The 284,924-nt window shown below is 50.6% G+C and overlaps 2 protein-coding genes and 2 long non-coding RNA genes across 11 annotated transcripts; all 4 read left to right on the top strand.

Moving 5' to 3' along the window:
• The first annotated feature begins 33,557 nt into the window (after positions 1-33,557).
• Positions 33,558-36,959, top strand: LOC140690499 (uncharacterized). Its single transcript, XR_012065811.1, has 2 exons — positions 33,558-34,133; positions 34,672-36,959. It is a non-coding gene; the product is annotated as an uncharacterized lncRNA (long non-coding RNA).
• A 34,411-nt stretch (positions 36,960-71,370) lies between these two features.
• On the top strand, positions 71,371-88,223 carry SALL3 (spalt like transcription factor 3). The gene is made up of 3 exons (XM_072952355.1): positions 71,371-71,452; positions 83,200-86,678; positions 87,792-88,223. Exons 1-3 carry the CDS (start codon positions 71,371-71,373, stop codon positions 88,221-88,223), a joined length of 3,993 nt encoding a protein of 1,330 aa, XP_072808456.1.
• A 19,845-nt stretch (positions 88,224-108,068) lies between these two features.
• LOC140690488 (uncharacterized) lies at positions 108,069-115,973 on the top strand. The gene is made up of 3 exons (XR_012065797.1): positions 108,069-108,209; positions 111,310-111,567; positions 111,863-115,973. It is a non-coding gene; the product is annotated as an uncharacterized lncRNA (long non-coding RNA).
• Positions 115,974-120,103: 4,130 nt separating this feature from the next.
• On the top strand, positions 120,104-274,505 carry ATP9B (ATPase phospholipid transporting 9B (putative)). Of its 8 annotated transcripts, none has more exons than XM_072952379.1 (29): positions 120,104-120,232; positions 132,339-132,512; positions 141,448-141,598; positions 144,270-144,383; positions 150,940-151,048; positions 161,028-161,086; positions 167,632-167,683; positions 176,202-176,296; positions 183,408-183,488; positions 190,428-190,503; positions 191,909-191,985; positions 215,051-215,211; positions 226,796-226,938; positions 234,380-234,492; positions 236,842-237,090; positions 250,824-250,985; positions 251,692-251,784; positions 253,565-253,648; positions 253,840-254,010; positions 256,561-256,659; positions 258,409-258,498; positions 260,953-261,097; positions 261,211-261,275; positions 261,815-261,970; positions 262,057-262,121; positions 266,504-266,612; positions 270,550-270,607; positions 271,331-271,534; positions 274,109-274,505. In XM_072952379.1, exons 2-29 carry the CDS (start codon positions 132,376-132,378, stop codon positions 274,243-274,245), a joined length of 3,255 nt encoding a protein of 1,084 aa, XP_072808480.1. In that variant the 5' UTR covers positions 120,104-120,232; positions 132,339-132,375; the 3' UTR covers positions 274,246-274,505. The 8 variants fall into 8 exon arrangements, with proteins under 8 accessions (XP_072808480.1, XP_072808476.1, XP_072808479.1 ...); XM_072952375.1 differs by having other exon boundaries at positions 120,220-120,477; XM_072952381.1 differs by lacking the exons at positions 120,104-120,232; positions 132,339-132,512 and adding an exon at positions 141,915-142,090 and having other exon boundaries at positions 141,471-141,598.
• Positions 274,506-284,924: the final 10,419 nt, after the last annotated feature.

The raw sequence follows: 284,924 nt of genomic DNA, 5'->3' as shown, positions 1-284,924 counted from the left end.
TCTCTGGAAAGGCAGGGCCTTGGGGCGGCCCAGCCACTGGGGCCACTCAGGGCTCCCTGTCCACTGGACCCCAGGCCCCCAGGGGACCAGTGCCTACCCCTCCCCAGCTGCTCTCCTGGGAGGACAGTGTGCAAGCCCACAGAGCCCATCCCGACCAGAGTGTCCAGCCCGGGCGGCTGGGGGAGGGTGCACTCCAGTAACCCACCTGCCGGCCACACAGCCAGGACCGTGACAGCCTCAGGCCCTGCGTCCCGAGCACCTGCGGCGAGACGTCGTCTCCTGTGTCTCACTCGGCTGTGCTCTCGGCCCCGCGCACTGGGTGTTCCATTCCTAGCAGCCTTCATGCAACCAGGCCGGCCCCGCACTGGGGGCCAGGGAGGAGCAGGGCTGACGACCCGGACCCCGTGGAGCGCCCGTGTGAGCAGACACGGGAGCAAACCCGCTCCCGGTGGTCTGAAGCACCGCCCTGTCCCCACGCCCTCCACAAATGCCCCGTGTGGGTTCCGACCCTTGGTTTGCCACCCCCTCCTGGGTGCCCAGCAAACTCAGTCTGGTCCCTCCAGCCCTGCCCTCGCGTCACTGTTTCTGTTTCTGCACGACACAGAGCTCGGTGAGTGCATGAGACCAGGTCAGCGGACTGTGAAGTCTTCTTCGAAATCCAGCACGTGCTGGTCACCCAGTACCTGACGGAGCACAGTTTTACCAGGAATAAAGCTGCACAGAAAAGTGGGTCACCCCGTGAGTGAACTGCACAGCTGCCCTGCAGAAGAAACCGAGTGCCAGGCCCGGGACCCTGAGCCCCCGGCTCGGCGATGCTGTGGGGCCTCCCCCAGCCCCCCAGTCACCAGGCAGAGCCGGAGCCGTGGAGACCTGCTTCAGCGTGTGCTGTAGGAGGAAGCGAGAGAAGTCCAGGCGTCCTGTCTCACTTCCTCTCAAACCACAGCACAGATAATCTTCAACATGTGGGATGTTTAGCAACTTCACTAACTTCGCTTCTTTTTTCCGCAGCTGACTGAGGAAGAGGAGACACCAGGAACCCCTACACGTCAGGGGAGGACCCCGGTCGGCAGGCACCTCAGGCTCCAGCCGCGCGGAGAGACCAGGACGGGCGCCTAAAGCCGGAGCCCCGCACCCGGCCCCCTCCTGGATCAGCACGCGGCTCTGCTGCCGAGAACGGCCGGGCTGGGGTCCACGGCCTGTCCGCCGAGGCCCCACCCACCCTCACCCCCGGGCGGCGCTCGCACGCCCCAGAATCACGGTCTTCCAGAGCGCGCCTCCCGTCTTCCTGGCAGATCCCCCGGCTGACACTCCCCATCGCTGCAACTGATGTAGATTTAACGCTTTTGTTGACCTTGGATTTCTTTCTCCCTGTTTCATTTCTTCCTTCTATCCCGACTTTGGGCTGCTTCTGTCTGCTCTCCTTTGTGCCTCCTGGTATCTGTCCCACTGCCTCTCATCTGTTCTTAAGTAGCGCTTTGCATTTCATCTACTTCTACCTCCTAACGAGTAGAGCGCGCGTCCCAGGCTGGCTTATGTGCCGTCACCTGGTTCGCTCAGTCTGTATCCATCAGTCCTCTCGTCAGCATCCGAGTCATCACCACGTCCGCCAACTCCGTTTCTGAAACACCTGCTGACACCACCCCTCGCCTGCCCGGGCCCTGGCGGGCACACTTTCCAGCCACTCACAGTCCAACTGCATCCCTCAGGGGCCCCAGTGGCACAGTCAGGCTGTGCGGACAGGCGGGTAAATGCAGGGTCTCAACTCTGTCGGAGAAAGCACTGGGCTGCACCCGGAGCCGGGCGGGCAGCGGCACAGGAGGGGGCGAGCCATGACCCTGTCCTCCCACGTCTGTCCTGGGAGAGGGGACCCAGGCCCTGAACCCCACAGGGAGAAGTGAGAGGAAGTTAGGGAGACATGGGTGTGCATTTGGTTAAATCTGAGAAAGAGCTTCCTCATCACTTGGCGTGTCCTGGGGCGGAGAAGCCTTCCTCGTGGGAAACGGCCCTCCCGTCAGAGTCGCTCAGGACACTCAGACCAGGTGTTCTTAGTGGACTGGCTCCACAGGGACCACGACACAGGACCAAGGATGCTGTGACAAAGTGGGTACTGTGGGGGGGCCTGAGGCGCCTGAGCGAAGGGGACAGGACAGGACCCACTGTTTTTGGCCACAGGTGCAGGAGGGGACACCGACGTTGAGGGTGACCTGAGTGTCCTCCGGGAGGCAGCTCTGCCAGGGCAACTCCTGGGCAGCTGTGGAGCGTGGATGTGAGGGTCACAGCTCAGGCTGTGAGGATTGAGACCCCCTGGGCGGTCACACATGGGGAAGTCCCAGGGGCTGTCACTCTGGCCACGTCCCTGCACCCACACGGGGACCAGAGGCAGAAAGGCCAGCCCCCTGGAGCCGCCACCTCACCCTCCCAGTGATGTCACGATCCAGGAGGGGCCCGGCCATCACGCCCCCACCTCCCACCTCACACGGGGGCTGAGGGCTCTGGTGGGGGCTCAGCTGTCTGTCCCCCAGCCGGGGTCCCGCACCTTCCAAGCTGGCAAAGCGCGTCTTCCGCCGGCCTGATCAAGGCCTTTGTCCTGCCCTTTATTCTTGCGCCTGGCGTGTTCTGGTGTCGCTGTCCCGACCGTTCCTGCGTCTCCCCTGGTGACAAGAAGTCACTGTGGCTGCGGCTGGAGACGCCGCAAAGAAAAGCAAAGAGGCTTAGCAGACCTCAGCCTGCGGATTAAGTGCCTCTTCAAAGATGCCAGCCCAGATGTGGCCGCTGCCGCCACTCCCCCAGCAACAGCTGGGAGCCACCTCGCGCTCCAGCCGTCTGTTCCCCAGTTACGAAACGAATAAAAGCTGCCTTCTTAGTGGCGGGGGTTTGTGTTGGAGGCATAATTTTCTGTTTACATTACAGAAGGGCAAGCTCGCGTGTTTTCATTACTGCCGCAGAGACATAAAGCGACTTGCTCTGCCATCAGGAAGTCCTCCTGTTCACAGGCGGCGACCGTGTTTGGGAGCCGGGCACCAGCGGTGCTCTGCCCACCCAGAACGTCACTCAGCCTCACTGAGGCTGGAAAACAGCCGCAAGCCTCCAGGGTCACCTTGCCGCTCGGGGCACCCGGGTTTGCGGAGCCCAGAAGGCGAAGCAGGGGTGTCGCTCTCCTGTCAGCTGCTGGTGGCCTCCAGCAGCCAGAAAGCAAAGCAGCGCAGCGCACGCTGCTGGGGCTCTGGGGTGAGGAGTCGGATCTGAAAAGGAGTCAGAACTGTTCGCTCAGGTTCAGCAGATTAGTAGCAGCCGAAACGCACTGCTGCTGACAACCGCCCAGGGGGGAGAACGTCCCTGAAGAAATCTGAGTGACAAAGCCGCCCCGCGCAGGCACCGCTCGCACGCTGAGCTGCCGTAGCCAGGGCGGGCTGAGAAGGCTGCGCTCACTGGCTTGGGCTTAAAGCAAAGTCAAATTTTTCTCTGTAACCCAGGTGTGATCCTTGGAAACCGAGCTGTTGGCAGCAGGCCTGAGGGAAAGCTCAGAAAACGTCTATTCAGCACTCGGGAAGCTCCCCTCCGGGCTGCGTGGAACCGGCCGCGTTTTTCTGCCCACACCCTCTTCTCTTCCGCAGCTTCGCTCTGGCTTGTCGGCAACGCTTGAACAGCGCTTCCACGGAAGCCTGCGCAGGGGACGCGGCCACAGCGCCGGATGGCAAGAGAAACTCAAGCTGCGGCATCTGCAAGCGCTTTGTTGTCGCAGAGTGTGGCCTTTCAGATGGTTTGCTCAGCGCTTGGCCGCCCCACAGGCACCCACCGTGGGCAGGAGGATGTGTCCGTGGGTCACGTTCCGGGGAACCGGGTTTTGGATAAGTTCGAGCACCTGCGTCGTCAGGTAAAGAGAGAGGAGACGGCGGTCAGACCTGCCGCGAGCCAGCACGTGCAGACAAGGCGTCCGACGCCCTCTCCTTAAACTGAGATGCGACTGGCACGTGGCACTCTCCTAATTGCAGGTTCACGCATGTGATGGCTCGATACTTGCATGTATCACGAAGCGAGCGCCCAGTAAGTCATCACCAAACACACGTACACGTTTTTTTTTCTTGTAATGAGAACTTTTAAGATTTACTCTCAGCGACCTTCAAAAACACAGCACAGTGTTAGCTGTAATAACTGTGATTTAACTTCTTAAATGTACATTACGAGGTATGACCCTTTTCTCCTTGTAACAGCTCTCAGCACCCTCAGTCTCCCTCAGAACCAAAGGTCGTATTTCCTGGGCTGTCACCTCTGAACACAAGACCTAGCCCGCACTCCTCAAAGGCGTCGCTGGTGAAGGAGGACGGAGGCGTGGGACCCCGCCGTTGACACGGGGCCGCGCACGGGAGGTCCCTCTGAGAGTCCCAGGGCCTGTCTCCAGGACATAAAGAGATTTCACGTGGCTTTCTCAAATCCTCCAGCTCACTCCGACACCCACTCTGTGCAAATGTGAGCCTTCTGTGTGAATGTGAGTCTGGCCTCTGCTCTCTTCCCAGCACAGGAAGTGAGGCCTGTCCCCCGGCCCTTCCGTCCCTGCCAGCCCAGTCCCTCCAACACCAGGCTCAGAGCACATGTCCGGGACCGGGCGCTGAAGGGACCAAGCAGCAGACCTGCGGCCTCGTGGTGCCCACAGCCCGTGGAGGGAGTCCCAACCAGACGGACGTTTACACACAGACGGCCATGCAGGCCATGGCCTGGGCGTCGGCCCTCCATGTTCCCACTGCCCACCTCTAAGGTGGTGAGTGTGGGCCCCGGCCCTCTGTGCTGTGCAGAGGGTTACGTGGGGCCCCTGGAGCAGCCGGCGTGGGGCCTGGGGTCCCTGCACACACGCCTGGCCACCCCCGACTCAGGAGCAACCACGCTCCCCCCCCGAGGCCTCCCTGGGGTCGGCCCTGGACACACGAAAACAAATCACCGTGGGCCCGAGGGGATAGTCTGCGTCCCTCCCAAAGGCCAACCTTCGGCTGAAATGAAGCCCCTCCCGTCCCCCCGAGGTCTCTCGTTTCCCCCCGGAGGACTTTTAGGGTCTCTGGAGAAACTCCCAGGCCTGCTGCAGCACCGCAGCCCCGCACAAACCCAGTGCCCTCCCCTCCTCCAAACGGCCCGAGGGCTTCCACGCCAACCACGTGGAGAGCGCGACTGGCAAGTCTGTGACAACGTCCCAGCTCTGAACAAACGTGCTGGACGAGTAGAAGCTTACCCAGAGAGGAGAGTCTGTTTTCACCTGGGAATGGCGGACATCGGGAAGCATTCAGAAAGCTGAATTTGCTGTCAGTTCACTCAGGCGTTTAATGAGCACCGACTGTGTACCATCACTGTGCTGGGTACTGGGGACGAGGAGATGGAAGAAATAAGACAGCGCCCCCGCAGGCCGAAACAAACACACACACACATGCACACACAGGCGCACACACGTGCACGCACATGCACACACATGCCCAGGCACACGCATGCATGAGAATTTCAGTGGCTTGTGAATGCCACGAGGAGGGAGCGTGGATGCCGAGCCAGGGCCAGGCATCCACGCCAGGAGCCCAGGCCCCCCTACAAAGCGTTACCCTGCTTCTTTGAGTCAAATTTAAGTAAAGAAAATGCAGATTGCTTCAAAGAGGATTTGAGTTTTTCAGGCAGACCACTGCAGAGACCAGCCTTCCCATCTGATGGAAACGCTCTCTGGGAGCCCAGGGGTGGCCCTGCTGGGCCTCTCCGAAGGCTGGGGCTGCGGCCTGAGGCTCAGGCGCATGAGGTCGTGCCAGACACATGGAGCAGGGTGCCGGGATGGCACGGAGACCCTGGGTGACGGATGACAGTGCGCCCTTGGCCTCTGCAGAGGTGTGATACCAGAGCCGTGCTGGCGGGGGGCACATTTAATACCTAATGCTCTCTTGGGCCCACATCTGAAAGATTTCAAGAGCTAATTAGGGAAAATAAAAACAGAATGGACAGTTAAGAAAAGCAAATGGGAGGCACAGACAAATTATTTATTCGCATAAGCTGTCTCTTTGAGAGTCTCCTCTTCACCAGGCCCAAACCTGACTATTAATTAAGTTCCTCCACTGGAAAGAAGAAAAGAATCACCTCTAACTTTTTTTGAAGAATCTCTTTATGACCTTTAGTCCTCGCTCCTGCTTTGGGCCACAGGGGTGTAAACGTGTAATTAACAGCTTCTTTATTACCTCCTCGGCAGCAGTTGCCGTGTATGGCCTTCAGGCGGTGAGAATGCAGCCCATCTCCCCTTCCTCCCGCTCCCCTCACCACACGGAGCTGGGCCCCCGGTGCTTCCTCCGATCACGCCCAGACTTCACCTTCCACGAACCCTCGGGTTAAGCAGGCAGTCCCCGCACGGCGACCTCTCCGTGAGGCGATCGTGTGGTAACTCCCTCCCTGCAGAGCCGTCTGGCAAGAAAAGAGGGGAAAGAAAACGGAAAAACATAAGGCCGGGCTGAGATTAGATTATCAATTACCACGAAACTGTCTGCAACTTCAAAGGGCCTGCGAGCTGGGGAAAGCGCAGTTTATCGCGACCTGTGGCTCTCTCCACATCACCCAGATGTGGCGCGGCCCGGGGCCAGGCGCTGGGTCCGGGGGGAGCTCGGCGGAAAAGCGGGAGGGCGGCATTTCCTCTGGAATGTGCTTCGCAGTTCCAGGCCAGATAACGACAAGGCGCAGGACGCTGGGTGGGTTGGCAGCCGGCACCTCTGACCCGCCTGCTCGCGCCCACTCGGGGTAGACGTCTCCTCAGGGACACTGCAGACGCTCTTGTCCCCTCCCGGAAACTCCAGCCTTCACACTGGCCAACGACAGCCAAGAGCTGGTCCAAGGAGGACCCCCCCACGACCGCAGTCTGCAAAGCTGCAGGACCTGGGGCCCGGCCACTCCCGGGGACCCAGGCCTGTGGACATACGGGAACACAGGCCTGGGGGCAGGACTCCGGTGACTGACATCACTTCCTGATTAGGATTCAGGGCACTTTTTTAGGGGTTTGCTTATTTTGGGATTTTTCCAGTGGGAGCACTGAGACTTTAGTTTGACCCACGGCCTCTCAGAGCTAACCAGAACAATGGAAAATGAACGTGATGTTTATCAATACAGAGAAAAGTCCTCTGGCTAAAAAGATACCAAATAAAAAGCAGTTAAATCCGCATGCGGTCACAGGGCTGGTTAATGAGCAACCCCGGCTGGGTGAGAGACACTCCTTTGGCAGCCCCCGCCAGCCCACCCTGGCCACTGTGGACCGCGCCTCCACGCCTCCAAACCCACCTGCTCCTGGGCCAGCCCCCGTGCGCAGCGGAGCCCCCCAGGGCTGTGCGCGGCCGGTCTGCTCTGAGTGTCCTGGAAACCGGGCCCCACGAGCAGCCAGTCCTGCTCAGCGGCGTCCTTCTTCCCAGCTTCCTCCCAGCGCAGAACAGCCAGCTTTCCCTTGTCCTCCCCTCATTTTAACTCTCGCTGCCTTGGGTTCCCAAATTACTGTCTGTAAGAGCACAGCCCCTCCTCAGACATTGGCCTGCGTGTTTTTATTTCATCCCTTATTTCCAACTTTTAAACTCACTGTATGTATCAGTGCAGCTTGACTAAATGGCATACAGAGGCTTCCCTTCTCACTTCCTTTGTGAGCGTGGAGCAGGATCTCTTCTTATGATAAAAGTAACATACAATTATTGGCAAAAACTGAGAAAGGATAAAGCAACATTCTTTTTAAGATCGCCCGTAATCCCAACAGCCAGAGGCAATAAATGTAAAATTTTGGAATGTTTCAATCTTCTTTCTGTATATTTTTACATTTTGACGTCATATGGTTCTTATTTTAATTCTGCTTTTTCCGTGAAATTTCTTAATGTTAAACAGTTTTCCACGACCTTGAAAATTTTGCAGATGACTTTGAGGCTAGACAATAGTCTGTCTTATAGAAAGTAGTGGTTAGAGCCTCTAAGCACTGCCTGCAACAGTTACAAGGAGGTGGCCGCTCCCCCGAACCTTTCTGTGACCCAGTAGTCCTTGCAAGGACCCGGCGGTCCTGATGTTACAGATGAGAGCGCAGACGTCTTGTCCCGGGTCTCACGGTGGGTGATGGTCAAGCTCCCCGCAGGAGTTTGCAGTTCCCAAGCTCGCCCGTAGCCTCCAGCATCACCCCAGGGTCTACCCGACGCTTTCGCTCTCATTGAACATGGAAACTGTCTCCAGTTCCTCACCACCCAGAGCTCGCTGTAATGTATCCAACTTCTTCCCTCTGCCCACAGTGTATCCAGAGCTACAGAGACGCAGCCAAGCCCATGAGTTTTATTTCCTGTCTGATTCCCATTGTAACAGCTAATGGCAGTGCAGGGAGTGGGACCCAGGTGGGAGAGAGGGAGAAACAGAAGCGAATGACAAAAATGATCTATAAAACAAAGAATTCAAAAAAAAAAGAGTCCTTGAATTAAGTGAGGCTGTGACCTGGGCATCAAGGAGAGACAGTCTGGGGACACTGTGCTGCACAGCAGAAACTGACACCTTGTAACTGACTGCACTTCAATAAAGAGAGAGACCAGTCCCGCCTTCCGCAAGCTCTAAACTAACTGCTATGCTGTCACCGGACAACGGGCCCATGTGTGGACAGAATCACGTGTGACTTTGTCGTGGGAGAAAGGGACACAGCCCCGACCTCCGGCTGCCGTCGGCCCGGGGGCTTCAGGATCTGCACCGTCTGGAGGGCAGTGTTGGCGAAGATCCCTTCAGGTGATGCCATCTCCCTTTGAAGCATCCACAGCTCAGGTTTTCAGAAGGGCCAGGCAGCCCAGAGGAAGACACAGCGCAGACGTTCGTCCAGGAGACCAACCTTCGCCCATGTGTCACGAGGCCACCATCACCGGAAATTCCCTCCAGGTGGGCGTCCCACCATCAAAGCCTCAACGTAAGGCTAATTGACATCCCCGTTAGCATCCGGGGAAGAAGTATGCGAACAGACAGGTCTCCCTTCACACTTTAAAAGCAACGGCGCGGCGGTGCACAGACGGTGCCTGTGTCTCGGAACAGCCGTGCGAGCCTCCTTCCCTGGCCCAGCAACCACCTGACACCTTCATGACCCAAACCACCAAAAATTCCTAAAAACTAAAGCACAGTTCTCTCTCTCTGGCAACGACTTTTTTTTTCTTTTTCTTATTCTTTTTTTTTTTTTTGCTACCTATTAATGAGTCAAATTGCTAGTCCAGACATGCTGGAGAAGGAACCGGGGCCAAGTCGAGAGTCGCCTGGCTTTTCTGTGAGCTCCTTTGAGATAAAACAAAGTGATGCGTAATCTTGAATTATGTCATGATGCATAATGCTGCAATTTCCTGGAAAATGGGGGCTAATCAGTTATTCATTTAGGAATTAACTAGAGCGTCAGTTGTCAGATTAAACTCCTTTAAAATTCCCAGCGCCCTGTTCCCGGCGCTAGCACTCTAAGTATACTGAGCCCTTTGTGTCCATTTAAGCAGGAAAGAGGAGAAGGCTTTCTCATGTGCCAAACGGAAAAAGAAAACAAAAGTATCCTTTGCTGCTGTTGCGAGGCCAGCGCTTGGTGATTTGCCTCCATGGCTCAGACACTCACAGCCGCAGGGACATGCTTGGCCACATGTGTGTCCGGCGGGCAGAACCGCCAGCCACCCCACACTTCCTAGCGGGGCAGGTGCCAGAGGCAGATCACGCCCTGTGTGGCCCCCCATTCCCCGGTGCCTGGCCCTGCATCCAGAGACCCCTGCGTCCACCTCGACCAGCCCCTCTGTCTGCGCACCCCCTTCCTGTGAGCTACAACCGCGCTCTCGTGGCGAGCTCCCTTGCCTCAAATACAGCAAATCTCAGCCCCGTATTGTCCTAAAATACACAATCTAGAAACCGTAAAAAGCCACATTACTTTGGCAAAGATGTTCCACAATTTTCTGCCACTCCGTATCACCCAATGTCTTTGTCCGCTGGGGTATTTCACGCAACTTCACATGCATCTCGTCATTTGGGCGCCGTGTTTTTATTTTTCTGTCTCTGTCTCGTTTGGCCGTGTGTGTCGAGTGTCTTCTCCAGGCCTTGCAGGTGTCAAGTGCGGGAGAGAGGAATGCGGGGACTTGCAAGCTGGGAGCCACCCAAGTGGGACCAGGGGGCGAGGCCGGCCTAGGGTTCAATTTCATGACGTAGTGTGAGCTCAAGGATTGCGGATAAAAATTTCAACTTAAAAGAAGTGTTTAAAGCAACTGGAAACAGCTCAGAACTATCTGTACGTTTATTTCTCCCGCTGCACAGTTTTCAAACTTCGTAGGATCCAGCATGTGTTGTGTCGACGCTTTTACAGAAAGAATTTCTTCCAAGGTTGTGAGCCTTTGGAGGGAAGCCCAGCGCACTTCTGCTGTTTGTGTAGATTGTGCCACAAAAGTTCCTTTTTCATTCAAATCTCTCTTGGATAACTGAAGTTCTGAAGCCACCGGCAAAGAACTGGCCACAGATGTGACGTGTCACAAGGAGTCACCATTAGAAAGAGGAGTTTTCTCTAACACTTTTTAGTATAAATAATAATTGACACTTGCTGAGAGCAACTGGATTAAAACAGTCTTTGCGAACGACACCCACAGGTAAAGACGTGGGAGTGAAACCTTTGTAAGTCGTTCTGGAAGGTTCTAGCCCACAGAACAAGATACGTGCAAAGCTGACCCATCTGAGTCCACGGCGAATGTTCGGTGTGTTTGCCACGGCACCAGCGATAACCAAACACCGGTAGCCCTCTGTCAATCAGTGTCACCGTCACCACAGGGCCAGCTCGGTGGGGAGGAGCCGTGGGCCTGACAAAGGGACAAACGTTCTGTTTGGGGATGTTATTCCCCTGCCTGAAGCTAATAACTAACATCGTCTTGATGTGCCAAGCGTTCGTGATAACGAAAGTTAAATAAGAAACCACTGCGTTGGGAGCTGGAGTGTCATAGACAGAAACCAACGTTCCCAAAGTTAAAAGACATTAACTGCTTAGTGTCTGTTATCCGAGCACGTCTCATGTCTACAAAAATACCACCTTATATGTCACATGTAAGATACGGTGTGAAGCAACGAGGCTAAGGGGTTTAAACAAATGCGCTGATTTGAATATGCAAATAAGCCGTCATCCGGGAGGCTGGGTGGGTTTCCCATTTCCCTCATCCTGACCCAGGCACCTCCAGGAGGCCTCTGCGGAGCCGTCCTCAGAGCCGCCAGAAACCAGGCCCCTTGCTCATCACTGCACATGATTTGGCCGAGTCGGTCAGGCAGCCCCAGGGCCCTGCTCATCACAGCTGGTCCCAGGGGCTCGGGGCTCAGTCGCCTCCCGCCCAAGAGGAGGCGGCTCCACAGCACAGACCTGACCGACCCTCTGAGCGCTGGGAGTTCCTTTTGACCAAACGCACAAACAGGCTCCGAAGTGACTCTTCTGAAGGAGGCTCTGTTGGGGCAGAGGTTCCATGTTTGCTAAGGAAAGCAGTTCTCTTCAGCCGTGCCCGCCACGCCTTCAGAAAGCCCCTGTACTAGAGAAAAATGCTACCAATTCCGCGTCATGATTTTGGTCACTCCCACCATGAGGACAACATCGCACTGGGCTTGTGACTAATGATGCAAACAACAGCTGCGTCCCACAACCACCTCACTCGGCCCCACAGCGACCCTGTGAGGCGAGGTCCTGAGGGTCCCCGTTTCCCCAGGAGAAAACTGAGCACAGAGGTCCTGGGGATCCACGGTCCATGTGCACAGGAAGGGGAGCCGGCAGGGCAGACAGAAGAGACTGAGCCATGACAGCCGTGCTGGCCCCACGGACTCGCTCCCTCCTCCCGGCCGTGCCCTGGCAGGAGACCGTGGTGCTGGCACAGGGGCCGTGGGTGAGGGTGGGCTCTCTCGCATGTCTGCAGCACTGTGAGTGGCCACTTGTCCCCAAGGAACCAGACACTCGTGGGCGAAGGGACTGAATCCACTGTCTGCAGCCACGCTCAGCTCAGCCAAGTGGAGCCAGCCAGCTCAGTGGGCCCAGGGCCGCAGATTCAAGACTAGATGCCCTGGAACGCCGTGCTTGTCTGCAAGGCAGCACCATGGCCATGGCAGCGGATGCCCAGGTCACAGCTGCCCCGGGGCAGGGCCGCCTGGCACTGTCCGGGCTGACAACAGACTTTACAGCCTGAGAGCCTGGTTCCAATTTGATGTCCACTCACCAGCTGTGTGGCTTTTAGGCAGGGAATACCCCTGAGCCCCGAGCAGAACGAGGTTAATCCAGATTGCCGGCCTCACAGTGGCGCTGGGTCAGGAGTGAAGCGTGTGCAGCGAGCCCCAGGGAGCCTGGCCCTCAGAGGGCACTCAGAGGATGGCCCTCCCCAACAGCCTTCCCACAGCACTCCCCCAGCCGGCGTCCAGCTCACGCTCTGCTGAGCCCTGGCTCCGTTACGGCCAGGAGAGTGCCACTGTTACTCATTCGACAAACACCTGCAACACAAAGTTGTGTCAGACACAAGAGCAGCCCCTGAATCAGCGCTCTCCTCGTGGAAATTCAGACGCTCAGCCTCCGGAGAGCCCGACTTGACTTCTCACGATGGAACACTTCACTTCCATTTTCATGCAACCCAGTCCAATCCCTGTATAACAAAGCCCATGCTGGAATGCTCTATATAACAAAACAATAACCTACTCCCAGCAGAGGGCGCAGTGATTTCAGACAGCGTTTGGTGGAGCAAAATTTCACAGGTACCCAGGGACACTGAGCCCTGGGAGCTTGGGCGAGGAGGGCAGGGATTGCACAGTGGCTTGTTTTTTTGAAAGATCTTAATCTATTAAGGCTTGGAAATCAAGAAAGCAGAGACACCGAAGGCAGAGGCACCGGCTCGGCTGACCACATCCATCACGGCTGGCACAGGCAGCCCATGAGGTGGCCGCCACTCCCGGGGCCGTGCATCCGGGCGGGAGCTCCGCGCTGCATCCTCTCAGCTGAGCGGACCTGGGACCTCAGGGCGGCTCTGCCACTGTTAACCCCTCCCCGGGCTCCAGAGACACGGCCAAGGACGTGTTGGGTCGGCCCTAATTTGTTACGACCACGAACGCTTCCCACTTCCACCGGGTAGAAGGGAGAGCTCCAAACTCTCTCAGGAGACCTGGGCTCCAGACCTTCTTCCAGGAGCGACTCCAAGACCTCAGCTCGTCCGCCTGCCGTTAGAGTTCCCGAATCTGCAAAATGAAAACCACTTGGTGAGGTGTGAAGCCCCAGGCGGACCCGGCCCCCCACGGTCACGGCAGCTTCGCCCCCGGCCGCGCAGACCCTGCTGGTGTCCAGCCGGCCCCCCGCCCCCGGACACTCCTATGGCCTGGCTCTCGGTTAGAGGTCAGTTCTCACCAACTGCAGCTGAAGACACACCTAGCGCCTTCCCCCCCAGGGTTTACACACTTTACGGGAGGCTTTTGTTTTCACCTTTATGTCTAAAAAGCCTTGAGGTGTCGAATAAATGAACACCTGAAGAAATCATTTCAGCGAGGAGCGGAGCATAACGTGACATTTCCCGTTCACAGGAGCGGGTTCAAGGAGCCGGTCTCCATCAGGACCAAATACTTCAGGGGACGGGAAGAAGGCCAGGGTAACGCACTCTCCCCGCAGTGAGTTTGCGCTTTATCGAAAAGCAGCGGGGGCCGGGGAGGAAGCCGAGATGACGCAGGCCGCGGGGGGCAGCGGGAGATAAACCCGTGAAAGGAGAAGCAGAGGCCTCAGGGAGCCCCGAGGGGGTGAGTCACACCCGGGGGAGGCAGGAAGCTGGACAGCGGTCCCCGTCCAGCGTGAGGCCTGAGAGCGGGGAGGCTTCCCGAGTGGGGGTGGAGGGAGGGCCCGGGGGGGTGCAGAGACCCCGGCCCGGGTGGTGAGGCCCCTCCCACCCACCACTCAGACGGCAGCGTGAAAGCACGCCTCGGGCCTCGGGACTGCTGTCAGGAGTTCTCTGAGCCCAGCAAGTTGATGGAGGCAGAGGTGGGAAGCCTCCGAAATTAAAGATGGCTGGGGGAGGGGGTACAGCTCAGAGGTAGGGCACATGCTCAGCACACACAAGGTCCTGGGATCAATCCCCAGTACCTCCACCAAAACAAAAAAAAGATGAATGCAAAGTGCAACAGCAAGGTTTCATAAGACAGCCTCCTCGTCAAAAGGCCCCTCTAACTATTGACTTAGAAACTGACGCGCTTCCCTGTGCCGGTTTTCCCAAAGAATTCCGAGGGAAGGCCCCGTTCTGGTCAGCTTTCTCAGGCACTTCACGCACAAGGGCAGAGGCTCACAGGGACTCACTTCCTGCAGCGAAACCCTCAGGTCTGTATTTCATGTGCACGCAACACACCCTCCTCCGCGGCGCACGGAGCGCGGGAAGTCCTTCCCTCCGCACCTGCGGACGTCAGTGACACCCATTTGCAGATTTCAGGGAATTGCACCAACTCTCAGCAGCCCTTAAAGGTGCTCAGTTCATCCCCAGCTCCCCGTTAGGGTGATTCCCGGAGGGACGCCACTGTTTGCAGCAGGAGTGGCGAAGTTTCATCCGGACAGGTGTCAGAAGACACGCGTCCATGCCAAGGCACAAAGGCAGGCGCGAGGACCCACGGCGAGGGCACGCGGTCATGAAGAAGCCCGTACGGCTAGGGGGGAAATGGTGGCAAGTATTTTCGCTGCAATTTGCATTGTGGTTTATATGATTCACCGGTTCTCATTCAAGTCACCAAAAATACAACCGAGAATGTTACACTAATTGGAACATTAATAATGCATTTCTGGCTAAACGATGTCCTTGAGATTTCAGAGAAGTTTCAGAAATGCCTGGCGAAAGGGGTCCCTGTAACCAGACAGGCGAGCCCCTCATCACATACTCATTTGAATGGATTTCTCCTTCTGAGGGTCCGTGGGCCCTCGGTAAATGGGAGAATAAAGCAAATGCATCCATGTGAACTGGTTTCATCAGCACCTCTTGCCCCTCCAAGTGCGGGAGTGACGCTCCATGATCCTCCCTCAGGAGCCATTTCAATCACTTCTGGTCCATGTGCCTAGCATCCCTGAGGGATTGCAGCACTATCAAAGCGAAACACTTACATGACCCAGAGCAGTCCACCAATGAGAAGGACTCTTCAGAGTTTCCTTCTTCTCAGAGGCCATAATACCTAGAAGTTTATCCCAAAAAATAGGGACACATCACGAGCATCGTCTCGTCTCTGAGAGCAGGCAGTCCTCAGCGCTCCGAGCCCCGTCCCGGCCGCTTCTGTGCTTGGCCTTCTGGTGTGTTATTTTCAGCCTCAAGCTTTCGTGAGTTCTCTGAGGACAGAGACCTCATCTGAAGGTTCCCTGGAGGGCCTGACATGACCAGAGCATGAAGGGTCCCGTCGGGACAGCTGCTTCAGTGGGTGGAAGCCGAGCCCAGTGTCCGGTTCCTACCTGAGAACGCAGGCTGGTGGGAAATTCCAGTTCTCGTCCCTCAAAGTCCAACCCCTTCTTCCTCCTCAGGGACGCCCTGATTTTCAGATGGGCCTAGACTTTGCAAACATTCCTCCTGACATACTATTTTGAGTCAAACCAGTTTGACTTGTACGTTTTTCTTTCAACGTTCAGGACTATGTCACCAACTCATGTAAGATGAAGGGAGGCCGTGTACCTGCCAGAAGCGGCTACAGGCCGCAGAGCATCTTTATGGAGCAAAACACTGAAGATCCAGTGACAGACTACAGAAGCGTCTGGGGGCATCACCGTGAAGCCACGAGAGGACACGTAGAAAGCTGCTCACGGACATGGGTGGCGAGGGCCCAACACCAGGCCGAACGGTGTCCCCGAAGCAGATGCCCAGCAAATTGAACAGAAGGTGCCGTCAAAATTACATGCCAGAAATTTCCCTTGAAATAAAGATGTAGATTTGGGGGATCAGTAGAGCTCAGTCCAGGAACACGAGACACGTGACATTCACCACCGAGGAGAGAGCCGTCGCCTTTGCCGCCCCCATGGCCTCCTAAAGCCGGGGCTACGTTTCCCGGGTCGCCTTCCCTGACCCTTACTGACTCCGAGGGGGTGAGTGTGCGGTGAGCAGAGCTGAGGGACAGGAGGAGGAGAGGCCGCCGTCTGAGAGGCCTGCACATAGGCTGGCCGCCGCAGATGTCCCGGTGATGGCTCGCCTCCTGCTCACCGCAACCAGCCCTGCTGGTTTCTTCACCTCTCTGCAAACTCAGCTGCCTCACTGCCTGCGGCGCACAAGGGTCCAAATCCACAGGCCAGCAGGTGGGTCCTAAGAGACACTTTGACTCAGGTCTGCCAGGCCCCATGCTGTCGCGATCTGCCGGCTCACCTGGTTCCCATGGTGACAGCATCCCCAGCTCAGCTCAGACCTCCTCCTCTGCCCCTGTGCCCACACCCGGGCGGGTGTGAGCCCACGGGCACCGGGTGTCAAAGCTGGAGGCTTGGAGGTGATGAGAAAGCGCTCGGGTCTGGGTTCATCCTCATGCTTTCCAGACGATACATCCAGGTTCCCGTCTCCTTTGTGTCCCCATGTCCCATCCATCTGTCCTTCCTAACTGCCTGTCTGGCCAACCTCAGGCTCTGACGCCAGGTGCAGAAGGAACAGCCCTTCTTGGCACCGTGTCATCAGCTCCACAAGTGCTGCAATTAGTCTTATTAGCACAAAACAGGTCACCCAACCTCGAGATTCTGTAATATCTTCTTGATCCACGTCAATGCTTACCAAAAAATCCAGAACAAAGATCCAAAACGCGGAAACAACCCAAATGCCACCAGCTCCTGAGTGGGTGGCGGTTCACCTACACGATGGGGTGATTATTCTTCAGCAAAAAAGTAAAAAGGGACAAAGCGCTGATAAACATCGCCAAGCGGATGAACTCTGAGAACCTGGCGCTGCGTCGAGGGGTCAGCCGCAAGAAGCCCACATGGCCTGCGGTTCCACTTCTGTGAACTGCCCAGGACCGGCCAGTCGACAGAGAGCTGGGGGCTGCCAGGGGCCAGGGGCCGGGGTGAGGAGCAGTGACAGGTAAGATGTGGGTCTCTTTGGGGTGACGAGAGTGCACGTTCTCAGCCTGTGGTGACAGGAATCTGTGGATGTGCTAAAACCACGGAACCGCACACGCTCAGGGCCGACGGAGGATGCGGGTCACACCTCATAAAGCTGTTGCTGAGGTAACGACAAACCCCGACTCTCCCACAGCCTCGCAGGGCGACCGTTATCAGCTGACCTGCAGCCACGCGGCCTGTCTGGAATGCGCGGCAAGCGAGCTTCCTCATGCATTAAACATAGGCCTGGAAACGCCGCTGACGGGCGCCTGGAAGGAGCGCAGGTGTTACCATCACCCAGGTGAGAGCTGTACAAGGTAACAACCGGACGGTTCACTGAAGCAGCAAATGGGTCGTCTGGGAGCACGGGCAGTCCCCGCAGGGCGCCGGGTCCTGAGAGCCCGGGAGGCAGGGACCCCGCACAGGCCGCGCCAAACACAGACGCGCTGTGGCCCAGTGTGCACACCGGCCCCCGGCGTCGCCCCGGCGCATGGAGGACTTGGGAGCCAGGAGGCAGCGGGTCCCGCTCTGTCTGACAGGCAGCTGGTCCATACAAAGAAGGATAAAATGAGCAACGGGAACTCTCTGACTTCATCAAATCTGGGCGCATGGTGCACCACCATCTTCTACGAAGGCCGATTTGGCCTCCCCTGGGCGCCACCCCCGGGCGGAAGCGGAGAGCCGGGCAGAGGCTCGGGCCACTTGGCCACCGGGGTGCACGCCGGCTGCTAGGCGCTGCCCGCAGCCCCGCGCCCTCCGAGCCCTCAGTGGACCTGCAGCCCCAGGGGGAGAGGACAGAGAAAGGGCAGCGGCTTCTGCCTGGTAGACGCGTCTGAATCCCGCTCGGGGGCGTGGGCATGGTGTGGACGCTGAGAAAGGTCCATGAGCTTCTTTGCTGTGACCAGGGACAAGAGTCAGGTGACTGAGGAGAGGCAGAGGGGTGCGCTGAGGACGCAGGCACGGGGCGCGGGGCACGCCCGATGGCCGTGTGCCCCAGGGGAGAACGCAAGGGCCCGCGAGGAGGAGTGGAGGCGAGGCCGCGGGGCGCCTGCCCCGTTCCGCCTGACGGCCTGCCGTCCCTGAGCAGCTGCAGCGAGGCTCTGGTCTGACCTGCGGGCGGGCCCTCCGCCCGCCCACTTGCTCTGAACCAGAGTCCATGCGCCGCGGGAGAGAGTCGACGCTGGAGGAAATGAGAGAAAAGACGGAGCCCCCGGCACTGCTCTCCTCCGACAGTCAGGCTGTGCCCCGGGACACGGCCTCCCCGGTAAGATGGTTGCCCCGAAGGCGTCGGTCCAGAGCCGTGGGCACACTGGTGTGAAGGGGCTAAGTCAGCAGGCGTTGGGGATTTTAGCAGAGGCGGCACTGACATGAGACCCACCGGCACTGTCACCGACCTCTGATCCCACGTTCGACAGGGTCTCTAACCTCCCAACCAGGGAGCAGGCCCACAGCAGTCCCTGCCGATGACCAGCGAGCTGCCTGACCGCCTGGCTGACCGATGTTTGCGACTGACTGACCATCAGGCTCACTAGTCAGACTAGCGAGCCACCCAGGCTGACTGCCCGTCGGGGCCGGCTGACCGCCGGGACGAGCGCCTGTGCGGGGCCGGCTGCCGGTGTCGGGGCTTCTCGGCCACCCTCCGGATCGGGCACCCTTTCCCCGATGCTCACACCCGAGGCCGCGGGCCCGCGGGCCCGACGTCGCAGAGGTGGTCCAGGCGCATTAGTTAGCAAAGGGGCGTGTCTCTGGTTCTGAAAACCTCATTCTAAAGAAGCCGGTTTACTTCAGGACTTCACACATTTCCGCACAGCCTTCCCCTCCACTCGTCTTTACTCCAGCGTGTCAGAAAGCATGGAACTCAAGGCACCCCACACAGCTGGCCTGCATCGCGCGGGGCCTCTTCCGCGAGCTGCAGAACGAACCCTTTCCTCTGCTCCGCATTTGGCTGATAGACGTTGCTGTGAGCACTGGGGAGTGTGGTTAAAAATGATCCTCTTTCATTGCAGAGTCTTTAATTTCATGTTTGAGCTCCGCATAAAAATAGCTTGTAATTGCTTTTTGACAGTAATAAGCCTAAGATTGTGACTCAAAATTCTGAGATATTATGTCCCTTTGTAATTGTATTCAATGAAAATATAGCTCAGTATGGAACTTGCAAAAAACCCAGCTTGTGCAGCTCTTACAGTCCTCTGACACCCTTAAAGTTGCAGCGGAAGTTGGCGCACAGGGGGTCCGTGCAGGGTCCAGGCTTGCTTTCTAAGGAAGGTCGCTCCCCCCAAGAGCAGAGCCATCACTGCAGAAGCTCAGCAGGGAGGGAGGTGGTTTGGAACCTCCACCATGTCTGCGCGCCGGGGAGCCAGCAGCGGCCGGAGCTCTCACTCCGACTTCAGCCCAAGGAGAAGCCGATCGGAGGCTACGTGCTGCGAAAAAGTGTGTGACGTGAATGAGATGAGGTCAGAGGTTAAAAGCGAAAAGTATGGGATGCTTTCCAAGCACAAACTGAGAGCACTGCTGCTCTGAGCCCACAGACAGGCCCCCAGAGTACGTGGGAGGTCCTGAAAATCGAGCAATGTGCTCTTGAGGGCAGCAGGGATCAGAATATTCCAGAAACTGGAGCAAGGACTCTGTTAATGAAGTTCCGTGAACATCAGCTCTGCACAGACTTTTCCTTTAATCTTTGATTGTCACGTTTCCTCCGTAAAACATGGGGACCCAAATGTCTCCCCTTTACCTTCCACTGGGACCCCGGGAGGCCCCAGAACTGGACCCTGCTGCTCTCAGTTGCGTTAGATCCACAACCCTCCCACCTTCTAGCAGCAAGAAATAACAGAAGTCTTCAGAAGCAGGCTGTCATCTGGAAGCGAGGGGAGAGGGGTGTCTGCAGCTGAAGTCCGGGGATAAAGCACAACTAAACAGTGTTTTCATGGCCAGGGCCTCAGCTGGGACGGGCTGGTCCTCCTCCGACGTCTCATCTCGAAGCCTCGGGATCTGTGGTGCATGTTTCAGACTAGGCCCGACGAGCAGGACTCCAGACCGCCGGTCACTGTCACTGGAAACTGAACAGGACAACCAAGGCGCTTCTTTCTAGGCTTCAGGTCAGCCCGAGGCCCTCCCGTGCTCTCCCCGCGGTGATGCAGGTGCACCACCTCCCCGACGGCCCCTGGGACGCCGCTCGGGGGAGCTGCTCTCCCCACACCACTCCGCCCCCTACTAGTGTCCAGCCACGTGGAATATTCTAGAACACGCTGTTCCTGTCACTCCACCTGCTCAGAACCTTTCCATGGCTCCCGCGGTCCTCAGGGCTCCGTCCCAGCGGACGGCACAGTCTCACGTCCGCTCCTCACTCACGTGACACGTGAAGCAGCAGGTCACGGTGCTCCCCCCTCCCGTGCCCGCTGTCCCCTCGCCCTGGGGCTGAAGTGTGGGCGGGCCGGGCAGAGAGCGGGCTCTGACTCAGACTGTCAGGGTCCAAAGGCCCCACCTTGCTAGTGAGTGACCGCGGACAAGGTACACCGCCCGTGTGCCCATCCTGGGCACATCAGGCACCAGCTGGTAAGGGTGACCGTTGCTGACGTGTAGAATGTGGTCCGACTGGCCGGCAAAGCCACCTGGGCAGCCCCGACCCACCTGAGGGGGAAGCAGGTGAAGCCGGCTGTCGCCCTGGTGCAGGAGGGGCCCCACGGTGGGCATCTGCCTCCCTGGCCTACAGACCCCGGGGGCCTGGTGTACCCACGAAACTTCACTGCTCCAAACATAAACGCCCCACTGTCCCAGGATCTGTTGCCGTCAAAGGCCCAAGACCCCAGCCTTCCCCTCAGCCCTGCCTGCGCTCAGCCTGGCTGCACGTGGTCTCTGTGGAGGCAGCCTCGATGCGGCATCGCGACTGCGAGGGCTCCTGGACGGGCAGGCAGTGGAGTGGCTTGGGCGGGGCCTGGTGTGGGCTTGTGTGTGTGTGTGTGTGTGTGTGTGTGTGTGTGTATGTGTGGGTTTGGATGTGTCGGGGGGTGGATGTGTGCGGATGTGTGTGTGTGTGTGGATGTGGGGGTGCCTTTTCTTTGGGGGACCAGGGCAGGAGCCCTGGAACTGCCTCTCACAACATGACAGCCCCCTGAGGGGCACTGACCAGGCACGAGGTCCAGGGGCCACATCGGCACCAGATGGACGTTTGAGGCAGGTGGTGACCAGAGCTGCGACCCCTGCCCTGGGTTTTCGCCCAGCCGGTGTATGAGTCACTGTCACGCAGAATGAGCAAGGCGATGAGGGAACACCTGAGGTTTTCAGCAGCAGATTCAAACCCCAGCCAGAAACAGCAAGCTCACCCACGGGCCCGGTGCTGGAAGGAGACACACAGACTGACCCTCCAGAGCCTCGGGGCCGCAGCGTCACTGTCACTAGCTCAGGGAACACCACTGTGTCCTGCAAAGGGAGTCAGAGTCACAGGGGCCTCAGTGTCCAGACCCAGTGACAGGACAGCAGCATGCAGCGGCCTGTCCACCGAGAAGCCGTTTCACAGCACGCTCCCCACCTACCAACGGAGATAACACCAAGATGATCTGTTTTTAATTTATTTATATTTATGTGGGGGAAGTAATTTATTTACCTCATTTATTTATTTTTAGAGGGAGTGCTGGGGACTGAGCCCAGGACCTCGGCAGGCCTAGCAAGTGCTCTACCCCGAGCTGTCCCCTCCCCTCAAAGGAGACTGCACAGCCTGAACCTGGGAAGGACAGAGGGACACGAGAAGTGTCCTACGGGCAAGGAAGACCCAGCGAACACGGACCAACCCCTTCAGTCCCCGCACCCTGGGCTGCGGGCGGACTCCCCGCTGTCACCGCGGGCTGGGCGTCCCGGAAACAGAGCAAGTGTGGGGACGAACAGCACAGGATGTGGAAGCTCCGACAGCGCCTTCAGTGAGAGGCAAACCAAATGTTGGCAGTTTAGCCAGAAATCGGGGAAGCGTGGTGTGAAACAGTACAAACGAACAGAAACTATTTAAAACGTAAAAACTGTGCTGAAGAAAACAGGACGAACACGACTGAGGTGTGCGGGATCTGGGGGGCCGCCATGGGAGCGGGGACATCACGGTGGCTTCAGTCTGTCCCAGTGACATCTGGGGATAGTCGTTCACTTTGGGAACAAATCAGAGAAGGAAAACCAAAGTTTAGCAGGTGTGACATATTGATGTCAATTTGGTTAGAAAAAAAAACTTGGGAGAGAAATGTAAATGGCTCAGTGAGGAGCAACCAGAAAAGCTGTGCTACCATAACATGAGTGAGTCTCTGGGGCAGGACCCCCCACCCGACAGGAGGTCGGGTGCAGCCGCCAGGCCGGCAGACGGCGGGGATGAATCTGAGCCCCCACGTCGGCACCGGACGCCAGAACCTTCTTGAGAAAGGCTGTTCGTCTGCTTAATTGTCTTCTCGGGGAAGAAGAAAGAAGTCCGTCATTTCCACCAGCTTTGACGTGGACCAAATGAGCCCTAAGACCAGACTCCGGAAGAATCTGGCACGTGAGCCTGGGGGCCGGACCCGTCACCTTCGGTTCTTTTCCGTCGCCGGTGGCTCCGCTGCTGTTTCATGGCGCTGACGTCTCTCCCTCCTGCAGCTCAGGACGCCCCGCGCTTGCTTAGGACCAAGGACTGCAAGTTGTGCTTAAGGACACAAAATAGAGGGTCCGGGAGGGCATCCTGTTTGAAGGAGAGATTGCTTTCCGTCTGTTCACTTTTTGGTGACTGAGGTCTCCTTTCAAGGTGTTCCTATCGGGGATGGTAATAAAATATTTGATGCGTGTGTCTGTGGTTGGTCTACAATTAGACATCCAGGTGACGTGGAACTCAAAACAATATAAATTCTAGTCTTTTTTTAATTTAACATTTTCCTTAATTTCTGCCACCATATTGATCTTTTCCACAGTCTGTTGGGCTTTTATGATATTAAACTGAGTTTAAAAGACGGTTTCTATACTAAAACGTACGAGAAACACATTTGGGTGACGTGCACCAACATTCCGCAGCCTCAGCATCGCGCAGCTGCGTATTATAAACCTGAAGTTCTGTCGATGTTTAGGATACAATGTAACTCACGGATGAAAACAGATCTAGCATGTACATAATAAATCTGCTTTTAACGTTTTTTTTAATCATTGTTACTGTTTTCCAGGAATTTGAAGCTCCTACGGTTCCGTGCAAGTAACTCGTCATGAACTTTGGTGGGAAGCTACCACCCCCGGGGATGGAGAGGCGTTTGAGACCGTGATGCCTGGGCCCGGGCATCCGCCCTTGGGACAACGGCCCGGAGGGCAGGATGGGCGCTGGGTCGGCTCCTTCCCATCACAGCCAAGTCGGCTGCTGCCACTGCTGTCACTCCTCCTGTTCCTCCCCACCCCCCGCAGAGCTTCACTGCAAAGAGGTGCCTGATGAATTTACAGAGTGATTAACTACTGATCTCCTTAGCTACTCCCACAAGCGCAGAAAGCACCACTCTTTTTTAAAATATATGGGGCATCCAGATGGGAGGCAACCCGCATCCAGCACGGGCTGCCAGCCGCCCTCACTCCCCTAGACCCACGATGGGGGAGCAGGGGTGGTGGGACTCAGCGTGGACCTCATTAGGTGCCAGAATGATGATACCTGGTGACACAAAGCGCCTGGGCCCCAGTGTGGATGGAGGCCCAGAGCAGGACAGGGCAGGAGCTGAGACCCCAGAGTGGCCCAGAGAGAACCTGCACGGGGCCCCTCCTGCCCTGACATCGGCCCGGACGGACAGTGACAGGGGTGCAGGGCTGCAGCAGGCGGGCTAAGAGAGGGCAGGGGCACCCTCCCCAGGCACCCCTCTGGCCACACGCACTGGGCAGCCGTATCAAAGAGTGACCATGCCCGGGTCAGACCTGCGGGCTGAGGTTCCAGGAAGCCCTGGGGTCTCCCCAGCTGGGCTCCCATCACCCCAAGTCTCCGGGAAGAGGTCTGCCTTGTTTTGATCCCCGGGACCACCTGAGGCGTGTGCACCCCCGAGAACAACTTCACTGCTGTATAGCGTGGGGAACTACACTCAGTTTCTTGTAATGAACCAGAATGGGACAGACACTGAGAATACATATACATGTATGTGTGTGTACACCTGAGTCACTTTGCTGGCCACTTGAAACTAGCATTGTAAATCAACTACACTTCAGGAAGAAAAGAATATTTTAAAATACTTTTAAAAATTAAGAATAAACTTTAAAAAATAAAATAAATAAAATTTACAAAAGGAGCCATTTTGGGAAAACGCTCACTGCTGGGCTCTCCAGCCAATGTCTCATCATCTGTCTGCAGGATGTGCTTCAAGTGGAGACAAAATTCTACCTGAATATCACCTTTGAAATTAAAGTTTCCAGAGCCTTACGTTGAAATTTATGTCAAATTAATTTCTGGAACTCAATGAAGCTTAAAATGAATTCATAATGAGGTGCACTTAAGACGTACACATGGGGGTTTGGTGGGGCTGATCAAAGAGGTCCCCTTCCTGCCATTAACTCTAATTTCCTGATTATGACACATCTTACCTCAGCACAACACATAATCTAAGAAATGATATGCTTCTGCAATTACCGTACATGCAGAACATGAGCAGACGGAAGGTGAATATTGCTACATTATTATTATCATTATTAGTTAATTGCACATCAACAATGTGCACACTTACATGGGACAGAATGAAGAGAGAGGTCCAGTGTTGGAGATTTATATTTTCATCCAGACATACTTATAATTCCAGTATAACACGTGCAAAACCTGAGAAAATGATTTTCTCAAAAGCGCCAGGCTTCCTGCACTGTGTGCCGACGGTTCCTGACGATGCCGTCACACTTCCGGGTGTCAACAGAGTGATACTTAAGAAATTCTTCTTTCCAGTTCTCCCGTGAGACATACAAGTGGCCAAGAGGCACATGAAAACATGCTCAATATACTAATTATCAGAGAAACACAAGCCAGAACTACAGTGAGGTATCACCTCACACTGGTCAGAATGGCCATCATTCAAAAGTCCACAAATGATAAACGCTGGAGAGGTTGTGGAGGAAAGGGAACCCTCCTACACTGCTGGTGGGAATGCAGTTTGGTGCAGCCACTGTGGAAAACAGTATGGAGATTCCTTAAAAATTAAAAATATACTTCCCATATGATCCAGCAATCCCACTCCTGGGCATATATCTGGAGGGAGCTCTAATTCGAAAAGATACATGCACCCCAGTGTTCATAGCAGCACTGTTTACAATAGCCAAGACGCGGAAACAACCTAAATGCCCATTGACAGATGACTGGATAAAGAAGCTGTGGTGTATTTATACAATGGAACACTACTCAGCCATAAAAAAGAATAAAATAATGCCATTTGCAGCAACATGGATGGATCTGTAGATCATCATTCTAAGTGAAGTAAGTCAGACAGAGAAAGAAAAATACCATATGATACCACTTATACGTGAAATCAAAAAAAAAAGACAAACATACTTATTTACAAAACAGAAACAGACTCACAGACAGAAAACAAACTTATGGTTATCAAGCAGGGTGGAGGGTGGGAAGGGATAAATTGGGAGTTCAGGATTCGCAGATACTAACTACTATATATAAGATAGATAAACCACGAGTTTATACTGTGCAGCACCGGGAACTATACTTAATACCTTGTAGTGACCTCTAATGAAAAAGAATCTGAAAGCAAATATATATACATATATATGTGTGACTGAACCATTATGCTGCACACCACAAATTGACACAATGTTGTAAACTGACTATACTTCAATTTTTTTTAAGAAAATCAGATAAATAAATAAATAAGATTTGGCTTTCGTGCAGAGTAAAGTATTTTCCATTCTTCCTATGCAAATATTAAAAACTTTAAAAGTGTACTTTAAATAAATTCAGCTCCTTCAGCAAATAAAATGCTGAGTGCTATGAGGGTATTGAAAAGTGTGCGCAATTTCCTAACCCACTTTTCATGTGTAGATACCTTGATTTCGTGATTATTAGGTTTGAGCTGAGAAGCTAAAAATAGGCTATATTATTTAACTTCGATCAAATACAGACTCCTAACGATGTAAGCCAAGATCCACGTTCCTGTGCGTCCACCTTCCTGAACGACGCACGTTCAGCCGGAAACAGACAAAACGCCAGCGTCTGCGGGCGCAGTGCAGCTCCGCAGGCCGCTTCATTCCGTCACCATTTGGAGAAAGCGCCCGGCGAAGAGACTCTAGCTACCCCCGGACAGAAGCGGCAGGAATGACTGCATCTGAGCTGCCCCATGAAACACACGTCCCCGGCCTGCGCTGCCAGCTGCGCCTCGGGGCGACACGCCCCCCAGAAGCAGGCTGTGGGAAGCAGATGGCCGCTGCTGTAGAGACGTGTGGGCGAAAAGCCCACATTCAACGGGAAACACGACGTCCTCCCTGCCAGGAATGACCGATGTGTTCCTCCAGCATCCGGACTGCGCTTGCACCGAACGATCCTGCGACAGCGCGAAGTTGCTCACCTGCTTCTGTTTACATGTGTGGATCCAGTGTCACTCTGATAAATAACAGAGAAAACTCAGTCACGGTCTCATCACACAGAAGTTTCACAAGACAGATGTGAGTCTTGGACATGACCACACAGCACCGGCGCTGACCGCTGGGACGCTCACAGCCGAGCTGCCCACCATCCCCCCCGGAGGAAGGGTCCCTGCCCCTCCATCCCAGCCGCTTCTGCTGCACTGCCCCTCATGCTGCTGCTCTGTCCTTGTTTTTAATGTTTTGCTGTTTTAGACAAAAGATCAAATTCTTTTTTGGAAGAAGTCACAATATAAATACATACACAATTAGCTAAACAAAGCTTTAAATGCTCTTTCCTCTCTACCAAGTATATAAAACTGCTGAATTTTTTGATTAACTAGATGAACCAGATCTTCATTCCCATCCTTTAAAATACGTAAAATCGAAATTATTAAATGTTGAATCAGATGTCTATAAAACATAATATCAGCTCGCTTCATTAAGTGTTCAATCAGGCATTCATAAAATTTCACTGCTTCTGAGAACAATTCGGACTTTGGTTAGACAGTCTCACATCCAAGGATGCCTGAGCCGGCACCAGCATTGCCAAGAAACCCGGTCAATTCTCATTCAAACCAGGTACCACATTTTGAAAAATGATTGACCCTTACATAGTTACAAATTAAAATGTCATGATTTCTAGGCACCAGAACACGAGCCTGGGGCGGGGGGAATAAAAAGCCATGGCTCGCTGAGATATCACACCCACGAAGTCAGCGACGTGGGGCGTAAAGTATTTACATGCCTACCAGTTGCGGTGAAATAACTGTCTGGACAGCTCCTCCTGACTGTCCCCGGCCGCCCCAGGCCCTCCCGGGCCTGCCCCCAGGCCCCCTGGACTGCCCCAGCCTGCCGGATGTGGAGCCAAGCCTGGGAATTGGTGGCAAAGAAAAGCCTCATTTTTAACAATTATTTTCTGCAGCAACAAGACAGATATTTGCCCAAAACATTCTTAAAACAGAAGCCAGGAAAAATATGCTTCCAAAACCAGCCTGCAATTATAACAGATAACAACAAAAATCGGCCAGGGAAATGTTCTCTGATACTTCCAAATCTTGAGCATTTGGGTTTTTTGTTTTTTTTTTCTTCTTCCATCCAGTGGCAGAACTGCTGGAAGTACTCTCCACCTGAAGCGGCGCTAGTTGCTTCTCCCCACCCGACGAGAAGAGAACAGAAGCAAAGGGCTGTGAGGGCCGCATCTCCGAGTTCAGCTGAGGGTTTCAGACCCTAAGCGCCCCACCTGCCGCCCCGAGCCTCTGCCCCGTGGGACCACGGCAGGGCAGCTCTGTGCACACCGCAGCAGGTGGCCGGCCAGCAGCTCACATCAGGAACCACTCCAGACGGCACACTCCTTCCCTGGTAAAGCACGCGGCTCCGCAGGGAGGCTGCTGTGGTGCTGTGGTCTCAGCGCTGGTGCCCCGACACTCACTGCTGAACTCCTAACCCCCAAGGCAACGCCAAGACGAGGCAGGGTGTTCGGGAGGCGATCAGGTCGTGAGGCCGGAGCCTCATGGTGGGATTAGTGCTCTCACAAAAGAGATCCAGAGGGACCCTCCCCACAACCCCACGGGAGGGTAGGACAAGGTGTCCGATTCCGGAAGAGGTCTTGGCTGCCCATGCGGGCACTCTGATCTCAGGCTCCAGCCCCCAGAGCTGTGAGCTGTTACAGCTGGCAAGTGCTGGCAAGTGCCCAGTCCCTGCTGCTCCGTTACTGCAGCCTGAACGGACTGAGACGTGGGGTTACGAAGCTCTTTCACTGAAGATACCAAAATCAGGGTTTCAGGAGCCTTGTGTTAAAATTTGAAAACTCACTGGAGAGCTGGTCCTTCAGATCCACTGCTAACATCTCAGCAGAATTTCCACACAATGTTCCAACAGGGAGCCCAGGAGGACAACCTGTCCCCGAAGAAACAAACTGGCACGTTTTGATGATGGAAAACGAGGAAAGGCACCTGGCCCTGGATCTGCCCTGGGAGACAGTCCAGGAGAGAAATCAGCAGCCCACACATGGCGGGGCCACATTTTCCTTTTCTCTCCTGCTGCCAGGAGGCTCCAGGCTCGGCAGTCACAGCTCTTAAGTGCCTAAATAAATGGCTTATGCCCCTTTTCCTGGGCCAGGAGCTCTGAGCTGGGGCCCAGGGATCCAGAGCATGTGCAGGGTGTGAAGCTGTACGGTGCAGCCCTCCCGCCAGGAGCCTGGGCCACCCCACGGCACCTACCTGTCCCAGCACTGCTCCCATATGGTGGGTGGGCACAGAGGGCTCTGGACCCTGGAGCCCAGGGCAAGACCCTCACACAGGCCGTCTCTGCTCCCCACCCTCCCTCCTCCTTTACCTGTCACAGGAGTCCACCCTCCCCCCAGTAAAGTTTCTAGTGTCCTCTTCCCAGGTGACCTGGATGATTCAGGTGGGGACCTGTCTTCATATTCACCAACCTCCACAGAGGTTCCAAACGACCCTGGATTTGGGGAGCAGACAGGGAGCGACCCAGTGCCCGAGTCCGCATCCACGGCAGAAACCACAATTCCGCTCCCATTTCCGGACACTCAGCACAAAACTTGCTGCAGATGGCGCGAAGTACTGACGTCCAGGACGCAGACGTCATGGCGGCAGCTGGGCTGGCCGCAGGTCATGCCATCGAACCGCGGATTAAAAGCACGGACAGTGCCTTTGTGTGCTCAAGTGCGTACTGCGTCTTGTTCCCAGTGTTTTGATAACTGCATTTCAGTATAATTTGTTTTCTTCGAACTGGTATGTATTTCATTTTGCGCATTTGGGGGCTTTTTTTGTTTTACTGAAGTGTGGTTATTTACAATGCTAGTTTCAGGTGTACTGCAAAGCGATTTATTTTGTGTGTTTTAAAGCCTGCCTCTGACGGGGCTCGTAGCCTCACCAAAGGCACAAGAGGGTTTAGAACTTTGCCCCAAAGCTGCCACGTTCACGTCTCAGCTCCCCGAGGATAGTGACAGGCGAAAGGGCCCCTGGACTAAAGGGCAAAGCTCTTGACGGCTGCGCAGGAGCGAGGCGGGGTGTGCGTTATTCCCCTAGAGCCAAGCCCCCCGTGCAAAGGCAGAACAGAGCTCTCAGCGGGGCCAGTCCTCCAGGCTGGAGCTGGGGCAGCAGGCCCTCCCAGCTGCTCCACTGACACACCTGCCGTCCTGCTGGCACCCGGAGTCCTCCACCAGGTGCAGCTCACCACTTCCAGGACCCCTCATGAGCCAGCCTGTCCCCTCTCCGAGCCTCCCCGAGGCGACCAAACACTGTAGGGGGGACACGTGCTCCTGGAAAGCCTGCCGTGCCCCTCAAGGGCGTCACTGCTCGTCCCCCAGCACCTGCTCTCCTTCCTCAAGGCCCCAGGTCCTGCCCGTGGAGCGCCCCCGCCCCACGTTTTCTCCTCTCCTGAGTGCCGTGGGCAGCCCCAGCTTCATCTGTTGCATTTGCCCAGCGGTTCTCCTAGCGTCCTGGGCTCCTGCCAGAGCCACCCGCGCTGGCACACGCCCCCGATGGAGGTGGCAGTTTCAAAGCCGTTCCAAGCAAAATCCCTGCGTTTTCCAGGTTCCTGCAGATGTGCCCAGCGCGTCGCTGAGCCTGCCTCCTCCCCCTCATCACACCATTGTCTTCCTTGCACGAGGTTCCTGCATATCTGCGGTGCCAGAGCACCCGCGGCACCTCGGGGACGCCCCTCTGCACTCAGGCCAGCAGCTCCAGGTAGCCACCTGCACCCGCGGCGTTGCCCGGGGACCCCCCACAGCACTCTGGGTGTTGTTCCCGGAGCGTGGACACCCCACAGCACTGAGCCGACCACCGTGCACCTGGATCGCATGACTCAACAATCAGGAGACACACCACTGTATGTAAAACAGATAAACAACAAGGTTCCACTGCACCGCCCAGGGAACCACATTCAACAGCTTGTAATCACTTACAATGAAAAAGAGTAGGTATGTATAACCGAGTCACCTTGCTGTACCCCGGAAACCAACGTTGTAAACCAACTCTACATCAATTAGAAAGAAAAAAAGAAAAGAAAATCAGGTCTGTCCTCCTTTGTGGGAATTTCCAAACCAACCTGCAAACGCTGGCGGTACCTGCAGAGCAGCCGGAGAAACCTGCCCCTCCCCCCCCCGCTAGGTGCAAAACCGGCGAGCCCCCGCCTCTCCGGCCCGCTGAGAATGGGCTGCTCTGGTTGTTTTGTGTGAAAATGAGACGCCAGGCGTGAGGGGGAGGCTGGCTGTTGCCCGAGGCCCACCCACCACTGCGTTTGACCCTGTGTTTCTGTATGTGTTGGAGCCAAAAGGCGTCGGCTGAGAACGGAAGGCTCCAGCCTGGAAGCAAAGAGCGCAGGAAGGATGGACGCCCTGAACCTCCACGGAGGCGCTCTCCGGACCTCTCCTCCTTCGTCTCTGCAGCGGCCTGAGCGGGTCTTCCGGACTCAGGGTCCCTGGACTCCCCACTGCGGCCCCGCAGGGCGCCCGCCTGCCATCCTCCGTCTTCCACGCCCGGCACTGGCATCCACACAGCAGGGATCACGCATCCTGGGGCTGCGGCCTCCTGGGTCCGCCCTGGGCGAGCGAGCTCCCGCTCTGGGGGTGGTCAAGAAGAATTCAAACCCGGACCCCAGTCCTCACTCGCTGGTGGGCCCCGTGTCTGAGTCCCTGTTTCCTGGTTTCATCCCCCGCCCTGCGGTGCGCTGCAAGGAGGCTGGGGGGCACCTGGCTGCAGGGTCTGGGGCACCCTGGCTCTGCAGCAGGCAGCTCAGTCCGGCGTCAGCCACCGAGCTCCAGCCCCGGAGCCCTTTCATCCCGAACTGACGCGTGTTTCTGCTCTTCTCTGTCTTCCTGAATCCAAGAGATTGAATGCAGGCTCCTCACTCTCACGCAAGTCAGCAGTGGGGCGCATGCAGGCATAACCAGGGAGTCACACAAACCCACGCAGAGGACTTAGCGTTCATGTGCGCTGACTCCAGTGTCAAGGGACCCCCAAGGAGGGGCGTGGGCAGCCCGGGCCGGGGGCCGTCCTACGGGACTGAGCCCTTAACCTGCAGACCTGACCCTGCCTCCAGGCAGACAGTGCCAGCACTGGGGTAAAATATGAAATATACAGTGGGTGCTTCGTCTGATCCCTGACAAGTAACTGACATGTTCTCTAATAAAACAACGTTTGAGTCTTGCCTTGTAGGTGATGGGAGGGAAACTGAACTGTAACTGAACTACTTACATTTCTTTTTTCTCCCAAGACGGAGCAATTACATCTCAACTCCACTCAGACCAACCACCTAACCGAATCCCACTGAGCCTCCAAGTACCATGAACTTGGACACCTCTCATGCCCCCAGAATGGGGAGAAATTAAATGAGAGTAAGAGGCCGTTTCTGCCCCTCCAGCCAGACCCCCAAGTCCTCCCCCAGTCAGGTTTCCCATCAATGGGAAGAGTTATAAATGCATTCACCTGGTCAGATACCTGTTAAGTAATTTCTAAACTGAGAAATACTTCATTCTATCAGAACCAGTCCTCAGTATGGAGAGGAGAGCGCTTCCAGTCTCTAGTCTCTAAAACCACTTCCGTGAAGCCATTCAGCCCGAGCTATGGCTGCTCGAGAAAACCCTGACACTGTGTCCAGGGGTGATTGTGACACCATTACGAGCATTAATTTTCAATATAATATGTTATTAAGTCACTGTTCCACATTCACCTTACAGAAGTAAGAGGTCTACCAGAGCCAAACCAAATTTAGGCAAAGGAATTCTCAAGTAATTAAGTTTAATTGTGAGAGTTGAAAAGTATCACAGATTCTGCCCGGTTAATAAACGATCCTGGTTAATGAATGGTTCTGGTTAAACTGTAGCTCATTCACCAATAGCCTTCTTCCCTGCAAACATCTCAAAAAACCAGCTAAGTGGAGTCACAGAACACACGTCTGAACCTGAATCAAAAACGCTGTTCACAAGCTTGTGGGGAAGCAACCGGGGAGCACTGGTGGGGGGTGGGGGGCAGGGGTTTTGAAGATTTTTTTTTTTGCACAACAAAATTTAAATTTAACCACCTAGAATGTAGTTTGGTGCAGCCACTATGGAAAACAGTATGAAGATTCCCTACAAAACTAAAAATAGAGTCACCATATGATCCAGCAATCCCACTCCTGAGCATATATCTGGAGGAAACTCTAGTTTGAAAAGATACAAGCACTCCAATGTTCACAGCAGCACTATTTACAACAGCCAAGAGATGGAAACAATCTAGGTGTCCATTGACAGATGGACAGATGACTGGACAAAGATGTGTAGGGTATACACACACACACACACATATATAAAACATATATATGTAATATACATTTATTAAAATGGAATATTACTCAGTCATAAAAAAGAATGAAATAATTCCATTTGCAGCAACTTGGGTAGACCTGGAGACTATCATACTAAGTAAGTCAGAAGGAGAAAGACAAATACCATGTGACATCACTTACATGTGGAATTTTGTTCAAAATGACACCAACGAACTTATTTACAAAACAGAAGCAGACCCACAGACATAGAAGACAAACATGGTTACCAGAAGGGAAAGGGACGGGGATGGATAAATCAGGAGACTGGGATTTGCAGACACACGCTACTAAACATAAAATAGATGAACAACAAGGTCCTGCTGTGAACATGAAAAGGAATGTATGTACTGAATCACTGTGCTGTACACCAGAAATCAACGCAACATGGTACATCAACTGTGCCTGAAAAAAACGTTGCCCCTACCGTTGGCGGGTGTGGACCGCTCTCCCGCGTCAAACACTGCGCACGCGCACGTGAGCGCAGGCTTCGCGGGCCCCACCTCCGCGCTCCGCTTCCCGGGGGGCCCCGCAGAGCTGGGATGGTGCGCTCCCCGCGCATCCGCCCCGGCCCCCACCTCCTCTCCCCACCTCCTCCCGGCTCTGCCCGCTGCGGGTCCCGGTCCCGCTGCGTCCCCGCGCGGTTTCATCCCTGTCGCCCCCACGGCAGGGGCTGCTCTACCCCCGGACCGCGCCCGGCTTGCCGGCGTGGACGGACGGAGTACACACGCGCTCGGAGACCCCACCTTCAAATAGTAAAGCCCACACAAGTCAAAGGCTCGCCTCAGAGCCCCCTGTCCCCACCCCACACCCCCAGCCCCTCGCCCCCAGTCGCCACTCCAAGCCCGATGTCTCCACCAGGGTCTCTGGATTCTGCCTCCAGGAAACCGAGCTCCGTCCCCGTGTTCTGGGCGCCCTGAACGCCTGGCCTGCGGACCTCGCGGGTGCTTGTCGTCCCGCGGGCTCACCCTGGCCCCCTGCCCGGCGCCTGCGCTCCCCGGGAGGCCCTGGCTGCCGTCCCTTCCCTCGTCCTGACCCTGCGTTTAGGCCTCGCCGCTCTCCTCTGGCTTCCCTGTGACTCACTCACCCCCGCGGCTGCAGCCACTGCGCATCGTGGGCCGTTTTCAGCTCTTCGCCGCGGCCCTGGACACCTCCACCCTGACACCCTGCGGGCAGTGAATCTCCACACGTCCCCAACAGACAGGTAACCCCGTTGCTGCGCACCTCCTTGGAAAGCATATCGGAGCTAAAGCCGTGGAGCCACTCCCGGCACCGCCCTGTGCCTGCCCCCGCCCCCGCCCCCGCCCCCCCAAGTCACTGCCCATGACGGCGTGTCAGCTCTCTGTCCGCTCCTGTCCTCTCTGCCCCCCTAAACCATCCTCTCGGCACCCGTAGAGCAGCCTCCCAGCTAGATCCTGTGCACCGTTCTGGCCCCAGTCCAGTCTCTTCGCAGCCACAGAAGATCAAACACCGGTCCGATCCTGTCTCTCCTTCTTGGATCCCTTGTGGCCTTCGGGGCAAACTCCAGAGCCTCAGCCCACACAGATCGCCTCCCCCGGACACGCCCAGCCTTGAACCCAGATCCCCATCAAAGGAACCCTGCCACCTTTGGGCCGTTGCCCCAGGTTCCTTAGCCCTTTCTGGTCCACCATCCCCACTTTGCACACCTTCACTGGTCCGGTGAGCCTCGGGGCATCGCACACCTTCCAGGATGCACTTCCCCCTCCTCCCTCCTGCCCCAGGTGAGGGTCCTACCCTGGAGCTGGGAATGCCACGTTGTCCCTGTCGCTGCACTTGGGATGTGGAAATGCTGCCCTGGGTAGCTTACCTGCCTCCTTCGCTGGACTTTGGACTTCACACCGTGGATTCTTGTGTTTCTAGCCCACCGCCTCATGCCCGGCACACAGTAGATGCTTGGTGAGCACCTCCTGAGTGACTGGACGGGCTGTCGGGGTAGAAGGGTGTACAGGAGGTCACTCCAGCCACACATCCTTGCGTGGCCCCTGCCCTGTGGGCTTTCCACTTAGCACAGTCATCTCCAACCAGGAGACGCCTTTGCACCAGACACGACTGGCAAGCTGGTGCTTCGCTGGCGGCTTTGTTTCCATTAAAGGAGGCAGTTGGTTAGAGACAATCCCCCATAAACGGGGCTCTTGAAGCACAAAATCTTCCCAAGGGAGATTAGCCGGGCACCTTGACGCCAGAGCGGAAGGTACACCTGCAGCGTTGGGTGGGCTGCCCGGCGGGCTGACGTAGCCGGCCTCCACGTCCTCAGCTGTGTTCTCACCCGGTCCCAAAGTCGGCCTGCCTGGCAACAAGCCTGCAACATGAGCTCCGTCCCCGCTTTCCTTTCGTAGTGAAGGCTCATCACTCACTCACCCAGACCAACCGTGGCATGTGCCCCGGGGGTGCAGCCTCTCTCGCCAGCAAGGGAACAACTGCAATATTGTTGTCAACCTTGAAAACGTGATTCTGATGAGGACATGACAGTCCTCACTGAGTGGTTTCCAAATCTCTACCTTCCACAGAGTCCAAGGGGGACCCAGCTGAGCCCCGAGGTGACAGGTGATCAAACACATTGTTGATGATTGATCCCCACGTGACTGTTGGAGCTCAAAACGCTGTCATTGCTGCAGCAAAGTTTCTTCCAACTGGGTCGACAACGATGGCACAGCCCTGGAGGAATGAACAGCCCACCGCGGGGAGGAGGAGCCGCGGGCAGACAGTCCAAGGACTCAGGGCCAGAGGTGGGACCATCACGGCTGATGGCGGACCTCCGAGCGCCCAGCGCGCCTCAAGTCTTTTACACAGATTAACTCTCCCTGCCTTCCCCGCAGTCCTGCAGAGCGGGAAGGGCTCTTGGTTAACTGCGCTTCACTGATGAGAACTGAGGCACAAGAAGTGGTGGAGCTGTCCAAGGAGGGGGATCCAGCCTGGGGCGGGACTGAGCACACAGGTAGCCAGTGCTCCAAGCGCGATCCGGGATGTTTGCCGCGGCGACCAGCCAGCTGCCGGCTTCGGCAGCGTCATTCCAGGAATGGAAAAAGCACTTCCCCTGAAAGTAGCTCCAGCATGAATCCCGCTGACGAGCTCAGGTTGATCTGTGTGTTGCCGTGGTTTTGAGTGAGCCAAGCGCCCATGAACCAAGCCAGACAAACAAGTCCATTGTGGTCATTCATTCAGGGACACCCAGCAAATGCCCAGAGCCGGGGCCACGGCGAGGGCCAGCGGCCCCAGTCACAGGCGTCTTCACGCTGAGAACCCGCAGTGCAGGCAGCATGGTTTTTGCACCTTAACTACAGGCTAAGACCAAGCTTGTGCCACAGGGTTCCGGAGGCTCGTCTTGCCGCCTCACAGCTCTGCCGCTGTGTGGTTCTGACGAGGGCTAGCCAGGGCTCCCGCTGTCCACTAGGACGCTTCTTAATAAACGTGCAGGATTGAGACTGATGCAGAGCAGCACCCTTATACCCAGAGAAAGGCGCCCATTTGTCCTACCAAACAGCAGAAAGGGAGAGGCTTAGGCCACTCACCTCGTAAAACATTCTTGAGGAAACCCAGCATCTGATACCTCGCTCCTGCTTCCCGCATGGCGCTAACCCCAGCGCAGCTGCGACGACTGTTAGGGGACCTACCAGAAGACAGAGGCACGTGGCCGCAAGCGTCAGACCTCGGGCACGGCAGGAAGAAGCCTCTGCCACCAGCACGGCGGTGACCGCAGACCGCTCTCAGGTGCTTGCTCTGCTCCCGTGCAGAGTAACAGCCCTTCCAGGGCCCACAGGGAGTGCTCCCTGGGGCTGCAATGCTGAGGGCGCCTGAGGAAGGGGCTCCCCGGTCTGATGAGCTGGGGGCACGCGCACCAGCCCTTCTCTCCAGGGTCACCTGGGCATTCACGGAACCGAGGAGACCAGGGATAATGAACTCCGTTTCGCCTTATTCAGTCCAACATTTCCTAAACCTGTGGGGTCGCAGAAATGTTTTCCTTTAATATCTATTAGCATCACACGTGTTGGTAAACGCAGGTCAAATGATGTTTGAGATTCCTTGAGTTCTTCCTTTTTAACAGCATTGCTGAGATACAACTTGTACGTCCTAGAAGTCACCCATGCACAGCACACCATTCGGTGGGTTGCAGAGTATTCCTCACCCTGACCGCATTGAAAGCCCCGACTATGCCCCTCCCACCGGCAGGGTCTTGGGGGTTCCAGTGTCTCCACATCCTCACTGGCATTCACTGTTGCCAGTCTTTGAGAGCACCATCCCAGTAGGTGAGAAGCTGTGGTTCTGACTTGCCTTTCCCTAGTGACTAATGATCTTTTCATTTGCTTGTTGTCCATCTGCAAATCTTTAGGGAAACGTTTATTCGGATCCTTTGCCCGTGTTTAAACTGGGTTACCTGATTTTTGTTATTGAGTGGCAAGAGCTCTTTACATATGCTGGATACAAGTCCCCTAGCAGATGTGTGGCTTGCAAATGTCTTCTTCGTTCCAGGGGTCGTCTCTTCACTTTCTTGATGGTAAAGCTTGCAACACAAAATGTTCAGTTTTGGTGAAGTCCAGTGTATCTATTTTGTCTTTGTGCTTTCCATGTCCTACCTAAGAAACCTTTTTTTTTTAAGCTATGGATATTGCTAAAGTAACTGTCCACGTAATCCCATCCCAAGAAAGCAGGCGCTTCCTGCTCAGACTGCTGAAAACAGTCCCCTTTGATCACAGTGCACAAGAAAGCTGCTGGAAGAAGCTTCGGCTCCTGGAGGACATGACTTGGACCTGGCGCCTCTGAGCGGGAGGCGTGTGCGGTTTTCCCAGACCGTGGACTCAAGGGGAGTGGGTCTCCTGAAAACACTGGTTTGAATAATTTTCACGTTCCACAAGCAGAGACAGACGGAGGTGGTTACACACGGGTGTCCCTCCCGTTCAGCCCCATCTCTGCAAAACGTTTACATGTCACGAAACACTTCCCTCTTTTTTCCTTCCTTAGTCTGTGAATTCTGGACTAACAGCCCCGCACTCACCACAGTCTCGGAGAAGGAGCCTGCATGAGTAAGAGGGAGAAGTAAAGAATCATCAGCAGCGAGCACCGGCGGGCTGGGGAGCTACTGGCCCTGAACGTCCCCCGCCGCCCCTCGGTGACGTCTCTCACTTCCCCTGGAGGCGCTGGCAGCTGCTGGATGCCTGTCTATGGCGGTTTGGCGGAGACAATAATAATACATTATAAATCAATGAAAATGAAGTTTTTCCTGTGATAATCTGATATAGATTTGCTAACATTTGTATGAAATTCAATTCTGTTTGATTGCATCAGCATATGTTTCATTTCTTCCAGCTCTATTGATTTGGAAGGTTCTTATCCATATGTCTAAATTATTCCTCCCCCATCTTTGTGTCCCTGTTCAGAAATAACCTGGGTAAACTGAAGCCATTTCTCCCGTTTTCAGCTGTTTTTCCTTCTTGTTCACGCTAGGTAAGTGCTCAGGTCTGTGTCTGGAGTGGAAAGAGACGCCTTTTTAAGGCCGTCCCCCACCGTCAGCGGCAGCTAATGCCAGGCTGTAACCATAACGTGCCTGTTTCCGCGTCAACATTTACTGTGGCCATTATTGTTATTATTTGCATTGTTATTGTTTTCTGACAGCATCTGTCTGCTACGATGGGTCAGATCTTCAAGGAGCACTTCGAATGATCCTGGAATCTACAGCTACATATTAATCTTCTTGGGGGAAAAAACGTATGATTGTGCATCTTGCTGAGGCTAATTAATCAACAAAAGTGCTGATTTTTCATCCCAGAATCAAGAAGAAAAGGGAACCGAAGGGGAAGACTCGTCCCTGTACTGCGTTCGGCTCCTCCAACCCGACGCCCTCTCGTACGGGCAGGGGTCGCTCTCCTGCCGCGGGGAAGCTCGGCTTCCTGCCAGGGTGGGGACCAGGACCCCGGCCCCCTCCTCCCGCAGGCTTCCCTCCCGGCTCGCAGACCCAGAGTCTTTCGCTAGAACCGCCTGGTGCGGTCGGAGCGTGAGGGAAAGGGGAAAGCAGTATTGTCACTGAATGAGGCCGTTCCACCTGGAAATGAAACTGATCTCTAAATACGCGCACCAAGAAGCGAGCCCACCTCGGAGAGCCTCTGAGCTCCAGTGTCTCTACGGTTACGTGGTGATTACCTGCCCAGAGAGTGGCGCTCTTCACCTGAAGCGCCCCTGCCACCTTCCACGTAGAGGACTGCGTGTTGTAAATAAAGCAATGTATTTTAACCGAAACAATAGCTTTTTTAAATGGTGGGAACAAACCACAGTGTTATAAATAGCACACCGAGCCCACTGGAACTCCAAGGGTAGAAGGAACGGCCTCTACGGTTGCAGTTCATGCCAGCAGTTCCTGCACGTGCCTTAAATTTGTGTTTGCACGTGAAGCGGAATCGCCGTCATGCATCTTGTCGCCGTAAGAACACAATTTTTCATCTTCGCTGAGACAAATTCCAGCTGGAAAGGCGGCGGGCAGCACACAGCCATTCTGACAGCGAGCAACAAGGAAAGTTAGTTTGCTTGCTTCTGGTTTTTCTTCCATGGCCCTGAATTTTTAAAAAAGTGCTTTTAGGGAAAAAGCCAAACAAACACAATTGCTAGAAGTCAACACGTGTTCTCCGGGCCTCTGCGGGGCAGAAACGGGTCTCAGAGCCCCTCTTCCCCGATGAAAGCTGGACAAATGGGGAGAGAACAATGGAGCTGGAGGAGGAGGGGCCCCGGGAGGCCGGCGGGTCCGCCCGCAGCCCCCACGTGATTCAGCCGGAACCGGCCGGGACAGATGGCCGCCTCGCCAAGCCCGCCCGGCTCCAGGGGCAGAGTCCACGGCACCCTCGTAATGCGTTTGGTGCTAAAGAAGTCATTCTCACCTGGGCTGCTGGGACCCCCGAAACGAAGCAGAGAGCATCCAGAAACACCTGAACAGATGGCTTCAGCAGAGTTCGCTCTCTAAAGGCGCCGTCGACCTACTTTGCTCCGGTCAAATTACACGTATACGTACAAAGAGCTGTGAGTTACCACTGGGAGGTCCTTGGTCAATAACGGACTCCTTTAAGTGATTTTAACAGAGGATATAGAGTTCCAAAAGTCAAGTTTTTTAAGCTGAAAGCATCGTTACATTATCAGATTTAAAGTTTCAGCTGTTTATTTATACGAAAGTGGTGATTAACCACTATCTTTGTCTGGGAGTCAAATGTCGACCCTGAAGATTTTAACACTAGTCATAATTTACAGTTTAATTTATGCCATGCCTTCAAACTTTACCAAAACCCCTTTTTAGGGCATTTTCCACTAAGACTTTACAAATCACATTCAAACTTCTCTCCCCTCGATTCATTCATGCAGCAAATATTTCCCAGACACCTGCTTGGGGACAGTCACGTGGCAGCACCTCGCGTGACTCATGGGAGGAACGGAGCTCGTGTGGGCACCTTCCGTGTTGTCACCATTCCTCGTTCCATATGTGCAAGGCCGAGTGCGAAAAGCTGAGGACACGCACACAGTCAGGAGCCGGGACTTGTAGAGACGGAAAATGAACAACCCCAGATAGTGGGCTCCAGCTTCTCTGTGTGTGCGCACGTGTGTGTGCATATCTGTGTGTTCATGGGTGTGCATACGTGCATGTGTGTGTGCACCCACACTATCCAAACCCCATTCCGCACTGCGTCCTACACGTTTACACCCTAAAATTGAAGCCAGCGCCGAGTGGCTTCTGTCCATGGGCCACGTCCTCCGGGGTGAGGCTCCACAGGAAGACAGGCTGCCAGCTTCCACAAGGAAGCCCTGATGCCACGCAGGCACCTCCCGTACTGTGGCTGGGCTGTGAGTCACCCTCAGACAGATTAAGGATATTTAAAGGTGAGAGGTCTGGGTGGGGCACGTGTGGGTTGTTAAAAATGCCACCTCTGACCTGTTTTCAAAGCTCCTCTTGTTACCCCAGGGCCACTACACTTAAATAATTTGAGACCTTGTCACTCTCTCCTAAGACACCCAAACCCCGGTGGAACTCTCATTCCTGCATTATGTTTTCGTACCTTAAAATGCCTCCGAAAATCCTGAGGCTGTTGCCGCTACACCCTGCTGTCCCCTACGGTCACCCTGAGCGGGGCTGAGGCACGTCCAGCGGTCTCTGTGACATGTGGGGGCCTTGCCTTGACTCTGGTCTGAGCTATGTGCCCATGCTCTAGTCTCCCCGGCCTCCATTGCTCCGTCTGAAAAGCCAGAGTTCTGCTTGCCCCTCCACGACCTGAGGCTATTTTTCTGGGTTCATCTAAATGCACCTCGAATTAAGCATCCCTTGGTCCTCGCTAACCCACATCTTTGCTCCCAGACCAAAGGGAAATCGAGTGAGTACCCCTGTTGCTCATAACTGGAAACCGCTGGTCCCACCTTCCAAGCAGACCCAGGCTGAGCGCATCTCTGCATCAGGCCGGGCAAACACGTGGGGCCGTGAAGCACAGAGCGACCAGCGACCGGGGTCCCAGGGCCCTTTTCTCCTCCGTTTTCCCGACTTCCACTGCAACACAGGAGAAACCATATCATTAAAATCACCTCCATGGGCCTTGCCGAGGAGCCAGGCGGTGGGAAGGGGTTCCTGGGGCCGGGAGTGGGGGGCCTATGCCTGCTTCGAGGGTGCAGTGAGGAGGAGTCAGTCTCTCGTGCTCTGAAACGGGCTCCACGGTGGTGGCCGAGGCTTGCTCCGGGGCTGGGGCAGCTGGAGGAAGATGCACCCACCGCACACCCGCTCTCGCTCTGAAATGAGCGACGGGGTGAAACATGCCCTTGGTGGTTGTGCGGTGACTGTTTGTTGCTGTTCGGGTGGGGGGGTCTTTTGTTAGTTTCAGGAGGAAAATAAGACAAAGGCCGTGCAGCCCGGCCGCTTGCTGGACGCTGTCCAGCGGCTGGAGCGACCTTAAGGCGCATGCAGATGGGTTCCTGCACCGAGGACACTTTTCCCTCCGTCTCTGCTGTTTCTCTGCTTCTCACACGCACGTTCCTACCTTCTTCGCTGCCTCCTTCCGCCTCGCAGTCTCCCAGCGCCCTTCCATTGTTATTCACCTGCTGGCTGCTCCCAGCAGCCCTGACACACTGGACATCATCTGAAACCACGGACGACAGGATGCAATAAAGCCGAGAGAGCAGCAATCGGAGGAAAGTTCTTCATTCCCTCTCGCCCCTAACTCTCTGTCTTCTTATCCTACACAGAAAATAAAAAAATCAATACCGCCTCACAGGGCTTGATAAAAGTGCTGGCCGGCTACAGCAGGCACGCTGGATACAGTAAATTAAAGTGATCAAAATTTTCCAGTCGACTCTGCCCACACCCTACGTAAACTAACAGCCCTGTCGGCCGGGTGTCTGTCACTGGAAGCGTTATTTTATCTGTGCCTCTGATTATCTGGGGAATGAACACATACCTGCCTGGGCTGGGAGGCTCAGTGTCGGGTGTGGATGCGTGTGCCAGGGGAGAGGTTACACAGGAGCCGAGGCCGGGCCAGGCGCCCATCTTTGGAGTCGTGCATGTTGCACACAGGATGCAGGCTGTGCGTACACGGGAAATAGGCAGACACAGCATGTGTAAGCTCGTAAGTGTGGGGAGAAGGGTGTCACCCGGTGTGGGGTGTGGACGCTGATCGAGGTGCAGGGTGGAAGGGCCAGCCGGCCCCTCATCAGCTATGCAGCCTTGGATGAGTGACCTGACTGAGGAAGCCCGAGGTCCTGCCGGCAAAACAGCAACAGCAATGGCAGCAGTGATAGTAACGTCAAAGGGACAGGGCTGCAGAACTCAGGTGGCTGCAGTAAACAAACAACAACGTACATAAAAGACCTCAGATACACAAGTGCTCACACAGGTTGGTTTTCTTCCCCTTTGTGTGCAGGCAAACGCACACATGCTCACGTTTACACATGCATATACACACACAAGCAACCACGGACACACATACACATGCACACACACGCAACATTTACACACGGACACACACAAGCAACCGTGGACACACATATGCACACACGTGCATATACACACGCAGGCACGAGGCGTAGGAAACTGCAGTATCCTCCGCTCTCCCTCGCACTAGAAGGCAATTTCCCCCCAGGGAGACATTCAGTTACAGATCCCTAGCACATCAAATTATGAAAAACGGCCCTTCAGTAGCAGCTCTGCACACGATTTCCAACGCAGAAATAAGCACTTTGTTCAGCTCCGAAGCACGATTCGGGGGAACTCGACTCAGATCGGCGGGGTCGCGTCCAGGAGCGACAGCTGAGCGTGCCCGCATCGCGGCCCTTAGCCCAGTCCTCCCTTCAGCCGGCGACCCCTGTTAAGTAACTGACACTCGCCCGACGTTGGAAATGAACTAATAGTTTCATCGACTGTCGGAGAAATGAAGAAGGACCCAGGGAGCAAGTCAGCACGGCCGGGCCAGCCGCGGAGAAAGCGGGGGCGCGGCCGGCAGCGGGGGCGCAGGGACCCGCTAACGCGGCAAATCCCGCCTGGGAGCGCGCGCGCACGTTCCGCCGGATGCGGCCCGGCTGCCTGGGGGACAGAGGGGCTGGGCTCCTGCGCCGCCAGCGCCCCCCTTGGCGGGACGCTCTTTCCACTGGGGACTGAGCTCCACGAAGCGCGCAGATGTGCCGGGCGGATCCGGCATCCGGGGAGGTGACCATCGGCCCAAGTGCTGGCGCCACGTCCCGGAGAAGGCAAGGCGGGATGGGGAGGGGAGGGCAGGGCGGGCTGCAGAGGCCAGGAGCCTGCGCACACCAGGCCCCAGCCCTCCGCCCGGTCAGCACGCGCCTCGCCCAGCCGTTGCCTCACGTGGAAAAGCGGGGCGATGACTTCATATTTCGGGGCCTGCGGGAAGACGAAGGTGGGCGCCCGCAGAGCACCTGCGTGCGGCTGGGTCCAGGGAAAGGCAGCAGCCCCGAGCACACCATCTGGACTGACTCCTGGTCATCTGACCGCCCTCAGGTCGGATGGTGGTGATGAGGGCCGGGGACCAACCGGACGGTCACACTGTCGGCTGAACATGGCTGCGTCCAGGCTCAAGAGGCCCAGCTGCTCGCCTCGGCTTGGTCTCAGCTCTGCCTCTGTGGGCAACAGCTGACTTTCAGAAAGTGCACATTTCTTGTGGACATGTTCCGACCCGCATACAAACCGAGCGCTGTGATGAGGCCAGAGCGGCACCAGCCCGCCTTCCAGGAGGGCGGCGTCGGGCCTCTGGGTCCTGGGCTCTCCTCCACCCACCACCCACCACCCACCCCCTGCTGGGTTTTTAAGCTTCTAATTTATTTCTTTTACTTTGTTTTTTTCACTGAAGTGTAGTCGGCTTACAGTTTGGTGCAAATTCTGGTGTACGGCAGTGATTCAGCCATGTATATGTATTCCCCACCCTGCTGTTTCAAAGCAGATCCCAGAAACACCCCTCTTTCTCAAGGTAGCCTTATCTCCCTTGCTATGCCCCCAGATACGTCATGGCCGTTCCCTCATGGCATCAAACAGCCAGTCAGTCTCAAACATCACAAGTCTCACAGGTGCCTTTTCATAGCTGGTGTTCCTGCGTCTTGGCTACCCTTTTCAAAACCTCAAATATAAGGAGGCATCGAGCCTGATTTCTGGACACAAGAGGCAGTTACTGCATGTGATCTGTTTTGCTAGAAGTTCTCATCTGTCACCGAAATGTCTCCTCCCCTGCCTTCAAGACCCCCGAATCTCTCTCCATCTGAGTTTCTGTCCTGAGTTCTAGGCAGTTGTGGGGAAGCCCCTGCTCCCTGCGCCACCACTGTATTTAAGGCTGACTCCAGAAGCCTGGGTCTGCGGCGCGAGGGTTTCCCAGCCTTCAGTGGTTCACAGGTCGTGTCTCCAATCCTGGGCTGCGGCAGAGGAGGGAGCACGCTCAGCCCACACAACCTTCCCCCTTTGTTGTCTGGACGACGACAGATCACACGGGAAGTGTACCGCTCGCCTTAACGCCTGTCTGAAAGCCGATTGGTGCAGCTGTCTTACTAAACGTCTCTCCCACTGTAATCTCCTTTCTCGCCTCTGTTTAAAAAGAAAAAAAATTCTCCCTAGACGCATTGAAGGCTTGAGCCCAACGCCCTAATTTCTTCACCACTTTCCCCTCCCATGGTGTCCTCCGCACCACCAGCTCTCCTCCCCAGGTCCGCCCCTTCGGTTTAGGCGGACAGCACGAGCCTGTCATTGTGAACGCACAAGTCTGCTCGCCGGCAGGCCCGCGCCTGCCGGAGCCACTGCTGCCTGCACGCCGGGGCTGACATCTGCGCGACAACAGAATCTCGGGTGACCGGCCAAGAGCATCGGTGTGCAGAGGTCGCAGGCCCCCCACCCGACCACGTGCCCCCAGCTCACGGTCTCCCCGGCTGTGGAACCAGGCCCAAGGCTTTTCCTTGGGAAATCCTTCCAGCCAATTATTGGGAGTTGATTAATAATGAACACTTCTGACAAGTAGAATCTTTTTGTCTAACACCTAATTTCATGAAGTCTCTTACAGGTTCACAAAGGGCTTGGCTTAAATGGACCTGTGTGAAGCCGGGGCGAGCATGAATGACGTGGCCGTGATACTTAGTGGATCGTGCCGGACGGTGCAACTTCCAGGTGCCACTTCTCCAGCCGAGCAGACTCCCGGGACCGCACCCCACCTTAGCCTTAGGGGATGGAGGAGAAAAAAAGAATAAAATTTTGAAAAATGTTTCCTCACCCACCTGGCCTGGCTGTTCCGGTTGTGTCCTGATATACAGGAATGAGAAAAAGCATGCTTACCAGTTCTCCCAAATTCACATGGAATCCCCACAAAACCCTCTCTCTAACAGAACTTCCAGGGCCCATAAAGAGACAGGAGGGGCAGTGGGACAAGGTGGGGCACGGCATCCCACCGGCCCACCACCAAGGGCTCCGAGTGGCCAGCTTAGAGCACGGCAGGACGGGGCCTCCGGCCACAGGCTGACCAAGTCCTCTTTCTCTCCTGGAACGAAATGGGAAAAAGAGAAAAGAAATCCCCTGTGCACGTGGTGTTCACTGACCTTCCCTCCTGAGCTGATTTTAGTCACAAACTTGGCGACGGGGAGGAACTGTAATTTAAATAATTCATCAAGTGTCTTACTGAGTGCAGACCATGGAGACCCCGTGCCGGGCGTCAGGAATCAGGTTCTGAACAGAAGATCCAATGATTCCGGGACACCTTTTTCCCGGAAGATGATTTTTCTCTTCCGGGAGAGGAGGGGGCTCCTGATGGAGATCACCTGCCGCCCACTCCACGTCCAGCAAAGCTGACGTGCGGCACCAGGTTTCGGGCATCGCTGACATAACACCGCGGACGCCTGCCTCTGCTGGGGTGACCAGTTATCCTGACAGTGACATCACACACCCCTCACCACGCAGACGTTTGGCACTTGAGCAAAGGTGGCGTTACTTCGTAAATCTCACTGATAGAACTGCTGTTTTCATCTTACAAATAAATATCTTTCCATCGCTTTCCATGTACACATTCTAAGGAAGTGAGTATTATTTTAATCTGATCATTGCAAAAAAAAAAAGTTCATTCGTAATGAAAGTTAGAAGTCATTCTGCCTCTTCTGTGACCCTCTGGGGCCTGAAGACTTTTACTTCAAGTCAGTCCCTTGTGAAGCAGCCTCTGAGGCACTGAGAGAAAAGGAGGACCCACTGGGCGAGGAGGTCTGGTCCGTAACTATTCAAAGATGTGACTGTAGAACATTTTTCTAAAGTGTGATATTCAGCTCCAACCTATCGACTCGATTGGGTTTGCAGGACTTGTCTGAGTCCTAATGGTCCGTTAAGACTGAAAGAGCAGATCCTAATGGCCTTTGGGGGGAGGACAGGTTGCATCTGACACCAGTGAGAGGGGCCACTTCGGTCTGATTAGCCAGGGAGACTCTGGGCTTCCTGCAAGGCGGGGGCGGGGTGGAGAGGGCACAGAGACTGGGGACCCCGCTCGGGACCCCAGCCTGCCTGGGCGGGCGCTCCTTTCCTGCCCCAATGAAACGCTAGGACATGTCCCAACAAAGTCTAGATGGAAACTGCTTCCTGTTTCAGGGTATCCCCTGCTTTCATTTTTAACAGCATTGGGATCAGCTTCCCCAGTCATTAAGACTCCCCTACACGTGGTCGTCTCCGGGGACCGCCCCCCACACGAGGTCTGGCATCTAAGTGCCTCCTGGCACAGTCAGTGGTTCCTGGCAAGGGACGGGTGTGGTGCTTTACTGTAGCCGAGACCCTGCTCTGTAAACATCTACGTTTATCTGATTATTTTCTGGGGATAAAGTCCTAGAGGTGGAATTATTCAGTCAAAATGCAGGAATGCTTTTAGCCATATGGTCCTGATAAGTGAAAATGCAGTCACTTCCCTAATTCCTCAATGACCCAGCTCTTTTCTAGTGAGAGTAAACCCCAGTGTCCCCACCCACCTCAGACACCCTGGTCTGGCTGTGCCCACGCCCCCCGCGGTCAGGAAGATTCCACGTGGAACTTTGGCAGGGGCCCCAAGGAGCTGAAGCCACTGGTCATCTCCGGACCACAGCTTCCCAGGGACACTCCACCGGCAAGAGTCCCATCACCTTCTCGCCTCAAGACGTGTGATGTGTCACCCACCTCGTGACTGTTGACCATGACGACGTAAGGCCCCTCGGCTCCCAAAATGGAGGTCAACGCTCAGAAGCCACCTGGGAGCTTGGCAAGCTGTCCCTGAGCCCATTTTCCCGCGTCTCTCTGTTTAACTCCTGCCTCTGCGGTAGCCTGGGGCTTGGAGATGCTGTTCTCGGCTGAGGGGACCAGGCACAGGCTCGTCTCAAGAGCCTTTGTTTTCTAAATCCTTAGCTTCCACCCCCAGGCAGAAACTCCAAGCTCAGGAGCCACAGAGCCAAGCAGGTGCAGCTCCTCCTCGTGTCCTCCCCTGTGTCTGCCCCGTGTTCCCCCCGTGTCCTCCTCCACTGCCTTGATGCTCCTTTTGTTCTTGACACGGTGGATTGGGGGACGCCTCTCAGTGCCTCCCACAGGCCTCCCGGTGCCTTTGGTTGGCACCAAAGTTAGCTCGAGATATGGAAAAGGGGAAGGCCGACCCCAGCAGGAGCAGGCTGTGCAGACACGTGAGGCGAGACAGGCTGGACCACTGGGTCTTCTCAAGAGCCACCTAGCGTGTCCTCATGGGCAAAGGTCCCACTGCCTGAGGTCTGGGGAAGGGCCGTCTGTCCAAAAAAATGCCGTGTAAGAAAGATTCAGCTAGTCTTACACTGAGAAAGATTCATATTACTATTTGGGGGTGAAAAGGGCATGTCAAATGGGAAATTAACAGAGGAAGGCAGAGAAGGGAGACCAGTGAGGCAACTGATTTAAAAGAAAAACAGGGAAAGCCACATGGGCTGCTCCCCAAAGGGCAAGTCACCATCCCCTGCGTTCTTGGCCTCAAAAACAAGCCTTCTGTCAGCCTGCTTGTCTTCTGCTGGAGAACAGCCACCTCCTCAAGGATGGGCTTTGCAACCTTGCGGTTCAAGCCGTGGCTGCAGGAAGGAGGGAGTTAGGGGGCGGGAGGGAGGTGGCCGGGGTGGAGACCAAGGGGGCAGAGTCTGCGAACAGAATCGGGGAAGCAGACGATGTCCCTTCCGAGCCTGCAAAGGGACCACCCCCACTTACCGCCCCAGAGTCCCGGTCCTAACAGCCCGGCCGTTCATATTCCTAGGGAAACGGAGGAAATTGAAAGCGTGACTGAAATCAGCGTCACACGTTTAATAAATGTCAAAATTATTTTAAAATACTTGACCATTGAGAGAAGATGTTCATCAAAAACTCCAGTTAATAAGTTTAGGGAGGTGATGGCAGTGAACGGGCACGTTTGTCTGAAATTCTTTGATTCTGGTCCAGCAACAAAGGGCTCAGTCTGTCCCCCAAGACCCTGACCTGGCGCAGCCGGCGCTGTGGCTTCCCAGGCGGAGACACCGACGACAGTCTCTTTTTGGTTCAATCTGTTTTCCCCTCTTGTCTGATATTTCCAAGGGTTTTTAATCACAACTCCAGCAGATTGATCAATGACAGATATGAGCAACAACTTTTGCATGCTAACAGTGCCGGATTTTTTATCTGAGATAATATTTCTCCCTTAAAAAGCCTCTGCCCGGCTATGTATTAATTAAAATCTAAATACTAAATATTGATTGATGTGTTATCAGGCCACAGCAGTTGGGCTCTGCCACATTGATTTTTTGCTGTGATTTATTATCATATTTAAGAAAAATCATTTTGTGTGATTATACGAGGAAACAGACTTTAGTGAGGGTGTAATTCTTCTGTATCCCTTTTGTTGTGCGGAGGTCGGGCCAATTCCTCAAGTGCTGCCGAGATGGCTGATACCCTTCGGCGCCTCCTCTCCGCGGCTGCCCCGGCTGAGGCTTTAAGCCTCCTTGGTCTTGTCATTAGGAATAATGGGCAACAGGATTTCCTCCTTAATCACAACCGAGATTAACCGAGGGATGAGCCCACGTCCTTAAAATTCTCTGGTTATTAACAAGTATTTCTTTTTATCACATTAATAACATTGTCACAGCGGACTTTTTTGCTTGAACGGCGAGAACTAAAGCAAAGCCGCAGAGCAAGGCGCGGGCGGCCCGATGCGGAACCTTAGCCGACCGCCCTCCAGTCCTGGAGCAGAAGTGAGGCGGCCGCGAGGACGGAGGAGCGCGGCCGTGTGGGCGGCTGGAGCGAGTCCTGAAGGGCGCGCCCGCCTGTGCACACGCGACTCGTACGTGAGCAACGTCCGCTGCTAAGGAAGAAAGCCTTCTCGCTGCGTCAGATGCCGGCTGTTTGCATCGTCCCCAAAACACGGGGGGAGACACGAAATCAGTGCTGAGACACAGCCGCACGGCCGGCTCCAGATCACAGTGTTAACCGAAAGGCGGCCACTCTCACTCGAATTACTGAGCCTGCACACTCCGGGCACTTCACTCTCTCCTCCATTTGGCGCAGTCACTGTGGGAGGAGAAGGCCCCTTCACGTTAATTACACGTGAAAGTCACGGATTGTTCTTCCTGCTTTCCGTTTTTCTCTAACCTTGGAGTAACAAGAAAGCAAACGTACTATCTTAACGTCATGTTCCTGACTTTTCTGGTGCATCTGATGATCCTTAAACAACATGAACTTCGGCCTCAAGACCTCCCTGGACACCCAGCCGAGCCCTGACTCTGTCTCCCCCCCGTCCGTGGCCCGTGGGAACCAGTGCCCATAACCAAGCCGACGTTCACCCCATCGTGTTGTTGCCTTTACCAGGAAAGCCAGCAGGCCCTGCACGCGTGGTCGGAAAACCCAAATGTCAGGGCTTGTTCAGGGCTTGCAAAGGGGTCATAGTGACAAACGTGGAGGAGCCGCACAAGGAGCAATGGGGAGGTTTGGGAAGAAAGAAGGGACTCTTTTTAAAGGAAAGAAACTAGATCATCTCCTCATTCTTAAATTGAAATACATTTAAAATGCCCGGACTTTTTCTCTAATTTCTCAGAAATTCAGCAAGATTACTTTAAGGCATACAGTCAAAGACAGCACAGGGTAGAGAGCGAACTGGGGGAAATCTGTACGCGCACTCACGCTTGTTTAAGGGCGTGCAGCTGTGTCCTTCTCTTGGTGGTGGTCTGTTCTCGGAGTGGTTTCAAGAGAAGGAAGGAAGGGAGGACGGAGGAGGGGAAACCCTGGCTCACAACAAAGTTTATTTTCAAGGACACGCATGCTCATTACCTGCTCAGTCAGGCTGGCTCTCGGGACCCCTCCAAGCCCAGGCCCAGGTCAGAGGACAGACATGGACCAAACACCCGCCCTGCAGCCACCCACAGTCTCGTGAAGAGTCACCCTGCGGGTGAGCCGAGGCCCACACACCTGCTGTGGGCACGCGGACAGTGGCATCTAACAGCCACAGGAGCCAGGCGTGTCCATCAGGAAACAGCACCTGATCCAAGTCGGGAAGAGCAGGGGCGAGGGCTGGCACGCAGTGGCTCACCAGGACGTGTGCTGGTCAGAAGGCGTGTGCGTTACACGGACATCCAAAAAACGAATTCTAACTCCAGTCTCCTACATCAGGCAGAGAAGAGAGCCTGAAGCTAAATTTGTGGAAATTATTTTATAGGAAAAACACTAAACTCAGTCCTACCTATAAAATCCATTTCCGTCCCTTGGGACGTGGGGTTGAGTTATGGAACAAGGTAATAATAAATGGCCCCTCCATCACTCCTGCAAGCCACACACATGCAAAATAATGGGACAGGTGCCCTGCGAAGGGCAGGATGGGGAAGGACCGTTTCCTCCCTCACTTTACTGTGCTTTGCATTTTACTGAACAATAATTCCCGAAGAAGATTAATCTCACTACTGCGTAACTCTCAGCCAAACACAGCATCTTCCAGACAAAACACACTCACACCCCATTGTCATGTTGACACTGGTTCAGTGCAGAACACAACATGGAACAAGTCTTTGTGAACGTGAAGGAGCAGGAAGCACCCCCAGTAACTCAGCCAGAAACAGCAGCCTCCCTATCAGGCCCCCAGACCCCACGCAAGGAGGCCAGGCCGGCCCTCAGCCCTGCCTCCCGGGCATCCGCACAGCACTCCGCGGGGCGTGTGCTCCCCACGACGGTGGCGTCTGCTCTTCCTCATCTGCATGTGCTCCGTTACTCCTTCCATCTTTGAGTGACTCCTGCCCTGCCGTTCCTGGCCAGTGTTCTGCTTTGTGCCTGCGCCTGGCTCCCTTCCCCAAACCCAGAGGAGGCTGAAAGGAAGGCCCTTCCTCAGCCCTGGGCCAGCACCGCACACCACGCCTGCAGGGAAGCCTAGACCTGCCGGCACCTGACTGCATCACCACCATCACCACCATCACCATCATGATCACCCTTTCATCACCATCATCACCACCATCATCACCACCATCATCACCACCATCATCATCACCTTCATCACCACTATCACCACCACCATCATCATCACCATCATCATCACCTTCATCACCACTATCATCACCAACATCATCACCACCATCACCATCATGATCACATTCATCACTATCATCATCACCATCATCAAATCAAGAATTACCACGTGTGCCTGTGAGCAAGCCACTCAGCCTCCCCAAAGTGATTCCTCGTCCACAGTGTGAGGAGGCTGCATATATGGTCTCCAGAATGTTCTTTATTATCTGTAGGCAATAAAAGCTGCCAAAAAACAGCCAGATCTGAATTTGGTGTGGAGTCCAAATTCACTGAGTCAGATTCTGGGGAAAACCACGCAGGCAGAGGCTCATCCATGTTCACAGTGGAGGAGCCTCAGAGGAGGAAGGCGACGCGGGCCTGGGTCCGCGTGGGTGAGACCCACCATCGCTGGCGTCTCGTGTGGAAGGGGACCCGACATGAGCACCTAACGCAGGTTAGCGTCACCCTCAGAGGAGCTTCCCGCGTCTGCTGGGTCTGAAACAGCAGCTGCAGAGCCAAGATCAAGCTTCATGATGACTCTGACTCCCAAAGAAGTGGACGAGGTTCCAACTGAGGGAGATTCTGGTGTAAGGAGAGCACCCCCTTCCCAGCCGTTCTCCCTGCCACACACCGAGCCACGTGGGTGCCCCAGTCCCTAAGCACAGCCTCCTGGGCAGTCAAGGGCAGCCCAAGGGCAGCAAGGCGTGGGATCCTCACGAGAGTGGGCTCATCCTGTGGCCTTCACCCCTTCCTGGTCCCGCTGAGGTCGGGGGCTGATTTATCCAACCCATCCCCACAGTTACATCAGTATCTAGGACACAGACATCCCAGTCCACTGCGTTCCAGAGGGCTTCAGACCCACGCCTCCGAGCCGTTCTCCTGAGAAAGCCCCTTCGCTCTCTTGTTAATTATTCTTGGCCAAACACAGAATTCATATACTACCTGAAATAAAAATAAAGATCATAAATTTTTATAGGTGGTTGCAGGTGCCCAAATTCCATCATGGATTTTCCATTATATCTGAGTAATGTGACAACACACATGTCCCGTGGATGTGACACCTAAGAATAAACTACCTCGATTCAAAACCTAGTTACTGTGGGCGGACGAATAGCAGCCCGAACCTTCCCAGGGCTCCCTCACGTCGCCGTCTCTGGCCGCCATCGCCGTGTTTTCGGTGCACGGCTGATGGAGAGCGTTGCCCGGTGTTTGCAGCACCTGCTCCCGTTCGTACCCGGGGACGGTCCCCTCACAGAGACGTTCCTGCCTCCGCAGCCTGTCTGTTCCCCCAGAACCATGTCCCAAACGCAGAATTCTTCGGGGCATCTAATGATTAGAAGTCACGGAAGGGCAGGCTTGACTTTCCCCGGAAATGGTCTTCATTCCGAGAACCCTGATGCTTGCTTCTGCTCCGCTCTGAAAGGCCAGTCCGTTCCCAACCAAAGAAAGGAAGCTCTGCTCTGGCAAGTCTATTGTGACACTGCCCAGACGGGAGCCACCTGCCAGCCTCGGCCTCCCCCCCTGGCATCGCAGCCCCGTGCCCCCCGCTGGCGGACACAGGGAATAGCGCCAACGGACCAGAGAATAGAAGAGGCTGCCCGGGCGGGCGCTGCGCCATCCACAGGAAGGCCGGGCTCCGCTGGCCGGCAGCTTCCAGCTCGGCAGGAACTTGCGCCTGCAGAGAGGACTCGGGCGGAGGAGGGAGGACGGGGAGCAGGGAGCAGAGCCGGTGAGCCACCCAGTGTGGGCCTGTCCACCAAGATCCCCTCCTCTGGAGGAAGGTGGCTTCCCTGTGAATAATGAACAAACGGACCAGCACAGAAAAATTTTGAAAACTGCTAAAGTGAGAAAAAAGTCATAAGCTTCATTTTTTAAAAAGGGGGTGGGCATAACTCAGTGATAAGATCGCGTGCTCAGCATGCACAAGGTCTAGGGTTCCATCCCCAGAACCTCCACTTAAGAAAAAGCAACGAGCTATAATATCTGGACCCATGAGCCCCAAACACGCCCCCTGGGAAGGACACAGATGCAGCCGAGATGCTCTCTCGCCGCAGAGTCCTTCCCAGCTGTGGCCACATCTGCAGACCAGCTCCACCCCTTCTCACGTCTTCCCGCCTTCTGGTCAGGGTCCTGCTGGATTGTCTTCCTCACTGCGCTAAGCTGTGGTTTCCAAATACATGACCGCACGGCACCGGGCGTGGCGCGCAGGACGGGTGACGCCGTCTTCCCCACGGCTCTAAGTCTTCGCCACGCTCCTCCCGTGACTGCACCCCTTTGTCTTATGCCTGTCCTTCCTGGTCCCACCCCAGCGGAACCCCTCCATGGTGTTCCAGAATGTTCCGAATCGCAGGACACCTGGACACAAAATCCTGGCTCTTCAAAGCACAGAGAAGCTTAGCTAACGAGAGAGGCAGAGCCAAGTTCTTGTAACCAGGTAGTAATTACTAACACACATTGTGGGTTTTTCTGTTGCAAAAAACTCTTTACCATCCTAAAGTAAAACAAGACCAAAACGTGACACCCAAATTGTCCCAGAAATTATGAGTCACAATCAGTCACTCCTTCAGCAGCCCAGAATTTATACCCAGGCAGATAAGACATATGTCTTCTTTTTAAGCTTATACAGAAAAGACTAAGTTTGAAATGAAAATATGTCTTTTTTAAACATAAATGCCCGCTGCTTTGCGGGGTTTCCTCCCAAAATGGGCACTAACTGTGCCACCAGCAGAGCCTTAGCTGTTTGTTTCCAGGGATTCTCCGTGGTCACACTGTGCAGACAACGGAGATCTTTCTTGAAGCAGAACAAGAAGCTTCAGCAGGGACTCCGGGAGAGAGCTGCCCTGCTTGCAAAGAGCTATGACGCCATCCCTCCCCACGACTACGAGCTAGCAGGACGCGGACGTGTCTCCCCCGGGGCGCGGTGCCCTCCACCTCTCTTTCCGCTGCAGGCTGGTGAGGTCCTCTGCCCCCCGGGGTCCTGACCGGTCACGGCACAGCACCCCACACCGGCCACCACAGACCTTGAGGACCAGCTGTTTGATGAGAAGCCAGCCAAGCGGACGTTTGTGACGAGCTCAGTGGGCCGGTTCCATGATGGCCTGAGAGCCGCGCTCTGGCCGCATTCTGTAGTTCCTCCATGTGTTCCAGCGCAACGTAACAGGAGGAACCCGAGCCCTGGGGAGGCACCTTGCCTCCAGGAAAGTGGCCTCAAACACAGCCACGTGGCCCTGCCCAGATATGACATGTGCTTTAGAACCAGCTCACTTCTTTGACTGCAAGTTAATTTGGTAAGTTTGGACCCCCCTCCAAGACACCTGCATCCTGGTGATGCGCTGCAGGGTCCGGGCAGCCCGGGTGCCCATCAGAGGCTGTTCCATCTCCTCAGGAGCATGAAGGGCCAGCTGCTGAGACCCTCATCGTGAACACGCAGGGGCTGCCGTGCGACCACGCGCTTCTCTGGCCAAGTTTTCACTGTTATTGCCAAGACTGTGACATTTCAACATTTTGACATTTGACCCCTTTAGCTGCCTGTGTGTAGGTAGGTGTTCCCAGCTCACACCTGGTGTCCACACTGAAGAGTGGTGAGAATAACGCAGGCGCACAGCGAGGATGCGCAGAGGCCCAAACGTGGGGCCGCAGGGCCTCGAGGCCGTGGGGCTGCGAGCAGGAGGGCAGGAGGGCAGGCTTCCAGGGCACCTCGGCCACACAGAGGGACACGCAGGAATGGCTCTGGATGTGGGGACACTGTCATCTCTGCTCACAGAGGGCCACCCCACCCCCCGCCTACTTCCAGGATGGCGCCCTGGTCCTCCCAGCCCCAGGCCAGCTGTGCACTTTGTGGACAGGGTGACGAGGGACCTGCAGCAGAGGGGCTTCCGAGAACCTTCGTGGGGCGGCTTCTGCTGGAGTGATGACCGCAGCCGTGGGGCCGAGGGCACGTGGGGAGAGGTGGTCAGAGGCTGGGAATCCTGAGACTGAGCCTGGAACAGCCCTTGCAGTGAGCTTGGGGGACAGGGGCCCCCAAAGACGGAAGGCCAGCAACCAGAGCTTATCCTGTTATTGTGAAATGCCTGGGCCAAGCCTGGGACCACAGTCCCCACCAGACTAGACATTCAGTCCAGTTTACAAAAACACAACCTGCGCTGAGGTGCCCCATGAATGGGGTCGAGGAGGAGGATGTGTAAGCCAATAAAGGGACTCAGCTGGCAGAAAAGAATGACCGTGGGGACCGCCCCCGGGTCCCGCCCGGACCCCAGACACCATCCACCTTCCTTGGCACCTGGACCACTCGACAGGGTCACTGCTCCCTTCAGGTAGGGGGCCCAGCGGGGCCTCAGGGCCAGCCACAGGCAGCGCCCGTGTACTGCCTCTCCCATTAACTCAGAGCAGCCCCTCCCATCTGAGCGGACTTGGTGGGTGGAGCTCACCCCTCACAGGGACTGGAGACCTCGGGGAGGAAGGACTGTGCCCTGGAGCCAACCCTGAAACAGCTGGTTATGTTTAAATAGCACAGCAACCGCACTCTTCAAGATGAACTCAACGGGAAGCAAAGCCCTCCATGCGCCAACAGCACCTTTCTTCCAGGGCTTTATAAGGGCTTCTCCCCCAAAGGAAGCACGCGGGAGATGTGCAAGGAAAGAAACCGAGGGTGGGGCTTGCGGCGGGAAACGCGGGCACACACCCCCACCCAGCCCCTGGGCTCGGCCACCCGAGGACGAGGAGATGCAGAGCCGTGGCTGGAGTGTGTTCCGGCTTCACTCGGAGAGAAGACGCCTCCGACTGCACCCCCCCCCCACCAAGGCCGCCCCGGAGGCAGGGTGGTGACCGCTGGACGCTCCGCGCAGGGGCAGGACACAGCCCTTCTCTCGCCTTCATAATCACGGCAACGCACCGAGGATCGATCCCAGCTCATGTGAAACTGCACACAGACACACTTGATCGGCATCGACTTCCTGAAACCAGTGTGTGGAGACGGGACGAGAGAGAGTGCGAGAAAACGTCGGGGAAAAGCCGCCAGGGGCACAAGCACAGAAGCCACGACAGAGGTTGGAAACTGCTTTGGCCGATGCAAACGGAACGCAATAAAGCCGTCTGCAGCGACACAGATGGACCTAGAGGTGACCACACTAAGTGAAGTCGGTCAGACAGAGAAAGGCAAACATGTGATGTCATTTACATGCGGAATCTTAGAAGAAAAAAAAAAGACACAAATTCTATTTACCAACCAGAAACAGACTCACAAACATCAAAAGCACACTGCAGTTACCAAAGAGGAAAGGGCGGGGAGGGGTGAGGCAGGAGTGTGGGATTAGCAGACACACGCCCCTGCTTGTAACAGGGATGAGCAACAGGGACCTGCTGAGCAGCGCAGGGAAATGTGTCCAACTTCTTCCAATAACACACAATGGAAGAGAATCTGAAAAGATACATACATGTGTGTGCATGCGTAACTGAGTCGCTTTGCTGTGCACCTGAGACCCACACTGTAAATCAACTCACCTTCGATGAAAAAGAAAAAATACATTGGCTGATTCTCAGCACAAACACCTGTACGGTTCAGTGGAATTTTTTAAAAGTCACAATGTGCTATTATTTTAATTCTCTTTAAAATTGGTGCATTGTGATGAAATAGTAGCAACTAAGTCACCTCTCCACGTCGACACAACTGAAACGCACGTCCCACGTGGATGTGGGCTGGGAGCAGCTAACATGTCTGTGTTCATACAGCCTCTGGAAAATCCAAGCGCTGCGTGACTAGACAGAAAACAGTCCCAACTAATTCCAGTACGAATCACAGTGCCAGCTCTCAGCAAGAAGCGAGAATTCCGAAACGTGTGTTTGGGTGGCCTCACAGCAGCAGGTGACCACGTGACATGGGGTTGGAGAGCACAGGGCGGAGCAGGTGGGAGACACTCGGCTACTTTTTGAACAAGTACCCAAGTATGCCACCGTTTTCTGAAAGCCCAGTTCTTAAACACAAAAACGTAAAGAACATCCCAAAGAAAGTGTGTGTGTGTTATGTAACTTATATGTCTGCATTTTATATCATACAGTCAGTATTGAAGCTTTTCAGCCAAAATCTGATAGAGAAAAAAAGGAAGAGAAAAAAAGCAGTCAGTGTCAGCAAAATGAAAGAACAAATTAAGTCAATAAAGTGGCAAATTCACTTTATAAACAAATTTTACTTTTTTACTTTCAAATAAATATGGAATCTGTGCCTCAATCAAAAAAAAAATAGTCGTCTTCTATTCCACCTTGGCACGTGGAGCCACAGCCTAATTCCTTGAAAAGATACTATATAGTTACTTTTGGAAGGCAGGGCTGGGATTAAGGTGTATTGGGGTGGAAATCAATCAACAGTTCATTCATCTGCCTTGTGCAGCATCTTCCCTTGTGGAAAAGACTAATTACTTGCCTTTCAAAAGTTTAAACACTAAAGAAATTGACCAAAAAGTACATCACAAGTGTCTGTACTCTGCAGAAAATGTTAGTATATGAAATCGGCTTTCCATAAGAACACGCCAAAGTGGCCCACACCCTGGCTGCGTGTGCACAGGGTGCAGGTACCTCCTCACCACAAGGGCTTTGCTTCCAGCAGATATGGACCCAGAAGTGGGAGTGCTGGATCACACAGTGGTTCCACTTTTAATTTTTTGAGGAGCTTCCACACTGTTTTCCAAAATGGTTATAACTGTACTATGACTGTTTAAAGATGAAGAGAGGAAACAGCAAGGCACCGCGAAACCACACACACAGAGCATGGCAGTGGACCCGGGTCCCTGGGAACTAACCGAGCTACAACTGCCCCTTAACTGTGTCTTCCGTGAGGTTTGCACTGTGTTCTTAGAACCACGAAATGCTGGCTTGAACGCCCATTTTTCCACGACATTAACCTCAATTGTTGTGGGTCACTTCCTGGAAGCTAATTTCCCTAATGGCGCACATTTTCTAAAAGCATCGTGGTTTTCAGTCACCTCAAAACTCTGACGTAACATCACAAGAAGGATTCCTGGTAAGTCACAGCTCGGGCTAAGGCTGCGTGTCCCTTCCTCCGAGCCTTCCTGCCACAGACGGACAGCCCCGTCTATCCCGGCATTCCTGCTTTTCACTTACGAAAGTTACCCAATCATCTCCCAAACACAGTAGTGGTTATTTTTAACCCTCAGAAGTGCACATTATATTCTGAAACTAGTGAAAACCTGAACAGTCAAATTCCTTCAGTGATTTGTAATTGGAGGGGTAAAATGTGAATGGCTAGTATAGAATTCCGGAACTGAAGAAAACAGAATGTTATAAAGGAGTTTGATGGAAGAGAGAGCTTGGTGTAAAAAGGCCTCCACCGCGCCTGACCGGAGAGCGTGGTCCCGGCACCCACAGAGGGGACGCGAGTCTCCGCCAGGCGCCCCGAGGCCGGGCCTGCTGGCCCGCACCCCCTGCCCGGGCGCCCCGCTACCCCGGCCCCGGCCCCGCCTGCGTGGCCCCCCACCTCCCCCCCCAACATGGCCCCCACCTTCCCCCTCCACGTGGCCCCCCCACCTCCCCCCCACGTGGCCCCCACCTCCCCCCAAGGTGGCCCCCCACTTCCCCCCCCACGTGGCCCCCACCCCGATCACGCCCTCCCCGCGGCGGAGAGCAGCGCGCTGCAGGCGCCCCAGGACGCATCTCCCAGGGAGGGCCGGCGGGCCGGCAGTGCCCAGGGACCAGACGTCGGGTGGCCCCGTGCTGAACTCGGGGCGGCCCTGCGCAGGCGCAGGCGCGCTCGTCAGCCCTTCCCGCTGCCCCCCACCCCCGCCTCCCGCCCAGTCCCCAAGCTGCAGCCCCGCAAGCTCAGCTGCGGGAGCTCAGCGCCCTGACAACGACCCCTGCAGTCGGACACCTCTGGAGACCGCTGCCTCGCTCTGATCAGCGGGGTCCTCCTCCGCGGGACGTGTCAGGGCCTCTAAAGCGCCGGAACAGTCGCTGCGAAGGACCCGAGCGCGCTGCGTCACAGGCCACGTCGCTGCACCTCTCTGCCCGCGGAGCAGCCCTTCCGGGGGCCCGGGGCCCCCCGTGTCTCCCCGCTTTGGGCGCCAGCGTCTGACCCGTCAGGGACTCGGTGGCGAGCGGCGCCCGCATCCTGGTCATCGAGGCGGCCCACCTCAGGGCAGTCACAGTGGACCTCACGCGTCTTCACAGCAAGCGTTCCTCTTCAGCGATTTCCTCCAAAACACCGACTCGGGGGAAGAGACTGGACGAACGGACTCAGGCCCCGCCTGCGGGTCGGGACGAGAGCTGGCGCGCGTCTCCAGAAGCGCGGGAAGCCGGCAAGCACGAGCGCACGCGCGTGCCCGGGAGGGTCGCCTGACCCCGGGTCACACGCCCGTCCCCGCGGGGACCGGAAGCAGGACCCAGCAGATGCGCCCGGGACGCCGGGCAGCGCTGGGACGTGCCTGCACCCCTCGTCACAGCCCGCCGAGGGGCCCCGCAGAATTCTGCCACGTGGGGACAGCAGCGACCCGTGCGTCCACACAAGTCCCCTGAAGCCGCCGTCCGGCCACCACCACCCGGGCCGCCTGCCTGGGGCCCGCACCCTCCCCCTGCTGGTGGCCTCCACACCTGACCCGGCGCCAGGGGCGGCGTCCCCACTTCTCCGCGGGATGGCGAGTTTACTGAAGTTTCAGAGAGAGTGGCCTCTGATCAGAGTATTCGGGAGCCAAACTAATAGCATTGATTGTCTGGTGCATACTGCCTGCCTCCTATTTCTAATGGTGCCTTACGTTTTTATTTGTATCTCAAAACTTTTCTTCTTAGGTAAAGTAAGTCCTGTTTTTAGAAAGCATGGTCTTGATAGACTAGTCCGCCTCACTTCTTACAACCTGCAAGTGTGTCCAGTAACACCGCAAGCTGAAATCCCAGCAAACACCATGATCGTGTGACACCGAGTGTCTTTAAATATTTGTGTGTGTGCATCACAGTGTTTTAAATACACGTACATCTATTCAGAAAAGCAGAAGGAGACGTCACTCCACAAAAACCCGCAAGGAGCGCTCGCTACACAAACCCGCCCTAGCTCCGCGCGCACAGAGCGTGGCCCGCGCGCGGGGGGCGCCTCGGGGCAGATCTGCGCCTGTGTCCGCGCAGCAGCCCGTCGTCCCTCTCCCACGACCGACCCTGTCCCACTTGATGGACTGCGATCCGCGTGTGGCCAAGACGCTGTCCTCACGGCAAACACCACACCCTTGGGATATTGAAGTTTTGTTGACTGATTTTATTTATTTACCAAATATCAAACACTGATAGTTACCCAGGTCGTCCAAAGAAAAAGGCCCTATGTTCATTTCACTGACGGAGAAACAACGGCCAACACGCGTGCCGCCATCTTGTTTTACTCTGCATGGAAGGGTGGTCAAGAGGCTGGAGGAGACGAGGCGCCAGCGGCGCCCTCACATGGGAGCATCATGCCGCTTTCTGCTCCCGCCCACCTACAGGTTTTCAAAGGCAAACGCAGCAGACAGCCCGGGACGGCATTCCCAGTTCACAGCATCTCCCTGCTCCCTGCAGCGAGGAAGAGCTCAGGGAACGCGTGGGGAAATCACTGCAGAGCAGGCTTGAATCACAAGGAAGGCTTCTGACCCTGCTCCCCACCCCCACGCAGCCGGGCCCCTGTGACGGGGCTGGGTCACAGGCGTCCTGGGAGCTGAATGTTGGCTCCCTGCAGCCCTTGGTGCGGCTGTGAGTGACTGACCCCTGGGCCCAGCCCCAAGCTACAGGCTGCACCCATATACCTGGCCACATTCCCGCCCTCCACCCCCATCACCTCTGCACTGCCCCTTCCTTTGAAAGTTTCATCTTCTCTGATTTAGCTCAAAGAAATGAGACCACTCGTGAAAAACACAAGGCTCTCTTTTTATGGGTGCCTGCATCCATGACTGCAAAAAATACATGAGCTAGGCCAGTTCGATGGTCAGAGAGGGGACGGGGAGTGGGAACCAGCTTATATGGCAGCAAGTTAAGGCAGGAGGGTCTGAACTGAGGCCATTTGAGCAAATCCATCTTCAGAAGCAAGTGTACTTTGCCCCAGAGACCCAGCCAAACCAGAGCAACACGCTCCTGCCCAGAGTTCTTGATGAGGGAGATCGTGCACATAGGGAGGCTGGTGTTCTTGCAAGGGAGGCAAAAGCAAAAATATCGCACCGAGCAGAAAATTCTGAATGTCAGCCTTGTGGGAGCGCACGTTAGCAGGAACAGGAACTCTGCACCGTAATAGGATGCCAGAGCCCTCTCAGGATGGCCTCCAATTAAAGACAAAGTGAGTGCAAGCTTTTTTTTACTAACAAACAAAGTGACCTTGGGCATGTCATTAACACCCTGAATCTACACCAGTGCATCTGTAAAACGGGTTGGTAATGTGCAGCAGTTGGCCAAATTGAGGAAATTAAAGATTAGAGGTGAGGGGTCCTGCAGGATGCCTGGCCACACAGGGGCTCAACACACGCACCCTGGGAACGGAGGGGCTTGGAGGGAGCAGAGGATGGACTGCGTGCCCCCAGGAAACCCAGCAGGAGACAGGGTAAGAAATTTAACCAAAGGGCATGCATGTGTGTGTGTTCACCTACGGTCACTCCCGCCCACCCTGGCGGCGTGCAGCCTCCCACCGCAGGGCTCAAAGAGGCACTTAGGGCCCTGAGGTCTGCTGGAGAAGATGGACCAGGAGCCTTCTGGTCTGGGTGCACAAAAGCTGGCTGTGAAGTGAACTTGAGAATAATTTAAAATGAAATCCAACCAGAGCTAAATCGCAAGGCAAGGACCGTGATCTTAAGGGATCACAGAAGCATGTGCTCCAAATATTAGAGCAAGTATGGTTTCTTTTCTTCAAACTCACCAAAACATAGAAATGGTCCCAGGGTCATTCTGTTGACCAGACACCTTCAGAGCCATATTCACAAACACCGTGGTCTGGGGTGTCTTTCTGTCAGAGGACAGGACCTAGAGCGAGAGGGGCCTTGCAAAGGCATCTCTGTGGTGTGGACGCTGTGGTGGCGGAGACGCGGGTGGGTCTCCCATCACATCACACGGCAAACAGTGCAGACGTGCTCCTGCGAAGCCCCAGCCGCCTCCAGGCTCTGGGGCCTGGTGCCCGTCACTTCACCACCCACTCCCGCCTCTCTCCTGCACATCCGTGCTAGCCCGCCTTACACCTCCACCCTCTCTCTGGTCTCCAGCTCACCACCCCTCCTATCCCAGCTTCTGGGGCCTCAGATTTCTCTTCCATTCTGTTCCCTATAGTGGCAGCTCCCGCGTGTCAATGAGCATCCCCTATTGGGCACAACTGCCCTTAATACCCGCATCACTGTTTGCCTCCTCACATGCCCAGATCCCCTCTTCCCGCCAATCATTTTACCTCTCGGCCTCTGAGGATGGCTTTGCTTCACCAGCTCTGCCAGGGCCCAATGCCACTGCTGTCCAAGACAGACCCGTGGCCTGCCCTGGGGCTGCGGGGCTGGGGCAGCTCTGCCCCTTCCTGGTGAGAGGCCTGAGGCACAGCAGAACCGCAGGCGGGCAGCGTCTCACTGAAGGGCTCCAACAAAAACGTCCGCCCTCCTGAAGAGCCACTGTTTCCTTCAGTGACATGGGGGAGCCTGGTTTTATGAAACGGAGGCGTCGCTGTGCAGGCCGACTAGTCCCCCGTACACTACAGCACTGGCTGCTTTCGAGGGATCTGCTGTTCTACTCGAGGAAAGTGAAGACCCCTTTGTAAAGAGAGTGAAGGCCCCTTCAAAATTCTCTTTTATGAATGCTAGTGCAGTAGGGCTTCTTAAAGCAGAGCACCTGTCTGGGGCAGGCAGACATCTCCAGACTTCAGGGAAAGCCACCTTCCACCCACTGACCAACATTTTTAGACAGGAGTCCTTTTATCTTTGAACTTTCTGAATCCAAGAAAATCATGGACCTTGGGGGACAGTATCCCCCCAAAGGGCAGGAGGCACATCCCTTCACGGCACATCTCCCCTTGTCTGATTTCAAACAGAGAAGTCGGGGCGAGTCAGACTGCACAGCTCGAGGCTCAGATACACGACTAGGCAGGACTTCCCAGCAGTGGCCAGCAGGGCAGAGGGAGCAGCAGAAGTGCTGGGTGGCTGCAGGCTGAGGGCTCGGGGGCTCATGCAAGCAGAGGTGCCCAACGTGCTTTCAGAGAGGGACAGGGGCACCCTCCTGGGCTGCCCCCACACAGGCCAAGCATGGCCCCTAGCAAGCCGGGCCCACACGTCGGACCTGGCGGCTTTTTTATCTAGCTGGTCAAACCCACTGCACGGCTTGAGTAGGAGGCTGCTCCCTCTGCTCTCAGGTTGCCTTTCTTCTGCTGCTGTTGGTTTTTCAGGAGACTCTGAACTGACTCAGATCTGAATAAATTTTGCTCAGTCTGAACAGGCCTGTTCGGAGAACGCTGGGTGCATGAGGTCACAGTGCAGATGTCCACCCCCAACCAGAGTAGCCCCGGCACTGATGGCCTCTGTCGCCAACACAGCTCTTGGGAGACCTCGGGGAGCCCTCCTCAAGGCTGGCTTCTGCAGAATTTCAGCTCTGTGCTTTTGCAGAGGTTGGAGCCAAAGCAAATGATATTTGTGATAATGAGAAAGCCAAGACCGATGGGAATGTCACATCAAAGTTGTGCACGCCTTTCTAAAACTTCTTTGGATATGTTATGAAGACTGGGTGTGCTCTCCAGCTAGGGCAACTGGGGCGCCTCACAACTGCTCGTGTGCGGGGTGCAGCAGGCCAGGAGTTGGGGGGACCCGCGCCCCACCCGCACCAGGTGAGGGAGATCCCTGGGGCATGCGCTGAACTTGCAAGGTCTCACCCCACGCAGTGCTATGGAAAGGGCCCCACGGGCCCAGGGCCCAGGGTTGGGGCTGGGGCGGGAGCGAGCAGTAACCGCCAGCCTGACACCCAGGCGTATGCCCTACCACCACCACCCCAATCGTCCCGCCTTGCAGGCCCCTACCCCTGGTGCCTGGGCAGCTGCAGGGACCCCCCCACCAAGCCCTGGACGGCCCTCGAGGTGGGCCTGACGCTGGAAGGGGACAGGGAGCTGCGTCCTCCAAACAGAGTGGCGCCTGGACTACAGGGGTCCCCCGATTCCCCAGGCCCCTCCGTGGCGCTAATTAGGAAGCCGCGGGGGGTGCAGAGGGCGGTCCCCGCGCTGCGGCCACACTTTTTACACCCCCGCCCCCATTCGGCCCGCGACATCTGAGGGTTGTAGCAGTGCCGGCCAGAAGGGATCGGGGCAGGGGGCAGGGGGCAGGGGAAGAGGCCCTCCAAGCCCAAGCCCACTGCAGGGAGACCCTGAAGACAGCGGCCCTGGAAGCCAAGGGCCTGTAGGGACGACACCGGCAGAGAAGCTTCCAGGGGCTTCTGCCCGCGTCCTCCCTGGGTCCTCCACCGCACCCCAAGCCCCTCACCTCCCAACACGCGCCCAAAACTGTCTCGTCGGGGCCCAGGCGTGCAGGGCGCCCCCCGGCCCGGGGACCCCGCGGGCGCCCACGCGCGGACACACGCGCACTCGCACAGCGCCGGGCTCGCTCGCGGCGGCTCGTCCCCGCGTCCGGGCAGCCGGGCTGGCGCGGGGGGCGGGGCGGGCGGGGGAGGGGGGCAGGCAGGAAATGCCCTTAATTGGGGAAATGCACACGAATTGCCCCGGCAGCCTTTGAAGTGCGCCTCTGGGCAGCGCGGGCCCCTCCACGCCGGCTAGCCCACCCGGCGTGCGCCCCTCTCCGCCCGCGCTCCCGGGAGCGCAGCGGGCCGAGCGCCAAGGACGCATGACATTGATTTCGAACGAGCAGGAGGCCGAGGGTCTCATTCTGTGTCTCACAGCGGACAGCGAGCGCAGAGCCCTTTCCATCTCCCCACCCCCCACCCCCAAGCCTCCCGGGTCCCCGATTCCCCCAGGGCAGGTGGGCGGGCGGCGTACTGAGGAGGGTGGTCACGCTGCCCGCGTGTTCTTAGGAGAGGCCGCCTGGTCTCAGCCTAATGTGTGTGCACATATAAATACAGTGTTCGTCCAAATGACATTTTGCTCAGTCTCCCTTTTGCCCACCGCCCTTCTGCTTTTCATCATCAGCAAATAAAGATTAGCTGGGCAGATTACAGAGAGCGTCTCCAGGCTGGGCTGATCTTTATTCTGGAGGCTTTGTGATGATATTGATGATGATGATGGCCAAGTGGACAGTTTGATTTTTGTGTTCGGAGCTAGTTATAAAGAATCAATATTATATCAAGGGGTAACTTTCGTGATAAAGGACTTTAACCAGTCCGGCTATTCATCATAAGTCTGTAGCAAGCAGATAGGTCAAAAGAAATTATATTGCACTAAAGAGTGAGCCTTCTTATCTCTCCCATACCAGGGGAATAGGGACAAGCGATCGATACAGTAGCCGCTGTATACTTCTTGCAATTATCAATAGCTGGCTTCGCCTTTTGAGGCCTGCATCTAATAATGCAAGCTAATAATAATCGTTTGAGCCTCCCCATAGGCCAGGGAGCCAAAGTTTTAGCTAGCCGTCATTTATGTAATCATACACGCTAAGGGCCCCTCCCGGATCCACATGAACCCAGTTCCGCAGTTCAGTGGTCACAAGAGAAGTACTTTCACATGGCTTGTGTCCCTGAGTGTGAAGACGGATGGCTCTGTGCTGATGTTTCTCTGCGTGTGACATAAAAAGCCATGGGATGTTTGCCTGCAATGCCTACACGTGGGGTTGTAAGCCGGCCTGTAATGAACATACGACAAGGCTTCGGAGCACACGGGCCCAGAGGGATTTACACGCTACACACGTGGCCCCATCTATAAAAATATTTAGACATATTTATCTCAATAGCTTTGAAAGCAAAGTGGGGAGGGCAGTTGGCTACGTGTCGGTTTGTTTAAGGAGAGCATTTTGTTTTTATGGGGAAGTTATTTTCAAGTGGGTGAGTTAGAGGTTCAGAAAAAGCATTTTCAGAAAATCATAAATATGATTTCTGGCTACGTGTTTTCCAGGCTCCCCCCACCCCAGCCAAATGTACTAGAAAGCGACATCTTTATAATTAGCACCCGACATGCTGTTTGTGTTGGGCTGTGGTGCACCAAGCACAGATTTCCTGTTGATGGAAACATTTATCATCGTGATTGCCCCGGAGTGGCAGGTGGTGTTATCAATTACCTCTTCTTACCAATAATAATATTAGTATGGTAATATCTTTGCTCAAGTGAGAACCAATTAGCGGTCACTTGTCACAGCATTAAAGACACAAAATCAGGCTGGATTTAACCATAAGGACCTAAACAAAAGTTAGGGTGGGGGAGGAACCAGAGAGAGAGGAGACAAGGCCAGTAAGGAAATGTGATGGTGCGGGAGGCGGGGGAAGGAGGGGATAAAAGGAGACAAAATGAAGCTCGAATATTCAAATACTTTTTTTGTACCAAGTAGCTTGGGAAATAACCACATTGTAAATAAAGTGTCAAATGCACCTTATGCAAAACTGGCTTTGGTGGATGGAGGGCCAGGTAGCTTCAATAGACTGGGCTGTTCAAATACAACCGACTCTTCAACCTTCCCTTTTCAAATCAATCTTGCAGACAGGCTTTCTATTTTATCTGCATAAATGATACAAATTAATCAAACACCTAATTATATGTTCCACTAATGTAAAATATACAGTATTAATTTGTAAATAATATTATTATGCGGACAAAATAATAACATGTCGCATCTTAAGAGAAAACAACATTGCAAGAGGAAAGACAATTAACAAATTAGATTTAATAACAGGGAAGAAAAGCAACTTTTGTTTTTGCAATAGTGTTTAGGTGTTACAATATTTTAATAGACAGCGGTCATGTGAATGTAAGGGCATGTGCGCCGCGTGCGCCAGTCTGTGTCCGCACTCCTGAAGCACAGTTCCCGAGGGCCTCTAATCTGGGCACAACTGCAGGACACATCCTGTGCCTCATCTGTGAAAATATTCTTGTTGACACGTTGTCGACTCGCAATAAATCTACTGTTGCGACTCAAACTTAAGATGCATATGCTTACGTTAAAACTTGCTGCACTGAATAAAAATAACCAAGGAAAAGTTTCAGATCTCAGTGGAGGGAGGCGAAGAAGGGAAACAGAGAAGTCAGGAGGTAACCCCCTTTTGTTTTCGACCTCTACTTTAAAAAAATATATATTGATCCCGAATACCCAAGTCACTTTTTTAAAAGGCGCGCCACAGGGTTTACGGATCCCCATTCCAGCAGTGGCAGCGACCTTGCGTAGGGCTCCCCTTTCACAGCCTCCCGGGCTCTTTCGTCCAAGTCTTTGCTCGATTTTCTCAACGAAATCCCAGCGCCTTGAGCACGGAGGGCGGGGTGGAGCCCGCACCTTCTCCCAGCCGGCCCCACCCCGCGTGCCCTGGCCAGGGACCGCGCCCCACGCCGGGCAGGTCGGACCCGCGGGCTCTGCGTCCTGCTCCGCGGCCGCTCGCTCTTGGGGAGCCACTGTGTCCACCACAGCGCCGAGCCCAGCCTGCAGGGTCTTCCCACTGACAAAGCGCATCACGGCTGGGGCGACACCTCTGCTATCTGAAGGCTCGCTTCTTACAGATAAAGGGCCGGGGTCTCAGATTCGCCTTCGCTGGAGGAACTTTTTATCCTCCCCACGACCACACATCGTAGGAAATGCAAAGCAAGTCGACGAAATTAAACAGTGGCGTTTAGAAGTCCCAGAAAGACCTAATGAAATCGTGCCAATGTGTAGGAGAGAGAGTAGGGGCCTGGGAGGGGCGGACGAATGGCTTTAGGAGCGAGAAAGGTGGGGGCTGGAGCGCGCAAAGTGGCCCAAAAAGGCGGAGTCGGTGCCACAGGCCGCGAGGCTGCGGGGGAGCCGGGAGGGCTGCCTTCCGATGCGGCGAGAATCTACATTTGCTTCTTTTCCCCAAAGTGTCGATTAAAAAAATAAGAAAAAGAAGAAGGAAAAAAGAGACAATGAAGCAGGTCACAAAAGGCAATGCACCCTTAACTAGGGATCTGACCCACCGACGATCGTCCGCGTTCTTTCTCTTCCGGAAAACAGTCACCTTTCCGCTGCGGCTCTGCAACTCCCCGAACTCTTGTTGGTCCTGTAAATTCTGCAAGAAACTTCCACTCTCTACCGCCGCCCTCCCCAGCTAACACACGTCCGTTTCCTCTCCCTCTCTTCTCTGCTCCTCTTTCCCCAAGAAAGTTCCTGGCCCCGTTCACCCTCAAGCCTGCCTGCAAACTTTTCACTGCCGGGCGCCTCTGCGCCGGATGCGAGAGCGTCCCCAAAATGCTTGCAGCATTTGCCAAAGTTCACAGCGAAATGGCGGTGCAGGCATCCCCCCACCCCGCCCTGCCAATAGCTTAGCTGTAAAAGCGCTACCGTGGTGTGTGTGTGTGTGTGGCGGGGGGGGGGACGACACTAGATTTTGAACATCTTTACTTTGTCATTCTTTTCAAAAACAAAATCACCTAAATGAGTACGCCTGCCACCAAACAGCAAAACAAAACTAACCTTAAGGGGTATTTGGAGGGGGCAAAAGTGGCAGCGGGGGCTGTTTGGAGACGATTCCAACCTGTGCGCTTCCTTCCTCTGTAGGATTTTCCTGGAGCCCAAAGCTGTTGCTTCGTGAAACTTACACAATTAGAGGCGCGCGGGAGAGCCCGGGCTGGGAAGCGGGAAGATTCTAGAACGGAAAAGCAGCCGGCGGAGAGCCAGGCGAGAGGCGCAGGGCTGGGGTCCGTCCGGGGCGGGGTGTCCCCGGTTAGTCAGAGCCCCACTCCCAGCCACGCAGGCAGATAGTGGCGGGCGGTCTGGTAGCCGCCCACTCCCCCCCAGCGCACGGCCCCGGGGGAAGCGCCAGAAGGCCATCTGTGCGAAGCTTCGCACCAGACAGGGCCACTTGTGAGAACAAAAATAAATTTCGGAAATGAAAAAAGACATTCTGAGGAGAGGGGCACAGGCGCAGGCTCGGCGGCGACAGGGCCTGGAGCACATCCCGGCAGCCGCTCGCGTTGGAGGACCCGTGCGGGTGTGGGCGCGGGCGCGGGCGCGTGTGCACGACTGCGGGTGGGGATGCGCGCGCGAGTACGAGGGCGCGTGCCTGACAACCGGCGAAGGGTGGGTGCGTGTGCGGGGAGCGCGCAGTGCCGGCTGCCCGGTGATGCGGGGCCGGTCCCTACGTGCCCGACCCCTCACCTGCCCCCCTCCACGTCATCCCGAAAGTCCTAGAACACGGAGGGCCGCGCGCGGGACTTTTGTGGACTTGGAACTTTCAATTACGCGGCCTCGGGGCACCCTGCTTCCCCTGTCCACTCCCCAGGCGCCCCAGCACAGCTCCCGTCGGGAACGGGAACGGGGGGGCGGTGGACACCGGGGCCCCGCCGTCCCCTCCCTTCCCCAGGATTTAAGGAGCCGCTGGCGGCGGAGAGGCCCGGCGGGAGGGCGAAGGGCCGAAGCCGCCCCGGTAGCGGCGGCGGGCGGGGCGGGCGCGCGGGAGTCGGAGGGGCCCGGGTCGGGGGGCGGGGAGGCAGGGGGGAGAGCGGAGGGGAGGGGGGATCGAGGGGAGGGGAGGGGAGGAGCCGAGCGGCCCGCGCCGCTTCCGAACCGGAAAGTTGGTCTTGCCGAAGTCCCGCCACCCCGGCGTGCGCACTCCGCTCCGCTCCGGCCGCGAACCTCCGGGCCGGGCCGACCGCCGGGGGACCCCGCGGAGGGGACACGAACCCGGAGAGAAGGTCCGGAGAGAGGGGACACCTGAGCCTGAGCGGGGCCGGCGCGCCGAGACTCGCCGTGGAGGAGCGAAGGCGGGCGGCCTGCCGGCCCTCCGCGCCCGGAGCGCAGGAGGCTCGGCGCCCGAGCGGCCCGGCGAGACAAAGGCGCGGGCCGGAGCCCTGCCCGCGGCCGCCCGCTCCGGGAGGGGCGCCGGGCGGCGGCGGGGGGGCGCGGCGCGGGGCGCGGGCGGTGGCGCAGACACTCTATAAAGGGGCGAGCCCGGCGCGCCGGCGGAGAGGATCCGCGCGGACGCCGCCAAAGTTTGCTGCCTGCGCCCCGGGCAGAGCGGCCGCTGCGGCCCGCGCCGCTCCCGGCCCGCCGGGCCGCACCGGGCGCCGAAGAGCGCAGAGCCCGCGATGTGAGGCGGCGCCGGCCGCGCGCCCCGGTCCCGCAGGCGCCGGCCCCTCCTCGCCGCGCGGCCGCTAATTGCGAGCGCGGCCTCATTTGCATAGGCCGCCCGAGTCCGCTGGAGGCCGGCCAATCGGCGCGGCCCTCCGCTAATGGCCATGCATTATTCACCAGCCTAATTGCTCAGCCCCATGCGCGGCCCGCGCAGCCGCCGCCGCCGCCGCCCGCGCCCCGCGCCCCGCGCCCGCCCGGCCGCCCCGCGCCGTCCCCGCCGGCCGCCCCGCTGATGCCGCTGCCCCGCGCGGGGCCCGCGCGCCGCTAGCAGCATGTCTCGGCGCAAGCAGGCCAAGCCCCAGCACCTCAAGTCGGACGAGGAGCTGCCGCCGCAGGACGGGGCTCCCGAGCACGGTGAGGGGCCGCGGCCCGCGGAGTGGCCGGGGTTCTGGGGGAAGCACGGGCGGTGGGGGCGGCGGGGGCTGGGAAAGTTCCCCGGCTCCCGTGAGCCAGCATCAGCGGCGCGGCGCTCGGCCCGGGCAGGCGGGCCCGGGGACCGGGTCCTTCGCCGGAGCGCGCGGCGCGGGAGTTGCGGACGAAGTAAACTTGGCTCGGCTGCCCAGAGTTGAGCCGTGCGCGGAGGCGCCACGGCTCGGGAACCGCTCGGAGCCCGCGTTGCCGTACGGAGGCCGGAGCGCGGAGCTGGGGGGGTGGGGCGGGAGGAGTCCGTGCCGCCCCCCACCCCGCCCGGGGCTCCCTGCCCGGCCGCTGGAGCCAGCCTAGGCGACCCCCGGGCGGAACGCAGCGGCGGGTACAAGTCCGGGGTTCACCTACCGCTGGACGCGGGCCGGGGAGGCCGCTGCCCGGGCAGCTTTGTTCGGCGCGCGGCGCCTGGGGCCGTGCGCGCTTGGAGCGGGTCCGCCGCCCTGACCCCAGCTGTCCCCCGCCCTGGCCGGCCGGCCGGCAGCCGCCTCGTGTGCCCTGAGGGCCGCGAAGCCCGCGAGGTCCGGGCGCGCGGACAAACCAGCGATCCCTTTCCGAGGCGAGTAGGAAGTCAGTGTCGCCTGCCCTTTCCTAATGGCCGCCTTGGGAATTAACCCAGGGGTAAGCTGCGCCGGGCGTGGGGGTGGTCCTTGCACGCGGTAGGACCCCGGCACGTTTCTGCTTCCTCTCGGTTTCCTGGGGCCTTTTCCTGGACTTTCGGCACCTCTGCGGCCGGTCGGCTGGTAGGAACTTCCTCCCCATCCAAAAGGAAAGGTTGGAGCCGCGAAAGTTAGAGCCTGGCGTAGAGCGGGCTGGCGGTGGCTGCGCCCCAGCCTCGGAAAGTTTAGGGCCCCCGCCCGCCCCGGCCAGCCCGGCCTCCCGCGCGCCCGCCGGTCCCCAGGGTGCGGGAGGGGCGGCCGCGCGCGAATGCGGGACACGGGGCGACCCTCCGCTGCGCCAGAGCCCGGGCATCAAGTAGTTTGTTCTTTAAAAAATGGACCGGCCAACTTTTTGATGAACCTATTACACGCGGTTTAGAGGCAGATACGCATCCTTTTACTCTGAGAATTAGACTGCAAAAAATGAAAGGAGTTAAAGCGTGTTTCACGCGGTGCTGCAAAGTTTGAAAAAGCAGATTTACGTACATGTCGGAATGGAGAAGGGGAGAAAATACTTGTAGCGCGGCTGGGAATTAATGAATTAAATAAAATTAGTGAACTCGTTAGGGTCTTTTTGTCGCTGCGGGTAAGGGAGCCTTATCTGCGTAGCCTGGTCACCCAAGATTAGAACGGGAGATATGCTAAAAAGAAACGCTTGCATATGGTGGGCAGATTCAGGACAAAGAATCTTTTTGTCATGGAAATGGATTTTTTTTTGTTTTGTTTACTTCATCACATAGAATTTCTCACACTTGGTTTGTTTTGTATTGCCCTCAATGACTACATGATCAAGTGAATGGATTTATTTCTGCCGAATGAGAAAGACAGTCTTTCCTTCAAAAGAACTACATTGCATCCCAGTGAGGAATTTTAAAGCTTTATTATTGTGGTTCCTGAATAGCTTAAAACCGGCTTTCACAGCCGCCCCAAAATGCAACAATGTAAATACTTCTCAGCTTTGCAGGGTCGTTATCAAAATGTGCACTGTCTCCTCCTATTAAAGCATATTTTAATTAATAGAGTGAAACCCCGTGTATTTAACAATTAACAAGCTGCGGCAGCGCTATTCATTTTTAATTTCACTTCAGAAATGTGAGCGTGCTGGGCAGGATCCAGAGCCCACATTTGAAAACCTAAGATGGAGTAAATTATTTACAAGTTTTCTTCTGAATTCCCCTTGTGGTTACCGGATTTATTTAGAGGTGAAACACCTTGAGGTTTTTCGCCCACGATGGGATTGAAGTTTTTCCCGAGGCTGTGTTTTCCACGATCGTCCAGAGTTGTGATCAAGTGTTACCACAGTTCCTGATCACATTTTGCAACAGGCCAGAAATAGCCTGACTGGGGCTGAGCCTTCCTCAAGCAGTGTGTTCCCTCGATGGTTTTAAGGCTAGTTCAGGCAAACTAGTTAAAAAATAGTTCTTTCTGATTTAATTATTCTGAAGCTGATTGTTCACGGAGCATAAAAGATAGTCTGTTCTCTGTTCCCTCAAGGAATGCGCGTGTGTATATTACTCTGTCGAACTGATCGTCATTAGGAGGATAACTAAGTACAATATTTTTTTAAGATAGATGGTTGTGAAAACTAAATTACTCTGACATGAACCAGACATTCTCAAAATTTTATTTGGTTAAATGCAGTGGCGATGAACAGACCATGCATGAAGTTACAAGTGAGCTAAGTTAGTTTGCAATGTTTCAGAAACGAAGTAAATAATCCTTTGTATCACTTTGGGCATCGTGGATGAATTAAAGCAGTAGATGCTGGCAGTGAAATGGGAGGTTCTCGATAATGCCGTGAAAAACAAATATTCTGTGTGCAGTTTTGAGTATAATATGGGTGAGGCAGAGATTCACAGCGACTTCAACTTACAGTAAATAGACTCTTTCTTAAGAAATATGATTTATTTTTCAGGCTTTGGTCTTTGAGGCAAGCAGTGAAAAGATAGCTTTCCAAAAATGCTTTAGTGCTGTCCAGACCTCATTGCAGGAATGAAATGTATGGAGAATGAGAAAAAGTAATAATGATTTTAAAGTTCCAAAGTTACCTTGTTGTAAAAATGTATTTTAAGGGTGACTGAGGCTGAACTTAATTCCCAATAGGCACTATCTTTTAAAATTGAAAATTATTTCCTTCCTGTTTCTGAAAATTTAAAAATAAATGGGATGCAGCCTTAGGATTCAGTTAATTAAATGTGTGCCACCAAGAATGAAATCCTGTGAGCCAGCTGAATATTTCTGTTCTAAGAAAAATTAAGTAAAACTTCTGATGACCAGACATTGCTTAACACTCCTACGAAGAGCTTTAAAGGCACATAATTGCTGTCCTTTATCAGGTGAAGTACAACTTAAGGAAGATGTTGTTATTGTTGTTGTTAGAAAAGATGGATTTAAGGAAGGTTTTACAAAAGGATATTGTGATTTAAAGCAATTTGCTACCCTGTATTTTGTTTGTTTCTGTTTTCTGCCAACTTACAGTTACATGGCTATCTCTAAAATCCTTTTAGACGTGGTGATCCTGTGATTTAAGAATTTACCAGTGGCATTCATAGGCTGTGTTTAAATTAAGGGGGAGAAGGCCCCCAGCCCTGGGTGAGGAGACCTTTTTTCTTTTATCTGTATGTGCATGGTTTGCCTTTAGTGCTCCCCGCGCTCACTCACACACTTACAATTCAGCATTCCAAAAGGAAACAATACAGAAGCCACTTTCTAACATCCGCAGGCAGATTGTTCTCTGTGAAACATGAAAGGTAAGGAGTAAGTTAAGCAGGGGTGGGGGAGGGGTGAAAAGAGGAATTTGCAGACATTTATTTTCAAAATGACATTTAAAAAGCTAACCTACTTAAAAATGCAGAATTTGGTAGCCAACAAAAAGCAGGCCAATTAAGAGAAAGAGTTGATTATGTAACCGTTAAAGGATTTTTAGACACATTTTAAACTTCCACAGTGTATGCATAATCCAATATTTTTAGATCTGTCCAGGGCCAGCAAAAGGAGAAGGCATGGACCCACAGCAGGAATTACTTAGCAAGCTGATTATTTTTTGTATACACGATGATGGCAAAAGCAGGCAAAAGTGGGTCAGATTTCATTTCCAACTACAATCTCTAAGAGGCTTTGCCATTCACCCCATCGTAGCTCTAAGAACATTTTCTTTAGGGGGGAATTCAGCAAGGGTACAACCAAGGTTTCCATTCTGTGTACTGAACGCCAGCATCCTTAAATGTTAAGCATCCCTAAATGTTAAGTATTTTATTTAAGTAAAATAAAAGGCTTCTTAACTGATGAGATTATGCATCATCTTTTAATGCTAGAAATCGTTTCAAGAAGCATAGTTTTTAAATAATACTTTTAACTGGAAGGGGTTTGTTGTTTTGTTAGTTTCCATTTTCCTGCATGGTTTCTTGACCAGTTGCTGGTTTCTTGACCAGCGCATCTTAGTCTCGGGAGGATGTGAGCCAGTTCCCCCACTGGTGGGACAGGTTTGTAATTACAGCACGTGTGAACTTGCGCCACGCTTCATAGGAAATCAGACATACGTGAAATCTGTGTAAAAACTGAATGTTTGCCTATAACTTTAAATAAACTTTAGTATTTTTAAAAAAGCCCTGTCCTTGGGTTTTTCTCTTGCAGTTTGGACACACTGATGATCTAAAATGCAGCTAGCTGTCTGTGTGATGCCCAAGCACACAGATAAGGCAAGTCACACTACAGAAAGTGTCAAGTATTAATTGAAATAATAGGATAATGGAACGGGCTCTACTTGTGTTAGAGATGAGGACTGATTTGTTTGCTAATTAAAGGGAATTGTTCTCAGAATGAACCACAGTCCACCGAAGAGATCCGAGGATGCCAGTGCAGTGTCCAGCTCTGCCCCCGTGGGCCTGTCTTCCCCGGGCGCCCCAGATTAGTGATGCTTACCATCCAGGACCCCTCCCCCTCCGTGTTCCCAGGAAGCCTTCGGCCAACACAGCCAACTCAGCGCCCAGCCCTATGGTCTGAGGGCTGAGAAGGTGGGGTGGTGAGTGCTGGGAGCTCCACCTGCTCTCCCTGAAGGTGGGTGGTTGCAGTGCTGGGACAGCCTTGCTGGTTTAACCTCTGCCTGCTCTGCCCTGCCAGGGCGGCCACTAGATGTCAAGCTCATAATACAATTAGTGCATCTGTGCTGTTGACCTTGGCGACAGGACCAGACAGTGTTCTGTTAAGTGTTGAAGCTGACGCTGCGCGTGGACTGGGGACCTCGGAGTTTGCTCGGTGCTGCTCAATTTATCAAATGCCCATCTATCTCGTTCAGCATAAGTGTTTGCCGTCCTCAGAGAGGGAGAGAGACCCGTTCCCTTTTGTGCGGCTGTTACATCTTGAACTGTTTAATTAGCCCTGCAGGTGCCGTGGCACTTGGTCTTGATTCGCCGGCGTCCCTGGTCCTCTCCGGGAGCAGCCTCCCCTCAGCACTGTTTGGTCGTTCGATCGTAGAACTTGCGCACATGCAGAGCCCTGGCTTCACCCACCCAGGGCAGGGCTTTTCCTGGATGATTCTGTGTGTATGTGCAAACCTCACCCACAGTGATGGAACGGTGAGGCGAAGTAGTGACAAATAACGGAGATGATTTAGGAACCCAACCCCTGGGGCAAAGCAGTCCGACGGCTACCGGGGATCGGAGCCTTGTTCCTGGACACCACGCGGTTCGTGCTGCTCCGGGGCCATTCAGACCCGGGGTGATGCTCTAAGTGGCTTTGCTTGCTTACTTACTTTCACTCACAGTGGATTTGAAAAGTGGCTGGTGTGGAGGTAGGACCACAGGCACTTCCATGTGGGCGTTTCATGAGGCAGCACCTTTAATTTCACGTGTCAGGTCTGCGTTTAAACTTCCACATCTTAACCGAAAGTGGTCCCGCACAAACCTGGTTTGTTCCCTTCCCCAGGTTTTGATGGGAGCTGCGTTGGCCGACGCGCTTCGCGTTTGCGTGCTTTTCGTTGGGCGCAGATAGTGATAGATGCGTACACATCGTAAGCGTGATTACAGCACAACATCTAAATGAAAGGGCTGTTGTGCAACCTTGAAGTGTAACAAGCATCTTATTATTTGATGCAGCATCGGGGCGGATGGTTAGACAAGCGGATGCTGTGGCTGCTTTCCATCTGCGCGTGTCCATAAAGGAAACAGTGTTTTCCCTCCCTGGTGCTTCACCACACAGATGAGAACCCGCGAATGTCTGAGACAGAAGACGTTTGGTGACTGTGCCACAGGTGGTCGTTACTTAACAAATTTGAGATGTGGGCCACCGAGTCGGCGGAAGCCAGCCTGCGGGTCAGCGCGGCGTTGAGCGGGGCAGGAGCGCCCTCCGCTGTCCGGCTCCGAACACACACGCGTGGAGGTCTAGAAAGAGGACAAGATTTTTCTGTTGCGTCTGGAATTCCTACTACATTGTTAAACACAGTGGGGGTCTCTATTTGTCTCCTCCTGTTTCACAGCTTGGGCCCAGTATGTGATAATTCATCTTTCTTTATGGGATTCAAAGCTATCATAAGGAGTTAAAAAGAATTAATTTGCAAGAAAATAGTGTCTCCTAACAATTTGGGAAAACTTGGGAGGAAAAAAAAAAACCCCGCTTCCTAGATTTTTAAGGGATGGAAGAGGTGAGGGAGAAAGTACGTTTTCCTTTCCTCAGGACCCACGTGGCCTTTTAAAGTTACTAATTAAAGTGGAGAAGTTAACATCCCTTTTCCCATAAGGAACAAGTTTTGCTTTTGTTAATTGTAAAGAATTAAAAAGATGTACCAGAAGTGTAGCCAAACAAAGGTGAGCTTTTGGGGTTGATAAACAGGATTATCGAACCCCTGTTTACCATTCTTTGTAATCGGTTACTTATTTACAAGGCACTGCCTCCTGGAAGGGGAGAGTGAAGGAAGCCTTGCTGAGAACTGCAGTTTGAAATTTTTACAGCAAGCATTGGGTCTCAAACATTCTTATGAGATTACAAGGATGCTTTTCACTTGTAGCTTCAAAAAGCTCTTCGTGAGTGGAAATGTCCTGCAAGGCCGAAGACACCCACATATACTTTTGCAGGCCATGAAGACGTGAGATAGGTGAATATCGATCACAGACCAGAATTGGAGCAGAGAGAGAAGTGAAATGGGGGGGGTCCTTTCATACCCAGAGCCTTATCCTAAGAATAGGAGCATTTTTGTTAAACATTCTCTGTGATTTTTATTAGTGAGAAGGAGAAAAAAAGAAAAAAAAACAAGTACTTTGAAGACTGATGCTGAAGCTCGCCTTTGGTTAGAGGCCTCTCTAAAAGGCCGCAGGACCTGGGCCCCTCCTGTGGCACCGAGAAACCTGCAGCCCCTTGAGAATGTTCGAACGGTGAGAGAATTAGAAACCCTGAAAATCTCAAGCATAAACAGTAAGTGCGGGGATGGCTGCAGACTAATTGCACATTTCCTCGCATACGGAAGTAGCTCCATCTTCCAGCCCCTCTGCTTTCCTCCCCTCCTGACGGCGTTTGGGAAGACAGATGCCCGGCGTGCAGCCACCACTGGTACGCGTTTGACGTTAATTAGCAAAGTTGAGTTATTTCCATGACAGCTGCTTCTTCAGACTGATACCCGCCGAATCCAGCAGATCCGCGCGGCACTTTCAGAAAGGAACCTTGACCGGACGTTCCTGTTAACCAGGGAGGGAAGGCTCTCGCTTAGGTTCTGTCACTGGATGAACTGGTTGGCATCTTTCCCCACGAGGTCCGACATAACCCTCGTGCCCCATACGCCCCGCCTGTTCATAGTTTGAAGTCTCTTAGTCCTGGCCCAGCCAGTATGCAAAAAGTAAATGACTTTGACATTAATGGTACTGTTGATAATGCTTGTTTTTCAGTGCCCCCTTTAAGAAAGAAAGAATTTCCAATTGCATTGGAAATAAATTTCTCAAACCTCGTACGTTGTTACAGTGGCTCATTGACATGGTTTTACCTTGAAACAAAAATTGTGAAGCCGGATTAGCTAATGGATGTAATAACTTCTATTTTTAGAATGCAAAGGCCAGTTTAAAATGTAAATTTAATGAAAAGATAGTTGAACACAGTGGAATCCGACATAACCCCGGCTTAAAGCAGTGGCAGGAGTGAAGGGCCCTGGAAGCCATATAAAACAGCTGCTTTCACGTTTTTCCCATGCGGGTTTCCTTGCTGTAGAAAACACTTTTTAGAAGACAGACACATCCAGATTCGCACGTCCACACCGTAGCATGACACGTGTGGCCGCTGTCAGGAGAGCAGCCATCCAAGCGAGTTGTAATCACTCACTTCGCATCTCACGGGCCTGAAGGCAGCAGGAGTCGCTGCTTCCACCCTCAGCTCAGTGCTGTCTCGCTGCCTCTGAAGGGCTCTCTCTAGTGAAGCAGGCGCGTTCGGGTCTTTGCTGCAACCAGCCCAGCTGAAGGGCTTGTTGTTCAAAAACGCTCTTGTATGTGCACCCCAAATTTCAGTTCCTTACACGAAATATTCAAGGTTTTAAATTTGTATTCATTGTGCTCAGACTATCTTATGAAATTTGTGCTTCTCTGTAACTCTTGTGGCGTGATAATCACACTCGGGTGTTGGTAGTGAGACGGGGGAAATAACCACTGAAGTGATCGAGTTAAGGAATTTCAGGCAGACCCCGAAGAGAAAAGTTACAGTCGGTGATTCTGAATTATTTGCCCCAGCTAAGAAATCCGAGTTGTACTGAAGAATTGTGTTCCATCACTAATTGTAGTTTTTAAAATATGACTTAGTCAAAAGGCAAATTATTATAAAACTGTGCTTATAAAATCCAACAATTGTCTGTTTTGTTAGGCTCGTTAACATAATGAGCTAACAGGTCCCAATGGTCAGAATGCCATTTTTATCCAATTTCCTCTCTTCAATTTTACTTTCCTTCTTCAGTTTTAGAGAAATGCAAGTGGAAGTTTATTTCACTTTGACAAGAATATCTTCATTATGTTTAGGTAATTATTTATTACCATTGCACTAAACAAAATGACTTATTATTTGGTAGAAAGTGCTTAAATATTCTATGCAGCTTTGAGAAACAAATTGAGAAGCAGTTGTAATTTTGCAAACCTGCCTGGGGGAGAAGGAGGAAGTCACCTGTGGGGACATTTCCCAACTTCCATGGATTTGGAGGTGAACCCCAAATACTTAACACATGAAAAAACCAATGTAAATGTAAAAACGTGTCTTTAGAGTAAATAGAGATTTGTTTGGGTTGCTTAAGACCTTTGACAAAAGGATAGTGTAAAATAAAAGTATTTTCCTCGCACATGCCATAGCTGTTACAAAGAAAATCTGTGAAATGTTCATTTGTAAAGATAAAATTTATTCACAGTTAAGTAAGATAATTCTTCCATCACTGACCACACTTTAAAAGATCCAGAAATTAGCCTAACTTTTAGGCATTTTCACAGTGAATTGTCCCTACCATATATTCCATGTGAAGAAAAAGCATTCTTTGGATAAGAGATACACTGTTTAATTGTATAAAATTATAACTGTATATATCACGTGAGTGCTTTTTGTATGCCATTTGAGTTATACCTTTTACCTTCTCTAAGGTGTTAAAGGTAGATAATACTTTAAGAAATTGGCAATATTTGATTCCTTGGTATTTTTTCTTTTTGGGAAGCATTAAAATTAAAAATCTCTGAAGATTATGGCAGGCCTTCTATATCATACCCTTAAAGTATTAAAAAAAAAAAAGAACTTTTAGAATATTCTGTGTTTAGTTATAATTATATTAGTTATAATGTAGTATAGCATTGATTCCAGCCCGATTGCTTAAAGCAAATGAACTTTTTTTTAATGGCCACTTAAGCTTTTTCAAACATGTGGGTCTGCAAAAGAATGTTCCACTATTACAAAGAAATTTAAAAGTAGAGATTCTTTGCATCGTGTGATAGTTTTTAAAATACGTAACTAGAATTTGAGAAAGCCCGTATTTCTTATCAGTCATTAATAAATTATTTGCCTGAAGGTTTTAGGGGTTTTCTCCTGCCCTGTTGCATAACCTTAGCAGGTTTAAGATTAGGTTTTGCATACACTGAGCAAAGTTAAGTACTCCGAGTATTTATTTCGTTAATGCTCCTATCTGCAGCATGAATCAGCTGCGTCTTTGCTCCCAGCTATAGTCAACCTCATTACAGACACCTATTACACCCCTCCCTGCATACAGTAATGAGACTTCTTGCAGTCTGATCTTCAGCACTGAATTTAGTTTAAAAGTCTAGCAGATCTTTATGGGATGCAAGCTCTAACTTCTTTCCCCTTCAAATGGTTTAGCCAGTTACGAAAATGCTAATTGAACTCTGCAAATAATTTTTCAAAGGCCTGTGTAAATTACCTGGAAAGGACGGCCTCACGGAGAACAGCCAGCTAGCCTAGAAAAAGATTTCTGTTTTCTTTTCCAGTGGAGGGACTAAATATTTTTCACAGGATATTTTTTAAAAGTCAGATTTCTCTACTGACATCAGGGCCGAATTACTCTTTTCCTAAAACCCTAAAAGAGGAAACACAGAGGCTGCTCAGCAAATCCATTTGTTGGTGTGTTAACGGTAAAGGATTTCCGGGGACGCAGAGCTGAGGGTGTGTGGCTCTTACCCTCAACCATGCACGGCTACAAAGAGCTGGTTTCCAGCTGTCATTCATCTCTGTTCAGGCAGATCCATGGCCGTCGCTCCATCTGCAAGTTGACAAGAAGCAGTTGCAGGTCCGTGCTGTCCAGCCAGCACTCGGAGCACTGCCTGTCACCCCGGCTTCCAGAGAAGCAGGAGCTAGAAATGTTATCGTATGTTCGTTGCTCGTTCTTGTATCGCCATTTATTTGATCAGGTGTGAATTAGAATTGTTCATTAAACGTGGTTGTTATTCGGCACAAGAGGGTAAGGGAGAGAGGAAGTCGCTGCCTACAACAGTAATTAAACATGTGTAACCAATTAGAGGGTTTTCCACTATGGTACAAGCATGTAATTTGCTAAGTCTTTCTATGAGAACAGATGAAAATAGGTACAAAAAGTGCCTGACTACAACGTTCTCATGTTAAACATGTCAACATAAATGAGCTTTAAATATATAATTTCTAGTTTGTTAACAATCTGCAGAACACGATTGGCTGGTAACACTAACATATAATTTTGGTTCATTTTGCCAAGAAATATTGCATCTGACAGAGCCAATTAATTGTATTAAACATGATTAATTTTAGGCCCAGACTATATTGATGGTATTCATCGGGCAAATCCTGAAACGTAGCGGTGCGCCCTGTCTGCAGGAAGGCGCGGCAGTGAGAAGATGCAGGATTGATTTGTTGCTCGAACTCCGAGTCCGGGAGATGGTTTTTCTGAGCAGAAATGTAGGAAGTGCGTCTACAGTCTTTGTTATATTTGCAAATGGAGGTATTTAGCTGAAATTTCCTACATGAAATAAATGCCAGTTGATTTGAAAGGTTCTGGAGAGTTGCATTTAATCTGTAGCGTCTCCGCGCTGCGTAAAGAGAATAAATCTCCGAGGCCCCAGCCCGTGCGGGTGGCCGCGGCCGGCTCCCCCAGCAGGTGCTGACGTGAGTCTGAAAGGTTACAGATTAGTTTAGCGATGTTAAGTGAACTGGCAAAGGCATCTCTAATTTTGCTGGAAATGAGGAAGCCCGATGGAGGGGGAATCCTAATGAGCCCGTCGAAAGCTGGCTTTGTACCCACCAGACAGGGCGGCTGCAGATTGTATGAAAATATTGGAAATCAATGGCTTCTATGGAATTTCATTAAGAAGCAGTATCCACAATTGATGGAGCCTCATAATTTGATGGATTGTGCTAAGAAAATGATTAGCTAGCTAGAAAGAGTCATAGGACACACACGCCGGGACGTCAGAAGTGTTGAAGTGGGGTAATTTGTACAAAATAAAAAATATTGATTTTACTTATGTGCAAAATTTTGACGTGGAGGGCGGGCTGTCTCGCGAGCGCGGGGCTGATGTAATGTCTTGCTTTCTCCAGCCGTCCCCGGGGAGGGCGCCGAGGACGCGGACAGCGGCGCCGAGAGCAGGAGCGGCGGCGAGGACACCAGCGTCTGCGAGAAGTGCTGCGCCGAGTTCTTCAAGTGGACGGACTTCCTGGAGCACAAGAAGGCCTGCACCAAGAACCCGCCGGTGCTGATCGTGCGCGAAGATGGGCCGGCCCCGCCCTCCGAGGACTTTCCGGAACCTTCTCCGGCCAGCTCTCCCAGCGAGCAGACGGAGAGCGAGGCTGCCGAGGAGGCAGCCCCCGCGGAAGGCGGGGAGGGCGGGGAGGTGAGGGCCCCCGAGAGGGAGGACGAGCCCATGGAGGTGGGACCCTCCTCAGACAGAAGCTTCCAGAGCCCAGGCCCCTCGCACGCAGGGAAGCCGCCTCTACCTCAGATCGCGGAACCGGCCCCCGCGGCCGCGTACAGCATGCCAAACACCAACGTGACGCTGGAGACGCTGCTGAGCACCAAGGTGGCCGTGGCGCAGTTCTCCCAGAACGCGAGGGCTGCAGGCGCGGTGGGATCCAGCGCTGGGGTGGCGGCGGTGGCCATCCCCGTGATCCTGGAGCAGCTGATGGCCCTGCAGCAGCAGCAGATCCACCAGCTGCAGCTCATCGAGCAAATCCGCAGCCAGGTGGCCATGATGAACCGCCAGCCTCTGAGGCCACCCCTGAACCCCGGGGCGGCCCCGGGGGCTCAAAGCGCCCCGGGGCCGGCTTCCAGCCAGCTTCCGGGGCCGGCCACGCCCGCGGGCCTGCAGCTCGCCCCAGGGGCCGCCCCTGGCCCCACCGTGCCCGGCCCCGCCGCCCCGCCCCCGGCCTTCGAGGGCGCCCCGCACCTGCCACAGCCGGCGTCCGGAGTGGGTGCCCCGCATGTCCCCGGCGGGGGCCCCTCCGCCCCCGAGCCCAGCGGCCCTGCGGCCCCCGGCGCAGCCCCGGCCTCCGCGGCCCCCTCCTCCGCGGCCAGCGCCTCCAGCAGCGCCACCTCGCAGCCGCAGAACACGCCCCCCGCCCTGGGGCCGGGACCGCTGCTGGGCTCAGCCCCCGGCCTGCCCAGCCCACTTCTACCTCAGACCTCGGCCAGCAGCGTCATCTTCCCCAACCCGCTGGTCAGCATCGCGGCCACGGCCAACGCGCTGGACCCCCTGTCGGCCCTCATGAAGCACCGCAAGGGCAAGCCCCCCAACGTGTCAGTGTTTGAGCCCAAGGCCAGCGCCGAGGACCCCTTCTTCAAGCACAAGTGCAGGTTCTGTGCCAAGGTGTTTGGGAGCGACAGTGCCCTGCAGATCCACCTGCGCTCCCACACGGGCGAGCGGCCCTTCAAGTGCAACATCTGCGGAAACCGCTTCTCCACAAAGGGCAACCTGAAGGTCCACTTCCAGAGGCACAAGGAGAAGTACCCCCACATCCAGATGAACCCCTACCCCGTCCCCGAGTACCTGGACAACGTGCCCACCTGCTCCGGCATTCCCTACGGCATGTCGCTGCCTCCGGAGAAGCCGGTCACCACCTGGCTGGACAGCAAGCCGGTGCTGCCCACCGTGCCCACGTCGGTCGGGCTGCAGCTTCCACCCACTCTCCCCAGTGTCGGCAGCTTCGCCGACTCCCCCAGCCTCACCCCGGCCAGCCGCTCCCCGCAGCGGCCCTCGCCCGCGTCCAGCGAATGCGCCTCCCTGTCGCCGGGCCTCAACAGCTCCGAGTCGGGCGTCCCAGTGAACGCCGTGTCCCCACAGCCGGTGCTTGGTAGCTCTTCTCTGACCAAAGCCGAGCCCGGGAGCCTGCCTGGCGCCAGCGCCAGGGCGGGAGACGCCCCCGCCACCTCCACGGTGGTGGCCCCCTCGCTCACAGACAGCAGCATATCGACAGGCCTCTGCAGCCCAGTCCTCCCAGCCGGCTCCGACCAGTTCAAGGCCAAGTTCCCCTTCGGAGGGCTGCTGGACTCTATGCAGACGTCAGAGACCTCCAAGCTACAGCAGCTGGTGGAGAACATCGACAAGAAGATGACCGACCCCAACCAGTGCGTCATCTGCCACCGAGTGCTGAGCTGCCAGAGCGCCCTCAAGATGCACTACCGCACGCACACGGGCGAGCGGCCCTTCAAGTGCAAGATCTGCGGGCGCGCCTTCACCACCAAGGGCAACCTGAAGACACACTTCGGGGTCCACCGAGCCAAGCCGCCCCTGCGGGTGCAGCACTCCTGCCCCATCTGCCAGAAGAAGTTCACCAACGCAGTGGTCCTGCAGCAGCACATCCGCATGCACATGGGCGGGCAGATCCCCAACACGCCGCTGCCCGAGGGCTTGCAGGACGCCATGGACGCGGAGCTGCCCTTCGACGAGAAGGCGGCCGAGGCCCTGAGCGCCTACGAGGAGGACATGGACGAGAACTCCCTGGAGGAGGACGCCGAGCTGAAGGACGCGGCCGGCGACCCATCCAAGCCCCTGCTGGCCTTCTCGGGCTCCTGCCCACCCTCACCGCCCTCTGTCATCTCCAGCATCGCGGCGCTGGAGAACCAGATGAAGATGATGGACTCCGTCATGAGCTGTCCGCAGCTGACCGCCCTGAAGTCCATGGAGAACGGGTCTGGGGAGAGCGACCGACTGAGCAACGACTCTTCATCCGCCGTGGGCGACCTGGAGAGCCGCAGCGCGGGCAGCCCGGCCCCTTCCGAGTCGTCCTCTTCCATGCAGGCCCTGTCACCCCTGCACAGTGCCAGCGAGAGCCCGCACTCCAAGTCCCCGGGCCTCAGCGCCCAGGACGAGCCCCAGGAGACTCCGTTGAAGACGGAGCGGCCGGACAGCCCACCCCCCGCCCCCGAGAACGGAGGGGCGCTGGACCTGACGGCCATGCACCCCAGCCGGCCGGCCGTCAAGGAGGAGGCCCCCTTTAGCCTGCTGTTCCTGGGCAGAGAACGGGGTAAGTGTGCAAGCACTGTGTGTCGTGTCTGTGCCAAGCCTTTTGCTTGCAGGAGCGCGTTGGAGATCCACCACCGCAGCCACACAAAGGAGCGGCCGTTCGTCTGCGCGGTCTGCGGGCGCGGCTGCTCCACCCTGGGTAATTTAAAACAGCACTTACTGACCCACAGATTGAGGGAGCTGCCTTCTCAGTTACTTGACCCCAACTTTGCTCTAGGTCCCAGCCAAAGCACCCCCAGCCTGGTCCCTGGCTCCGCACCCACCATGATCAAAATGGAAGTGAACGGGCACAGCAAGGCCGTCCCGCTGGGTGAGGGCCCGCCGCTGCCCGCCGCGGTCCAGGTGGCCGCGGGGCCCCAGGCGGTGATGAGCCCCGGCCTCGCGCCCATGCTGGCCCCCCCGCCGCGCCGGACGCCCAAGCAGCACAACTGCCAGTCGTGTGGGAAGACCTTCTCGTCGGCCAGCGCCCTGCAGATCCACGAGCGCACCCACACCGGGGAGAAGCCGTTCGGCTGCAGCGTCTGTGGGAGAGCCTTCACCACCAAGGGCAACCTCAAGGTGAGGGCGTGGACGCCCCGGCACATGCCCGTGCAGCCTGTGTGCATGTGTGTGCCTGCACGTGTGTGGTGGGTGAGTGCATGCACATGCGTGCATGCCTGTGTCATGGGAGAGTCTGCATTGTGCATGTGCCCGTGTGCGTGTTGCGTGTGGTGTGTGCACACACGCCCGTGAGCGTGCATGCCTGTGCTCTCACACCTGTCCAGTGGCCTCCCCTCGAGGGGCTCATGCGGCCTGCGTGGCCACAGCATGTTGGGGTGGCACACTTGCTACCGTGGGAAGCCCGAGGCCGGCACTGCCCCACCTCTTGAGGGTTGCTGATACCGAGATAACCGGGCCTTTAAACACTTGTGGACGACACCCATGCAAGTCCCGTCTGGAGGCCCGGGGTCAGTTCTGTGGTTTTGTCCATGTGGCTGCAGGGGTGGGGGCACTTGGGGGAAGACTCCCAGCATGAGAGTCAGGAAGGCAGCGCGGCGGCGTCACATCCGTCTTTGAGATACGACCACGGTGCACGTGCCCGGGAGGCAGTGTGTGACCAGGCGCTGGTGCCGTGGCCGGGCTGTGCTCACACCCTCAGGCAGGTGCCTGTTTGGGCCTCAGTGACCCCTTCAGAGACCGTGGAAAGATCAGTACCTGCCACATACTGGCAGGATGAAAGCTCCCTCAGTTCTCTGCCGACCGTGGATGCCCAGACTGTGCTTGGTAGGGAGCCAGAGAGAGGCGCGGTGGAGCCAGGAGTTCCGAGTCTAAGACGTCCTGGGGGCAGGGCTCAGAGGAGCACTAGGCGCCGGGCCCTGTGTCTGCTGAGCTCTGGGTGGCCTGTGGGTCTTAAAGCACAGGGGGAAATTTTTCTCTCAAGTTTGTGAACTGGAAGAAACATTTATAAGCTAGTTGGCTGGCTGGTTTTTTGGACTTAAAGTATTGCGTATTAAAGTATAAGATGCCCAGAAAATCTCACCCAGCAAGTTTTGTGGTCCCAAACTGACACTCTGGCTGGGTGGAAGGAAAGGAAACACATGAGGGAGACCCTGGGTCTCCAGGTGCCTCTGAACTGCGGCGAGCGGGCCGGCAGGGCCCGCTGACTCGGGCTTGTCTCATGTCCCCACGCAGGTGCACATGGGCACGCACATGTGGAACAACGCCCCCGCGAGGCGCGGCCGCCGCCTTTCGGTGGAAAACCCCATGGCCCTGCTGGGTGGTGACGCCCTCAAGTTCTCAGAGATGTTCCAGAAGGATCTGGCCGCACGAGCCATGAACGTTGACCCCAGTTTTTGGAACCAGTACGCCGCCGCCATCACCAATGGTCTGGCCATGAAGAACAACGAGATCTCCGTCATCCAGAACGGAGGCATCCCCCAGCTCCCCGTGAGTCTCGGCGGGAGCGCCCTCCCCACCCTGGGCTCCCTGACCGCCGGGCTGGACAAAGCGCGCACCGGCGGCAGCCCGCCCATCATGGGTTTGGACAAAGCCAGCTCGGAAACGGGGGCCAGCCGTCCGTTCACAACGTTCATCCAGGACGACAAGGAGGTCGGTATTAACTAGCTAACCTGCGTGCGCCGGGGCAAGGCCGGCCTCCCTGACGGTTTACCCAGAGCTGAAAAAATGTCACCACGTGGTGCGGAAAGGGGGCCTGTAAGCCCCGGTGAGCCTGACGGCTCTCGAGAACTCTGTAACCTTTTAAATAAATTTAAGTCAGAAAGAAGTCCTTGGAAAGCCGCCTTGGGAACAGAAAGGGCTCAGACCACATGCATCCTGTTCCTCCTAAACCCTGCCAGTCCCCAGAGGGAAGGGCTCCCCGCCCTGTTCCAGACAAACTCCTTCAGTGGTTTTGTTCGAATTAGTTAGAAACTTGAACTCTGCTTCTTGAACTCTTATCTTGAAGACGTGGTCTAGTCCTGCCGCCGCAGTCTCACGGCAGCGTCTTGTCTGTGTCTGTAGTATTTATAATGTTGAGATTATGCGGGTAACAGACAATACAGCCCAACTTTAATGGAAGCTTTTGTACTGCAGAATACATCTGGCTATGTGAGTTTTTTTTTTTTTAAGCAAGATTTGTTTTGCTATAAATAAGTGGGTTATTTCCATGCAGGCAAAATTGTGAAGTTCTGTTGGGAAAGAGCATGCATTTTGTGTGCGAGCACCTGTCAGTAACAAGCCTTTTTTTATTATTATTTAAATGTTTAGCTGCTTTGTGGACAGTGGTCTCTAGTGTGGGAACAAGTTGCAGACAGACGTCATAAATTATTCACAACACGGTAGCAGTTGTGAGGAAATAGTTCACATGATCACAGCTGTACAATAAAAAAGGTAATGTTTGTATGATGTGGTTGCAAACTCTTAATTTATACTGTTGCACTTTTAGTATTTTGTATTAGGGAGGTTTGTCTATAATTTGAAAATTTTAAAAGATGTAAAGTATTTTATAAATAGTACTTTGAAGGAAAATGAAAAAAAAAAAGCTGTCACAGTCTTAGGCCAGACAGGTATGAGGAATTTGTCCTCCTTAAACAGAAAGGCCCCCAAGACTTGTCAGCTCCCCAGCAAACTAGGGCCTGCATTTCTTGAAGTAAATGATCTATTTAACTTTTCTACAAAACTTGACCACCCTTAGCGAAACTTTGATGAATTAATCTTAGGACTGTTGACACTGATACAAGCCAGGAAGTCACTTGGAGAACGTTGCGCAGGTTTGACTTGACTGTGGTCCCTGCCGTCCGTTTCTCACCCGCCCCCGGCGGAGAGCCTGCCTGCTGGGAGCACTGCGGTTGTGCTCAAGGAGCTGGAGAGAGTTCCGGGCGTCAGGCGGTGTAATCAGGCATAACTGGGAAATTTGCCGCGTTCCTGATTGACTTATTATCGTCTCAGATGGAAACGAAGCACACTGGCCTCTGATCACTCAAAATCCAGCCTCGTGCTGGTGACTGTGCGGGCCGCTCCGAGTGAGGAGGGCCCGGGCGCAGGGCCGGGCGTGGGCTGCACGGAAGTGTCGCGTGTTCTACCTCATCCCGTGCATGGCAGGCGTGCTGGAGTCTGAGGCCAGGACCCTCCGCCAGCAGCGGCGCCCCGGGCTTTTCGTGGGGCGGGGGCTGCGCGAGGAGGTGAGGAAGGTGTAGAAACAGAAAAACAGGACAATCTTTCCAACACAGCCACAGCAAATCACGCCGTGTCACTGAACAGAGTTTCAGAGACTCGCAGATAAGCAGACCTAGGGGTCATTTCCGTGGGAAATGAACACTGAACTCCACAGCTCTGTTTTCCACGGAGCGGGTGGGTGAGGCCTGTCCCAGCATCGGGAACAGAAAACTGAGGTGCTCAGTGTTGCTGTGTTTCAGCAGTGAATGTTCTTATTTATCTGTGTCCTTTTTGGTGTGATGATTTTTTTTTTTGGTTTTTTTGGCTTAGCATTTGGTACCATGTGGTGTTCTCTCCTCCCGACAGGATGTGTATATAACTTAAGAGAAGAGGAATGTAAAGTGCTGTAAATAAGACGGCTCGCGGCGGGCAGCGCGGCGGGCCCGCCGCGGGCAGGGCGCGGCCGCCCTCCCCGTGGGGAAGAGACACTATTTTTCTATTGCAACACCGTGTAGGGCCAGGGGCCTCCCTGAACCAGCGGGGAGCCGCCTCCCAGATCCACTATTTTTTATGATGAAATCTGTGGCTTGACACATCTACTGATTGAAATGGATGTCTTAGTCTAGGTTACTATTTTTGTCACATGGAACTGAATAAAATGCAGGATGTACTATTATTTCTGAATGGCGTTCATTGATTATTCTAATGGACAAAGTGGACCTTGGAGCGGCGGCCACTGACGGCAGCTGAGTTCCCGTGGTGCTTCTCCCGGGAAGGTCAGGGAGGGCAGGCAGCCCAGATGGAACCCACGTCTGGGTGTGTCTCCACTGGTCTTGAAATTTTCATTTTTCACTTTCTTCTAAAATAAAAACGCAGCCTCCTAATTGTGGATTTTTTTAAAATTTACATCTGTGATAGAAGAAGGCGTTAGTAGAAAATGCCTAATTACTAGAGACTGTTGGCAGGGCCCCAAGTGACCGCCTCCTGAGCCACCTCCCCCTTGTCGGGTCCCTTGGAGACGAAGTAGCTGCGCCTCCAGCCACACTGAGGGAGGAGAGGCGGGAGCCACGGGGCCCCACCTTCGGCACCGTGCATGTGGGTTCCGTGCGGAGCACGCCCTTCTCTCTAGGAGAAGCTTTGCTTTGCTGGTAACATCTGATCAGATTTTAAAACTTTAAATAATTTAATAGCTCCTGGGTTTCAAGGTACATAATCCATTTCTTTTAAAAAGTAACTGCTGATGCCTAGAGGCCACAGTAAATGTCACGAGGGACCTGCTGAGTGGCCTTGAAGGGGCGAAGACCACACTAACCACTGCGCTGCCCGCCCGGCCAGGGTCCCGGCAGCGTCATTCCTCCTGGGCTTCAGGCATAAACCCCATTAATTTCAGAGCTAGAATAGAAATTATGAGCTATAAACTGACTAAATCAGATAGTAAATTCAATTTTTTTAAATACGGTAAGGAAATAGCAAAGATTCCAACAACCACTTAAAATAATTCTTGTGAATTAAAATGCAGGGGAAAGGGGGGGGTTCCTTCTCGTCTCGAAACCATCTGCAACCAAAACCAGAGGTATTGTGGCACAACCACCCAGATACTTACTCCTTTCTGACACCAGCCCCAGCTGCTCAGACCGAACATTAAAGAATCATAAATGCCAAGACTCCCTAAAAAGTATTTATTTAAATGTATTTCTATTCTAAGTTCGTTACAGGAAACATTAATGTTGAAAACTAATCAAGAAGTACTGCTTAAAAGCTAAAAAGCAATTGTTTTCAAGCTTTCATTCCGTCCTGAGGAGGCTCTCCGGCCACTTGGGTCCCCTGCCTGCGTCCCCTCCGGGCTCGGCAGACGCCGCCCAGGTCCTCCGTGAGCCCCCAGCCGCGCCAGCACCGGGGCGCTCCATCATTACTGAGCTGCAGGTCCACTTCCAGCCCCCTACCCTCAAATCTCTGTCCGTCTAAGCCCAGGGTCCACCCCCTCACTTTGTCTCTCCGATGATGCTTGCCTTGGAGCGGTCCTGTCACCCTCGCGTCACTCTGTGTCCAGCCTGTCCCCTTGCAAGCTCACCGGCCCACCTGTGGGCCTCAGGTTCGCCCCTTTGTGTTCAGAGCCCTGTGCTCGTTTGCTGACCGCTGGTGCTGGAGCGGGGGCTGAGCACAAGTTCATTCCTTTGAAAAGTTTTGAGGGACACAGTGCTGCTTTGAAAAACAGGCTGCAAAGCATTTCTCCTAGCAGGTCTGTTTGCTGATTTTTAGCTCTGTTAAAATTGGGTCTGCAAAATATTCTGTACAATACTAGGAAAAAAATTAAATCCCCCTCTTCTTTTTCCCAGAAGTGGGAAATACTGTGTGTTATTTCAGCATTTTTTATGAAGGGAAAACTGTAAAATGAAATCACCATAGAAACCTTCTCTGCTGTCCTGGCAGTGTTTCCGTGCAGGTGGACGGGCATGGGGGTGGCAGCGGCCGCCGGGTGGCCCAGGTGGGCGTGCTCTGTGGCAGGGCTGAGGCGGGGACAGGGCCAGGCTGCCTCCTCGCTCCGGCTGTGCCGTGTGAGAGGTGCCCCCTCCCTCCTCACCCTGCTCCCTTATCTGTGAGAACGGGGCAGAATTTGATGATAATAAAATTTCCACTTCTAAAATCCAGTATTGTTATTTGTTTGTTTTTTTTAAAGAACTACAAGTAACATGCATCTTTCTTTTTCCCCAGAAAATTCACTGGACAGACTAATGGGCAGTATCTTTAAAGAGAAAAAATACAAGCGATTACCTAAGAATATAAATATGAAAAACCTATTACAAATGACTTCGTTAAAGCAAATATGTGGAATCATATTTGGACCATGACAAATGTGTTGGTATCTTTGATTTTTTTAATCGTTAAATTTATTGAAGCTTTTAAAATGCAACTATATTTAAGGTAAAATAAAGTCAATCTCTGTGAACATTATGCGTCGTGCATCTTCTATCAGAAAAGAGACTTTTAAGAGCGGTTCGGCTGTTGCCCTGTTTGTCCACACACAGGACACGCAGCTCCTCGTCCAAGTGGTGCGCGTGTGTATCCTGCGTGTGCTACAGACACTCAGAAAAGCGTGCCAGTCAAAGCCGTGATTCTCACTGCTCTCTTGAGCGAAAGGCTGCAGAACCTCACTGCTCACGTTGGGGGTCCTGTCCTGCCTCGGAGCCGCACGCGCGTTGTCGGTCTCACCGCTGGGTCCCACGGGTTGTATTTGGGCAGCTCTGCCTCTGCTTCACCCTCTTCCGGCTGAATCAGCTTTCACTGAGCACTGGACTAACCCAGCGGGAAATAGTCAGAGAGCTGTGGAGACAGGACAGAGGAGAAGGGGTTGCGATGGACGTGAGAGTACATTTGTGCTCGGTTCCATCCAAAGTTCTCCACGTCACAAGACGGGAGGCACGGCTCACAAGCCCCCAGTGCAAGGACCTGTGTGCCCGCGTGACTCATTCGCTGTGTCTGACGCAGACGCGGAAATAAAGGTCTGATTGCTGTGGTCCCAAATGCGACTTTGCGAACTCCCCCAAGTCCTGCCTACGTTGGCCTGGTACGCGTGCTGTTAAGTTGCAGTACGGTCCGTAAGCTAGGACAGTGGCCCAGGCGGGACTGCCTGGCCTCCTTCACGCTCTGCCTGAGGCTCTCAGTGCTCGGTGGTTCCATTCATTTATTGTCTTTCTAGCTTAACCTAGAATTTTCATAGCTCTTTACAAGTTGGGACATAAACAGTAAATGGCAAAAGCCATCATACTTCTTTTATAACTGCTGTAGCCTTCGGTTATAAGTATGATATAAAACGTTTCTATTTTACTTTTTCTATTTGCAGTATCAAGGACAATTTAGAAACAGCTCTCGTGAGGACCTAAATTTACCCAGAAGGAAAACCTCTCACCCTCCCACAAACACCACCACGGAGGAAAACCAAGCAGCCGTACAAATGATATGTCCCGCCCTTCAAAGGCACGAGTTCTAGGGCTGCGCAGTGGGAAGAGCACAGCGGAGCTCCCCACACAGTCAGATAACCTAAGGAGAAGCTAGATTTTCACTTGTGAATCCGTCCCCCTCACAAACAGGCCTTGCCGTCCCGTTTCTCCCAGGAAATCCGCTGGTCTGAAGACAGTTCTCGGGGTGATGACGGCACGTGTGCGGGGAGCCAGAGGCGTGAGCGCCTCCCTTGTATTTCCTCTTCCAGGGTTTTCTTTTTTTCTTGTTTTCTGATTTTCACACTTCGCTTGGTGTTTTGTTCGGAGCTTTCTGTTTTGCTCTGTTTGTGATATTCAGTAACGGCTCCAGGTGCTGCCTAAACGCAGAGGCAGGACAGGCGAGCACGTCCCGAACCGCTGGGCTTGGGGTCCTGGAGAACAGAATTCTGTCACCCAGACGTTTCACACGTGGGACCTGGAAAACCTGTGCTGATACCTCAAGAGGTAGGTGCTGCAAAGACGCTCCTCTAAGGGCGAGCGTTTCAGTTGCGTGACCTCTGTCCACACACACACAGGCTGAAAAAACCGTCCAACCGGCCTATAATTTCACCCTAAAAAATGACAAGATCTCTATTTACTGCATATTGAGAAAAGGCCGCCAACTTATCAAACAAGCCAATCTGGAAATAGTAGCGACAATGGGACTAAAGACCAACGGAGACAAAAAGAACATAAAACTCGCCAACATCTCAGAGAGTTTTATAGCTACACTCACCTCATGGATTTCCAATTAGGAGCTATAGGCAATTTGGGGAAATGAACTTTATCAATAACTATTTGTAAATGATTAGTTTTTCCTGGGAAAACTCCATATTTTTCATAATCTCAGTACATTTTATAGGACTTGAAAAAAATCCTGGCACGTTGTTTCAGCGAGTCTCCCAGCTCCCTCGTCCACGATTAATTCCTTGTCCACGTGCCCCTCCCTCTGTGTGTGTTCTCTTTGCACTGCCATCACTTACCCGGAGTTTATCTCCTGCCTGGCTGTTTAAATTAAAATCATAATTTGAGTGCTGCTTCGGCAGCACATACACTAAAATCATAATTTGGTTATTTTCAGAGTTGGTCCCTGAGGTAAAATTCTGAACCCAGTCATCTTTCTCCTCCAGTGAACTGAATTAGATACTCAGTTTTAGAAATACAGACTCAGTGGTCTTCCAAGGGATGAAAAGTCATGACTGGACTTGGCATTTAACTGAAGACAAGTTCACAGTTTTCTCACAAACCCTGAGAAGGAAACTCAAGAGATGAGTTCATGTCTTGACACCCTCCTTGTCTGCTGGCTTTGATTTGGCCCAAAGCATCCTCCGTGGTGGTCAGGCCGGCTGTCTGGGTGGGGAGTGGCGTGAGAGACAGGACCGTCCACTGCGGGGCCAGTGTGTCTGCTGCCGCCTGGAGACCCTGCCTTTTGCTCCCATGGGACTGACTTGATGGAGAAGGGTGGCCTGGTGGCCCAGGGGCTCGTCCTGCTGGTCCGTTGTGGTTGGTGGTGTCTGACCTGCTTCATTTTGGGAACATTAAGGGAATACGTGTAGGCTGCTTAAAATTATGAGTGCATGAAAATAGTGCTTGTCATCACAGGGGGAAGCACCGCCATGCCCCAAACCTGATCTTAGGGAATGGGCTGCGAGAGAACGGAAGTACGAGATCTTGCAGAGAAATGACACTGCCTGGCTCTTAATAAGCTCCCTTTCTAAAACGTACTTAAACCTCAGTGTGTATCTGACAAGTCTGGAAAGAACTGGTTTAAATTGTTTTGATCTTCAGTATTAAGTAGAGTTTCTGCTTTATTGATAGGCTGTGTGTACCTGGAAAATTAACTCTTTAAGAATCAACTTTTTAAGGAGGTGCATTTAATTCAGCCTAGCAGGTTTCTGGTTGTCCAGCTTAGTAAGTTAAGCTTTCTAAGCAGAAAATTAAGCTGGACTTAATTATTGTATCAACGCTTACTCCCCCAGATAAGGAGTGCTCGTTTCCCTAAACTTTACAAGCAGAGAAAACAGGAGGCGTATGTTTGCAGGGGTAGTTTGGCTGTTATGTTGGAAAACAGTCAATATTTCACATGCACTTACAATGTGCATATTCAATATGATTTGTATTTTCCCTGCTTCTGTAAGTGAGGAGATTGGAGCTCTTCTTTATTCCATTAGCAGAACGTTGGAGGGTCCCACGTGAGTGATGCTGGTCCTCTTGTTGCACAAACACGCAGGAACTTCTCTTTACCCAGCAGTGACATCACCTCCCTGCCGCTGCTCCTCTAAGACCTGTTGGTGGTTGCTTTCCATACCTGCACCTACGGTGACCTTTGACTTTTTAAGCTGGAGTCCGTTTCCTGGAGAATCATGACACCCATCTTAAAAGACTGCCCTTTCTAAACATATGAAGCGCTTTCCAAAATTGAAAATGAAAGTGGTGCAAAACATGTTCTCTGGCCCTTGAATGCAAGGATGCCCACGGGTACCTGAGGCCACAGGTAAGAAACGCAGGCGCCCCTCCTGCGTGTGTCTGCATCTGGGCTGGGACGGGCCCGGGTCACTGGAAGTAGGTCCGGGCAGCCTCTGCGTCCCCGTCCCAACCCCCGGGCCGGGGGTCCCAGCGACGCGACCTGCGGGCCTCCGGGTGCCGTCGGCATCTGCGCCAGGAGTGGACAGAGCACGAGCGTCTGGGGACTCGGGACAGAAGTGGGTCAGGGGAGGCAGCCCTGAGCACCAGGACGCGTCAGACCCCCCGCCGCCGGGGTGACTGGGGCCCGGGGCCAGGTGGACCCCGCAGCCCATCTGCAGCCCAGATGCTGCAGGCAGGGTGCTGCGCGGCCCCTCCCCAGGGCTGCTGCCGGCGGTGCCCCTGGTGGGGCAGGCTGCGTTTGCCTGCCTGGGGTTCCCGCAGGCTCTAGAGGGCGGGTCGTAAGTGGGCTCCCAGCCCACGGCGCCCTGGCCCCCGGCTCCAGGAGCGCCTGCCGACTAGCCAGGACCCCGTCCTGGGATGGCACCTCCGTCACCCGCAGCTGCAACGTGAGCCCGTCTCCGGAAGGCGGTCTTCTGTCTCCTGGCATCCAGAGTGCCCCAGGTGGCGAGTGAGTCGTGCAGGGACAGTGGTGGCTCGGCGGGGCCTCTGCGGCCAGGGTGTCCTGGGGCCCCGGCCTGCACTGCTGAGTCCAGACTGAAATCTTAGGAGGACACGTGGACATCAGCATGAGGCCTCAGAGTGGCTGTGCTGTCTCCAAGGCCCCACCTCCGTGAACTCCAGCAGGAGACGGTGTGCGGCACCCCCACATTCCACACCCCGCCCTCACGCCCCGCACACTGAGATTCCCTGCGGCCCTCAGCCCTCTGCCCATCCCCACCCAGGGCCGAGGGCTTCCACGGGATGTCCTTTTATGAAGTGGAAATCCACACCATTTCCTTTTTCATCCCACATGTTGCCCTTTGGGGTCACTGTTTTCTTTTAAATGGGCTCCCTGGGGACAAAGTACAACTGTGCCCGGTGACCACTCAGCTTCCGGGACGGGAGCGGACCCAGGGCGTCAGCTCACTGACGGGCAGTGCTGGTCCGCTCTGGGCGAGCTGTGGGACCGTCCCCACGGCGGAGAAGGCAAGACTCAAACAACAAAGGTCTGTGCCTGGCACACTTAGGGTGACAAACACAGTGAGAATGTGTCAAGTCCTGTAACAGTGCTGACCATTCGAGGTGAGAGGCTGATAACAATGATGGGCGGGTGGATGGGCGGATGGATGGATGGGTGGATGGATGGATGGGTGGATGGGTGGGTGGGTGGATGGATGGATGGGTGGATGGGTGGATGGATAGAGGGTGGATGGATGGATGGATGGATGGGCGGGTGGATAGAGGGTGGATGGGTGGATAGAGGGTGGATGGGTGGATAGAGGGTGGATGGATGGATGGGTGGATAGAGGGATGGGTGGATGGATGGGTGGATGGATGGATGGATGGGTGGGTGGATGGGTGGATGGATAGAGGATGGATGGATGGATGGGTGGATAGAGGGATGGATGGGTGGATAGAGGGATGGGTGGATGTGTGGATGGGCGGATGGATAGAGGGTGGATGGATGGATGGGTGGATGGATAGAGGGTGGATGGATGGGTGGATGGATAGAGGGTGGATGGATGGGTGGATGGATAGAGGGTGGATGGGTGGATGGATGGATGGGTGGATGGATAGAGGGTGGATGGGTGGATGGATAGAGGGTGGATAGATGGATGGATGGGTGGGTGGGTGGATGGATAGAGGGTGGATAGATGGATGGAGGGTGGATGATCACTGTTTCCTGTACTGTTGGTGGGAGCAGAAGACAGTGAAATTCAACACCTGCCCTCAGGAAGCAGCGCTTAGCCAGGAGACAACCCCTGCTGAGACTCCCCGGATGCCCCGCGTTATTTCACCCTCAGTGCTTACACCTCCCCCCCTCTTCAGCCAGTGGGTGTTTTGTCACCTTAGAGCTGGGGCGTGCATCAGATCACCTGGGGCTGCTTAAACCACAGATTCCTGTGCCCACCGGAGGCTCTGATCCAGCAGGTCTGGGGAGGGGCTGGAGGTTTTGCATTTCTGTGGGTTCCCAGGGGCTGTGGATGCTGCTGTCCAGGGACTGCACTTTGTGAAGCTGCTGGCGTAGTTACCAGAGCAGGGCTCTCAGCCCGAGCTGCTCGTCAGAGTTGCTGCGGGTTTCCAAACCCAGCTGGCCTCTCTCCAGACCAGGTGAGTCAGAATCACCCAAGGGTAAATCCCAGGTGGTGGTCAACAGGATTTAAAATGTGCCAGGCTTTGCAAAACGATAACATCCAGACCCCCTGAGGATGTTGTTAAAATGCAGATTCTGATGATGGGTCTGGGGTGGGGCCTGGGATTCTGCGTTCCTACCAGGCTCCCAGGGGAGGTGTGTGCTGCTGGTCCTGGGACCACACTCAGCAACGATAGAGGGAAAAAGAAGCTCTGGATGCTGCTTAAAGACAGAAGTTCAACCCCCACCCCCGAGGGTGCCAAGAGTCGGTATGTCCTTCTTTTCCCCAGGGCCCTTCACTCAGTTAAGTTTGCATTTGGTGCAAGTAACAGACACTCCATCTAACAGCTTCAGTAGAGGCTGACTTTTCTCATACAACCCGAAGTCCAGGAGCTTGCCCACTGGTGCCCCTAGAGGCATTAACATGTTGGTGCATCCTCTTGCTGCCTCCTCATGACCACAAGATGGCTGCTGCTGCCCAGGTATCGCACTCATGCTCCTCATGCTCCTCATGCTCCGTGTGTTGGCACGTGTGGCATCCATGTCAAAGGCCTCATGGCCCACAGCCAGTGACCTACCCTGGCACCTGCTAAGTGCAGAGTAGTGCTGTGAGCAGAGATGAAGGCACAGGCTCTGCATGTAAGGGATGTTTCTGCGGGTGATTGTAACCCCAGGATTAATCTCGCATTTACATTCCTGATTCCAACTCTCTTTCATGGCTGAGCCCAAAGTCCTGCACATACTACATCCAATAAACTCATGTTGGTGCACTGAAATTAGCATTATACATGCAGAAAATCCTCAGAACTTTGACGAAGTTTGGGTAAACCAGGAGGAAAACCAATCTGCCAAAAAGCTTTAATATTTTCTGCTTCCCCCCTTGCATTGCAGTGGTGATTATTGACAGGCAATGCTGAATAGCTTTTCTGCAGTCACATCTCTGTGTGCAGCTTAATGATATGGGAACTGCAGATGCAGGTGAGGATAACTTGAAAAGAAAAGAGTATTATTGGTAAATGCGCTGGAAGCCTTGCAAATTTGAGAGGATAAATTGAAATTTTACAGGACTAATGAGTTTTTGAAAACTGTTAGCCAGCCTTGTCCAAACTGTTCTCTCCCTATTTAAGACTTTCTAAATTAGAAACTCAGAAATTTTGTAGCTGTTTTGGCCCTGGAATAAATAAACAGCCAAGGTAGATGGTGTGTTTCCATTTGTTAAAATTACGTTTCTTTCATCCATTGTAACCTGTGTATTATTTTTACTGCAATTGATGATCTGTTCAGAGCTTCATTGAGCCCAAATGTAGATAGTCTGGAACCATCAGTGGACTTAGCGTCAAAAAGAAGTGAATTCTTTGCACCTTCCCATTTAATTTTTTAATGTACTGTGGGGTCCTGGAACATTTTCATCTAAGCTGAAAATTAAATTTTGAGACAAATGCGCCATATCTTTGAAATTGTTGCTGGTTCAAAGAGTTTATAACCCAGTAGTTATTAAAAACGTTGAATTTGATTCTTGGGCTTAAGTCTTAGCATCAAATTTGAATTTACATTCATCGCAGAAACTATGGACCTAACAGAGCCACACTCATCTAGATATTTGACTCCAAAATGCTTGCTCTCAGGGATGAACCTTTCATACACTTTGAACCACACAAGTGACCTTTATTTCTATGACAATTATCAACTATTCCCACTGATACCACTGTCAATTGGTTTAAATACAATTTGCCTCAATGGCTTTAATTTGCTGCCCTGGGCGAGCGTCATCCCCATTCATCAGCTGAGATTGTATTTTCCTTTGCATTTATATACTTCCATTATGTAACATTATGTAGCTGAATGTGAGGAAAATACTAAGTATCCTTAAATATCATTTTCTTCCTAAGCAGATCATCTGAGATTATTTTGTCTTTTGCAAAAATAGTTGTCCATGGAATATTTTATCTCTATTGCCTAGACGTGCTCTTAAATGTAACAGAAATAAATCAAGAACTAAATTGCTCACAGGTTGTATAGTGACAATAATTTGAGAAATAATTATAAATTCTAGGATGTAGAGTTTTGTTTGTTTATTTGTTGCCTGTATCAAAAATATAGCAGAGGTATTTTGTTCACGTGAACCCGTCAGACTTCAAGTTTAATCCACTCTGTTGTTCCACATTGACTTTAATGCTGGAATAGTGGGCTCTGATGTTTTTACCTGTCATCCTCAAACAGGCAGTTGTGCAGCTGTCTCTCCTTTTTCACACGGAAACTGCACACTCATCCTGTTACCTTTGTGTGAAAAGAGATTTACGGGTTTCCACCTGAGCGGTAGTCTGCACCATGCAACTCATAACCTGTCTGTGGGTCATGAAATCAATTTAGTGGCTCTAAATAAGCGTTTTTTATGAAAGAAAATAGAGTAGAAAATGTCCGATGGCACAGCAAGCTGAAACGGTGAGTCCCAGCTCACACCCATGTGTGTGCAGACGGGCTCCGGGCGCAGGGGCCACGCCAAGCATGCATAAGTCACTGCTGTGTGGGCACATCGTCCCCTTTCCTCTCTTCCTTTTCTTCCTTTCTTCCCTTGCTCTTCTTTCTTTCTTCTTTCCTTCCTTCCTTCCTTCCTTTCTTTCTCTTTCTTTCTTTCTTTCTTTTTCTTTCTTTCTTCATTCATCATTAGTTCACTTAATAAGGATTAAAGTCTAAGGCTATGAAATCTGAAGTCTGTCAAGATTCGGATTTGGGCGCCATCATTTACGAGCTATGCATCGTAGGCAAGTTACGTAAACTTGACGCCTGTTTCCGCAACTGTAAACCGTGCATAACAAGAGCGCCTGCTTCATAGGCTCTTTGTACAGTTCCCTGAGCTCCTGTGCATGTTCGTAAAGAGCTGCGACCAGGGCTCGGTGTGTGGTGAGTGCCACACAAGCATTTGCTACAACTGTTGAGTGATCTTCTGCTTCAATGTTCACGAAATTGCTTTTTCCCTTGTTACTATTGTCCCATACGCTACATCCATTAATTGTATATTATTCTTCCAACATTTCTAGATGATGATACATATCCCTTTATAATTAAAATTGTTTATATATTAAATTTTTGCTGTTGCTGAGATAGGAACTTTATGAGATATTAAAATGAGTCATTCCTATTTGAACTTAAATATGTTGGAATAAATTTAATGAGATTTTCGATTATGGGAATTATTCACCGAAGGATGGTATAATGGTGAAGAATTTTAATAACGTTGGTTTTGGATTATGAATATACATGAGGAAAGGTCATCTGTTATTTGGTAACAAAATGATGAAATGCAACGATATTTAAGGTGAGATACACTTACAAATAAAAACTAGGATCTTTTCTTGACGTTTTTGAGAGATTATTTGTAATTCATATAGGAAATTAAGAAGAGTAGGTCTATCTATACCAAAGGTGGAAAGGCAAGAGGTAGCTAACTGTCCAACCAGGGCTGATGCAAGATTTAGAAATAAATCACAGATTTTAAGAAAGTTAAAATAAAAGAGAGAGCTGTTGTTTATAGTAGTCCTGCCCTGCAAAATGTTTAAACATGCAATAGATAAAAACCATCAGAATCTTAATTTTCTGGCTTTATCCAAACCAGCCCCTGAGAAGACTGTATTTAATACTAATAGGCAAGGATTCCGTGCTAATCAATGTGTCCTCTGACTTCCGAAACTGTCTTTCTAGATGTGTAAAGAGGAGGGTAGCATAATTTGGTGGCCAAAGAGTTATAAACAGGAAACTCAGAAGGAGATACAACATTGATTCATCTCCCGAAGAATACGAGGCATAGCCCCAACCCTAACAACTCTCTTGGCAAATATATACTTTCTATTTTTCTGGCAGTCCGAGAGAAGCACTCACTGTCTGTGAATTATGAAGGAGTGAACGTGCTCTCTGCCTGTGTGGATGGAATTTGCCCCACAAGGCTCTCTTCCCCCTGGTGCCGTGAGTCTAGCCCGGCAGTGGAAAGGAAGCCTACCCAGCAATCTGAAGCCCTCATCTTCAGCAGAGTGGGTGCAATCAGTCCTTGTGAAAAAGATGCTGTGAGTTTTGTTGGGAAACATACACTAGGAGCTTGCACCTCTGAAGCACTTGGACGTGGTCTGGATCACAGCCACAACAGCAGGACCAGTGCCCTCTCCGTACACGTGAAGTTAGTCTCACATCCATGGTTCCGACTGCACAGATCAGTCTCCCCAGCCTGCGGGACCCGCTGCAGGAGCTGAGACTACACCAGGGAACACGAGTTTAGACAAAAAGGAACACACTTCCAAGGTAGCCAAAACAGAAGGGTCTCTATATTGGAAACAGAGATTCCAAGAAGCACCAGGACAGAGTTTGCCAGGCCCTGCGTTATGCGGGAAGGTCCCTCCTGGCATGGACCTGAGTGGCAGGCTGCTCAAAGGTCACTTTTGAAAGGTAACGTCATTGGTGTGATTTGGGAACACCCCCCCACACACACACACACCCCCCCACAACCAAGCAAGCTGTGTCAGAGGGTACATTAAAAATCCACCAGCTTCTACTTCTCAGATTATTCCAAGTCATCAGACCTCTGGTAATTCAAGAAATAATGACATCTCATCATCTGTTGGTTCTGAGGTCAAAAATCCGTGCTTTCAAAGTGGTTGCTGGTGTCACATTCCAGGGCCACCCGTCAGGAGCTGGGCACGAGTCAGGCCAGCCCTTTGCCTGCCCCTGCCCCCCGGGGGCCCCCTTCCTGCCCACTCTGCAGACATTCTTGGAAAGCTGGTTTCGAGCAGAGGGCACCTGTCCGCCACTCACATATGGGCAGAAACATGAGAAATCCACCAAGCTTTGTTTCCCAATGCCGACTTCCTCAGCCTGGCCCCTCAGACGCTGTCGCCTTAGGGAGACAGGAAAGCCACTGATAAAAACGGCTATGTACACGAGCATTTCTGACACTGCCCAGTAGTCTACGTATTCATACACTCTGACTCTTATTAGACAGAAAGGTATTGGCCTCATATCTAAAACTCTGAATAAATGCCCAGACTTATGGCTCTTCTTCCCCAGCACATAAGCCAAATGTCAGCTTCAGACTCATTTTCTCCTTTTGATTTTCTGTCTTGAAACATAACATAGAAAATAAAACAAAACAGAAGCAGTGCAGCTGCCGTAACCTCGTGGCACGCTTGGCTAAAACTGATATCACAGCGGCATCCAGGGTGATTCTCACCCTGCTCGTTGCCTAATTCACCTTCTCAGAGTGACGTTGATGGAAAATTCCTTTCAAATGGATGGCTTTTTATGCTGAATCAATTTGGTTTGTAAGAAAAAGAAATGCAATCCGACAGCTGGATGAAGCAGCTTTGCCAAGAGCGTCACTATTTAGAAAATGTTCCTCCCTGTTGCTCCCATTTCTATTATTGAGAAAATTTTCTGCCCGAAGATGCGTTTCTTTGTGAGTTATAGTGACTGTCTCACTCGCAAGAAAGACCAGCCGGAGTTGTCGGAGCATCCCCCATGCCCGTGGGCCAACTGGCCCCCCACCTCCCGCCCCTTGGGGCCCAGGGTCCCCCCGCCCTCCTGCTCCTCTGGGCTCCCCTCCAGCCCCACCCCGGCCGCTGGGCGGGGGCCTGCAGACTGGCCCTCCGATGTGCCCTGAAGCCAAAGCCTTTGGAAGCAAAGGTTCCCTGTTTGCCTCCTGGTCTCAGCCAGTGGTTCCTCTTGTCATAATCACAGGCCCGGCACAGTCCCACCGAAGTCAGTAACCAAGTGGTCAATCACCTGGCTGTTGTCACTGAGAAGCACAAGTTTTGATGACGAAACTGTCTTATTTTAAGGCAACTTCTGAGCCGGGCCCTCAGAGCACCATGTGCCCGGGAAACGCCGTCTAGCCGCGGTCTCCACTGCTCCCTAGTGTCTGCCTGCGTCCAGCCACAGTGCCAGCCTCTCCCAGCCCTCGGCAGGGAGGGCGGGCACGTGGAGGCCAGGGTGCTGCAGGATTTGAGCTCGGTTCCCAGTAGCTCCACAGTTAACCACTCAGTGACTGACTTTGTGGGACTGCACGAGGTGGGTGATTATGGCAGGCGCTAACCACAGGTTTGCAGGTTATTCTCTCATAAGAGGGAGCGGAGGAGGCCTCTCCTTCATACGGAAACTGAGTGGAAGGCATCTCTGAGCCGAGTTAGAGGAGGGAGCCACACAGTCCTTTGCTGGGTCTCTGGGGACACTGAGACGCCGCTAACCCCGTGGGCTCACGTCTGAGGAGTGACGAAGGCAGCACCGGCACTAACGCGCTGCGAGTCCTGGCGCGTTCCCAGTCTGCTGCTTCCCCGGCTAGCCGCCTTTTCTAGTCGAATCCACATCACCGGGCCATTGCTTGAAAACAGACATGGGCTTAAGCTGTGGGTTCTCAGATCGTGGAACAAAGGGAAAGGTCTAAGCTGCAGGTGACTAAATGCGGTGGGGTCCTGGAGTGGGAAAAGGATGTGGAAAAAACGAGGGAAACTAACAAACCACGGGCCCCTGTTTACATTGGTGTATCAACACCAGCGCACTAACTGTAACACATACGTCATGACAACACAGAACGTTACCGAGAAAGGGCGCTGCGTGGGGAAGCTTGTGCTCTCTGCCATCTCTGCGCCCAGCTTCTCTGTAAATCTGAAACCGCTGAAGCACAAATGTTTTTAATTCTGATATAATCCAGTTTTTCTGTGAAAACCATAAATCTTGACTTTCTCTCATGTTTTTTCTTTCCCATCCTGTAGATCCTTCGCACGTTAGTGAAGACTCACGGGTAACAGGCCTGAGAGAAAGCAAACTGGGACTTAGAACAATTCAGAAAGATGAGCTGCGTGCTCGGCAGTGTCTCCGGCCCCGACGCCGAGCGCCGTGTGAGTGGAGCAGGGCCCCTGGTGGTGTGGTCTCCTGTGCGCCCCTCCTTCTGACGGTGCTGGTCTGGGGAGCAACACAGGGAGCAGGTGCGCGGTGTGGCCAGCCCCTCGCCAGGCTGCTAGGGTCGTGGGCAGATGCTTGTGACCGAAGCGACGGGTGGTCAGGGCCCTCCTCACGTCTGCCTCGCCTCCGCTTACTGAATTAAAAAAAACTAACTTGAAATAATCGTAAAATAAGATGCCTAAGAACTTGGTGAGTCCCTCCGCCCAAAGATGCGCTTCTTTGCGGTGCTTCTTTGGGAACTCCAACGGCCGCGTGCCTCCGTGTCTCCAGAAGCCTCGGTGGCCAGGCCAAGAGGAGCGCGCGTACACGGCACACGCTACGTGCTGGGCCGCCGCTGAGGGACGTCGCGGGGAAGCTCACGTTTTCATCACGCCGACGTGAGCACGGCGCCAGCCCCTGGGCTCCCTGTCGCTCGCTGAGTCATCCTTACTCTTTCACTCTTTAAGCGCGTGGAGGGAACCGCGGGAAAGCAGGTAAATGGACCGAGGACAAATCTGATGTTTCCCGTACGGTCCAAAATTCCGTCTTGGCCACAGATTCGGTGAAGGCTGACGTTTCTGTCTCGGGCAAGCGCAGTTTCCTGTGAGCGCGGGCCTCCGCGGGCCGGGGGCAGAGGGCTCGGCGGGGGGCGGGGGGCGGGGCGGTCTCCGCCTCCCGCGTGGCCCCTCCCCCGGGGGAGGCGCTGTGGCCGCCTCACCCTGCAGCCTCTTTCCACTAAGTCCGTTTCCGCACAGGGCTTATGCATTTTCAATTTTATTCTTTGCAGTGAAGTTTAAAAGAGAAAAGTTCCCCTCCATGAAGTTTTATTTTTACAAGTTTATTCCTTCTGAATCTAAAGATAAAAAATGAACATAAATACAAAACAAACAGACTCACAGACAGACTACAAACTCGTGGTTGCCAAGGGGGAGGGCGTGGGAAGGGACAGGCGGGGAGGTCGAAATTTGTAGATACTGACAGGCATATGCAGAAGAGATAAACAAGATTGTACTGTACAGCACAGGAACATGCATACAAGATCCTGTGTTAGCTCACAGCGAAAAAGAATGTGACAATGAATATATGTCTGTTCGTGTAGAACTGAAAAATTGTGCTCTACACTGGAAATTGACACAACACTGTAAACTGACTATAGCTCAATAAAAAAAAGTAAAAAAAAGTTTTTTCCTTCCAAGTTCGATGTTATTCCTGTTCATTGTAGAAAATGTGGCAAATGTCAATAAATACAACATGTGAAGGTCGCCCGGGGCCCCACTGCTGTTGATGTTTCCTGCTGACATGTTTGTGCGTCTCATTCCAGCCTTTCTGGATGGACTCAGACACACCTGGGGGGTGGGATGACACCGTGCTGGCCCTGCGGTTTTGTGTCTTGCTTCAGGACTGTAGTTTGGAGACATGGGGTTCTGCCTGGCTGACTGCGTACTGGCTGATCTGTGGGGCCTTCGCAGCACTGGTATCCCCGGGGTTGCACCACCGCCATGCAGGTTGTGATTTCGTGTAGGTTCCAAGACAAGGTGACTCTCCCAGGGAGGTGGAAAATATGCTTGTGTGGCTCCCACAGGGCTGGCCAGACAATGAATAAAATAAAACAAAACAAAATTAAATTAAATGAAAGAAAATAAAATTAGAGAGCAGTGGTCTGCTGCGTTTCTTGGAACACGCTTCTAATGTCCCTACTCTTTCAGGATGAAATACTGAAGCTCAGATATTTAAAAGGAAACTGCATCTCTGTCCATAGGTTTTTTTTTTTTTCAAATTTTATAAATATGTTTAATGATAGTGTTTCTGTCCATTGGCAGCTGAGTCGACACTTGCAAACATGCGTCGTAATAGGCACGCCTTGCCTGCTATTTACATGGGACATCGTTTTGAACCAGTATAGCCTCTTGCGACAGAAGCTATTCACCCAACTTTCCCAGTGCCTGCAGTTTTATTTTGTTGATCTTGAACTTCTCACACCATCATTTCTTTAATCTTAGGAAGGAGAGAGCTGTTAACATATTACAGTTCAGTATTACACTGAAGATCCTTTGGTGCTAACCATATTCCACCATCATCTTGGTTTTGATTGAGAACAAGTGGGCGCCTGACTGGAGGCCGACAGGCAGCAGGGCGAAGCTCACCTGGCTGGGGGTCTGAGCTGGGGTGAGCGGCCAACAGCCTCCATTCTGGTGCACGCTGCCTCCGTGTAACGCAGCAGGCATTTATACGTTTCAGTGGACAGAATCAAAAGGGCATCTGAATTTGTTCCAGGCAATTTCTCCTTTTGTTTTTCTTAATTCATGAGTATTAATATTCTTTAATACGGATTTTTTTATCTTGAGATTTTTTTTTTAATGGAGGGAGCTCTGCTTCCCTGCTTTCTGGAGTGTGGAGCATTATTGAACCCTAAGTAACAAAATGCTCACAGAGTGTATTGGCAACTTTTTATGAAGGGGTGAGGCAGGAGGGTGTGGTGGTTCTCCAGGAAGAGTGGACGTTCCTGTAATTCCAAGGCCATGATGGAACAGCAACCCAGTCCAGTGACTGTAATGGCAGTGTGATGCCCTGTCCTGCAATCCTCTCCCATTAGGCAGACTGACGTGGGCATGACACTCGCCTACAAATATCTGAGCCAAGAAACGAAGGGCTGGCAGTGCCGCCGGAGGCCTCGGGCAGGAAGGACCCGTGCACGTTGCCGGAGTCACCGCACGTGTGCCGAGTGCCTGTGCAGGGTCCGGTGCTTCATTCTCACTCAGGTCTTTTGAAGTCGGTTCTGTCGTCATGCCCATCCTTCAGGTAAGGACGCTGATACTCAGATGCTCATACTCACTTTAAACTTGCTCAAGTCCACGGGCAGGTAAACGGGAGAGAAGAGATTAAAACCCAGATGGTTCACTCTCGAACATTCACTCTTACACGATGAGCTATGTTAATTCCTAAAGTTTAATAAGGCATCACCTGCCTTAAAATATGTTTGAAAAAAGGTCTGTCATACTCTTAAATAGGTGTTCAGTTTCTACAAAAATGTTTGCCAAGTTTTCAGTAGGAAGAGTAGATAGTATTAATAAAAAATACATTTAAAAATAATAAACATCTGTATAGTGTGCTTTCAGAAAACAAACAAAATTGTTGGAAAAGGTAGTCACTGGAGCTGCTTCTTCCAGAGAGGAGAGGACAGAAGACAGAGAGGGGGTGGAGCTTGGGTTGGGGGTGGCCTCTGGCACCAGCTGCTTTTCTCCCTCCAAACGAGGGACACCTGGAGGATGGAAAATGCTGTGAGGCCTCTGCTTAAATGTCAGAAGTGCCTGGCATCAAGGGTGGCTGGCCACTGGAAGGCAACGTTGAAGGAATCTGACAGGCTGTTCTCCTGCTGGTCTTCAGGCTGGGGTGTCACCAGCTGACCGCCCCCTGGGTGTGGGTCCTGGGGTATTCATTCTAGGCCCCCTTCTGACTTTCGTAAGTGTGCCAACTTTATCCAAAAACTCACTTACAATGACTTGGTAAGTTTAGGCTATCTGAAAACTCCAAAGGGCTTAAGCACTTGGTTTATTCTATTTGACCATTAAAATAAAATCAGAAATACTCGAAGTCTAATCTAGGAAAACATTAAAAACTAATGTAGGAAATTAATGGGGAAAAGGTAGCATCCATGAAACAGCAGCAGCATACCCGAGAACACGGAGAACACGAGCAGGGCCAAACTCCGTTTCTGCTGCCCGCCGGGGCGTGGCGCTGTGGGGAGTCAGGAGGAAGAGGGGAGAGTTTCAGTTTAACAGCAGTGCCTATGAGCCTCTTCCATGACTCACTAGAGGAAACGAGATACGCTTCCTTTCTGGACAGAGTAAGCCAACTATACAGACAGCAAAATGAGTGAGAGACGTCCCCCAGAAGCTCTGGGGTTCAGAGGACAAACAACTGTCTGCCTGAGAGGTTCACCCGAGGCGTCCCCGGCAATGCGGCTGCTGGAGATTCTACCAACTGGGGCGTATCAATGGAGGTGGGGGTTTCAGGGGTCTGGAGGCTGGAACCTGAGACCCGGGCCCCTGCAGCTGGTGTCTGGTGGGGACCCCTCTTGGCTCACAGATTACGTGCTCCCACTGTGACCTCCCATGGCAGGAGGGTGGAGGGAGCTCGGGGGTCTCTTGATGAGGGCGCGAGTCCCACTGCGGGGGCTCCAGCCTCGTGACCTGGTCACTGGCAAAGCCCCCAGCTGTACAGCGCCACCTTGCGGGCCAGGTTTCAAGATGTGAATTTTCTGGGGAACACAAACATGCAGCCCAGTGCACAAGACATTCACGAATGTGACGGCATTTGAAAGGAAACTTAGCAGAGACGGGAGGCAGGCCTGAATGCTGCTCAGCTGGCCCCGGCACCTCCCTGACCATGTACCCCATGCTCTCCCTTCGGGTCACTGTCAGGCCCGTTCTGGGCCCAGACAATGTCGTGATGGATTAGTCCCGGCTCCCTCTTCTCACGGAGCATCAAGCGTTGGGGGCGGCAGAAATAAACAAGGAGGGGCGAGCACGCGGGAGGCGCAGAGGTGAGGGCGCCATCCTACAGGAGCTCAAGCATCCCTAAGGGCCGCCTGGAGGAAGAGGCGTGGGGTCAGCGGCGGGGGGGGGGGGGGGTGGGATGCAGACACGCAAGCTGGTCCCGGTCCGGGGGCCCTGCCTCCCTTTGAGAGCGAGCTCTGAGCTCCGGCCCTGGAGGGACGGAGGGGCAGGAGGACAAGCCCGAAGAGCGCGATGGGGCTTGTCAGCAGCACCAGGAACTCCGACACACCCGAGTCTCAGGGAAACATTTCACACCCAAGGGACGTGCTCCGCCTTCTCGTAGGAAGGCCCGGTCACCGCGTGGATGACGTGAGGCCGCAGGCACCAGGGGACGGAGGCTCGGACGCCCACCCACGACCCTGGACCCTCAAACGCTGGGCCCCAACACAGCCGGCTCATCTGGACCCGCTAGGGGCCCCAGCGCGACTGTAACAGAGGAGGGTCTCCGGGAAGAGCTGAGAACACGTGCAACCAGCCGGCCGGAGGCCGGGAGCGGGGGGCGCGCGGCGGGGGCCGGAGGCCGGGAGCGGGGGCGCGCGGCGGGGGCCGGAGGCCGGGAGCGGGGGCGCGCGGCGGGGGCCGGAGGCCGGGAGCGGGGGCGCGCGGCGGTGTGCGGTCCGACCCTCGGAGGCGGGCCTAGGCCCTGGCCTGGCTTCCTCCTGACTGACGCTAACACCGCCCAGTCGCACAGCATCTGGGCTGCGCAGACAGTACACGCTCGCTCATGAAATACCCGAAAGCCACGCACCGGACGTTTTAGATTTACGAAACGAAGGCCGGTCAGCATTTCTGCATCGACATAAAGGAGACAGTGGACGCATCTGTGCGCCCTTGGGCACAATTAAGACGAGCGTTAAACTCTGTGCCATGTAAACTTGCGCAGCTGTGAACAAAGCGTCGTGGAGACTGGACGGGACACTGAGCTCACTGACGGGACGCCGAGTAAATAATGACATCAGAGGAAATCAGAGCCCCACAGATGTCAGACAGAAGGAGGGTTCGCTTCACATCTTTACTGAGGTTTAAATTTCGTACCAGATGATCCACCCATTTCGAGTGTACAACTCGGTGGTTTCAATGTACTCAGAGTCATGCAGCCATCACCACTACCTAGTTCTAGAAGTTTCCTTCACCCCCAAAGGGACCCCATGTACAGTAGCATCCCACCCCTCACCTGACCCGCAGCCCAGCCCCAGGGATCACTAACCTTGCGTGTCTCCAAGGATTGGCTAATTCTGGACATTTCACACCAATGGAATCATAGAACACGTGGTCCAATAAATGTTATTTTTATTGTAATTTTAGTAGCTATCTGCCCACAGTAAGAAATTTTTATATTGCAGCCTAGATGGCTCTTCCGAACGACAAGCAATGGAAGAGAAGCTGGTTACAGTTGTCGAGATGCCTGGACCAGAGCAGGGAGGACACTCCGTCTCTGCTGTGTCTCCAGCAGTTCAGTTGTGAACGATGCTTCTGGCCACGGTGTCCCCACTGCCCACCCAGACCGAGAGACGGGCCCCTCATCCACTCAGTCGGCCTCCACAATTTCCACCATCAAGCATTACTCGTGCCCTGGGGACTGGCCTGTCTCTTCAGTTACGGTCAGCACACTCACCACACGCACGCCCTTCAGTGTCATGGTCTCCCCTACACAGTGACCCTGCAGCTGTTAAAGGGCAGCCCTTCGTGGAACTTACTGCATTGGTCCCATTTCAAAGACTGTCTCTTCTACTCCTTAGAGTTTAAAGTCAAAGAAATCCTAACCAATCTTGGGGGGGGGATCAAGAAAATCACATATTCTGATCAGCTTACAGTTTTAATTTTATTTAATTTTAATTTAATTTTATTTAGCAATCTTTATTTCATATGTATTTTGTTATCATTTCCCTTTTTTAGGACTACAGAACTCCTCTAATGCATCAGCTAAGAGAACAGTCACCACTGCGTATTCAATACGCTCTCTGTTCTCACAGTTCAGAGCAGAGATTTTGCTCAAAGGTGGCTTTACACACAGTCAGTTTATCATCCACGTGGAAGGTTACTGAATTATGGCAATAACTCATTTCCTTGGTAACACCTTTCCCTACTACTTACTCTGCAACCCCACGTCTGGAGTTGGTTTCATAGATAATATACCAACTTGTCAACCATCCAATTTGGGAAAAGTTTGTTTGTTTTAGGAAAGAGAACATTTCCAAGTCTGCTGAATCCAAATTGCTATGGCAAACGAGACGACTGGCGAACACCAGCAGGTGACTCTGAAGTAACCTGTGATGTGCTGCCTGTGAGTGTCTCTTGCCCAGCAGGTCACAGAAGCACCAAGGAAACACGGGCCCAGCCAGGCCTCCCCTGGTGTCGGCCCAGGAGGACCACCACCCTCTCTCCTGTGAAGGCGAAGGCGGGAGCCGCCTGCCTCTCTGGCTCCCCGCGCGTGGTTGGTGGAGCAGAGGCAGGCTCAGCCGAAACCTTCCTCCTGACACTGCTCTTCAGTAACATTGTAAATAACCACACACTGGGCCGCGGCAGCGTTTTCCAATGATAGTTTTTGGGTGAGGGGGACCTTTTTGCTTTTAAATAATTACAAAAAGATAACAGCCCCACCTTAAAATGACTTACTTGTCCCAGGCACTAGGCCAAATGCTTACAGTACATGATCCCATGACCATCCCATAAAAGCCCGATGGGGCAGGTGCTCCTGACCCATAAAACAGATGAGGAGACCAGGCTTCAAAAGGCCGGCGCACTCGGGACCCAGGCGCCAAGATGCAAGGTGAGGCCCCGCCCCACGCCCAGGCCCTTGAACATGCCAGCATCCTGCCCGCACAGGGAACGTGTACTGCTCTTGTGAGGGAAGGAAGTTTTCCTTGTTTTTCTTTTTTAAAGGAAAACACCAACAAGTGCCTTTTTGGGTCCTTCCTCAAATTACGTGTTTTTTTTCTCACTGAGTGTGTGACTTCCAGAGGTGGATGCGTAATCCCCGTAGCACATTTTATAAAGCTTTCAATGGCTAAGTTCTAAACGTTGAAAGTGACGCTCAGAAGTCGCTCCTGCCCTTCCAGGTCCTTGCTTTGCCCGAAAGAGACGCAGGGCTGGGCGCCCGTGTTCGGGTCTCCACGGGGCACTGGCCGCCCCACGGGACGGCGGCGGAGGCGCGGGGCTTTGAACAGAGATGTCTGTGACTGGGTGCCAGAAGTCCTGGCTTTTATTCTAGAAAACAGTGGTGGACACCTGTAATCAGGACCCACATTTCTGTGTCCACTGTCAAAAGACATCCAATCCTTTTCTTCTCAACTTGAACTAAGATTTTCACAATATGAAATTTTCATGGAAACTGCCTTCAGCATAATCAGTACAGGTAATTTATCTGATAAAAGAATGTCAACAGCAAGTACAGTATAATTTGTGTGGTGACAAATTGTTCCTGTCCTTCTCGGGAAGAAAGGGACACTGCTGTGCTCGGAGTGGATGAGGGCAGGGTCACGGAGAAGCACTTGAGTTTAATATACAGCCTCCAGAAACGTCACTGCATCCTTTCAGAGGGAGATGCAAATTACAGCTAATAAAGTTATTATAAATAATTGCGGCTTCTCGCCTGCACGTCCTGTGAGTGTGAGGTGGGAGAACAGGCAGCCATGAATGAGGGATGCTGTAAATTCAGAACTCACAGACATCTGAAGCAGCGCTCCTAATCGCCACTGAGTCAGAGGCGGGTGATGTCAGTTATGAAATCTGAGGTGCAGTCGCCTCAGGTCAGCTGGGAAGGTGAGAAACACAGCCTTCAGCACGTCTTCAAGACCTTCACATCTTCCCTCACATGGTGGCATCTTGCAGGAGGTGGGGAAGGTGCTTGCTCTCATATGATGATGGCTAGAAACAGAGGTGACCCTGGGTGATGGAGAGGACAGAGGGGGTCTACAACGTTTTGGGTACAATATCTCAAGATCAGGTGGGAGGCCTAGTCACTCCCATAGTGCTTGTTGGGAGCCCAGCAGCGGACATGCCACAACGGAGACCCCTGCTGCTGTGGCTGGTGATGAAGGCCAGGTGGCAGGTGGGAAATGACAGAAGACCCAGGAAGTGGAAAGGTATCTCATGTTCATGGATTGGAAGAATTAATACCTTCTATACCCAAAGCCTTCTATAGATTCGATGCAGTCCCTATCAAAATTCCAATGGCATTTTTCACAGAAATAGGAAAAAAAAAAAAACAAAATTCACATAGCACCACAAAAAACCCCAAATAGCCAAAGTAGTCTCAAAAAGGAAGAACAAAGCTGGAGGCATCACACTTTGTGATTTCAAACGATACTACAGAGCTGTACTAATCAAGACTGTGGTATTGGCACAAAAACAGACATGGATCAATGGAGCAAAATAGAGAGCCCAGAGATAAACCCGCACACGTATGGTCAGCTAAGCTTTGGCAAGAGTGTCCGGAACACACAATGGGGAAAAGAGAGTCTTTTCAGTGAATGGTGCTGGGAACACTGGATGTCCACATGCAAAAGAATGAAATTGGAAACTTACCCTACACCATAGGCAGAAATCAACTCAAAATGAATTAAAGACTTGAATGCAAGGCCTGAAACCATAAAACTCTATGAAGAAAACACCGGGAAAAGCTCTCTGCCATTGCTCCTAGCTGTGACTTACTGGGTACGACACCAAAAGCAGAGGCAACCAAAGCAAAAAGACACAGGTGGAGCTAAGATGCTTGTGCACGGCAAACGAAACAATCAGCAGAATGAAAAGGCAACTATGGAACGGGGGAAATGTGAGCAAGCCACACACCTGACGGGGTTAATATCCAGAATATACAGGGAACTCAGACCTAACTCAATAGTGAAAGTTGAATAATAATAACCCATTTTGAAAATGGGCAAAAAAGTGGAATAGACGTTTTCCCTAGATACATGAGTAGCCAACAAGCATATGAAAACATGCTCAACCTCAGTAGCCTTAAAGGAAATGCAATTCAAAACCACAGTGGGATGGCACGTCCCACCTACTAGGATAGCGTTACCCATTACTGGAAAGGCGACAGGCAACAAGAGCTGGAGAGGACACAGAGCCAAGGGAGCCCTTGCACACCTGTGGTGAAATGCAAGCTGATACGGCCATCGTGGGAAACAGCACGGAGGCTCTTCAACAAATTAAAAATCGCGCTGTCTCCTGACCCAGGATCCCACAACTGAGTATGTATCTGAAGGATAAGAAGTCAGTATCTTGAAGGAATTTCTGCTCCCCTGTTCACTGCAGTGTTCTCCACAAGAGCCAAGACGTGGAAACAACCTAAGTGTCTATCGACGGTGAATGGACAAGGAAAACATGATGCAACCCAGCCTTAACAAAGAAGGAGACCCATTTGCAACGACGTGGAACAGCCTCCTTGAGGGAGGATGCTGAGTGCAATGCACCGGATGGAGACAAACACTGTGGCCTCACTCACACGCCTTGTGATTCAAAGGCTGAGCTGAGGTTGCGCCCCAGCCACCGGCCTAAGGAGGACTTTGGTGACTTTTACTTCAATGGTGAGAGGCAGGTCAGAGGCAGATTCCTCCAAACCTCACACAGATGGAACAACCTGGCAACACCTGCTGTAGTTCTCTGCTCCACAGCAGCGTCACAAAAGCCACTTACGGCCGTTTCTGCTTCGTCTAAGAAAAATCCGGAAGGTACATATGCCTTAATCTCTCTCTCCAAAAATATGTGTCTGTATGTATAAATGCATAGTAAAATCTCATTGATATGATCCTGTTAATAGAAATGCTAGTTTTAGAAAATGAGCAGACTGATTTCCAAATTCTAACATAAAATGTTTTATACAAATAATGTACATTGTTCTGTGTATACATTCAGTATATAAAGTGTTATATATGGAATTTTCTGAACATAAAATGATAATGTGGTGGTAGCTGTCTTCCAAATTTTCAAGAGAATTTTGCGTCACTATTGAGAACACCCTATGTGGTATCTTGTGGGCTTCCACAGTTTGCAATAAATACAGTCTATGCGAACAATTTCATTTTAAGAATTCTGAAGTGATTAGCCTCATCTGCCTGAAGTGGTAGAGACAAAAATGAAACTTCAGCAAAAGACACCCTACTTCTAGAGCCACGTTAAAAGACTTTCCTTTTCTGTCATCATTGAGACTATGGTTTTGAGCCTAGAAAGATTCTCAAGCCTTCCAAGGAAAGGTGGAAAGACCTTGTCAGCCACAGAGCTGTTGATACGGAAGAGCCTTATTGATTCCAAATCCCAACCAGCCATATCGAGACTCCAAAGAGTGCAGTCTGATTCCAGTTTATTTATCCTTTAGCCAACACTTTGAAGCTCTCCACGAGAAGCCAGTAATTGCATTTTTTCCCATTTTGATAGAATAGTTGAAACATCTACGGTTCATTACAAAGCAGTAATTGAATGAATGGCTTAAAGGAATCTACGAACCCTCTAAGTACGCTGATGGAAGTGCACTTCAGCCTGACCCTAAACAACCAGAGGTTCTTTCTCAAGTTTTCAGGCTTCCTAGGGTGTGGCTGAAGCTGCAGGCGCCCAGTAAATGCTACATGTGCACACACCTCCTCCCATACGTGCTCACACACACATGCACCTGCTCACACACGCACAGACACACATGCTCACGCATGCACCTGCTTGCACACGCACACACAGGCACACGTGCTCACACATATTTTTGTGGTGGACTTAAACCCTTCTTTCCAAAACTGAGAAACCATAAGAAATGACTGCACAAAAACATTTTAGTTTTTAATTATGAACCTGTTACAGTTAATGTGAGAGCATTGTGTGGTGAATTGAATAAAAACCTTATTCTATTGTAGGCACATTTTTCTCCTTTATAAGGAAACAAGGCATTATAAATCTGCAGGGTACTTCGTCTTTCCCCTTTCAAAGAGAGTCTACTCAAGGAGTGAAATATGATGTTGGAAATCCTCTGCTTTGGTCCATGCTGGGATCTTCTGAACCCAGGTATATGTTAGAGGGGGTGGGAGTAGAGATAATTTTGGTTTCACTTAACACCTCCCAAGCCCCACCTGCTTTGGGAAAGAATGCATTTCTCTCAAGAGAGAGTTCCATGAGAACATCAGTAACAAATCATAAATGCTAAAACTGGCCTTTAAAAGATACATTTAGATCACAGTGAAAAAAATGTGACAATGAATATATGTTCATATATAACTGAAAAATTGTGCTCTATACTGAAATTTGACACAACATTGTAAAATGACTATAACTCAATAAAAAAAGTTAAAAAAATAAAAACAAAAATAAAACAAACAAAAACAATCATGCATTCAGTACCTACAGAATGTTTTCAAACATACATGGAAAGTTTACCAAAATTGACCATATGCTGGACAATAAAGCAATTTCCAATAAATGATACAAAATTGAAAAAAGGATATATTTAGAGACACTTTTTTATAAGATTCACCTTTCATGGTATTTTTTTTTAACTTTGCTTACAGTATCAGTCTTCAAGCTTCTTTTGCTCATTGATCGACCCCCTAAAAGAATTTTGGAAAAATATGTATTCCTTCACACATTTTATATAGACAGCTCAAAGTTTTCATTATTAGTGTAAATAGTGATCAATGATGCATTTTTGGTGTTTAGTAAGTATTCACATTTAAAAACAGAACTGTGACATCTCTCTTTCAAATGTATTGAATGACATTTAAATTCCACGATGTGACACCCAGTCATCCACTTAAAAAATACATAGGGAAGGTCTTCTTCAATATTGGAAAATTTGCCTCTTTTTGCTAAGGAATAATTTTTAAAGAGGTAAAAATCACCCTCATGCAGATTATGTAATGAATATGTGGCAAAATGTGATTTAACTTATTAAGAGGGAAGATATAATGAGTAAGATATTAAGATCGGTGCAAAGAGTATTTCAAGACGTTGGTATTTAGAGGCGATTTAATGCAGAACGCTACAGTGAGACTGCTGGGTTATATACAAAACTAGCTAGTAGCCTAAAGCCCGATAAACCATATTCTTTGGGGTTACATTTTCCTACTGGACAGAAATTATCTGTATCTCTTCCGGCAAAAATCTTCAGGTTAACATGTAATTTCACTAAGGTGGGATTTATAAACAGTAAACAGTGAGTTGGACAAAGCACGCTCTCCTAGGTGCTGGGTGGGAGACCTTGGGTTAGAGGCTAAGACATGGATTTTGGCATGTTGATTTGAATTCTGCTGGTAGAGCGCTGTGCCTCCAGCGCCTCGCTGGAGAAGGCAGAAATATGGGAGATCTCAACTCCTGGGGACTAACCAGCCATTGCACGGTATTATTTCCTACTTTTCTGTGTCTATATTTAACGTGAGGGCTCTCAGACCTCGGGCATATGGTGGGATTTGGTTTTTAATCCAGTCTGACAATCTGACTTCTTACTGGGATATTTAGTCCGCTTACATTTAGACTTTTGGGTGTAACGATCATCTTATTTGTTTCCTATTTCTTCCATCTGTTGTTCATTTTAAAACTCCTTCCATGCCTTCTTTTGGAGTAATACAGTATTTTTTATTATTCCATTTCCTCCCTCTCTAACTTGCAAGTTACTAATTCTTCCCCTGTTCCCCTAGTGACTGCTCTAGGGAGGTTCTGTGCTGTTCACAGGGCTTTGGTTGTGCACCTCCCAGCGAAGCATCGGCCAAGGGCCTGGGGTTAACATGCCAGCTGTTGAGGTGAGGAGCTGTATTACAGCCTCGGTTGTGGGGAGCGGTTATCTAGCTGGCTCGTGTTAACACTGTCCGCTGTTGAGTGGTTATCGCTGGTGTAACAATGCCACTTGCCGATGTGTTTGAGCCCCTGGTGTAACGGTGTCAGCTTCTGCTGGGGATCCAGGGAAGGGGCAGGATAAGGGCCGTCGTTTAGCAATTAGGAGGTCGCTTACTTTTGAGAGCAGTGTTCACGGAGTGGCCTGAATCCATGCCACGTAAATAGCACCTAAGAAGCAAACTGGCAACCAGAAAGTAGGAGCAACTACTTAAGAGTTTTTTCCATAGAAACAAGATGAGTCTAGAATCTAGAATTTCATGTTGAACGCACTGTTGTCTGACGGGGCAAGCCAGCAGTCTGGGGCCATTCCAAAATACGGGGATTGCCAGGTGTTGGGGTGGCGGGAGCTCTGTGTTCTGCAGAACATCTGGGCGCTTTTAGAACTCGAGTTCTCAAGGGAGACGACTGCACGGGGCAAGCAGTGTCTCCTTCGTGTTCCCACGGAACGTTACCAAAACGACCACCTACGGGGGGCGGGCGGAGGGAAGACGATGAACCACACTGGACTCTCAGCATTTTGGACCTTGGACTATAAAACCCAATCATTTAGTATACATAGTTTAGAAATCTGGTCACATTACTGGCCCGGAGGGAAACCTCAAATTTAAAAAGTGGGAAGAGTTCAGACCAAATTCCCAAGCTATAAATTAACAACAAACGTAACCAACAATTCAATAGCAAAGTTCAGGACTCTGAAGACGACTGTCGGACCACTCCTGGAAGCAATTTATGGGAATAATGAAATCTTGAGAAATAATAAAACACAGGGATGTAGAAAGTAAACGAGAAACCTAACATATCTGCGTGTGGAAGACTGAGCGAGGAAGCAGTCATGAGAAACGGCAGAAACTCAAAGCAGGGGCGGAGGAAGGAGCGCAGGACCGGCCCCGGGGGGAAGGACGCAGCGGCAGGTGAGGGACGCGCCCAGGGGGCGGCGGGTCCCAGGACGCGGGCGGCCGTCGCAGGCCCGGCGGGAAGGAAGCCCCCGCGGAAACGCGCCCGCCGGCGCGGCGCCCGGAGGGACGACACAGACCCCAGGGCGAGCGCGCGGGGGCCGGGGGCGGGGCTCTGCGGGCAGTTCCGGGGCGGGAGCGGCGGGGAAGACGCCCTCGGCGCCCGCCCCCGGCCCTCAGAGAGGCCCTCCCCGGCGGGGCCGGAGCCCCGGGCGCCCAGGAGAGCCGGCGGCGCATGCGCGCACGCTCCCGCCCAGCGTCGGACCTCAGGGCCTCGGCTCGCGCCCTGGCTGCCCGGTGACGCATGGGCCGCCCACTGGCGGGAGCGGGACCTCGGAACGCAACCGCCTCCCGCTCGCGCCCTCGCCACGGGTGACGTCATCGGTACCCGACGAGTGGGGCGGGGCCCCGGAAGCCTCCGCCTCCTGCGCCGCACCTACGTCGACAACAGTGTCGTCATCGGGCTCCGTCGCGTGGTGACGCCATCGGGCCCCGACGCACGGTGGGAGGGCAGGGCGCGCGGGCGGCGCCTCAACCGGGTTGGAGCTGAGGGGAAAGGGCGGGGGGAGGCTGCGAACCGAGGGGGAGCGGGGAGGGGCGGGAAGGTGGCGGCTGGAACATGGCGGACCAGATCCCTCTGTACCCGGTGCGCAACGCGGCGGCGGCGGCGGCGGCCGCAGCCAACCGCAAACGCGCGGCCTACTACAGCGCGGCGGGGCCCGGGCCGGGGGCCGAGCGCCCCAGCAGGTAACGCCCGGGCCGCTGCCCCCGCCCCGGCGCCCCTCCCTCGCCTGCCAGTGGGTCTGCCCGGGGCCGCCGCTGCAGCGCCGCCGGTGCGCAGGGCCCCGGGAGGGCGTCCTCGCTCCCGGAGGGCCCGGGCCGCCCGGCTGAGCGGAGGGAAGGAGCAGCCTGCGCTCGGGGCGCTGCTCGGTCAGGCGGTACTGGTGCCGCCGGTCCAACGGCGCTGGGCACGGAGCTGTCGGTCTCCGAAACAACTTCCGCGGAAGTTGTGAAGACAGCAGATACAGCGTCCTCTTAGCCTTAGAAATACGAACCTGCTTGGGAGTCACTGTCACAAACGTGAATAGCAAGTGAAGACATTTCAGTTTGTTTACTAAGTACACATTTTACTTAAACGTGTTTACAAAGTACTTTTGTTGACAAGAATTTTTGCTTTTAAGACTGGGAAAGAGATTCAGAAATGTTTAATTGTTTGATGTGACCCCAGTTAAGTGGTAGAATTAAAAAGTTCAGACCTTTGATTTAAAATGAAGGCCTCATACCCTACTTGGTTTCAGCTCGTATTTAACTTGTCACCCGAAGGGAAGAATGCTACCTTTATAAATGGTAGAGTAGTTAGAAAAAGAAACTTAGAAAAAGGGGAAATATTGCCTTTTATAGTTATTAAAATTTAATCCTGAGGAACTGTGGAAACAGCCTTCACACAGAGGGGAAACATACAGCTTTCAATATCCAGTGCTTCAGGGTTCAAGTTTTAGGATAATTTTTGGTTTGGCCTGAGAGGCTGTGACATAGAAGCGGACGTATTACAATGTTATAGACCTGGGTTCACTCTTGGTTTATTTACATACTAGCTGTTTGATCTTAGGTAATTAAACTGTGAGTCCTGGTTTCCTCCGCTGTAAAATGAGGGGTAGTATTTTTTCTTACAGGATTGTTGAGGATTGTGGGAAGTTAGTAAGGTGCCCATTTTTAGTGTGTGGCCCAAAGTGGACTCTTCAGAAGTACCATTTCTCCTTTCTTTCCTAACCTTACCTATAAGTAATTGCATTCATAATACTCTTAAGTTGTTGATTTTAGGAGGTAACATTTGGAACTATTTCACGGTAGGTTTCCGTCCAAGTTCGCGTCTGTCAGTTTCTGCTTCATTTATTTTTAGGCTCAGTCACTTGGTGTGTATACATGTAGGATCCCTCTGTCTTCAGGGTAGGTTGCTTCGTTTGTTGTTATGCAGTGTTTCTCTTTGGCTCTGGTAATTTTCCTTGCTGGACTTTAGTGCAGCCTTTCCTGCTTTTTGTGGATTAATGTTTGCGTGGTGATACTGTCCACTCTATGTATGTTGTTGAATTTGAAGAGTGTTTCTTTGTTGGATCGCGTGTTTCCATCATGCAGTCTGTCAATCTCTTGTCTTTTGATTGTTATTTTGACAAGCACATTTAAGGTAATTATTGTACATTAGTTTGTGTGTCACTTAACTAATCTGATTCTTCAGATTCTCATTCCTCTTTCTCTTCTTGCCTTCCTTTTACTAGAATACTTTTTTGATATCTACAGTGTTTTTTAGTGTAGGTCTTTATATAGTTTTTGTTGTGTTTTCTTTGTGTATTGCAATACATATATGTGACTAATCACCATAGTTTATTGGTATCAGTATTTTACGATGTGAAGTGGAAACCTACTCCACTTTAGGTTCCTTTACTTACCTTCTGCCCTCTGCAATTTAAATACCATGTCCTGAGTATCAGATGGTGTTAAACTTCTTGTTTGTCATCAAATATGATTTGTAAAATTCATGATGATAGGATAGTGTATGGTATGTACACATGTTTTTGTTCTTTTTGATTGTTCTTCCTTCCTTCCTGATGTTCCAGGAGTCTCTCTTTTAGTTTCCTTTCCATTTGAAGACCTTCTGATAGCCAGTCTTGAGATTTCATCATAGAATGTTTTTATTTCCCCTTTATCCTTGAAGGATAGTTTTACTGGGTATAGAATTCCTGGGTGACGCTTCTTTTCTTAGTACTTGAAAATTCTTCTACCACTTCCTTCCAGCCTTCATGGTTTCTGATTAGGAGTCCACTGTTACTTGGCTTGATTTTCCCCTATAGGTAATATATCACTTCCAGCCGGCTGCTTTTACATTTTTTTCTTTTTCTTTAGTTTTTGGAAGTTAAATTATGATATATCTTGGTATGATTTCTTTCAGTTTATCTTGCTTGGTATTCGCTAAGCTTTTTGAATCTGTTGTGTTTTGTTCCACCACACATAGAGAGTTTTTAAACCATTATTTTTTTTTTCCATTTAAAATTATTTATTTTTAGAGGGGGAAAGTAATTAGGTTTACTTATTTATTAATTTTTAGAGGAGGCATTGGGGATTGAACCCAGGACCTCCTGCATGCTAAGCTTGTGCTCTACCACTTGAGCTGTCCCCTCCCCCCAGCCATTATTTTTTTCAAGTACTCTAATTTCCACCTCTTTCTCCTCTTGTATCGGGACTACAGTGGTACAAATGTTGGATCTTTTGTTAGGATTCAGTAATTCCCTTAGGCTCTTTTCCTCCCCTCTTCGCAGTCTCTCTTCTCTGTGTAGTTCAGATTGTGTAAATTCTTTTGATTTGTTCTCAAGTTCCTAATTCTTTCCTATCATTTTCACTCTACTATTGATCTCATCCAGTGAGGTTTTATTTCTGCAATTGCAATCTTGAGTTTTATAATTTGTTTGTTTCAAGAGAATTTGAAATGATTGTTGAAGCATTTTTACGTTTGCTGTTTGAAATGCTTGTCATATAATTCCACTGAGTTAATCTTAGTTTTAGTGTTAGTTTGTTGTCTTTTCTAATTCACCTTTTGAATGTTTTGATTCTTTGTATGATGGATGGTTTTGATTGGATATTTTGTCTATTATATTAGGAGACTGTGGGTCCTATTGATACCTTTTGTTTCAGCAGGTGATTACCCTATTTAGGTTTAGCACATGAGTCCTGGCTTACCTTTGTGGGCTGAGGTTCCAATGACAGTTTAATTTTCAGGGCCTCGCCTGTGATTTTTGGTCTGCTTGGTTTATGTGGTGCTGCTGGAGCTCTTACTTATCTCTACTTACGTGCTGAAGAGCAGAAGGGATTTCCCCAGGCTCCGTGTCTCTTGGGGAGACATGGAAGTGTCATTCCATGTGCATGAGGAGGCTTTGTTGACTGGGCAGTGGTTGTGGCTGTACCCCCTCCATGTGTGCCCCCTGCTTCCCTGGCATGTCTTGGTTGGAGAGGGGACTCAGCACCCCTGTGGCCAAGAGGCTTTCTGTGGTCACATCCTTTTTGCTGCTGCCCCTGGCTGCTCTGGCATCTTGGGGTGGAGGAGGGGTGTTTCAGGCTGTGGTAGACACTGTTTCTTAAGCTGACTCCTTCTGCAGTGAGGTCGCACTTGTTGGTGCTACCTGACTGCTCTCCTGCCCATGAGATGAGGGGTTGTCTCAGGCTCACTGGTGCACGGAGGCTTCTTGAGGCCTTTAACCTCTCATGGTGGCCGGGACCCTAACTGGTGCTGCCTGGAGCCCTAGTGCCCCCTAGTGGGATAGGGGAGTCTCAGGTGCGTGGGGACAGGCGCTGCTTCCTGCGGCCGCTTGTCAGGTGGTGGACTCTGTTCTGTCCAAGGGAGTGATGGCCTTCCTGGGCTGCCTTTTCTTGCTCGATTGGGGGTTAGGTGATGCCAGGATCCTTTCTTCCCCAAGGATTATTAGAAGTGTGTTTGGCAGATTTACTGCTGTCCCCGTGTTACCAATACCGAGCATGATTGTTTTGTGGGCAGAGAGCACATTTGTGTGATTTCAGTTATTTCCAATTTGGTGCAGCTTGTTTTGTGGCTGAGGATATATGTTCTCTGTTAATAAGAATTCCCAGGGCTCTTGGAAAGAAAGAGTATTGTGCAGCTGCTGGGTGCGGTGTTCTGAAGTGCGAGGAGACCTGCCAGTTGACGGTGTTGAGTCCTCTGTCCTTGCTGGGTTGCTGCCTAGTAGTTGCGTCAGCTGTTGAGAGTGCTTAGTTGAAGTCTCTTACCTGTAATCATGGGTTTGTCTATTTCTCCTTTTAGTTTCAACCATGTTTGCTTCACATATTTTGCACATCTGTTGTTTGGTGTGTTCACGTTTAGGATTGCTTTGTGCTCCTGATGGACTGACAGTTTTATCGTTATGTAATTTCCCTGTCTGTTTCTAGTAGTTTTTTGCTCTGAAGTTTCCTTTAATTGGCATTAATATGGCCACTCCTGCTTTCTTTTGATGAATGTTTCCCTGGCATATAATTTTCCATCCCTTTACTTTCAACCTACTCATATTTAGAGTGAGTTTCTTTTAGTCGGTGTATGGTTGGTTTATTTTTAATCTACTTTGCCAGTCTCTTTCTTAGGATTGATTTATTTAGAACATTTATGTTCAGTGTAGCGATTGATCCATTAGGGCTTATGTCTGCCATTTTACTTTTTGTTTTCTGTTTTTGTTTTTTTTTCTGGTTTCTTTTCCCTGCCTTCTTGTGGGTTACTTGAACAGTTTTTAGAATTCCGTATTGATTTACCTATGGTGTTTTACAGTGGTATCTTTGTATAAATCTTATTTAGCAGTAGTTCCATGTATTGTACATACATAATTCATCACAGTATAGTTGTGTTGATAATTTTATCAGTTTGACTAAAGTATAGAATTCTTACCTCTTTACATCCCATTATTTTCCCTATGGGTAGTGTAATTGTAGGCATAGCACATTTTATTGTGTATCACATAATTGTGTTTTTTACAACTTGAAGATTTGTGGCAATCCTGCATTGTCAGATAATGTTTAGCATTTTTTAGCAATAAAATATTTCTCAAGGCATATACATTTTTTCAGACATAATGCTGTTGCACACTTAGTAGACTACAGTGTAGTGTAAACATAACTTTTATGGGCATCAGGACACCAAAAATTTGTGTGACTCTATTACCATATTTGCTTTACTGTGGTGGTCTGGGGTCAAACCCACAATATCTCTGAGGTACGCCTGTGTCTTGTAAAATTATATGTAAATTTTACATATGTAAAAGTACTTAAATGTTCCTCATGTACACAGTTAGAATCGCACATCAGAAAGTGCCATAATTTTTGCTTTATCTCTCAAACGTAGTCTAGAAGACTCGAGGAGATGGAAGGCCTGTTATATCGACCTATACTTCTGCTATTTCTGTTGTTCCCTTCCTCCCTGATGTTCAGAAATTCTTTATTTTATTATTTCTGTTCTGTGTTAGAATTCCTTAGCTGTTTTTTGAGGGTAGGTCTAATGGAAACAAATCTCTTAGTTTTCCTTCATCCTTCATTCCTGAAGGATAATTTCACCAGATACACAATTTGGGGTTGATAGTTCTTTTCTTTTAGCACTTGGAAAATATGTAACTTCTGTTTGGCCTCCATGGTTTCTGATAAGAAATCTGTCATTTGAATGATTTTGCCTTTGTCAGTAAGTTATCGTTTCTCACTTCTTTCAAGGTTTGTCTTTAGTTTTCAGTAGTTTGATTATTATAGTCTTTGCAGAGATTTCTTTAAGTTTATACTGTTTCACTTGGTTTCTTGAATCTTTGGTCAAATTACAAGTTTTCAGCTATTACATGTTTGGATGCTCTAGTGACCCCTTGTGAGCTCTATTCCTTATCTCATGTGGTTATGACTTCTCTTCATTTGTTTTAAGTCTGTGTTTTCTGTAATGATTGGGTTATTTTTGTTCTGTCTTCAGGTTCGTTGATTTTTCCTCTGTCTCCTCCATTCTGCTGCTCAGCCTATCCATTCCATTTTAAATCTCTGCTGTTGCACTTTCTAGTTTCAACATTTTCATTTGACTCTAATTCAGATTAGCTATTTCCTTGCTGAGTCAATTTTTTGGTATGATTCAAGCATGTTTATAATTGCCTATTGAAACATTTTTATGATGAATATTTTGAAACTCTTACCAGATAATTTCAGCATCTGTGTCATTTTGATATCAGCATCTCTAGATTCTCTTTTCTCATTTAAGTTGAGATGTTTCTGGGTTTTGGTGTAGTGAATGATTTTTGATAGTATCCTGGACATTTTGGTATTATTCTGTGGGGCTCTGGACCTTAGTTAAGTCTTGCATTTTATCAGTCTCTTTTAAAAAGAGACTCATGCTGAGAACAGAATAAAATATTAATATGTTTCTTGGTAGAGGCAACACAGTATTTTTTAGTGTTGGTTTTCTCATTCTGAGTGTCTCTACACAATTTTCCCTGAGTCTTAAAAATTTTACAATTTTGATGATCCTAAAAGTATTTTATGAGTTTTAAAGATAAAACTTTTCCTTTGTTGTGATGGTTTGCGATTGAAAAGCTTTTTTAAAGTACAGAATGATTCTTAAGAGCATTTTTCAGAGTGATTCCTTGGAATCAGAAACATATTCTTAAGATTTGTAGAATTTCCTTTAAAAGGATTCTGTAGTGTCACTCAAGTCTACAGGATTCTTCACACCTCCCTGAACAGGAAGGGCCACTTACTTCTCTGCGGCTGTCCACATTAGCGTGCAGGTGGGGCTGGTGACTGGGAACAGCGCGTTGGGGCGCCTGGAGTCTGTGTCCTGGCTGCCTGGCCTGCTCGTCTCTAAATTTCCGGGTGGTGCTCACATGGTGTTCAGTATTGTACCATTAACTCTCACTCAGGCGTTTGTCTCAGTTTATGTGTAGCGTTAGTGTAATTTCTTATGATGAGAAATTGATATTCAGGTTTCTTATAAAACATAAGAGGAGTCAGTAGCTCAGAGCTTACTGTGTTCCCGGTCCACAGTGGCGGCACCGCTCAGCCTGAGGGACTGACTGATCTTTGTCCTTATTGCTTGCTTTTGCCACTAAGGTGAAGACACGCTTCTCAGGCACTGTTCCTTTAATTTTTTTTTTAAACTATTCCATTGTTTATCTCCTCTGCTGCTGTAGGAGGGAAGGGGTTCTGATTTCTCAGTAGTTCAGACAGGTCTCCTGCTTATTAATGACTCATCAGTGACACAGTTGAACTTGGAAGCTGTGTTTGATGAAGGAAATACACAATTTCTTTATAGCATTTTGTTGCTTTGTTTTTCTATTTTATTAACATGCAAGCAAAGAGGGAGCATTTATTTTTCCTAAAGAAGGTTTAAGCATTTTTGCCCTTTAGTATCAGTCTCAGAAGTATTTCTCATCAAAATGGAAACAATAAGGCCGTTAGGTGCTTAACTTAAAAACGTGAGTTTAAGATACTTGTTGTACTGACTACTTTTACTTAGATACGTGTGAATTACGCACCTTCCAGTACTTCAGCGTCTTGTTGAAAGTTCCTCATTTGTTTTAAACCTTCGGCAGCAGCTGAGGTGGTTGTGTGCAGTTCTTAGCTCCGCAGTCCTCTTGGGTTCAGTATCATCCATTCTGTCGTCTTTGTTCACATTGTTTTTACTCATTTTAAAAATATGTTTCCAGAATTATACTTAATTGCTGGAAACGTTGATTTTTCTTGAGTGACAAACCAATTAAATGTGTATGACACCAGGCAACAAAGACACTTAAGATTCCCTGCTTACCCTGTCTGAAAAAATCCATTATTCATCATCTCATTGTTTTTAAATACTGAGATAAATTTTTCAGTACAATAGGAAAATTGCCTTGGAAGTGGAGTGAGTTGCTTGCCGGTTCAAAGGCTCCGTTCCTGAAGGCGAGGGGTTACCAAGCTCGGTGCCGCCTGTGTTCATCGTCTCTCAGACTCACTGTCCTGCTTTTCCAGCACTAAACTCCGTATGATTGTGACTTGTGCTAAAATGCAACACAGTTGCTGAAAACTTAATGGAAAAGACTAAAAATCTCATTTTGTTATACAGTAGTGTAATATTTTTAAGTAGTGTTTTGAATTTTAATTGCATTTTGTATAAACAGTCAATTCTAGTTGACTGTTTTAAAAGACAGAAGTAAGAAAAAGGAAGTTTTGAGAGGAAAACATTAATTCTGTTTTAGATCATGTGAATTTTTGCCTGAACCATCTAAAATGATTAGTCCCTTGGCTGTAGGGTGTTGTGTGGTGGTATCGACAGTGGTTGGAGTGGTTTGTAGAGGATTAAATGGAGAGATTAAAACGGGTGTGCTTTTGCTTAGTGGAGGAAGGTGTTCCAGAGAGGGGCGAACACAGTGACTGCTGCTTCTCCTAACATTTGCTTTCAGCTAGAGTTCTTCACTTTCTTACTTTTGGTGACTATACGGTATTCCATCATATGCTAAGCAGCACTCATCATTGCTATTGAGGGTTTTCCATGCTTTTTGGGTGACCGGCGCAGCACTGTGATGGTCATCCACAGAGCTGTATCTTGTATACAGATAAGTAGGACCTGTGGTTAAAGTTTAATTACATTACAAAAAAAAAAGTGCTTTTGATGAATCATCCTAAATTGTTCTCCAAAAAAGTTGTTACATTCTTACCAGCAATTAACAGTGCCTGGTTATTGGAGACTGTTGACCATGCCAAATGTTAAATTTTTTTTTCAGTTGTTTTAATTTGCATGTTTTGAAAACGAAGTTTGTCCCCAGGTTTACAGCCTTCCATTGACATCCCCTTCCACTTAGCATTCAAGTCATACTCTTTGTCTTGGTCGGGCTTTCTCTGCCCCTGGAGCCCTCCAGGCTCGGCAGCCCTGACTGGGCCTTCCTAGACCTTCATTCAGGTGTTGGCTTCTTGAGACTCAGCTTCCTTGGTGGTCAAAGGAAGCCCCCACCTGCCACTTCTCTTCTGCTTCCTTTATCGTCTTCTGAGCACGTCTCCCTTTGAAAATAGCCTGTTCACTTCTTGTTTTTGTCCTGTAGGTACTTAAGCTGCACGTGAGTAGGGGCTTGTGTTCCTCTTTGCTGCTGTCCCTGCAGGGCTTGGGACAGTGCTGACACACAGTAGGCACTCAGATGTTTATTGAAATCCTAATGTGGTTGAACATAATTTTGTTAAGTATAGCTGTATTTCTTCCTTAGTGAATTGTCTTTGTTCATCTATCATTTGAAGTGTTTGCTTCTTTATGGATTTTTATTGATTTGTGAGAACGCTTATGAAGAATCGTTCTCTGTCATGTGCTGCAAATATTTCCCCCAGTTTCTCATTTACTTTAAAATTATCTTCTTTGATGATGCAGAATACAGGCCTCTGGAGGGCCAGGCCATAGTAAGGACTCAGTAGACTTCAGCCATCCGTTTCCCAGGGCTTCTCAGTCTAAGCAGCCTTCAGGGGTTCTTTTTCTTTCTGGTTTGTTGTCTGCTTGACAGACCTGTTCCCAGAAGCACTGCTCTCTTGAGTGAGCTTGCCCTACGTGTAAGGATCTGGCTTCTCCACGGTACCTGTATCTAGTGCAGCGCGTTGACTGAGGAGGGGCCTCTGTGGTGAGTACCAGTAAAGCCTGGCACGGCGGGGATGTGGGTCGAGATGAGGGAGTATCCATCTCCGGGGTGGCTTGGCTGCTGAGGAGCAGGGTATCATCAACAATACCTAGAGAATTTTTTTCTTTTAAAAGAATTATGGTAAAATATACATAAGAGTTACCATCTTAGGCATTTTTTAAAAATTTCTTTTTCATGGGGGGCCGGGTAATTTCAGGTTTATTTGTTTTTTATTTTTTTACACAGAGGTACTGGGACTTGAACCCAGGACCTGTGAGTGCCATGCACTTCAGCACCGAGCTGTACCCTCCCCCCTCCATCTCGGCCATTTTTAAGTGCACAATACAAGGGCATTATGTACACTAACATTGTTGTGCAGCCGTCACCACCAGTCACCCACACAACCCACCACCTTTCCAAACTGAAACTCTGTGTCCATTAAACACTAACTCCCACCCTCCCCATTCCCTGGTAACCTCTGTCTGCCTTCTGTCTATGAGTTTGACTGCTCCAGGGACCTCATCCAAGTGGAATCATTCAAGATTTGTCTTCTGTGTCTGGCTTGTTCCACTGAGCATAATGTCTTCGAGGCTTGTGTCAGAATTTCCTTCGTTTTTAAAGCCGAGCAATATCCCATCATATGTATGTTTCACCTTTGTGGACATTTGAGCTTCTTTTCTTGTAGTAACATTCTCTGTTAAGTGTCTAGGAATTCAGTGAATGCGTGTGAATGGAGTAGATTCGCGCCTGACCGTCTGAGCTTTCGGTGACTGTCCGACGCTGGGTCCGTCTCCTCAGCAGCAACCCTTCAGCACTGAATTATTGATAAGCAGGGAGTGGGAGGGAGAGGGTGGTGGCTCACACGTTCACTCGTTTGCTTCGTTCAGTCTTCTGCTTTCAGCACAGCCTCCCTTCCCCAGAGGATGAGCTTCCGAGGTCTTGGCGGGGAGCAGGGTGTTTTTTCGTAGCTTTCAGTCCATTCCTGTTTCAGCACCCCTTCAGAGCCCTCACAGGTGCCTGGAGCTGCTGGTCCCCAGCCCTCCCGGGCCCTGAGGCTCCGTCCCTGGTCCCTCATTCCCTCACTGCCGGCTCCAGGCCCCGTTTTCCTGGCTCTGCCTGCTTCCCAGCAGGTGGACAGCAGTCCTGCTGGGCTGGGGTGGGGCGTCCCCAGGAAGGGGGGGCTGGAGAGGGGACTGGCAACACATTCCCTCCCCTGCAAACTGTGGGCTGGCGAGGCAGGGTGACACATTCCTTTCCCTGCGAACTGTGGTACCAAATCCAGGTCCGGCTGCTCCCCGCTCAAAGATCAGTGCCCGCGGGGCAGTTGTTGGTAGGAAGGGAAGTTGCCTTTGTTCAGAAAGCTGGCGGTCGGGGGAGAATGTGGACTCGTGTCCTCCAAAGCCAGCTCCTGGGATTCTGCTTGGCCATGAAGGTCTTACAGGAAAAGGGAAGTAATCTCAGCTCATCACTGAGGCAGAGGCCCAGGCTCGCTGCTGTCTCCCCCGTGCGTGGGCTCGTCAGCTCCTCGTCGTCTGTCTCTAGATGCTGTCTTGTTCACACAGTTTGCTCCGAGGCTACTGAAGGGGAGGCTAGGGAAGAGACGCGGTCATCCGTTAGTTACTTCTTCTCCACATCTACCTCTGCTCATGGAAAGAACCAGCAGGTTAGGCGAGGTATCGTGTGATCAAAAGACCTGACAAGTGTGCCTGGACGGGAGATGATAGGGCTTGGGGCGCCGGTTTAAGGTTGGTTACAGCGTAGCCGTGCTGAAGTGACAAGAGAAGGGACTTCTCAGGGCGGTTTCCCGCAAAGAGCTGCTTGCAGATTCACACCCCCACCCCCGCCATCAGCTGTCAGTCCATTTCTGTGGGGTGAGGTGATGAGGGTCCGTCTTCCTGCTTCGAGCTTAGAAAGGGGATCGAGGTCTTAGGGTGAGAGATGTCCACGTGGGTTGAAGCAGCTCTCTGCTGACAGTTTTGGTTGCCCGCTTCCGTATACAGACAGAACCAGCTCCAGGTGTTTTGATGTCCATAAAGAGAAAGATCTGAGCAGGAGTGCAAACCCTGTTCTCTTGAGCCAGTTCCTGGGCTTGTGCTGGCCAGTCAGCCCCGCCCAAGATGGAGCAGCCGACGTCATGGCTGCAGTCTGGTCATCATGCAGGTAGCTTTTCCCTCTGCTGGCAGTTACAGTGTCTGGAAAACGACTCAGGAATGTGTATCGACACTGAGCCTGACTCTGTTGTCCTAGACGTTAGCTGCTTGCGCCTGCTCTTTTGTGACTCTGGGGCCTGGGAGACTTCAGCTTTTCTACAGACAAGAGGCAGAGGACGTAGAAGGCCTTTGTGCTGGGGGTGTCCCCTCAGGGCTCTGCTTCGTTCTAGCCTCTCCAGCGCCTGCCCTAGACGAAAGCCTTCATGTAGACTGAAGACCGCTTGACCGGCCTCAGCATTCTGTTCTTACCTTTATCCAGGTACCAACTGGAAGATGAGTCTGCCCATTTGGATGAAATGCCATTAATGATGTCTGAAGAAGGCTTTGAGAATGACGAAAGTGATTACCACACGTTACCGCGAGCCAGGGTCACACAGCGAAAAAGAGGACTGGAGTGGTTTGTCTGCGGAGGATGGAAGTTCCTCTGCACCAGGTTTGTTATCTGTTGCTGCCTAATTTCCTACGTTGTGAGGTTATTAGTTGCTTATAAGCTTCACTTCTAAACACATTTATTTCTATTCAAACTAAGGAAGCTACTCTCTAAATGACATGAAGAATATTTGTATCATTAGTTAAAACCAAACAGCGCTCATCTGAAAGAGACAGGAAACTAAATTCAGTTTTTTGTGAGAAGCTTTAATGTTTAAAAGATGGGGAAGGTTAGTGATATTGTAATTAATGCATCTGGTAGAGTTAATTCTGGTCACTGTCTTGACATTGATAAACTGTGTTCCTTTCTTTTCCACCTGTGATTATATAGCGGTCACTTGGTATCTGGGGGGTTGGTTCTGGGACCCCTGCAGGTACCAAATGTGGATGCTCAAGCCCGTGTGTAAAATGGCCTCGTGTTTGCACGTTGCCTGCACACATCCCCTGTTTACTTTAGATCGTCTCTAGATTCCTTACAATATCTAATACAGTGTAAATGCTGTGTAAATAGTTGCCGGTATGTGGCAAATTCAATTTTGCTTTTTTGGAACTTTCTGGAATTTTTTCTGAATATTTTTGACCCGTGGTTAGTTGAATCTGCAGATGCAGAACCAGATATGGAGAGCTGGCTCCTCTCCTCCAGAAAGGTAGATGTGGACCTATAAACTGCAGTGTAATAACACTGCAGCCGTGAGTGTTGTTTGACTTTAATTCTTCAAGTGGAATAATATTCTACTGTTAATTTAACCAGAAAGCCACGAAGATAAGAATCCCTCATCCTTTATGCAAGGTCACTGGTGGCTGAGATAGGCTAATGCTGTGTGTTCACGTTTGGCTTTGGAGTCTGGGACACTTTGCCGCTGGCGTCCTGCCAGCCCGGGGACAGGCAGGCGACACTACAGCTGACCAGTGCTGTCACGAGCGGCCTGTGTCCAGCAAGTTATAGCTTCTACAGTCTTCCTGCGTTCAGGGTTTATAGTCAGTTCCTTCATTTGCAGAAGTATGTTCTTACAACTGATTCGAATTCTGGGTCAGCTTGTGGGTGGTATTCAGAAGCGGACTCCTGGGGACTCCGAGGAACCCCTCAGTGGCTGGCGGCATAGAGTCTCAGGGCAGGTCTACGTGGGTTCACCAGCCCCTTTCAGCCTGCGGTCAGAGTTGCCTCTGCTTTGTCTTTCGTATCTGGTGTAAGCTTTCACATGAAGAGGGGATTTCATGGCTAAACAATGTTTTAGAAATTGCCGACTTGTGATACTAATAGTGTGTCAGTGGCTTTAAAAGTTTTTTTCTAGGTTAAATAGCCAGTATTCCTGAAGTGTTCCTTGTGGGTACATACTTAATTCTGGAGGTAATTTCTTTAACAGGTATTGGATTACACAGATTTTCTTTGTTTTTGGTTTTCTTGTTTCAGTTGTGATGCTTTGTGCTTTTCAAGGGATTTATCTATTTTCAAGTTTATATTTAAATCTCCATGGTCTCGCTAGTGTGTGAGGCTCTGCAGGGGCGGCGTCTTCCAAACCCCTGATGCTGACGATGTGTCCCTCTCCCTTTTTTCACTTATCTTGATAGGAGATTATTATCTTATTATTACCAGTTTTATTCTTTTCAGAGAGCCAAACTTCTGGTGTTTTCTTCTCATTTGAAATTTTAAACTTTTACCTTGAAATAAGTTCAAACTTGAAATAAATTCACTTTTATTTTGAAATAAATTCAACCTTACAGAAAAGTGTAGAATGGTACAGAGAATTCCTGTCCCTCACACAGATTCACCAATTTTTAATGTTTTTGATTTATTTTATCATTCTGTTTTTATCTCACTGTGATTTTCTGAGTCATTTCAGACTAGGTTGCTTTACATCTTAATACTTCCTTGTGTATTTCTTAGGAAGAAGTTGTTTTCTTACATAACCATCTGTACAGTTACCAAACTCAGGAAATTTAACATTGTTACATTCTTTACACCTACTTTAAGTCCATATTCAGCCTTGTCCCTTGTCCCAATAATGCCCACGGCAGCACACGTTTTCTCTGCTACTGGATGTGGCCTTGAGGTGACACCCCTGTTAGTCTCCTTTAATCTGGAGTTGTTCTTAGTGTTTGTCGTTGACATTTTTGAGGGCTACAGAGGGAGTATTCATGGACTGTTTCAGATTTTGGTTTGTCTGATCTTTTCTCGCTGTTAGATTCACGTTAACATCCTGTAAACATGCTGTGAACAATCATGTACAAGTTTGTGTGTGTGGACATGCATTTTCACTTCCCTGGGATAAATAGATGCCAAGGAGTACGATTGCTGGGTTAGATGTTAGATGTATGTTTGCTTCTTAGCAAACTGCTGCCCACGGTGGCTGTGCCATTTTACATTCCCACCGGCTGCTGGCGAGAAACCCAGCATCTCTTCATCTTTGCCATCATTTGTTGTTGTCACTGTTTTTTGTTTTGGCTGTTACAGTATGTGTGTAGTGATGGCTCATTGTGGTCTTCTGCATTTTCCAAATGACCAGTGAGGTTGTACATCGTGCTTGCCATTCGTGTATCTTCTTCGTAAATGTCACTTCTTGTCTGTTCCACTTTCTAATTAGATCGGTTTTTTTAATGTTGAATTTTGAGAGTTCCTTTTTCTTTTTTTGTTTGTCTATATTGTGCTTTTGGTGACATGTCTAAACTTTTCACTAAGCACTGTGTCTTGGCAGTTTTTTCCTAACAGTTTTATAGTTCTGCATTTTGTTGTTGGTAATTTTCTTATAAGGTAGCAGGTTTAGTTTGGGGTTCATTTCTGGCTCCAGCACTGCTGGTTGGAGAGACCCTCTTCCTTGCTGATTCTGTTAGCGCCTGTGGCGGCAGGCAGTCGGCTGCGCACGAGTGGGGCTCTCTGGGCCCTCTCCAGGGTCGCTGCTGCACTTGGTTGTCTGTGTGTCTGCCCTGCTAGTGCCGCTCCGTCTGCAGCACGTCCCTTTGTTAAGTCTGAAAATTGGGAAGACTGATCCCTCCTATTTTATTTTTCTCTTTCACAATTTTCTTAGCTTCAGTTCCACTGCCTTTCTGTAGAAGTTTTGGAGTAATCTTGCCCATACTTACAAAACCCTTTCTGGGATTTTGGTAGGAATTGTGTTTAACTTGTATATGTTAATTGGGGGGGGGGATTGACATCTTTACTGCTTTGAATCTTTTAGATCATGAACATGCTATGTCTCACCATTTCTTTAGATACTCTGATCTTTTTTAATCAGCATTTTGTAGTTTTCAGCAGTAAGTCCTGTATATATTGAATTTGCTCCTAAGTATTTTTTCTTTCTTTTTTTTTCAGTGATTATAATTGGTATGGTATTTTAAATTTGGGTTCCCACGTGTTCATTGCTAATGTATGGATCTATAGTTGATTTTCGTATATTTTTTATCCTACAACCTTGCCGAACTCACTTGTTAGTGCTAAGAGTGTTTTTGTAGATTTCTTGGAGTTCCCTGTGTAGATAGCCGTGTCATTTCCAAATAGGGATAGTTCTGTTTCTTCCTTTACAATCCGTTTGTCTTTTCTTTTCTTTTTCTTTTTTTTGCCTTAGGGGACTGGTTGGAGTACACACCACTACATGGGGAGGTGGTGGTGAGAGTGCACACCCTCCTTGCCTGGTTCCCAGTCTAGGGAGAGAGCTTTCAGTATGTCACTAGTAAGTGTGATGTGACCTGTAGGTTCTTTTTTTTTTAACTGATTGCTTAACTAAAACTATTCAGTTTTCTTTTTAAAAATCTACCTGTAGTGGATCTAATACAAACAGTTCTGTCAGACCCACCTGGAGAGTAAGCTTGAGAGCCGTTATTGTTGTGACAGTGGAGGCCACTGGGAAGGATGGCGTCCCTAAAAATGTCAGTGGATGTGTGGTTTGGGTCTGTGGAGAGTGAAGGGAGGGGCGTCTGGGGAAAGGGCAGTTTGGAAAGGAAGACTAGTGATCTGGCTTCTCAGGTGCCAGAAGAAACAGGGAGGAAGAGTGAGGTAGTGAAGACGACTTTCATCCTTAACTGGAAGCATGGGTTCCTGTAAGTGAGGAGGTGTCCAGGGTGCAGATGAGGGCTGAAAAAATTAGAGAATTGGTCATGCTTAGGTGGAGATCATCCATAATCAACAAAGGGAAGAATCAATAATCATGCATTTGTATTGAGCCTGGCATAATGTTATTACTGTTTGTCCATCAGGGAAAGACCTGAGCAGTTACAAAAGCGGCTGTGGGGGGGGGGAGGGTCGCTGCGGTGGGATGGTGGCCGGTGTGTGGCTGCGGACGCAGCTGCAGCAGAGGAGCTTGGGTGGTGCCGCGGTTACGGTGTGATGGCTGTGGTATGCAGGTCAGAGGTGCGTGTTCCTGAGTAGGGGTGGGGGGGGTGCTCTTTGAGATGAACTGTCTCACCACTGTTACAGCCAAGGACTGCAGAGCCCCTCTCGTGGTAGTGGAGGGCCTGCGCCTGAGTCGGGCTTGACAAGCCAGGGCCCTCGCTCTTTGCTCTCTGGGCTGCGAGTGATGCCAGGACAGGAGGTGTGCCCCGACGGGATGGGGCCTGGCTCCCGGCTGTGTGAACGCCTATGCTCACCATCCTGAAGGGAACCACCTGCAGGTCACTGGGACCAGAAGGCCCAGGATCTGTATCTGGTGGGTGAAGAGAATTCCTGGATAACAGAAAGTCGCTGAGAACCCTGAGGAGGTGAGTACTGCTGGGCACGGAGCGGTGAGGACGTGGACGGTCTCATGTCAGTGTGTGGGCTTCCCGGGGGCCTGGTGTGCTTGGAAGCGGCACTTCCCTGTAACAGTCAGATACTGCCGAGGAGTGTGGACGTTGTTGAATGCTGAGTACTTCTTTGAATTAATTATTTTTGGTCTTTTACGGGATTTTGTTTCTACCAAATGCAACATAGCCAAATTTCGGATTTTGTTTATAATATTCCCTTGCTTAAGGAAAATATCAAGAACATACTTGAAAATGTAGATGTTGGCAGCAAAAGCTCCCATGTTTTGGGAGCATTAAAACCACTCAGTAATATACTAGACACATGCATGCAGTCTTTGGCTCAGTGAGCTGTGACCCTTTGGAGCAGCTCACTGGCCTGTCGTGACGGGCTTCTCCCCGTTGGTGTGGCGCTCGCCAGTGGACGTCTCCTTTTTCGTGGCTCGAGGTGCTGCCATGCTCCTCTCTTGTTCACTGGGCACCTGTGCCCAAGAAACTCTCATGGAAATTAAAAACTTCCCCTTACAGAACAAATAGTACATTTAGCAACTTAGATTGGTCTTCTTTTCTTTATTTCTTATAAATTTCCAGTTTTGAATATTTGCCAACCTATTTTCTGGATACCAGCTATTATAAAATTGCGTTACTAAGATTGTTAGATGATGGATCAGAGTAGAAGAGATACAAAATTGGTTTAATTGCAGGAGGAGAATGTTAGTGAATGTTGTGGTAAAGGTAGATAGCAAATAATATTAATGAGTTGTAAATATTTCAATGTGTTTCTATTTATAGATTCTGTGAAGAGTAAGGCTTATTTTAAAATTACTTTTAATTTCAGAGGTTGAGTAGCCTATAATTTCTTCACGGCTGAAGAACTGCTTTCTCGTTTTTATCATATGGCAAAAATTCCAACTCTGATACGTTGAAAATACTTTCCTGTCACCTGTCTTCTAAAACTATAGATGTCCTTCATGTGACTTACCGTGACGTGTACTAATAGGTAGTTCTCTGGAGGGGTGGAGCAGTTATGCCTTTCTTGCGAGATTTACATTTCACTCGCTGTCAGAAATCACTCTGTCCTTTCCCAAGTGGAGCCCCCGAATGGCATTTCCATGTGAAGGGTTGGGAGTATCAGGTGCTGGGATTACCCCGGTTCTGAAGGGTCTCTGCACTTGCAGTTACCCGCTGCACACTTGGCGTGCAGAAGCGTGGGCAAACGCTCGTCTTATGAGGGGACATCAGTGCTGTGTTGTTCTTGGCTTGGTGACCAAAGGTGCCTGTTGGATATGATCATTTTTGTTTTTGGAAGGGTGCTGTCTAGATTTTGGGAGTTATTGTGGCAACTTAAAATTTTAGAAGACGGGATCTTGGCATGTAAAGATGCTTTATTTAATTTTAGAGTGCTACTTTGATTATGGAGGCATTTGTGAAAAGCTACCAATCCTAAAATGTTTTAAGAGAAAAGTGTATTTTATGCACTATTGGATTTAGTTTCAGTTTGACTTGACATTGTAAGGTGGTTTATATACTGATTCTGAATAATCAGTGCTGTGGAAAATGTTCAGTGTGCATAGAAATGTCCCTAGGTAAAGCTCTGGGTTCCTCTCCTCCAGGGCTTTCTCTGGTTCTCCCTCTCACTCACTGGTGTTTGCCAGCATGTTTTACTCATATTACTTTGCCCTCAACAATCACCTATACTTTTGTTCTCCTCCTTAGCTCTGCAGTTCAGTCAGGCTTACACGTACGGCTTTTTTGGTTACAAGTATCTTCTTTATTTTGGGGGTTTTTGTCCTTTGCTCTTAGCCCTAAAGTCACTTGCCTTCTCTTTCTGGTAGTTAGTTTCTGTCTGCATAATCCGGTGGTGGTTCTGGTGGAGCCCCAGGCTTTTAAAACTTCAAGCCTCTGTATTCATTTAGTTTTGTGAAGTAGTGTGTGATTTAATGGTGGCTCCCTAACTACTATGTGGTTCTGTCTTCACATGAGGAAATAGTAAGAAGACTTTGATTTGTTTGTAGTTATTAGTAGCAAAATGTTGCAAATAATTCAGTTACACCTTGGAAGCCCTGCGGTGGTGCGGGGAGAGCACCAGAGGGAGGCGGGGCTCGGGCTCGGTCTCGGGCTCTGGTCTCAGCTCTGCTGAGCCGTTTCACTTGGGGAATCACTCAGCTCTCTGGCCTCCGGTCTTCTCTCACGTGAGACGTGGGAGCTTTTGGCATCTGTGGCGTGGGGTTGCAGGTGTCCAAGACCGGGAGTGCCTGGTGTGGCAGGGTGGAGATGGGCCCTTCAGACCTGCTGCTGGGAAGCGCTGGGGGAAGGGCCCTCGTGGACGCTGGGTTGTTTGGGGCCGTGACTCTGGGAGAGGCAGACGTTGAACAGTATGGTTTTGCATCCGCGGGTTAAGGTGGGTTGGGCTGGAGGGAAGCATCCTTGTAAGGGGGTCCAGGTCCTACTGTAAAAGCAACAGGAAAGTGAGAAATAGTACTCTGAAGCTTATTATCTTGTATTTGAAGACTTAATTTTGTTTCATTTGAGCAGAAACAAGGTCAGATATTACCAACATTTACCGAGGTCAACTTGTCCAGCCCCCTTCCCCCACACCAAAGCCCGGTAAGGGTGGGAATACTTATTTTGACTGTCTTAAATCATTTGATAGTACTGTGGTTCACAACTGTTGGGAATTTATAAGTATTCTTTATGTGTGGAGATGCTGTTCGTTTTGATTTATTTTTTTAACAGTGAGGGCAAGCAGTGATGAAAAATTTCTGTTCTTACAGAGTTGAGTCTTATCTGCTCTGGTTGAAGCAGAAGGCAGAGTTTGGGGAAGTTTCAGAGCTGACCTGCGCCGCATTCATGTGGCTTTCCTCAGCCCCATGTGGGTTGGGTAGGCCCACAAGGGAGCAATGCTTGAGGCTCCTTCAGGCGACAATGCCCACTGGGAGGACTGGGAGCTTCCAGAGGGCAGACCCCCTCCTTCCAGACTGAGGATCTTTAAAACACAGCCAAGAGTTAGGTGGATATTCAGTAGGGTGATGCAGACTTCAGTTTAAACACATGCATCCCTCGTACAGGATGCTACTGGGAGTGACTTATAAAGTAACAGGTCTGAGTGTAAGGTGATTTCTAAAGAATCATGTCAGAATGACTGGAGTAAAGAGAAGACATGCAGTGATTTTGCGATGTAAGTCCTGATATGTCAACCTCATTTTGTAATCATACATTCTAAGACTGTCCTTGTCATGCAGAACTTTATGTTAACTTTTGAGCTTACTTGTCACAAAGTTAGGAGTGTCTGTCTTATCCTTCTAGTTTGCTGTTCTAGCCTTGACTACGTCTAGAAGGTGATGTTTAACAACTTCTCTTCCCTTAATAAACCATTCTGAGCCTCTGCATTTTAGAAATTTTATTTAAACTGAATTATTAATACTGAAGTTTAAATTCATGATTATTTTAAGCTTAATAGAGGTAAATTTAATGTCTTTTCATCATTTTCTGAAGTATTTTGAGGCAGGTTATCCTCCTAGAAACTTTATCCTCTCTGCTCAAAAGTAGTGGTTTGGAAGTCCAGGAAGGGGAAGAGTTTGTGCTCCTGGAACCTGGCACTGTTGGAACAAGGGTAGATTTATAATTAAAATGTTTATTGCATAGATGAAGATAGCTGTATGAAAATGCAATCAAGCTTTTATTACAATTAGAATATTCCGTTAAACATTAGGATCCTTTCTAAATATTGAATGGAGCTTAAGTCTTCATTTTATATTAACGCCACTAGAAAAGTCATCTTTTAAGGAAGGAAAAAAGTGACTGCCAGGGAGAAGAGAGGGTCGCATCCTAATTAATTGACATCTGAGAGCCTTTGTCATCAGATCACCGAGTGTGTACTGGGAATTGCCAATAACACATATGTGGCAATTCTTCCCTCAGAATGTAAGGCTTTGACTGCTTCAGAATGCTAAAGGTTTGGCTTTGCCAAGCAGAGGGTCTCACCAGGGAAGGTAATTTCCCTGAGGTTCTAGAAGTCACTGTACGCTCACTCAAGCCTTTCAGTGTTTCTATGTCAAACTTAAGTTAGTACAGCTGACCTATTTTAAGAAAAGTCCTGCAGATTAGCGGTAGATGTGCTGTTGGAGTCTGGTAAATACAGAAGCAATCACTGTGGGCTCTAGATATGCAGAATTAATTTAAAAACTTTTAAAAAAGCACACACAATGTGTATTTTTTGTTTCATGCAGTTGCTGTGATTGGCTGATAAATATTTGTCAAAGAAAGAGAGAACTGAAAGCTCGCACAGTGTGGCTTGGATATCCGGAAAAGTGTGAAGAAAAACATCCCAGAAATTCTATAAAAAATCAAAAATACAATGTATTTACCTTTATACCTGGGGTAAGACCACCAAGTTCTTAAAAACGAGTTACCAATCAGAGATTGCTGATTCCTCTGCTTTCGTTTTCCTCTTGCTCATTCTGTCGTAGCCAGACCAGAGTCCTTTTGCTTCTGAACCATGGTGTTTCGTGTAATTGTTAAATATACATTTTAATAGCCACATCATAGAATTCAGCTTAAGAACATTTATAGTTAGATTATTGCCTTCAATTCCAGGTAAACATCACATTTATATTGTAGAAATAACCAAGTAAAACTAAATCAAATTAACAGAAAATAAGTCGTAAACTTTATTTGCCTGGGAATCTGTTTGGAGGGAAAAGCGGGATGCACATGATGGCTGAAGCCTGTCCAGCCTTTCGCCGTGGAAGTGGCTTTACACAAGCGTGAGTCGGCAGCAGTGCCTACAGGCAGCCACAGACATCTCTTCTCCTCAGCAACGTATGTTCCAGCCCTTGCTGTGCTGTTACAGCAGAAGTTGTCTTTGATTAGGTATTATGCTGAATTTAAATTTTCAAGTTTAAGTATTTTGATTTTTTTTGGTTCCAATGATATTTCTGGCTTAAATGATAAAACTGAGATTATGTGTGTTTAGAGTAGTTGAATAAGTTTTGCTTGTTGTGCATCATTGCCCATTTTAGTAGATATATTTATTTTTCTGAAGGCAAAAGAAAGCTGGTACTGATTGTATTTCCATATCTAAGTTTTTGACACGTCCTAGGGATTAGCTCTTCTGCTGTTTTGCAGAAAGATCGCTTGATTACGTGAAATGGGGGCTGCTTTGTCTTTGCTGTGTTTATTTTAATAATTATGCTGACTTTTTGTTGGGCATTGATTACCCCTCACCGCCTGCCCCAGGCATCTGGTATCGGCAGATGCTTGGTATCTAGCCTGCGCCTTTATTAGAACACACAAAACTCGTGGCTCCATAACTGAAAGACTGACCTTCTGTCAGGACAGGCAGGTGTAAACTGTCCGTTAGACGGGTGAACATTCTTACCTTTATTGAGTGAAGCTACCGTTTTCTCATTAGGTTTAAATTATTAAATACTCACAGATTGGCTATGTGCTGTACATTTTCCTAAAGGCCACAGAGTTCACTCAGCAGACGGCAGTCTTGATTGCGGTGGTCTAAAAGTGGGCAGTGCAGCTGAGTTTTGATCCGAGTTAGTTCACACAGCCTGCCAGGATGGCTGTCCTGAAGAGACCTGTTGGTGTGTCTGTACAACTGTTACCGTAGGAATGACTTTTTTCTTAGATTGTCTCTTAAATTAGTCTTTTCATCTAAAACGTAGTATTTTAGAAACATTTGGTAATTGCACAGTAGGAATCTATGCCATTTTTAGCACGAATGGCAATTTCTGAATTGCTAATAGATATAATTTATGCTAACTGAGATTTTAAAGAAATCACTGAGGAAAAAGAGAACCTTCTCTCCTGCTGAGATTAATTTATGAAATGATTCAAAACAGTTTTAGACAGCAATTGAATGTGATTATGAATATAGATGTATTATCAATGTAACTGATTTTTCAGTCACACACATGACTTTGTGATGATGTGGATAACTTCATTATATACAAACTACAGTTCCAGACCCTCTAAGTCAACAATAAGTACTTAACCCATTGCTCTGCTCTTGTTAAAGTTTCCATGCCTTCCAAGTTGCATTAAAAATGGCATCCCAGGAGATTTTGATTTGCAATTTGCAAGTTTGTAAGTTTATTGTAATTACAGTATGCTATTTGAGTTATTCTCATCTATAAACATGAGTTTTGTTCCATTTTGATTTTCAGCTTAAATCTGATTTGAGGCATTTGTGAATAGAAGTCTATTAATATACTAGATCTTGGGTTTTCTTTCTTAATGATAATTCTATTTGAATTAAGAAACAAAACCAAAAAGTTACTGGATTTGCATTTCTAGAAGATTTTATTGAATGACTATTTTTATTTATGTTATATTTGAAAATACTAAAGATCCATTACCAAAAGATTCTAAAGAATATGCAGGTAACTGTCTTCCTGAAAATTGGTCTATAATTTACACATTTTTCTATTTTATCATCTCTTATACTTTGAGGGAAGTAAATACAGGAGGTTAAAGTCGTTTGTGAATTTTTGCCTACATGTGATTTGCTTGTTCAGGCAGTGTTCTGTAAAGCTGCCTGGATGTCCATTGTCAAAAACATGGCTTTCATACTTCATTGTTTACCATTTCATAAATATAAGGTTAGGACCACTTGTTTAGATACTTCTGATTTGGTATGAAGAGATACATTTGTATATGTATGTTTACTGACTTAATAACATTGGGAAGGTTTTCCTGTCTCATTTGTTTGACGTTCATATAAAGATCTACAGAAGGTGAGTGTGGAAAGCTGGAAAATTGTATTCAAGAAAGGAAAAAACTTTTAGATGTAGTTGAAAGTTTTAAATGTCTTTTTTTTTTAGTTTATTTTAAATATAATTTGGGGATAATCTTACCTCTTTTTTTTTGTAATTTAGTTATTAGAAAGCCACAGTCAAAGTTAATAAATATATTGTGACTCGGCATAGTCTCACTGTTCGATGGAAAAGTATTTAGATATTATGCTGATTTTAATTATTTTAATTAAGGTTTAAAGATTTTCCTAGAAGAGATTATGTTAATTTTTTCTTTTTCTTTTTAGGTTTTATATGAACAATTCAAGTTTTTCTTGAATCTCTATTTTCTGGTAGTATCCTGCTCACAGTTTGTACCAGCATTGAAAATAGGCTATCTCTACACCTACTGGGCTCCTCTGGTAAAAGAAGATTTTTGAAATTAAGTTAAATTGTTAAATATTTAAGATACAGTTTTAAGAGCTGAGATAGTTAAAAGATAAATTGATCAGATTTTTAAAATGTGATGTTGTCGCTGTGTGTCACTGAGCTTTTGTCAGGAGGTTTTCCGGAGTCCTCTGCAGGCGTGTGAGGGCAGCCGCTGCTCTAGGTGCGCCGGGGCAGTTCCAGAGCACTTCTGCTGGCGGCGGGCCGGGGGTTCCTGTTTTGCCTCCGGGTGGCAGGCCTGGGTCCCCAGCCCAGCTCCCTGCTGTGCTGGTTGCTGGGAATTGATGGTGTGAGTCCGCAGGGTCTGCTCAGTGACTCTCTGACATGCTGACTAATGGCAGGCTTTGCTGGTGACAGTTCTGAAGTATCTCACTGACATTCTGACAGTTTCTGGTGGACAGCGTGAGGTGTAACATTTTTTTGAAGAGCAGATAATGTTGGTCATTGAATATTTCCATTTCAAACATGCTTTCTTGAAGGTTTTATGCTGTTTCTGATAGTTTTCATTAATTTTGTGTTTATGGAGGTAAAGTGTATGTCTCCTTCCTTCCTTTCACCTGGAAAAAGGTGCTGCTTCCTTTGGTTTGCTCCCTTCTGGGCAGATTACCAGCATAATCTGGGCAAGGAAACGTAGTGAGTGAAATTACTGCCATAGCAAGAGAGCAGTGCAGCACCCAGGTTTCCCACCAGGCTCTGCCCTCAGAGCTGGGCGCCGGAGCCGCGTGCTCTTGAGCTGACCTGTTGTGGTTTGTGCAGCTCTGCGTCCACAGGGGCTGTCCTCACAGACACCGCAGGGAGGACTAGGAGACTAGGTAGAAGTCAAGTTGACAGGACAGGTTGAGCCAGCCTCTCCCTCTCCTGTTCCTGTTCACACAGACTGCAGGGTAGCGTGGATCTGAGCAATGAAAGCAACTTCGTGTAATATAAATACAAAATTACTGCACAAACGAGTACCTTTTCCCCTTACGAGCCAGACTGAAAGAGACGTTGGTGATGATGTAAAGCAGTGGGTCCTCATCCACTGTTGTGTAAACATGACTCCATGGAGCCTTGGTGGAGGATAGTGTGGTGAGATAGATAGATAGATAAATACCGTAAAATGGATTCAGCATTTTTATTTGAGGAATTTATCTCAGATAATGGCTGGTCACAAAGTCTAAACAATGTGTTTACTAATGTCTGTTACTACTTTTGATGACAAGAATTATTTGAAAAGTCAAATCAGGCAGTGAATTAACCATGCTGTATATGTCATGCATATGTTGGAATACTGTGTTACTGTGTCACTTTGAAAATGGTGTTTAGGAAAGGTATTTAATAACACTAAAGTTTTATATATTAAAGTAAATAGGAAAGAATGGGTTAAAATTTGTATAGAATGAAATACTCCGTTCTTTGATCAGCCAACATTGAGTTCGTCTGTGTCCAGCAGTGCTGTGAGTAAGTAAGTGGTGAGTAAGACAAAGCCCTGTCCTGAAGGAGCTTTTCTCTGGGGGAGCAAGGCAGTGTCAAAGGCGCTGTGGTGGCAGGAAGCCTGCTATGAGCTGTGAAGAGAAAACGGGAAGCAGGACGGGGGGTCGAGAATGACGGGGATATTGTAGCAGGGTGGTCGGGGAGTCCCCGTGGTGGGGGCGTCTGGAGGAAGGAGAGGGAGTGGGCCAGGTCCGGGACAGCTGCTGCAGGCAGAGGGGCTGGGGCTGCAGGTGCCCGGCGTGCTGCTGGAGCGTGTGGGCGTGGGACGGTGCTTGGAGAGAGGCCGGGAGGGCGGCGGCTCTCACTGTCACCCTGAGTGGGTTCGGGGCGTGTGTAGTGCACGCCACAGGAGAGAGAACATTGAAACCTGAACCAGTTTCGAAGTTGACGTAAAAGCCACGTAGCCGCGGAGAGGGAATGTCGGGGACTTTTCTTTCTTTTCTCTCCCTTTCTTGTCACTGGTGGTAACCTCTGTTCTGAATTGGAGGTTAAACTGCTACTGCGTCTCTGGACAGTTTTGCTGCTTACGTTTGCATCATTAAAACAAGGCGCAGCGTTCTGCGCGCTGTGACATTTTTCGTGACGGCTGTCCTGCTCCTTACTTGCATGCCCTTCTGCAGCCTTTTTGGCTTTACGCTGGTTTAGGACGTTGTTCCAGGTGGACGTACATGTAACTGTTGTTCCGTTTGTCCCTTCTCTGAAGTGCTCCGTTGTATGAAGTTATCGCAGTGGACTCGCCCATCCTCCTGGGAGCGGAGACTCTGAGGTTGTTTCTGACTGTCCTGGTCGCAGACTGCTGCGCCGTCAGTCTGCCTGCGAGGCCGCCCTGCCGTGCCCGTGCCCGTGCCCGAGGCCCTGTCGCTGCGTGTGCCCCCCTTTAAAGAGTGCTGCTTGTTCTTCCGTTTTCTAATAAAAACAGCCTAGCATTACCGAAGTTTTAGAACATAGCAACAACTCTAGTGCTGAAAACACAGCTCACTGGTGCTTTTCATGTGTTATATCTGGCCCCCCTTTTCTATCCCCAACTGTACGCAGTTAAATATTATTTCTACCTTGGATTAAATTCATTCTAACTTAAAGAATGAGTATCTGAGAACACAAAGTCTTCTTAAAAATCTAAAGTAAAACAGCCATTTGTATTTTGCTTTTGTCTTTTGCCGGTACTAACTCTGATTTAGGTATCTTTTAACCAAAGACAATGCTGTCTTTAGATGGATTCTTTGTGAAGAACTCCACACTGTCTGGTGACAGAGCTGATCCGTTGGCCAGGCCTGGGCTGAGTGCACATGCCCACGTCGCCCTCTCCACGTCCTCTGTGCTCTGAGGGGCGCTCGCTTCCAGCTCTGGCTTGGAGTTTAAGTCCTTTAACTTGAATTGTTAGCCTCAGGCTTTTTGCAGTACGTCATCATTTGTTTGACACGTGAGAATAAACTTTCTTGTGTCTAGATGAGTACCTCAGTAAGAACCTCAGTGTTCCCGTAAGGGATCCTGCTGCTCTGCTGTGATTGTGTTAGTGCTCCGAAGAGAAGTGGGAAGCCCAGGGTCTTCCACGTGAGGCGTGCTTGCTGTGGCCTTGTGACGTCCCAGCCCACTTCCCTCCTGCTCTGACATCGCGCCCGCAGACCTCAAAATCAGTCTGCTTTTTGAAACGGTTTCCTTTTGTTCCTTGGTTTGGTGGAGGCCGCAATTGAAGCCTTCTCTCATATAATAAATAGTGAAGATTTGTTAGTGTCTGTGCTTGTGCTCTTTGTAAACATTTTAACCTTTGATTTAGCGAAAAATCTCAAAAAGTTGCTGTGCACATTAGGCCCACCTTCAGATCCACCAAGCAGACTTAGGATATATTGAAACCTTTTAAATTTTTGAGAATTTAGATACTATCTACAGAATGTCTTTTTGAAATTAATCTAGGCCAAGGTAAAGAACCTTTAACCTAAGTCTGAACCTGAAATACAGGCATGTGTATTTTTAACCAGAGGGAGTGTTGGTGACTTCTCCTTCTGTGCCCGCCGTGCCCAGGCCTGTGACAGCGTGTGGTCTCGTACACACGCTTATGGTTTCGACCTCTGTTCTCTGCATGCTCTCTAAGGTTCTGTAATTTTGCTCAAAAAAGGAATCAGTTAGCATTTCCAGATTTCTCCTAGCTAAAACCTGCCGGTAAAACGTAAAATCTTACGTCCGATGTCCATTAATTTAAACAAAAAAACAGGTTACTTCAAACTTCATCCCTCTGCTCTCTGTCTAGAATTGGGATGTTTCTGAAAACAGTGACAGCTTAATTAATAATCTTTCTTTCTCATTTACTCCTGGCAGTGTTATTCACTGCCTTCAGTCCTAAACTAATTTCTGTTATGTTTTCCTGTATCATGGAAGAGTAAATGAAAATAAAGTGATCTCATTACATTGTTGTATCCAAGTGAAGATTACCTTTCATATTGTTCAGGTTTCGGAGCAGCTTTTCAAGGCAAAGCTAGAGTAATCAGAGAACCAAACCAGATTTAATGCTTCATCAGAATTAATAAGGTGGAATAGATCTATCCTTACAAAAAACTTTTAGATGCAGAAAACACGGATTTTTAATCTCTGCATCTTCCACGTGAAATATATTCCTGGTTCTGTGTTAATACAGAATTGAAGAGCAAATAGGCTGGGTAGGTGAGAAATCAGTCCAATGAAGATTTGATTTTAAGACTCCTTCTCTGTTCGCGCTTTCTGTGAGTGTCTGTGTGCACCGGGGGTGTGGGGAAAGCACAGACAGCAGGCTCCCACTTCCCAGAGACAGCCCCTGTGCCCCTGTGCCTGTGAGCCGTGTGACCTGGCCGGGTTCCCTTTTCTCTTTGTGTTTGAGTTTCCTTGTCTGCAAATCAGAGCTAAGGGTGCACATCTTGTAAGGCTTTTGTGACATTTGAAATACAGCTCATTTAACATAGGAAGGAGTGTCTGGTGTCTTACGATCCCTCAAAGGTAAACGAGAGTGTTTTTTTCTCTTTGCTAAATTCTGTATTGTTTTGGCACTTACTCCACGTGGCTCCTGGGTTATCTAGGGAAAGAGAAGCAAGAATTCCCTGCCCCCCGGCACAAGACTTCAGCGCAGGCTCGGGGCAGGCCACGCTGGACAGTCTCGTCATCCAGTCTGAGGCTTGTGCTCCAGCTCACACCCCAGCCGGCTGGTGCTGAAGTCGTGGGAAGGCCCAGCGGCTCCTGCAGGAAGCCTTGTGTACCCAGATCTCCCATGAACCACCAGCCTGTAAGACCTCAGAAGATCTGCATCTGAAAGTAGAGGCCCTTTGTTGTAGATGCCCATGGCTAAGAGGGAGACGGTGGCATCGACTCGCCTCTGCTTGGATCTGCTTTGTGTTCCTGGCCGGCCGTGGGGCGTCTCCTCGAGACTGGTGTGCTGGAGAGGGGCGTGGTGGGGCGGGCTGACCCCTCGTGCTGTTGCTGGTCCTGCTGTCTGTCACTTGTCCAGACAACCCTTAGACTTGAACGTGGCCTGGAGCAGCTCGTACTTGTCGACAGTCCTTGCCTGTGACCAGGGCTCTTTCCTCTTAGGGGCGTGTGGCTCCTGTGTTCAAGGCTGGGACCGGCCCCTCTTGGGCAGGTCTGCTCTGCTCTGAGTGCGTTGGAAGGGGGAGCTTACTTTCACTCCCTAAGGTCTTAGAAGCGTTAGGGGCTGGCACAGTTTTGTGGTTCATAAGTTACTTACTAAATTCATCGTTGACTTTTGCTGACTTTAATCCACAGGTGAGTGAAAGCATCGTTAAGCGGGTGGTGAGGCTGAGGTCTGTCTGCTCTTAAGGCTGTGCTTCAGTGAGAGGAGCATAAATGGGGGCTGTTGGAAGTTCCAGGCTGGGAGTGGCTGGGGCTCATCCCTGGGCCACATGTTTGTCAAATTCAAATTGTAGAGGATACTCCGGTGACTGTGGTTGGATGACTTGAAGGGGAGCGAGGCTGGAGGCGCGAGGCAGGTGCAGGAGTGATGGTGGAGGTGCAGATGGAGGAAACGTGCCTGAGACGGGTTTGGGCAGCACACTCGGCGCTGGTGATGAGTGACGGAGCGATGAAGGTCAGGGAGGAGTCGGGACACCCGTCACAGGTGGCGGCTGCGCCACACAGGTCAAGGGAGACGGCTGATGGGTGTGTGGACGGAGGCCAGAGCCCCACCGGACTTCAGGAGAGACTGCATTCAGTAGACATCAGGAACACCCTCCGACAACCCACTTAATCTAGCCTGTTGGTTATACAGAAAAAACCCAAACCCTAGAATAACAGATTATTGTATTTTCAATGGAAGTTCATCCAGTGTTGTATCATTTACGAAGCAGACTGGAGCACGTTTGTCAGTGATGTGAAGCCTACTGAAGGGGTCTCTGTAATCATAGGGAGACTGACGTGAAGAACATTATTGTACTATGTGTCAGAAGATACACGTGTAGCCTTTTAAGAAGGTGGGCTTTAGCCATGTGCTAGTGGTGTAACAGATTTCACAATGGATTAGAAGCGTACCAAAGTTTATTTCAGTAGCATCAGACAAATCTATTCAGGTTTTACTTAAACAGTGAGTGAAAAAGAGCACCGCACCTGTGCCCTCCGGGGCAGCGGCGGCGTGGTGCACGTGGTGGACGAACCGCGTGCAAGTGTCACACCGGGGCGCTGTCTTGTGTCCCTAACTGCTTTCGTTCTGTCGGAAAGAGTTAAGTGCAGATAGCACACGATTTTTCTGGTAGTTTTATTAATTTGATGTTTGAACACCTGAGTGCTCTAAATGTAATTCATGGGTTTATTGAAAATAATTTCTTGGGGGTTTACTAAGTATTTTCTGATGTTTAGCTTGAAGTACATTTTAAGATGTGAATTTTTAAAATTTTCTCAGGTTTAGTAAAAATTGTAAATCTTTTACTGTGCATTGCTATGTTCCTTTTGTAGTATTTGTTACTTTTTATCTTTCTTCTCATTTATTTTATATTTTAGAACTAATATAAATTGAAGAAAAAAATAAAACTAAATAGTAAAATTTTCCCTTACTTCCTCAAATACGGTGTTTTCCTTGTTTCATAGGGGTTTGTCTTGGCTGTTACTATCACAAGGGAAGCAGTTGATGAATTCCGGCGTTTTCAGCGAGACAAGGAAGTGAATTCGCAGCTATACAGCAAGCTTACAGTAAGAGGTTAGCAAGACACTTTCAATCCAGTTTATCATCGTTTAATGTAGTCATCACTTCAGAGTAAACCTAGATGCAAGAAAACGTCTTAATTTTATTTTGAAAATAATTTTAAGTGACTGTTACCTAATTTTCTTATAACCTTATAATGCAAAAATCAGGATAGATTTTTATTCATTCTGTAGATGCTTGGAAGTATGTATGTATGAATATAAATATGTACACACACACTTAAACACACCCACGCACACACACACATACACTAATACTTATAGATTGTGCTCTGTCACGGTTTGTGTATAATGCGTGTGTGCTCTGACACGTGAAGCCCAGCTGGGGTGTGCACATTTTCTGTGAAGCGTAATATCCCTTCTTCTAGTCTCTGTGCATTGTGTTTTGGACACAGTCATCAAGGTCGGACATCTGGTGCCATGGCCTTAAACTACGCTTGAGGAAAAGGTCTTTGAGCCCCTAAAACAAATGTTGTGGTTCCAAGTGATGACTGACGTTTGCCAGCTCCCCGCAACCTTTCAGGGCTTCAACCCTTGCTTAGATCAGCTTTTGAGAGCTGTTCATTTGGCTTTCAGTCTGTTATAGAAAAGGGGCAGTGTGCTGGGAAGAGAGTAGGTGAAGCTGTTGCAGTCAGTCGGTGACGGTGGAGAGTGACAGTGGAACCTTGACAGTGAGGGAGGTGTTGACAGACTAAATGGATACTCATAATAACTCGGAGCCTGTTTGAAAATGGAGAAGTGTCGAGTGGATTTTGTATTTTGTTTATGCGTGGACATTTGTACAATGAATTATTTATTTGAAACAATCTTGTTGAAAAAAATTTTTTACAATTTATTGGAATATTTTTCATATAATATAAAATTTATCCATTTAAAGTATACAGTTCCGTTGGTCTTGTTAGAGCCACAGGGTTGTGAAACCGTCACCATCTAATTTCAGAACATTTGTAACTGTGTAGAGAGAGGCTCTGAATCTGTGTAGCAGTTGCTTCCCGCTCTTGCCCCTTCCCCGCCCCACTGCAGCCCCCGGCCACCACTGATGTGCTGTGTCTCTGCGGAGTCGCCTCCTCTAGACAGTCGTGTGGGCAGTCATGCAGTGTGTGCACTGTTGCCACTGGCTTGCTGTGCTCGGCATCCTGTTTGCAAGGTCACTCACGGTGGAGCTTGTACCGTACGTGGCTTCTGTAGTTGCCAAATGATGTGACACACCGCGTGGATGAACGGTTAGGGTGTTCCTACTGTTAGGCTATTGTAAATAATGCTGTTATGAACATTTGTGTACAAGTTCTGTGTGAATATTGTTTTCATTTCTTTTGTGTATGTATCTAGGCATGAAGCTACTGGATTTTATGGTAATTCCGTGTTTTTAAGGAATTGCCAAAGTATTTTCATAATTGGCTGCACCATTTTATGTTCTCACCAGCAACATGTGAGAGTTGCAGTCTCTCCACATCTTAACAACACTTGTTCTTGTCTGACTTCTTGATTGCAGCTGTCCTAGTGGGTGCGGAGCAGTATCTCACTTCCCTGATGACTAATGATGCTGAACATCTTTTTGTGTGCTTGTTGGCAGTTTGTATGTCTTCTTTGGAGAAACGTTTATTCAGATTCTTTGCCTACTTCTTAACTGGGTTAGTTGTTTTAATTATTGATTTGTAGGAGTTCTTTATATATTCTAGCTTTGAGTCCCTTGTTAGATCATGATCTGGAAATATATTGTCTCATTCTGTGGGCTGTATTTTCTCTTTCTTGATGGCGTCATCTGATGCAGAAAAGGTTTTAGTTTTCATGAAGTTCAGCTTTTCTGTTTTTTTCTTTTGTTGCTTATGTTTTGGGGTTGTAGCTAAGAAAACAGTCTGCCAGCCCAAGGCTACAGAAATCTACTTCTATATTTTCTTCTGAGAGTTTTATAGCTTTAGCCCTTACATTCAGATCTGTGGTCCCCTTTCATTTCGTATTTTGTGTATGGTGTGTGGTGTGGCTTCACAGTCTTCTGCTGTGAATGCCAGGTTGTCCCAATATCATTTGTTGAAAACATTAGTCTTTTTCAATCGAGTTGAAAAATTAATTATTCACAAGCTTTGATGCTTAAGATAGTGGCGCAGTAGAGGAAAGGTATGTTGCAGAAAATAGGTGAGCTTTAGTTTCGGGGAGAAGAATCCCCAGAATGGCCAGGTCAGCTAGGTGTCATTTTGGTTTGTCTTCTTTAGAATATGCTTTAGACCCTGGCATGTATTGTAAGTTGTTTTGTATTGTGGCACTTGGGCTGAGCAGAGACTTGTTTCTGTGTACTGACTGTATCATTCAGAAATAAATGGTGTGGCGACGTCAGCAAACGTGACAGAGTAGGCAGCTCCACAGATCGAGCGGAAACTGGCGAAACTAGCTCAGTCAGAGCTCCACAGCTTCGACATGACTGTTGCCTCCAGGAAGAGGTGACCTAAAAGTAGTAGGAAAGTGTTTGGTGCTCTCACTTGCCCTTGCCCGCCTCCCCATCGTGGCACCGTCTTGAACACAGCAGCAGCCTCGCTCCGGGTTGGGGCCCCTGGGCCCTGGCTCTGAAGGACATGGAGCAGAGCTCCCTTGCAGAGGACTGTGTTTGTCTGCCCAGGCTGTCTGGGGCTGCTTGAAGGACTGACCCAGTTTACTCGTCTGTCTTTCACCTAACTTGGAGCTCAGGGCAGGAAAGCTAAGATGCTGCAGGCATTTCTTCTTCTGTGAGGCTGAGGAGTAGCTGCAGTAGCCAGGGAAGGTTACAGCTGGGACACACACACTGCAGTGTCAAATCCAGGCAGGAAACGCGGGGGAGAGAGAAAGGTGCTCCTGTTAACTGGGGAATTTTGAAAGCCACATTCAAGGCCAGAGCTGGGTGCCCGCTCAGAAAAGACCCGCGAAGGCCCTCTTACCAGTCTCTGGGCTCGGTGCCAGCGGAAGTGAAGGCTGAGGCGGAGTTGTAGACACCCTGACCCAGTGTCGGAAGCCCAGCCCAGAGCCTCCGTCTGCAAAGGCTGGGAGACGATCTCCCTTCCCTTCGTCCCCTTCCCTCTCTCCCCACCTCCCTCCCTCCCTCCACTCCCTCCCTTTCTCCTCACCTGCAAGGAAATCTCTTTCAAACTCTGGCTGAACACAGGCTAGCGTAAGAAAGCCTTGAGAGACCATACAGGACAAAGAGTACACATGCCTCACAAAAATAGTTTAGAAAAGTTGCTAAATGTACGTGACTGCAGCATACACCAAGCAACAAAACAAGCCCAGAAGAGGGGAGACGCCTCGTTTCCTGAGTTACCGGGTGGTCATTCTCAGAATGCGCATGTCCTCAGTGCTTTAGCAGATAGGATGCGTTCAGAGGTCTTCGTTGCTCTGTTTGTGTTTTAATCAGCCACCAGACCTCAGCAGGACTGTCAAGTCACTCGCCGTTAGTGCATTTCCCAAGTTTAGACCCGAAGTTAACATGAGGCTTCATCCAGCTGCCGATGGTTGTTTTCCTGCTTTCCAGTGTGTCTTGGCTACCTTTGCTCGTTTTGGCCGTGTGTTGTCTAACATGCTTTCAGGTATTCAAACACAGGACAGAGAGGAGAGTGTCCGTGCCTCGAGCCTTATGTTGATTACGTGTGTGTGTGAACGTGGGAGAGAACATTTGCGTGTTTACATGTTTCTTGTGGACCTGTGCGGGGCGCAGGAAGAGTCGACCTTCTTTACTCCTGTGTGTTTTAGCATCTTTGATTCATGTCATCCACACTGTGTTGTCCTGCACTTGCTAACGTTCTTACTGTTTTTCTATTTACATTAGAAAGATTTTTATGAAATGTCTCAATGAAATTTTGTCATCTTTCATTGAAATTTGCTCCATTTGTGAGTCATAATTATTCCTTGAAAATCGAGAGATTTTAAAATCCTCTTGAGTGCTGTTTACATTTTGTCTGTGCACTTTGTCATTTACACTAACCTCCCTCTCGCCTGGTCTGAGCAGCATGTTAAAGTCATCCATCCCAGTATTCGTTGAGGAACATCAGCATACGTTACTGCATTTTCGCTCCGCAGTGGTGTTTGCCAGGCACAGACGCTTCGGAGTTATTGTCTCATGGGCTGAGTTCTCTGAGGCTGTGTGGGGGTGGGTATGTCTCCTCAGTCTGGACGTGTGTATGCGGAAGCAGATACGTACCCTCATTAAGCACAGTCAGCATTTTCTTAGGTCACCCTGGGAAGACGTGTATGAATTCATTTCTTCATGCTATTAAACTTTTAACATTTTTTATTACATTGTTTGGATTTTAGGGCCTGGAACCTGTGTGACCTAACTTTAAAAAATGGTGGCTCGCACCAGTACCTTGTCCCACAGCTGGGCGCTGCATGTACTTCTGTGTCTGGTAGTGCCCTCACGTCCCTCCATGGTCGGCATTAATTACTCTGCTGGTTGCTCTTAGTGACTGGACGCCCAGCTCCGTGCTCTCGCGCTGTCTCTGAGGCCCATGGCAGGTGCTCAGCTTGCCGCGTGAGTGAGTGAGCGAGTGAGCGAGTGCTTGTGGAGCCTCTGGACCAGGTGGGAAGAGCGTCAGCCTGATGTGTGCTGCCCGGGGATTGCCCGGGAGGGCTCTGGCCCTCGGCTCCTAGTGTCCTGCCCCCCTGGGATGGAGCAGGTTTAACTTGCCATTGGGGTGGAAAATGCTCTCACTGTGTTTGCTTGCTACTCACCTGTAACACTTCACTGTTCGTTTCTTAACTTTTATGAAAATTTATTCACCCTTTGTTCCTATGGTCATCTTTACCTAATTATCATTTCTCTGCTTAGATAAATTTATCACATGTGGCAAATATTTTTATCTTGTTTGATTAATTTTTTTGAGGTGTAGATAAATTTATAATTTTTATGTAGGCGGATCTAATGATCTTTTCGTTCATGGTTTTATTTCCATGTTAGAGAGCCCATTCAGTCCCAGTGCAGGTGGATGTTTTAACCTCCTCATGGCGTTTCTAGTTTTACTCCTTTTACAATTTTACATGTAAAGTATGTTTTATGTGGAGAAGGGATCTACTTTTTTTCCCTCAAATGCTCAGTTAGTTACTTTAAAACCAGTTACTGAAGTTACTCAATTTCTTCCCTCAGATCGTTGAGAAATATGTTGGATTTGTGTGGGCCCTTTCCTCTGCGTTCTGTTCTGCTCCACTGATTCATCCAAATTTCCCTGCCGGTTCCGCACCAGTTTTAAACGGTGTCTCTGTGTGGTACACTCTGCTGTCGTGGGAAACCTCTCCCTTCCTCCCTCCTTCCCTCCCGTTACCAGTTGTTTGTATTTTTCATTTTTCTCTTGTGTTCTCTTGACACACTATAAATATGCGATGACTGGGAGCTTTCCCTTCCGCTCCTGCGTTCAGCCCGCACAGCTGTCTTGCATCTCCGTCTGCTGGTCTCCCGTCTTCCCGAGCGTCAGATCAACTTCCCTGCAGGAGCGTTTGAGAAGGAAGCCGCTGTCACGTGGGTTATTGCAGAACTAGGGGACACAGGAGACTGGGGGCAGTTTTGAATTGTGTTTGGCTCCTACCTCTTTCAATTCTAACATAACTGTATACACTCAAGCAGGACGTTTGGATTTTTACACATTTGTAAGCACATGAGAGAGTAAGACTGCTTTTTTTGTACTTCTGATGCTAGTGATTCAGAGTCTTAGAATTTGATTACGAATCATTTAAATTAACAGTATTTTGTATCTTAACTGTTGGTAGATATTTAAGAAGTCTGTGTGACTACAGAAAAGACAGATTAGAAATTACTTTTATGCAAATAAGAAAGGATTTAATGAAGACTTTGAAGGGTATCCTTTCCCTAATAATACCGTATAATTTCCATTTGTATCTGTTAGTTGATAAAATATTTAATATTTGAGATACTTATTAAAAATTTCGAACCATTGTAATTTTCAGCAAAATCCTTATCTGGTGAATGCAGTGAATTACTGTTGATACTTATTCCAGTGCTTAGTGCTGCATAAAACTTTAGGTGAAAGATGTGCGCGCTGGTGGGCTGTGAAGTCCGCAGGGGCAGCCTCCTCGGGCAGCTGCTGACCTCTGTTGGTAATGACACCGATGGTGCCGACTGCGTTGGCCAGTGAGGTCGTTCAGCGGGGACTGGTTGGCTGATGTGATTTATCTAGTGAACAGCATTCGGTGTTTTACCTTTACATATTTCTTATCACAATGTAATATTTCATTATTGCAGTATTTTTTCTAGAGCTGTCCAACTCTTTTTTACTGATAGAAAAGGAAAAATACTGATGGTGTTTAATTTGAGCATCTTAATTTTTTTGTTATTGCTGGAGAATGTTTTAAAAAAAACACTGGTCATTGGCAGTAGATGTTTGGGAGTGAAACCGGTTACTTTGGGCAGGGTACTCTGTGGTCCTTCCCCTCTGGGCTGTGGTACTTCTTCTATTTCCTAGTCCCTTTGTTGGTGTGGTTTCTGCCATGTTGCCTTATGGAATCTTAGTAGGATATAAGTTCCATGAGGGTAGACCTCAGCCTGTCCTGTCCCACTTTGTCCCCAGCAGGTATCTGGGAGGGTGTCCATGTCCCTCGAGAAAATCCTGGTGACCTCAGCTTCACCCTCAGAGGTCAGGGGTAGCCTATGCCCTCCCACCCTCAGCCAGGGTCACAGTGGAGCCCTGAGCCCTCTGGCCTCCCAGCCTGAGTGCAGTCCAGCCCTGCATGCCCCGGGACTGGCCTCGGGGACCTTGGTCTTTGTTCATGTCTCGGACTTTGTCACTCTTCACCTTCGGCATTTTAATTACCACGAGTTATGGTACATCTTCATTCTTACCCCTGCCCTTTTCCCACTGTGCCTCTGGAATTCAGGTCCCTTTGTCATCTGAACCTTTCTATCAATAGACCCCTCTGAGTGCTCCTTCTTGCTTTCATTAAAACGTGGCTCTTCTCTGAGGTCCTGCCTCCTCTGCAGCCCTCTTTTTTTTCCTTCTTTAATTGAAGTGCGGTCAGTTACAATGTGTTGATTTCTGGTGCACAGCGTAATGTCCCAGTAATGCATATACATACATATATTTGTTTCATATTCTTTTTCGTTAAAGGTCATTACAACATATTGAATATAGTTCCCTGTTCTATACATAAGAAATTTGTGTTGTGTCAATTTTTATGTATAGTGGTTAACATTTGTGAATCTCAAACTCCCAAATTTATCTTTTTCCCATCCCCTTCCCCCTGGTAGCTATAAGATTGTTTATTATGTGAGTCTGTTTCTGTTTTGTAGATGAGTTCATTCATGTCTTCTTTTTTCTTTCTTTTTTTTTTTTTTTTTTTTAGATTCCACATGAGTGATATATGGTATTTTTCTTTCTCTTTCTGGCTTGCTTCACCTGGCATGACGATCTCCAGGCCCATCCAGGTTGCTGCAAATGGCCTTATTTTATTCTTTTTTGTGGCTGAGCAGTACTCTATTGTCTGAATACCCACAGCTGCTTCATCCAGCCGTCAGTCGGTCGGTGGGCGTGCAGGTTGCTCCCCTGTCTTGGCTGCTGTAAGCAGTGCCCCTGCAGCCCTCTTAAATGGTCATTGTTTTTCTCCTGTGGCCTTAGGGCCACTTGACCTGGAATTAGGGTCCCTTCCTCTCTTTTTAGCTTATTCCCTTTTGTACATGACTCCAGCTGTTTTTCAGCCGCGAGTTCATTGATGTTAAATCTTCCTGCTGTTCTTGCCCCTTTGATGTTCTGGTTGATGACGCCCAGTTTATCAGTTTTTTTCCTTTATTTTTTGCTTTTGATCTCCTATCTGAGACCTCTTTGCCTAACTCAAGCTCACAGAGATTTTGTTAACTTTCTCCGATGTTTCTTCTTCTAGTTCCTTGGTTTTAGGATTTACATTTTTTGGTACATCTCTCTTTTGAGTAAAGTTTTTGTATTGGTACAAGGTGTCAGTGTTGCTCCTAGCACCATTTTTTGAAAAAAGTGATCCTTTTCCCACCACATTGCCTTACACTTTTGTCAACAATCAGTTCTCTGTCGTGAGTGGGTTTATTTCTGGACTCTGTTCACTCTGTTGGTCTGTTTGCTCTCTTCTTGCTAATACCGGCTCTTGTGATTACTGTCGCTTTGAATAATTCTTGAAGTCAGGTAGTATTTGCCCTCCAGCTTTGTTTTCCATGTTCAGAGTTGTTTTGGCTGGTCTAGAGCCTTTGTGTTTCCATGACTTTTAGAATCAGTTTGTCAGTTTCTGTTCTAAAAAGCCTCCTGGGATTTTGATTGGAATTGCATTGAATCTATAGATAAATTTAGGGGAGAACTGACATCTTAATAACATTAATTCTTCTGATCCATGAATGAAATACATCTCTTCCTTTATTTAGGTGTTTCGAAATTTCTCTCAGCAGTATTTTTTTTTAGAGTATACGTTTCTCTTAAAATACAATATACTATAATACACTGTACTACTATAATGTAATACAAAACTTGTTTCCTAACTACCCACTTGGCTTCAGAGTCTGTTGTAAACAGTCTCCTCCCTCCAAACCCACTTAAAGTGTCAGGAGAGTGGGGGAGAGTGCGACGCCCACTCAGGCATGAAGACGAGCCGGACAGGACGGCCTCTGGTGAAGCGGGCGGGCGTCTGCCCGGGAAGCAGTACCTGTGGATCTGGTGTCGGCCCTCTGGAGTGTGCCTTACCTGTGCTCAGAGTCTTTCCTTTAAAAGTTGCTTAATTATCTCCCACTCTTACCCTGTCCCCTTGTGTGTGTTTTGTTGGAAAATAAGTAATTAATACATTTTATCCTTATTTGATAATATCTATGTCTAGTTAGATGTGGCTTATGCGGTTATGTTCTCTTTAATCCATTGTGACGTTTGACCCATTTTAACTGATTAGGAATAGAATGATTATAAACTCCTTCTGTTCTTTTAAAATGTGTTACGTTTGGATGCATTGGTGAAGAACAGACTAAATGTCTTAAAAGGGTACAGGTTCTGAAGTCGGGTGGACACTCAGATGCTTGAGTATTTATAGCACGTTAAGTACGTTGTGTATAGAAAACACAGGTGAAGGAGGCTTTGTGAGGTCACATTTGCTGTGTGAGTGAGGCAGGCTAGGGAGAGGGGTTTCAGTCGAAAGGAGGAGCCGGGCAGAGAGCCTATGAGAAGGAGCTGGCTGTCGGCGAGGGCCGGATCCAGGTGGAGCAGGAGCAGAGGGCAAGGCGCTGGGCCAGGCCGGAAGCTGATTTGAGGTCAGCTGTGAAGAGCGCTCGCACGTGCTGCGAGCTTGATTGTCTTCTGAGTAGTTGGCGGATAAGGGAGGGTTTGGGGAGAGGGTGAACCCCTTCCCGTTTCCAGCCCACTCACTTGGAGTTGGTGTTAAATTAGGGCGGAGACACAGCAGAGCCTTGGTCGCACCCTCTCTCTGCAGGTGAGAGTGGCGACTGGTTGGTGGCAGGACGCACGGCTGGGACACTTGGGAGCAAGATTGGTAGCTCTGAGTGATTCCTGACCTTTGGTAAAACGCCGGCCGTGGAGCAAGTTAGAGGAACGCTCTCCTTCCGCGAGAAGGACGCGCATCTGCCCTCAGGCTTCCGACGGGGCGGCAGGGGGTGCGTGTCGGGGGAAGACTTAGCCGAAGGCTTAACACAGTGGCTCAGCGAGGGGAGGGGACGGCTGTTACCTTACTCTGTAACGTTCACTAGTAACTGATCAAAAAGAAAAAGGCCTGCAAGGTGTGGTGTCCTGAGTGTGCCCTTGACAGTAAATGGAATGGGACGTTTTCAAGGCAAACTCGTTTGGCTTGAATACTGGCATACAAACTCAGGTATCTTTATCCTGTTTTTAGAGCTTGCTTCTGTCAGGGGAAGCTCTAAAACCATTCAAATGAAAATGCCCACGCAATAAACACTGTATTGTTGATGGTTCTGTATTTGTCAACTGCAAGTCTAACTCTGCTGTGCTGCTGTTTCCTTGAGTTGATTTTACTTCTTCTTTTTTTTTAAGGTAAAGTGCAAGTTAAGAGTTCAGACATACAAGTTGGAGACCTCATCATAGTGGAAAAGGTTGATGCATTTTTAATATATTTGAGACATGTATATACCAGTTATTAACATTTAGCCTGATTGCAAGTAACTTTTGAATCTGAACGAAACTGTTTGAGACATTTATTTTAAATCTTAACATCGTTGTGTAAGATTTGATATACATGAAGAAAAATGTAGATTTTTATATATAGTCTGTTTTGCTAAAGTGCATTTCAATGTGTGTAGGTAAAGTCATATTTTATTTAAAATAAGACATGTGTTAACTGTTTAATGTTGCATTATGGGAATTACATCTTTTGACTATGAAGAATTGTGTTAGTTAGAACATGTTTATAATAGAATATGTTCATTTTCTAGAGCTTCTTTTTACAGATAGATACGCTATACATGATTATTGGATATTAATTCTTATGGCTTAAACAATTAATTACGGCGAAGGTAAATGGAAGTGAAAGAGGGTTAGAAAGAGCAAGTTGAGGTTAGTGTAGGAAAGAGCCATTAGAAACGCCCACAACGGCCGGAGGTGGCAGTGGGTCAGGCCTGGAGTGTGACTGGGCTGTCTGCACTCAAGGAGGAGACACGGACTTCCTGAGTAACAGTGGCTCAATGCAGAGGCCTTTGTTTTTAGGGCTTTAGAACAACATTTAAAAAAATTTTTTTTAAATGACAGGTTTTAGTAAGACCTCTTCCAAAGTAGTTTGAGCCCTTGGTACCAGCTGACATCCACAGGGGAGCTTACCCAGTCTGAGCGCCTGTGGAGATGTTCAGTAAAACAGTCTTCTTCCTCAAGACTAAAGTAGTCTTCATGTTGTTACATTAGTCTGTACACAGAGAATGTTTCTGGGCGTGTTTGTTTGATTTTACAGAATGGGATACATTTAAACATTGATGTGCAACTTCTTTACATAGTGTTCAGTTATATGGGTACTGTAAGTTACTGACTTTTGATCCATTGTTAGATTTTGGATGATTCCGCTTTTCTGCTATTGAAAAATGCTATAATGAACATCCTTGTACCTATATCTTTGCAGGTTTCTACAGCATAAATGCTGACGAGAAAGATGGCTAAGCCATGTCAATGCTGATGTGATTTTTAAAAAACACCAGCATTTATTATCTCCCAGTTGCTCTGGTCAGGAATCTGAGGGCAGCCTTGCTGCGTCTCCCGGCTCCAGGTCCCTCTCAGGGCTACAGTATAGGTGTGTCAAGTTGTCAGCCCAGTGGCCGTCACTTCCAGGCTCCACTGTGGTGGAGCTGATGCCAGTCTCGCTCTTGGGGTTGCTGGTAGGACTTGATTCCTCTTTGTATTCAGGGCCTGCATTCCAGGAGCTTCTGGCTTGAGCTGCCCTCATTGCTGGCCACACCAGTCTCTCCACCTGCAGCTCACTGCTGGCGTGCCAGCAGGAGGGGAGAGAGTGCAGTGCCAGCAGATGGACGCACAGTCTCGAAGTGACACCCACCACCTTCTGTTTTCCTCTTGACTTTTGAGAGGATGTGTCGTGTTTGAAGGATTTGAAGGTTAAGATACGGAAATTTCTCTTTGTGAATCAGTTGAGTACTGTTGGCCTTCGCATTCTTTCATCTCTTATTTCCTTCTTTACTTCCCTATTTTCTCTTTTTTTCTTGCCTTTGCTGTTGAGTTTGGTGTGGCAGCGCACCCTGTTTTCCTGCTGACACAGGGTCCCTTCTTGGCCATCTTGCTAGTCATGCAGGTAGATGTGAGAGAGAAGTTTGCACGTGTCTGGGTGTTCCTCTTCAGCGCCTCTCTGTCCTCACAGGTGTGCTCTCTGTCAATAGGAAAGGTTGGCGGGTGACCCAGGCCTCGTAGACGTCCAGATGAAGGTCTCCATTTGATGTGGTAGTTGCACATCTTTGTGTGTGTGTGTGTGTGTCATCTCAGTGTCCAGCGGGTGGCACGTTGTAGACGACTCCCTACTGTTAGATTAGTACCACAGACGAGCACGTGTGTGGTGTCCTGCCCTATGAACTTTATGGGTTTGGTCGCAGAGCTGAGATTAGACTGCACCTTTATACATACAGGGTGAAGAAAGAAATGCCAAAGACTGGTTGTCTCCCGGCTTAATCAGGAAACCTGAGCAGTATCTGAATGTTTAGACACACATGTCCCAGTCTCAGCAGAGCATTTTTTTATAAGACAAAATAAGTTTTTTCCTAAAACTAATTTGGCACGGGCCCTAAGATGGCAAAAACAATCTCGACAAGAGGGTGAAGTGAGCAGAATCAGTCTCCTACTGTTAAGGCGCACTTCCCAGCTGTGTTAATTAACACGGGCAGAAGGAGGAGCGAAACTGAGACCAGTGAAACAGTACAGAGAACCCAGAGCTGGACCCACCCAGACATGCCCAGGTGAGCGCTGACAAAGTGCAGAAGCAATGAAAGTGGAGGAAGGATGCCTTTCAACAAATGAGGCTGGAACTATTGGACGTCCATGAGTGAAAAATGAACCATAATGTAAATGTAACACTTTATATAGATATTAAATCAAAATGGACCAGGGATTTAAATGTGAACTGTGAAACTTTTAGGAAAAAAAATAGAAAATATTCCGGATCTAAGGTAGGAAAACAGTTCTTAGACCTAACACCAGGAGCACAGTGTATAAAGGCCTAAGTTGCGTCTCATTAAAGTTAAACACTTGATCTTTGTCGAAGAACATGTGAATATGATGGAAAAACAAACTACAGACTAGGAGAAAATATTTGTAAACCATATATCCACAAAAATTTATATCTAGAATATGTAAAAACTCTTAATACTCAACAATGAGATAAAATCAAAATAGAAAATGGGTTAAAGATATAAAGAAACCTTTAGCCAAAGAAGACATACAGATAGAAAATAAGCACATAAAAAGCTATTCAACATCATTAGTTACCTGGAAATGCAAATTAAAACACAATGAAATACACTGCATAGAGAAGAACGGCTGCAATGAAAAATGACCACAGATGCTAGCAGTGAGTGAAGCCAGTGGGTCGCTCACACAATTCCTGTGGGAATATGAAATGTTATAGTTCTTCTGGAAAATCATTAGCCTCTTAAAAAACTGGATGTACAACTGTCATATGACCCAGTTGAACTTTTGGACCTTTATCACAGATGAGTAATAATTTAAGTTGGTACAAAAGCCTGCACATGAATGTTTATGCTTGCATTATTCACGGTAGGCAAAAAATCAGAAACAGGCCAGATATCCTGAATGGATGATGGTCAGGGAAACTGTTGTACATCATTCCGTGATATATCATGTTAAGAAAGCACAGATCAGAAGGATCCAATAATTGTTTTGAAGTCTGTAGTTTGTTCATTAATGCCTCATAGGAAATAAAACAGGATAAGAGAATAAAAGGTAATCATCTAAAAATGAAATTAGACAGATTCTGTTTACTAGCATCAAAAGGAATAAAATACTTATAACTAAAATCATTGCTAGTAATAAACTTAACAAAAGAATAGAAAACTTGTACTTTGAAAACTACAAAGCATTGTTGAAACACAGTAACGAAGGTCTAATAAATAGGAAGATGTCCCATGTTCATGGGTTAGAAGTACTCATACTGTTTAAATGACAGTCCTCCCCAGTCAGTCTGCAGATTCATTGCTTCCTCTCAACATCCCAGCTGACTTTGCAGAAACTGACAAGCTGATTCTAAAATTCATGTCTAAATACAAGACATTAGTAATAGCTAAGCAGTTTCTAAAAGTTTAAAAATACGACCAAAATCGGAGTAGCCACACTTCTCCGTTTCAGAGCTTCATACAGTTACAATGATCAGAACAGTGTGGAACTGGCATGGATTTTAACTGACTTTCATTTTAATTTGGCTTTCAGTTCAGAGTCCAGAACCAAAGCCTCAAGTGTATGGTTAATTGATTTGCAACAAGGGTGCCTAGACAATTCAGCGGGACGGGGCTTTTTCGGGCGGGAGCTTGTCTCTGGCCCAGCACTGGTTGTGAGGGTCTTCCACTCGGCTGTGTGCAGCTGTGACTCGTTCACTTGGTTGCGACACAGCACGCCCGTTGCCCGCTCTGCCGTTGGTGGTGTTGGGGTCGCCCTAATTCTTGCCCTTTAGGAGGGATTCTTCTCTGTGGTGCCTGACCACGCCTTCCGGCTCACACGGGCACACGCTGCTGCTGTATACACGCTGAGCAGGAGACGTGTTGGGTTTGGGGGGGTGTGTGCTTTACTTTGTACTTACTGCCGATAATTTTGCAAAGTGACATATCAAATTATGCTCAGATCCACAGTAGGAGTTCCCCGTCCTCCAGGTTTGCCAGCACTTGGCATTGCCAGCCTTTTAGAATGACCATTTCTAGTATTTACATGGTCGTTGTGGTTTTCATGTGCATTTCTGTGAAGACTGACAAAGTTGGACACCTTTTCATATGATTTTGGATGTCTTTCTCATTGGAATTACCTGTGAGAATCTCTTGCTGTTTTTCTTCTGAGTTATCCTCTTCTTATCAATTTGCCAGCCGCCAGGGACCCTGGGTGGGAGTCCTTTTTTAGTTCTATGTTAGAAATATCTTTTCCTTTCTGGTGTGCTTTGTGGAACAGACATTCTTAATTTTAGTGAAGTCTGCCTTAATAATTTTTCATTTATAGGAAGTTTCTCTCTTTTTTTTAATGTTTGGTGGTGGTGGGAAGGAATCTTGTTTAAGAAATCTCTTCTACCAAAAAGCAGTGGAAATATTCTGTGTTCTCTCTCAAATCTTACTGTTTTGACTTGACATTTAGAAGTATAATTCCTTTGGAATAGATTTTTGTGTTTCAGTTGAAGAGGTCAGGCATCATCTCCTCTTATTCCCCCACGGATGTCTAATTTTCTCAGCACTGTTTATTGACAAGACCACCATTTATTTCCTCATCGGTCTGCAGTGCCAAGATTCGCATGAATCTATCGTCCATACATGTGTGGGCCGACTTCTGGATTCTCTCCTTTTACACTGATATGATTCTCTGTCTTGGTGGATATGATCATGTCTTAATTACTCCAGTTTAGTTAGTGTCTAGTTCTGTTAGATTGTAGCCTTACTCCTCCATGTTGTTTGTCACTCTTATCTTAGTCATTCTTGGCCTTTGCATTTCCCTGTAAATTTTAGAAATATCTTGTCAATGCCCACCAAAAACATGTTAAGATTTTGGTTGGGTTTGTGTTGAGTGTGTAGGCCAGCGTGTGGACACTTGACATCTTTGCAGTACTGTATATTCTAATTTCAGAACATGGTATCTTCTGTTTACTTGGATCTTACGTAATTTCTTTTAGTAATGTTTTACAGTTTTCTTTTAAGAGGACTTGCCCATCTTTTATCAGTTTTATTCTAATGCACTTTTTTTCCTATTCTCGAAATGGGTGTATTTAAGAAAACGTTTACTTTCTTGCTGTTTGTTACTGTTACATGTGTCTGTTTTCTGTGTCATTAATTTTGTTCTCATATTTGCTTACATCCTTTTACTATCTTTGGGATTCATTGGCGTTTTTTTTTTTCTGCTTTCAAATGGGTATTTAGTTCTGTGTGTTTTTAGCCTCCCTTTTCTGTTTATACATTTCATCGTGTGTATTTCCTCTTAATATTTCTTGACTTTGTGTTCCACACATTTTGATATGTTTTTTATTACCATCCTGTTAAAAATATTTTCTAATTTCTGTTCTGATTTCTCCCTTAATCTGAGGGCTCTTCAGATCTTAATAATCACCTTCTTCATGTTACAAATAAGTGGCTCTTTTCTACAACGTATCTTTTTTCAGCTTTAACGACATTTGTTTATGTTGCTTGCTGACTGACAAGTAATTCATTTCTTTTTATTGTGTGGAGATAAATCTTTACTTAGGTCTCAAAAAATACAAATCATGAAATTATGTGAGGTGTTCTTATTATAATTACACATTTTTTCTTCAGTTTGATACAGCTTTCCCAACTAATTAATTAATGCTGCTTACTAGTAATACTAATCGTTGATAGTAGTAACGATTAAATAAATATATGAATAGTTATCTTTGAGTTTTTCTCCTTTTCTACTTTTTAAAAGAATATCCTCAAATTTGTGAGGGTTTTGTTTGTTTGCACAGTTGTACGTTTATTCATACGTTCAACATTTATTAAGTGTTTGTTTTTGATACACTTTGTCTTGTGTTAAGAGTTGGAAGAATGCTATCCTCACTTTCAAGAGTCATTTAGTCTAATAAGGAGCATATAATTTTTTCATAAGATAATAACTAGTATATTATATGTATGAGTTAAGGTACAACAGAGGCTACAAAAGTGGCAATATTTAACATTTTTCATAAATGGAACAGTTTTCAAGTGATCAATAAATGCTGTTTACGTGGTTCATTAATGGGAAAAAATCTTTGAGGCTTTACTAAAATATGAAGTAAAATTTTCAGTTTTGTTATATAAATTATGAATGTTAATTGTTTCAGCATAAACTTGAATTATAACATTTTAGTTGTTTTTAGTAGCTATTTCTCCTTTGGAAGGGAATTATGTTAATTTATAAACTTGCATATAGATAATTAATATTTTATATTACTCTGCAGAATCAAAGAGTTCCATCAGACATGGTGTTTCTTAGGACTTCAGAAAAAGCAGGTATTTTACTTTTATTTACATTGCTGATAATTGCTGTTTTGGCAGCTTTATTTTCATTTTGAAAGGTAAAATTTAAATTTATTCTTATAAGAATTTTTCTTTGGATGGTAATATATTGAATTCATTAATTTCTAAATCGCATTTAACTGTTGATATTTAAAGCAATGATTTTACTGTGTAATCTGCTTGTTTAAAAAGTTTATACCTAATAACTAAGTGACCCCTGTACACGTGGTACGTTTACTTCACTGTGTGCCGTTTAACGGGAGGTTTGTTTTCCCTCCGGGTCAGAGGCTGGAGAGCTACTTTTCCAGTCCATTTCCCTTTCCTGTCCAGTTAGATGGGGCCACGCCCTGAGGTATGGCTGACGGAGGATGGCTGAAGGTCACGTGTAACCACTCGAGCCCTGGCTGTAACTTCTTTTGCAGCCGTCTGCTCTTTTCTTCACTGCACTGGCCAAGTGTCCACCACCAGGAACCTTGGAAGCCGCCTGTTGAAGATGGCAGAGCTCCCTGAGGGCTCCCTCGGTTCCTGAATGACTGGAACAGAGCCCCCTCCTCTTCCGTTACCAGATGGCCTCTCTATGATGAGGAATACTGTTTGCTAAGTACCAAAGTTGTAGGGTGTCTGTTAGAACAGCGAGTGTTCCCTTAACTCCAGCAGAGCCGTGGCAGCAGTTAACAACTCTGCCTTCCCCCTCGCTTGCTTGTGCGGAGCTCAAGAGCAGCCAGGCGTGAGCGATTCGGCCTCTCAGGTTTTCACGGGCATGTGTGCGCTGGCAGGTGGCCTTCCGGACTCTCAGGAACACGTTAGCACTTTTGAAAACCCCCGTTAGTCATCTGATTTTTCAGCTTTCCTTTCAAATCTTTTCGTCGGCTCATTGTTTACTCCAGCTTTATCACCACTGGAGGTAGCTGTGATAGTAAACAATTGCCACTGACTGTTTTTGGCAAACATTCCTGGGGAAGCACTTTTCACAGTGAACGATCTAGGGGTCGGGTCAAGTCCAGACAAGCCCTACCTGGTCAGGCGATCACAGCTCCCTAGGCAGTCCTGGCCCCGGTTTGCTTCCCTCAGGGGCTGGCTGTGAGACTGTAGGCTTACTTAGCTGCTGTGGAGCTTGGCTTGGCGGTGGATGTTGAAAATGGGACAAGTCAAAACACCATACGGCTCACTCTTTGCTAGGTTTAGCTGTGTTTCTTGCATAAATGCACCTGGGGTTGCTGCAAGTCTTTGATTAGTTTCCAGAGTTCTGAAAAAGTTGCTTTTGACAATTTTTGCTAGTATTCTCATTACAGTTATGGAGGAATGGGTTTTCAGAGACTTTTACACTGCCGACCCCATTGACATTGCTACTTATTTTACGATTTGTTTGTCTTTGTTTCTAAAGGTGTTCAGCATAATGAATAACAAAAATATCTGCGTTTGGAAGATGCTTTTATATTAATTGCCCTTATAGTGATTGTGGTAGAAATATGTGTAAGATTATTATCCTAAATGTGGAAATGGCTTTAGGTAATTAACTTAAAAGAAGTAGATTATACAGATCTATTACTGTATAGGAGATAAAATATGAACAAAATCTATCACTTAAAAACTGGAAGAGGGTCAGAAATGTCCGTTTTTCAGAGGCGGGATCTGAGGGCTGGAGAACATAAGTGCCATGCTGAGGTTCTGGAAGTTCTTCGGCTGCTGTGCCATTGTTACTGGTGTTGTTAAGAGAGCAGAACACGGTAGAGTATCAGAGCATCAGGCAGACGAGAACGCTTCACTGTGCTTGCTTCAGGTGGATGGTATTACGTCCAAATCGATTATGCTCTAAAATGTTCTCTTTTTCTCTGGTTTTGTTTTGTTTTCTATGTTGTGGGCACAGTTTCTCTCTAGTTTGATGATATTTTATATTTTGGAGGTCATGGATCTTTTTGAGACTCTTAAGAATTATCACTTTGTTCCTCAGAAAAAATGTGCATAATACACGTGTCAATTTTTGATTATTTTACAGATTCCTGGAAGGTTATTAATGGATCCAAGTTTAGGACCTTACTGTGGTCTGTTTTAAACTATGGTTTTATTATAGTACTCAGTTTTATTATTTTTCTATCAAATTTAAATGGTTAAAACAATTACTAACTACTCACGTGGAAATGTTAAAATGTCAGATTACTGTTCTATGGAATTTTTCTTCTCTTTATACAGTGGACCAGACAGCGTCCCAGCTGTGTAAAGTTTGTGTCACACGACTGCTTTCAGTCAAGGGTTCTCAGTGTTAGGCATTCTGTTAGTGTGACTTTATGTGATGATGTAAGGTTTTTACTTGGCCTCGTTTTTAAAGGTACATATCCTCAGAATTTTTTGTGTATCTGCTAACACTGTTAATATTATTTTTTTATTTTTCAATTTCTGTTCAGAAAAACCCTGATAATACATTGTCTGTTATAATGAGAACCTTTGAACTCTGGCAGGTGCAAAAGTCTGAAATCTGTGCCGTGTTTGGGTTTGGACAATAGCCACTGGGTGTTTGTCAGTACAGCTCCGTGAGTCTCTTTGCAGCATCGTATTGACTGTGTATTAATACAGGGTGTTCTGTCGGGCCGTCAGCTGATTGTTTAGAATGTAAATGAAGCTCTTGATGGATCTGGTGACTGATGGCTTAAATTCCAATTAATCAATGGCTTCATCAGTTTCTTAATTCAGATCAAATATCTCCTGAATGCACACAGTTCTTTTAGTGGTATTAAGAGAAATTAATGCTTTAGAACTAATTTTCATCAATCTCTTATAAATGCCAATATCTTTTTCACTTGTCTCCTAAGTGATGACATTATAGTTTAAGTGTTTGGGACATATTACAATAGCTCAGCTGTCACTTGTTAGTGGGCGAGCGGTAGGTAAATGACACTGTACTCACCCACATTCTCTCTGTGGTGCTATTCATCTTGCCAGCAGCTTAAAAATTTCATGCAGAGTCATTAAGTCATATAAATGATTTAGAAATTAAGTTTAACGGCAAACGATCTGGTATTTCATATGCAAAGTCGATGTCTGTTTCTCTACTGTCGGGCGTGAACTGTAGCCTGTCTCTTGCAGAGCTGTGGGGTCTGTGAGCTGTTGGGGCACTCCGCTAGCATTCCAGGGGGACTTAGTACGCTCTGTGACATGCTCACGGGCGCTGTCTCACGGTGCCCTGACAGTTCTGCATCCCCACTCGATGCCGTCTCCTGGGTGGCATGCACACTAGCTGATCTTCCTTTGATTGTCATTAAACCTGTCCTTTGCTGTCAACTCATGTCAATTATACCAAGTAAAATCAAGTATTCATAAGAAGTCAGTAATAGGATATAAGCAGACCGATTTAGTCATACATTTTTACTGAGCCTTTAGACGGCATCAGTTGTAGCTCGTGCTTGCTGTTAAAAAATCATTAGGTATAGTTCGTGCAAGAGAAGTCCAATTGGCCATCTCTGGCTTTGCTGCAGTTCGTTCTCCCTCTAAATCGTATCAATTACTGCAAGTCTACTGATGTTAACTGTGCTTGAAGATAAATAATATGTCGCTTCCCCCTAATTTAAAAAGTAGCACATATTTAGCATGAGGCGTATCCTTTTACTTTAAAGAAAGGCAAGTGTGTGGTCTCCAGTGTTTAATAAGTTGGCAGACATCTAGATAAGGCATTGATTTCACTTGTAGAAACACCAGTATTTGAAATGTAAGAGACTCGAGAGAGTCTCAGCTTTTCTTATTTTGTATGTTACAAGCAAACCCGGACCAGAGCCATTGGCGTTGACGTCCCGCAGTGTGTGTCTAACGGAGTCTGGGATCCAGTCCTTACGTTGTTTTTGTACTTTACAAAGCACACACTCAAAGACATGGATAAACACGCACATGTTTAGGAGGAAAGCCGTCAATCTTGTGAGTAAGGGTTTAACTATAAAATAGTTGGCACTGCAAGTTTTCTTGCACTCCTTTCCATTGGAAACCAGCTGGTTATTTTCCATATCATAAATCTTTGGGCAGATGATACATAACGAGTGATGTTTATGTAATTAGAAGTATTTTTCAGAGTGCGTGAAATCAGATGAAGGTCTCATAGGTGTATCTTCAGCTGATACAATACATGATGGAAGAATCTTTTCATAGCTCTTGATCTCACGGTATCTTACCAAAGTGACTTCACCACTGCGAAACTCCTAGATTTGTGGTGGCAACTCTAATGCCTGTGGTGTAGGCAATTAAAAGAATGAAACGTGAAGGGGTCAGTGGGGTACATTCCAGGTGCTGAACTGCTGTGATGGGTTGAAAGTGCATGGGCCGCACCGGGCGCATGCGGTTTACGCCGAGGAAGAGCGAGGCAGTGCTCACAGGTGCGCAGGAGCGCGTTTCCCCTGGGGAGTTCAAGGCCCGGGAGGCCAGTGTGGATGTGGGTTTGCAAGGACCTGTTTAGTTTTAGAACTTTGTTCCAAAGGTGTACTGGACTAAGCTGTGTAAAATGTATTCTTACATCCTGCCTTAACTAGATCCCCAAATTTGAGGAATAATTAGCTAAATACTTAATAAGTTCTTGGTGTATACCATGTCCTGGCAGACTTTAGTAGATTCTCCTCTTAAGATTTACAACGTGACTCCAAGTAAGTCTTATCTTTCCCATTGTGCACATGAAAAACCTAGCAAGGCAGAGTAACTAGACAGGGAGCAGCAGAGAGTGAGTCACGGAGCTGGTTCTCAGCCCGAGACCGGCTCTTCCCACTGTGTCAGCCAGCTGCGACCTTCACACACAGGCGCCTGGAGCGGCCTCGTCCTCCAAGCTCCTGACCTCTGGGCAGCGCTTCTCTGCGGCAGCCTGTCTCACGCACTGCAGGTTGCGGAGCCACGTCCTTGGCCTCGACTCACTAGATGTCAGTGCCCCTCCCTGCGCCCCACACCAGTCCTGCTGTGAAAACCAGCGAAGTCTCCAGAAGTTTCCTGGGGGGCAAAATCAGCCCTGGTTGAAAACCACTAGAGGACTTTTTTCACTGAAGAATATCCCTGAAATAAATCCTAAGTATTCAGATGCATATCTTTTGAGAGTCATTCTTTTAATATTTTCCAGAGATCTTCCTTGGTAAAAAGAGATTGCTTCTGTGGAATTTGAGTCATGCGTGACCCCAGCTCCCTGTGCAGGAAGCTTCTCCGAGCCAGTGCAGCCGGGCAGCTAGGGGCTCCGTCTCCCGCGGTGCCCAGGCTACGGCAGGGCCTCTCCCTGGAGGATGCCCCCCAGGCTTGTTTTGCCCAGGCTGCGTGGGCTTGCCCAGCGCCCTGGGCCTCCCTCTACTGCCCAGCTGGCCCTCAGAGGCGAGAGCTCTGCCCCAGTCTTGACAGGCCAGGAACACTGGGGCCCCAGCTAGTGTCCCCCCACACTCAACCCCCTGCCACCAGCTGGCTTGTAGGGCAGAAGTGGCATGCCTGGAGGGGCTGCCACAACCCCTCGCCCCACCTCAGTGCCCACTTAGAGGAAGGTGTCACCCTCTGTAAAGCTGGCTTCTGTGTCGCAGCCACCTCCAGTGCCTTGGCCCGGAGCTTAAAATTTTTAATTAACCATTTTACAATTGTATAACTGCATTATTTCAGCTGGTTTGGGGATAAGGAGTCTTGAACAGATTCTATCCGATACAAAAAGACTTGACTGATACCATTTCTGTAGGAAGATGTTTTCTGAATCCTGAACAGGTCAGAAACTGCTACAGTGTGACGTTTAGGCTCTTTCTTTCCCAGATGACTGTAGCCCTTGGCAGCTGTGACTCTAGGGCTGTTCGCCTCTTCTTCCCTCTGACGTGTTACTGAGTAATCTTACAATGTTTGTAAAACCCGTTTCACACAGGACACTTGAAGTTGTATTTTCAGTACTAAAGCACAGCTATTTGAAAATAGTGTAAAAACGTTTTATTTAATGTTTCTGTTTAGCCGTGGTGATCACTACTGAAAGCTGACCTGGCAGATAAAGGGAAATGGCTGGGAGATGACTGATGGGTGAAATTAGCTGCTGAAGTGGGGAGAGACTGCAGGCAGCCAGTAGCTGTCATGGCGTGAGCTCTTGTTAAATGGCCGTGTGTGTGGTCTGCGTTCACCAGAGCTACCCTGTGCTGAACCGCTCCGATCAATAGCGTAATTCTACATGGAAGTGGTGGGTCGGAGCCAGCCTGACAGACAGGGCGGGGGCTGGGAAACCTGAATATGAGAAAGGTACATTGATAGGAGGCCCCGTTTTTGCAGGTGTTCAAGTGTAAATTTAAATGTAACTCATAAAAATAAGTATACGTCTTCTGTAGTGCAGTTCCAGTTACTTGCAGTTTCTTTTCCTGCTAAGATCAAATGTTTGTGGAATACTTTGGGTTTATATTTTCTATATTAATCTGTGTTTCTTAAAAAATTCTTAAATTTTAATCTTTATGTTTTTAGAGCAATTTTAGGTTCACAAAAAATGAGAAGGAGGTGCAGAGATTTCCAACACACCCACTCACATGTGTATAGCTTCCTCATTATCAGATCCCCCACCAGAGCTGTACACTTGTCACAACTGATGGATCCGCACTGACAGATGATGAACACCCAGAGTCCGTGGTTTACACTGGGGCTCACTCTTGGTGAAGTGCATTCTGTGTGTTCGGGCAAGGGTGCGAGGACGTCTGTCGATCATAGCATGTCATGCAGAGTATCTTCACTGTCCCGAGGTCCTCTGTGCTCTGCCTGTTTGCCTCCACCCCCTCCTCCATCCCGAGTGACCACTGATCTTTATTGCCTTTCCAGAATGCCGTGTAGCTGGAATCACACGGCACACAGCCTTTTCAGACTGGTTTCTTTCACGTAGTAGTAGACTAACTGCCTCCATTCTTTTCACATCTTGAGAGCTCATCTTGTTTTCGTGCTGAGTGATTCTCCGTTGTGTGGATGCACCACAGTTGGTCCACTCACCTGCTGAAGGACATCTTGGTCCCTTCCAAGTTTTGGCAATTACGAATAAAGCAGGGGTAAGATCTGCCTGCAGGATTTTGTGTGGACGTAAGTTCCCAGCTCTTTTGGGTAAATGCCAAGGAGTGCGATCGCTGGACCACACGGTGGGAATGTGTTTGGTGTTATGAGACCCCCAAGCTGTCTTCCAAAGTGGCTGCAGCATTCTGCATTCCCCCGAGCAGGGATGGGCGTTCCTGTGGCTCCGCGTCCTCACCAGCAGTTGGTGTTGTCAGTGCTCTGGATTTGGCCGATCTTGTAGGTGTGTGGTGGTGTCTCCGTGATTCACCTTTGTGGAGCCACTTCTCATGTGCTCCTTTGCCATTGGTGTGTCTTCTTTGTCTGTTCTGATTTGGCTCATTTTTAATTGGGCTGTTTTCTCATTGCTGTGTTTTAAGAGGACTTTTTGTATTTTGGATAGCATCCTTTGTCTGATGTGTCATACATATGCTTGTGTGGCTTCCTGTGACTGCCTTATTTTACCATTAAATTTTTGAGAAGTCAAGTCACTTGAATTCATTCTGTGTTTTATATGCTTTCTTTTATTTTTAAGGGATCCTTTTTTAAAGTTTGAGGTAATTTGGCTTTTTAATTATGTGAATTGTGTGTGATTTCAGGGTGAACAGTGTGAAGTAGGGTGCACTCAGAAGGGTGCTGCTTCTATCCAGTCCCTTCTCCATTCCCATCCTCCCTCTGTGGGTGGTGTCTCTGCACACGCGTGCACGCATGCACACACACTTACACTCCCCCTCCTTGTTCTTCAGTGGCTGGTGTCTCTGTTCCCACGACAGTATATATCCTGGAGAGACTTCTCAGGGGAAATGCAGGTCTTTCTCATTTCTTTTTCTTTTTCTTTTTTTCTTCTGCTTTGTTTTTCTGTTTTTTCCTTTTCCTTTCTTTCTGTTCCTCCCCACTGCCTCATGCTCCCTTGTGCTCAGCTGGCTCTCTCACTGTATTCCTGCCCCTTTGGTTGTGATTAGTAATACTGCCCGGTGTGCTGTTCTATTGTAGGATAGGTTATGAGAATACAACACGGGCGAAGGGTGAGTGGGTTTTGTAATTAAATACTTCATGTTTTAGATGTGTTAGAGTTGTGAGTGTGGCTGTGGCTCTTACCAGGGCTTTGGCTTTTTAGCTGTGCTTTTGTTACTGAATACATATGCTATAGTGCTATGTCACATATTTTATCAGCAAAGTTATATCACTCATTCTTGGATATTTTTGAATATTTACTTATTATTGCTTTATTATCAGAACATGAATTAAAGGTAGAAACGATCAATGTAGTCTTTCTAAAATAAAACACTAATTAACATTAAGCCTTCATAGTCAGGAACGCCAAATAGGAAATAAGTGATGAAACAGTTAATGGCCTGTATTGTTTCAGCAAACTCATGTTGTTAGTTGAATAAATAAAGACTTTTAAGGATTTTTGTTCACGGGAATCTCTGGGTTTATCATTTCTCTACCCCACTGTGCCGTGAATTGCGACTTCAGAGTGCCTGTAACTCAGGAATTTTTCTTCTCTCGTTCCAAGGCTCATGCTTTATTCGAACTGATCAGCTCGACGGTGAGACGGACTGGAAGCTGAAAGTGGCTGTGAGCTGCACGCAGAGGCTCCCGGCCCTGGGGGTGAGCACTGTCGTCATTATTCCCTCATTTCTTACAGTGACTGTTCTGTGCAGTAAGTCTGGTTCGATTTATACCAGCTACCTTGATGCCTTGATAATTTTTAAAAAATAATTTCTTCCTTACTAATGAAGGATCATTGACAGTTATGCCCACGTAATTTCCATGGTGTCTCAGCACGTCACCTGTTTGAGGTGTAGTTTTGAATGTTCCTGTTGGGTTGACTCTTAGGTTTCCTTTATTTTCTCCTTGTTTATGTGTTTAAACGCCCACTCATCTGGGCGACCTCTGAAACTGGGAGCTCGTGGTAGCGGTTTGATGAGTCTGCCGTTGGTAACGGACGTACTCCCAGGAGGCAGTTCAGACCTGCTTTGGTGGACGGCAGAACTCAAGACGGCTTAGCTTAGCCTGGGAGGCCAGGCTGTCCACCTCAGCTTTCCCTTTGAAGGTGGAGTGTCCTTGCTGGTCGGGAGAAAGTGTAGTGTTCCTGTGTCTGTCAACAGAGAGAAGGAGAAAAACGCCTCCGGGCTTCCTGCCTGGCCCTTGCTGCCTGTGGAGCGGGCAGGAGGTGGGACAAGCGGGAACAGGTCTTGCGGATTTCAGTGTTTTCGGGATCTCTAAAACAGGTCTCTCACTAGTGCTAAGGATCTCCTAGTGGTATGATTTTTTTTAATTAAATTTCTTTTCACTTTAGCAAAACCGCAGTTGTGGTCATTTAGTATTTTGTGTACTTTGTACTGTTTATGTGCACAAGAGACGCTTCATCATACGTGATTTGCTGATACTCATTGGAGAGTAAAGAAAGATGAAGATTGTCTTAAGAATGACCTTTGACCCGAGCAGCTGTGGGAATTGAGCTAGACTTGGCCGCTTCACTTGGGTTGGTCGGGTTCGGAGAGGAGTGGCTGCTCGTCTTGCACACAGTGAGTTGCTGTGCCAGCAGGAGCCTCCCTCGTGCTTGTAGGGACTGGACTTTTTGGAAACTAAGTATGTTTGACGTGCGTAAGACTTGGCAATACTTTTGACTCAAGGTTTTTTCAGTTGCCTAGCCTTTAGATAGCCCCCAGGTTGAAATTCATTCCTTTATGTGTGTCCTGTATCTTTTCCAAAACCTTCTGGTCACTAATGAGAGTGTGCGCAGTCTTTCTTTGTCCGTTTATTCATCGTCACATCGTAATGTGGTTCACCAAGTGTGTCTGCTGGAGTCACTGTCGTCTTCTGCTCCTCCTCTTTTTTTTTTTTTTTTTGCAACCCTTTAAAGATTAGAGAAAAGAAGATCACTTCTTCCTCCAGGGACTGCACAGAACAGGGTGCAGGTTGCTGGATTTGATTCCCAGGTCCTGTTTCTAACCCTGAGCTGGAGAATCGTTCTTCTCAGCTGATCAGCCAGCCCCCACGCTCCTCTGTCGTGGGTGGGGACCAGCAGGCAGCTCCTAGTTTTTGTTTTTTAAAATATATCAACATTAAGAGAAGGCATGCAAATAGCAAGTTTTCTTCCTTAATGTCAGTTCTTGAAAGTAGAATTGGGGAGTAAAAGAATATTCACGATTTCAGGTTTCTGATATTTAAAAATTATCATAGAAGAGTTGTGCCAAAACATCTTATAGCCATTAATGTATGATTATTAGGTAAGTATGTTTCAGAACACTTGAAACAGGTCTTGAAGAGAGAAATCTCAGCTTGATAGAGAAAATTTGGGACCGTTTATGTTTTAATTGTATTCCTTTGGTTCCTAGTACTGTTGAAAGCTTCCACCACATCTCGGTGAGGGGTGTACCTCCTACTTGGTGGTCTGCCCCTCTCCTGGGTCCGTTTCTGTGTTGGTGTTTGCCCATTTAAAGCTATATCAGTGCTCAGGTATGTGCATAGTGACAGACTGATAAAAGCAGGTATATATCTGCAGATGTGCACCCCTCTTGGGCACAGACACTTCCATGTCTCCGGTTCTGCCTCCATACGTCTTGTGGTCTCTGTCAGTCCCCAGGGCAGAGTGGTTTCTGAAAACTGTCCAAGACGCTCTTCGGGATCAGAGTTTCTCAGTCAGAGCCAGGCAGCACACTGGTCAGGTGCCCTGTGAGCTGTAAATTCTCAGTGCTCTGTGACGGTTTATTTACAGTCTGCAGGGTATTTGTATAGTTTGTATGTTCTGAGTTAATGCAGCTTTTTGTTGGTGGTGGCGAATGGGGCAAGGCATTTTCTGCTGGGCCGGTGATGAAGGGAGTAGAGGAGCTGAAGTTGGTGCTGGTTATTTTCCGCTGACCAGCTGGCTTTGACCGCTCTGCAGCGGGCCGGAACAACGGGCCGCTGGGAAATCGCTGAGCTGCGGGTCAGGGGTGCGGCATCTACCCGCCCGGGGGTGTGGGGGAAGTGGGCGTGCAGAAGCCGCCGGGCTGCTGTCCAGAGGGACTGGACCGTTGACTGTTTGCGCCAGTGGCGTGCGGGTGCGCCAGTGCTTGGTGGTGTCGCTCTTCCAGTTCAGTCGCTTGGATAAGTGCAGTGGTCGCTCGTTGTAGTCTGTGCTTCTGAGGCGGCTGATGGTGCTGGATACCATGTTACGTGCTTGTTTTCCATCTGTGTGTCCTTTCAGGTGAAAGCCTGTTCGTGTCTTCTTAGTGTCGCTTACGTGATTTCTTAGCATGTTCTCACTGCATGATCACGTCACGTGCAGAAGACCGTCTGCCTCTTTTATTCCAGTCTGTGTACGCAGCCTTCTCTCTCCTTCTCTTGTGGTATGACGCCGGCTGAGATCCCTAGCGCAGTGTTGGATGGAAGTGCTGAAGCCTTTCTTGTCCTTGTTTTCAATCTTGGGGAACATTCAGCCATTTAAAATTCTGTGTGATGACAGCTGTAGGTTTTTCATAGAAGTGTGGGGAGGGGCCTGCAGAGGGCGGGTAGAACTGTCCCCACCTTGATCGTGGTGATGTCATAGGCATGACTTGTATTAAAATGCAGACAATAGTACAATTTAAACATGCGTGATTTATTGCATATAAATTATGTCTTAAGGAATAATTTGTCATATTAGGTATTGGTTTTTTTTCATAGAGAAGAAAGCCCTAATTTCATTATGGGTTTAAGCAAGGCAGTTTGGTTTTTTCATTTAAAAGCTCACACTGCCCGTAACTGTCGCTCACCTTGACTTTCTGTGTCTCGTGCAGTGGATTTGGGGAATATTGGGTGTCATTCGCTGTTTGTCGCTTCATCAGTGGAGCATTGTGTCCGCCGTGACACTAAGAGTAAATAAGTAAACCTGCAGTCCTAGAGCTTTTCTCAATGAGTCGGGGACGCCGCCAAGCACAACCTCCCCAGCTCTGCTGGGTTCCAGGGCACCTCACGTGAGCGGAGCCCTGGGCCTCAGGCAGCCACGCAGCGGGCGCCGAGCGGTGGGTCAGTGGCACAGGCCGGGCTTCCTGCTGCTGCACAGGCGACTGGAGGGCGCGCACTTCCGGCACTGGAGACGTTCGGGACGTGTGTTTCTGGCTTTTGTGATTAGGCAGATTTGTTAACAACAAGGAGGTCACAGTAGTTCTCAATAAATCATGACTTGCTGATTTATTTCAAAAGATCCATATAGCAGTAAACAATACCATTTACATTTAATTAGTTTTATTGAACGAGAGGCAGTTTTATTTGTAATGAGCCACATGTTATGATTAAGGATGTATTTTAATGACCTTTAAGTAATGCGAACAAATGTTGCCCTTGACCTAATAGCAGAGGCTTTCCTACATTATTGAAAACTTGGGAATGATTTTTAAATTATCATGAAAAGCTTCGAATGACATTCTCATTATTGTGCCGTTATTCAGCCGTTTGATGTCTAATGTGCCGGATGAGATGCATCCCTCTGAATGTGCATGTGCGCGTGGAGGTGTGGGGGCTGCTCAGACGGCCCTTTACGTCCACGCATTGAAGGGCGATCTGTTGTACGAGAACTTCGCTGTTTGAAAATTCCTGTGACTGTGTGGTGCGTGGCTGATGAGTGAGCCTCAGCGTTTCCTTACCCCAGGGGTCGGCTGGCTGCTTATTAAACATGCTAGTCTTTCCATCAGCCTGAAATTATTATACGTTGTATTTCCTCTTGTGTAAACTAGCTTGACTTAATTAACTTGAAAATAAATTGTTGTCAGTTAGCGTGTCATCTGAGCTGCAGTAGCAGACCTGCTGTGGTGAGCCGGTGTGTTCACCCTTAGTCCGGTGCAGCGTCTGCTCTTCAGAATCCTGGAGACGAATCTGCGTGCATCTTCCAGGCCCACCTGGAGGTGTGTGAATGAGCGTTCCCAAGTTTACTGAGCTCCCCAGGAATTTTCAAGGCATGAAAATGAGCGTGAGTCATCTGTCTGCCTGGCTGGCATGTCCCGGCTGGAGGGTCCCCGCTGGCAGGTGCCGTCTTCGACTTCAGGCACTTGGTGGCAGTCGCTGGGGAGACGGCGGCCTGCCTCACGCCCTGGAGTCACAGGGTCCCGCCATGCCTTGAACTTAAAAGCTGCGGCGGTGTTTTCCATGGAGGGTCGTTCCTAGAGTGACTCTTGGAGGCTCTCTCACGAGCCCCTGCTCCCTGTGATTTGGGAGCGTCTCACTCCATGTAAGTCTCTTTCTGCTCTGAGCTCTCGAGTGGTTTCTGACTCCGTGCGGACACCTCCCAATCAGGAGAGAAGCTCTGCTCCCTCACCTAACAGTGCAGAGGTGGGTGGTCCACGCCGAGGGGGCAGCTCTGTCCTTGTCCCCAGGTGACCTTCAATGCTGCCGAACCCTTGCCAGCATGGGGGCCATGGCCCTGTCCTACTCCCCCCTAAAGCGAGCTGCGTGGGGAGGGCTGGCTGTGCGGAGGGCGGAGGGTGGTGTTCCTTAGGGGCTGCGTGCCCCTCTCCAGCCAGGCAGTTCTGTTTTTAAGAGGTGGTGGAGGGGAGCGTGTCATGCCGTTTCTGCGCTGGGTTTCCCTCCGAGTCCCTCTGACCGTCCTGCACTTCGCAGCGGGTGGCGGGCTCTAAGGCTCTTCAGTCGGTCCTCCTGAGGATTTTACGGCCGTCAGCGCTGTGCTCCGTTTAGAGCTGTTGCTGTAAGAGTCAGTTCTTTCCCACTTGCTCTTCAAGGGACTTGAAGCAGCTTGAAGACTTGTGTGTTCCCTACCAAGATTTAAAGCAGGGAATAAATGAAATGTAAACTCAGAACAGCAGACGTGTCTTCCAGGAGTGAGGGAGGCCGTGTCATGGTTAGCCTGTGGCCTGTTTCCTGTTGAGACTGTTTTCTGTAAGTGCTGGAGCTGGACATACTGCCCAGCAGTCAGGGCCCCCGGGTGGAGAGGCGCTGGCGAGGGGGCCTCTGGGGGCAGCCCGGGAGCCTGCAGCCACCCTGCCTTCCCCCGGGAGGATCCATGGAACAGCAGCGCAGCTCTGTCTGTTGTAAGAATTCATCTTCTACGTGAATATGGGTCTTGTGTTCTTGTTTCCTCATGTGTCTGGAAGTGTGGACTGTATCCTCAACATCATTGATAATTGTAGAGACTCTGGATTTTATGATGTTCTTCTGAAGAGCATTGGTTTCTGCCTGGTTTTGTTTTCACTGTAGTTAACCTGGCTGAAGTCAAATGCCTGGCGCCGTCTCCCCTGCAGTGGGGAGCGGTGCAGGTCTTGTTCGTTTCTTCCAGCTCAGCTTGACTGCGTGACCGCTGCCTGTGCGCAGGATGTCCGGGGCTCAGAAAGAGAGGGGGCACAGAGCCTCGGGCCCCTCCGGAGGCTCTCCTTGCTGGGTCCCTCTCCCCGCTCACTCTTCGGCTGCTGTGGTCGCCCTAATCTCTGGCCTCTGTTTTTAAAGTCTGGAAGTCTGGTTTTCTGAGTTAGCAGCGTTGAGACAGAGCCAAAACAAAATGAATAACCAAAACAAAATGTATAAAAATGGCAAACTCTCTGTATCAGGGTCCTCAGGACCACACCCACTTTTGATGGGCCTCAAGGGGGCTCCCAGGACTCGGCATGCAGCCCTGCTCTCAGCCGCGACTTACTCCAGTGGAAGGGTGCAGAGCGCAGTCAGCAGAGAGAGCAGGTGCGTGGGGTGAAGTCTCAGGAAACCAGACCGAGCGGCCAGACTTTCCTCCTGAAGGACTCACACAGGACACGTTGAATTCCCCCAGCAACGGGCAGGAACACGTGCGGAGTGTGTCCACCAGGGCGCATCGGGGCTGCCCCACTCTTCCAGCTCTGACAGTGGAGGCTGGGAGCGAGTACAGTGAACCCTTCCCTTGAGCAGTGAAGGGCTGGGGCACATGTAACTTAGGCTTGGCCCTCCTTTGTACGCGTGGTGTTTACTTCTGGAAAAAACCCCTGTAGAAATGGATCAGCACTCAGCCTGCGTTGTTCCAGGGTCAGCCATATTTAGAAGTATGCAGCGGGGTCTGAGTAACCGTCACAACTCCACATACGTTTTGTGAAGCCGTTGAGTAAGTCCCTAGATCTGGTGTGTATGTTTTTATTTCGGCAGCTACTGCCTTTGCTGTAAACTAGTGATCTGCGCTCCTTAAGGCCAGGAGGACGGTGTCTTCCTCCCACGCACCCGAGCCGTGTCCCCGTAACCTGTGTTTGTATCCTTGCATGGGAGGACTCGACTGTTCACACATCACGGCTGCTTTCATAGAATTAATTTTGAAGCAGGAAAGTTACCCTTTCGGTTACTTCATTCATTGGCAACATGTAACAGTTTAAACAGTAGGTCTCCAGAGATGAGTTCTTAAGTGCCTTATTTCAATTATGAGAGTATGTTTGCTGGTCCAGCAAGTTGAGTTTTTAAAACTCTATATAATTTTATTAAAACAATAGAAGTTATGTTAAATGAAAAATGTCCTTATAATCATGGGGCAGCCCAAGTGCTGTGTATTTTATATGCATCTCCCAGTTGCTTTTGACACAGCCTGTTACGGGGTGGCGGTTGTCCACTGGAATCAAAAGTCCCTGCACTTCTGTTGAGCTTAAAAATTGTCATAGTGTTGGGCACAAACTATAAGAAACTCAGCTATTACTTTTGATAAGTAATATATGAAAAATACTAGTTGGTAACTGGGACATTTCCAAGGGATGCTTTTTGGTTATGATGTGACTAATTTGGGTATTCTGTGTTCCAGGACCTTTTTTCTATCAGTGCTTACGTTTATGCTCAGAAGCCGCAACTGGATATTCATAGTTTTGAAGGCACGTTCACCAGGGTGAGTCTCATCTTTTGTTAACATAACCATATGCGTTGTGTGTGTTAAGTTAAAAGTAATAAATCTTTATTTTGAAAGAGTAATTAAATCAAGAATCCGCTTAAACAAGTTTTGAACTAAAAAGTGAAAACCTAGAGAATGTGTCAAGTTCTTAAATTTTCCAATACCAAATATCTCTCTGGGCTACGTTCAGTACAGTTTTCCTATTTTTTAGCACCTTTGCTCTTGTTACACTATTATGGGTGGTAAGATGAAGTAATTCGGTGGTTTTGGTTTTGGTGATACCTGGTGCACTCGAGCATCCACGTCGTGTCCTGGTTTGTGTCACCTGGTTGGGTGGACGTACGTGTGTGTGCGTGTCTGTTTCCTTGTACCACAAGTCCGTTTCCTTCTGTGTTCTTCTCACTGTTAGGGTGTTTGGCTGCAGCTTGAAGTCCCCCCACCCCTGAGTATTTCATAGGATTTGGAGCACTCAGTAACTTTCGATTTTCACAGCCTATGCTGATAGTATAAGTGACTTATAATACTTAAGGGGGTTTAATACATGGTATAGTTTATTTTTAATTGCTGCATTTATTTTAAAAAGATTTCCGGTGGTCCAGTCAGCTTTGTCTCCCTCCTGGTCTCATATAAGGCTTGGTGAGCAGCTGTCACCGCTTGCGAGAACTTCACCAGGGGCACGCTGTGTGCCAGGTGACATGCAGGCTGCAGGGCGCGGGCTGAGGGCGCGGGCACTGCTCTGTAAGCATTCCCACAGGGGCCGCAGTGATGGTGTATGCGCAGGACGGCCGCGGGAGCCTGCGGGAGGGCGGGGTCCTGGCGGTAAGTGCCTTGTAATGGGCTCTGGAATACTCAGATCTTTTTGTGCTTTGCAAAAGTATTTTTGAAAAACAAAGTGCATATGAGAGAAAAAGTCTTACAAAAGGGGGAGCACCCTTAGTACAGTAAATTCAGAGTTACTAACCGCTGTTAGTACTTTGGAATTCTATTTGCTTCTTCCTTTCTGTTCCCCAGATTTATATTGCCTGTTATTTGCTAAAAGTTTTGGAAATGTCTGCTGGACAGGGTGTCAGAGGGTGAGAGCAAACGAGAAGTGGGGCTGGAAACACCCAGCCTGTAGAGCACAGTGACATGGAGGGTGTGTGGCTGCGCGCGTGACTGTGTGGCTGTCTGACTGGGTGTGAGACCAGGTGTGTGTGACTTTGTGTGGCTGGCCGGCTGTGTGACGGGTGTGTGAGCGAGTGTGCAGAGGTGGGGAGGGAGGACGGGACGGACGGCTGGACTCGATACTGGAGGTCTTTTCAAAAGAAGGAAGAAGCCATTTACAGATTTTCAGCCTAGGAGAGAAATGATGATACTGGTGTTTGTGAAAGATTCCCCTGGATCCCTGGTCCCCGTGGAATAGTGGCAGCCACCTGAATTTACGTCCTTACGGCCTCCCCAGAGTGCACAGGCCAACGGCGGTGGCAGCCGGGGTCACCTGTGGCTTGTGCAGGCAGCACGGGTGAGAAGGGAGATACTGCAGACTTGCGTTCAGTGCGGGCAGGGACGTCTCCAGATGGGCAGTCCGCTCTAGAGACGGGACAGCAGAGGAGAAAGGGGTTCGTGGGGGTCCTGACTTCATCAGGGCTTCTTAGTTCACGTCAGACACATTCGCCTTGTATGAATTACTGCAAGTTCTTAATAATTCATTGCCTTCATTTGATATTCCTAACACAGTTTTGTTTCACTCATTTTATATCAGTCTTGAGTTCTAGATTATTTCAGATGGAAAATCTTTGTTTTCTGTACCTTTTTCAAAAAGGAGGAAAGAAAAAACCATGCTAAATAACTAGTTTTGTAACTGGAAAATAGAATGTGGTTTAATTACCAAAATATCAACTGAACATTTAATAAAGTGATACTTGCTTATATTCCTTTTTTGTACTGTGATATGCAGAGGAGAAAACAAATGTTTCTTTTGATTCAGCGTATGTAATTAAATAAGAATCAGAGCAAATTAATTCAGATGTCCTGTGGCAGTAAGTGTACTGTTTATTTTATTGTCCATGCAGAATTGAATGCACAAGCACATTGTGATTAATATCTGCTCCTACTTACCTTAAAACAATGTCATGGCTACCTAAATTGTTGACTGTATGACATTTTGTGTTACATGATTCGCATTATTATTCTTGATATCATTAATTTTGCTTATTCTTCAAGACAGAGCTATTCTCTCTAAAGCTTGGAGTTTATAACTATAGCCACTTCTGAAATATTGGCAGTATTCGTGGTCATTTAACATCATATTCCCATTTAATCTTTTTATGATGCATTTTGTACTGTAATTTCTTCTGTAAACCATAGCACACTTATCATTGTTCATGTCTTTTCCAGTCAAAATGCTCCCCTTTCTAAAACGTATCCCTGTTGTTTGTTGACGAGGGTTCACTACTGAGAAAGCAGCTTGAAATGGCAACATCTTGCATTCTCCCTCCTCAAAGCAAATTTTATCTTTTCAAACTCATAACATTAAAGAGAAAGAAGTGCAGAGAGAAAGGTATTTAGAGGTAATTTCCCATCTTCCCAGTCTTTATTCTGTACTATATGAGATTGGTAAAGAACTTTTACAATAATTTTCTCAATATTAGAAAAATGTTTAGTGTTTGAAGTCCATTATTGTTATCACAGAATGAGAAGGGAGCTGCATAGATCCTGTGTATTCTTCAACAAGTAATTGTGCTAGAATTACAGAATGCAGTCATGTGGCGAAATGGTTCTATAAAAGTAGCGGCAGAACCAGCTTAGGTTTCTGAGACTAAACTACAGAATCTCTTACTTGTAGTTCAGAAAGCCGTAAAAAAATTCACGTTCTTTAATGCCATTATTCCTCCTAGAGTTCGACACAATGGGGAAACAATAAACTAAAAGACATGCAAGTGTTAATTTTTAAATTTCCATTTTAAGGGAACTGTAGGGACGGTTTAAAACTAGGAAAATCACCTTGTATGATTCCGCTTATATGTAGGATCTAAAATATGATGCAAATGAACTTACTTATGGATCAGAAAAACGCTCCAGACATGTGGTTACCAAAGGGGAAAGGGAATGGGGGAGGGGTAGACTAGGAGTTTGGGATTAGCAGGTACAAACTACTGTCCATAAAGTAGGTAAACAACAAGGACCTACTGTGTAGAGCAGGGAGCTATATTCAGGATCCTGTGATAAACCATAGTGGAAAAGAACATGGAAAGGAATATATATGTATGTGTATATATATGTGAATGTATATATAAAATGTATGTATATATACAACTAAATCACTTTGCTGTACACCAGAAACTAACATGACATTGTGAGTCAACTGTACTTTAGTACAAAGTTAAGAAAAAAAATAAACTAGTGGAATGATGCTCGTTTGCACTCTGTGGTCAGGTGATCACTGGCGCTGCAGGCAGGGTGGCCCAAAGGAGCTCCTGAAGGAAGGGCACCCGGAGCACTAGCAGGCCGCTGCCTCCGTGCTTGGTCCCTCGCAGGGGCGTTAGACGCGGAGGAGTGGGCCCCTCTCTGCTGTTCTCATGTGTGTTCTCTTCCTGGACAGATGCAGTGCCTGTGCTGTGCCAGGTGCTCAGGTCAGGGTCAGTGCCATGGTCAGACAGCCCACAGTCTGCAGGGACAGCTGAAGACAGGAAGGGCTGTGATGCAGTGAGAGTAATTCAGAATTCATATTAGGGAAGGATTTTGTTTGTTTTGTGCCTTAAACGACAAACCCAGCAGTTGGCGGGACTTATCCCAGTTATGCACTCAGTTTGCTGGGTCGCGGCTAAAACTCCTGCATTAACGTACAGTTACAGCATGTGCCGTTTGAACTCTATTTAGGAGCTAAGCATGAGGGTGTTTCAGCCTTCTCTCTCCAGCAGTGCTTATCCAAAGTAGGTTCTAAGACCATCTCTGTGATGAGTCGGAAATTGATCATTTCATTTCAGTCGTAAATTCAAGTACAAAATAGTTAATGCAGAGAGATCACCAACTTCTCTCTTCTAAAAGTTGATGCTTTGTCCTGTAAAACCATTAAAGGCAAAGGGAATACTCAGTTTTCCTGGACTGTCTGGTTCTGAGTCGGGCAGCTCTGTGCCTTGCCCTTGAGCAGCTACTTTGGCTGTGAGCACAGGGAGCCCAAGGCGAGGCTGGAGTGAGCTGGCGCACCGCAAAGTCCGGCGGTGGCACGGGGCCGCGGTGCGAGAGCTTGATTGATGTCGCCTGCATTTGGAAATTTGAAAATACGTACGATGAAAATGGTTAAAGGGACTGCGAATTGTACAGCCTCTCATCCAAAATGTAAGCGGTGGTACAGTCTCTTGGCTTTTCGTCTTCAAGTTGTTTCCCATCTACATACATACTTGCTTTGGGATAATATAAGCCTTGTTTTCCCCACTTACAGTATGTATTTCCTCAGTGTTTTGTATATTAATGCAGCTATATAATTATCATTAGATTTTTTTAAGCTAAGACTCCTGAATGCAGCAAAGTAAAACATATTTTACTTGACAAACTGTAACTGGAAGAAGTAACTCCTAAGGGAATTTAAAGTGAAGACAGTGTGCGTCTGTCTCCATGGGCAGAGATGGGCCACGTGCTGGTGTCAGCGTGGGGAGCAGACAGAACCTTTATTCAGGGGCCACCCGTGCGGCTCCTGCATTTCAGACCCACTTTACGTGCTGTCATTTACAAGGCTTGCTGGTGTGCCCTTTTCTTGGGCACCGTTGCACTGCTGCCTGCCTTTACATCCATCATTTCTGCGTGCATCTTCACTCCCACACTGAGCCAGGAACTGCTTAGCTGAAAGGCTGTCTTAATTCTTCTCAGAGCTACAGCTTCTAACACAGGGCTTGGTGTGTATTTAGATACCAAATGCATGCTTGAATTAATTGGGTGAATTCTCCTATTTACAGATGGTACAGTGAAGGCACAGTTGAAAGAAACACCAGTCTTGAAATCCATTGTGTTTTAAGAAATTGCACCCCATGGTAACCAGAAAGGAAACAGCTATAGAATATACATAGAAGGAAGTGAGGAGGGAATTTGTTTATGGTGATTTATCTTCATTGAGATCTTTGTTTCTCCACGTGGCTCTGGGGACAGTCCAGTAGCCTTTTATCTCGACCTGTGGGACCCCCTGAGCACTTCCTGCAGGGACGCTCCCGTGGTCCCCAGCTCTCAACTTGTGTTCATCTGGGAACGTCCTGATTTCTCCCTTACCTTTGAAGGACGGTTTTTCTGGGTACAGGGTTCTTGGTTGGTAAGTTCTTTTTCTTTTAGCCCTTGGCTGTGCTGGTGCACTGTCTTCTGGCCTCAGAGTCTCTGGTGAGAATCTGCTGACGGTTTTATTGAGGATCCTTGCACGTGACGATTTGTTTCTTTCTTGCTGCTTTCAAGATTCTTTCTTTGTTCTTGACTGAAAGTACTTGTAATGTGTCTCGGTGTGGGTCTCTCAGCTCATTTTACTTGGATGTGACTGAGCTTCTTGGATGTTTACATTCATGTCTTTCATTAACTTTGGGGACTTTTCAGCCATTATTTTTTCAAATATTGTCTCTGCCCCCTTTCTTTCCTTTCTTCTGAGATCTTCACAATGCGTATATTGGTTTGGTTTGTGCTGTCCTGTGGATCCCTTAGGTCCTTTCAGTTTTCTTTCTTTCCCTTTCTTCCTTCCTTCTTTCCTTCCTTCCTTCCTTTCTTCCTTTCTCCCTTCCTTCCTTCCTTCCTTTTCCGTTCTTCCTATTTCTCAGACTTAGTAACTTCCATAGTAACGTCCTGCCTTCAAGTTCAGTAACTTCTGCCTGCTCAAAACTGCCTTGAATCCCTTTTGTGAATTTTTCATTTCGGTCATTGTACTCTTCAGCTCTTAAATTCCTTTTGGTTTCTGTTCAGGTTTTCTGTCTCTTCATTCACATTTCCATTCTGTTCATGCATCATTTTATTTACTTGCAACACATCTTTATGTCTTTGAACATCTTTAACATTTTTCTTTTAAAGTCTGTCAGTTTCATCAGGTGTTTTTCGGGGGTAGTTTCTGTTGGTTTATATTTTTCCCTTGAAGGATTGTACTTTCTGTTTTTAGTGCCTTATTTTTTTGTTGAACACAGTACTTTTGAATATAATAATGTGGCTCTAGAAGTTAAAACCAGCGTTTGATGGGTTTCTGTCATTGTTTTTCTTTATTGTTTTTTGGCTGTTGTAAGCTCTGTCTGTGTTGAGGATCATCCTGAGGTGTAAACTTAATGTCTTGTATCTTTTCTGAGCCGTTCCTTGGGCGTGTGTGGTCATTTTCTATTTTTGCACACGTATGCCGTTATTTTTGAGTGTCACAGTCTTTAATGTCTGGTCATGACGGGGAAAAGGGGGGAAGAAGGTATAGAAAGGCACTTCCGCTTGTTGGGGAGGGGTCAGAGTGGTGGGGGAGGTGTAGCAGCGGTGGGCACCTGCCCCTTTGGCTGCATCTCTGTGGTCAGAAGCCACAATGAGCGTCAGAGCACAGACCCCTGATGTTTGGAGGACAGGGTCCTTTCTGCCCCCTGGTTCCTGCAGGCTGCTCCAGACCCACATGCACAGCCTCCTGCTGTGCGGCTGGGGTTGGCGGGTAGGTGTCCCTGTGCTCAGACCCGACATGGACCAAAGTCGACTGTTCTTCCCCTAGAACTGCAAGCCTGCAGGCGGCCCCAGAGTTAGTTACAGCACAGATCCTGCCCGGGCGAGGAGCCGTCCCGGGGGCTGCCTACTCTGCCATCGCCCCAGAGCCCTCTGTCCACACCCCTGTCTTTGCCCCGTGTCGCCTTTTCGCTGCTCGTCAGTTGGATCCAGCTTGTGGACTTGTTTTTCACACTGTAGGTATCTGAGGTATGAGTAACTAAAAAGTTGCTAATTTGCGTTTTTTTTTCCATTTCTCTCCCTAAACAGGAAGATAGTGATCCCCCCATTCATGAGAGTCTCAGCATAGAAAATACCCTGTGGGCAGGCACGGTCGTCGCCTCGGGTAAGAAGTGAGCTCGATTCCTGGCATGAGCTCTCTCGTGCAGGTGATGCTTTGTGTTTCCAGTGACTCCAGACCAGCGTTTCTCCAGACGCTTTGCTTTGCACAGCGCTGTCACGCATGGAGCGGTGGTCTGTGTGCTGAGCCCACGCGCCGTCTGGGCAGTGGGCTTGGACGGTACGTGAAGGTGGCGTTCGCGCCTTCGAGTCGGCTTTGGTGCCGACTGGGGCTTGGCCTGCTTTCAGGAGCGCGGTGAATGCGAGCCTCACAGCTTTCCCTGGGACACACTAGGATGGGGGAAAGGAAGTGCTTGTTCTGGGCAAGGCAGAGGTGTGACCCTGCAGGGGTCAGTGCTGAGCACTGCTTGGCATCTTCTGTCTCCTGGGCGTGGTGTGGTGGGGTGTGCAGTGCGCGGCCTCGTTGTCGCGCAGCCCCACTGATCACTGACGTTGCACTTGCTCCACGGATCCTGACTTAGGCCTCACTCAGTCCCACACGTTAAGTCAGTGCGACAGCAGAGTTTTTGTACAGTCACTAGAGTTAATTCTGCAGTGGTTGATTTCAGTGAATACTGTAGATACGTTATCTTCCTTGTCATAATTGTATTGCGAAATTCGTAATTGTAATTGCAAAAATTGGGGAGAGCAGTTCCGCAGAGGAGCAGCTGCAGACAGAGCCCCAGTGTGACAGCTGACGCCCGAGGGCGAGCGGCTCCGGGCTGGGCCTCTGCTGCCTGCAGGTCACTGGAGGGTGTTTTCCTGTTCTTTTCTCTGACACTCGATAGACCACAAAATGATCATTTCTTCTTGACGTGTACAGTTAGAAGAAGACCATGCTTTCAGGAGACATGAATAAAAGAAACTTACTAAATTCAAAATTAAATATTGTTCTTACAGTATTTCTCGTGTGTGTGAATTGCACGTGTGCTGAGGTGTCAGCGCAGGCTCTGGCACCTGATCGTGCTGACTCCGCACAGGGGAAGGGCGTCTCAGACTTGTGCAGAGGAGATGGCGCACCTGGCACCTCTTGGCTTGAGATTAGAGGAGGAGTTTGATCAGTCAAGTGTGTAGATCTCGTCATGTGACTTCAGGGTTAGAGTTACCACTTCAACAGACAGTAGTAAACAATGTCGCGATTTCTGTCATCACTGAAAAGGATGTTAGCACATTGTCTCATGTTGTAAGTAGATAAATTAGCATCACTTAAGAAGTCATTTGAGTTTTTCAAATTTTTTTTCTAAGTTGAGATTACATTTTCTTGAACTATCCAAGTTAAATGTGCTGTTGGATAATTTTATATAAAGTTAAATGATGTAATAATACTTTCCGTCAAAATCATTAGTTAGAAAGTGTTACCTCTGTGCTTACCCTTCAAGTATCTGTGTAAGGCCCACTTTTGTGTTTTGCAGGTACTGTAATAGGTGTTGTCATTTATACTGGAAAAGAGACCCGAAGTGTAATGAACACATCCAATCCAAAAAGTAAGGTAGGCTGGACTGAGCATCGGCTGCTTTAATGGACTTGCTCTTCCTTTCGGTGAGAAAGTGGGTGTGGTTCTGAGTGCTCGTTCACATCAGCTTCTGTGTAACACAGAGTGTCAGAAACGCTGCTGGTTTAGGCTGTGAATTCTCTGTGTAATAGCATGCTGGTACTGAAGGATTTCCAAAAGTATTTTTTCTTGGTTAATCAGAGCTTTATATGTCTCTTAAATTTTTATTGTTGTATATGTAATTTGTCCATAATTCAGCAGTCAATTATGGGTCCTTTAATTTCTCTTCAATCTATTTATTTTACAATTTGCACTCTTCATTTTTACGTTGATGGTTCATTTTTAAAGTAAAGGAATCTATATTAATGTTTTGTGGTATTTAATTTGATAGTATTATATTGTTAAACTAGTTTTATTGAAGTTATTTCTGTTTCAGAAGAAGCATATTGGAAACCAGATTTTGGTTTAAAAACTGCTTGATTATGCTCCTGTTATGGTCCTAGATTGTTATTTATGCAGTCAACGTGTGTGCAAGTTAAATCAGACAAAAAGTTAGCTTGAATTCTCAGTAGTTATTTTTTGAATAGCACATTTTGTATGATCGCGTCATGATGCATGCTGATGTCCACTGAATGAGACTCTCTTTCTGACTGAGCACGCACTCGGCTTTATTTGAAACACAGTCTAAGTGTACCTGAGCGAGCAGAACATCCTCTCACGGAGGCCCACCTTGCTTTGTGCATAATGAATGGGGAAAGTTGTCTTCTGCAGGAGATTTTATACCAAAGCAATAGAAATGAAATAATTCTTTGAAAAGATGCTGTTTAGGACAAGATGTATTCCATTTTGGGGGCTAAATACTATTTAAAAAAATAGTCAACCCTTCAGAAACTAGGGAAGCATCACTGACCCTTGGCAGCCCGGGCCGTCTGCAGGGCCGCCGACAGCACTGCCCGTGCTCGCTGTCCGGAGAGCGTTCTGGCTCGCCTTCCACGGTTGCGCGAGCTGTCCCAGTGGGCCTGATGGAAATTCACACCTCTGCGTTCGTTGTGCCGTGAGCAGCAGCCCTCAGCGGAGCCGGGGCTGCCTGGAGCTCGAGCTGGCAGCCCACGTACCAGGGCTGGGGCCCCTCGGCGTGGGCCTGCTTCCCTCTCAGGCGTGCTCCAGCTCGATGTGGAGGGCTTCTTGTCCATCAGGGGGCACCTAAGGAGAGAAATAAAACCTCTAAGTTTGCACGTATCATTAAATCTTTCTAAGTGTTAAATGCCAGCTGTATAAGAACAAAATCCAGGAGAAGGTTACAAGCTTGCTACAGTGGGCAAAAAGCTGCAGACGCAGCTTATCTGGGGGACGTCTGGCACCTGTTGGTTGGAAGGTGTGTGACAGCTCAGCCCTCAGCGGCAGGGAGGACAAGTGATGGCTCACCGTCTGTGGGACAGCAGTGTCTGTCTGCTGTAGCTTACCAAACTGGCGGGCTGCTGGACCGAAGAACCAACAGTAAATATTTAAGATGTTTGGAATCATTTGCCTGAGTTTCACTGGATGTCTTCAGGGAGGCAGCACTGTTCCTAACACCCCATTCTGAGGGCCATCCGGTGCCTAGAATGTCTATGGGGACCAAGATTAAACACTAAAATATTGTTAGATGGGGGAACATTCTGAGTAGAGAGACATCCTGAAGGCTGCTTTCCAGGTTAGAGGACTTCCCCTCAGTCTCCCTGGGGACAGGTGAGGCAGCGTGGCGGGGTCAACTCAAATTTGAAAATTCTGTTTTAAAACTTTGAACAAATCAAAAGTTTTTATTACTAAGCAGTTACTTTTATAATAATATTTGGTGAAAGTTTAAATTATAAGGAATGTAACTTGAGTAATGGACTGCTTTATAAAAAACTGAGCTTGAGATATATTTAATAAGATGATACTTGATTACATTTAAGAGTGAAAAAACATTCTTACAGGAGGTTAAGAAAAATCAATTGTGACAGGTTACCATTTTCACGCCATTCATAATAATAAGTTGCTCAGAGCAAGAACGTCAGGATGAAATGATAACACAAATTGCTTCGTGCAGTTATTGTAACCCTTCGGGCGTATTGATTTGAGTTTCTAATAGAAACTTGCCTTCATCAGATGTCTCGCTGACAGACAGACAGGTGACACGTGCCATTGTGTGCATTAGAGCTGCTGCTCTTGTCTGAGTTGCCATAAAGGCATTTTCAGATAACGGAGCAAAGTAGAGCCAGCCGTGGTGCAGTTGGCACGTTGAAGCCTCAGAGCTCTCTGGGAGAATAGCTCTTATTTTGAAAGGGGCAGTTTATTAATATTTTAATGGTTGTGTTGATTTATATTAAAATATTACAGTAAAAAGACTTATTCTCTCTTCTTGTGGTTGCATATAGTCATAGCACCCCCTAATTTTTATAATAGTTGCCTTCTTGAGTAGTAAAATGTTTTTGGATTTAAATGCTTGTTTATAAGTGTGATCGTGTATTTTATAGAAGAGCTACATTGTGTAGAATATAGTATTACAGTCAGTCTACACGGGTAGGAAAGACCCTGGGGGTGCTGCTTTTGGATAACTGTTACTAATAGTAACAAGTCACAGTGTTTCAAAGCCTCGTCAGGAAAAGATTAAGTCAGGAAACAAACTGACAATGAAGTAATGGAGTAGCGTGTAGACCGGACCAGGCGTGGCCCTCGGGCTGGGACGGCGCACTGCCCGCTGCGGGTGTGCCCCCGCACGCTTCCGCACGCTTCCGCACGCTTCCGTCTTGCAGCTGCCAAGCTGCAGGCGTGGCTCTGCGTCAGCAGTGTGCAGATCAGTCAACTCGGAGCTTCAGGGAAGCAGGGAAGAGGTGAGGTGCTGAATGAAGAAGCAGGCCTCGAGATAACCTCTGGGACAGGATGTGCCCCCAGGGTGTCAGCAGAGGCTGAAACCGGAAACCTTGGACTCAGTCCCCAAATGCCTTTAAGTATGAGTTTGGTTGTGAAGCAGGTGTTCCAGATAGGAAACACGAGTACACGTTATGCAAGGTAGATACTCTGAATCCCTGGGGAGACGTAGTTTTACACGCAGGTCTGAACGAGACGGGCTTGCTGGTATTCGTGTGTCCTGTAGCTGAATGGCAGTACGTCCTCGTTTCTGAGCTGTACGCCTGAGTTCCTGTCATCAGATTCTTAACAGAGAAGTATGGTTTATTTAGGAAGCAGACCCCTAGTATTTTCGTAATTGCCTGTGTTTTCTTTAACCCTTGCTTCCTTGTACTGAGGCCATTAAGCCCGTTAGAAATTTGTGCGACTTGTGATGACTTTCTTTTCATGACGTCTCCATCTTAATTTATATAAACTTGCAGAACAAAGTATTTGTTTCTCCCAGATTGTCCTGAAGCATTTCTGATGAAAGCCTTTCTGGGTGAGTTAAGCGTGATCTGAAATGTCCAGTGAGGTTGAAAATGAGCAAGCACCGCAACTTGTGAGTGGTCCTGGCGGGCGGTGGACACGGCGGGGGTGGGGGGTGCCGACGTTGTGACGGAGGCGAGAGGGGGAGGTGATGAGACTTGCTGTTATTCCAGGTTGTCGGAGTGAATGTCACCTTCCCCGGGGCTGTGCTGGGTCTGTGGTGTAGATGGCCTGTGTCACTGTGCGAACTGGGTCCCTTCACGATCACGGTGAATCAGAAACAGGTTGTGTGCGTGGCGTGGGTTCCAAGAGACTTTGCTGGGGAAAATTTCAGGAAGTCAGCTGGGAGGGGAGGTCACTTGGTCTTACTGTGCCCTGGAAAAGCCTATGAGGGCAAGGCTTTTGGGCTCCCACCGTGGTCCTCCTTCTTGGACAGAGAAGCCTGTCAGGGAAAGCACCACTGCACCTGGCAGGCCGCGTGGGGTGCCCGTCCTCGGGGCTGCCGCCCGGCGAGGACACCCAGCAGAGTGGGCGGCTGATCCAAGCACAGCCCTTCACCGGGGGGGCAGCTGAGCCCCGTGCCCGCAGGCTCCTTGTGCGGGGGCGCCCAGCCCACGGCCAGCATCAGCGGCGGGCCCGGCCTGGCCGCCGTTTCTCTGAGCCGCTGGCGCTGGGCCTGCCGGGTTGAGGGATTACGCTCTTTTCTTGGGAGCTGCTCATGCTGCTTTCCCCACAGGATCACTTTCTTCTAAGCAGTAATTTACAAATACATACGTTCCTGGGAAACAAACCTTGACCTCGTCTGGGTCCAACTTGATTGTCTTCATGCATCTGAAATACGTTCTGGATACTAATGGCTTTTTTAAAATTTGATTTACTGACGTTAGAGCAGCAACTGTACCATACCTTCTTTTTTGAAAACTGCATTAACTAAACGTGTATGATAAATTTAACATGAAATTAAACTGCTCTCTTTGTCAGCACTAATTAGTGCTGTCAGCTAATAATTACCTTTTGCAAAACTTTAAAATACATCGTGTGAGTTTGTTTTCCCACTATAATAAGCTGTTAACTGCCTGAGATTTCTTTTTGAGGGGCAGTTATCCACATCAGATATTTCTGAAAAACTAGTTTTTAAACTGCTTAATACCATCAAAATCATTTTTTTTGAGGCCTTGAGTTCAGAAAAAAATTTTTGAACTATTATTTGAACATAATTAGAACACAAAACTTCTATGGGATAAATTACAATGGTGTAGTGAATGTTATTTACCTGTGGGATAAATTAATTACAAGGTAAATTGTAATTGGTGTGCCAAGTTATTTCTTAGTAATATTTTCAAGAGACAATAGAAAAATGAGCCTAAAGCATATTAGTGAAGATTAATTTGTTCCCTCCACCAGTGAACAGAGCCTTCAAATTAGAAAGCTTCAGTGAAATAAATTAGTTGAAGTTTAATATTTTTAAACTGTGGTGTCCAGGTGACACCTTGAGAAGAGCCCTGGGTCACGCAGACCGGGCGCTGCAGTGTCCACCCAGCGTGCCCCTTCCAGGACGCGGTGGCTACTACAGTCTTCACCCAGAGCTGAGTCTAGGGCAGCTTCTGCCTGTGACTGAAGAGGAGATGTGATGAGAAGGGCTCCGAGTCTGAGCGCTGATGTAACAGTCCCATTGGTGAGTGGTGGTTTGCGCTTTCCACACGTCTGTGGCCAGGTGGCAGGTGTGCTGGTCCCCAGGAGCCTCGGGTGGGCTTGGGTGCTGAAGCCTGACTCCACGTGCACCCTCTGCCCTGGCCGCCGCTGCCGCCGCGGATCTCCTGAGTCTGTGTGGCCTCGGGGCGGGGGATAAACACAGTCTGTAAAGAGATTATATTGGGGCGGGGAGGGGGTCTGTCATAGAGACGTTTGTCTCCTGTCTCTTTCCCCTCACTTTCCACATAGTAAACCCTTAATAAATAACGACTTAACTTGGGGTGTGACGGGCTCTGCTGGCATTAAGGATAGTTGTGTGTATGTGTGTGTGTGTTTTTTTTTTAATACTCAAAGTGACTTCAGAGTTAATGAGCAGATTTAGGAAGCTAGGCCTAGAGCTCAAATTTGTGCCTTCTAGCTAGAAGTCATAGCTAGACTTCTGTCAACCCTGCTGTCAGTACTGACGTGCAATATAAAACACTTCTCTTCGCGGTGCGGTGCTGACAGCTGACGCCGTGCTACAGACAGCCGCGTGACTGCTGCGCTGCCGCGGGATGGACACAGAAATAAGTGGGGGAAAAAACGTTACACGTGTAACGTTGCCACATCCAGTTCATTAACCTGTGGAGACGAGCAGCTTGTGCACCGTATCGTTCAGAGAAGGGTTTGTTTTGTTTGGGGTGAATGTTTAGTCATTCAAACAACAGTGTTCTTAAGTTAAAGTCAATAATTTGTTTTTTTATTACAATTAGAAAAATTGTTTCATAGCCTTAAGATACAGACATGGTCTGAAACACACAAGATAGAGAACAGAATTTTCATAATGGATCAATTTAAGACGTTTTTAATTCCAAACAATATAAAGAAAAATTGCTCCTTCCAAGGTTTAATTTCAGCCTGAGCTGCTGCGTTTGCTGGAACTTCAGATGAGCGTGATGACATTGCGGCGGCACTGCTGCGCGGGGAGGGCGCGCTTCCCCATGGCGGCCATCGGCGTGGTCCCTGTGGAACGCACCCGGACTCCAGAGCAGATGAGACCGAAGCGTGGCCCCCAGCTGTTCGGTCAGCAGCCCTCACCCGAGGCGCGTGCCTGAAGCGTGGGGGCTTTCTGGATAAGGAATCACAGCAGTTCTGAAGGGAGCTCATGGTTGCTAATTAAATAAAACAAAAAATAAATAAATAGGCTCTCAGACATTTTAAAGCTCATGTCGCGTGCGCAGTCGCATTTAATACACATTTTGCATCGTCGTGAGTACATGTCACGTGCTAGACAGCAGCTCCGCGTCTGTCCTGCCCTAACTCCGAGCTGGCACCTTGAAGGAAGGAAGGAAGGAAGGACGTGGAAGAGCTGCCAGAGCTAGACTGGCGCCAGGACAGGCCGTCCGTGCATGCTCTGCAGGTGGATGCAGGTGGCTTAACTACTGCCCCCTTAAAATGCCTGCGAGTAGTTGAAGAATGAAAACGTTCAGCGTGTTGTCTTGTCAACGCGACACGGTTAGTTTTCAAGCAGAAGTGGAAGTTTCCGGCTGTCGTCCTGCCAGGGCGGTGGGGTCCTTCGCTTGCTGGTCCAGCCCACGTCTGACTGTTGTCTGATTGAAGTCCTGCTGGTTCTGGTGGTTGTGCTGGTTCAGCCGTGTGCTCCTGTTACTGATTCATGTAAAGGGTCTCTTCCTGTTTATACTCTGTGCTACCAACTTACCATGTGCGTTATGGTTCCTGCTAATAAACTGAGCACAGCCCCTGGGGTCCTTTGGTGCGTCACCCTCTCCTGGGTTCCTGGATGCTGAGCTCCTCCACCCGCACAGCGAGCGCTTCCTGTGTGGTGCTTCGTGCCGAGCAGGAGACACAGGTGCATCCTTCCCTCAAGAAGTCAGCACCTGCTGATGTGGGAGGCGCAGCAACAGATAAGAAACTGACTTGACCTCGGTGGTCTTCGTGTTCCTAGGATGCTTGGGGAGCACTGAAAATTGACCCTAAGAACTTGGGCATGTTGGGGAGGCATGCCCCCAGAGTGTTCAGACCTGAGAGGAGGGGATGCACCCAGTGTTGTGGGCATGTGCGTGGTGGAAGGCATGACGGGGGCCGAGGGCGAGTAACCTGTCGAGGGATTGATCTCAGAGGCTCTTCCCTGACACTGATGGAACCGCGTCCTGGAGCCAGGGACATGACACGGGGCAGGAACACACGTTTGGTTCGCTCTGACAGCTCTGCAGAAGGCTGACTTTAAAGACGAGACAGAAAACCCGCTAGGTGTGGCCACACCTGCTTCAGACCATTTCGCGTTGACGTCTCTGCAGCACGGGGTCCAGACACATAGCAGGACACATCGTCGATGCTCAGAAACATAGGCAGAGGTGCACGAGCCCCTGGGGTTTAAACAGCTCGTGGAGCTTGGGGTAGAGTGCCTGCTTTGCGTGTGCGAGGCCCTGGGTTCGGTCCCCACCACCTCCATCAAATAAATAAGTGAATCTTTAAAAAATTAAATATGAATATAAAGAAAAAGCACGGTGGTCCGGTGCTCAGCTTTCGAGTTCCTCACTGCAGGCGGACCTCGGGGTGTTGCCGGTTGGTTTCAGACACCACAGTAAAGTGAGCCCCGCAGATGCTTTGGTTCACAGTGCACACAGAGCGATGTTTGCGCTCCCTGTGGTCAGTGTGCAGGCAGTGCACACACCTTCACTAAAATACTTCACTGCCAGGAGATGCTACCATCATCTGAGCCTTCGTCGAGTCATGGGAGTGACATCAGAGATCACTGTAACAAGTAGAGCAATGATGAAGAAGCTTGTGATACTGTAATAATTTCCAAAACGTGACAGACGTGAAGTGAGCAAATGCTGTTGGAAAAAGGGCACCGACAGACTTGCTGGACACATGGTTGCCACGGACCTTGTTTGTAGAAATCACAGACTCTGTGAAGGGCGACAGGCGAGGTGTGCCTGCAGGTTTAAACAAACTCCACCGTCCTGCGGACGCGGCTGTGGTTAGCAGGATCTGGTGCTGTGGGGACTCGGGAGGTCAGGTCTTCAGGGAATTGGAGCAGAGGTTAAGGCACGATTGTGGAGAAGACAGTGCACATGCTCCCACCGCAAGGCCTCGTCCCGTCTGCCCCGGGAAAGCAGCACCCCGGAGTGGGGTCTGGAGCAGGGCCGTGCCCCCAGGAGGGAGGGTGCAGGCTGGAGAGAGGAAGGCAGGAGCTCGAAGTTACCTGCATGGCTTCTGACCACCGTGGTGCTGGCAGCTTGCTGGCAGCTGGCACGGGAGGTCACCAGGGCCTGCCCACTCCTGGGGGCCACTCAGCTGCCGTCTCCCATCCGGGAGCCTAGATGTGGGGGTGGGGAGACAGCCTGGCAAAGACCTGAAAGCAACTTAACTTAAATCTGAAACACTAATTACTAACCTTAATGAGTTAACTGGGATGTGACCAGATTATATCCCGTCGGAGTAAATGTTAAGAAATTTGTTTTGGGAAAGTAAAAACCTTTGTACATCCAAGCCTACGTCCTATAAAAATGACATCCACTACCTAAAACTTGCCGAATGCTGGCATGTCGAGGTGCTTTTGACACTTGCCGGTAGAATTCTAGGTGCAGTGAGGTATGATTCGGTATCTCCTGGTCAAGATGGAGACTTGAGGATTGGTTGGAGTCACAGGGGTGGATCCCACACCTGTGAAAACTGGGTGAGCTCAGGCCAAGGTGGGTTCTCTGTGCCTCCAAGAATGGGGGTCTGGTCAGAGGAGGACCGCAAGTAAGGCAGAGTTGGATGTGCAGCAGAGGAAAGTTTCAGGACAGGAAATAACCACAGATGTCAAGTGCAGTGAACTGGTAAGATTTGGACTGGAAGACAGTGATGGAGCTGACAGGAGAACTTTGACAAGTGGGACTTCCAGGAAGCGCGACCAGCTGTGGCATGCCGAGGAGGGGCAGGGTGGATGAGGTTCACGGGTGCTCTGAGGCACCGGACAGAGAACGTGGTCCTGTTTCAAGGCCAGGCCAGTAGCAAGGAAGAGGCAGAAGGTTCCGAAGACGAAGTGGCTGGAATGAATCCCAGAGGAAGCGGGGGGTGTCTTCAGCCAAGAGGAGGGGTGGCACCAACTCAAGGAGGGACGTCACGTCTCGTGAACCAGCAGACGCTGGTGAGTTCAGAGTAGCTGGGCGGGGGCACACTGGGCTCTGCCTGCGAGGACCCACCAGGTGTCAAGGTAAAGATGCACACGGGAGCCCCTCCTGGCTCTGGAGGGGGAGGCGGAGCCAGGAGCAGGTCCTCGCAGCAGAGGCCCGTTGTGGGCAGGTGAAAAGTCTGCCCCACCTGCCCCACCTGGGAGGGCTCTTCTCCCTCAGTCCCGCCTCGTCTGCCCGCTTCACCCAGCGGGGTGGGGAGGGGAGTCAGGGACGTTGTGAAGGTGACCTGGAAGAATCATGAGAGAGTGGAAGGCCCCGCAGGCCGGACCTCCACATCCAGGGCTCTGGGGGGCCTGGCCTCTGGCTGAAGGAGCCAGGAGACTGAGCAGTGGCGCTTCGAAGGTGAGTCAGCAGGAGCACAAATGAGGGCACCGGCGCTGCGGCCACCTCCGTCACCTGCGGTTACAGCTGACACCCCAGCTCCTGCTGGTGGCGGGGAGGGGGGTGAAACCGGACCACGTCCAGCTGTAAACAGACATTTCAAGCCACACAGAAAGGTGGGGACACATCTAGAGAAGCAAAGCGGGCCTCAGACCCAGACCGGGTGTGGCACAGCTTTTGAAATGACCAGATGAGGGTGTAAAAGGACTGCTGACAGGCTCAGGGGGTCAGGAGGGAAAGCACACGCTGTGCGAGAACAGGTGGGACAGTGCGACCGGGATGTGGGGCTTCTGAGGAAGCATCGGAAGGAAAGGCAGAACCAGCGCCAGTGTGCGGGGAGCCTGTGCGAGCCCTGCGGTGGGCGGACGCGGCCCCTGAGGGGAGCGGAGAGCTCGTGGTGCCCCAGCAGCAACTTCCCAAGCCGAGAAGCAGGAAGAGGAATGAAAAAGGGAGATGGAAACTGGGGCAGGGCATCCAGGAAGTGCGGCAGCCCCGGCAGGTGGGGTGCACCTGTGATGGGAGGACCAGCCGGAGAGGAGGGGGCAGAAACACTCCAGCTGGAAGTGGCGGGGGCTTTCTGACTCAGGCGGACACCTGACCGCAGACCTGGGCCGCTCGGAGACGCCACGCTGGGTAAATGTCGAAAAGTCTAAACCCAGCTGTAGATCGTTCCAACTGCAGCAAACCCGAAAGAAGCCGGGAAAACTAAAGTGCTGGCCTGAAAAAGGCACACGATCCTTCCCGCAGGTGGGGTCGGCTAGGACCCCTCAATGTGGCTGCACAAACCGGCGCAGGGGGAGGCCCCGGGGGTGCCGTCCAGTTACTGGGTGGGGCGGCGGGGCTCCTGATGACCCGAGGGGGCTGAAGGGACTCAGTTGAGGCTTCCAGAATCCAGAAGGGAAAGGGACTCGACACATGCCAGCAGGTGAAGAAGCTGGACCCTGGACTCCCTCACCTCCCCCTTCTCCCTGGCCCAGCAGGAGGCAGCAGCAGAGAGGCATGGGGCACAGGCAGGTGCTCCCTGGGCCGCTGGCGTGGGGGCCGCTGGCATGGGCGGCGGGCCGTGCCCTGGTGGCGTGGTCTGTCGTCAGCGGAAGAACTGAGCCGTGTGTGGGGGGCTCGTCACCACTTCGGTGCTGCCGTCGTGGGTGAACCTGTTATATGTTTAATGTTTTGAGCATTCGTAAGTTTAATCCACACAAATAAAGTGGCATTATGTTTCTTGTAAAATAATGTTGCCATGTACACACAGAAGTCGGGCCGCAGGCCCAGCCTCCCGGGAGGGTCACACGCGGGGCGGAGGAGGGCCGGCCTCCCGCCGAGGCCGGAGGAGCTGTTGTGGGCAGGAAGGGTGGGCGCTGGGCGCACCGAGCCGGGCTCTCAGCGGTGCCACGGGGCCCTCCTGGTGGCCCACCCGACCCAGATGGCCGTGCTCTTGAGGAGAATGTGCCTCCTGCGCAGAACCTCCCACTGGCCGAGCAGTCGAGACGATGAGAATGGTCGCGGCCCTGCGCCGGCTTCAAGGCTGTGGTCAGCTCGCTACAGGTGGCCCGATGGGGTGGGCCTTGGTGTCGGGGGCCACCAGATGGCCACACATGCACGTGAGGCCTCGCTCCCCTCCAGGGTGTGTTGTGGCTGCGACGGGAAGACAGGGCGCCCGCGTGGGCTCCGGTGTTTCAGGACATCACGCGGTCGTGTGAGAGTAACGCACCTGAGTTCTGGTCGTGACACTGCCGTTCTGAACGCCATGTCGCCTGTTCTGAAAGAAACGTGAAGAAGAGGTGGCTGACCTGCAGTGCACCATCACTGAAGAGAGCCTGACCACGAAGCCACTTCCAGCAGCTCCTTTTACCACTTCATTCTCTTCACACACCTGACGCGGTGATCGCTTAGGAGGAGTGTGCCATTTCCTCGAGGGGCTTGTTTCCTGAGGGCAGGTCCGCATCAGGTAAACGTCACCTCTCTGAGAGACGCTGGACGACGCCTGGGGTGAAGGTTGTGTCGCTGGGAGTCTGGGGCCCAGGAGAGAGTCCTTTGGGGCCTGGTGTTGCTGCGCAGGGGAGGGGGCCTGCTCGCCCCCCGGCCTCTGGCCCTGGCGGCTTTGAGGCCAGTGGAGCACGGCCGCTTGTGCAGCGCAGAGCCTCGGGGCTCCCCGCTGCCCCTCTCTGCCGCAGGCTCAAGACCCAGGCCCAGCCGGTGAATAGGGACGGTCCCAGTAGAACCTACTTGTGGCCCCGGGAGAAAGCCCCTCCGGAGAGCCTCGGTAGAATGAGTGGGGAAGGTGAGGCGGGTTGTCCTTTGGTTGCTGCGCCGGACAGACGACTCCCTCAGTGGAGTGTTCACTTCTGTGGGAGTTGTTTTGGTTACACATTTAATCTTTTGGTCAGTTTGTTCTTCCCCCAAGTATACTAATGGATGCCAGTTGGGCAAGTTTTACCACATTTAAATGAAAAGAGTCAAGAAGAACATTCTGATAAGCAAGATCTGACCAGTCTTCATCTCGTGGCCCTCAGGGAAGTCTGGGTGGTTGGTGGGACGTAGACCCAGAGGTCTGACCACGAGAAGGAGAGAAGCGTCTCTGGTTCACATCACAGCCCAGGAAGCCCCCAGCAGGCGCGTCCGCCAGGGAGGCCAGCCTGCAGGGATGGCCAGGCTGTGAGCCCCTTGCACGGGAGCTGGGAATTGTGGCTGACGGAGTGAAGCTCGGGTGACAGATGTCACTCTAGAGCACTTCGTGCATTGTCAAGGCCATCGGGTTGGAAATAGCTAAGGGAAGCTCGGGTGACAGATGTCACTCTAGAGCACTTCGTGCATTGTCAAGGCCATCGGGTTGGAAATAGCTAAGGTCATAAGAGGTCAGCAGTGAGTTATAAACGAGGTAAACCAAGATGAAGCCATTTTATGTGCTGGTTATTAGTGTGGAATTAATCTTGTTAATGAGTTATGCAGTTTTTGTTTGAAGCATCTTTTGCCTGCATTTTTCACGTAGAACACAGACAGGTGACTCCCATGCAGAAGTGGTGCACGTTGGGCGCCCCCCCATCAAGATGCCAGAATTGTCCGAATTCCTCCTGTCCCCTGCCTCCTGCCTCCCGTCTCCTGGCGGCCCACCCAGCGGCAGTGTCGGAACACTTCGCTTTTGAGCGCGAAGGCCTCTTTTCTCAGCTCACCAGCAGCCTGGGGTGCCTGAGCCACATGCCGCTCCACCTTGACGTGTGTCCCGCATTCCTGTGGCCTCTGCTCCACAGGCAGCCGAGGTGCCCAGGGGGTCCTGGTGCTGACCCTCCCTCGGCGGCTGACTTGGCCTCAGCCGTGAGGGGCCTTCACCCAAAGTGAGAACCTGTTGGAGATGTTTTGCCACAAGACGGCTCACTTGTTACTGGAATTTTAGGTCTTTTAGTTTGGGGCAGCCTCACCGTTCGGTGGCTGCTTGTTTTTAACAGCTAATACGTGTAATTATGTTCAAGAGAAGTGCGCTCCGAGTGGTTTAACAGCATTTTGGGGTTGGAGTTGTGACCTGGCCGCTGTCCTCTGGTGGCCGCATAATTGATTTGGGTCTGAGGGCTCTCAGGTTTGATAGGCGCCTAGCACAGGGTTTCCTTGGGGAAGGCTCGCTCGTTTCCAGTGACCCTGAGCGGCCATCTGGTGCAGTTCTGAGTGCTCTGTCATCTGCTGCTAACTGCTGTCACCTGCCTTGCAGGCCTTGACGGAGGTGGCGGGAGGGGCCGCACGTCGCCCTGGCGCTGGGGTCCCCCAGGGCACGCGCACCTGTGCCCCCGGGAGAGTACGGTGGGGATGGGGCTTTCTAGGTAGGAGCAGTTTTAAGTCAGTTTGCATTTTAATACACAGGTATGAAAGACGGTGACCATCTTTGTGAGGTTATTAATCTGCTCAGTCCAGTGCGTTGTCTGTTTTATGATTTGTTTCAGTGGTTCTGGTGCCGAGTAGCCTGTTAGGCTGGGGAGATCGTTTCCACGACATTCCACGGAAGACTTCTTTCATCCCCTTTCGCAGGCGGGGCGCTGGCCTGCAGCACCACGTTATACTGATGTATTTTACTGGTAGTTTAAAGAGCAAGGAGAATGCCCTGATGTGAAGGCTGAGCTGTCCCCTGTGGCACGGGCACAGCTGATAACCGTGAACTAGAAAGATGTGTATATCAAACAGTTTACAAAATGAAGCCAGCTGTGTTTCCCTACATACTGTGGCTTCCTGACATGCATCATTAAACCTCATTAGCTACTTCCTTTTACGAAGATTCTTGTAGTCTTGAACATTGCATGTTAACATTTTCTGCCCCTCCAACTGGAAATTATTTGCTTTATTGTGGAGTGTCAAGTTGCTCTGGTTTCTGATGCGCTCTAATTGGTACTTTAGACTGTGATCATCGTGCGATGCCACGCCATGCACTGCTTTATTTGGAAATTAATACAGACCTTTTCACTTTATCTGTCAATCTGGGGAACTTTTCACACAATTCCCAACTCTTGGGATTGCTTACAAGCCATTAAGTATGAAATGGTTCATAAAATGTCTTTGAAGACATAAAGTAACACCAAAATTTTAGATGGTTTGAAATAGTGTTACATTTTGCCAACATACCAGTAATAAACATTTTAAATAGACAGTTTTAGTAATAAAAAGGGTGATTAAGATGAAAAGTTTATTTAACCGTATTATGCTTCTCGTTTAAAAATTTCAGCAAATCTGCTCAATTCCATCTCCCTTTCCAAAGTATGCAAATCATGAAAACCATGGATTCTGAAAACTAAGTAACATTGATTCACAGTTAGGTGTTTGACCAGTGTGAGAACTTTTCTTTCATTTTTTCCCTCTCTTTTGTCCTAGAATCACAAAGAGGCGATGTGCATTTCATTGACAGGATTTCATGAGTTCAGTGAAACAGTGGTCAGAGTTCTGCTTCCAGTAAATACCATAGACACATCTTGTCAAGTCAGCTAATGACTCTTGATTTAAAAACACTATTGAGTGGTTTTACGCAGTGATGGGTGCCAGATATCTGGAGATTGGGGTGGAGACCTTAAATGGTCCATAAATTCCTGCATATTTACACAATAAACCAAGATGCGTTGAAGGAGGTAGTGACACCATCGCAGGTTGTGTGTGTCTCTGCCTCGTGGTTCAGTGGACACGGCGGCAGACGCCGCACATAGCCAGCATGCCAGACGTGCCGGGCTGAACTGCCACACGCAGCGCCCAGGCTCCGGGTCTCTCCTCCTGCCATCTTTCCCCCTGAGATACTGTTACTTAGAACGAACAACTTCATAATACTGTCTCTGGGACTCGAGTAGTCCTTAATGAAACTAGACTTCCTGGAACCTGTTATGTAAAAGCACCATTGACTAATGTCTGGTAGCTTCCCTTGCACAACCCGTTAAATGTGTCGTACCTGTTGGTCTGCCAAAGGAAGGATTTAAATGCTCCCATTCCAAAATTAATCACCAAACAAATCTCAGACTTTATTTCAGAAATTCATCTGTCTCGTGACCTCTTAACGAAGAAAATCAGGACTAGAAATTAAAATTTCACTGTAAATTAATGCCCTTGTTTACTGTTAAAAATTTACCCACTCCCTTTCCGCAGATTTTATCAGGAGGTAACTAAGCAAGTGAAAGGGTGTTTTCCCCCATTCCATGCAGTTTCTTTAAAAACCCAGCTGTGCTTCTGGCCACATCCCAGGAGGGCTTCAGGGAGACGGGTGGGTCTGTGCCCCACAGCCACGGCTGCCAGGTGCTCGCTCTGCTCGGGAAGTGACGTTCTGCTCTGTGTCCCTCTGTGAAGCCCCAGCCTTTCCCATCATCTGTGGCCCAACAATTCCAAGCCACCGACAGAAATAATTCCTTCAGTTCCTCACTTTCTGGATGTTAGAAAGATACCAGATAATTTTTTTTCAGCTCTCGGAAGAGTTCAGAGGGTTCCCTGAAGGGACGCTGTGGTGGGGCTTTTGGGGTGTGGAGCATTCGATGCCCCTCGCTGTGTGATCAGTCCTTACCTTAGCGAGCATGAACAAAGCCCAGATTTTAATGATGTTATTATTAATGTGCTTAAAATACAAGGCTATTTTCTATTCAATAACATATTTTCTCAATTGTATTTAAGTAAATATTTGAGTATATTTTAAGGGTGTTTCTAAAAGGCACGCACACACACACACACACACACGCGCACACACGGTATTTAAGATAAGGGAATCGCCACATTCAGGAGATAATAAAGACACACACGTGCACGCGCCTCCCAGAAGAAAAGCGTGCTGAGTGGTGCAGTCCTTTCAGTGTGGACTGAGAGACAGACCGGAGAGTGAGAAGCAGTGACACCCCACCTCAGCAGGTTTGCAAGACGCCGCGGTCTTCCCTTTCTTACTTATTCTGTTAAAATTTTAAGACTCCTAGTAAAAGCCTTTCTTTAAAAATATCAGAGCCGTTTAGAGTTATTGTTAGAAAAATCTGTTTTTCATGTTCCTAGGGGAAAAAGAATTCCAGAGGATGTGGGGTCTTTTAAAGTCTTTGAAGCGGCATAAAACAGCCAGAATTCCTAGGCCTGCCAGTGGCCACGCACATAATCTGCCCTTACTGGGTTTGTTCCAGACTTTTTCTTCTTTTAACACAATGAGAGCATCCCTAATCTCTAAACTCATGCATACTGTGTTTTCAGATTGTAAGAATTAGAGAGTAGGTTAAGGCTATTTGTAAAATATCTGTTGAAATAAATATAAAATTACCAAAATAAACTGCTTATTCAGTTAGATTAAATTGAAATCAAACGCCTGACCTCAAGTTTCGCTTGTATGACTGGTGTTGAATGTTGAGGTTTCTGGCGTCAGTGGATAGCTTTGGTTATTGAAGTAATTATTTTGAATTGGTGGGTGGTCTTGGCAAAACAGTTTAAAATTGATAGCTTCCTACATCGTTAAGACAAAAGTAAGGTAAAAATCCGCAAGATCTCAAAACCATGAACGTTAGCTGTTGTTACAATTTTATTGACTTGGTTTGTGGGTCTGAATCTTTTTTTAAAAGGCGTCAGCCCTGTGCCACTGTGCTGACTGGACGTTGTGTCTGTACGTAGGGTTCCCTGTATGACAGTAGATACTTACTTAGGAAATTTCCACCCATATGTAATTCAGCATGTTAGAAGTCTATGAATTGTCTTGGATTCTTCATGGCAACAGAGATATTTAGGGTGACGTTTTTGTTAAGAAAACTAAGATAACAAATATTAAGTATACTGAATTGGCTGAATTTAAGACTGAAGTTCTGTTCTCACCAAAAGCAGGCTTCTGGCCTTCAGGAAAAAAAAAAAGCATCAAACTTGAGTGCCCTCTGCTGGCGAAGCCAGGGTGTGCAGCCCTTCCTCTATGTTCTCTCCCCTAGTTGGGGAGTGTCATGAATGAGCAGGGACAGCCTTGGGGGGACGGAGACAGTTGGCCACGCTCGAGCTGGGTTCCCTGTGGTTCGGGGTGGCCGTGGTCCTTCCGGCTCAGTCTACTCACAGCCTTGGTTTTCAGTAAACTGCACGGACTATTGTAAAATAAAACCAGGGGTACTGCACACTAGAAAAAGTATGGGTTTTTAAAAAATATTCAGTGCTGAATTTTAATGTAGTCTGTGTACAAAGAGTGCAAATTAAATTTCCAAATAGTTTCCAGACTTTTTCGCATATTTATGCCTACACATCTTTATTTTAAATATGGCTTTGAGGTGTCACAAGTTGAGACTATTTGAAATAATTTACAGTAATTACTAAAACCCCAAAATTTAACTTACCATTTATTTTTAAGTCACTATATTGCTTAAACTTGGTGACTTTTGATACTGTGGTTATCCTTTAATAAAGGTTCTGCCGTGACCAGCTGTCAGGCGAACTGGCTGGACCAGGTGGCCAGGCGTGAGTGTGAACGTAAGCTGGCATTCGCAGAAACAGACCTGACATGCATGTGTCTGTGCGCACGTCCATAGAGAGCGTGCTGTGTTCTTGCGTTTTTGACAGTTATTAGAAGTGCTCTGTGAGTGGACATGTGTCATAGCAAATGCCAGAGCCAGGGCTGATGTTTCTCTGACGATCTGGAGGGTCACAGGTGCAGGAGGTGGCCTCGCTCGGCATGCACGAAGCCCCTTCAAGCTTAGCAGATGGCAGTACTTGCTAAGCAGGTTTTAGGGATAACTTCACCCCACCAGCGTGTTTACTGTGGTCTTGCTGACGGGGTGACCACGCAGCCTGTGTCGTCCTGGACTTGGGGCCGATTGGCACCAAGCTTGTGTGACTCGGGGGCTCACATCGGGTCCCTCATCTCCAGGCTCCTCACGTCAGTGTGGGCAGTGGTTTTGCTTCCTTGCTGAGTACCTGAGCTTTGCACGAAGGCTTTTTTGTTTATATAAAAAATGTAACAACCCCATTTTCTTTTTAAGTGTTACATATTCAAGGAAAAAATGTCTCCTGTAATAACTCTGTGGTAAGCAAGGAAAAAAATTTTAAATGCTGAATATAAAATAGGCAAAATTTGTCAATAAAAATGTAGAATATGAAGTATTCTTTTAGAATAGACTGTTAAATGGTTCTTGTGTAAATATAGATTCTGACTTTTAAAAATTAAAGTGATATATTGCAACGTTGAGAATTATCTTGCTGACACTTACTTAGGGAGCTTTTGAAGCGCAGATTGTTGAGCCAACGGACTGGGTCAGCTGGACGAAGTGCTGCTTATTTCGCAGCTCATGGGGCAGCAAACGGCAACGGCTCAGACACGTCCCGAGCGGGTGGCGCCGGCGCGCGGGCAGGCAGGACGAGGCGTCCCCGTGCAGAAAGAGCCGAGTGGGTAACCTGGAGAAGAAGGAAAAGGAGCTTAGAGTGGCTCTTTTGTAAAAACACGAAACCTTTTAATTTAAAAACTCCAAACTGGAAAAAGTTATTGCTGTCACGATTGAGCAGACTTAGTGTCTGTGTTTCAGTTACTTGAAATACGGAAGTACGAGTGAACGTCTGAAAATTATTTTTTTCTTATTTCTTAAGATTCTTCTACAAGTGGAAAATACAGGGCTGATTTGTTTCAAAGACACTTACAAGGAGTATGCTTTTTGTACGAGTTTCAGTTGTGGTGCAGCCGTGGCCCCGTGTCGGTTCTGCAGTTGCAGTGCGCACTGGGGGTGAGGGGGCCGGGGGGCTGGTCCCAGAGCCGCGCAGCTGCCAAAGGAGGAGCAGCGCTGACAGTAAGGTTCTCACTTCCCCCGAGTGGGCCTTCCCGCGTGACGCCGCACTTCTGCCCGTGTGGAGCCATGTTGAGTGAATCTGCGGTTAGATGGGAGGCTTTTCTGTTTTTCAAATTGAGGTGTATTTACAGGGAAAATACAGGACAAATTTAAATGATAACTTAGCTTTCTGCAAGAGTTTAAATTGGCTTTTTGACAGGTTTCATCTTACTTTGCTGTTCTAAAATAACCATCGTGTAGCAAATAAGTGAATATGAGTTTGAGAAGAAAGGCTAAAGCGCTTCAGTGTTCACATGACTGAAGCCAGGGGTAACAGCACGTGCTGAGCAGTTGGGGATGCTTGTTTCTGCCTTTTGTTTTCTCGGTTACCGAGTCTTTCTAACGTGAGGCTTGTGTGTTGATTTCTCAGGGACTGAGGCACAGGGTGGGAGGTGGGCTGAGGTGGGCTGGACCGTGCTCTGTTACTTCGATAAGGTGGAGTCTCATTCATCCACAGGTTCCTTAAAAAAAACCTGCCTGATCTTTTTCTTGATTAAGCAGGAGAATACCGTGTTTATCCTTCATTGTTGGTATCAACCATTATTTTACTGAGAACCATTAGCTGTTTAAAACTTGGTACATAAATTAAAGAGGCGCTAAGTGGGTTTGTGATGGTGCCATTAGTAGCGTTTTAGATTATCCGGGCAATTACTGTGCTCATTACCCAGGAGCAGCCCCTTTGCAGAGCCATTGTGGTGTCTTAGACATTATGCACAGATTTCCCCTTGGAGATTAAAATTTCCAGTAGCGTATTTGATTTTGTTATCACAGTTGTTTCAAATAAAGCAAATATTATGACAAGTAGAAGATGATTTGCTTTACCAGTATAGGAAATTACAATACATGTTGAAACTACTTGCCAGTGTGCTTAATTTACCTTTTCTTGTACAGTCATAATTACTTCAAGTGATTCATAATATATTTTGAGGGTGAAAAGCTTTTGAAGTCGCAGTAAAAGGCATCTGGCCCATTCAGGTGTTTCAAGAAATGTTTTAAAGAAGGAAGGCATTCACATCAAAACTCAAGTTACTGCCTTCTTTATAGAATCTGTAACTTTATAAGTTAACCAGTTTTATATTAAATAGTTTTTAAGAGTTCAGATTGTGTTTTAGACAAGTTGAAGAAACTTTTAAGGGTGTTCTGGAGAGATGGGTAGAAATAGTAACTGAAAGTGGACTTTAAAAAATAGTTGAAATGTCTCTTTTCTTCTCACTGCGTTTTGTTAGAATCGACCGAAAAAAAAAAAAATTAGGCTCATAGTATGTGCTCTGGCATGGTAGCAGTTATGTTCCAGGAAGAACAGTCGAAGTTTGGAAAAGGCTCCTGAAAGAAAGCAGGGGACGGCTCTTCACTGAGAAGCTATTGTTTTCTCTGCTAAACTTTTTATTGCGTCCTTCAGATGAGACAGACTTGGAGAAGACAGCGTTCAGGTGTGTGCATCATCAGGCAGCTGACCGCGTGTCCTCATCAACTGGAAACTGGAAGGGTGTTAACACTTTGAACTCGCTGCGGATCAGTGTGCAGTGGGCTGCTTTCGATGTTTCCATCCTGTCCGTGGCCTGTGTTCAAAGGAAACTTTGTGCTCATTCCTGACTGTTTTTGTCCCTGCTTTTACAGCCCTTCACTGCTGATGCCGGGGAAAGTGTGAGGTAGCGGTTATGCATTTTTGCCAGACAGTGATTCTTTATTTTGTTACAAGAAAAGACCAACTCTGGAAGGCCAGATTAAATCATTCCTTTCACTTTTTAATGGGATTTGGATGAATAGAGTAAAATATGCACTTTGCATTCATTGATAGCATCTTTACGTTGAGGTAATTGAGTCCTTTTTCCCTGACTGAATGAGTAATGACTTCATCTGACCCTCAGCGAGGCCGGAATCCTAGACTGCCTTTGTCACAGCAGAGGGATCTGGGCTTTGAAACATGCTCCACTTCCCTGGCTTAATTTTTCTTCATTTTAATCCAAAACCCTATTTTTCTCAATAAGTCAAGCATAAACTATGTAGGAGTTGAAGGAGTGGAAATTGCTAGGGAATTGTCCCCCTCGTGCTGGTTTGTAAATGGAGTTGATAGATCAGGCGCCGTGGGCCCAGCTGCTGGCTGCGCGGCCGAAGCTTCCAGAACCGTGGCTTCCAGGCCCCCTCGTGCCGCTGACTGGGACCAGGACTGGATCGGATTGGCTCCACACCACTGCCGGGCCGACCCCGGACCCCATTTCGCACGCTGGGCTGCAGGGACCACGTGGCCACGTGCCCGCCCGGCCCAGGAGGGGCTCACCTGCGGCCACGGACACAGGGGGACGATCGTCCCCGATAGCGCATCGCCGGAACGTGCTCAGCCTCCGGGTCAGGAGGCCAAATAGCGAGTGACGTGGAGAGTGCAGTGCACAGGCCTGGGGCTTCCCTTCCCGGGGTTTGGGCCACCCGTGAGGGGGCAGGGCCTGGCGAGGGGGGCCTGTGGGGCGGGGCTGCAGAGCCACCATGCATGTGGTCCCCGCGGGTCTTTGCAGCGGGGCCCAGTGGCCCCTGGCCCCCCACGCAGACCCTGCAGTGTCTGGCGTGGAAGCACAATGCCTGCTCTCGACAGATTCGGGTCGTGTTGCTCTGGCCCATGTTGTCGGTCCCGTGGTTTCTGCACCCTCGTTGAAGGCCGTGAGGTGCCAGCCGACAGCAGCAGATTGTCAGCTGTGAGCAGTGGCTTCATCCACAGGCCCAGTTACAGCAGATTTCTGTGTTATGGCGTATGTTACTGGTATAACATCCATCTTATTTTTCCTACTAGGTTGTCTGTTTCTTGCATGTAAAAGCTCATAGCTTACTCATTTTTTATAACCTTCGAGTTTAGCAAAAAACATAGTAGACATTTAAACTTACTTCTTTAATGAATGAATTTTCTTCACAGCTGCACTTAATGGGTTTTCTGACAAAGTTTTGTGTTTTCTTTTTACCTACATATTCTGATGTTCTCATGAGAGTTTGTGGCAAATATTAATCAAAACCAGATATAAACTAAAAATGTGACATGTGGAAAAGTCTAGCTTTTTATTGGCCAAAAATAATGGTATTTCAAAAGGCACTACAAAATGAACTGTTACTAATTAGCTCAGTAATTCTAAAAGCTTTAAATTTGGGGATTATAGTACCCCACTTATTTTATCAAAATTTTGGTAATCCTGTTTTCTTTTTAAATTACTCTCAACATTTGTACCAGATTCAGGAGAAACTCAGATGGCAGGTGGATAACCTGGTGGGGTTCGGTCTTCCGTTAGCGTCGCATACAGTGTGAATAGGCAGTTCTGTGAGCCGCGTGCTGGGCCCTGCCCTGGGGGGACCAGGAGTGACAGGTAGCCCCACCAGTGCCCAGGGCCCCCCGGGAGCCCCCTTGTCTGGACTCCTACGGGCACCTCTGTTACTCGCAGTTGGCACGTGAGGAAAGTGAGGCTTGAAGAGTGTGAGAACATTCCCTAGGGCCCCGCGGTTAGTGAGGGGCAGAGTCAGAGCCAGATGTTCAGCAGCAGCAACAGGGAGAGGAATAACAGCATCGTCGCCGGTTTCCTCTCCGCCGCTCCTGTGCTGCCTGTCGTCAGTCACTGCTCAACTGCTCCCGCCGCTGCTTTTCTCCTTAACGAAGAGAAGGTCTCTTCAGAGAGGCTCCTGGCAGAGTGACGACAGACACACTGTCCTGTCCTGAGTAAAATCTTAAGTGGTGCCCTGACGTGGCCTGGGCAGAGGAAGATGCGCGTGTACTCAGAAGAGCCGTCCGGACCTCCAGGCCTTGTTCGCGTCTGCCCCCTCGCGTCCCCGTGTCCAGCGGGTGGTCGCAGCCTCTGCACGTAGGGGAAGGGCCTGCATTGTCTGTGGTCGGATACTCTGGACTTGTGTTTTCTCAGTGGACCCTTTCTGGAAACACTCTGGGACCGTGACTTGTTTTCAGAAATCCTTCCTGAATCTCTAAGAGGCTTTTCGGGAGAAATTGTAAATACAAGGAGAAGTTTGTGGGAGAAAGCGGAAAGCTCACACATGTTTGTGTTTCGCGGTAATGAAGGCTGGTGCAGAAGGCTGAAGAACGCCATCCTATTGTGTGTTCAGACGCGCAGCCTTAGGGACCCTGTGGTTTGTCCTAATTCCGTGCTTCTCTTTCAGGCTGGCCTGTTGGACCTTGAACTCAACCAGCTGACCAAAGCACTGTTTCTGGCTTTAGTTGCCCTCTCAGTTGTCATGGTGACCTTACAAGGGTTCGTGGGCCCCTGGTATCGCAATCTTCTCCGGTTTCTCCTCCTCTTTTCCTACATCATTCCCATAAGGTAGGTCTGAGTTTTGGGTTTTACTGAATGTGATTTTATGGAAATGTGTTTTACTCCATGTGGAAGAAATGGCTTCCTTGGAGCTTCAGGGAGCCTTCTTTAGCCTGTATTAGAAAATAGTATTTGAGGGGGCAAAATTATTTTTGTTAGACTAACCTGGAAATCGGATGCTTTTCCTCATAGCAATGTGGTGGTAATGCAGTCGTCAGCAGGTGGGGCGGTGGGCGGTGACTGAGCAGGCGCGAGGCCCGTCTGAGCATCAGAAGCCGAGCTCCAGGCCGAGGACACAGCGAGGGGGAGCCCGCGCGCGGCGGGGCTGCGTGTGGTGGGGTGGGGGCCACCGCGGGTCCCATCGGAGGTCTGGGGTCTCCACTAGCAGCAACTCTAGGAGCAACAGTAGAGTCCTACGCTTGTCCCTCACCCGCTCTGTGAGCCAGTGCACCGGGGGCAGGACGTGCCCCCCCCAGACTGCGCGTCCCAGCAGGGTGGGTGTCCAGGCCCTGCACCCCCGACAGCCGAGGGCGCTGCACGTGTCCCGGGGGCGCTGCACGTGTCCCGGGGGCGCTGCACATGTCCCGGGGGCGGTGTCAGCCCTGCCCCCGGTGTGAGCCCCACCTCCTGCCCAATGCCAGCCCCGCCCCCTGCCCTGTCAGAGCTCAGCCACCCAGGTCCCCCTGCACGTCTTAGCCCTTCCACTCCCTCTCTGCTGTCCTTCCGCAGCTGCCATTAGACCTCGCCTACTCCCATCTCTCAAGCAAACACATCTGTTCTTGGGAATTCCCGAGTTTGTTTTCTTTGCTTTCTCGCTGATCTTGTTTTTCTCCACTTCTGTTGCTTTTATGAGTTCTCAAATGTGCGGTGTCATTTCACGACCGCTTCTGTTGTGTGATGCTAAAGGCCTGGTGAGAGTGCTGTTCCTTCTTTTTTCTAGGGCTCTTCTGTCTTTAACTGATAGAATTCATTGAACAGTATTAACATTTTATTACAGCTCTTCAATGTATTATTTATGTGGACTGTCTTTAATTTATTTCTTTAGTAAACTGACAGTGCAGAGAGACTTGACACTTTTTCCCCTTATCAAATTAACAGGAAATGTTAATTATGGTCATGAAAGTTAATGCATTATAAGCATTTTTAAGCTACAATAATTATCATTGTTCTTCATATTTTGGTTATATTTATTTATAGAAAAATTAGGTAATACCAAATAACAAGAGAAGGAAAAGCATTATCTGTAATCTCAGTAACTTTTGACAAATTCTGAGAAGCCTTTCAGATGTGGGGATACATAAAGACTTAGAAGAATGGATGTGCATATTTATGTATACATAAATACACCAACATTCACACACATATCTTTTTTTTTTAATTCTGTATATCCTTTTAAAAAGTCTTTTTACAGACTGAGGAAGGTACAGACTTTCTACCAAGTCTGACCTGTTCTAGTTTTTCCGTCAACATTTTTGTATTTAACATGTTCAGTCAAGCTTGGAGAGACTAGTAGACAGAATTATGGCTGCACCCCTGTTTAGCTCCAGAATATCTCATGCCTGCTTCACAATGCTGCTTTTCCTCGTTTTTCACAATCTGAGAATGCAATTATACAGATTTAGCAGAAGGGGTGAAAACCGTAAAATGTAAAAATTATAGAGGACACTGACTTAGGGACTTATGGTTTACATCTGATTCAACCAAGTTTGCTTTCCTGTTGCAAGGTTTCCATTGAATTGTGACTAATGATACAGTTTAGTATTTACTAAATATGCTTCTGAATTTAATAAAGGGTAGACTTTTAAGTATTCTTTTGTTTTGCAAAGCAGTGCACAGTTCTGAAAAGGAAGGTGCTTTTTCCACCACTGACCTAATACTCTTAAGAGGCTTGTCCAGTTTAAGAAAGTAAAGCTGAAAGAAGTTCTCCACAGAATTAAAGATTTTGAGTCACTTGATATACTTTGTCTTTCAAGGAAAATGTTACAAGATTGAACTCTGAAATCAATGTATGTTCCTTACGTTACTTGTGTCACTCGTGGCAGAAAACAGACTATCAGAATTCTTGGTGCTACACGTAGAGTCCCGTCAGCTCGGGAGCTGACAGCTGCTTGTCTCAGTTTCTACTTCTTTTGCTCGTAGGCTTTAAAACGCTACATCACAGTCTGGTGGATAATCCCCAAAAAACTCTTGTCAGTGCAGGGGCAGGGAGATAGGAGGCAAACGTGGGCGATAGAAGCAAAATGGTGTTTGAAGAGGTGGTAACTGTGTTCCTTCCTAGAAACACTTGAGACCCTCTTGCTGCTAGAGCGCTGCTGTGTAAAGCACTGAAGTGAGGGGTTTGTGTGGCCTGGGAGGCAGGCAGCCACGGCAGTGAGTGGGAGGAGGCGGGCCCGGGAGATGCCCCAAGTGCTCTGCCCAGAGCATCAACACACAAAAAATGGAATATAGAAAATGTTAGATAAAGCAGGTATAAAATTTGCTTCAGAATTTAGAAAGTCACTTTCTGAAGTTTTACTGAAGGAAAGTTCTTCGGAGCTTTTTATCAAGTTGCTTACAGGTCCGGTACCCTTTCTGTAGCGTTTAGGCCAGCGCTAACCTACCAGACATTTTTAGTAAGGCCTCATTTTCCAGGTAGAATGCTCAGGGAGAGGAGTGTATGCAGTCTTACTTAGACCGAGGATTGATATTCAGGTACTGATGGTTTGGGAAATTTGCAGCCAGTCCAGTTTGCAAAAGACGCTAGCATTAGAACATTCGGTGTCTGGAAGCAGGCACGGGAGAGAAGCCCGAGGGTGTGCCTTCAGCCTTTTGCTGAAGAGATTAGATGTGTGACTTACCGAGCCATTCAGCCGTCTCTGCAGAAGCCAGGAATAGATGGGGTTATCCAAGAGAGCTGTGTGGAGGAGCCTCCTGTCACTCACAGGAGACCCACAGAGTTTCTGAGAATGTGGTATCAGTAGCAACACTGCTGGCTTGGACTGGAAGGAGCAGAGACAGGACAAGACTAGAGGAGCCTGTCCGACTCGCAGACGTCTCCAGGCAGGAAGGGGGCTGACAGAGCTCTGGCTGTAGACATGTGCTGCTTCGCATGAAAAAGGAAGAACAGCTCTGAGGCAGAGCTGGCCTGGGCCGTGCAGAGGGCCCAGGGGTGGGGCGCCCGGTCGCAGAGGAGCCCCTCAGCTCTGGAGCCCTTGTGGAGTCTGTCCTGCCGGGTGGTCAGCCGCTGTTCGTGTCTGGATGTGAGGTCGTTTCCAGTTGTGTTTTGCTGACAACCGCACACTTAGGGACCCTCTTCTGCGCCAGGACGGTGGAGCTGTCCTCCTGTGTTGACTTCTGAAAGTTCATCCATCTTATCTTTGACCACTGGCAGTGTTTTTGTTGCTGTTTGTTGTTTTTTCAATGGTGTGAAGTAGTATTTTCACAGATTTTTCACCAGCCAGTTGTCTCAGCACCCTTTACAGGAAGGACTTTCCCCAACAATCTGGGGCCCCGCTGCCAGGTGCTGAGTGTCCACATGTGTGCAGGTCTGTTTGGGGTCCCTTGTCCCGTTCCCTGGTCTGTTTGTCTGTTCCTGACCTAGTAGCAAACTGCCTTCATTCCCATGCCTTTATCGTAAGCCAGCATTTGATGAAAACAAGTCTTTCGTCCTTGTCTGTGTTAAGAGTGCCTCTGCTTTCCTCGGTCGTTTGCATTTAATGTTGAATCTCCCAAACCATGAATTGGGCACATCTCTTAATTTTTTTAGGTCTTCTCTATTATGTCAGAATTTTAAAAAAATTCCATGAAAGTCTTGCATAACTTTCTTAAGAGCTATTCTTAGATACTTGGTAATTTTAAAATACTGTTGTAAATACTGTTTTTTGAAAGAACTGTTTCCTATATATTTGTTGCTGCTATGGAGAAATAAAATGGATTTCTGTAAAATGACTGAATCCCATCAATTTTGGTAAGCCTTTATTGATTCTAATTATTGGTCTGGAATCTATTGGATTTTCTCTGTAGGTAATCATATAATCAATAGATAATGACAGCTTTGTTCCTTTCTATTTTTTGCACCATTTATTTCTTCTCCTTGTCACTGTGGCAGCGATTTCTGGTATAACGTTAAGGAGAAGCAATGATAATGGACCTTCTTCCTTTGTTCCCCGAGTGAGAGGCAGACTCACCATTTCACCCACAAGGGTGCTGTGCTTTTTACGGAGCCCTTTACTGTAGTAAACAATGGGAGTTTTTTCTATTCCTGTTTTGCTAAAAGCTGTTTTTAAATCATGAGTATATTGTTTAAAATATTTCTACCAAATCTATTGAGATGATTTTTTTATCTTTAAATTTTTTTCTTAATATATTAATAGGAGAAATTATATTGATTGACTTTCCTAACGCCATACCTACTTTGTAGTCTTTGGGGAGAAAAGCAGAACTCGGTCGTGGTATACTGGTCTTCCATGTGTCACTAGGTTCCACTTGCTTGTATTTCTTGTGAAATTCTTGCGCTGGTTTACGTGAGAGAGACTGACTTGTCACTTTGCTTCGCGCGTCTGTTTCTGGTGTCCGGCATCAAGATCGTGCTAGTCTCATGAAATGCATCTGCAGGTCTTCTCTCTTCTCTGAAATGTGTAATTTACAGTTTTAGTTACTTATTCCCTGGACATTTGCACACCAAGGAGACCACGTCAGGCTGAACCTTTCGTTGTGGAAAGATGTTTGACAGTGGATTTCTTTACGAATTTAAATATATTTCTTAAATAGTTACAGTTTAAATAGATAGAAAACTTAGTTTCAAAAACTGTACCTGAATATTCAGATTTATTCACTTAAACTTGCCACAATGTTTTCCTGCTCCCCCTTTTTCTATGTCGACTCTGTGGTCTTGCTCTTCTCATTCTAGGTGCCTTTTCTGCCCTCCCCTGTTCTTCTCCTGGTTGGTCCTCGCTGGCTCGTTGCTGTCTGTATTGACTCCGTGCGGGTGTTTTCCTGTTTTATTAATGTTGCTTTGTCTCTTTCCTCCTGCCTTCTGTGGTTTGTATTATCCTTTCTTCAGACACAGGCCTGATGCACTAGTTCCCACCTTCTCCCCCTTTTTGAACATACGCAGTTGAGGCTGTAAGTTTCTCGGTAAGAACTACTTTGGCTGCTTCCTAAAAGTTTCCATATGTAGTATTTTTGTTGCTGACGACAGAATACTTTTTAATTTCCACTATGGTTTCTGTTTTGATTCATGGTTACTGCAAGGTTGTTTCTGAATTTACAAGCGTATTTGAATTTTCTAGTTAATGTCTTTGTTGCTGTTTGGCTTAGCTGCATTGCTGTCAGAACACATACTTTTCATTATTTCAGATCTGTGAGATTTGTTGAAACTAGTTACAGGGTCTGATACTCAGTTGATTTTTATAAACATTCACTGTGTCCTTTAAAAAGAATGTGGAATCTGAGTTGCTGGTTAAAAAGAATGTTTCGTCTGCGCCCATTGGATCAAGACTGTTCATCCTGTTTTTCTCCCTGTACCCCTGATTTTCCTCTGCCTTTTCTAACAGTTACTGAGAGTCATGTTAAGAGCTCCCACTAGTATTGTGAATGCGTCGGTTTTTCCTTGGAATTCTGTTTCTGGTATTATGTGTTTTGTAGCTTTGGTATTGGTGACGTACAGAATCAAACTGTTATAGATTTCTGCTGAATTAGGCATTTTCTCATGATAAAGTGACTTTCTTTATTTCTGCTAACGCTTTTTGCATTAAATTCTACTTTGTTTTATGTTAATATGGTAATGCCAGCTGGCTGTAATTTGCTTGGCATGTCTTTTTCCATCTTTGTACTTTCAACGTCTCTGTGTATTTATATTTCTATGTGTCTCTTGTAAGTAGCATAAAGTTTAATTTTTATTGACTCATAATTTTTGAGTATTTAGTGCATATGTGATTATTGTAGCACGGTTATATTTTTAGTTTAAATCTACCGTTTTGTGCTTTTAATAGGATTTAACTGTTGTATAGTTTTCTCCTTTCTTACTGTTTCATCTGTTACTTTTGATAATTCTACTCTTTTCTCTAGTAGTTTGTAAGCTTCACAAGCAGTTTCTGTTCTTTTTATGGTTATGTTAACAACATTTTTAATTTCTCAGAGTCTAAACTTAATCATTTCCTTTGCTTGTCACCTGAGGATTGTTTAACTCAATTCAGCCCTTCTGGCCTAATGCCATTTTGTCACTGACTCTAGTTATTCTTCAACTCTTAGGTTTACTGTTTTACACATTTCCTCTTTTTGTTTAAATTGAAGTAGAGTCAGCTTACCACGTTGTGTCAGTTTCTGGCACACAGCACGGTGCTCCGGTCATACGTGAACATACATACATCCGTTTTCACGTTCTTTTTCACTGTGACTACAGGATACTGAGTAGAGATCCCTGTGCTGTACGGTATGGACTTTTTATCTGTTACGTTTCCTGTTTATTTTGGTTCACCCGTATTTTCCTTCTTCTTTTTGCCTTTCAGGCCTTCCGTGTAGGATAATTTTCCTCCTGTCAGGTTTATTTTTCGCTGTTGGTCGGTGCTGGTCTTTGTTGGGAACGCTCTCGGTTTTTGTTTGGCTTTGCTTCTTGAGAAGTAGTCTCGCCACGTGCGGGTTCTCAGCTGTCGCGCTCATTTCCGTCTCTTGGCTTCCGTGTTCAGTAATCGCCATTCCCTCCTCCTCCTCCCCTCCCCTCCCCACCATCTCCCCTCCCCCCTCCCCCTCCCCCGGGAGCCTGCAGCTTCTCTTGGGCTTACTCTGCGCTGTTGTGCTCTGCTCTCTGCTGTTGCGTCTGGACAGCGTTATTCGTGAACCTGTAGGGAGGTTTCTTTCGTTCATCCTAGGAAGCTCCCAGTGTGTCTCCTCCAATGCTGCCTTTGTCCTGTTCTGTCGCCTCTCTGCCAAGGCTCGTCGGATCCTCGTGTGCCCTTTGTTTCTCCTGTTCCTGTGTTGGTTTTTTTCACCTTCTTGTCTCTGTGCTTCATTCTGTATCATTCCTAGTGACCTGCCTTCCAAGTCACTAATTTCACCTTCTGCTGTGTCTGATTAGCCACCAAACTCGTCAAATGCTTAATGTTGGTTTCTGGTATTTTTTAGTTCCAGAAATTTTATTTGATTTCTCTATCACATTGGTGGTTTCATTTTTATGTTTGCCTAGTCCGTGCAGATATTTCTCTGACTTTCCTTGTGTATCCAGGTGTTGACACTGTGTCTGTCGGGTGCCTGTCTCAGTCTTTCTCTCTTGTGTTTTGTTTCTGGCTCCTGACCATGGTGTGCTGTTTCACCACACGCTGTGTTTTGGTTTATTTGGGTTTTGTTTGTAATTGTATTTGAAAAACTAGTCATGGGGATCATTTGAGATAAAAGGTGAAAGTATGTTTTTCCAAGACAAACACACTTGCTTCTGAACTGTGTACTTGGAGGTACCTCCTGCCCTGGAATGTCTTAGTCCAAGTTCGAGTTATTCAGTCTCCCCTTCCACACGTGGGTGCGTGGTTCCTCGTTCTCCAGAGTTTGAGGGCATCACCCTTCAAAGCCCTGCCAGTCATGGGAAGGAGGACCTCTTGCTGGACCTCTGCCTTATTTCTTTTAAGAATTTTTTTTTAAAAATTATGCAGTATTTCTCACTGTTTTCAGTGGGAACGTTGGTTCAAGTAAGATACCTCCCATTACCCAAGAGCACAGAAGTTTTTTGCAGATTTTATATAAAGGAAGTCAGACAAATGTTATTAACTGGTTAACCTCCAGGGCAGTACTTCCAGGGGTAAAATTTTGAGGCCCCAGCTGTGATAAACCTTATTCTTGAAAATGTATCAAGCTTTCTTTTAGCAACCAAGTACAGCTATATCATACTTGTGGAGCACTTGGGAAGTGCAAGCTTTTAAAAAATATCACTTGGATAAACAAACTATGGTATATCTATACAATGAGTACTGTTTATCCATAAAAAGGAATAAACTGTTGACACACACAGTAACTTGGGCAATGTAGCGTTCTGGAAGCCACCACAGGAGCACGATGGAGAACAGATCTCTGGTTGCCGGGGGAAGGGTGGGGGCAGGACGACTGTCGGGGGTAACAGGAGGAGTGTCTGCGTGATGGGGCTGTCTGCATCCCGGTGGAGACTGGTGGGCGTGATGCTGGCGGGAGTTTGTCTGAGGGACACACAGCAGAGAGTGCAAGTGAAAACTGGCAAAACCTGGGTCAGTCTGTGTGGGAGTTCATTGTGTTGTAACATCCGGTCTGTGTTTGGAGAGTGTGCTGTGGTCCTGCAAGGTGTTACCCTAACCCTAAGCCTTCACCACTGGCGCTCAATTCAGCTCTCCTGAAACACCACATTATTTCAAATCCCCAGTCCACCCATACCCACTCAGAAGCGTAATAATGTGATTTGGAATTCTGCTTATACCAACTTCGGTGCTTCCCGTGCTTGATAGATTTCTGCTCCTGAGGACCCCAGACTGCACTTTGCTCATCCTGTACGTGTTGCGGTGGATACAAATTGAAGGGCTCTTGGCACGTCTGAGTCTTTATCCGCTGTTTTCCCGTTACTTAACAGCCACACCTTTTGCTCTTCGAGCCTGGGGGCCAGCCTGCCTTCCCAGAGGGGTCCTAACATGCTGCCCACGCTGTGCTTTCCATTTCGGCTCTGCCTTGTCTGTAAAACCTTCTCTGACTGTTCACAAGCAGCGATTATCTGCTCCACCAACGTAACCTTCAGTCACCCACTGTGATGCTAACACGCGGCGTTTTACAGGTGCTGCTACCAAGGCTCAGAACGATCGTCTGTTTTAGTCCAAGGTCATGGAGCTAGTAAATTTGGAAGCTAGGAATCCATGCAAGTCATCCATCAGATCAAACCCGTGAAGTCCTTTTACCCACGCTTCCTCCCGTGGGGGCTGACTGAAGAGCATTCAGGGAGTTGAACTGACAGGAGCCGATTATTCAGAGAAGGGGCCTGGGATAATTCCCAGTTTCTGGCCTGGGCTGATGGGTGGACCACGCCATTCACTGACGTCAGAGGACGGTCCTCCTCTTTGAGCGAGAATAAATTTGTTTTTTCTTTGTTTGGCACTGGGGGAGGAGGAGGCGGGAAAGCTAACCTCCATGGTGTGTATGTTCACTTAGAGGTATCTGTGAAATGTAGAGTGAGGCATCTGCAGCAACAGAGTATACCACCTGAAGCCCAGGAGAAAGGCTCAAACCGGTAGCAGAGGCTGGAATGCTGCCTTCACAGCGTGCAGCGGCCGGTGAATCCACCTCGTGAAGACATTTGGAACTGTCCTGTGCCACCCGTGGTGTGTTATGGAAACTTACTCACAGAATGAAAAAATTGGGGGGGTTGCAGAGAAAGTAGGAAATGTGCTTTTTCCTTTAAATGACGATTTACAGGAAAAGGTTTTGATTACTTTTGATAAAACGTGCCATTTAAATTTAAATGCCTTTTCTTTTGCTTGGCTCAGGGTCTGAAGCTAAATGTCACTCGTGGGGGAACACGTGTGGATGATTTCAGGCAGCTTCATGCCGCGGGGAGCCTGGTGTGTGCTGGGGCCGGGTTCGCCTGCCCTGTTGAACGCTGCAGGTTGATCGGCACAGACCGAGTGCGGCCGCCCGCCGGGGGCGCTGCTGGCCCCGCGTTGCATGTTTCAAGAAGGTGCACCTCGGACTGATTCAGGATCCAAGTTACCCCCTCAGACATTTTTGAAGCTGCAAGATGAATTATTTGGGCAAGAAAGCACTGCTGTTAAGATGGCCTTACGTTCTAAAATTAAGCTGTGTCTTCTTACCGTAGTGTGGACCAGCCTCACACAGGTTCTTCTTGGTGACGCTCCTGAGCACGCTAGCTCGTTCAGATCAGATAGTTTATTTCACTTTTCTTGTTTCATAGCAGCCAAGGCCGCAGCCGCCTCTGGTGCAGTGAGCGCCCGACGGCGCGGGCGGCTTCTCCGCTCACTGGGGATGGGTCCAGGTAGTGTCACAGCTGTTTAGCGAGCAGTGTGACGCGCCTAAACTGTGTATGCGTTGGTTGCATGACAGTGTGTTAGTGTGACGCTCAGGGTCGTAGGCTTGCTATATTTCGTTGTTCACAGATCACGTCACCGTAAAGTACTAGTCGAATAGAGGCCTAGGATTTAAAATCCCCTAAAATTGGAACATGACTAAAAAGCAAGTTCAATACGGTGCTGGTGATGACTCTGTCAACCTAGTGTTTGAAGTTTGAGCTTCCAGAAAGTTTCAACAGTAAATAGCAAATTGTCGTCCTAATCTCTGATGGAGACTGGCCTGCAGGCTCTCCTCCCGGGTCACCTGCCCGCATGGGGGGCAGCCTCCCTCCTCCACCCCGACCACTTTAAAATAGCCCAGCGAGAAAAGCGGACTTTAAAGAATTATACACATGTACTTCAGACATTTTACATCCACTTGATTCACAGGGACCTATGCTCATCCGGCAGCCTCGGTGTCAGGCCCTGGCCTCTCCTAGCATGGTTTGAAGGCCCTGGTGTGTCTTGTATGAAGGCAGCCTGGGTGCCTTGGTTGTCATGTCCACTTTGGATTTCCTTAAGGTTCAGAGAAAAAGATGTTCACAGGTCTGTCGAGTGAGAAGCTTCCAGAGGAGTTAAGTTCCTTCTCATCTTTTGTGCCTCACTCACACCTCATCAGCAATGGTTTTTGAAACAATTCATCACTACCCAACCCTTCAGGAACATCCTATCTCACTTAAGTGGAGAAGCGGTGTCTCGATTGTGGTTATTGATCACGTTTCCTCAGGTTACGTAACACGTGGTGTGTCCGCCTGGCACCGGCGGGCCTGGTGCCCGCGGGCGGGGGCCTCTGGAAGGACAGTGCTCTCCAAACAGGTACTCCGTGCCGGGCATCCTGTGGTCGTCCACGGGGCCGAGCATACCATCGCCCCAGCAGACAGGGTACATGGGGTAATGGAGGGCCCCTGGCTGCGCCAGCTCAGGACTCCATGGCTCTGACCCTGAAACCCAAGCTCTTTGAGGCGGTCTGACCCACCTGCTCCCACCGTCACGTCCACACTGCCTTTCTGCCCCTCTAGCCAGGGCACCCGCCTGGCTCGGAAGCTGCATGCTTGGAGGACCTCCCGGCTAGTCCTGCCCCCAGAGCCTGTCTGGTCCTCCGCGGCAGGGCAGTGGTCTCCATGGGAAAGCATCCTGTCAGTTCTTGTAAAGCGGCGGATGGATATTAAGACCCATTTCAAATATTTATTCCCAACAAGACACAGCCGATCTCCTTTGATGTATCCCTCTCCCCTCCCATCCCCTGTGGCACTTTGTGCCTGACTGGGGCCCTGGCCACAGTCCACCTTCCCCAGTCCGACTGAGGTCACCCACAAGGCTGAAGGGCAGCCTGGTAACCCACCTGCTGTCCCCTGCGAACATGCTCTGGGCTGTAAAAAGGTCTGTTGACTTAAATGTCTACACATTGCTTTATTTTAGTCTAAAACTCGATATGACCTACTTCACATAAAATTAAAGACACCGTATATAAGTAAACAAATCTGTATGGAAACAGTGAACGTGAAGTATCGGGCTCCCTAACGACTGCAGTGGGTTCTGTCTGGCAGCTTGCGCGTGAACCTGGACATGGGCAAAGCCGCGTACGGTTGGATGATCATGAGGGACGAGAGCATCCCCGGCACCGTCGTCCGGACCAGCACGATCCCGGAGGAGCTGGGGCGCCTGGTGTACCTGCTGACGGACAAGACAGGTACGCTGCCAGCTCCTCAGCAGGGGCGGCCCCAGCGCGTGCCCGCGTGTGTCTGGGGGGTGTGCACGTGTGTGTGCACGTGCGTGTGTGTGTGTGCAAGACAGTGCTGAAGTCACAGTTGGAATGTCTCAGGCTCTGCCCTTGACCCTGGCCTCCCACTCCTCTTCCTCTTCCAGCATTCCGGGATCATCAGAATTAGCAAAATGTTACATTCTTGGAGACTTAAAACATGTGTTTCTGCATTTTGAGTTTTCCACAGCCTTACGGTGGTTTTTCCGTTTAACTGCCTTTATTACACCTCTCTAGTGGATTCCTAAGGGCAAAAATGGCTTGTTCATCACAGAATGATGGTTGTGAGCAGTTAGAAGAAAACAACAATTAATAAGCCACGTGAACTTGGTATTTTAACAGGAACGTTCTCCGAGAGATTCTTTCTACAGATGACCTACCCACCCTGAGATTCCGTGCCCCGCGTTCTCTGTCTTTAGTTCCTTTTTTTCATCAAAGAATTTTTGTCAGTTCTAACATACCAAATAAAAGACTGATTGAAACCAGTACTGTAGGAAAAGCCACATCTAAGGTTACAACTCTTCTTGACTGATTGAGTCCTGGTTTAAATTCCCAGTAACTCTTAGCAAACTAGAAATAAAAGAATATTTGTGTAAATGGTAAATTCAATATTATTTTTAATAAACCATTAGATATGTCCTCTTTTGGAAGAAGACGCACCTGCAGCCACATTTTTGTTTAGTATTTGTCACTCCAGCCACCACAGTGAGATGGGAAGTAGAAATGAGACACGCAGCCAGGAGAGCAAATATTTCAGAGATAATGACCAACCAAGGAGATCGACTGCTGAAATCAAGAAATCTGCAGTGGTCAGTCACAGATTAAAACAGCAAAGCGGTGGAAGCAGCTCCCTCATGTGCGGAGTAGACTGGAGGAGGGAGACCCGTCCATGGCACCAGGGCCCCGTGCAGTGTGTGCGCTGACACGGCCTCGGGGAGCAGCGGGGCGTCTGTGAGGAAAGGGCCGGAACGGGGGGCCCGTGCCGTGGCCCCAAGCACACCGCCCTCCCAGGAGCTTGCACGTCTGCTCCGGTCCAGTCGGGGCCCCGTCCAGCTGTGTTTGGTTTTGGCTGGGACTTGTCTTCGTGGGACGCTGAGGAGTTGCCCTGTAAGTAACGCTCGGACGTCAGGGGGAGTCAGAAATGACAGCCTCAGGGCTCGGGGTCGGGGTAGACGGAGAAAACGCCTTCACAGCCTCCCTTCCCACCTCGCTGCGCCGATGGGGAAATTTACAGACTAAGTCTCCACCGATACTGGAAAGCAGTACCGTTTGAGGGTCCAGAAATTAAGTTATTTCTGGAAAACAGCTGGAGAAGCCAGAGGACAGCCAACCCAGACTCGGAATGGCTCCTACGGAGATTCTAGAGAAATGCAGGGAAGTGTCTCCAGAACAGAGTCCTGAAGAAATCCTGAGTTTAAAGCCAACAGGGTCGCCAGCTGAGGAGACCCGGCCTGGTCTCCCCTGACACGTGTAACCGAGACCAGGCGCCACACGTGAAGTCTAGAGGGACAGGAGAACTGTCCCCAAGAAACCAAATTCAGTGGTTGTCCCCCCAGAAACCCCAGCGGAGTACCAGGAAAACTTTTAGAATTGTAAGAGTTTTATGATGTATAAACTCAGTACCAGAATTAAACCACATTTCTGTACACCAGTCGGGACACTTAATTCTGCAGATGCCAATTACAACAGCAAAAAAAAGTTCCAAGTAATCAAACATAAATTTTAACACAGAATATGTCAGACCTGTCTGGCTGTATGCTGTTAAAGTTTGAAAGACCTTACTGGGAGCTCACTGAATGCAGAGGTTCGCTGTTTTCATGAGTAGGGCATCTTAATGTGATAAAAGATCATTCCTCCCCACATTACAAAGACCTGACATGTTTGCAAGCACAGGGTGCATCAGGAACTTTTGTTCAGAGCTGGTGGGGCATGTTACCTGGCCCCCCTTGTAAAGCAGATTTTGGCTTTATCAGTCAGTGCCGCCTCCTCACGCCAGCGTCTGCCCTCTAAGGAAACATCTGCACCAGGAGACACATGAGACTTGTTCTGGCTACAAAGACGAACTGGGTGTATCACAGAAAAAGACCCCCCAGGGCAGTGGATAGACTGCGCTGTCCTTACAAGAGCGCTGAACAGCAGCGACCACCAAGTGCAGAGCTTTGCCTCCCCTGGGGTGGATGCCGAGGAAAGCCCCACGCTCCACAGGTGTTGGGGGGGCCTTCCTCTGCGGGACAGGGGGCGCTGTGCTGCCCCTGGCCTGGGCGCCCACACCAGCCGCCTTCCTGCACCACCTTTCAGAGGCCTCCTGTGGTCGCAGGATGGTCGTGCTTGTCTGGGAGGAGCAGGTCTTGTCTGGACCATGAGTGCTTTTGTGCCCGTTTGACATGTGCATGTAACGCTTCTAGAAGGAGACCGACTCTTACGTCGTCTTCATTTACGAGCAGAAAGCACACGCCCGAGAGCAGTGTAAACCAGAGTCTCTGCGTCTCTGGCTGTTTGAAATCAGAAAGTAAAGGTTTTGTGACCTTCATCCGTCCTCAGAAGACTGACTTTTTATTTTGCATTTTGAACAAAGCTGAGATTAGTACTCTGCTCTGGGCTCTCCCATTTTTCTTTGTTGAATTTTCACGACACTGGGGCGAGGAGAAGTGGGTTTTGCCCGGAGTCATAGAGGCAAAACCTCCTTTTCCCCACGTTTACTCTGCTGCTTTTAGAAGGCAAAAACAGTGCTTCTTATGGTTTTTAGCTTAATAAAGTATCTTGGCTCCTGAGATTTAAAAAGAATCACAGAAAACTTGTGTAAAATATACTAGAGAAAGTATTTGCATCTTGATTTCTGAACGGCTGGTTTTGTACTGGGGTCACTGGGGAAATTCTCACCATCACTTTCTGGTGTTGAAGCTGAGTGGAGTCATTTACAATATTTTTAAAATGTTCTGACCTGGAGTTTTTCAGGCCCTTTCTCAGTGATCCCATGGCCAGTGGGTGCCTGGGCAGGGGGGGAGGGGGCGATGCGCGGACATCTCAGTGGCCGGGCGTCAGCCGGGCTGGCTAAGAGGGAGCTGTTGTGGGGCTCCGGCCGTTGCTGCACAGAGTGAGGCGGCCCCCGTCCGACGGAAAACCCCTCAGTTCACAACGAGCTTTGTGACGAGTTGTGTCCGTGGCGGCACGCTGGCGTTGGCCACAGCGGGACAGAGAACGAAGCAGCCCAGTGACTGCCTTACAGTTTCCTTGTGTGGATGAGGAAGCGATGTGGTATAATTAGGTGTGATTGGAGCGCACACGCTTCCGGTAAGATCTGAAATTAATGATGTTGCTATAGTGACACATCTGCAGCCACCAGTGCGTGAAACATAAAGTAATTCACTCAACAAGAGCCGGCGTCTGTTAGCTGCCAGGGCGCGGGGCATATTGACGCTGACCAGAAATTCGAGACGTTCTGTGATGAACGAGCAAACGATGCTGAAACTGGAGGACAGATCATTTGTGCTTCATCTGCCGGAGAACTTTCATCTTCCTGCTGGTTGCGCTGACAAAGCCATTGTTTAAAGAACAATGCCTCAAAGAACTCATAAATTTTAAAACTTAACTCGGGTGCAGCCTATTAAAGCAATATATTAATTCCTTTGTTCAGAGTTTTTATCTTCACGTGGAATGAAGCCATTACTGAAACACCCACTGAAACACTGAAACAACAGGTTTTAGGACTCGTGTAAATTGTAGCATCCATTACCCAACATGCCATGTTGTTTAGACTCGAATCACACGGAAGCCTCGTGGGCTGGCATCATCGCGGGGGAAGCGTCGCTTCCATGGTTTCCAGGGCCCCAGAGCTGCCGCCTCTCGGGGGTTCGGAGTGTCCTGCAGCCTCTCCCCACAACGTCTCCAGTTACAAGAGCACAAGCCGTGCTGCTGGGGCAGTTGCCGCTGAGCCGTGTGGTCGGACGCGAGGTGGACGTCGTGGTCCAGCTGGGACATCCACACAGACGGTCTTCCGAGAAAGCCTCACACACAGCAGAGAAGACATGTGACTTCTCATTAAACGATGTCAGATATGTTTTATTTGGATGTGTCCTTTTCAGTTTGGTAAATCAGTCTTAGTCACTTAGAAGTTTTGTTTCCATTCCTTCGTCTTAAGGTCTAAGTAGCTGTGGGGTTTTGTTGGTTGGTTGGTTGGTGGAGGGTGGTGATCAGGTTTATTTATTTATTTATTATTTTTTAAGGGTAGCCCTGGGGATGGAGCCCAGGACCTCACGCATGCTAGGCACGCGCTCCACCGCTGAGCTGTGCCCTCCCCACGGCCACTGATCTGCGTGGTCACCACTTTGCTTGACTAGAGTCTTCACAGGAGGTCTGTGCCGTCCAGGCAAGCTGCCTGCCCTGTGCTGAAGGTCCTCTCCTGTGACGAGGTCACGTTGGGGTCTGAGGCCAAATCACAGTCTTGGGAGATCTGATCAGAAAGCTTGCATCTGCTGCTCGGACGTCTCCTCCATGTGTCTGGGAGTCACCTCTGTCACCACCCTGAGAACGGTCCCTGTGGGAGTTTTTCCCTGGAAACTAATTTCCTCTTTGCCTACTTGGCTCATTGTAGTTCACGAAACCCTGCTTCATTAAAGAACTACAGCTTTTTCTTTTTTCCAGAAATCCAAAACAAGCCTTTTGTTGAAAGGCACCTGTGCATGGAGCTGCCGTGGTGCCCAGTGGGGTGTGAGGCTCTGTGACGTGGCAGTCCACCAGCCCCCCTGCCGCAGCTGGCCCTGCCTGACCTTCACAGTGTTTCCAATTTGGGATGTACCAACTTCTGCTGATTTAAGAAGACACATGTTGTAGAAACCATCAAATGACAAATCACAAGAATCATTTAAGATAAGACTTGAAAAAATTTTGCATTACTGACTCTTTTAATACCTGGTTTAACCTTACACTTCTCTGCTGCCCAAGAGGGCCCGGAAGGTCGGGGACTAGCACTGAGTGTCCCCCTCAGCACCTAGCAGAGTCAGCTGCACAGTAAAAACATCACTGAAATTTTAGAAAATATTTTTATGATTCATCTTAATATGTTAAGTAGTCTTATGAGACACATAAAGGAATGTCGGCGTAAATGTTCCAGTTTCTGTGACCCAACAGAATGTGAGCATACTTGTTTAAAGGGCAAAATAACAAATCTTTTCTTGTTTATTGAATGGGGAATGCTAGTCATTTCTTTAGATACGTCATTTTAAGCCATGTGAAACATGGTTTTTCAGAAACTTAGACATTTCAGCGATACAGCGGGTATCACTACAGCGCCTGGGTCAGTTGGCAGACCGTCAGGCTGCCACTCAAGCACTCGGCACAGCCATGGTGCTGCCTCCACCCCAGCCGGAGAGCCGACTCAGGCTCTCCCTCCCCCTGCCCAGCCTGAGTTGACCGCCAGGGATTTGCCTGTTCTGGACGCATCACAGAAACGCAGCCGTACGTTGTGTGGCCTCTTCTGACCGGCTTCCTTCACTCAGCACAGCATTTCGAGGTTCATCCACATGGTAGCCTGTGTCAGTGCCTGGGCTCTTCTTATTGCAGAATAACATTCCACTGCACGGATGTACCATATTTTATTTATCCATGCATCCGTTGGTGGACATTAGAGCTGTTTCTGCTCTTTGTCTACAATGAATTATTCAAGGTGCTAGCCAAAGCAATTGGGCAAGAAAAAGAAAAAGACATCCGTATTGTGAAGGAAAGTGGAGCTATCTGTGTGACATGGTCTCTGTGTAGAAACTCCTAGGGAATCCCCTAAAAGTCTGTTATAAGATAGAGGATTTGTTGCTGATGACGTTATGTGATATAACCTCAAGTTAAAGTTAATTATTCTTTATTTAATGAAACTGGCGTAACCAGAAAACCCTTTAAGTGCATTTCTCATGTAACTTTGATTATGTTAATCAAAGAAGCATTAATCAAAGGAGCCATTTGTTCAGGGCGGTAGAGGGGCTGCATGGAATTTTGTAAAAGGCAAAATTTGTGAAGCTAACGTGCATCCCTGACAGGAGCTGCTCTTTGAGATTTAAGGAACTCTGATACATTTTGTACATTCTTTTGACAGGGCTTATCAAACAGCCTCTAAAATAATCATTGTAAATTGTAGACTCTCCTTTGACTTTGAAACGACCTCTGTGCCTGGTGGGGGTTCTGTCAGATGAGCTGTTTTGCTGCGAACGTGAGTCCTCATGGGCGTGTGTGGAGTCGGAGAGGGGTGTGTAAACAGTCCGTATTGTACTTTCTGCATCACATGAGCCAAAGAAAACAAGAATTAGTATTTTCAAATGTTTTGTAGCGACGTGAAAAGTCCAGCTTGTGCTGTGATCGCTCGTCTGTCCGTGTTCACACTTACAACTTCGTCAGTGTCAGTGGACAGTCCTTCTCTGTGCTTTGAAACAAGCGCAGAGATCCCGGGGAGGCCCCAGACCCACAGGTCCGTGGGGCACTTGCCCCATCGCCCTCCTGCTGTGAAACCTGGGAAGCAAGAACCTGTGTTGTGTGAGAGTATTTCCAGGTGAGGGGATGCACATGGAGCGTTCAGGTCTCCTTCAGAGCCAGGAGGTGAATGACTACGAGTTATGTGCCACTTTTAATGAAAATTCACCGAGTTTTTAAATGTGTGACGTCATGTCTGCCTGTCCTTCTTTCTGTTCATGATGGCACTTCACCGCATTGGTTGTGTGTCTTTTTGATACACGTGATGCTGAAACCAGGAAACCTCATAAAATTGACCTGCTGTACTCCTCAGGGTGCCTTGATTCACCCCAGGAGGGAGGGCGTCCCAGCTCCCGCTCCCCTGGGGTCTGGCCAGGGGGCCGGGGCCTGAGGACAGAGGAGTAGGGCCTCACTGGTTGGAAACCAGCTCAAGAGAAGGTGCGTTTCCTTTCTCACCTCTTCTGCCTGCATGCAAGCGGATGCCAGGTGTTAAACGCATTGTTTTGTTCAATGAGAAATACTTAATTTTTCAAAATAGGTTTATTTGGAAGGGTCAGATGCGCGGATTTGGGCTGGGCGGGTCCACGGTCTGGAGTGTGGACACGTGGTTCCCACCCGTCTCTCTCAGACCGGGCAGGACTTGCATTTGTACAAATAACAGACTGAACTGAAAGGCAGACTTTCTTCACAGACTACTGCCCATCGCATTCTCAAGAGTTACCAGAAAGGGAGCCTGACGTTTTGGGAGGAAAGTTCTGGTCTCACTAGTGGAATGAATGTGGAGGCAGTGCAGAGAACGCCTGCAGGAGCGCATGGCTGGGGCGGGAGGACGTCCAGCTGGACAGAGGCCCTGCGGGCTGCACCCTCACCCGCAGCCAGGCTGCCCGTGCTGACCACGTCCTGGTCGCTTCTGTCACAGGAACCCTCACCCAGAACGAGATGGTGTTTAAGCGGCTGCACCTGGGCACTGTGTCGTACGGGCCAGACACGATGGACGAGATCCAGAACCACGTGGTGGATTCCTACTCGCAGGTGAGCTGGCTCCGGTCCTGTCCGTGATCTGTCCCCGCCCTGTCCTCCTGATGTTCTGAAGTCAGATTCGAACATGCTTTCACATTATTTCATCTGTAAATGCTTTGTCCATGTCTCCAATAGGTTGTTTTTTGTTTGTTTTTTTTTTTTTGACAAAAGCTGAATCTTGTCTTTTCCACCGGAGCCTTGCAGGCGCCCCCGAGGGTACAGAGCAGGACTCCTTTCTTTCCCGTGAGGGCGTGGCCTAGCAGCCCAGCACCTGGCGGACACATTGCAGCAGGAGTTCTTGGTGAGGGCGTCTGGAGTCCTCCGCCCTCCAGGCTCTCCTGACGTCCTTCGTCCCAGGGCCCCGTGTGCACAGGTGCCCTTGAGATGAGCGGTGGGTTGGCAGCATGGGCGGTTTCCCGTTTATCCCAGGCCTTGTGGTTTCCGCGGCCCCGTCCCCAAGTGGAGCTCGTGTTCCACTCACCTGGATTTCCTCCTGCTTGTCACATGGCCTGGAACCACCAATTCTGTGCAAACCCCACAACCCAAGGAAAAGAGTCCGAGTGACGGCGTGTGGGCTGCCGTCCTGTTGAGTCTCTCTGCCTCCCTGGGGACTTGTGGAGCTGCCACCCCCGTGATGATGTCAGGGTGTACCAGGTGGAAAGTGCAGGGTGCCCACGGGGGTGACAGCTCAGGCCCCTGGACGACCTGCGCACGGAGGCCGGTGCCCGCGGTCTCTGGTTTGCAGCCCGACTTTGCGCAGGCTGACCGGGATCACACTCACCCTCGCGGTTCTTCCCTGACACAGCTCCGGGGCCGGTCAGCCTCGTGCTCACCGCCCCTTTGGTCTGTAACACGTGGCCAGGCGTGTACTCACTGCGCCTGTGAGATGCCGTCTAGTGAAAAAGCCTGATTGGTGTGTATGTTTGTTGCACTTGTGACTGGACACCCCCAGCACACTGCCACGCACAGGCACTCAAAACCAAGCACTTTACTAGTTTGGACGTCATTTGTTTTAACACAGAGTGTTTTGTAACTTGGAATATGTATTAACGGAAGACGAGATTCAGAGGAGCAGGAGTAAGACTCCCTTCTTGTAATCTGTGTCTGCGTTCAGCAGTACCAAGTAACGTCCGGTTTTTAAAAAATTAACTTAAGTTATCCACAAATACAACTTCAATAGCTCCAGACAAGTTATTTTACTAGGAAAAAAACTAAAGGCAGAAGAGATGAGCCATTGTTACAAATACAGGAAGTAGTATTCCATCTAAGGAGAGTTTTAATAACCTCACTAAAAGCGATGTGGTGGTTAGCTGCTTAGACGGCACTTCTCCTGTGAAACCGAGCTTATTCCTTCTGTCTGTCTTGTCGTCAAGGTGGCAGCAGTCTGCTAGTTCCGCCGGCGTTCACGGGTCTGTAACCCCGATGCTTCCCCACTGGAAGCGTTTGGTGGCACAGGGCATGATCTCCAGTGGGCTGAAAGAACTCAGTGGGAGATGAAGTCACACAGCCATCGCTGAACGTAACCGCGGAGGCTCTGCGCGGCGGCGCGGGCTGAGGCCGGTGTGGGGTCACGGGGACCAGCTGAGCAGAGAGCGACCCCCTCGTTAGCCGGCGCTGCATTCTGACGGGCAGAGCAGGCGCAGTTTGGTGGCTGCATGGCCGCCCAGAAGCGCGACAGGCTTTCTGGGGACTGTTGTGCGTTTCCCTGAGTTCAGGGGGAGGTGTTCGCCAGGCCTCGGAGTTGGGGGCCCCCAACCCTCCCCCATGGAGGAGGCGGCATGGAGTCAGCCCCTTCGCAGGTGGAGGCCAGGCCGACGGGCCAGGCTGAGCGGAGGGCTGTTTCCCCAGGATGCAGCGGTTCCTGCGTCTGAAAAACCACCAGTGACTGCTGCTGCGGGCTGCGTGAAGTCACGGTTTTAAGGGGACTTTCAGAAACATTTTCCCCCTGCTTTTATGCACGTTTTATGCACATTATACCGTTTTGTGCACAGCTTTTTTTTAAAGGAAAATGAAAGCAGTTGTGAGCATTCCATTCCATTCTGTTCTTTTAACTGTGCTTCTAGAAGCAGTGAATAAACTGAAATTATTAAGGGCTTAGCAGGTCAATGCCACGCCTGAGGTGCATCTGGTAAAAGGAGGCAGTCAGACTTTGAATCCGAAACAAGTATTTTGGTGTACTTGACAACCGGGACGTATCAGAGCACTTCGTAGGTATGAGGACAAAAGAGTGACTTGTCCCACTGCCCGCCCACTGGGAGGTGTCACCGGAGCCGCTTCTCTTAGCCCTCACTAGTTAGGAGTCATGTTTGTTAATAATTCCGACGCCAGCTCTGCTGCTTGGTCTCTCTTTCTGTCTGACAGACGCATTCTCAACTCGGTGGAAACACCACCAGCTCTACTCCACCGAGAAAAGCCCAGTCTTCGGCTCCCAAGGTTCGGAAGAGCGTGAGCAGCCGGGTGCACGAGGCGGTGAAGGCCGTGGCCCTGTGCCACAACGTTACCCCCGTGTATGAGTCCCGAGCGGGCGTGGCCACGGACGCCGAGTTCGCCGAGGTGGACCAGGACTTCAGTGACGAGAACCGCACCTACCAGGCCTCCAGTCCCGATGAGGTCAGTCGGGGCCTGGCCGGTGTCATCCTCCAAGTGCGAATGCCTTGGACTCGAGGCCTGGGGAGCAGATTTTCGTGCGGTGGGGAGGGGCTGCGCCATGGTGTTGATGCTCTAGACGTAGCGCAGGAGGTCGTCCCGTTCTCCTGGCATGCCCTCCGGCCTGACCGACGCGTTTCGGACGTGTGTCCACGCATCTCAGAGCGTCTTAGGCACAGGAGGAACCACAGAGAAATCAGGCAGCTTACTGATTCCATAAACTGATTTGTAACCAAGTCCGGTTTTAATAAAATCCGTGGGCTACGCCACCCAGTACTTTCTTATCTCCAAATGAATCATCGGGTTTGCAGGTTGAATTTCCAGTTACTTTTGCAGAGTTTAGACACAGCGTATCTACTTTGAAAGGGAATTGGATGTAAATATTTCAAAAATCTGCAGACGACACAAATGGTAAAGTCTTGCATGTGGTAAGTCAGTCATTTCCGACTCGACATCAGTCATCCTTCGCTTTTTAGGCTGATATGAGTTACTATTAAGTCAATTTGTCCAGTTCCTGTACAGTGTTAGTGTACTTTATATAGTTTCCCTGTGTGCTCTTTGCTCTCAGAGTTCAGCAGACATTTCTGTAAAGTAATCCAACCAAGCATGCCCGGGGTGTACGCCGACAGACTTCTTCAAGTACTTGATAAAACTGGCTCCTGTAAGTAAATAACCCCTCAAGAAAGTACCGCTAATCGTAGTCTTAAAAATCTGGCCTCATGTTTTAAAGAGAAGAGCCTGCTGATCCCCATTAACAAGTTTATTTCCAAAGAGAACAGCCTCTGGGTAACAGCACCGACCCGGGAGGGCCACGGTCGTGCGGAGAGCGGAGGCCCCGCGCACGGGTCAGTCCCTGCTTGTGCCCCGGGCTGAGCAGCGCACACTCGGCAGTGACACCCTCCTGTCACCACGAAGCCTGCCGCCTGCGTGCCAGCGGGTCCCGTTCCCAAGGTGCCCTCGCACCCTCATCTGCAGGCCCAGGGTTCTTAATTAATCTTGTCCACTCCACGAGTTTTGTTTCAGTTTTGTGTTTGTCATTTTCTACATCCATGCTCGGTTCTGGAAACGCTGATTATGCAGTCGGCCTGTGTGGGGCTGGACATGTCTCCATTCTCAAAATCTGAAAATCATTACAACATTACATGAACTACCGAGTACAGTGTAGTGATTCACGGTGTTTAAAGGTTATGCCCCACTTACGGTTATTATGAAATATGGGCTGCGTTCCCCGTGGCCTCCAGTACATCCTTGAAGCTTATTTATTTTCACACAGTACTTTGTACCCCTTATGCCCCATGTTGACCCTTCCCCATCCCACTCCCCACCAGTCACCTTTGGTTTGTTCTCTGTATCTGTGAGTCTCTTTCTGTTTCATTATAGTCACTGGAGTATTTTTTAGATTCCACATAAGTGATGTCATACACTATATGTCTCTGTCTGGCTTACTTGACTTAGCATAATGCCCTCCAGGTCCATCCATGTTGTTGCAAATTGCGATATTCATTCTTTTTATGGCTGAGTAGTATTCCGTTGTATAATTATACCACATCTTCTTTATCCAGTCATCTGCTGATGGACACTTGAGTTGCTTCCATATTTTAGCAATTGTAAATAATGTTGCTGTGAACATTGGGGTGCCTGTATCTTTTCAGATTTTTTAGATACATACCCAGGAGTAGACTTGCTGGGCCATTTGGCAGTGCTAGCTTTCTGAGGAGCCTCCATCCTGTTTCCCATAGTGGCTGCACCAGCTCACATCCCCACCAACAGTGCACGGGGCTCCCTTTTCTCCACATTCTCACCAACACTTACTCTTCCTGTTCTTTTTGATAACCGCCATCTGATAGGTGTGAGGTCATACCTCGTGGTTTTGATTTGAATTTCTCTAGGATTGGTGATGTTGAGCATCTTTTCATGTGCCTGTAGGCCATTCTGCCTGTCCTTTTTGGAAAAATGTCTATGCAGGTCTTCTGCCCATTTTTTAATCGTGTTGTTGGGTTTCTCTGATGTTGGGTTGTACAGGCTATTTATGTCAATGGTTTCTTCTGCTGTGCAAAAGCTTTTAAGTTTAATTAGGTCCCGGTTTTTTTGCTTATATTTCCTTTGCTTTAGGAGACAGATTCCAAAACATACTGCTATAATTTATGTCAGAGAGAGTTCTACCTGTGTTTTCCGCTAGTTTCATGGTTTCTGGTGTTGTGTTTAGGTCTTTAATCCAGTTTGAGTTTATTTTTGCGTGTGGTGTTAGAGAATGATCTGATTTCAGTCTTTTACACAGAACTGTCCAGTTTTCTCAGCTCTTGACTTTTTTTTTTTTTGACAAGAAATTGTCTGACTCTAACCAGAATAAACCAATTTAAAGATTACAATACATTGTTAGTCATAGAAGAGCTTAAAGGTGGTGAAAAAACATCCAGGCAGATGAAAGCTTACTTTTATAAAACAAGGAAAGCTGAGAACAGCTCCCCCCTCCTGTTGGGTCATCCATCCCAACAGAGACGTCTCTACGAACCTGCCACCTCCTCTCTCCCTGTGTCACTCCCGCCACGACCTTGGGGTACAGGTCACCGGGGATAGGACGCTTCTCAGAAGGGGACACACCACCCCCTTTTTCTTGCAGAGAAAGGGTTGTTTTTCGTGCCCTAACATTATAGAAAGTCTTTCTAGCTCCATGTGATTGCATGTTGGAAACGTGTTGTTTCCCAGTCCTGAGGATGGGAAACAGACCACAGGTATTTCCCAAGGAAAATTTTACTGGAAGTTTTAAATACTACATTACATTATTTGCCTTATTACTTGCCAAAACTAAAAGCAAATTTTGTTGAAAGTACATGGGCTTTTTCAAAGTGATAACACTTTTGATCTGTTCAAGGAATTCACGACAGAGAGGGGGTTCATGGGTTAGAAGATTTCCAGAACTAAGTTGGAGGTGCTAATCTTGTGTGAAAAATTTTTCAGTTTAAAATTTCTTCCTGCTTTGAAAATTGGACAGTGATCAAAAGTGGCAGCCGTTAAATAACCTGAGAGAAGTCCCCAGCCCTGAAAGCGAGGAGAGCAGACGTCCCCGTAGCTGCCTCTGGCACAGCGTTTGCAGGTCCCCGGAGGCTATGGGGACGTCTGAACGCTCGCTACTTGGCTTCCTGAACTTTGCTGCAGTCGACTGACAGATGATGGCATTGTCGCCCCGTCACTGAAGTACTGTTTTAGAAGCATTTTTGATTAAATAAGGTGCTCAGACCACTGCACCCTGGAGCTGCATTCAGGGAGCTGGCTGGTGCTGTCTGTTCGCCCCCCCACTCTGACCTGTCGCAGCGAATGCAGCTCAGAAGCAGCCCTGCCGCGCGGGAGGCGTAACCAGGGCCGTCAGTTCTGTGCCAGCGCCCCCTTGGCCGCGCCTGCCTGTCTGTGGCGCTGGGTCTCTCGGTCTGTAGAGGGAGCGTGCGAGGGGTTGTCGCTGGTGCTGCTGCCATTCTCCACCTCCACTTCCCCGAAGACGGAGAGGCTCTTCTGCCCGGCCTGTGCGTGCGCACCGTGAACTGTACTGATGGCGGAGTCGCGGGGAGCCGGGCGCCGAGGACCCGCGGTGCTGAGGACGTCTGGTTCTTCACGTGCAGGGAGTGCTGGTCCGAGTGAGTCGGAGATTGCACATTCAGCGTGTGGCGCCTACTTAGGCCCTGGTCGCTGTTTCTTATGATAAGTGATCGATCTTTCATTTTCTCCAGGAGAGCAGGAAGGCTTGCTCGCCTGTCGCTTTGTGTCTGCAGCCTCAGCAAAGCAAACTCCAGCTTGGCCACGTGCAGTGCTCCCGGGAGTTCCCGGGCAAGTGAAAACCCAGCCCTCGCGAGCCGTGTGTCCCGCCAGTGCAGGAAGCTGAGCCAGCCAGTGTCCCCACCGGCACTGGCCCCGTGTCAGCTCAGGAGGCCAGGCCTTGGGCAGGGGAGCGAGCCCAGGGCTACACAGCCTCCTCGACTGCTGGCCCCGTTGGTCCCGAGGGACTGATTGGCTGTGATGCGTGACGACTGCTGACACTTGTAAATTTGCTTTTTCTCCTCTGGCCACATCGTCTCACACCCGTAAGTTCCACATTAATATTATTTCAGGGCGTACGTGTTGCCACGTGGGCCTTCGTGTGCCAGCAGCAGCTAAAACTTATGACAAATCATAAGCAGATTATTTAAAAGCAGAATAACATCCCTTCCTTAACAGCATTGCTTTTGGATTTACCGAAGTAAGAAGCGCGCTCTAATGTATGCAGCATGCTGTAGCCTTACACTCACCGTATCGTGTGTGTTTATTGAAGCAGGACTAATTGTGGTGTCTCGTCAACATGTCTGTGGGGAGTAGATCCCCGTCGGTGACGTGAGCCCTCCTCCGTGGCCCTTAGGAGAAGGGCAAAAAGCATCCACTCGGCCATCGTGGGGATTGATTGGCAGTTTTCCAGGCGGTCAGACTGCATTTTATGTTCGTAATTCTATTAAATTATAGCAGTGATGGTAGTACCGCAACTGAGAGTGAAGACGTGTCGGTGATCGATTGTGACTTATGAAGTGCGTGGTAGAAAACGTGTCCCTCAGCACAGCTGACAGTGCTGTGCGTACAGCTGCGGATACGACAGAGAAGTTTCCCCCAAGCACTCCAAGAGTAATAGCACAGAAATTTCTGAACAGTGGAATTATAGAGAAAAATTAATAATGGAATCTTGCCCCGTATTATATTTCCTGTCACTTGTTAGGACTCGTGGAAATATTTTCCCGTCCTGGGCACTTAGCCTGGAGAAGTGTGAGCGTGAACAGACTGCCTGTGACAGAGGTCACCTCAGCTGCTACAGTGTGACCTGTGGATGAGATGAGGCTCAGGCTCCCACTTAAATATATTTTTTACATTTACATTTTAATTATTTTGGCCTTTGTATTATTGTCAATAATCACATCGTTAGAAATTTCCAAAGCTAAGTGAGAGAAACAAGTCATTCTTACATGGCCTGTGCCATCACTGAGAGCATCCAAAGGAAGCAAGAGAAGATGCCTCCCCACCCGTGAGGTCCACACTGGTGGGGAAAGCCGGCAGCAGTGTGTTAATCGCTCCTGAGATGAATTCTGAGCCAAAGACCTACAAATGCCACCCACCCTCGGCAGCTTTCTTTCTGTGTGTGTCCTGTTAGAAGCACCATGCTTAGTGGCAACCTGACCCAGTGTGGAGGATGAGATCCTGGGATGAGACCCAGTGGGAGGCTGAGAGGAGCCGTGGTTGGGGAGGCCAGAGGTCAGAAGCAGTCTCCATGTGAGCACTGGGCAGCTCCCGCTCAGGCACCACCTACTGGGGGCAGTCACGAGACAGAAACTCCACCTTCACCAGCTGACATGGTAGGCACTGTCTTCAAAACCAAACCAAGGCTCTGTCTGGTAAGAATAAATGAAATAAATGAAGTTGGCATCCAACTAAAAAGTTTAGAAGAAAAAGATAAAACCAAGCAAAGGAGGAGAAAGAAAAGATAAAGGAAAACATAAAAGTAATGATTGAGAAAACAGTAAATTCAAAAGCTGATCCTTTGAAAGGTAAATAAAATGAAAAAACTACTGGCAAAAATAGTAAATAATACAAAACAGTGTAAACTAAGTATGCACAGATTAAAATTATGCATATTAATAGACAAATGAGCTTAAAATTTTGTAAGAATATTAAATGCTAATATTGGACCAGTTTTATAGGTCAGTTATTTTGACCCACACATAAGTCATAAGTCCTACACTATAAAAACTTTTCTGAAACAAGGAGAGAATTCCAGAGCCTTTTCAATCATTGTATGCATCTAACTTAATGCTAAATTCTACAGTCTGACCAAAATAACACAAATATACCCACAATAAAAAAGAAACTTATGGATGAATCTTATGAACTAGAGATACAGAAATTCTAAAACATAATGCAAACAAATCAAACATATGGTGTGTCGAAAGAACATGACCAGGTGGCATTTATTCTAGGAATACAAGAATGATTCATTATTGGAAAATACATTAGTATGGCTTTATGTCTGTAAGTTGGAGGTCACATGATAATCTCACTTCCATTAGAGGCTTTAAAAGCATTTAAGGTAAAAATTCAATACCCTTTCCTGACCTAAACAGAGTGCCCCCCCATCCAATAGTAGTGGATTGAAAATAGGAAGGTGCTTTCTCACCACGGTTCGTGACACCAGCCCTAAACCAGGGCTCGCTCACAGCAGGTGTGCTGCAGTCGGCCGGGCGACACGCGAGCAAGCCTGCCTGCCGTCGCCTCTGCCACTTCACGTTGCCCAAAAGTTCCATCCGAGACACGTTTCAGGAAAAATCAGCACAGCTGTTAAGAGGAAGTAAAACCGCCTGCCCGTGATGAGGCTGCACCCCGAGTGCTCACAGACCCTCTGCAGAGCCACCGGGCCGCGCGGGACCTGAGCAGGCGGCCCTGGGGACAGCGAGAGTCGGCAGCTCCCTTCCACGGTGACGACAGCCTGTTGCCCTGAGGACCACACGTACCCCGTTCGCAGAGCCGCAGCAGTAAAGACACTTGCCGTGCACTTACGGGGAAGCTTGTCGTGTGATCAGTAGCAGCGAATGCTGGTCTCTTCCTGCTGGGACTCGAGCGCTGTTCTGCCTCACCTGCATTTTAATTACGAGCAAAGCAAGACAGAAAATGCAATTGTATCATAAAGTAAGGGCAAGGAAAGTTCTGTTTAGTTTTGTTTTTATGCCAGAACAGTTGTTCAGGTGATGGTCAACCCTGGCCACCCTGCAGAAACCCTGTGATGCCTGGATTTCTCTGAAACCTGCTGAAGAATCTGTAGAATTAAAAATCCCCTCCCAATTGATTATATTATTCCTAAATAATGGGTCTGTTTTTAGAACAGTTCATTTGTATTATAATTTTTTTCCTTAAAGTGTATGGTGTAGCATACGTTGTTTTCTAGGTTAAAGAATAGGTCCGGGGGGAGGGTACAGCCCAGTGGTAGAGCGCGTGCTTAGCACGCACAAGGTCCTGGGTTGGAATCCCAGTACCGCCATTAAATAAATAAATAAATAAATAAACACTTAATTACATCCCCCATGAACAAACAGACAAAAACCACACACAGAAAGGAGCAGGCCCACATTCTCACACTAGACCCTCCTGTGAGCCACACTTTACCAGCACAGAGACCCTCGTGAGAGTGCCGGGCAGGAGCCCGCAGACCTGCTTCTGCAGACCTGGGTGTGCCTGCCCACGGAGAAGGGGGTGCGTGTTTCTGTGCAGCAGTGATTTCAGGTCTTCCCGCGTGTGGGCCAGCTCTTTAACAGTCACCAAACATCTCAGTGGTCTTATATCTCTTAAAGAAATTTGGTTTGTAGCTAGAACCCTTCCCGCAGGAATCTCCAGGTCCAAGTGTCTTGAGTGGAGAATTCTACCAAACATCTAGGAGGAGTAATACCAACTCTGTACAGACTCTTCCGAAGAATAAAAGGGGAAGAAGCACTTCGCAGCTCAGTTCGGGATGTTGATGCTAAACTGACGCCATAATCAGACCAAGGCATTACAAGAAAATTACAAACCAAAATCACTTACGGACACAGGCACAAAAGTCTGTTTAAAAATAGAGGCAGATAAAACCCAACAAGGTACGGGGGCTGATCCCAGGGGCGCAGGCGCAGCTCGGCAGCTGTGGGCCCCCCAGCATTGTAATCACGAGCAAAGCAGGCCGACTGAAGGGGAAACCCACGGGTCATTTCAGCAGCTTGGGAGAGGGGGTGCCTGACCAACTCAACACTCACCCTTGACACAGTCTCTCAGTGAACTAGGAGTGAAAGAGAACATCTTCAGGAGCACCTGTGAAAACCCCACACTTAACGTGCTGCTTAGAGGAGACGTGGTCGGGCTCCTAGTGTTTAGAACGAGGCGAGACGTGCCCTCTGGCCACACCTGCTCAGTCTCACCCAGAGTTCCTGGCCAGAGCTGTGCGCTGAGGAAAGAGAAGTAAAAGGCATACAGTTCAGAAAGGAAGAAACAAAACTGTCTCTTTTTTAAATAGATGACATGATTGTCTCTGCAGAAAATCCCAAAGTCTCCATCAAAAAAACCCCACTAAAATTTACTAAGTAAATTTACCACGGCTGTGCGTTACGATAGCCGTATACAGAAATTACTTGTATTTATATACACTAGCAAAGAACAGTTACAGATCGAAACTTTAAGACAGATCATTTATAAAGCGCCGAAAAACATGAAATAATTAAGGACACACTTAGCAAAATATGTATATGATTTGTATGCTGTCAAGTGTAAGACAGTGAAGAAAAATCAAAGACGGTCTGTGTACGGGAAGTACCTTGTGTTCATGGGTTGGAAGACTTTCTGTTACCAAGATGTCAATTGGCTTTCTTATAAAGATGCCATGGAAATCCAAAACAGGAAGGATTATCCGTAAATCAACGGGGAACAACTGAACAGCCGTGTGTAGTACCACTCCCAGCCAGTAACACTCTCTCCCCATTACAGAATTAACTCAGACTTGTCATAGACCCACATGAAAAACTGAGAAGCATGGAATTTCTAGAAAAAACATAGAAGTCAGTCTTTGTAGGCTCCAGCTAGGCAGTAATTTTGTAGGACACAAACAGTACAAATTGTAAAAGAAAAAGTTGATAAATTGGACTCCAGGGTAAAAATCGTATGTTCCCCAAAAGACATTGTTAAGAAAATGAAGACAAAACACAGATGTGTAGGATACGTTTGCAAAATTCACGTCTGATAAATGATTGTTAGCCAGCGTGTATAAAGAACTCCCCAAACCCAGGAATGGGACAGTAACCACCAGCTTAACCAGCAGCAGCCGATGTGAGCAGCTGTGCCGCCCCAGCAGCTGTGAACACAGCCTGACCGGCCGGGATGCAGGGGGCCTTTCTGCTTCCCGCGGGCGCCTGGCACTTGACGTGGAGAAATGACACTGGAAGTGCGCGTAGCTCCAGGGAGAGACCCAGAGCACGCTGGGCCAGCTCTTCGCCCCCGGGTCCTCCCCGGACCCAGGACGGCGCTCGCGCTCCAGCGCTGCTATGGTTGCAGGTGCACTCCTGTCTGACGCGTCCCGTTGGGCCTCCCGCGGCCACATCCCTCACACAAGACACTGAGTTCTCGCTGGTTCGAGGAGCGTCCTCAGTGCTGGTCCTGGGTGTAGAGCAGTGAACACGCAGACGTGGGGGCCTTGGGGCACAGGGGTGCTAAGGCTGCTGGCCTCGATGTGTGAGTGTGACGTGGGGGTGACCCGGGAGGAGCTGGCCCACGGAGGGGGCAGGAGGGCAGTGGGGGACGTGGGGTGGGGGCTGTGGCTTCGCCGGAGTAGACTGCTTCCCCGGATCCGTGTATGCGGGCTTCTAGGGAAGCACTTGGCTGGAGCGCCTGAACTCCTAGCCGTCTGCTCTGATCACTCGAAGAAGCGCGTCACACCTCGTGGCGATGCTGTTCGTGCTGCATTAGCAGGCGGCTTATGTGCTTTCAGAAAGTGTTTGCTTTCATTGCTGAAACATCTTTAGGAAGAAAATAGAGTCAAACTGTCAATACCTTAGAAATGTTCTTTCCTGTAATTTCTACACTTATTATCACTGGATGTAAGTTACTGCTAAGAGCCTTCGGAAAAGAGCGCCACTAGTGTATTTATTTCAGTTGTACAGGGAGCAGGGTCCTGTGCTCTGCAACACGACGGTGGAGCTGGAAGCCGGGAGACCCTCCCGCTGGCGTGGGCGGTGGGGTGGGGGGTGCTGAGCCCGGGCAGGAGGCAGCGGCAGGTGCGCCGACGTTCCCCGGGTTCATGCCCGTCCTTCTGGGCTGTTTGTTTAAGGGCCTCTTCAGGAATGTTTCATTTTATATTCTCAGAATTCTGCCCAGCACTAAGCAGCCTGCGTTGCGCTATAAAGAAAGCGTCTGTCGCGTGAGGACTTTGGATCCTCCTCTGGCGGGCGTCGATGCTTACTCCCCAAAGTGATCGCTGACTAAAGACGGCTGGACGGGTGCCAGGCTTGGTGTCAGAACCAAACTGACTTCCGTGTAAGCCGCTGCCTCACGTGGGCTGTGAAGTGAAGCATAGACTAGATAAGAGAGATGTGAGTCACCAAATATAGAAGGCGCATGTCCTGCCTGCGGCGGGGCACAGCCAGGTGACGGGGCGCTTGCCAGAAGAGACAATTCACAGGTCAGGCTATGACAGTAACCTTTCACGGTGCAAGCCGAAAGTTAACTTGGGTATTGGCCCATTTGCCGGTCACAGAGAAGTTGTGTGGGGAAAGCACGTGGATTTTCACTTTCATTTTGCGCTCACAGTGGGCTTGCAGAATTGTCGCTCGGCCCCCAGCTGTGCTCTCGCTGTGCCAGTGTCCGCGTGCGGTTTCTTGGAGCCGTCGTCAGAGCGCGGTGCTGGCGCCCGAATGCAGCGCTGCAGCCTCGCGGCGCGGTGGGCCCCGGCGTCCTGCAGCGTCCCGGGGAGGCACACCTGACAGCCAGCAGGCGCGGGCGGGTTCCAGCTCGAGCTCCTCAGTGACTCACCGGGACGCTGAGCACACTTTTCAGGGCCCAGGGTTGTCCATGTCCCTCTAAGCCAGCAGCTCAGCCCCCGGAGCAGAACAGTTGCTGCTGACAAACCACCCAGGACTGGCGCACCCCCCACCCCGGTGCGGGGTAAGGACTCCGGCGGGGCCTGGCCTCTGTGTTGCAGGGAGACGCTGGCTGTTGCCTGGGCCTCATGGAGGAGTGGCCATGTCAGAGACGTGCGTGGAAAGGTGGCCGCTGTGGGCGCGCCATGTCTGGGTGGGACAGCCAGCCCAGCGAACGTCTCCTGGTGCTCGGCAGCCGGCAGAGGGGGTGCATTGGCTGTGACGTCCTCCTTTCCCTCTCCCGTGTTGGAGCCTCCCGTGTGCGAGCGCCCCGCCGCGGTCCGCACTGTGTGGGGAGAACGGCCCTCTTCCAGCCCTGCAGTGCCTCCAGGTCACCCGATTCTGTCACTGGGATCCTTCCCGGGGTAAGAGACGCCTCCTTTCTACACGGCCTTACTTGGGTATTTCTAGAAAGCGGCAGGAGGTCCTGACCCAGCGAAAAGGCTGCTTCCTCGACTCTGCCAGGGCAGTGCCGGCAGCGCTCAGGGTCACCGCTTGGCCACTGCCTTCTTGGTCCAGGGTGGGGTTCTCACTCTGAGCTGGCCTGGCCCACATTGTCTCCGTGGGGCACCTGGTCTCGTCGGGGAGGCTCAGGGCTGGCAGGTGATGGACACGTACTCTGAGCCAGGTCAGTGCAGGGCTGGCCTCAGACACCGCTGCAGGTTCAGGGCCCCAAGACCTTTCCAGGTTTGACACCCCCCCCCCTAGGACGCAGGGAGCTCTGCACGGCTGCTGCGTGCAGTCAGGGTCATGATGGAAGTCAGCCAGTAGGGGAGATGCCTGTGCCAAGGTCCCCGAGACCATCGTGGCTTCCAGCTGTCGCTCCCCACGGGGGTGAGGACAGTGCCTGCTTCTCCCAGCAGACAGCCTGGAGGCCCACCGGACCCCCGCAGTCCCGGGCTTTCCGCCGGAGGTCGTTTGTGTGGACCCAACTGAAGCCCACGCTGCTGACCTCAGTCCCCAGCCCCGTGGGGGCTGAGCCCCTCCGGAAAGCGCAGCGTGCACAAAGACCCTGCGGCGCGGCCCGCACACCCCTAGTGCCCCTCCCGCGCTCCGAGGTCACCTCCTGGGCCTCTTCAGTGGGCAGGTCCTTCACTGTTTCCTGTCAGAACATGAAAATTGTGAGTAAAAAATTTCAAGACAGCAGTTCCTCATAGAACTTGACAAGCATTAAGCGTTTGATCTGTGGCTGTCTGTGTGATTCATCCTCTGGAAGGGAGCGCGGCAGTCTCACTGGGACGGTCAGTCAGGACAGACAGAAGGAAAATCTGCCCATTTCATGTGTTTCCCACAAAACCGGGAGAAGCCTGGACGACGGTGCGGGCGGGAGCTCAGGTCCGTAAAGCTAAGGTCCAGCGTCTCTCAGCAGACGCAGCGCAGCTCGGCCCAGCACTAGGGGTACGAGGGGCCGAGCAGCCCAGGCTGGGCACCGGCTCAGGGCGTTTTCTTGTTTTATGTTTTGTCTTCTCTTTACGTTCCACATTCTGCGCTGTTGAGCGCCGGAGTGTTCAAATTTGATCAGTGGTTTTAGCGCCAAGCAGGTCTCCCTGTTTAAGGACGCCTCTCAGTCTTTCAGTCCAGCTACAGGCAGAGGGGGTCGAGGAGAACCAGCAGGAGGAGCTCACGGGCAGCACTTCCTCCTGCGAGGGCAGCTCCTCCCAGCCGCCGCTGCGTCGCTGAGCTGGGCCTCCCCAGCCCAGGTGCACGGCTGCCCCCGCGTGGCCCGCTGCTGGGCGCTGCCCCGCTCCGGGCCCTTGCGCTGGCCCTGCGGTGCTGCTCCTGGCAAGATGACACCATTCTGCAGTTGGCAGTCTTAACTTGTGATGTCTTGCTTCCTGAATCTACAAATCAGCTAGCTGTATGGTTTTATTCATTTGAATGAAATTTATGTTTCTAGATGAGAAATTGGGGCTGAGGAGAAACTTATACACCACGTGTGGCCTCAGAAGGCAGACTTGTGTGTCCAGTGACAGGCTGGTGGGGTGGACATGGGACGTTGGCTCAGAGGGTTCTGTTGGAGGACGGGGGAGGGGCCTTGTCCGTCCTTCCATCTGCTGCAGAGCAGCCGCCTGGATGGGACACCCTCCGAGGGGACCTGGGTCTGCAGAGGAGCAGGGCTCCCAGGAGTCTTGTCCGTGGTGGTCGACTTGGCTCCATCTGTCTCTGGGACTGGCTGTACCTCCCTGGGAAGTAGAAGGCAGCCCCCTCATGTCCTGTTTCCAGGCTCTGATGAGCAGCCCGGGTCGAGAGAGGTGGTGGGGGAGGCCGTGGGTCAGGAGAGCCCGGCCCAGCGGAGGGAGGGAGCCGGCGGAGCCGCAGGGCCCCCTGCCTGCTCCTTACCTCACAGGAGGGGCCACACATCGTGAATTTCTGGCAATGAGGTTTAAAAAAGCATTGAGTTTTTTTTTTTTCAGAAAATACTTGTTGACATAAAAAATACCTTTCATAAATTGTTAACTTTGAAAGTTATTTTCCACTGATGTCTTCACATTTCATAGTGATCACACGTAGGAGTCGCTTCTGTGTTTGAGTGCCTGCCGTACACCAGGGGGTTACTCGGGCCGTTTCCATTTGGAGCAGTTTGCAGGCACTCCTTCTCGGGAGCCTCAGCGCAGCAGCGAAGGCCGAGCTCCCGGCTCCCTGCTGCTGGGTCGGCCTTGGACCCCAGGCCCCACCCCCGGTAGACATGGTCACCCTGGAGCTGACCACTTGCCTGTTCACTGCCGGTCGAGGTACACCAGGGATTCTGATTGCTCCCTCTCGCATGGTGTGCCCGGACCCAGCCCCACCCGCTCCAAGCCTCCAGCCTGGCAGGTGTGCTCCATGTAGACGTTAAGCCCTGGCTCTGAGCAGCTGGTCAACACAAACTGCCACAGAGGTGTGATCACCGTGGTCTTTATCTCGAAAGCGAGGCCAAGGCACTCCGTCACGCTGCAAATGGCTTCCCCGCAGAGGTGGCACGAGACGCGGCCACAGAGACAGTCAGGCCCTGGACGCAGCCGAGTTTGCCTCCTAGTAGCCTCACCTCTCGCTGGTCTCCCCCAGGTGGCCCTGGTGCAGTGGACGGAGAGCGTCGGCCTCACGCTGGTCAACAGGGACCTGACCTCCATGCAGCTGAGGACGCCCAGCGGCCAGGTCCTGACCTACTGCCTCCTCCAGACCTTCCCATTCACCTCGGAGATCAAGCGGATGGGGGTCATTGTCAGGGTAGGCCTGGCCTGTTCCCAGCCGGCCCTCAGCCACGGTCACCGGGAGGACGCCGCACTGGGTCCCGGGGACTCACTTCAGTGCTTTACGCTTGTTGCGGGTTTTTTTTTAAAAAAAGTCCAGGCTGATCAATTTATGCTGGAAAGCCGGTGTGGCTCTGGCGGTAGTGACTTAAAACCACCCCCTGAGACTAAAGCGGAGAGCAGGTGGGGTTGTTTGTGAACTTTTGACACCGGCTCAGCCTGCTTTGTCTTGTTTCCCGCAGCAGTGACGTGCCACAGAGTTCAACTGAAGGATGATTTATGGCCATAAAGTTGCTAAAATATACCCCTATTAAATTTTTTTTAGCAAATGCCACAAGTACATCTTGGCAGTTGGCTAAGTGAGGAAGCTTACTCAATCAAACCATGAAAATTTGAGAGAATTAATGTTTACCTTACAGTCCAAGGCATCTAATCACTTACAAATTTTATTGCAAAAACCTCCGCACAGCGTCTCGAGATCTGTGGTTATGTTCGGTTATGTTCTTGGTTGTTGAGTGCCCGAGCATCCAGGGAGGACGTAGCCCTGCGTGGAAGGGCGTTTGGGGAGTGCGCCCCTCGGGGTTTGCTCAGAGAACTGCTTTTCCTGGCACGGTTCTGCTGGAGCAGCTGAAACCTGCCAGGAGCAGCGTGGCCTCTACCCTGTCTCCTCTGTCTGCTTGCAGGACGAGTCCACGGCCGAGATCACGTTCTATATGAAAGGTGCGGACACTGCCATGTCCACCATTGTCCAGTACAACGACTGGCTGGAGGAGGAGGTAAGAGCTGTCTGTCCACCGAGCAGCATGTCTTTCCGCGACGCGGGGGCCAAGGCAGGAACGCAGCACCTTGTTGGGTGTTGATGCTCCCTGGTGTCGCTGGGATAAACTGAGGCCCTGCTTGCCAGCCAGACACGACAGCTGTCAGAGACACATCATCTGAGGTGATTTCAGTTCCTCTCGATTTTGAAAAGCAGAAAGGATAGGAATGCCGTTACTCGGTCTACTTTCCATGTAAACATTCGGGGTTTTGTGTGAGTGCACATACATCAAGGTGGGTCCTTATGGAAAATACTTTTTGTTAGTGACAAAACGGCATTACTGGTCACTCACTAAAAAATTCTGAAATAATACTGCGTGCATAGTCCAGATTATATTTTAATGTGATATTTATTTTATGACCTAAGTTATTTGCAGGGAGATTTTAATTAGGATTTTAATCTCACTCTGATTTGTGCGTAGGATTCACCTTAAACACAGAAAATAAGATGCAAGTGTAGCCGATCCTGTATTTCCTTAAGTTCTCCCTGAGCAAACGTAACACGTTCAGCTTCACGAGGTTATATTGTTTGTTGTTTACATTGATGTGTTAAGAAGAAGTTAGGTTTCAGAGTGAAACTAAATTATTGAAGTTACAAACAGCGCTCTTTACTTGTGTGCTGTTGATGGGCCTCGTGTCCCCCCGGCCCCGAGACGGCCTGGCAGCCCAGCGGCCGCACCCCGCGTCCTCGGCGGTTATTGGCAATATGAGTCAATAGCTCCTTCAGGCGCTGGATTTAATCAGAGCCATGAATAAATTAAACTCCCTGAAGACCTAGTGACATGCCATAAAAATTACTTTTGGTCATAATGATGTGCAATTAATTATAAAATACTTGTTTAATTTATTTAGCTTTATGAGGTCAAATCGATAAATGTCTTGCAACAGACAGATAATGTCAGATTGTTTTTCACAAAGATAACTTTATTAAAAATCCTTTGTCCCTTTATTTCCAACATTGTATTTTCTCCCGTAGATAAATCTGGCCCTCCACCCCTGTCTCTGTTGTAACATTGTTACCATCTGCAGGCCTTTCCCTCTGTTACAAAGCCAGCAGGTTCTCAGGGCCTGTGTTCACAGGGGCTGCTCCATGTCAGGACAACGCCCACGTTGGATTCTTGGCTATAAACTTGTGTTCCCCAAATACTGAAAGACTAACGCTAACCCACACTTTCACCCATACGATGGAAAGGCCCAGCTTTGTCCCATGTGCAGGGTCTGATGGCACCGTGTCCCGCAGGGGAGGTGCTGCGGGTTGGCCTCCTGCTCTCTGCCCCCCACCCCGACATGCTGTTTGTCGCGAATGAAACAGGAAGTTAGAACGGGTGGGGCAGCTAGAAGGGGCACCGTGACCCCCTCCCCCCGGCGTGCCCTGGCTCCCCCGGGCCGAGCGCGTCTGAGGTGGGGCCCCACGAGCTGGGACCCCTGCCAGCCCCTCCTGCGGGTCACGGTCTGCATGTTCATGGGTGGGTGGGCGGACACCAGCACTTGCAGTGCTGGCTTTCAGAAAGCCTGGTCTGAGGTGGAAGAGAAGTGTTATCTGGGGCTGGCACTGTGTGCCTTCATGGCTAGTCCCCCTGCGTCCCCTCCCGAGTCAGGAAGAGCAGGGCCACTCCCACGGGGACTGGCCAGGGCGTGGGGATGAGAGAGGCCTCCTGCAGCAAGGGGCGGACGCAGCCTTGGGGCCTTGTCACGGTCGCAGTGGGCTGGGCTGTGTGCGACCTGCATCTCCTCCTGCAGTGTGGGAACATGGCCCGCGAAGGCCTGCGCACCCTCGTGGTGGCCAAGAAGGCGCTGACGGAGGAGCAGTACCAGGACTTCGAGGTGAGCCCGTTCCTCCTCCCCCGAGGTCGCCTGCCCGTAGGAGGCCTGGCGTCCCTGTCTCGAGAGCTCGGACCGCCCGTGCGGCCACAGCCTCCTTCCTTGGGGAAGGGGCGCCAGCGAGGCACAAAGTGTACATTCCTCCAGGGCGGGCGGACCCTGTGCGGCCGACAGCAGGGCCCGTCCATCCACAGAGTCGATACAACCAGGCCAGGCTGAGCCTGCACGACAGGGCGCTCAAGGTGGCCGCGGTGGTGGAGAGCCTGGAGCGCGAGATGGAGCTGCTGTGCCTGACAGGGGTGGAGGACCAGCTGCAGGCGGGCGTGCGGCCCACCCTGGAGATGCTGCGGAACGCCGGCATCAAGGTAATGATCCAGGCCGGCCTCCACTCCCCAAAGGGCATCCTGTGCCATCAGACGAGGCTACAGGTGTGGGGGCTCCTTGAGCAGAGGTTGCTGCCTGCTCCCATACCTGCCCTTGCAGAACCCCGAGCCCCTCCCACTGTCCCTCAGACACAGCGGTCCCTCGGGCGCTCCACCCCGCCCCTTACTGGCCACCTCCCATCTCCTGGGCGAGTCCGGCTCCTCTGCTGCCCTCCCAGTGGCCCGTCCTCAAGCCGGCCTCCCAGCTCAGCTTCTCCCCACAGCAGCCTCCTCGTCCTTGGAGCCTCCATCCCAGTGCCTCCATGAGCGAGGGCGTGAGTGTGTGGGTCTGGCATGGCCACCGGTCCCCTCCCTGAGGATGCTCCACGTTCACCCTCCAGAACTTTCTGTCTGGCAGAACCAGGTGTTAAGGCGAGGTCACACAGAGACCACTGCACCCACTCACTTTATCGATGTTTGGTGGTTTTCCCCGTAAACTGCACGAGGCCCGTGCCCCCGCCTGCTGCTCGCTGTCCTGTGGTCCTCTCCTGACGGTGGGAATCAGCGCGGGTGCCGCGGGTCCGTTTTCAGGGAGCTACTTTCCTGCCTTACGTGCTCCCATGGAAGCTGAGAGGTCCATTACTTAGGGAAAGGTGAGAAAACTAATTTTAGTGCTGCCTCGAGCACCGGCCCTCCTCTTTGAGATGGAGAAGAGGACTGCAGGCTGGTTACTGGTACCGGCTGGACCGGAGAGGCGGCACTGGGCCGGTGTCACAAGGCAGCACTGGGCCGGCGTCAAGTCAGACTGCACCCAGTCCCAATGCAGACAGTGCCGTGCCAGGAAGGGTGTGGGCAGCAGGGACCCCGAGACTGTCCTCCAGCTCAGGGGGCCCCGGCAGGGTGTCGGGGTGACCTCTGGTTTCTGCTTTACCGTTTGGCTGGGAGTTCAAATCAGAGCCGCTCAGACTCAGAACACTTGAACGATCTCAGCCTGACTGACTGTACAGCCAGAAAGTGATTAATTAGAGGCAGGCGACCTGCTCATTTTCCTGCAGTTTTTCATCAGCTTCCAGTCTCCTAGGTCTTGCCTGTCAGCATGGCCGAGTGGTAAAGGTTTCTTGTGTGAAGATTTGGGAATCTATTGACTGCTAAACTCGAGGACTTTCTGGAGTTCCGCTCTTTTTCCTGTACCTTTTCTGTGAAGAAACAGACTCCTTCATCTCATCGTAGTGCAGGGATTTCAGACAGTCCTCTGACACTTACATGTGGCGCCCCGGCCAGATCACACTGTTCCTGAGTCACACCCGATTCGTCAGCAGCCGGAGTTCTTGTCCTCTGTGTTGACTGCTCCCAACTGTGTTGTTGTGATGTGTCAGAATCTTAGCTCCAGGCCAGTGGAGTGAGTGTAAATGCCAAATAAATACAAAACACAAATCCTCAGACTCTGAAGGAGCCACAGCAGATGGTCAGTGTACCACGTCAGGTTTCTGTTTCCTGTTTCCAAAAATGCACGTTTACGTAAGACGTCTGAATGATCTGGCTGATAGTGAGACATTACTGAGCGTTTCCTGCTGATACGTGAAGTACAGATAAACCGTCCCACTGTGTATTAAACGTCCGGATTCTGCTCTCTTTGGGGCCTAGGCAAGTTTATATATGTAATACGTGCACGTGTGTGCTTTTTTAAAGTAACGTGGCGTTACTTGCATGACTTATTTGCTGCAAACGGCTTTCGGCTTAACCATTGCCCACTTACCCATTTTAAGCCTCACTTTTCAACTGAAAATTCGCAAGTCAGAGCCAGGATCTCAGGCTCCTCCCAGCTCTGCGAGCCCAGCCCTGCGAGCCCAGCCCTGTGGCCCTTCCAGCCCGCTTGCTTGGCCTGCAGGGCCGAGCACACGCCACCTTTTGACGTGCACAGGTGTCCTCGCTGGCTCAGCCGTGAGGCTCCTAGACCCCAGCCATCCAGGCCTCAGCTGCCTCCACACCTCACTTTGCTCTCTCGTGTGTGTCAGTTAAGCAAGTTGGCGGGGCCGTTTTTATTGTGGGTAAAATGAGTACAACAGAAGACTTACCATCTTCACCACCTCTGAGTGCACAGCTCATGGGCATCACATGCACTCACACTGTTGCACAACCGTCACCCCATCCGTCTGCCTTCACTCTTTTTATCTTGTGAAATCGAAACTCAGTCCCCATTAAACACTTACCGCCCCACCCCTCCCCCAGCTCTGACAACCACTGTCCCGCCTTCTGTCCCTGGGACTCTGGCTCCTCTGGGGACCTCACTTGGGTGCAGGTTTGTCCAAAATGAACCTTTTGTGACAGGTTCATTTCACTCAGCATAATGTGGTAGCAGGTGTCAGGACCTCCTGCCCTTCGGTATTCCTGTATGGACAGACTGTTTGGGTTATCTGTCGTCCACCGATGGGCACTTTGGCTGTTGTGAGTCGTGGCGTCGTAAACATGGATGTGCAGACCTGCTCAGGGGGAGACCGTTCCAAAGGGTGGCGGTGTGACGAGCTGGAGCTCACCAGCGTAAACTCCTCCCAGATCTGGATGCTGACCGGGGACAAACTGGAGACGGCCACCTGCATTGCCAAGAGCTCCCACCTGGTGTCTCGAACGCAGGACACTCACGTCTTCAGACCGGTAAGTGCCCGCCTCAGTGACGTCCGATTTAAATGTTTTCTCTCACAATTAAAATCTACTCGTTTTGTGAAAATGTATATGCAGTTATTGATCAATTATTAAAAGTCTGTTTTAAAGGAGAAATAATTTTCTTACTCAATTTATAAAAACATGATGAAGTAGATTTCTATTAGTTACATATATTAAATGTGAACAAAAAGCTGCTTTTGATAGAGTGGAATAAGTTCTAAATTCAAAAGTATTTTTCTGTTGTACTATTGGAATTATTTATTAACAGCTAAATATTGCTTTTAAAACAGACACACCACAGGCATTTTCGGTTCAGTTTGTGGAAGTGTGAGGACACACACACATAGTCCGGGGGCTGCTTGTGTGAAACTGGCTCTAAATACAAAGTAGAAATGTATTTTCAGTCTCCCACCATTTTCAGATTAAATGCTCTTCCATAATTGGACCAAAGAAAATTAGTTGAAATTATCTAAATTTATGTGTTTACTGTATCTGTTAGTTATGATGAAATTTGATTCAAACAAAAAATAAAAGTTTCTTGGGTCTTGATTGATGGCGGCCTAACAGACATTGTGTGTGTTTGTTCCTCCAAATGGAGCCCGTGCACCTACAGAAATTGCGATGTGAATATAATTTACATGTAAATGTAGTTCATTTCCAAGCATCGGAATCACAAATTAGGCCCTGCAGACTACTACTTGCAATTAAATTATTAATGATTCTGATAAAACTTCAGATCAGTTTTTGTTGACTTTCCAGTGTTACAGCACCACAAATAAAACCACGATAGCATTTCCATAGTAAAACCTGCCTATTTAAAGATGAGTCTGGGATTAATTTGGACCACGTGAAATTTCTGGTTTATTTCAGTCTTGTCATTTCCTTTATGTCCCAGAAAATCTCCACAGGAAGAATGTCAGAAACTGGTATGTTGGTTTCTGAAATGTTTTCATTCTGAAATTAATGATATTTCGAGATTATGACCTGATTTCACTCCTTTAAATCCTTAAATCCTCAGACATTTACTTGCTTGAACTAACAGAGTAAGTTGAGACCCACGGCAGAGACAACAGGGATAGCTTTATAAGCCGTGTGTGTCACTTGGCACCTTGTGAAGACATCTTTAAAGGAACCGTGAGGATTTCGGTGTCCTGCCCCGCCCCCTGTGCCGTGAGGCACTCGGCTTCCTGGCTGACGTGCACCGTAGTGGGACTGTGACTCCAAAGACCGGCGTCCCTCGCGTTGGAAGTCCCCCACCCGCTACCCCTTTGAAAGTACAGAAACGTTCAACTGATAGTGATCGTGCTCTCTTACCGAAATACGCTGATGAAGGCCGTGTCTTCCCCCGCTGCACAGAGACCGCTGTTAGCCCGTGGTGGGGGCGGGGGCGAGGGGGCGTCTCTGTGGACAAGCCAGCTTCTCTGTCCCTTTTCTCTTGTTGTAATGGTGTGCGTGCCCTGCACTTTGCCACGTAAGATTCCTGTTGAGCTGCTGTGCGTTGGAAGATACTCCGTGTTAAGCAGGCATTTATTCCCAGAGGAAACTGGAAAGAGCTGTTTGTCAGTTTCATGTCAGTTTCCCGTCCATTCAGGACCGAAGGGCAGGAGGTCCTGACACCTGCTACCACACCTCCTGTCCTGGAAGTGTCTGAATGTCTCTTGTGATTTGTAAATCAGGGCCTACCTGTTGGTGCCTCTGAGTGGAAACGTTGTGATTCGGGTCCTTTCCCTCTTCCTGCAGGTAACCAGTCGGGGAGAGGCCCACCTGGAGCTGAATGCTTTTCGAAGGAAGCATGACTGTGCGCTGGTCATATCCGGGGACTCCCTGGAGGTGAGGCTGGTCTCAACCGAGCAGGTGTCTGTCCATCTCCCTGAAAGTGAAGCTGGTCTCGACCAAGCATGGGTCTGTCTGTCTCTGTCTGTCTCAGCCAAGCCCCTGCCTGCTCCTCCTGCTGGCTGACTCTGGGCTCCCGAGTCAGGTGCACTTCAGCAGCCTCTGCCGGCCCCCGCTACTTGTCAGGCCTCTGCCGCCAGGGCAGAGGTCTGTGCCCCCGCGGGGACCAGCGACTGCCTGCAGCAACATCACACGAGGTCAGGGTGAGAAGCTGGCCCTCGGTGCTTCGGCGCTGGCTTATTTCAGGCTCATCAGAGCTCTGCTTGGGCACTCGGAGCTGCACTCCCTGCCGATCGCTCGGCGGGCCTTGGTCTTGACTCTGGTGCCCACAGTCCTGGTCCTGATTTGTCCAAACCCGAGTTTCCAGAGCTATGCCTGGGACACAGGAAACAGGAGCCTGGAGGCCCCGGCGGGGGCCTAGGCAGCTGAGGCGTCCAGGCCAGTCCTCTCCTCCCGCCCCTTCTCTCCCCACTCTGCTTCAGGTCTGCACCTAGCAGGCCCGGCCGTTGTCCCTCTGGTCACGCTCAGGTGGTCAAGCAGGCCACTGAGGCCAGCCGGGCTTGAGGGAGGGGACAGACCACACCTCCCCCGGAGAAGGGGCATGATGGCCGTGCCCCCATGAGCCGCCCCAGTTTCACAAGGCCACGCGCCGCACAGGTTGTGCAGTGCGGAGGCTGGTTCCCTGAGCAGCTTCTCCCCCGGGGGCCGGTAGGGGGGCCACGCGTCACACGGCAAGCCCCTCCACACTGCTGTGGGTTCCCTGCATCGTGCGTCTGGGGCTGCTGTCCCTGCCCCGCCGCCCCCAGCTGCTGCCCTGTGGCCTGTGTCTGGGGGTGGAGGACTTGGAGGTGCTCCCCCCACTCTCCCGGGCCTGACCGAGCGCCCCCCTCAGCTTGTCTCCGCTCTGCAGTGCCGGCGTTGCCAGTGTTTACTGCGTGGTGGGGGCTACCAGAGCTGCTCACCGCCTTCAATATCTGACATGTTCTCTGTCCCCCGACTCCCGCCAACATGGCCACGGAGCTGCTATTCGGCATTTATCCCCCACTGCCTGCTGCTCGTGTGCCCCCTGCTCCCCTGAAGGACCAGGCCCCCTCTGCTCTCGCTCTCCCAGCGCCTAGCCTCGCCAGGCAGTGCCTCAGGCGCTGGGCCTGGCGCTGCAGGGCCCGTGTCCCCCGGCCTGCAGGTGTCTGTCCCTCTGGTCCCCCTGGTCCTGCCCAGCCGCTGCTCCTGCTGGGGGGTTGCTCCTGGGGGCTGGGCCGTGCTGGTGCAGGGGCACCCTGCTGTCCGCCCGGGGTCCCCGAGCTGCACCCCAGCTCCCGTGCCGTCCAGTTCGCATAGTGTGCCGTGGTTCTGCTGCTTCCTCCCAGCTCGTGTCTCCGGGTCTGGGGGAGGAGCGATGGCCGCCCCCCCCCCCGCCTGGCCCCGCCTTCCTGCCTTCCCTCCTCCACCTCCCGCCCCTCAGCTGGAGGGTGAAGGTGGGTCTCGGCTCCACACCCGCGGGCCTGGGCCTGCGCGTGCCCAGCGCAGGCTCCTCTGCACTGCCGAGCCCCCGCCACCTGTCTGCCCGCCCCCTGGGGTCCAGGCGCTGTGCTGCTGCCTCCGCCCTTCCCGCCTGCCTCGCAGCTCTCTGTCTCTGCCGCTGCCCTCACGGGAGCTGGGGAGGGACCAGCCTTTACGAGTGTGTTTTGCTGCATCTAGTCCCTAAATTCACGTGTCGTATGTGGCAGCTGGTGGGCACTGGAGAAGACGGAGGTGGAGAGCGCGTGCGCCCCCCGCCTGCCTCCCTGATCCTGCTCCCCGAGCAGCGGCCCCTGCCCTTCCTTCTTGGCCCCTGCTTCTCGCTGAGCACCTGCCGTAAACGTGGGTTTAGCTCACCTCCTGGGTTTTAAGCGGCAAACTGCCTAGAATCACCTCTCGGCCCGTCACCGGGGCACAGGGTCCCCTGCAGGCAAACGTGCAACCGTGGTGGTTGGCGCTGCGGGGGCTCCGAACCCTCCCCTCTGATGGCCCGTCCACCTTGCCAGGTGACTTTGGGGCCTCCAGCCCAGCGCGCGGACCCACGCTCCAGGCAGCTGTGGGGAAGTTTGTTTCCCCGAGGGCAGGGAGTCGAGCTGACATGCTGAGACTGTTCTGTGGTAGAGATCAGAGCTCTTTTTAGCCGGCCACTGGGACGGCGGGGCTGAAGCACCTGCAGGAGACAGAGAACCAGGAGAGCTCTGTGTCCCCGACTGCCACACGCCCACCGCTCCCTTCCCGCCGAGGCCCTGGGCGCCAGCCTCCTGTCCGCCCATCGCATGAGCCCTGCCAGCCGGCAGGGGCCGCAGGCTTTTCTCCAGGCCTCGCTCCTCCAGTCCCAGGCCTGCCGCGGAGGGGTCATGCCGTGTTTTGCAGGTGTGTCTGAAGTACTACGAGCATGAGTTCATGGAGCTGGCCTGCCAGTGCCCGGCCGTGGTCTGCTGCCGCTGCTCACCCACGCAGAAGGCCCGCATCGTGTCCCTGCTGCGGCAGCACACGGGGAGGCGCACCTGCGCCATTGGTGAGCACTGGGGGAGATGCGGGCCTGGGAGTGAGGGCAGGGTGGGTGTCGTCTGCCGGTCAGCGGGGCGAGCTCGTCCAGGCTCCCATCTCCCTCACTCTCCCTGCTCCCAGGTGACGGCGGGAATGACGTGAGCATGATCCAGGCGGCCGACTGCGGGATCGGCATTGAGGGAAAGGTGCGTTTGTCTGGGACCCACAGGTCCTTGTGGCCCCTCCCTGGGCTCCGCAGACCTCTCGGCCCCTCCAGCTCCTTGCCTGCGTCTCACCCACGGCCCCCTGTGCAGATTTCATGTCTTCTGACCAAATGGGGGCTGGGGTCTGTCCTGTGAGCTCCGGAAACACACCCAGAGGGACCGGACACGAGCCTGACCCCAGCCTGTCACCTCCTGGCACCTGGCGGTCATGGATCAGGTCACGGCGTCTAGCCCTCAGCAGCTGGGCAGGGGAGCGGTATGGCGGTTTCAGCTGTGAGGTGCCCGGCTGGGAGAACCGTCCTGAAGGTCTCTGCTTAGTTCCCATGGCCCCGACGATGCCGGAGCTGATTTCTGTGCTGTCCTGGCGGGCAGCCCCCGAGGGTGGGCGCACCACCCTGCTGGCCCTCTGCCCCGCGCAGGCCGCCAGCCCCTTCAGCGTGTGTGAGAGGGCTCAGTCCTTGTGGCCCGCTGCTGTGGGAAGGAGGGTTGCCAGCATCCTGACGGCGCTTCTGTGGTTCCAGGAGGGCAGGCAGGCCTCACTGGCGGCCGACTTCTCCATCACGCAGTTCAGGCACGTTGGCCGGCTGCTGGTGGTGCACGGACGCAGCAGCTACAAGCGGTCAGCGGCGCTGGGCCAGTTCGTCATGCACCGCGGCCTCATCATCTCCACCATGCAGGTGCGCGGGGTCTGCGTGGCGGCGGGAGCCGGGTCTAGGCCGCGTGCCAGCCTCCAGGACTCAGGGGCTGCTCTTTTCTCTCCAAGGCTGTGTTCTCCTCCGTCTTCTATTTTGCGTCCGTCCCCCTGTACCAGGGCTTCCTCATGGTCGGGTAAGTGACGTCACCGCGGACTCCACGCCATGTCAGGAACGTGGGGCTTGGAAAAACCCGCCGGGTTCACTCAAGCAGCTCCCCCGCTCAGCACTCAGGGATGCAAGAAGCCCGTGTCCACTCACTGGGGGACCTTGGAGGCAGCCCCTGTCTGCCTGTCCCTCCTCCATCCTGCTGTTGAGTTTTCTCATGGAATTTCACCTTCCCGGGGAAGCCACGTTGGTGTCAGGGACTGTGTCGGATCCGAGGGTTTTTAAAGCATTCCGGGGCATGATGAGGGGGGCTGGTGACGACACCCTCGCATCCCAGCACAGAGGAGGCCCCCTGAAGCCTGCCTCCTCCTCAGGACGGGACAGGAAGTTAGCAGCAAAGATCCCCATGGTCAGGAAATGCTGGGATGGGGCGTGATGCTCCAGAACAGGCACCATGGGGTCTCCCTAGGGTGACGAAGCCTCAGAGACACCGCCGAGCAGCTCCGAAGGTACCTCGGAGAGCGGTGTGGGGTCTGGGGTGCAGCCCTCCCACACCTGTGTGCCTTGAGTTACTGAACAAGCCAAGTTCTTAGAAGGACTGGAGTGTACCCTACCCCAGAGAACACATGCTTGCTCTTCCCAAGTCCCCCCAGGCTGGGCGCTGCGCCCGGCCACCTGCAGGCCCCAGCCGCCTGCTGCTCATCACAGCGCTGTTTCGTAGATTACCCCGAGAGCAGGAGAAGCCCAAAGGCACAGAAAGCTCCGGTGTTTTTCCACGTTTTCCCGGGGCTTAAGGCTCTGTCATAACGGTTGCACTGACGACCTGAAACCGTGCAGGATGTGCGCAGTGGCACCGAGCGCAGCTGCAGTCTGTCAGGTGCGTGTCTTCCTTGGAGGCCAAATGGAAGCATCACCTTCTCACTTTGTTTCTGTTTTGAAAGTGTGGACCTGAAACTGTGAAAGGAAGTTTAAGGGACGGTGGTGAGTACTCTGACGCAGTGCCCTGGGCGACGGGGTTACAGCGCCAGGCACCTGCCCTGCTTCCCTCTGCAGCCTCGTCCGCATCGGCACCTGTGTTCTTACTTTTTTTATTTTTGTTTTATTTTTGTTTTTGTGTTTTAAATATATTTTAGTTGAGGTATAGTCAGTTTTCGGTGTTGTGTCAGTTTCTGGTGCCCAGCTCAGCGCTTCAGTCACGTAGGAACGTACACATATTAGTTTTCATAGTCACTTTAACCGTAAGTTACTACAAGATACTGAATATAGTTCACTGTGAGCACCTGCGTTTTTAAAGCTCCTATTTTATTGGCTTTTACTGAGACTTTAAAGAAGTTTCTCTGCATGTCTGTCCCTTACATGAGGCGCCTGTAAATTCTCTTGAGCTCTCGGACCCTGGCTTTGGTAGGAAGGGAGGGGCATGCTTTCAAGTTAAGCTTCTTCACAAATAAACAATACAACGGTTTGCCTGCCTGGAAAACAAATACAAAGAACTGGTCAGGAAGCAAGATGATGTTTTTATCAAATAAAATCTAACCAATTAAATCCAACCAGAGCAAATTAACGTCCTTCTGTGGTGGAAAACCTGCAGGGCAGTTGTTAGGGTTCAGCTGCTCCTGTCCCACTGTCTTTATCCTCGTTCATGTTGCTAGCTCTGTAGGAATTGATGGCCCCGTTGAGGCCCCGCCTGGGCTGGTGGTGACTTTGGGGCTCGTGCAGAGGCATCCCTGTGGCCCCCTCGAGCCCACCTGGCAGCATGCAGCCCACTCCCCACACTCGCTTCTGCCCGCCTCACTGAGGTCCTGGGAGAGGCCTTGCCTGCCCCCCAAAAAGCCTCCCCTTGTCAAGGTCCTTCGCGGAAGCCCCGCGTGTGTATCATGGCCCCTTAGAATTCAGGCTGCCTGTCAGCGCATCGAAGGCTCCAAGAGACCCGCTCAACATCGTCAAACCAGACCCCGTCTTCGCCAACACCTACTGACGCCCACATTCAGGCAGTACCCCAAGGGACACACGGTCCACTCCAGCCAAGGTGTCCCTAGGGGATGGCAGCAGCCAGCCAGGGTGTGTGTCCCTGCAAGGGGCTGGGATGGAGAAGCGGAGTGAGGGTGCATTTGTTAAACTACCAGATGCCGTCTCAGCGGGGAGCCCAGGTGGGTGAGTGGCCGCAGAGGGGAGACATGGCTGTAGGCGGGGAGGACGGGCATGCACCGGGGGCTGTGCGCTCAGGCCTGTCACCGAGGGCACGACCGCGGCCGCTGGGCACCTCACCCTCCAGCTCACACTGGGAGACAGGACAAAATATGGGGAAAACTGTTCAGACAGTGGACAGCAGGCAGTAGGGACTGATGGCCGGGAGAAGGGATGTTGGTAGAACTGAGACCTGAAGCCCTCGGGACCTTGGGGGCAAAGATGTCTGAGGCACAAGATACATGAACTGGTAAAGAAAAAAGTGACAAAGTGGACTTCATCAAAATGAGAAGTCTTCACTCTTCTGAAGACACTATTAACCAAATAAGAATGCAGACTGGGAAAAACTGTTTTCAGTACGTGTATCTGACGAGAACTTTGTATCCCAACTATTCAGTGATGTCCAAACAACTCATTTTTTTAAGAAAAGGCAAAAGATTTGAGCGTACATTACGAAAGAAGATGTAAGAATGATCAGGAAGCACGTGAAAATTTATCAACATCGTTAGTCACGGGAAATGCAAACTTCAGCCCTATGAGGTCCTGCTCGGAGGCCGAGTTAAGAGACTGGACGGGGCGGGGGCGGGTCAGCAGGCCTTTTGGGTGGTGGGAGCTCTGCCCTGTGACCTGGCGGCAGGCTGGAAGTTACAGTCAGGTGAGTTCATTTATAAAAGTGGTGATTTTTTTTTTAATTTGATTGAGAAGCTGGAGAAACTTCTGGCATAGTGAGAACGGAAGGCCTCGTCGGTGCACTTTACAAAGACGGGGCCCGCGGGACCTGCGCGAGGGTCGTGGGTCGGGCCACGTGCGCGGGGCTTCTTCCCTGCACGGCTGCCGGCACTGCCGGGTCGTCGGGGGCTCCTGAACACCGGGCACCCTGAGTCCCTGAGTTCTGAGACTAACAAGAGTAGTTGAAGATGTGGAGGAGTTAGAAAGTACTCTGCCTAGTCAACCTGATGAAGAAATTACAGGTTGACTCTGGTAAAGAACTCAGGCCCGGAGTTGTGCCCCTAGCAACGTCCACCTTCTGAGAGCAGATACCGATGTCTCCCCCTAGAGAGCGTGCTGCCTGGGACCCGCGGTGGTCTGAGAGTCAGAGCAGTTGCGCTGGTGACTGAGGAACCCGACATGGCAGACAGAAGTGCCCGGGTCTCACATGTCATGGCGCTGGCAGGTGGGACGGCGCCGTTAGATTCTCCTTCCTGGTCCTCTGCCACTGGTTCCGTCCCAGCCTGGACGCTCCCTTGCAGTGAGCTTGTTGGAAAAAACCCAGTCCCGCTTGCAGGGAGATGGGATAGATGTCCTGTCCTCATTCCTCCCGCTAAGGCCGCTGCAGATCCTGGCTGCCACACGGAGCACTCAGACGACGGCCTGAGATGGGTGAGGGGGCGCCCCGGGGATCCCGGGGCCTGGACAGCACTCAGCTGAGCCCCGGGGGAGAGCTCAGTCCTCCTCAGTCAGGGGCCGGCCGGGAGGTGAGCAAAGGGCTTGAGCAGCGGGCGTGGGGCGGCCCAGGAGCCCACACAGAGGCTTCGGCACCACCGGCCGCCGGGAAGTGCAGGTGTAAACCAGGATGACAGTGGCAGGGAGTACATGTGCCCAGCGACGGTGGGAGTTCAGGGTCTGTGCCCTCATGCCTGCGGTGGGACAGGAGGCCTGGAGGACGGTCGGCAGTTTCTTCTGAGACTGGATATGCCCACCACGCAGTCCGGCCGGCACTCCTGCCTGAAGTAAATGAAAAAGCCCGTGCAGTGAATGTACACAGCACTTAGACGTGTAATGACCCAAAGCCCTTCAGTGAGTGACCTGGGTGCACGACCTGTGTGCCCACAGCCCGAGTGCGTGACCTGGATGCCCCCAGGGGACCAGGTTGGGTCCCCTGGAGTGACAGGAGCTGCAGGATGGAGCACAGCTCGGGGGCTGCCGGCTGAGGAGGGTGGGAGAAGGGGCCCCGGGCAAGGGGCCGGGGTCTCTGTTTCCTCTAATCACTGTACGCAAGTCTGCAGCGACCTCAGAATAGAAGGTTTAATTAGGAAAAAGCAGATGCCACTGCCTTTGGGCCTCTGTGGCCTGTGGGCCTGGCCCTGAGCTGTGGGTCCATGCGGGTCGCAGGTTGCTGGCTTGTTTCTGTTCTGTCTGGTGCTCGCGCCTTTGGCCTCTGGTTCCAGAGGTGTGTGCTCGTGGTGCCGGGTCCCTCCCGTAACCTGCCTCTGCTCTCCCTCCCAGGTATGCGACTGTCTACACCATGTTCCCGGTGTTCTCCCTGGTGCTGGACGAGGACGTGAGGCCGGACACGGCGATGCTCTACCCCGAACTCTACAAGGACCTCACCAAGGTGTGCCCAGTGACCCGGGGGGACGGTGTTTTCTCACGCTGGTACAGTCCAGCTCTGACGTCACGTGTACAGTGGTCGTTTTAAAGGGTGTGCCTTGCCCCTCGTGCGACTTTCGGGAGTGAGGGCCCAGTGGCTGAGGGAGCTCTCGCCTCTTTCTGTGTAAGGGAGACTCCAACCTGTGGCTCCAGCTGGTCCGCGTTGCTGCCCCGGGGCAGGCCCGCCGGGCACAGGACGCAGCACGCAGGACCCGCAGCCTCGGCCCTGCTCCCTCTGAACGCCCCCGATCCTCTCTGGGTGTAGATTTCGGAACTGGAGAACAGTCAGAGACACATTTCTGTCCCTGAGACCAGTGCTGCTGTTGCAACGATACTGCTAAAGAAGAAGTCCCGGGTGCAGAGGCCCAGAGACGCACTCTGGTAGGATTGGGTGTTCCCAAAGAAGCTCTAAATGTGCCGCGTGCTTTATGAAAGCTTGTTTTCACAGCGGGATGGAGGGCGTGCCCAGCGCCCTGAGTGAGCCGGCCTCCCCGCAGGCCCCGGCGTTCCATTTCTGTGCAGGTGACCAGCAGTTAGAACATGTCAGTTCCCTGGAGGCGGGACGCCAGCCCACGTTGTTGTGACAAGAGCTCAATCACTCGTCTTCTCCAGGCTCTTCTTCAAGACCCCAAACCTGTACTTTTTGTCTTTTTGATACATCTTTAAAAAGCACGGTAGCGCTAAGGTGCTCAACGAGCTGACCTGATCAAAGTGTTTTTCTTACTGAAGTGAGAGACACGTTTTGAAGCTTCATGTTGCTTCTGAGCACAGCCCTCTGCGCCCGCTGGCCCAAGCGGTACCTGTGCCGCCTCGGCGGGCGGCGCCATGCGGGGCTGCGCTGGGGGCTTCAGACTCAGGGGACGTCGCGCTGGTCTCACCACGCCTACGCTCAGCCAGGGAGAGAAATCAGGAGTTCGAGACAAACGAACTGACAGTCGAGCAGCCGCGTAGGACGCCTGCCAAGAGCGGCCACAGGGTGCAAGGCGCTCATCCCAGAAATAGCTTATCTGGTGGGTTCCGGGCAGAAACCTGAGGTCTCAGCAAATTCACGGACTACCTCAGAGGTGGGCAGGGCGCACACCCCGGTGCAACAGGGGAAGGCACGCCAATGTGCAGTAAAATACCCTTTTTTAACACTTACTTTTTATACTAAGAGTGTATATACTCCAGGCATCGCAGATCTGACTTACTGCTCTAGAAGATCAGCCAGTCCTCTCCCAGGACCTAAACCTCACCCGCACACATTATCTGTTCGCTGACTGTTTGGTGGATTCACAGGGAAGAAATGAATCAATTAAACAAAGGCCACTTTTCCTTCCCCTTCCTAAAACCACATGGTTTTCCTCCCTTACAGAGAAGGGTGTGTTGGTAACAACGCCTTGGTGTTCCTCTTTTGGAGGTCAAGTTTGGCTTTGAATTATTAAGCTTTTCTCATGAGTACAGTTACTTCTGGTTTCCTGGGGGTTGCCAGCATGGCAGAAAGCTTAGGGCCTCATCCTTCCTAAATCTGCAGATGACCGACTTTACCCTAAATGGTCTGTGGCCTCTTAGGAAAAGCCACCTGCACGTGAGACCCAGGGGTCAGGACTTCAGTGACCCCTGGTCAGCTGAGCCAGCCTGTGTGGCCCTGAGATAGTTCGGACTTGTAAGCTGTGAATTCAGTTGCCAGTGCGTCGTGGCGTAGTCTTGATGAATGGAACTGCTCACTCTCTGCAGAGACATCTGAGTTACAGCTGGACCAACTGTCGAGACAGCCAGCAGATAGCAGTCCTGCATCCGAGTCCTTGAAGCCTAGACCTTGAGCTGCTAGAACTACTTCACTACTTGTATTTTCTGTTGAATATTCTCAGAAAGGTTTTAACTTTTGACGTATATGTTTGTATCCTTATGTAATTAAAAAAGTGACAAGGCAAGAAAAGGAAATTAAAGGCATAGAAATTGAAAAGGAAGGAATAAAAATGCGTTTGCACATGTCATAATTTTCTATGTAGAAAATCCCAAATGATCCACAAAAAACCATCCTAGACTAGTAAATTTAGTAAAGTTGCAGGATACAAGGGGAAATATTTTTAATTATTTCTAAGTCTATATAGTAGCAGTGAACAGTTGAGTTTTGTGGTGGGAGGTAATTAGATTTGTTTATTTTTTTATTGGAGGTACTGGGGATTGAACCCAGGACCTTGTGTGTGCTAGGCGGGCACTCTACCGCTGAGCTGAAGCCTCCCCTCTGAACAATTAAGGTTTGAAAAACATCTTAAAACACTTTATAATAGCACAGAAAAGTGAGATACAAGGTACTTGCAGGATCTCTGTGCTGAAACTATAAAACCACTGAAAGAAGTCTTTAACAGGTATAAATGCATGTTTGTGGATCAGAAGGCTCAGTGTTGCTGAATGTTGACAAGCTGGTCCTAGAGTTTATGTGGAAAGGCAAGGGGACTAGAATGACCGAAACAGTTTCGAAAAAGAGGAACCAAGCTGGAAGACTCACAGTGCCCTGTTCACTGGCAAAGGACAGCACGTAGGCCAGTGGAGTAGGAGAGAGCCCTGAAACACAGCCTTGGGAGCCAGATCCTTGTCCAGCCTGGCCGGACCCAGGGGAGGGTTCAGACCACTGGTCGCCCATCAGCAAAAGCAGAACCTCACCCACACCTCAGGTCCCACGCAGAAATCCATCAAAGTGGGCCACAGGCCTAAATGGAAAATGGAAAACTACAAACTCCCTGGAAGAAAATTCAGGAGATGTGCGTGACTTTAGGTTAGGCAGCACGTGTTCAGATGCGCAGTCAGAAGCATGATTCACAAAGGGGAAAACTGATAAATTGGGCTGTGCCGTAATAATTAAAAACTTTTTTTCTGTGAGTGACACTTAAAAAAATGAAAAAAACCCACAGACCAGTAGAAAATATTTGCAAGTCACACTTTTGACAGAGGACTTGTACCCAGAATATATGAAGAACCCTCAAAACTCAAAAAGAAGACAACCCAAGGTTTTAAATGGGCCAAGACCTGAAGTGACACCACACCAAATGTGACGGCAGTTACCGACTTTGTGGGAAGATGCTCAGCACTGTTTCTCATCGGGGAGTAAGTGCGAGGCACCACGGCTCCTAGAAGCACCGGTGCCGGAGCCCTGGGGCCTCCTCGTGCCGCTGGGAGCACAGCCACTTGGAAGACGGTCCACGGACTCCTGTCAAAGTCACACTCACGGCCCGGCCATCACACTCAGGAGAACACGTGTTCACACAGAATCACGGCAGCTTGGTCTACCTGCCAGGGCTGAAGCCACCAGGCGCCCTTCCCGCGGCGGGGGTTGGGGGGCGGGTGCAGCGCTAAGCAGGGTCTGGTTGGCAGACGGAGGAGGAACCACAGGCGAGCCTTCAGTGCACCTGAGCACCAGAGTCCACGGCCAGTGCGATGCCCCCTGGGAAACAGAACTGCGGGAACAGGGAACAACAGATGGGTGGCTGCCAGTGACTGGGGGTGAGGGGTGCCTGCAAGGGTGCAAGTGGGGAAGCTTGGGGGTGAAGGACGGCCCGTCGGCACCGTGGTGGGAGCGTGACTGCATGTCAGGACCCACAGAACCGCCCACCCAGGAGCTAGGTGCAGACTGTGCTCCCGGCCCTGACCTCAGACATGGGCCGTGAGTCATGTAACCACACGGGAGGGGGACGGCCCCAGGTGACTTGGGGGAGCATCTGGGAGCCCCCGGGAGGCTGGAGGCAGAAGGACCCACACGCCAGCCTGGGCGGCAGGTGGTCCATCCCTCACAGGGAAACTGCTGGGGCCCTGGGCCACGGCTGCCCTCCCTGCCTGGGGGCCTGGGTCTTTCTAGAAGTTGCCCCCAGCGGCTTGAGTGTGCGTTCGGCTCCAGTAACCAAGCTCTTCCACTGTTTCCCCAGGGGAGATCCTTATCCTTTAAGACCTTCCTCGTCTGGGTTTTAATCAGTGTCTACCAAGGTAAGACGGGCCTTGCCCTCCTGGACGGAAGGCTTCTTGCCCTCCAGTCGCAGCATCGTGTTCCCCTCCTGGCTGACGTTCAACAGCTTGGAATGTCATCGGCAGTTGAGCGTTGCCTTCTGCTGATCTCGTAAACCGACCCTCCAGCAGCTGGTCCTGCCGACCTCTTCACAGGAGACGTGGGTTGGCACCTTCTCCTGGTGCTTGTCACCTAAAAACTGACCTGTTTTTAAATAAATGACAGTCCCCAAAATTTAATAAACACTTATCACGCTGTCTGCCCCACACAGTGGCTTGCTTTCTGGTGTGGCAGGAGGACTTGGAGACATCTGAATTACATAGTCAGAAGCAGTCCGCTGCGCTCACTCGGTGTCCCAGACAAACCAGAGACTGCTGCTGTGTGACTGGCGGGCGGGCCTGCCGGGTCCCACTGAGCGTGTAGCCGCTGCGGTAGTCCAAGTGCAGGCGTGCTCCCCTCCAGGTGTCAGCGCTCTGAAGCCTCTGTTTGATGTCTCTGGCTGATCCAGCCAGTCCACGTCTGTCCTATTCCTAATGCAGAGTTTAAGCACATCACTGACCATGGATGCACGCAGCCCCAGACCCTCAGTGTTGCTGGTGTCAGCTCCCTCCCTGGGCGCCCTCCCGCCACTTGCCCGGTACAGAGTGTCCGCCCAGGTGAAAAGCATGGCGTCAGAAGCCCTGCCCACCCTCGCTGTTTTCCAGGCGGCATCCTCATGTATGGGGCCCTGGTGCTCTTCGAGTCTGAGTTTGTGCACGTCGTGGCCATCTCCTTCACGGCCCTCATCCTCACGGAGCTGCTGATGGTGGCCCTGACCGTCAGGACGTGGCACTGGCTGATGGTTGTGGCCCAGTTCCTCAGCCTCGGCTGCTACGTGGCCTCGCTTGCTTTTCTAAATGAATATTTTGGTAAGTTGCCATGGAATTCTTCTTTGAATAATTGTCTGTTACTGCTTTCTAAACATTTTCTTGCTATCACTTCTTAAGACATTATCTTAGACTGTGGATCAGAATAAAACCCACATCAGACCTCACAACACAGACGCCTATTTTTGTGAAGGACTTAACTTCCTGCAGGGACACGTAAAACTCAGGTTTTCACTCTTGGCTTTAAAATGATACTGAAGTTGTGCTGGTTCTCCCAAAAGAGCCGTGTTGTTTGTCCCTTTTCCTGATCGAAGCAGCTGAGGCTGCAGGGGAGAGGGACGGAGCCCAGAACCCCAGGGGTCACCCTCCCTGCCGCCTTGTTTCCCCCAGGCCGTGGGCACCGTGCCTGAGGCTCCACCCTGGGCAGCCCAGCTGCCCGGCAGACCGCGGCGAATTCGGGGCCGTGCGACCACGAGGAAGCAGCCTGTCCGCTGTGTGTGCACTGGGCACAGGCTGGCGGCCATGGCCTCCCCCGGCCCTGCAGACGGAGGACAGGGTGGTCAGACTCACTCCCTGACAGCCAAGGAGTTACCCCAACCTTGCCCCTCAGGGGACCAGCGTCGCCTGTGCCCCTGCAAGACGTGCTCAGCCCCTTCCCAAGACCCACCTCCCCTGGCCCCCCGCACCTGACCCTGATCAGACCCAGCTCTTCCCCTCCCTCATCAGAGAGGCCATCCTGAGGCAAAGTGGGTAGCTCCCTCTGTTCCGGACACCAGCCGTCTAGGGCAGGCGGACTTCCTGGACAGAGAGATGAGCCTCCAGGCCCGTCAGGTAGGGGAAGCAGTGTCCCGTGGTTCTGTGGTCAACGTCATTGTAACTACAGCCACGGATTATGAACCATCTCCTCCTTCACTCCGGGTTGCTCTTTAGATGGTGTCTGTTCAGGCAAGTTTAACGTAGGGATTTATGAATTTTGTTCCTTTTCTGTAACTTTAACGTTATAAATGGGAGAGACATAAGAGGGTCATTAAAGTAGAAGTTGGGTGAAGAGATGGGGAAAATATTAAAAATGCATATTTTTGTGTTAAAAGACACAGTCACCAAAAAAATAGCTCTGGCATGTAAGAAATGGTTATTTTCACATGGTCATCGCTCAGTTATTTTGTTTTAAGGGTAAACATTTGTTTTCCTGTGTGAACGTGAGTTAGTGTGGTCAGCATGCGAGCGATGCTCCGACCTCGGGGCCTCTCACTTGGGCCCAGGCCCCCACTCCAGCACCGACGTGTAGGCCTGGAGCCAGAGCCAACAATGGGGTGGGGGTGCAGCGCCACTGTGGGCGGTGGTGTGGACCAGCAACAGAACTGGCCGGAGCTGGAGGCGTGGGGGTTGCTGCAGGGACACGCTCACGTGTCGAGTTTGGTGTGGGAACCAGGCGGCCAGGAGCCGTGGTATCTCGGTGCCCGGGAGCAAGTGTGTTTGCATTTGGGGACCAGCTGGAGCTTTCCAGGTGCAGGTCCAAGAGGGAGTGTTGCCCATGCTTTGCAGTCCTGCTGGGGTAGCGGCCGGTCCAGTTGTGCTCAGAAGGTGTGTGTGACCCACACTGGGCCCGCGCCGCAGTGACGGTGCCTCCCCTGCTGTGGTTCCTGTGATCGTGTCTGTCTGTCCTCACCAGCCGGGCACCTGAAATGTCTGACCCCCCCCCCAGCCTGCCCTGTGCGGTCTGTTCCTGTTTTGTTTCCGAGAGGGGGGAGGCAGGGGTCTCTGGGCGCTTTCTTAGCTGCGCGCAGGGGCCCCTTCTCCCCGGAGTGTGGAAGTCTGGCAGAGCTCGCGTGACGGACGAAATCACCGTCTCTCCTGCCGTTTGCCGTGGGCTCTTCCCACAGCGGCAGCCCGGAGGCCCTGGGCCCCTTTTGGTTCTGCGGCCCCTTGGGGTGGGGGTGGGAGTGGGGGGGTTGCTGGGCATCCAGTGTCCTCCAGGTGTCGTCCCCACGACACTTTGCCCTTGAAGTTTTAGGCTCGAGCCATTGGAAGACACTTGGAGGGTTTAAGTGCAGCCCATGCCCTGCGTGTCTGAGCCCACGACTCCTGCCAGGTTGGGATCCTCGGGTCAGGATCAGACGCTGGGTCAGCTTTTCTTGGGGCTCCTCCCACTGTGAGGGTTAGATTGGCCTGTTGCATGGAGAACAGAGATCTGCCCCAGGGGCACTTTGAGGGCGACTGGAGAACGCGTCCCCTGTGATGGCAATGTGGCACGTGCACCTCAGGAGGACGTGGGTGGCCTGGACAGTGTGAATGAGCCACAGAGGCCACGCCCCGTGGTGTGACCTCGGGGACCAGCCCCACGAGCTGTGTGGTGTCTGCCCTGAATAGCCAGCAAATAGCGTTTGGTGTGAGTACTTTGGTTTCATGTGTCTTAATCTAATTGTTTTATTTCATTATATACCAAAGGAATTCATTGTTACATTAAAGGAATTCATTGTCATATTAAAGGAATCGGTTGTACGTGGCGTCCAGGGAAGGCGGTGCCTCCGTGGGGCCCTGTGGTCAGGGCGCAGGAGAGAGCCCCTGGCCACGGCCCTCCGCCGCCTCTCACACTGTCCCGGGTTCTCTCTGCAGACGTGGCCTTCATCACAACCGTGACCTTCGTGTGGAAAGTGTCGGCGATCACGGTCGTCAGCTGTCTTCCGCTCTACACCCTCAAGTTCCTGCGGCGGAAGCTGTCCCCTCCCAGCTACTCCAAGCTCACCTCCTAGGGCCGCGCTGCCCGCCCGGCTCAGTGGACGCTCGGGGTGCAGGGCCACTGAGTGGGTCGGGAGGGCGGCCTGGAGGAGCGGGCACCTGGACGACATGCCTTATCTGCTGGGCGCAGGTTTCCCTTCCTTCCTTCCTTCTTGTTTTCCAGAATTTAATTTCCAAATCGAAAATGAGCCCTCATTATTTCACCTTTACTGTAAAGCACTGATCTGACTCTGGTGTCCGGAGGAGTGAATTAAAGTTTGCTTAACACTCCGCAGTTCCCCGGGGTTCACGTTCTTTCTTTGATGTCATAACAGGGGAAGCCGTCCTGCGCAACTGGCATGAAACCTCGAGGCTGTGAAGGCGGGTGTGCTGCTCCCGATGGGCGCTCTGCGCGCACAGGGCCTCGGGCGGAGCCCAACACCTGTCCCCTTGGTGTTTGTCAAGTCGCCGAAGCCCCGGCCGGGTCCCGCCTGGACGCCGCCGCCCGGCGCCGCGCTGGCCTGCGGGCGAAGCGCCTGGTCCTCCAGGCTGACCCGGCCTCCCCGGGCGGCGGCGTCCTTTGTTACATGGGCTCCCGGCCGGGGGCGGCGCTGCGACCTGGCCTGACCAGCGAGGGTCTCCGCCCCAGGGCGGCTCCGGGATCCGGCCCTGCTCCCCTTCCCGCGCCGGCCCGCGCCCGCGACCGCCCCCGGCGGCTCCGGGCACCCTCCCGCGGCCGGTCCCCCGCTCCCCACAAGGCGGCGCTGTTCCCGCTCCTCGGAGCCGCCGGGTTTCTCCGCCTCCTGTGATGGCAGCCCCGCGGGTCGCTCGCTGGTCACTGGTCAGCGTGGACCTGGATTCACCGGAGCTGCTGATGCTCCGGCCCCGGGAGGGCAGCTGGAGGGACGTGAGGGCAGAGAGGTGACAGGTGAGGCCAGAAAGGCAGCAGGTGAAGGGGGCCCACGGGCTGTGCGCCCGAGTGCCCTGAGAGGAGGGAGAGCTAGCGCAGCGGGGCCTCCGCGGGAAGAAGGGCCCTCACGGAGGGTCTGGCTTCGTGGACGGCCGGTGGGCGGCGCTCACCTGCGGGGCTGGACTGGTGGTCAGGACACGCGTGGAGGCCCCTGGACGGGGTGTCTGGGGTCGGCAGGCCGGTGGGTTGGGCGCAGGTTCTCAGGAGCGGGAAGGGGTGCGAGCATTTGCGGGAGAGGTGGGTGCCCTTCGGCGGATGTCACGTGAAGCCAGTCGCTGGCGGGCGGCGCGTTCCTGGGAGAGGGCGGTGGGTGGGCGGGTGGACATGCGAGTGGGTAGTGGGTGGGAGGCTCTTCTGTTCCCCTCCGCAGGTAGTCCCCTCTGTCCAGACCAGGGGCGCGTCCACACTCCTGGGCAGGGCCTGCTGCCCCCTACCCCGGGCCCCAGGCCCACAGCTCTGCCCCCTCATACCACGTCCCACCAGGGCTGGACCCCGAACGGGCGCGGAGCCCTCTGCCTCCCCCAGGCTCCGAATGTGCAAAATCCGCGAGGGGCCACCCTGGGCCCTGGGACGTGGCCACCTCCCTCAACCCCAGGGTGTGTCCACCCAGATGCGGCCACAGCCTACAGCAGTGACTGGCGGGTCACCTCTGCGCCCGGGGCTCTCGGGCCTCCCGCCCAGGATTGGTGGTTTTCTCCGTGGAAGGACATAGGTGGTACTGACCCCAGGGACGCGACCTCGGTCCGGCCTGCTCGGCCTGGCGGGGCTGGACCTCAGGGATCAGTGTCACGTGGGCCCCCAGTTTTCCAAGAGGCGCAAGACCTTCCAGAAGGTCTCACGACCCAAGATGACCCACCTGCATGGCCTCGGTGTCCAGGCCCAGGAGCTCAGACCTATCCCCGTGCCCCCGAGTCCTTGTCCCCATCCCAGGACACCACCAGCCGCCTGACACCTCACAGAACACTTGGCAGACAGTGGAGGAGGGAGGCTCCGGGAAGTTAAAGTAACTTCCCCAGATTTTCCCCACCTGGCCCATGGCTACATCCCCACCCCGTGGCTGGACATGGACATGAGAGACGTGGGCGTGGGGGACGGGGGCACTGGAACACGGGTGACACAGCTGGTGGGGGGACGGGTCACCCTGGTGATGTCAGGCACCGGGTCAGGCTTTGTTTCCCCAGAGCCACCTCCTCTCCAAGGGGGCCACATACCCGCTCCCTGGCTTGGGGGCTGGCTGGGGAGACCATGGACAGCAGGGCAGGCCTGGCCTGTCCTCGACCGCAGGACCTCAGGCTCCGGCGGGAACGGTCCTTCACCGACTCCACCCGGTTCCCCGGCTGGGACCCCACAGTCAAGGCCTGCAGCCACCAAGCCCCTCCACTCACCTCAACTCTGCCTGGGAAATGACCCTGTCCCCTAAACAGGCCAGACCTTGGGGTGCCGGGGAGGCCCCCCCAACCCGCCCCGCAGGTCCACACTTGTAGGGGAGACCTTCCTGCCTGTTCTGTTCTGAGTCTCATCTCGGGATAATTTCAGACCCAGGGAAGTTGGCCGTCACAAAGGAAGGACTGTGCCAGGCTCCCCAGCTTCTCATTAAGTCCTTATCCATTCCTCCCAGTGTGCCAGTCCCTCTGGGCCGGAAGGTCCCTGTGTCCCTGTGTCCTGACCGTGGGAAGCGCAGGTCGGGGTGTGTGTGCTGCCCCTCAGGTGCCGGCGCTTCCAGGCAAGACTGCGAGGGCCCAGGCCCCGCTGGGCAGCTGGCAACGATTTGTGTCCTTAGAAAGCAGGTCTGGCAGCTGCTCTCCTAAGACCCAGAATCTCCGGGCACCTTGGGCCCAGCGGGCACGTGAGTCCCTGACAGGGCGGCTCTGGGTAAGCAGGAAGCCAGAGGCCACTGGGAGCGGGTGTAATTTCAGGAGCTTCCAGAAGGCGGCGCTGGAAGCTAAGAAACGCGCCCGCAGCTGCGGCGGGACCAGGCTAACAGCGCGGCCCTTAGAAGCTGGCTGTCTCCCTGGGCGGGAACAGCCAAGTCCCAGAGAGTGTGACTCCCTGAGGGACCTGGGGGTTCTCGCCTTCGCCCGGAGGCGTTTGTACGCACGCGGCGTCTGCTCTGTCTGACTCGGCAGAAAGACAGATTCCCTCTCAGCCCCAGAGCCAGGAGTCAGAGACGACAGTGTCCGGGCCCCAGGGGAGGGGTGCTGGGGGCTCCCTGCGCGTCTGTGTCCAAATTCCCAGGTTCCATGAGGACAACGGGCACTGGCCACCCTCCAGGACGGCCTCATCTTAACTAATCCCATCTGCAGAGACTGTTTCCGAATCCCGAGATTCTGGGTGGATGTGAACGGGGGCTGGACACAGTGGGTGACGGCCGGACATCTTGCCCTGAAGGTAGAGAGACACTGTCAATCAAGCACCAAGACAGCTTTATGGGCTGCAGGATGTGCTGGCCTCAGCCAGGGACCCCGTCCCAGAGCCTCCAACTCGGGGCAGCCACACAGGCCTCCAGAGGAAAACGGGGTCCCAGTGACAAGGGAAAGATGGACAGGCGGTGGACACCCAGCTGGTGTGCTTGGTGGGAACCTGCAGCCTTTTCATCAATGACTTCCCCTGGGCTGGTGGGTGAGCCCCTCAGCTGCAGACCACAGCACCACCACGACCACCACCCTCACTGCCCTGGGACCCCCGGGGCATCCCCACCCCCATCGGGGCCACCGAGGCCTGCTCCAGCCTACCCCGAGCTCCCTGCCCAGCCTGACCGACTAGATCTGGAGGACACCTCTGTGAGGACCGAATGTGAGGGCCCAGTGATGTGGGTCATTAAGCAGAAATGATGAGACGGACAGAGGGACAGAGGAACAGGGAGACAGAGGGCCTGACCCTCTTGCCCAGGACGAGGCAGCTAGCTGCTGCTCCCTAGTGACTCCCTGTGCTGCTCCCTGAGCCTCCGAAGACGCAGCACTGACCTTTGCCCTCGGGCCCCAGGAGGGCCTGTTCTCTTGGCCGGGCTGCGGGCACTGTGGCTCCTCTGGAGTGGCACCTGGGACTTGAGCCGACCCCTCCCAGGGCAGCGGCCTTGGGCCCCTGAGGCCGCTCCCCCTGCATCGGGCCCACGAGGTCACAAAGGTCTTGCCCAGGGCACGGAGCCTCCGGCAGAGTTCGTGAGACCCTCCCCAGAGCAACGGATGTCACCCCCACCAGGGAGCACGAGTGGTTGCTCTCGGAGTTGCACAGAACCCCGGGTGGCCCCGGAAGCCCGGCTGCGGACGCATCGCCGAGAGCTCTGCACCCTGCTCGGTGCAGCCGAAAGGAGGACACCACCCCAACGCCCACCCCGGGCGAGCCGCTGAGGAAGGTGCGGGGCACGCACGCAATGGAGCACGATTTGCCTTGAAGGGGAAGGAAGGGCTGCCCGGCCCCCGCCCTGGGTGAGCCTGGAGGACACTGTGCTCTGTGAGACCCGCCGTCCCAGGGGGCAAGCCCTGCCGGACGCCGCCCCACGAGGGGCAGCGCACCGTCAGAGAGTGACGGGCAGGGGCGGGGCTGGGGGTTAGTGTTTATTAGGAACAGAGTCTCGGTTTGGGAAGAAGAGAAGGTCCTGGAGACAGATGGTGGTGATGGTTGCACTATGTGGATGAGCTGGATCCAGTGAGCTGTCACTTAAAGACGTTGAGATGGTGAATTTCTGTTCTGCATGTTGATCACAATTTTCAAAAAAAAATTACGGTAAAGGCTCTCCTACTGCCTGGGCACCAGGGCCCAGTGGGGGAGCCTGGTGGGCTGTGCTGGGGTGTCGGCCCCTTGGCTCCGGGAGCCCACCTGCCCCGGCCCAGTGGTAGCCCCAGGCTCTCGGGTGTGGGTTTGAAACAACATCACCGCTGAGGATTCACATGCACTTACACTTTGGCGAGATGCCACTTCCTGTTTCCAAGAAGGAAAAAGGCTGAGCGGGCTTGTAAAGCGCTGCCTTCTGCTTGGACATCAAAGGGTCCGACACAGCCTCTCGATGAGTTAAGTGTGAATGAATCAGGGGCACATGGATTAAATTTCCCTTGAAATTCACTCCGGCTTAAAAATTAATGGAAAAAGTGCCTGGCAAAACTTGCTTATGGCTTTATTGAACCAAAAACACTTTAAAAATAGTTTGGGAAACGCAGCCGACCCGAGCCCTGGGTGGATTCCATCCCGATGCTGGGTCGGAGCCCGGGCCGGGCAGGGGGTGCCTGTGCGGTCCCCCGCAGGAAACCACACCGTGTGTGAGGGAAAAGTCATTTACCACAGACAGACAGACAACAGGCGCAAGGACAGCTGCCGCGTCAGGGCTGGGGGTGAGAACGCCTCGGATTTCTGCTTAATTAAGTGGATTTAAGAGAACAGTCTCCATGTTACCATCAGAAACCATTGTTATTACTACTGTTAACTTCGCAAAAGGAAAGCATTGTGAGTTCACAGGTGCAAACTCCACATCTTGCCAGAAACAAAAGGTGGAAGCGATTGTCCACCGGCCAGGTTGGCAGCCAGAGCAGCTGCTGTAGCGTCAGGAAAGGGCCTGAGCCCAGCTTTGCCCCGGGTGCCGAGCGGACGACACCTGGCCCTGCGCGGCCACACGGGGCGGCTGGGCGCGCGTCTCTCCTGCAGACCCCCGACCACCCAGGGCTGAAGGAGGCTGACGGGGGCCCCAGGGCAGGGGCTCCTGCAGGACCCCGGAGGATCAGGTGCAGGTGAGGACCTTGCTGGGCGCCGGGCTCGCCTGGGCCCCCACAGCCTCCTGACCGGACAGGCCGTGTTCACCTGCCATCCTCGTCTCCTGGCACAGCTGCCGTGTGGTCGGGGACTCCCACAGCGGCCACAGAATCCCACCTTAAACCGGCTCCCCGGAAAGGGGCACTGTCTCCCCACCCACGTGAGGGGCTCCGGGCGGGCATTCAGGTGCCTCTGCGTCCTGGTAACCAAACAGTTCACGGACCTGCCTCTGGATTCACTTTCCTCCTCAGCCCCAGTGGGTGTAGCTTCCCTTGGTGGGGGCCTTATCTCCCACGACCCCCGAAGCTTCAGAGAACACCAGACCTGGGCCCCAGGGGGGCGGCCTGTGACCCACATGGAGGAGTCCCTGGGCCATGTCATCTGATGGTGGTGCCTTGTTGGAGAAGAGGGGCCTGGGGTGGCACCATGGGGGCTGCCTGGAGGTGGACATCTTGGGGGGTCAGAGGCTCCCCCCAGGCTGTTGGCTGGGCTCCACAGCAGGTCCTTTGTGGGGAGAGCTCAGGGGGCACTTCCTGGGCCACAGGCACTGGGGGAAGGGGACAGTGTTGTGTGATGCGGCCGGGAGTCCTGGAAGGAAGGAAGGAAGGAAATGTCCCCTGGCATTTGTGTGGGCCACCGGGGCCACCACACAAAGTACCACACCCTGGGGGCCTTAAGCCAAGAGAAACGTATGGACGTGTCCCCTCGCAATCCCAGAAGCTCAGAATCGAGGTACCACAGGGCTGTGCTCCCTCTAAAAGCTGGAGGAGAGGGTCCTTCCTGCCTCTCCCGCCTTCTAGTGGCCCGTCTCTGTCCCCGTCACCTCCTCTTCCTACGAGGACAGTGGCCACCCTAGTGACCTCCTGTTCACGAACCCCACCTGCAAAGACTCCGTTTCCACATGAGGTCACTCACAGGTGGCAGGTTACTCCAACACCTCTTTTGGGCAGACACAATTCACCCCATGACAGGACTGCTCTGAAATAATCGGGACATCTGTTGAGCAATTAGTAGGGGGTAGTCACTGAGGTGAGTGGGCGTCACCTCACTGACCCCTCACAGCCAGCCTTAGAGGAGGGCCCTTCACGGTGGGCTCCCAGGGTGCAGGGCGGGGCGGGAATTCACACTCAGGCTGTTGAGATCCTCCCCGGCGTGGGACCACGAGGAACTCAGCTGACCTGATTCACAGTGAAACCTGAGGATAACTGAAAACAGCCATTGGAAGCCCCTGGAAGGGGTCCTAGGACAACATCAAATGAAACGTCCATTCAAGAAAATCTATGAAAATGTGTTAGAAATAGACAGTCTGGTATTTGAACCAAAACTCCCCCTGCCCCAGGCCTTCCCCAGCCCCCCACTCAGCGGGGAGGGGGCTCCACCCCAGAGGCTGCAGCCACGAACTAGGGGCTCCCTGCCCCCAGTGGGCTGAGTCCCAGGGGGCGCAGTTGAGAAAAGGGGCACCTTCTCCGCCCAGCCCCACCTCACGCAGGGGAGTGGAGGCACCTTGAGAACACTGGGAGCCCCGTCACCCTTGCCCGGGCTTCAGAGGGTGGTCCCGTGCCAGGAGTGGCAGCAGAGAGGACCTCAGACTGCTGCCCCGCCCCTGCAGAGCCTCAGCTGAGAATGGGGGTCACCAAGGACGGGCTTGCCACTGCCCCACCCCCAGGTCCACAGTCCTGGCACAGAGGTGTCGCCTGGGGGGCGGGGCGGGGGGAGCAGACTGTAAAACAGATGCCCCCATCAATTCCCAGAGGAACTGACTTCATTTGCAACAGAAAGTGGAGAAGTTCAAACCCAAGGGTATCTCAAGAGCAGCGGAGGTTGCACTGAAGGAAAGGGAGGGGATGCAGGGACTGAGTGAAGAAGACACGGCCTGGGCTGTGGGCTGGCCAGCGCGCAGGGGAGGACTGACGCAGGTCAGCCAGAGGAGCCGTCCTGGGGTCAGAACGCACATCAGCACTGACCTCAGAAATGACGGTTCCACCCAAAGTCAGGTAAAGAAAGACCGGCCAGCACCACTGCCCCCTCCCGCGAGGAGCCTGAGCACCAAGCTGTGTCCCCTGAGGAACAGGAGCAGAGGCTGAACACTCGGAGGGGGAGTATATGGCACTAAAATAATCCAGCCCCTTACTGAACAAATAAATAAGCAAATATTAACAAGAAGCCCCAGGTGGGGAGGGTACCAGGACCCACATTTGCTACAACACATCGTCTAAAATGTCCGGTCTCCAACAAAAAATTACAAGGCATGCCAAGAAGCAGGAGAGCATGATCCAAACAGAAAAAAAAAATCAGGCAATAGAAGCTGCCTGTGCAAATGAACAGATGCTGGCTTTAACAGAAAAAGGCTGCAACAAGTGTGCTCACAGAACTAAAGGAAAGCTTGACTGGAGAAGCAATGGGATGTGCGACAACAGCATCCCATCAACTGAGACCGTCAGTGAAGAGACGGAAACCATAAAAGAGAACCAAATGGAAACTCTGGAGTCAAAGGTACAACAACTGATGGAAAAGACTCACCAGAGGGTCTTCAGACTCACCTGAACAGCAGGTCTGACCTGGCGGAAGAAAGAGCTAGTGGACTTGAAGACAGATCGGCGGAGATGGTGGAAGCTGAGGACAGAGAAAACAGATGAGGACCCGGGGGACAGCGTCCAGCCCAGGGCGCCAGCCCACGGATGGGGACCGCCAGAGGGAAGCGGGAGCGAGGAAGGAAAAGGAAAAGTATCCAGAGATATAACGGCCAGAAACGTCACAAATTTACGGAAAAACCATCACCTACCTTCCCAGGAAGCTTGATTGATGATAAATGCGGAAAGACCCGCCAACTGACACGTCACAGTGAAAACACTGAAAACAAAGACAAGGGGAAAATCTTGAAAGTAACTGAGAGGAAGCTGATGTGTTGCTCACAGGGGACCCCACTGTGACGGACCCCCTAAGGCAGAGGCAGTGCAGGCCAGGAGGCAGCAGGAGATATACCCAAAGTGCTCAAAGGAAAAAAAACTGTCAACCAGGAATCCTATACTCAGCAAAGCTATCTTTCAAAAGAAAGAAAGAAGGAAAGAAAATGGTGAAATGCCGATTTTCCAAGATAAACAAAAACTGAGAATTTGCTGCTGGTAGGCCCACCTTAAAAAGATAAAGGAATTCTTCAGGCTGAAAGCAAGTGGCCCTGGACAGAAACTGAATCCACATGAAGAAACAGAGTGCTGGTAAAGGTGACTATGTCATTTTATAAGGCAATACAAATGTACCTTTTCTTCTTTCTTCTCATAACTGATTTAAAAGGCAATTGTATAAAATAATATAGATCTAATGCACTGTAGGGCCTGTAATTAGTGGAAATGAAATATACGTGCAATATTTGTGCCAATAACAGTATAAAGGAAGTGGGTGGAGCAGAGCTGGACGGGACTGAGGAAATGACTCCAGGTGGCAAAGGGGTCATGACTCCAGTGTGCCGCTGGGCTTGTAGTGTTACTAACTGTCGTTTCTCTAACATAAGACCGCTCGAAGGGGAAAGGGGATAAACCCACGTGGGACCGATGTTCATACGTATCACTGGAATTAAGCCAGTGTAAATCTGAAGCTGATTCTGATGTTAAAACGTATGTGATAAACCCTGGGACAACTACTAAGGAAATAGCAACAACAACAACGAAAAGTAAAAAGTCATTAAAGGGTTCATAACGCTGCTTTAGGAAATACTCACTCAGCATGAAAGAAAGCAATAAAGGAGGAACAGAGGAATAAAACAGACATGGGAAAACAGAAAACAAACAGTGACATGGGAGCAACAGAGCCAACCATGTCAACAATGACACTGCGTGTGGACGCACTTACCAAGCTGACCAAAAGGCAGGGACTGTCAGCCTGGACAGAGAGCAGGCTACAGGAAGCACACTTGAGATTCAAAGTACAAACGGACTACAAGGGTGGAAAACATTATGCAAAGAACAAGTACTGGGAGCTGGAATTGCTGCGCTAATGTCAGACAAAACAGATTTTAACACAGAACGTGCTATCAAAGATGAAGAGGGATATCTAATCATGATAACAGAGTCAGTCCTCCCGGAGGACACAGCAGTCACAAACATACGTGCGCCCCACAACAGAGCCCCAAGTACACGAAGCACAAGCTGATGGAAGGAAGGGAAAAACAGACGGCTCCACAGCCGTAGAGGGAGCCGCCAGCACTGCACTTTGAATAATGGATGTACCAACCAGACAGGAGACCAACAAGAAACCAGAAGACTGGAGCCCCAGCCAGGCCTCCTGGACATCCATGGGGCACGCCGCCCAACAGCAGCCGAACAGACCTTCTTCTCAAGGTCACATGGAACGTTCTCCAGAGAGAATATCCTAGGCTGTGTTCCAGGCTATAAAGCAAATGCGAGCTGTCCAAGGCCACCACACGAGCAGGCAGTGGGAAGGGGCTGTGGCGGTGGGCAACGACCTCTCAGAGGGGTAAGGAGGACCCAGGCAGAGGGGGGACCGACTCAGGTGGGTAGCAGTAACGGGTGGGTGGTGCTCCGGGGGAGGGGAAGGACGTCCGTTGCCGTGCTGAGTATTGGGCCTGGATCCTGACGCCCTGGCCATGTGCTTAGGGGAGGGAAGTTGGTTGGTTGGTTGATTAATTGACTGATTAACAATTACAGTTCTAGACCTGGTGGTGGAGCTTGGAATGGGTGGTCAGGTGAGTTTAGGCAGGAAGAGAAGGCCTCTGCAATGTTCCAGGTAAGAGGGAGTGGGTGACAGAGCTTTCACAGATAAAAGCCAAACGGCTAAATGCGTGGACCACTAAGGACACGCCAGACTGAAAAGGAAAGCCTGAAGGTGCCGGCACAGGTGTACAGCTCCTCCCTCAACTCCAGCCACAGCCAGGAGATTTACTTGCACTGACTTTTTATAAAACCTCAGCTAAGTTTACTTCAAAGTAAATAACTTCTCCCCAAGTCTGATTTCTTAATGCCAATGTCCACACTCTGGCTAAATGCCAGT

The sequence above is a fragment of the Vicugna pacos genome, chromosome 30 (assembly GCF_048564905.1).
Source record: "Vicugna pacos chromosome 30, VicPac4, whole genome shotgun sequence".
In the NCBI taxonomy this organism is placed as follows: Eukaryota; Metazoa; Chordata; class Mammalia; order Artiodactyla; family Camelidae; genus Vicugna; species Vicugna pacos.
Note: the sequence above shows the minus strand (reverse complement) of the source record. Positions and strands in the feature narration are given on the sequence as shown.

What these genes read in the sequence shown, in the direction of transcription:
- SALL3 (XM_072952355.1), top strand. Translation starts at nt 71,371, where the DNA reads ATGTCTCGGCGCAAGCAGGCCAAGCCCCAGCACCTCAAGTCGGACGAG. An exon ending in GGACGGGGCTCCCGAGCACG is followed by an intron (nt 71,453 to 83,199) that starts GTGAGGGGCCGC and finishes TGCTTTCTCCAG; the next exon opens with CCGTCCCCGGGGAGGGCGCC. An exon ending in CCACCAAGGGCAACCTCAAG is followed by an intron (nt 86,679 to 87,791) that starts GTGAGGGCGTGG and finishes GTCCCCACGCAG; the next exon opens with GTGCACATGGGCACGCACAT.
- ATP9B (XM_072952375.1), top strand. Translation starts at nt 120,350, where the DNA reads ATGGCGGACCAGATCCCTCTGTACCCGGTGCGCAACGCGGCGGCGGCG. An exon ending in AGGCACGGTCGTCGCCTCGG is followed by an intron (nt 190,504 to 191,908) that starts GTAAGAAGTGAG and finishes TGTGTTTTGCAG; the next exon opens with GTACTGTAATAGGTGTTGTC. An exon ending in ACACTCACGTCTTCAGACCG is followed by an intron (nt 256,660 to 258,408) that starts GTAAGTGCCCGC and finishes CTCTTCCTGCAG; the next exon opens with GTAACCAGTCGGGGAGAGGC.